General features: G+C 46.6%; 1 protein-coding gene and 1 long non-coding RNA gene across 2 annotated transcripts; both read left to right on the top strand.

The window, feature by feature from the left end:
* Window positions 1-63,607: 63,607 nt before the first annotated feature.
* Window positions 63,608-238,165, top strand: LOC135051346 (uncharacterized). The gene is made up of 3 exons (XR_010242196.1): window positions 63,608-64,191; window positions 143,452-143,551; window positions 238,025-238,165. It is a non-coding gene; the product is annotated as an uncharacterized LOC135051346 (long non-coding RNA).
* Window positions 238,166-244,180: 6,015 nt separating this feature from the next.
* Window positions 244,181-244,924, top strand: BHLHA9 (basic helix-loop-helix family member a9). The gene has a single exon (XM_063957394.1). It carries the CDS (start codon window positions 244,181-244,183, stop codon window positions 244,922-244,924), a length of 744 nt encoding a protein of 247 aa, XP_063813464.1.
* Window positions 244,925-264,313: the final 19,389 nt, after the last annotated feature.

Here is a 264,313-nt window from a genome sequence, read left to right as displayed (position 1 = left end):
AAGATCCGCCACTGCTGGCAGGCTGTCATCATTGCAATTAGACACCTACCGGAGTCTGACTACAGCCATCCAGCGCAGTGCTCCGCCACAAATACCCTCTCTATGAACCTGGTCACATCCGCCGGGGCTGAGAGAGGTGCGTTTGTTACCTAGCGGTAAATCCGGTGCTGCAATGCATGCTGTGCCACGCTAGGAATCCTGCTTTCCCTGCCTGTCGAGTGACAGCTCAGCTGTCCAATGGTGTGTGCAGCAGCAGCCTGCGGCTCAGTGACTGGCTGGAGTGCAGGCTGCAGCTACACACACCATTGGACAGCTGAGCTGTCACTCGGCAAGCTGCCCAGCAAAGCTCTGCGGCGGCTGTGATGGCAGTCAGCGGTGTCAGAGGGGAGTGCAGTGCTTCCGCTGCAGATCAGATCGGTAACATAAGATCTGATCTGTGGCTGGTGGCAGGGGGCCCTTTCAGATTGGGGAGTACTTAACCCCAGAGCCCCCCCTTAATCCGGCTCTGCGCTTCATGGAAGTGCATCACTCACCTAGACTGTCAGGACATGTATCAAGCCATAATAATAATGACTGTTTTATTCATGTGGAGCCGACGGTGTCGGGACATCTTGCCTGAAATCAGCTGACCGCTGCTCAACCAATTCCAGTCCATTTATCCTGCACAAATGTCTCCAGAGACCTACCAGCAGCCAGGGCTCCCAGTATATAAGTATTTCTCTGGGAACTACTGAGAACAACTTCTGCTGTATCTTTAACCACTTAAATGACGATTTATTTTACCAAAAAATGCTTTTTAATGAGTGAATTAGGTGAAGAACATGAATTTAACCGTATCCCAAATTATTTTAGTTAATTAAAAAAAAAAAAATATATATATATATATATATTTTTATATATATATATTTATATATATATATATATATATATATATATATAGCAAAGAAAGAGGTGGCACTCGGAGTCAGCAAAATCGAAACTTGTATTAAAAAAGAATGTCGACGTTTCGGGGACGTGCTCCCCTTCCTCAGAACAATTAGACACTGTGAAAATCAAACAATAAATACCCACTTACCCCCATGGGCCTCCCTCACCAGCGTGCGTCCCCCGACACGTTGCCTGCAAGCTCCGACATCCTTCCGGCCTCCGGCGGCGGGGCGGAAATGACGTAACAGGGCCCGGCCTAGTAACCATGACAACCCGTTGCCCCAGCCGTCTACCAGACTACCGCGACATCTCCGGCTTCCCACACCCGGGCGGAAGTGACGTTCCGGACTTCGGCTAGTAACAATGGGGACGCTGTGTATACAAAACAAACCATAACAGCATTTAGTGAAAAAACATTACTGATATAAAAATCGATTAATTCTTACCAACAGTGTCTGACTCTGGGACAGATTCTTACAGTGAATAATCATGAATAAAACAGTATATAAAACAATATGCTAAACATTAAATCTTATATTAAAAAACCAGCAAGTGATATTACATGACCAATATACAGAGGGAGGACAAACTGATAACCCGCATATGCAAATCAGACCTCTATTACATCATCAATGGTTATAATATAAACACACTGCCTTCTGTTGTACCATTATAAACATGCCATCCGTTCTATTAAACCTACTGATAGATGGCTCCTCATACTGTAGCTGGTTAATCAAACAGACTGCTGCAGTAGGCCAGACATCACGAAAAATGTCACAAACTAATGTCACAAAAAATGTATAAGACCAAGGGATTCATTAAGACCTTTAGGCCGCAGTGTTTGTAATTTAAAAATCCACTGGGACTCAAGTTGTAGGAGCTTCCTGCCCCTGTCCCCTCCTCTGTTAGACTCGGGGACATGGTCTATAATCCTATGTCTCAACATAGCCATATTATGTTTAAACTCCAAAAAGTGTCTGGCTACTGGTTGTTCAGCCATCCCCGTATTCAACGCATTACGTATAGCTTGTCTGTGTTGTGCCATGCGAGTTTTAAATTGACACTCTGTCTTACCAATGTAGTAAGTGCCACATGGGCACATGATTACGTATATAACAAACTTGGTACTACAAGTCAAAGGCCATTTGATTGGAAATTTTTTGCCTGAAAAGGGATGCGTAATAGTGTTCCCAGGTGACATGTAGGTACATGTAGTGCACCCCAGGCACTTGTAGCACCCATTCTTTCTTGTCAGGAAGTGTGTAGCTGGTGTTCTCATATTCGAGATATCGGTTTTAACCACGATGTCTCGAATATTACGCCCTCTGGTATAGCTGGGCATGAGCTTCTTGCGGAATAGTTTCGGAAGATCTGTGTCAGTTGACACAATGGGCCATAACTTTTTAGCAGCTTTGCTCGTCCTTGAGCTCTCAGAATTAAATTCATTGACCCATATGACAGCTGTCACAGCATCTCTGGATACCTTGTTACGTCATGACAGTTTCCACCCGGTCCCTACCAGGAAGGGTTGGCCCTATTCACAGTTTTTAAGAGTGTGTAGGGTGAACAGTGGGAACAGTGACAGGGATAAACAGTTAAATGAGATGGAAGAGAAATTTGCTAGAAAGAAGGCTCTGTTACAGGATAGAAATCAGCTGCTGAAGTCCAGTATAGGACACAAGTCCAGAGATGCTGTGACAGCTGTCACATGGGTCAATGAATTTAATTCTGAGAGCTCAAGGACGAGCAAAGCTGCTAAAAAGTTATGGCCCATTGTGTCAACTGACACAGATCTTCCGAAACTATTCCGCAAGAAGCTCATGCCCAGCTATACCAGAGGGCGTAATATTCGAGACATCGTGGTTAAAACCGATATCTCGAATATGAGAACACCAGCTACACACTTCCTGACAAGAAAGAATGGGTGCTACAAGTGCCTGGGGTGCACTACATGTACCTACATGTCACCTGGGAACACTATTACGCATCCCTTTTCAGGCAAAAAATTTCCAATCAAATGGCCTTTGACTTGTAGTACCAAGTTTGTTATATACGTAATCATGTGCCCATGTGGCACTTACTACATTGGTAAGACAGAGTGTCAATTTAAAACTCGCATGGCACAACACAGACAAGCTATTCGTAATGCGTTGAATACGGGGATGGCTGAACAACCAGTAGCCAGACACTTTTTGGAGTTTAAACATAATATGGCTATGTTGAGACATAGGATTATAGACCATGTCCCCGAGTCTAACAGAGGAGGGGACAGGGGCAGGAAGCTCCTACAACTTGAGTCCCAGTGGATTTTTAAATTACAAACACTGCGGCCTAAAGGTCTTAATGAATCCCTTGGTCTTATACATTTTTTGTGACATTAGTTTGTGACATTTTTCGTGATGTCTGGCCTACTGCAGCAGTGTTTGATTAACCAGCTACAGTATGAGGAGCCATCTATCAGTAGGTTTAATAGAACGGATGGCATGTTTATAATGGTACAACAGAAGGCAGTGTGTTTATATTATAACCATTGATGATGTAATAGAGGTCTGATTTGCATATGCGGGTTATCAGTTTGTCCTCCCTCTGTATATTGGTCATGTAATATCACTTGCTGGTTTTTTAATATAAGATTTAATGTTTAGCATATTGTTTTATATACTGTTTTATTCATGATTGATTATTCACTGTAAGAATCTGTCCCAGAGTCAGACACTGTTGGTGAGAATTAATCGATTTTTATATCAGTAATGTTTTTTCACTAAATGCTGTTATGGTTTGTTTTGTATACACAGCGTCCCCATGGTTACTAGCCGAAGTCCGGAACGTCACTTCCGCCCGGGTGTGGGAAGCCGGAGATGACGCGGTAGTCTGGTAGACGGCTGGGGCAACGGGTTGTCATGGTTACTAGGCCGGGCCCTGTTACGTCATTTCCGCCCCGCCGCCGGAGGCCGGAAGGATGTCGGAGCGTGCAGGCAATGTGACGGGGGACGCACGCTGGTGAGGGAGGCCCATGGGGGTAAGTGGGTATTTATTGTTTGATTTTCACAGTGTCTAATTGTTCTGAGGAAGGGGAGCACGTCCCCGAAACGTAAACATTCTTTTTTAATACAAGTTTCGATTTTGCTGACTCCGAGTGCCGCCTCTTTCTTTGCTATTATCCTGGGGTAGCCCCCCTGATGGAAGGCACAGGAGCAAGTATTGATATTCAGCCAATTTATTGGATGCCGGAGCTGCTGCATTTTTATATATATATATATATATATATATATATATTTTTTTTTTTTTAAAATATATTTTTCAAACATTGAAACATCGATTGGGAACATAGTGACCATCGAAACATTGCAACCATCGCGGCTTACATTTTGAAAGTCGGGACAGCCTCCAGGTATACAGGGGGAGGGGGGGGGGTCTGGGAGTGGCTTGGAAGGGTTAATTTACACTCCCCAGCGGCTGCTATTGCCTGCAGACGCTGGAGGGGGTACTGCTGTGCTGACCGATCAGCAATGATCGGCCGCACGGCAGACACAGGGGGAGAGTAGAGGGACAGCAGCAGCGGAGGGAAGTTTCCCTTCGCTGCCGCTGCTAGCACTGTTTATCTGACTGGTCGCATCCTGTGCGACCAGGTCTTACAGGCATGGTCGCATCTGATGCGACCATGCCCAGCAAGTGGTTAAAGAGAGAATTAGGCTATAGGAAGCATTAATAGTTTTAGGTGGTGTTTTTATAATTTTGTATGTGCAAACACTGGCCGCATGTGTTATGTATTTTGTTAATAAATGTTTTAAATTATATTTTGGACTAGCAGCGCTTCATTTATTTTTCTGCTGTATACTGCCTGCTAGTTACAGGAGTAAATTTACTAAGATGGGAGTTCTATTTAAGATGGGATGTTGCCCATAGCAACCAATCAGATTCCAGGTATTATCTTCTAGAAGGTGCTAGATAAATGAGAAGTGGAATCTGATTGGTTGCTATGGGCAACATCCCATCTTAAATAGAACTCCCATCTTAGTAAATTTACCCCACAGTCTGCAGTATTCAGAGTTTGTCTCTACAGAACAGTGTGTTCCACCAAGCTGCTGTGTGTTTCAGCCAGCTTTACTGAGCATTATTCTGAGACTCCTGTGCTTTATTGAATGCTTCACGTTCCAGCTAATCCTACTCTACTCAGGGGGTGATTCAGATCTGATCGCTGGGCTGCTAATTTTGCTGTCCTGCATTCAGATAGTCGCTGCCTCCAGGGGGAGTGTATATTCGCCGTGCAAGTGTGCGATCCTATGTGTACACCGAGCTGCTAAGATCAACTTTGTGCAGTCTCTGCAGTGCGATCGGGGCCGGAGCTTGCGTCAGACACACTCCCTGAAAACGCTTGGGCACGCCTGCGTTTTTCCGAACACTCAACTGGTCAGTTGCCACCCACAAACGGCCTCTTCCTGTGAATCACCTTGCGAACGCCCATGTGAATGGAATTTTCGCACCATCCCATCACTGACCGACGATGCCCGTTGTTGTTGTCTGACGCATGTGCGCATTGCGATGGATACGCATGCGCATTTGGTATCTGATCGCTTGCTGTTTGAAAACGCACAGCAGCGACCAGATCTGAATGACCCCCTGAGTGGCGTAAGTTTATTCCAGTTGGCCGGAGGCAAGATAAATATATATACTATATGTATGTATGTGCATATATATATATATAGAGAGAGAGAGAGAAAGATAATATATATGTATAGGGTGCGTGCGTGCGTGCGTGCGTGCGCGTGTGTGTGGAGTGTTCTTAAAAAAATGTATATATATATTGTTATTTATTTTAAACCACACATTTCTTTGCAGTCATAAACAGGATTAGAACCCATGACCTGTCACCCAAAAGGCAGACACCTTACTGATCAAGCAATTTGGTTCTGCATTGCACAGAGGCAGATTCTAATTATATTAAGCTACTTAGAATTGTCAATTCAAAACCATTGCAACTAGGCAGATCTATGTAGTGTGCAGCCACACACTACATAGATCTGGTCAGATACTCATGCTGATTATTTCTCTGACAAATATTTTACAAGTGTCATACCCAAGATTAGAACCCATGACCTATGACAATTCTAACTATATGAAGTTGCTTCTCTGACAATTACCCATAACTTCATATAGTTAGAATTCTCAGCCATCATTTACAGTAGCAAATAGCTCCATCAGTAAGGTTCCTGCTTCCAGTGTAATAGGTTGTGGATTCTAATCCTGGGTACGACACTTTTAAAATGTGCATCTATAATAAAGAGGGTGTAACTTGTAAGGTGCAGGGTCAGGGTCTACTGGGGGAGGGGAGTCGGCCACGGAAGAGATAGCGGCGGCTGTCAATAAACTTAATTGAATGGTTTCGCTGAACCAGCTGACTCCATTGCCTCCCACAGTTATGCCTCTGCTCACAGTCATCTGTGGAATCAGAGGCGAACCTAGAACTTTGTGGGCCCCATTGCAAAATTTTGAAAGGGCCCTCCATAAAGAAAAATTGGCCCCCAGCACTGTAATGCAGTATAAGTCATTACCTGCTGGAGGGGACAGAGACATGCAGGGCGGTAGACAGGAGATAGGGAGATGGAAGGCAGTAGGGAGAGGATAGGCAGATGCAGCAAGGTAGGGAAATGATAGGGAGACGCGGGTCGGTAGGGAGGGGATAGGCAAACGCAGCGAGGTAGGGAGGGAATAGAGAGACGCAGGGCAATAGGGAGGGGATAGAGAGATGCAGTGAAATACTTGTACAACTTACTGTGCTGTTCCTGCAGAATTGTTCTTGTGCCAGTAAGGAAGCCAATGAAGGAGAAGAGGAGGGAAAGTGTGGAGATGGTGGAGTCTTCGGGGTGGAGATAATAACAGGCCCATGCGGCAGTCCCTGTGTGGGAGGATGTGGCTCACTCCCAGCTGCACGGAGCACACAGGTGCAGGGAGAACAGACGTCGGCCGCTGACAGGGAGCCAAGTACAGCACTGAATGCTGTCTTTCAGTGCATGACCATCCACCTGCTGCTCCCTGCTCTTTTTCATGTTGAGTTCCGCTCATCGCCGGGATGAGGGCAACCTGCGAAGCAGGGACATGCACAGGAAGGGGGACGGGGGGAGCGAAGATGTTAGGTGGAGGGATCGGCAATGGTCCATGGAGGGGAGAGGTGCCGTAATAGAGCGGAGGCAAAGACACTCAAATCCAGATGATGCTCAAAGTGCCTACCCCGTCCCTCCTCCTACCACAGGGGTGGGCAATTAATTTCTATAGGGGGCCACATGAAAAATCTGAACTGTGTTGGAGGGCCGAACCAATGATAACCTGAACTTAATTATGCTCAATATTAATTTAACACACTGCACCAGGTAGAGAGCACTGAGACACACACTGCACCAGGTAGAGAACACTGAGACACACTGCACCAGGTAGAGAGCACTGAGACACACTGCACCAGGTAGAGAGCACTGAGACACACTGCACCAGGTAGAGAGCACTGAGACACACTGCACCAGGTAGAGAGCACTGAGACACACTGCACCAGGTAGAGAGCACTGAGACACATTGCACCAGGTAGAGATCACTGAGACACACTGCACCAGGTAGAGAGCACTGAGACACATTGCACTCGGTAGAGAGCACTGAGACACACTGCACCAGGTAGAGAGCACTGGGACACATTGCACCCGGTAGAGAGCACTGAGACACATTGCACTCGGTAGAGAGCACTGAGACACATTGCACCAGGTAGAGAGCATGGAGACACACAGCCTCCTGCAGCACGGGCACACATACAGATGCGGAGCGGCACTCACCGTTGCGGAGGACGACGCTGTGCCGGGTGAGCGAGGCCAGTCTCTTGGTGCTGGCGGTGGAGCTTAGGTCAGCACGCAGTGCCGCGATGAGGGGGGATTCAAACCATACTGGCGGGAGACACCATAGGATCTGATTGGCTGCTCTTCCCCGCTGCGTGCTGACCCTGTCTCCGCCGCTACAGTATTGCCTTCATCTGAGAGCTGTCAGCGCGACAAGCTTAAGGCAGTAGCGGGGAGGAATGACAGCGCGGCGGGGAGGAGTGGTTCCATGGTGAAGGAGCTTGTGGGCGGAGAGCCTACGTGGGCCGGACAGGCATTGACAAAGGGCCGTATGTGGCCCGCGGGCCGTACTTTGCCCAGGTCTGTCCTACCAGGGTGGGGTGGTTTGCTGTAGAGATGTGCGGCGGGTACTTTTCGTGTTTTGTGTTTTGGTTCTGGTTCCATGCTTGTGTTTTGGATCTGGATTGGTTTTGCCATAACCACCCTTTCGTGTTTTGGTTTTGGATTTGGATGATTTTTGAAAAAACATAAAAACAGCTAAAATCACATAATTCAGGGGTAATTTTGATCCTACGGTATTATTAACCTCAGTAACATTCATTTCCACTCATTTCCAGTCTCTTCTGAACACCTCACACTTCACAATATTGTTTTTAGGCCAAAAGGTTGCACCGAGGTGGCTGAATGACTAAGCTAAGCGACACAAGTGTGCGGCACAAACACCTGGCCCATCTAGGAGTGGCACTGCAATGGCAGACAGGATGGCACTTAAAAAACTAGGCCCCAAACAGCACATCATGCAAAGAAGAAAAAGAGGTGCAATGAGGTAGCTGTATGACTAAGCTAAGCGTCACAAGTGTGCGGCACAAACAACATGGGACATGCTGGAATTTGCCCAGATGTAATACACGCACAATATTGGTGGCACAGGAGAGCGTACCCCTAAACCACACACACACACACACACACACACCACACACACACACACGGCAAGGCCTGTAAAATTAATTTGGATAATAATAATAACCCTTTTATTTGAAGCTATTATAATAATATGCAGCACAGGTGAGCATACCCCTACACCACACAGGGCAAACCCTGTAAAAATTATTTGGATAATAATATAAGTAATGTATATAACCCTTTTATTTGGAGTAAATAATATACAGCACAGGACACCACCACTGGACTTATGGCAGCCCAAGACACCACCACTGGACTGACGCAGTACAAGACCACTGGACTAGACTTATACGGCAGTACCCCTGGACGTATACGGCAGTACCCCTGGACTTGTACGGCAGTGTCAGACAGGATGGCACTTTAAAAATCTAGTTACCAAACAGCACATGATGCAAAGAGGTGCACCCTTCTGTTGTATAAACAGGACATGCACGCTTTAACAAACCAATAATTTCAGCGGCAGGGTCTGCCACACGACTGTGGCTGAAATGACTGGTTTGTTTGGGCCCCCACCAAAAAAGAAGCAATCAATCTCTCCTTGCACAAACTGGCTCTACAGAGGAAAGATGTCGCCTCATCCTCATCCTCCGATTCCTCACCCCTTTCAGTGTGTACATCCTCCTCCTCACAGGAGTATTAATTTGTCCCCATTGGAATCCACCATCATAGGTCCCTGTTTACTGTCTGGAGGCAATTGCTGGTAAAGGTCTTCCCGGAGGAATTTATAATTAATTTTGATGAACATCATCTTCTCCACATTTTGTGGAAGTAACCTCCTACGCCAATTGCTGACAAGGTTCACGGCTGCACTAAACACTGTTTCGGAGTACACACTGGAGGGGGGGCAACTTGGGTAAAATAAAGCCAGTTTGTGCAAAGGCATCCAAATTGCCTCTTTTTCCTGCCAGTATACATACGGACTGTCTGACATGCCTACTTGGATACTGTCACTCATATAATCGTCCACCATTGTTTCAATGATGACAGAATCATATGCAGTGATAGTAGACATGTCAGTAATTGTTGGCAGGTCCTTCTGTCCGGACCAGATGTTAGCATTCGCTCCTGACTGCCTGCATGACTGCCAGCTGGTGGGCTAGGAAATCTTATTCTTTTCCTCGCAGCCCCATTTGCAGGAGAAAATGAAGGAGGAGCTTATCATTTTTCTAGCGGGAGGATGAGGGCTTCCATCATCATGTGAAGCTGAACCACTAGTCATGAACGTAGGCCAAAGCCTTGGCCGTTACTTGCCACTCTGTGTCGTAAATGGCATATTGGCAAGTTTACGTTTCTCCTCAGACCATTTAAATTAATTTTTTTGGGTCTTTTTACTGAACTTTGGCTTTTTGGACTTTACATGCCCTCTACTATCACATTGGGCATCGGCCTTGGCAGACGACGTTGATGGCATTTCATCGTCTATGTCATGACTAGTGGCGGCAGCTTCAGCACTAGGAGGAAGTGGTTCTTGATCTTTCCCTATTTTATCCTCCAAATTTTTTTTCTCCATTATTTTTCTGGAGTTATATAACAATATGTGGTACAGGAGAGCGTACCTCTACACCACACAGGGCAAACCCTGTGAAAAGTATTTGGATTAAATATTAATATTGGACTGGATTTATACGGCAGTGTCACTGGATTTATATGCCAGTACCACTGGAATTATACAGCAGTATCACTGGAATTTTATGGCAGTACCACTAGATTTATACGGCAGTATCACTGGATTTATACGGCAGTATCACTGGAATTATACAGCAGTACCACTGGAATTATACAGCAGTACCACTGGACTGGATTTATACGGCAGTATCACTGGACTTCTACGCCAGTACCACTGGAATTATACAGCAGTATCACTGGACTTCTACGCCAGTACCACTGGAATTATACGGCAGTATCACTGGAATTATACAGCAGTATCACTGGACGTATACGCCAGTACCACTGGACATATACAGCAGTATCACTGGATTTATACGGCAGTACCACTGGACATATACGGCAGTATCACTGTAATTATATGGCAGTACCACTGGACATATACGACAGTATCACTGTAATTATATGGCAGTACCACTGGACATATACGGCAAGATCACTGGTATTATACGGCAGTACCGCTGGACATATACAGCATCACAGGGACACCACCACTAGACTGATGCAGAACAACACAGCACCACTGCAATGGACTGGACTTATGCAGCAGCACTGGACATATGGCAGTAGAGGACACCACCACTGTGACTGGACTGATGCAGCACAATACACCACCACTGGACTGATGCAGCACTGGACATATGGCAGCAGAGGACACCACCACTGTTGTGACTGGACTGATGCAGCACAAGACACTACCACTGTACTGATGCAGGACACTGAGGACGGACACACGTCCTCTCGCTACACTCTCCAATGCCAGAGTGAAAATGGCGGTGACACGCGGCTCCTTATATGGAATCCAGACCCCGCGAGAATCTGACAGCGGGATGATGACGTTTTGCCTTGTTCTGGTTTCCGAGTCAGGCGGGAAAACCCGCGCCTGACTTGGATCCGGGCTCGGGTTGTGAAGTTCGGGGGGGTTCAGTTCTCAGGGAATCGAACCCGCTCATCTCTAGTTTGCTGGGCAACCTCTATGGGGCCCCCAAGCAGTTGGGCTCCATAGCAGTTGCATCCCATGCACCCTCTATAGTTATGCCACTGAGTGGAATCCTGATTGCACTTGCAGTCTGTTCTAGTCTCAACATAGACTTCATGTCACGGGACTTGTGGGTTGGGTACCCGGAGGTGCTTTCGATGGTCGGGAAGTGGAACTGGTGCGGTACTGGAACAGAGAGGGCCAGATGAAGGATCTCTGCATACAACTTCTCAGTATTTACTGGAGTGACGTAAGCAGGATGGAGACAGTGGATATGGAGTTCGACTTCCAAGAAGAACCCGGGCTGGTACCGGTTATAACTGGATTTGCAACAGTGATCCGGGCTGTACCAGATATAACTGAATTTACAACAGGGATCCAGGCTGGTACCGGATATAACTGGATTTGCAACAGGGATCCTGGCTGGTACCGGATATAACTGGTTTCGCAACAGGGATCCAGGCTGGTACCGGATATAACTGGTTCGCAACAGGGATCCGGGCTGGTACCGGATATAACAGGATTCGCAACCAAAGAACTGGGCTGGTACCGGATATAATTTGACTCGCAACTAAGAACCGGTCTGGCGCTTGTACGGATACCATGACTCGGCAGAAATTGGTAGTGGCATGATGAACCGGGCTGGTACTGGTACTGTGATCCGGACTGTATTGGTACTGACACAATGAACCGGCTGGTACTTGTACTGTGATCCGGACTGTATTGGTACTGACACAATGACCCGGGCTGGTACTAGTACTGTGATCCGGACTGTATTGGTATTGACAAGGGTTCACACTGGGAGCTGGAAGTGTCTGTGAAGAAACACCAGAAGCCTTGAAAGTGACGCCAGCTGCAACGATACTCAGGCGCCGGGGAACTGCCCGGCGCTTCCTTTTAAAACTCCCGCCTCACCGATATTGGCCGTGTGGCTCACGTGTCTTGCTGGAGTGCCGCGATTGGCCAGTTACTCTGGTAGTGACGGGGAAAGATGGCAGCGCCCGAACACTTCAGTTACACCAGAGACATTCTCAGTACTAGCCTGCAAAGCACTTCTACTATTCTGCAGTTTATACCTGTGGTATCTTAACCTGCCACCTCTCCAAGCTTCTTCAGTCTACAGCTGAGTTACTCCTAGTACCAGTGCCCCAGAGCAATCTCAGCTGGTGAGCCCTGACCAGAGACTCTTGTCCACAACCTGGTACCTTCAGCTTACTCCATTTTACTGACGACAAGCAAACAAGTTTCATTTATCATCTATGATGGGAAGTGTTATTAAACCTCCAAGTTTCCATAACACGGCCCCTAGCCATATAAGTACCTCTGGGTCCTGAGCCGAATCCAGACAAATCACAGACACTGACACTGCATCATACCACCCAGGCACTGCGACAAGGCCACCTCTCAAAACTTTTTCTAAAACCCAAATAACCATTTCTTCGCAACAAACTGAATTTAATTCTCTATACTTCGTTATAGTTGTGTCTGGAATCAGTAAGTTGTCATGGTGCTTTCCTGTTATAAGTGAGTTAATCAGACATGAATTATCACGTGGGGTTTACTTTTTTTACTATTCCATAGAACAGACTGTCCGTCTTCCCAAGTACATGTCCTACAACCTAAAAGACTTGGTGAAATTAAGCGTGTAATTAGGGCATAACAAGGTGCGTGTGGAGTGTGCCACCGCACGTAGCACTGTAGGGCAGGGGGCAATGTTGGCGGCACTTGTCAATTATTTGTTTTAAGTACTTTCACTCCCCCCCCTTTAAAGCCCAACAACTCCTGGCCACTGCTGTCTTCTACCCCCACCCCTTCTATCGCTAATACCTATACAACATTCATAAACTTAACCTGATAAGCTCTTTGTTATTCAGTCACAATGTCCTTTATTACATTTCAAGATGCTGACATAGCTGTGATTCGAACCCACTGCCTGTGGCATTGCAGTCAGACACTCTATTAATTGAGCTACAGTATCTGCCCTTGCATAGAAGCTAGAGAATTCTAACTATCTGAAACTTACCTTGTACTTTGTGAAAAAAATGGGTGTTTGACTGGAATGAAACAGGTCATAGGTTTGAATCCTGGGTATGACAGTATATTGAAATGTGTTATTTAATAAAGTGTATTGTAACTGAATAACAGTGAGCGCTCAATTTAAGTGCAATGTGGTAAAGAGCAACATAGCACGTGCTTTCTCTGGGATCAAATTTGTCATGCCCTTTCCCCAATTTGTGCTGCAATATTGCCATTATTGTTTATCTTTTGTTATCAGTTCAGCTAAGAAACCAGCAGTGGTAATATGATGCCATTATTTTGTTCCCATATATAGGTATTCTAAACCCTTTGCGTCACTATAGTTTTTTTAACTTCTACTTTAAGAAAACTTAATAAATAAGATATAAAATACTTTTAAAAGTAAATATAATTGTCCTCTTCTATCTAGACCAAAATTGTATTATTTACAAATACTTTATAATAGAGGTATAGTATCAAAGTTATGTCACTATAAGTACATTAACTTTAATTATCACTATTGACTGCTATCCAGCAATTAGTTTTGACGACCAACGATATTGTCGTTGGCCATTTTTCAACAAGGATTTTTGCATACACACTGGATGATATCTATGGCCAATTTGAACGATATGACATCTAGTAGTACATTACCTCTATATCGCCGAAATTGGCTTGCGTGTATAAACGATGATTGACCGACGATGAACGACTGCAGGGACGTGCATCGTTCATCCTTGATGCATACACACTGAATGATATGAACGATATCGTTCATATCTATCATTGATGTTGCCAAGTGTGTAGACTCCTTTAGTGTGTTGCATTGTTAGCTGTATTGGATGGGTAGGACAGATCTGGAGAGCTGAGGTCGACTTTTATTTTAATTGTTTTAATGTGACCTGGTCATTTTTTGTTACTCATATTTATTTACTTATTTATTTACAGACTTTTCTGTCGGTATAATTATTTTTGCCATATGTTGTAGTCTAGTTCGTGGATATTTTTAACACTGTTGTCCTCTTACTTTTGGAAAGAAATCAGTATAATATCTGTAATAAACTTCTAGCCAACACATCGCCCTGTAAATGGTACAGCCATAGCAACGTACCTGTGTATCAGCAACATAGTGATCTCTCTCATTACCGTGAATGAATCACCCAAAGAGATTCTTAGCTGTTACAACAGAGAGGTTCAGAGAGATACTGTATGTACAGAATAAAGATTTATGTATTCTCAGAAGTGTTTATTACTCATCATGAGCAGAAATGATTATCTGATTGTGCTGGAATCTGTATGCCTCTGCAGTGTAAGATCAACTATGTATTATTGCTATTCTAGAGTTAAAACATGGCACACATATGTATAGTTGCTATATTAATAGTTGCAACAAATACTCTTCTTACTGTGAAACATTTTGCGTTTCTACATAGTGAACTTTTGCGAATATCTAGAATGACCTGACTGACCCCTTCTCTAAATTGTGTCTATATATATATATATATATATATATATATATATATATATACTGCTCAAAAAAATAAAGGGAACACTTAAACAACACATCCTAGATCTGAATGAATGAAATATTCTTATTAAATACTTTGTTCTTTACATAGTTGAATGTGCTGACAACAAAATCACACAAAAATTATCAATGGAAATAAAATTTATTAACCCATGGAGGTCTGGATTTGGATCACACTCAAAATTAAAGTGGAAAAACACACTACAGGCTGATCCAACTTTGATGTAATGTCCTTAAAACAAGTCAAAATGAGGCTCAGTAGCGTGTGTGGCCTCCACGTGCCTGTATGACCTCCCTACAAAGCCTACAAAGCTCCTGATGAGGTGACGGATGGTCTTCTGAGGGATCTCCTCCCAAACCTGGGCTAAAGCATCCGCCAACTACTGGACAGTCTGTGGAGCAACGTGGCGGTGGATGGAGCGAGACATGATGTCCCAGATGTGCTCAATTGGATTCAGGTCTGGGGAACGGGCGGGCCAGTCCATAGCATCAATGCCTTCGTCTTGCAGAAACTGCTGACTACTCCAGCCACATGAGGTCTAGCATTGTCTTGCATTAGGAGGAACCCAGGGCCAACCGCACCAGCATATGGTCTCACAAGGGGTCTGAGGATCTCATCTCGGTACCTAATGGCAGTCAGGCTACCTCTGGTGTGCACATGGAGGGCTGTGCGGCCCCCCAAAGAAATGCCACCCCACACCATTGCTGACCCACTGCCAAACCGGTCATGCTGGAGGATGTTGCAGGCAGCAGAACGTTCTCCTTGGCGTCTCCACACTCTGTCACGTCTGTCACATGTGCTCAGTGAGAACCTGCTTTCATCTGTGAAGAGCACAGGGCGCTAGTGGCGAATTTGCCAATCTTGGTGTTCTCTTGCAAATGCCAAACGTCCTGCACGGTGTTGGACTGTAAGCACAACCCCCACCTGTGGACGTCGGGCCCTCATACCACCCTCATGGAGTCTGTTTCTGATCGTTTGAGTAGACACATGCACATTTGTGGCTTGCCGGAGGTTATTTTGCAGGGCTCTGGCAGTGCTCCTCCTGTTCCTCCTTGCACAAAGGCGGAGGTAGCGGTCCTGCTGCTGGGTTGTTGCCCTCCTACGGCCTCCTCCACGTCTCCTGATGTACTGGCCTGTCTCCTGGTAGCACCTCCATGCTCTGGACACTACGCTGACAGACACAGCAAACCTTCTTGCCACAGCTCGCATTGATGTGCCATCCTGGATGAGCTGCACTACCTGAGCCACTTGTGTGGGTTGTAGACTCCGTCTCATGCTACCACTAGAGTGAAAGCACCGCCAGCTTTCAAAAGTGACCAAGACATCAGCCAGAAAGCATAGGAGCTGAGAAGTGGTCTGTGGTCACCACCTGCAGAACAACTCCTTTATTGGGGATGTCTTGCTAATTGCCTATAATTTCCACCTGTTGTCTATTCCATATGCACAACAGCATGTGAAATTGAATGTCAATCAGTGTTGCTTCCTAAGTGGACAGTTTGATTTCACAGAAGTGTGATTGACTTGGAGTTACATTGTGTTGTTTAAGTGTTCCCTTTATTTTTTTGAGCAGTGTGTATATATATATATATAGCAATTTTAAGACCGGCACTCCACGGAAAATCCAAATAGCTGCGCCGGTGCCTCCACATATACACATGTACAAATATAGTCCCGCAATGGTGTGGCACTCGGCTTGTTGAATAAGCAATAAACCAGTCAGGTCTTACTAAGTAAGACCTGACTGGTTTATTGCTTATTCAACAAGCCGAGTGCCACACCATTGCGGGACTATATATATATATATATATATATATATAAATATATATATATATGGAAAAAGGGAGGATAGGGTTTCAAGCGACCAAATGGTGTCCATATGCTGATATATAGCTCTAAAAAAGCACAATCAAAAGTATTTAGAAAACATTTTTCTATAAAACAAAGGGGAATTTATTTCAGATATAATTAACACTTAGAAAAAAAAATCTTAGTAACATTTTTTTTGCATACTGTAGATAAAAAAGTGGTTTACGAGTAAAAAATTAAATAATTAAAAAAACAATGATAAGACCATCAAGATAAAGATATAAATAATAGGACGTTCAACTTCTTAGCTTAATGTGAAGGAGGTCATAGAGGGAATGCCCACCTCGTTTCGTCCTTTAGACTTCTTCAATATATATATATATATATATATATATATATATATATAAAATATGTACAGTATATATACCTGACCTAAGCTGGATCACCACATTCTCCACCGGTCCCCTGCTTGACCCCATCTCTTCTCTGCTGTTCCCCGCCTCCCTCTCCTCCGCTCTGTTGTGACTCTGTAAAGACACACCCAGAAAAGAGCACTTATTGGTGGGATTCAATTGGATGTGAGGTTTAACGAGGTAAAAACCCCACTTTTGGATTACCAGGGGTATGCATGCTCCCAATACCCACAATATTAAATTTTTAAAAAATAGTGGCAAGGTTTTCAGCTCTGAAAACCCTGCAGCACATGAAACAAAAGTAAACACACTCACCTCTCCAGCGGTCTCCACGGCTCCCGGTGGTCTCCCCTCCATATTTGGACTGGGGAGGGTGCACCTGGGAGGCTCGGGGGCTGCTGGGAGGTGAGATGGATGCTGGGAGATGTAGTTCTCGCAGCTGCTGCCTTAGGGGGGATGACATTCACACGGGGGGTCACACACACACACCGGAGTCACATACACACACACACACACACACACACACACACACACACACACACACACACACACACACATACATATACACACTCACATACACCTAACATACTCACTGCTGTTGCAGAAGATCAGCTCCCAACGCTGGAGGAAAAGACACAGCTTTGGAAAGGTGAGTAGTTACTGACTAATTTAGCTAATTTAAAACCTCCAATTGCTTAATTAGTCCTGAGTAGGTATGTCACCGGGATGCTAGAGCAAATCCTGGTTATTTTTCCTGAAAATAATGATTTTAGAAAAACTAAGACCTGCTCTGGGGGTATGTGAAAAAAAGACGCAGTGATTTCTACACAAATCACTACGTCTCATTTTCTCTCTACTAATTGAATTGCAAAACACCATTGATGCGGGAAAAAACCCTGTGTAGCAGGGTTTTTTTTAAATTTCCCGCCGTTAATTGAATTCTCTTAATTGTGTATTATCTTCTATTTATTAAAGCAACTGGATAAGTGTATATGCATTTTAGTATAAAATCTACCCCCTGCATACCAATCAGTCAAGCTGATTGGAGCATGAAAGCCACAGGTCTTTCTTTGGTCCTTGGTTGGTGAGAGACGAGTGAGCGGCTCCTGGTGGCATCATGGCAGTAGTGGAACTGCCACAGACAACGGAGTCAGCTGCCGCCAGGCTCCTGCCGTGAATGGGGCACTTCTTCTCCATTGTCTCCGGTTCCATATACATATCCATGGGGCCAAGTGGAGCGCCATCAGCAGTGGCGGCTCAAGGGGGCACAGTCGGAATCATCCTATCAGATCTGTATTAGCCTTGTAGCCAGGGGCATAGCTGGCACAGAGTAGCTCGGAGTTGAGGACCACCCTCCCCTCTGTGCGACAGCTCTCGCGGTGGATCAGGCTGGAGCAGCCAGCCAGAAAAAGCAAGGTGAAGCCACACAGAGGGTGCGCAGGGGAAGTACCTCACAGAGGACAGGTGAGTAGTGCACTAAGGGCAGCCCAGCCGGTACAGAGAGTCACTGACACTTGAATCCACTCTCAGCTGGGTGTTGGGGGAGTCACAAGAGGAATTCCATCTTGAGCAAAGCTGTAATGATATAGGGGTCTATTCATGAAGCAGTGAAAAAAGAAGTAAGTCTGTGGAGAAGTTGCCCAAGGCAGCTGCTCCGTACAATTGTATAGTATGCAAATTATAATTGTTACTTCAATGCTGATTGATGTTTCACCACTGGCTCACTGAGTCACACTTTTCACTGCTTCATGCTTCATGAATAGACCCCATGGTGTGTATATGTGCAGCTATGCAGCAATGTGTGTGTGTGTGTGTAAGGCTATGCAGCAGCGTGTGTGTGTGTGTGTGTGTGTGTGTATGTGTGTGTGTGGCTATGTAGCAGCATATGTGTGTGTGTGTTTGCGTGCATGAGGCTATGCAGCATCGTGTGTGTGGCCATGGAGACAGTGAGTGTGTGAGGCCATGGGGAAGCAGGTCTCTGTGTGGGGCGATGGGGGAACCGTGTATGTGTGCCACTATCTATATCTCTTTCTATCTATAGGGGTACTAACATTCATCTTGCCTCCGGGCGACTGGGATGAACTTAGGCCGCTGCATTATGGCCATGGTAATATGGACACCCCACCATCAGGAGCCTAGCACTTATTTTAAGTTGATTTACGTGATTTAGGATTTGGCAAGTATGATTTGCAAGAAGCCTTGATGAGCCTGCATTATTCTACCTTCTACAGTACCTCATTTAACCCTGTAATTCCCCTTGAGTTAACAATGTTACACTATTGGTTGTCTACCAATCAGCCCAAAAAATTAAATATAGATTTGACCAGGGGCGTTTTAAGAGAGGAGGAGGCCCGGGTGCAGCCTCCTCCATTCGGGCCCCCTCCTCTCTGCCGGCAGCGCTGAGAGTCTGAATACTAGCGCGCTCAGACTCTACTGCGCATGCGCAGATCTTCAGGAAAATGGCGCGGCGGCCATTTTCACTGAGATTTCTCTACTGCGCATGCACAGAACTCTGTGAAAATGGCCGCTGGGCCATTTTCACTGAGTTTTAACACCGCTCTAGACGTCGCCACGGGACTCCGGAGGGGTGAGTAATCAGAAAATGAGTGCAGCGTGTGCGGTGGGGGCCCTCTCTGGACTCAGGGGCCCGTGTGCACCGCACACACTGCACTCATTATAGAAACGCCAGTGGATTTGACGCATCTATGCATTCAGTGCAGATGTTTCCAAAACTTCTAATCAACAGTCATTCTCAGTTTCATGTAAATGTACACTAAATCTGATTTTTTACTTTAATTGTTGGAAATATCCCAAGTTCTTAGCCAAACATAGGCAACATCCTAATTCTTTTTATTGGATTTGCTAATAAATGTGCTTTTCCAAAGGTCTTAATGAGATTCTTTGTATGGTTAAACTGGTTACAGATCTGGTTGTTTTGCAATGAAGCTAAATCACTGACTCATGGGGCTAATTGAGACCTGATCATTGCTGTGCGTTTTCGCACAGCGGGCAATCAGGTCTGAACTGCACATGCGTATGCACCACAATGTGCAGGTGCAGCGGCCCGCAGCGATGAGGAGCGCCGGTCAGCAATGGGATGGTGCAAACTGCACGGAGATAGACAGGAAGAGGGCGTTTGTGGGTGGCAACTGACCATTTCTGGGGTGTGTCCAGAAAAACGCAGGAGGGATCCGGAATTTTGTGGGAGGATTCCTGACGTCAGCTCCGGCCCCGATCATCGCAGCGGGTGAGTAAGTCCTGGGCGGTCCAGAGACTGCACAAACTGCTGTTCGTGCAGCTCTCCAGCACAAGTGTTTGCACACCTACACACATCTAATACCCCCCCTCCCCCTGTAGGCGGCGACTACCTGATCGCAGGGATGCAAAAAACGCACCCTAGCGATCAGGTCTGAATTACCCCCCATGTTTGGCCATTTTATTGCACATTATTCCTATTTTCTTTTATTTACTATTTGTATTTCTCTAATAAAACTATTAAGAGATGAATGTAATGTTTTTGTTTTCAGTCTTATTCTACCACTGTGATTTAGAGTTGAGTTACTATAGGATGCATACCCAGACAACTCTAAATCATTTCCTCCCCTGCAGTGTGACATGGTTATACAGTACCAAGGTGCAACAGCTGTAATTGTATTTACAATGGTTTATACATATTCAGAGTTGCATGTAGCATAGTATACAAGAATGCAGCATATTCACACATATTTGTGTATGCACAGGCGATTCTCTGTATTTGATTACCAGCTATTTCTCACTGTCCTGGGCTGCACCACCTAGTAGTTGGTATACTTACCCTTTCATTTGTTATCTAGGTTGTCAATCATACTATTGTGGCTGGTGCTGAATCTAAAATACTTCCTCATAGATTCTCTGTGTTTGGCAGTTCCCTGCCATATCTGTCTGTATGGGAAATTGGCATTTCTGGGTGGCAGCTAGGTGTATGCATGGCAAAAAACCGTCACCTAGGTGTGTTGCCACAGAGATACTGACCACTCTCAGTTGTCTGTATAAAGTAGAGATGAGCGGGTTCGGTTCCCTGAGAACCGAACCCCTCCAAACTTCACTACCGGAGCCCGGATCCGAGTCAGGCTAGGGTTTTCCCACCTGACTTGGAATCCAGAACGAGGCAAAACGTCATCATCCCGCTGTCGGATTCTTGTCTTCGTCCTCAGTGTCCTGCATCAGTTCAGTGTTAGTGTCTTGTGCTGCATCAGTCCAGTCACAGTGGTTGTGACCTCTGCTGCCATATGTCCAGTGCTGCTGTATAAGTCCAGTCCAGTGGTGCTGTGTTGTGCTGCATCAGTCCAGTGGTGGTGTCTTGTGCTGCATCAGTCCAGTCACAGTGGTGGTGTCCTCTGCTGCCATATGTCCAGTGCTGCTGTATAAGTCCAGTACAGTGGTGCTGTGTTGTGCTGCATCAGTCCAGTGGTGGTGTCTTGTGCTGCATCAGTCCAGTCACAGTGGTGGTGTCCTCTGCTGCCATATGTCCAGTGCTGCTGTATAAGTCCAGTCCAGTGGTGCTGTGTTGTGCTGCATCAGTTCAGTGGTGGAGTATTGTGCTGCATCAGTCCAGTCACAGTGGTGGTGTCCTCTGCTTCCATATGTCCAGTGCTACTGTATAAGTCCAGTCCATTGCAGTGGTGCTGTGTTGTCCCGCATCAGTCCAGTGGTGGTGTCCCTGTGCTGCTGTATATGTCCAGTGATACTGCCGTATATGTCCAGTGATACTGCCGTATACTGCATGTCCAGTGGTACTGCCGTATAAATCCAGTGATCCTGCCGTATAATTCCAGTGGTACTGGTATATAAGTCCAGTCCAGTGATACTGCCGTATAATTCCAGTGGTACTAGCGTATAAATCCAGTGATACTGCCGTATAATTCCAGTGGTACTGGCGTATAAGTCCAGTGATCCTGCCGTATATTTCCAGTGGTACTGGCGTATAAATCCAGTGATCCTGCCATATAATTCCAGTGATCCTGCCGTATAATTCCAGTGATCCTGCCGTATAAATCCAGTGATTCTGCTGTATAAATCCAGTAATCCTGCCGTATAATTCCAGTGGTACTGCCGTATAAGTCCAGTCCAGTGATACTGCCGTACATGTCCGGTGGTACTGCCGTACATGTCCGGTGGTACTGCCGTATAAATCCGGTGGTACTGCCGTATAAATCCAGTGGTACTGGCGTTAAAATCCAGTCCAGTGGTACTGGCGTATAAATCCAGTGATCCTGCCGTATAATTCCAGTGGTACTGGTGTATAGGTCCAGTCCAGTGATACTGCCGTATAATTCCAGTGGTACTGGCGTATAAATCCAGTGATCCTGCCGTATAATTCCAGTGGTACTGGCGTATAAGTCCAGTGATCCTGCCATATAATTCCAGTGATCCTGCCGTATAATTCCAGTGATCCTGCCATATAAATCCAGTGATTCTGCTGTATAAATTCAGTAATCCTGCCGTATAATTCCAGTGGTACTGCCGTATAAGTCCAGTCCAGTGATACTGCCGTACATGTCCAGTGGTACTGCTGTATAATTCCAGTGGTACTGCCGTATAAGTCCAGTGGTACTGCCGTATAATTCCAGTGATCCTGCCGTATAATTCCAGTGGTACTGGCGTTAAAATCCAGTCCAGTGATACTGCCGTATATGTCCAGTGGTACTGCCATATAACTCCAGTGGTACTGCCGTATAATTCCAGTGATCCTGCTGTATAATTCCAGCGATCCTGCCGTATAATTCCAGTGGTACTGGTGTATAAGTCCAGTTCAGTGATACTTTTGTATATGTCCAGTGGTACTGCCGTATAAATCCAGTGGTACTGCCGTATAATTCAAGTGATCCTGCCAAATAATTCCAGTGGTACTGGCATATAAACCCAGTCCAATGATACTGCCGTATATGTCCAGTGGTACTGCTGTATAATTCCAGTGATCCTGCCGTATAATTCCAGTGATCCTGCCGTATATATATACCCTGTTGCAAAGCGGATTACTGAGGCCATAACAACTATGCTGGTATAAGACGTGCGTCCGGTATCGGACATTAGTGCAATGGTACTGCAGTGCCAACCCTAGATGGGCCAGGTGTATGAGCCGCTTAGCTTAGTCATACAGCTACCTCATTGCACCTCTTTTACTTCTTTGCATGATGTGCTGTTTGGGGACTATTTATTTTTAAGTGCCATCCTGTCTGCCACTGCAGTGCCACTCCTAGATGGGCCAGGTGTTTGTGCCGCACACTTCTGTTGCTTAGCTTAGTCATACAGCTACCTCATTGCACCTCTTTTACTTCTTTGCATGATGTGCTGTTTGGGGACTATTTATTTTTAAGTGCCATCCTGTCTGCCACTGCAGTGCCACTCCTAGATGGGCCAGGTGTTTGTGCTGCACACTTGTGTCGCTTAGCTTAGCCAACCAGCGACCTAATTGCACCTCTTTTTCTTCTTTGCATCATGTGCTGTTTGGGGCCTATTTTTTAAATCTACCATCCTGTCTGCCACTGCAGTGCCACTACTAGATGGGCCAGATGTTTGTGCCGCCCACTTGTGTCGCTTAGCTTGGTCATCCAGCCACCTCGATGCAACCTTTTGGCCTAAAAACAATATTGTGAGGTATGAGGTGTTCAGAATAGACTGGAAATGAGTGGAAATGAATGTTATTGAGGTTAATAATACCATAGGATCAAAATTTACCCAAATTCTGTGATTTTAGCTGTTTTTTATGATTATTTTTTTCGAAAATCCAGATCCAAAACCAAAACATGAAAAGGGTGATTTTGGCATAACCAATCCAGATCCAAAAAACGAGGATGGAACCAGAACCAAAAACAAAACACGAAAAGTACCCGCCACACATCTCTAGTATAAAGTGTGAATGCTGCTTAGGGTAGGTAGAAAAAACAATAATAGTGATGACCGCTGTATTTGCAGAGGAACTTCTGGGGTGCTGCATACACAAAGATGTGTGTGCTCAGAATACTGACCATAATGTATAGGCCGGTGCGTAATCATTAAATATGAGTCACAATCAGGCTCACAGTATAGTAGATTAGTATCATGTATCAGCTTCTGTGCCATAGAAACAAATGGCTATATAAATAAGCAAAACATTAAGATTGATGCATAGCAAATGTCATATAAATCTATAATTTAAAATATAATATTAGTTGACTATCGATTAATGTTACTTAATACAGGTACCAGTGCGATCAATAGGCCTAATTCAGAGATGGATGCAGCCGTGCGGCCGCGTCTATCTGGTCTGCGCACATGCACTGACCGCAGTGTGCGTGCAACTTTACACATTGCATAGATGCGGCCGAAGTGTGATTGACAGTGGTGGCCGTCGGAGGGGCTGCGTTGGGGGGGGCAGAGCATTTTTGGGGCGGCTGCGTAACATCACACACAGCCGCTCCGAACAAAAAATGTCCGCGACCACCTGACAGCGCAGCCAGGCTACGCTTCCAGGGGTCAACCTAAGATCTGAGTCCTATGCAATCTAATTGCGGAAGCATCGGAGGGTGGTCTCACAGCATGTGTGAAGATGAATGCAGAGCTTGCTGTGTATGCAGCCATCTGTGTTTATCTCTGAACTAGCCCAAATATACAATAATTCTACCAGCTTACTAGATAATAAACGTTACATCATCATATAGAATTACACCATTCTTGACTATATAACATATATAATACACAATGTTTAAATCATAGACACTAATTAGTTCAATTAATGTTCAATATTGCTTATTACTCAGGTAATTTGACATTACAATATTTCAGTATACTTATAGGACCAATTTTAGCCATTGCAAAAAACAAGAAATCACTGCATATATATCAATATCACAACAGGTTTAGCTTATACAGCATGTAACCTGTAATTGAAATTGGATAAATTGAGGCACGGAAGAAATATATTATACAGGTTGAGTATCCCATATCCAAATATTCCGAAATACGGAATATTCCGAAATACGGACTTTTTTGAGTGAGAGTGAGATAGTGAAATCTTTGTTTTCTGATGACTCAATGTACACAAACTTTGTTTAATACACAAAGTTATTAAAAATATTGTATTAAATGACCTTCAGGCTGTGTGTATAAGGTGTATATGAAACATAAATGAATTGTGTGAATGTAGACACACTTTGTTTACTGCACAAAGTTATATAAAATATTGGCTAAAATTACCTTCAGGCTGTGTGTATAAGGTGTATATGTAACATAAATGCATTCTGTGCTTAGATTTAGGTCCCATCACCATGATATCTCATTATGGTATGCAATGATTCAAAAATACGGAAAAATCCCATATCCAAAATACCTCTGGTCCCAAGCATTTTGGAAAAGGGAGACTCAACCTGTATTACATTTATTCCATCTGATCTGATGATGGAAAGTGGACATCGGTATAATAAATAGTATACCATTACTAAATAATGGTAAGGGTTCTGGAGAAAAGGTACTGCAGTCCTGGTAATTACATATACGTTGGTACTAATTACCCTAGAAAACGATTCTCTTAGGTGTGCTCTTCTGAAACCGTCTAATGCTTAAAGTTCTTTCTGCAAATATCTGTAATGTAAATATGTAGCTTATGCTAGGTCTTGCCCATATAGTCACCAATGCTTGTACCATTAGTAAATTATTTAATCACTAGCATTTGCCCGTTGACACTAGTGTTTGCACATTGATCCGAAAATTTCTATGTAAACAATATTTGCATTTTTTCCTTCAGGGATTAGCACAAAATGATGCTTGGGGCTACTAACTTGTGAGCAAGCCACGTAAAGCTGCCCATGGGAGAAGCAGCTGGGCCTAAGTTCTATTCCTACAGCCCTGAGTGTTTTCCCCTGTTACTTGTTGATCACTATAGTCATTTTGGACTTGAGGAGCCTGCTCCCTGCACATGGCCAAGTGTCAAGTGTCTGGTTTTTCCTTTATTGCTCCTCTCCCTGACAGGGGCGTAGCGAGGGTGGAGCGAGTTGCGCTTGAGCTCCAGGCACCACTGGGGACAGAAGGCGCTGGCTCCCTGTAACAGAGCTGGGAGCTGGGACTCGGGTAAGAGGAGATGACTAGAAGAGAGGGAAGGGATGACCACCACACTGCCTGCATGTTCCATGTCACTGATTGCAGTGCAGAGAGTCCAGTGCAGTGTAGTGTGGTGTGTTGTAAAGGGAAGAGGGGAGGTTTAAAGGCTTGTCAGAAGAAACTTCCTGGCTGTCAGGTATCTGCATTCAGTGATATGAAACATGCAGGCAGTGAGGTGGCCACCCCTTCCCTCTCCTCAGTCCTTTCCTACTAACCACGGAGGTCAATCACATAGAAGCTCCGCCCCTCCAGCTAGAACGAGTAACTGCTCTGCTGCTGCACTCTTGGTGAGAATTAATGTGTGTATACTGTGTGTATGTGTTTATGTCTGTGTATAGTGTGTGTGTGTGTGTGTGTGTGTGTATACATGTGTGTATATGTCTGTGCATATGTGTGTTTATGTGTATACATGTATGTGTTTGTGTATATATCTTTGTATACAGTATGTGTGAGTATATGTGTGTGTTTATGTATGTCTGTGTATATATGTATATGTGTATGTCTGTGTATATCTGTGTTTATATTTGTGTGTTTATGAGTGTTTATATATCTGTGTATATGTATGTGTTTATGTATGTCTGTGTATATCTGTGTGTTTATGTGTGTGTATATGAGTGTGTGTATATATCTGTGATTTGTGTGTTTATGTATGTCTGTATATCTGATTGTATATTTGTGTGTGTATATATCTGTGTGTGTTTATGTAAATGTGTGTATATCTGTGTATATGTGTGTGTTTATGTATGTCTGTGTATATATGTGTGTATATTTGTGCTTATGTGTCGGTGTATATTTGTTTATGTATGTCTGTATATCTGTGTGTGCATATGTGTATATATCTGTGTATATGTGTGTGCTTATGTATGTCTGTATATCTTTGTATATTTGTGTGTGCATATGTGTATATATATCTGTGTATATTTGTGTGTGTGCATATGTGTATATATCTGTGTATATGTGTGTGTTTATGTATGTCTGTGCCTAAATGTGTGTGAATCTATGTACTGTATGTATGTATGTATGTATGTATGTATGTGTGGTGGTGGGGCCATGACATGACTCTACCCCGGGTGCCTTTGCTCCCTGATGTCACAACGAGATAACACATACCTCGGTTTATTTCTAGGTCACTAAGTTATACAATAGTGAAAACTAGAGATGAGCGGATTCGGTTTTACTCGGTTTTACTCGGTTCTCAAAACCGAATCTTATTGGCTCACGGATGTCACGTGTTTTGGATAGCCAATAAGATTCGGTTTTGAGAACCGAGTAAAACCGAGTAAAACCGAATCCGCTCATCTCTAGTGAAAACCCGATCCAAAATCATCCAGTAGTTTTTGCGTGATGCGTGACAGACAGACAGACAAAGGGGGTAATTCAGAGTTGATAACAGCAGCAAATTTGTTAGCAGTTGGGCAAAACCATGTGCACTGCAGGTGTGGCATAACATTTGCAGAGAGAGTTAGATTTGGGTGGGTTATTTTGTTTCTGTGCAGGGTAAATACTGGCTGCTTTATTTTTACACTGCAACTTAGATTTCAGTTTGAACACACCCCACCCAAATCTAACTCTCTCTGCACGTTATATCTGCCCTCCCCCCCTGCAGTGCACATGGTTTTGCCCAACTGCTAACAAATTTGTTGCTGCGATCAGATCTGAATTAGGCCCCAAATTTCCTAGACTATCCGTCTCCATAGTTCATAAACAGCCCCTAGTAGTATATGTCTCAAAAAAACATCCTATGTACAGACACAACCCTCCCAGTTGTATTATATGTATAGATTAATTGCTTTAGTTTTGACCATCACTGACCACTCATCTAACTACACATTTTAGAAGTTCATTTAGACAGTCATTTGGCATTAGGTTCTGAATGTGCAAAATTTATATATATTTAATATTAAAAACATTTGTAGAAGGAAATCCATTAGCAATAAGCAATTGAGCACAAATAGTTGGTATTACCATAATCATATGGCTAATAGTCTAAATTCAGTGAAGATCGTAAAGTGTTAATGTTAACATATTCATCTCTATATTGAAGATAAATAGACATTAAGCACCACTAAAAACATTAAACTTCTTTCTTGCCAAAGGGTCTACAACAAACAAAATAATCGGTGTCTAAACATAGAAATGGTACATATTCCCACAGGTGGGGGGGTTGAGGGAAAGGCAAGCTGAACCCAACAGCTAACCTTCAACTGTGTAAGTGTGCTAGTACTGGTATGCTAACAAGCACTTACAGTAGGATAAAGGGCTTCTTTTGGTTTTGCTAAAGGCAAGCAGATAATGAATAATAAAAGTTTCTTTCTTCCCTCTACTTGAGCTGAGATCCTCATAAAATCTGGAATGTGAGAACATCTTTTTAAATCTGGTCTGTGGGGTACGTGTTTCTGTACATGGCAAAAGATTCCAATTGACTGCTTTTTTTAAAGGCCCTGCTGTCTGCTTATAGAAAACACACAATGATTGCAATAATGACCCTTTTAGGAAGTCGTTACACTGTAGGTAATGTCTCAGATTTAAGAAATAATGAAGAATACCGCCTTATTCGCTGAATTCAAAACACGACAATGAACTTATCACTGTGATTCAGTTTTGTAGAATGACAGAAAGATATTGGAAGGTACTGTACAATTTCACGTGATGTACTTGTTGAAAGGGAGGTCTTGACTGAGCAGAAATTCATATAAAATAAAATTATCTGAAAGTTGTTTCATCTATTCGACAGTAGACATACTGTAAAAAAAATACAACTATAAAACTTCTAAAGTGTGTTGTGTCTGTTTCCTCATTTATATCATGGTTAGGGAGGAGGAGCTTTATGGCAATGCATAAACTTCAGTGATTGACTTTAAATTTTCCAGTTTACAGGAATAATGAAAGCAAATTGCTGGATTTACAGGAACATACTTTGTAAATACATTGATGTCAAATAAAGCATTACTTACATAACACTGGGGAGAAGCTAGGCTTCTTTCACCTGAGGGCAAAGACTCCCCACCCTCCCAACACACATTATTGTGGTTCTTGTACCATATTCTGTCTCCTACCCCCAGTGACAGAGTAAAGTTCGCATGGGCCTAGAGCTAAAACTTAGGAAGGGCGTATTGTGTGCCACTGTGCCGATGTGAATATTGATGTGGGGCATGATCAGTGTGGTTTGAGTATGGTCTACATATGGGGTGTGGCTTGTGCCGTGCATGTGGCCATCTCCACGGACATAGGGGGTCATTCCGAGTTGATCACTCGCTAGCTATTTTTTGCAGAGCAGCGATCAGATAGTGGCCGCCTATGGGGGAGTGTATTTTCACTTTGCAAGTGTGCGAACGCTTGCCCAGCCGAGCGGTACAAAAAAGTTTTGTGCAGTTTCTGAGTAAGTCTGAACTTACTCAGCCGCTGCGATCACTTCAACCTGTCCGGTCCCGGAATTTACATCAGACACCCTCCCTGCAAACGTTTGGACACGCCTGCGTTTTTTTCCAACCACTCCCTGAAAACGGTCAGTTGACACCAATAAATGCCTTTTTCCTGTCAATCTCCTTGCGATCGGCTGTGCGAATAGATTCTTCGTTATATCCATCACTCAGCACCAATCCGCTTTGTACCCGTACGACGCGCCTGTGCATTGCGAGGCATGCGCAGTTTTGACGAGGTTTGACCTGATCGCAGCGCTGCAAAAAGCTAGCGAGCGATCAACTCGGAATGACCCCTGTAGCTAGAAACCTACCTTTAATCACTTTATAGTGTACCTACAGTATATATATATATATATACAGTTGTGCTCATAAGTTTACATACCCGCGCCCTGAGTCCTGTTGGAGAAAGAGCGCTATATAAATAAAATAATTATTATTATTACCCTAGCAGAATTTGTGATTTTCTGGCCATTTGTCAGAGAATATGAATGATAACTCACAAACTTTTCTTTCACTCATGGTTAGTGGTTGGGTGAACCCATTTATTGTCAAACAACTGTGTTTACTCTTTTTAAATCATAATGACAACAGAAACTACCGAAATTACCCTGATCAAAAGTTTACATACCCTGGAGATTTTGGCCTGATAACATGCACACAAGTTGACACAAACGGGTTTGAATGGCTACTAAAGGTAACCATCCTCACCTGTGATCTGTTTGCTTGTAATCAGTGTGTGTGTGTGTATAAGAGGTCAGTGAGTTTCTGGACTTCTGAAAGACCCTTGCATCTTTCATCCAGTGCTGCACTGACGTGTCTGGATTCTGAGACATGGGGAAAGCAAAAGAATTGTCAAAGGATCTGCAGGAAAAGGTAATTGAACTGTATAAAACAGGAAAGGGATATAAAAAGATATCCAAGCAATTGAGAATCCCAAACAGCAGTGTTCAAACTCTAATTAAGAAGTGGAAAATGAGGGATTCTGTGGAAACCAAATCACGGTCAGGTAGACCAACAAAAATTTCAGCCACAACTGCCATGAAAATTGTTCAGGATGCAAACAAAAATCCACAAATAACTTCAGCTGAAATACAGGACTCTCTGAAAAAAAGTGGTGTGGTTGTTTCAAGATGCACAATAAGGAGGCATTTGAAAAAAAATGGGCTGCATGGTCGAGTCGCCAGAAGAAAGCATTACTACGCAAATGCCACAAAGCGTCCCGCTTACAATACTCCAAACAGCACAGAGACAAGCCTCAAAACTTCTGGAACAAAGTCATTTGGAGTGATGAGACCAAAATTGAACTTTTTGGCCACAACCATAAACGTTACATTTGGAGAGCAGTTAACAAGGTCTATGATGAAAGGTACACACCATTCCTACTCTGAAACACGGAGGTGGATCGCTGATGTTTTGGGGATGTGTGAGCTACAAAGGCACTGGAAACTTGGTCAAAATTGATGGCAAGATGAATGCAGCATGTTATCAGAAAATAGTAAATACTGGAGGAAAATTTGCAGTCATCAGCCCGGAAGCTGCGCATGGGACGTACTTGGACGTTCCAACATGACAATGATCCAAAACACAAGGCCAAGTCGACCTGTCATTGGCTACAGCAGAATAAAGTGAAGGTTCTGGAGTGGCCATCTCAGTCTCCTGACCTCAATATCATTGAGCCACTCTGAGGAGATCTCAAACGTGCAGTTCATGCAGGACAGCCCAAGAATTTACAGGAACTGGAGGCTTTTTGCCAAGAAGAATGGGCAGCTTTACCATCTGAGAAAATAAAGAGCCTCATCCACAACTACCACAAAAGACTTCAAGCTGTCATTGATGTTAAAGGGGGCAATACACGGTATTAAGAACTGGGGTATGTAAACTTTTGATCAGGGTCATTTGGGTAGTTTCTGTTGTCATAATGATTTAAAAAGAGTAAACACAGTTGTTTGACAATAAATGGCTTCACCCAACCACTAACCATGAATGAAAGAAAAGTTTGTGAGTTAGAGAGTTAGAGAGAGAGAGAGAGAGAGAGAGAGGTATAGAGGCAGTACAGGTTAACTTACCGCTTTGCAGAAGTTCATGCGTGAGCTGGGTTGGGATTTAATTTTTATTTGTTAATAAAAAAAATACAAATAAAGTTTAAAATAAAAATATTTAAGATGATAAATAAATCTCAAAATTCTTTACATATAAAAATATAACTATGTTTTAAAGGGTATGGAACTCAGGGTCGACACCAATTAGGTCAACACCCATTGGTTGACAGTGGCTAGGTCGACACTGGAAATAGGTCGACATTAGGTCGACATGAAAAATGCTTGACATGAGTTTTTTATGTTTTTTTAGTGTCGTCAAGTGGCCGGGAACCCCAATTAGTGCACCGCGTCCCGTGTCGACCTATTTCCAGTGTCGACCTAGCCACTGTCAACCGTGTCCCCTTGCATGGCTCGCTTCGCTCGCCATGCTGCGAGCAAGGTGCCTCGCGCAGCGGGTTACCGTTCCCAATCGTACTCCACGTGGATTGTAAAGTATGAAAAAGTCCCCCCCAAAACAATGTGAAAAACTCATGTCGACCTTTTTGCATGTCGACCTAATGGCCATGTCGATTTATTCCTAGTGTTGACCTATCCACTGTCGAACAATGGGTGTTGACCTAATTGGTATCGACCCAGAGTGCGAATACCGTTTTAAAAATTTTTTCAATTACCAGCAGTAACTTTCATGGTTATAGAAAAGTCACTGACTAGGATTTTTATGTACTGTATGGGGTATATTCAATTCCTGTTGGATCCTTTCCGACAGTTCCATATTTCATTTGAGGGCGTTTTTGCTGACTTTTGTCCCGTTTTCGCCCATGCCATCCCGACTTTTTTAAAATGGGACAAAAAATGGGCGAATACACCTGAAAATTCGCCCAAACAGGTGGATCGGCAGCAAATTCGCCGATACACCTGTTTTTCAACAGTGTCGGAATTTCCGACAAGTTGAAAAAACGGCGCTTACATTGAATAGGGCGAATCGAAATTCGCCCTAAAAATTGAAGAAAGTGCTGTTCTTTTGACCTGTCAGGAATTCCGACAGGAATTGAATATACCCCTATATCTTCATCAACAGGACCGCAACAACCACCACCACCACCACCATTTTTAGTCCTGTTACATTAAGGTGTTAGCACCTGCTGCATTTATTCTGTGGTTCTGGTTAGGACCAGTGCTAGGGTGTTTGGCACCCCCCTGCAAGCTATAGATTTGCGGCATCCCTCCCGTACTTTATAAAGGGACAGCCTGTGGTGTGCGCTGCAAAAAAGGGATGTGGTCTCACAAGGAAAGTGTGCATCCACACAATAATATCCCAATTTAAATAATGCCACTTGGTATCACAATCTTATTCACATTACATCTCACATAGTGCCCCTGATTCACATTATACCATATAGTAGTGTCACTTATTCAGATTATGACACACAGTATTGCCTCTTATTTGTTAGGTCACACAATAGTGACCTAACAAATAAGAGGCAATACTGTGTGTCATAATCTGTCATAGGCTTTGATTGGACCCCCTGCTCTCCGGCATTGTGCCAGAATCTACTGCGCATGTGCAGGACTCCAGGAACATGGCACCTGCATTGCGTTCCCGGGGACATCTCTATTGCACATGTGAAATTAACTGAAAAATGGCCGTGGTGGCCATTTTCCCAGTAATATTTGCAGCTCTGCAGTGAGCGCTGGTTAAACAGAGCGGTAAGTATAATTAAATGGGTGTAGGGTGTGCGGTGTGTGGCCCCCTCTGGATCCAGAGGCCCATGTGCACTGCACATCTTGCACCCATTATAGATACTCCAATGAGTAGTACCCATTATATACAATGCCCACAGTAGTGCCCATTATACACATTATGCCCACAGTGGTAGTGCCCCTTATACATAATACCCACAGTTGTAAAGCCGCTTATACACATAATGTCCACAGTAGTAGTGCCCCTTATACATAATGCCCACAGTAGTTGGGCCACTTACACACATATTGCCCACAGTAGTTATGGTCTCTTATGGAAATAATACCCACAGTAGTAGTGCTCCTTACACATAATGTCTGCAGTAGTTGTGTCGCTTAAACATATAATGCCCACAGCAGTAGTGCTGCTTACACATAATGACCACAGTAGTAGTTCCACTTACACACATATTGCCTGCAGTAGTAGTGCCCCTTATACACATAATGCCCACAGTAGTAGTGCCTCTTACACACATAATGCCCACAGTTATATGATCTGGCTGAAACAAAGGTTGGCTGGGACTTGCACATGCAGAGACTTCACAGAGTTCGGGAGGAGGAGCTGAAGTGGACCACATAGGGAAAGTGAGGGATCCAAGGACAGCCAGAGCCAAGTGTACCACTAGCGCATCATGCATCACAGCAGGCACCCGCCAATTGGGATAGCAGGCCTTGCTGACTAAAGACACTGGGGCAATGTTTTGGCCACCAGCTGCAGATGCCAGGATTGTCGCAGGCTTCAGTAAAATGTATTGGCAGTTATCATGCAGTGCTGACCCCGCTTGCCACTTCATGCTGGCCCTGGACCCAGGAAACAAACCAAATAAAGACAATGCATTGGCCACCCAGGGGGCACCCATGAAATAAATGTCAAAAGTGGGGGTCCCAGGACTACTAAGTCCCCCATATTACTCCCCCCCCCCACTCTTACCTGTAGGGGCTCTGTGCTGGTTCCTCATAGATGGAGAATTATCTGGAACATTTGTTGCAATGCTCTCTCATAATGGGTCTGGTGTGATTTAAAGCATTGTATTCATGATGAGCACTGCAGTCCATCGCTGCACACCAAGACATGCTTTAGCCTGGCTATGATGGAGGTGTAGCGGGAGAGGGTCATGGCCTGTGGCCACTGCATAGCCACTGTAGCTGAGGAGAGGGGAGAGGAGACCTGGTCCGTGGCATCGGCACTGAAGCACTATGATGCTGCTGCTGCTCTGATGCTGTCAGTAATACACTTCAACAGGCACAGCAGCAGAGAGTGAGTCTGTAGTCCGGTGCCTCCCTGCTTTGCTGACCTTGTTGAGTGCATTGCTCAGCCCTGGTTCTGGGGTATCTACACTTTTTTAGTGGAGCATGCAGGCCCCATTGTCTCAAAACTCAATAGCTAAGTAGTGCTGCCTGTACTACCTCAATCATCACTGCTACTACACTGCCTCACCCATTGTTTTGCCATATTATACAGAGATTATTGCAGTGACCACCATATAATACAGAGAGAAAATTGCAATGATCGCCATTCAATGCAGAAAGCATTGCAATGACCTCCTTATAATACAGAAGGTATTACAGTGACCGCGATATAATACAGAGAGCATTGTAGTGACCACCATATAATATAGAGAGCATTACAGTGATTGCCATATAATACAGAGAGCATTTCAGTCACCACCATATAATACAGATATTACAGTGACCACCATATAATAAAGAGAGCATTACAGTGACTGCCATATAATACAAAGAGCATCTCAATGACCACCATGTAATACAGAAATCATCACAGTGACCACCATATGATACAAGGAACATCACACTGACAGTCATATCATGCAGAGAGAATCACAGTAACTGCAGCATAATACAGAGAATATCACAGTAACCACCATATAATACAGAGAGCATCACAGAAGCTGCCATATAATACAAAGAACATTGCAGTGAACAACATATAACACAGAGAACATCACAGTGACAGCCATAACATGCCGAAAGCCTTACAGAGACCACCAAATAAAAAAGAGAGTACTACAGTGACCACCGGATTATCATCTTGTCATCAAGATGTGCCTATTTTTATGTGGAGGCCTGGAATTGTAGTCCCATCTGCCCCATTGTTAACCTGGCCCTGATAGGGGCTATCAAATAGTGATAAAGCTCTATCAGTAAGTTTAGTTGTTCTATATATGGTTCTATGTAAAACATGGTAGTTACTGTATTCACTTTCAGGTGTATTCTTTCTTTTCTCTGGCCCATTTGAAAATAACTTTTATTCTGCGCAGTATCAAGTGTCCACAAAACACACTATTGCTACTTGTTGTAGGAAGAAAAAAGACTAAATAACCAGATGCAAATAATTCTTTACAGTAACAGCAATGAAATTATGAAATACCTTTCTAGCAAAGTATAAAGTACAGCCATGCAACAAATGGTATACAAAATCAAGGAATAATCAGATTGTCAGTTTCAAGTCAGGAAGCTAATTTTATATTAAGGCAGACTGGACCAACATTAGTTGCTTCTGTTTGTACGTCCACCTGGATCACATGAATTGGTATTTTTAAACTAAATAACTGTGTAACTACAGTGTATAATGATGAGGATTTTATCAATAGGGGTTTACCTTATAGGTGACAATTTGTAACAAGCCTTAGAATATCTGTGCTGGACAAAAGGCACTCTGCTCATAGGGAGTTAATGCTGTACAGGGATATCAGTGCCAGAGGGCATGCAGACTAGTAGTGATTTAGTGCTGGCGACTGATAATTACTGCTTACCATCATCAGTCAGGGAGAGGGCTCAGAGATTTCTTCAGCAACAGCATTTCATGCTCCCTGCCTCAGCACATCAATCTGTCATGACACTATAAATCATATGTCCAAATGAACAGGCCAAGGGGTGAAGCAGTGTCTTCCAGGAGCAAGTTCACACTCCATGTTGTTTAATGACACTGTGACATTGGCACATCCAAATTAACAAATGATCTGACTCGGCTGCAGCTCCTGGCCTATCTCACAGAATAAGTCCACTTTATTTTTTGGGTTACATTGCATAATGTCTTAAAAAGCAGCAAATCCCAGTACACACAGGGGGAACATGCACCAACCAAGTCTAGTACCATCTTTTCAGTTTTTCTAAATTATTAGATAAATAAGGAAATTATGATTTTTGCCATTACTAGCACACAGTACCCTGTACTTAACCGAGATGGGCTGCTGGCCCTGTTTGCAGAGAGGACTGTAGCAGCAACTGTTTAAGCACAAGGGAATCGAGTGGCATGTACTTTCTACTGGGGAACTGGCACTACCCCTAGAAATGAGCATGCAACTGGGTGTTAGATGACCAGGATCATAGGCGTGCGCAGGGGGGGTGCCTGGTGCGCACAGGCACCCCCTAATGTCTGGCACCCCGATCTCAAATGCCTGATGCAGCGATCGCCGAGCAGGCTGATTACTGTCCCCTCATCGCTGCACCCTGTCAGGACTGTATTACTGACCGGACGCCTGGGTTAATCAAGGGTGCCACTGCCACCGGCTTTCAAACTCCCGGCTCCACCTCCATGTACAAAAACAGCGTGATGTCATGCTGCTCGCACGCCCACCCGTCACACCTGCCCACCTCGCTCCTTCTATGCTATGCCAACACCAGCCACTGATGAGCTGCAGCATGCAGCCAGCGTTCCTCTTAGGAAGACAAATTCAATACTGACAGGCGGTCGGCAGCAGCATTGACACGTCACTCGTTTTTCCAGCAGCAGCAGTACTAGTCTGCGACTGTCAGTGTCAGTGAGTGACTGACTTGTAAGTAAGCTGCTGCAGCTTGCAGGGGAAAGAGAGGGGGAGCCAGACCAGGCTGAGGAGGAGCAGTGTAATTGCAGTGAGTGCCATCAGGGGTATTTGTTTGGTGCACACCACAACATCTGACAATGTATCTGCATTATTAGGATTGGTACAAGGGTGGATATTTTATATTGTGTTGACCATCAATAGATGGTACTAGACACGCCCAAAAGGCGGTGCTAGACACACCCCTCCAATGGTGCACCCCCTAATAAAATGTGCTGCGCACGCCTATGACCAGGATCAGAATGGATATCTTCTGTGTAAATAAGTCAACAGAAGAGGTTTTTATATGTAAACTAGCCTCCAGAATGGGTCTCTGTATTATATCAGCCACAGCAGAGTGTGTATCGGTTACCAGAATAGTTACCTACTGTCCCGGAAATTCCATGAGGCTCCCATATTTGGGTTAGTTCTTCCAGCTGCTGTTATAACACCCCTGGGGTTGGCAGGGTACTGTATGTCCAAGTGGTTCAGGGAGGTATCATAGGTGTTGGGTGGCTATGTGACAGACCTTTCCCCTGAAATGTTGTTCCCTGTATCTTTTCTCGTAGTACCATGCTCAGACAGGTAGAACAGATTGATACGAATCAGAAGGTATTGATCTGCAATGAACTCTGGATTTGGGGTAATTGGTTGATTAGGGGATGTTGCTTTGGTTGTAAATCACACAAAAAAAGACTAAACACAAAAAGAACAGGAATATACAATTTACTACAGTTCACACCACAAAAGTTAAAATTAACATAAAATCATTGGAATCATGAAATAATATCAGACGCTGGCCCCAATTTAGACCTGATCGCTGCAGTGCATTTTCGCACAGTGGGCGATTATTGATAGACTGCGCATGCATATGCACCTCAATGAGCATGCGCGTCGTGAAATAACAGGCATCGCCGACCAGCGACAGGCTGGTGCGAAAATTTCAATTGCACAGCCATTCGCATGCTGATTGACAGGAAGAGGCCATTTGTGGGTGATAACTGACAATTTTCTGGGAGTGTCAGGGAAAACGCAGGTGTTCCCAAGCGTTTTCAGGGAGGGTGTGTGACGTCAGCTTCGGACCTGATCAGCCTTTTCTCATCGCACTGTAGGAGTAAGTCCTGGGCTGCGCACCGACTGCACACACTGGTATTATTATTATCCTTTATTTACTGTATATGGCACCACAAGGGTTCCGCAGCGCCCAATTACAGAGTACATAAACAAATAAGAAAACAGGCAAACAGCAACAGTTGATGACAGTATAGGACAAGTACAGGGTAAATAAACATAGTTACATCAGCAGATGACACCGGAATAAGTATCAGGTGGCAGAAGACTGCTGGATTTGGTGCAGTTGAAGATTATTAAAGTAAGAAAAAGGATAAGCACATGAGGGAAGAGAGCCCTGCTCGTGAGAGCTTACATTCTGGTAAAAACATTTAATGGTGAGTGAAGTGCGAACGGATTTGCAGCTGTCCGCTGACTGAGGGATATTTGTAGCACGGCATACACATGCAAATGCACACTTGCCCAGGCGAATATACACTTGGCTTGGGAGGCAACTATCTGAATGCAGGACAGCAAAATTAGCACCCCTACTATCAGGTCTGAATCCCCCCATTGTACGTTCCAATCTATAATGTGATGATAGGAAGTATAATGGTAGTATGTTCAATAATCCTAAATACTAACTTTCTAGCTTTCCCTAGCCAAGGTAACAAATATCTTCACCGGCAATATCGTTGGAGCTCTGGTTAAAGGCTGCTGTGCCACAGCATGTCAATGGGAAGGAACGGGCACGCAGTTACTGAGGGGATCCTGGGATGGAAAATATCAACATTACTCAGTTCTTCATTTCAAAAAGGATGTAACTGTCACTGACCTAGGTTGGGAGTGTTGTGAACTCGGGGGTTCTCCCGATGGTAGGGGAGAGGAACCACAGTTGGGTCGGAACAGGGATGGCTTGATATAGGTCTTCCTCATACAGGACTCTGACAGAAAAGCTTGGTGAAATTATTAAAGGACTTTATTGCAGGAAGAGAGCAACACAATGTCACATAACAGAAAAGGAGCGTATGGAGAAATGTACAGGAAGTACTTGTGAGTAATGGTAAAAGATACTGGTGACTGAAGAACTTGAGAGCGGTGGTTAAAAGACACTGATGATTTGAAGAACTTGAGAGCGGTGGTTAAAGACACTGATGATTTGAAGAACTTGAGAGCGGAGGTTAGAGACACCGATGATTTGAAGAACTTGAGAGCGGAGGTTAAAGACACTGATGATTTGAAGAACTTGAGAGCGGTGGTTAAAGACACTGATGATTTGAAGAACTTGAGAGCGGTGGTTAAGGACACTGATGATTTGAAGAACTTGAGAGCGGTGGTTAAGGACACTGATGATTTGAAGAACTTGAGAGCGGTGGTTAAAGACACTGATGATTTGAAGAACTTGAGAGCGGTGGTTAAAGACACTGATGATTTGAAGAAATTGAGAGCGGTGGTTAAAGACACTGATGATTTGAAGAACTTGAGAGCGGTGGCTAAAGACACTGAGGATTTGTATAACTTGAGAGCGAGGGTTAAGGACACTGAGGACTTGTATAACTTGAGAGCGAGGGTTAAAGACACTGAGGACTTGTATAACTTGAGAGCGAGGGTTAAAGACACTGAGGACTTGTATAACTTGAGAGCGACATTTAACCTGCAGCCCACGCTGACTCCAAGAAGCACTGGTGACTAGAGCGCAGTGCAACCCGGCAGCGGCTGGGAACGCTGGAAGCTGTGCAATAACTGACACCTGGAAATGCCGGAGACACTGGGGTATGCTGCAGAGAGATCCGCCGAGGACAGAAGCACTGGCATCCACTTCAGGGGAAAAGACGATACTCAGGCGCCGAGGCGCTGCCCGGCGTCTGCCTTTGAATCTCCCGCCTCCGCTGGATTGGCGGAACAGTCTGATGACGTCACCTGCTCCCCGCTCACGTGATGCCGGGTGTCATGGCGGCGCCCCTGCCCTGGAGAACCGCCGGGAGCCGCGTCAGCCAGGCGCCGGAGCCCGTGGACCAACGAAGGTGGAGGCCGCAACACAGACCAGCAGGGACGCAGGGGTAAGCGCGGTGAACGCCGTCTATGGCGTGTGACAGTAACTAGCAAAGAATAGCAGGGTCTCATGACAACGGCACTTATGTCACAATAAGGGGTTTTGTGAAGAACATACTCAGTCAGTTCTTCCAGCAATAACTAACTGTCTGCATTTGCACAAAACTCAGGGGGTCATTCCGACCTGATCGCACGCTGACGTTTTTCGCAGCGCAGCGATCAGGTCACTACTGCGCATGCACCTCAATGCCAGGGCCGGTTCAAGGGCGCAGAGCGCCCCGGGCAGGAAAGGGGCGTGGCCTAATACAGGGGGCGTGGTGAGTCACGCCCCCTGTACATTGAAAGCGCCGCTTGAATGCTGAGCGGTGCGCGATGACGTCATCGCGCACCGCACAGCAAAAGGTCCTCTCCACGAAGAGAAACTAGACGCTATGCGTCTAGTTCCCTTCGTGGAGAGGACCTTTGCTGTGCGGTGCGCGATGACGTCATCGCGCACCGCTCAGCAGTTACTCTCCACGAAGGGAAACTAGACGCATAGCGTCTAGTTCCCTTCACAGGAGGCGCCGAGGACGGGGACGGCAGCGGGCAGCGGAGGCGGACGGGGGACACAGTGGGCAGCAGTGGCGGATCTTGCCACGGTGCGGCGCCCTCCGGATGGCGCCAGCGCCCTCCGGAAGGCGGCGCCCCGGGCAAAAGTCCTGCTTGCCCGTGGCAAGAACCGCCACTGCTCAATGCGCAGGCGTGACATACGGGTACAAAGCGGATCTTTGCTGGGCGATGTATTTAACAAAGAATCCATTCGCACAGCCGATCGCAAGGAGATTGACAGGAAGAGGGCATTTGTGGGTGTCAACTGACCGTTTCCTGGGAGTGTTTGCAAAAATGCAGGTGTGTCCAAGCGTTTGCAGGGCTGGTGTCTGATGTCAATTCCGGGACCGGACAGGCTGAAGTGATCGCAAGGGCTGAGTAAGTTCTGAGCTACTCAGAAACTGCACAAACTATTTTTGTACCGCTCGGCTGCACATGCGATTGCACAGCAAATATACACTCCAAAGTGGGCGGCGACTATGCATTTTCACGGCTGCAAAAAGTAGCTAGCGAGCGATCAACTCGGAATGACCCCCTCAATCCTTTACCACAAACATTTCTCTTATCCTTGCATTAAACTCATCCCTTGAGCACAAATGTTTCTCTTGAACTTGTAATTGAACTTGCAATAAACTCAGGACCTGTACTTCTTTAGCTCTCTTTCTATGAGTCTTAACTGGCACAATATGGTGCTGCTGGCTGCACCCTTTTTAACACCTTTTGGTCTGTAACACAGGTGACGGAAGCTGCCGGCACACTTGGTAAATCATCGCTTTAGTGTAGAGCTATAGACAAGTAGCACTTATAAAATAAAAATATACATTTATTGCAGTTTTTATTAAAAGTAAAAATTATATAATGAATGCAATTGCACAAACAGTAATAAAAAATAATTTCATAAAAGGCAGTTATATTGAATGGGATGATATAGTTAAAGTCTTAGAGTGTACGTGCCAATTTAAATTATTGTAACTGGTAAGTGTCCGTAGGTTTGAACAGTCCAGGAGTTATATTTGGCATGCTGCCAAGTACGCTATGCTCTACCCCTGACGGGCAGGCGTACTTGGCAGCACGCCAAATATAAGTCCTGGTCTTCAGGCTGCGGTGTCTCAACACCTGCTCTCTGGCAACACTCCTCTACTCTTCCTTAGCATTGCTGTTCTCACCGCCCAGCACCCTGCGGCCATCTCCAACATACAGCTCCCTCTCTGCTCTGCGTTCTTCTGTCTGCCCCCTTTCTTCTTCCCAGCAGCACCTGTCCAATCCACTCTCTGTACTGAGGCCACGTGACTGGACCCAGGGCTGCAGTTAACTCCTCATGTCCCAGCATTTCTCCTGCTGCTGTGGTGCTGCAGCAAACGTTCTTAAAGGGGCACACACACCAAGTTCTGGGGTGCTGCACTGTGATAGTGGGCAAATCCCCTGCATCCCGACACCATCTAACCCACTTCTCCCATGAAGCTGGTGGATGGAAGCATGATAACGCCTAATTGACCATGTATTGCTTTATTGCCGTCTGACTCCCTCAATGCAGTGCTGTAAATCGCATCAATACATTGCTGAGGATGATGCAATTTGTAGTACCACACTCCTGCCTATTCCACCTGGACCTCCCATCCCAGAATCTAGGTAGGAATAGTGGGAATGTATATGCAGAATTAGTATTACATTTTATTTATAAGGCACCACAAGTGGTCTGCAGCACCGTACATATACGGCAACCGTAGAACAGATCAGGGTACACACAATATTGCATAACGTTACAGTAAACAAGACATGAACACAGCACAGGTTACAATTGGCACCACAATTCTCAGAACAGTACAGCTGGGAAGCAAGGTCAGTGAGGGAGTAATCAGCAAAAGGGTGGAACCTGTCTCGAATAGTGACGGCACAAATAGCAGAAGTAGAGCCATTGGAAGAGATGAACAGCTGTGAGCGAGAAGAATTGCAGGCTAAATGGACACTTAGTAGGTGAAGGCTGTCATTGCAGTTCTAGAGAAGAAGGCTGTGAGAACAGAAGGGAGGAGAACCCTGTTCCTAGGAGCTTACAATCTAGGGGAGAGTGGAGACTGACAGATGACATGAGGGATAAGCATGTGGATAGGGACCTGAAGGCAGGAGGTAAGCAAGGTAGAGATGACTGAGGTAGGAGGGTGGGGTGAGTGACCTGATGACAAGGTTAAGTGGTGGAAGGGTACGATTAAGCTATGCAGTGTCGAGGAGTGCCTGATTGAGCAAGGGAGCTCTTTCCAATGAAAGGGTGCTGCATGGGCAAAATGTTGGATTTGAGCGTGAGATGCAGTAACCAGGGTAGAGGAGAGGCAACGGTCAGTGGCTGTAAGGAAGAAGTATGTAAGAAGATGAAACTGGTGATGTAGGGAGCAGATAGAGAGCACCTTGTATGTGATGGGGAAGAGAGTTTGAAGAGGATTCTGAAGAGGAATGGGAGCAAATGCAGGTTTTGGCGGGGGGGAGTGGTGGATGTGGATCAGCGGGAGAGGAAGATGAGTCTAGCTGCAACGTTGATAACAGATCAGAGAGAAGCAAGATGAGAATGTGGGAACCCATTGAGGAGAAGGTTGCAGTAGTCGAGCCTTGAAATTATTAGTGAGTGGCTAATCAGTTTGGTAGCATTCTAAGAGAGGAACGGCCTGATGTGAGTGATGTTGCATAGCTAGAATGGACAGGATTAAGCTAGAGATTGAATGTGGGGGGCGAAGGACATGGTGCAGTCAAGAGTGACACACAATCAGCGAAGTTGGGGATCAGGGGAGATGATGGTGTTGTTAATAGTGATGGAGAGATTAGGGGGGTGGAGATGATGAGTTTGGTTTTGTCCATGTTGAGCTTCAGAGACAGGTCAGACATCTAGGAGGAGATGGCAGAGGCAGCTGGATACCTGAGAGAGGACGGAAGGGGAGAGGTTAGGAGAGTAGAGGAACAGTTGCATGTCAACAGCATAGAGGTGGCATTGGCGGTCAAAGGATCTAATAAGTACTCCCAAGAAAGAAGTGTACAGGGAGAAGAGCAGGAGGCCAAGGATGAAACCCTGTGGGATGCCAACGGAAAGGTTGGAAGGGGGTGAGGCAGATACTGAGAAGGAGCAGTTGGCAAGGTAGGAGGTGAACCAAACATGGACGATGCTAGAGAGGCCAATGGTCTGAAGGGTGCAGACGAGGAGAGGATGATCCATGGTGTTGAAGGATGCAGAGATGTCCAGGACGATGAGCAAGCAGAGAGAAGTGGCCCCTGGATTTGGCTGAAAATAGGTCATTGGTGACTTTGACCAGGGCAGTTTCAGTGGGCGAAAGGCAGATTGGAGGGATCAATGAAGGAGTTCTCAGAGAGGTACAGTAGCTGGTGAGATGGTTGTAAACAAACCACACAAGCAACTTTGAGGCAAAAGCAAGGTGACAAATGGTGTGGTAGCTAGTGGGCGAGAATGGGTTGAGGTTGTTTTTTTAGAGACTAAAAGAGACAAGAGTAAATTTGAATGGTGAAGGAAAGATGCCAGTGGAGAGAAATAAGTTCAAAGGGTGATCAAGGTGAGAACAGGCAGTAGCGGAGAGGGAGCAGAGAAGGGAGGGGTTTTAGGGGACAGGTGGAAGGAGGACAAGATGACGTAGTGGACTTTGTCACCTGTGGTGAAGCAGAAGGAGCTCAAGGTGGGGTGGCCAGGGGGATGGTGAAGAGGGGCTGCATCTTCAGGAGAAGGGAGGAGATTTTATGACGGATTGCCTCAATTTTGGAAGAGAAGAAGGAGGCAAAGTCAGTCATAGTGAGGGAGGATGGAAGGGAATGGGGAGGGGGCAAGGAAGTACCAAAGAGGTGGTAAAGATTAGAGGACTGAGAAGAGATGAGTGACTGGAAGAAGGATTGCGTGGTGAGGCAGAGGGCAGAGCTGAAAAAAGAGAAGATGAACTTGAGGCAGATGAAGTCTGCCGTCTATCAAAGGCCATTTTATCTGATGCTTTAAAACCACCTCACATTGAAACAAATAACCAAAGATTTTGCCCTCCAAACTGCCAGATGTATTATACAGTACAGTGGTTTGGAGGCTTAAAAAGTAAATCGCTAAAGATGTCTGGCAGCTTTGAAAGGCCAAACTTAACAGAGTTTGAAGTGCAACAAAAATGCCAGAAAATGGCCCTGGCCAAAGAAATTGCTCAAACTACATGTAGATTTAGCTCAATAAGAAATCTGGTAGGAGTACCTCCATTTGCTCAGCTAACAGTTTCACTGCCTGTCTGTTTTTTTGTCATGTGTGTTGTGAATAAAGATGATTTTACACTATGAAATCCCTTCTCTGGAATCTGCTACATGTACATGGTATGAAAGCCTGAGAAGTCTCACGAGGTAAGCAAAGGAAAAAGAGATCCATGGTGTAACCAGCCCATAAGATACGCTTGATGTGCCTAATTAACTGTGTTACAAGGTGGTAGATATTGCACACGGTTTTATTAGCAATTGTTTTAACTGCATGGGACAATGAAAGACAATTTACTTTAAACTGCATTCAGGGCCGGATTAAGCCTTGGGGGGCCCGGTGGAATGGGAGGTGTATATTAGATTGTTCATACCTCCCAACATGACCAATTCCAGGAGGCACAAAATGTACCTACAGTACCTGGACTTCCATCTTAATATATGATTGGCATCACCTGTATCAAACTATTTAATTGATAAGAAAGATATTTCAACACAGGTGATTGCAATGATAAATTAAGAGGAAAGTCCAGGTAGAGATCATTTTGTCCCTCCTGGAATAAGTCATGTTGGGAGGTATGGATTGGGTATGTTAAATTTAAAGCAATGGTGTATATGAAATGTAAACTAATCCTATATAATAAAAGCTAACGCTGCTCCTGACTTCTATAGGGGGAATTTAAGTGTTTTGTGTGCCAAAGGCCAAGTGTTGCTCCATTCGGGCGCGCACAGTCGCCAGTGCTGACAGTACTGTCATGTTGTTCCGTCATTTTGACAGGCTGGTAACTAGTAGTTTAATAATGTCTGCGTACAGTTTATATCTCCACCTAATTGAGAGACAACTATTTTATACATTTTTCTGGTATTGGAACAAAGACAACTTAACCTTAAAATACAAATAGAAAAATAGAATCTAGATTTTTTTCTTGTCACATGCAAGAATAGCAGTAGCCTGTACTACTTAAACACTGGGACAGGGTTCAGGAGGACTCTCTTTGTGTGTCTCTCTCTAGACCCAAATGATCTCATTAGATAACAGGTTACACGGGACCCATATCCCTGGGTCACTTACATCTCTCTCTTCCTCCTACATTTCATCTGGTTGGGAAGCTCAGTTAGTAGCTCATGAAACATGATACCAATATGTCTCGGACTTCATGGTATACTGTCCTGCTCACATTCTGGCTTCCTGGTTATGCTGCTGCACAAGAGGGAGAGCTAGTGATGTCAGTGTGCTCCAGCCAGGGGGCCCAGTAACGGGGGGGACGGGGACGGGGGACCTGGGTACAGTATTAATCTGGCTATGACTGTATTACACGAGAAAGATTTGTGTTTTCTCTCTTGCATGGTTTTACATCTGTGGAACCAAGCAAAAAGACAAGGAACCTTCCACTAAATATAACAAGGGAAGTGTTATCCATTTGTATGGTTATTTATATGTTTATTTGAGCACCATTGTTCACTATTGATAACCATTTTTTGTATGTTATTATGAGAGCAGGTGTGTAACTTTTTTCTCAGTTGTTGAATATACAGTAGGCAGCTCTTGTGCGCGCACTAGGATTTTTCCAATTTTTTTTTTTCAATAAGGATGCGAGAATTAAACATCTGAATTAAGGTGGCAACGATTATTACTTAATTAACGGTGACAAAACAATAATTATGTTAATGGGGGCACAATTATCTAATGAATTTATTATTGAGGCAAATTACTTGAAAGTCAATTTTCTGCTCATTGGCATCCTATATCCTAATCCCCCAACCAAAAAAAATACTTAAATACTTGATCATTTAATAATCACAGGGTACAAGTTTTTAAATGAATCCCTTTTCTCAGGTACTGACCGGCTGCCTTGAATAACTTCTCTTGTTGTATAACGGATTTTATTCTCATTGTTTGATATTCATTTATAGATATTGGAGTGATTTTAATTGTGTTTAATAAGAGTGCCTGTTGTTCAGTTTCCTAAACTGATGACTAGCAAATGAAACATACATTTCTTAAACAAAATCTGAGTAATCAGTGTACTCCTAAGCAACCTCTGACCAATCAGAGTATTCGATGGTTAGTTGCAGCACACACAGTACCCTGGTATTTCAGCAACCCAATTTATACATGCCTGTTATATAAATCACTTTGAAGCAGGAGCTGCTAGGCTAACATATACCCATCTATAAGTTGACAGCACAGAGTAATGATGTGAGGCTCCTGTCACCTGGTTTGAGAAGTAGTTGTTATTAAGGGATACGTTCAATTTGCGGCTGTCGGGATCCCGACACCGGAATCCTGACAGCCGACAATGCTGCCTGCCAGAATCCCAGCAAAACAGGACTATCCCCACTCGTGGGTGTCCCATAGAGTGGGAATAGATCCTGTGATGAGCGTAGCGAGCCACGGAGCCCACAATGTGGCGGGCGCAGTGAGCCCACAAGGGGACTCTTTGTGCTCGACCTACTGCCGGCATTCTGGTGGGCGGGATGCCACTGTTGGGATATGGACAGCCGGCATCCCACCCGCTGGTAAATCATACTGAACCCGTTATTAAACGTACATCTATATTATGTGAAGTACATAAAACTTGTGTTTATAGGCCCTCATTCCGAGTTGTTCGCTCTGTAATTTTCTTTGCATCGCAACGATTTTCCGCTAATTGCGCATGCGCAATGTTCGCACTGCGACTGCGCCAAGTAAATTTGCTATGCAGTTAGGTATTTTACTCACAGCATTACAAGGTTTTTTCTTTGTTCTGGTGGTCGTAATGTGATTGACAGGAAGTGGGTGTTTCTTGGCGGAAACTGGGCGTTTTATGGGTGTGTGTGAAAAAACGCTGCCGTTTCTGGGAAAAACGCGGGAGTGTTTGAAGAAACGGGGGAGTGTCTGGGCGAACGCTGGGTGTGTTTGTGACGTCAAACCAGGAACGAAACTGACTGTACTGATCGCAGTTGCCGAGTAAGTCTGGAGCTACTCAGAAACTGCTAAGAAGTGTCTATTCGCAATTCTGCTAATCTTTCGTTCGCAATTTTACTATGCTAAGATTCACTCCCAGTAGGCGGCGGCTTAGCGTGTGCAAAGCTGCTAAAAGCAGCTTGCGAGCGAACAACTCGGAATGACCACCATAGTTCTCACAGTAGCAAGCTCCATCCTTGGTCTGTACCCTAGGGAACACTTTGCATAGAACCATCCCTGGATATATCCTATTATTTTTAGTTTGTTCACTAGATCTCACAGATGACCAGACAGTCTATTTAGAAACCCATACATGTTACAAACAAGAAAAAGGAATTGGTTTCATATGGGTGCACTCCTTCCCCTTACAATTATTAACTGTTAAGATAAATTTTATTAATGTAAAACCAGATCTCAACAAGGTATACTCAAATAGAAGCCTGTATGGCCTGTCAATTATTTCACATATTTATTATATCATTAGCCTTAAATAGGCTGTTTGAGCGAAGTAGAAAAAGTTAGAAAGAAAGATGTGTAAGAAAAATATAGAATTGTGAATAAAGATTTAAAACTATTTTCTTGTTTGTAATTTGTGATATTCTGCTAATTGGTGGGTTGCACCCAATAGGGACAGTTTGATTATGTATGGAGATATAACTGTCTCAATTATCTAGTCCCAAGTTCCCCAATAATAATTATATACATCCTGGTGCGGAAAACCCCCTCTTTTCTTTTCAGAAACCCATACATGTAAGGGAAATACATGTAGGGTTTCTATTGCCAACCCTAAGCACCTGCCAGTTATATGATAGGCTGATTGTTCAATTTTCCTTTCCTGTTCCCCATTTAACTAGTATCTATACTTTGTTTCCCATATGCATTTTTTACTTTACAGACTGTATCTCAGGGGATGCATTCAGCATGTCGACAGTTAAAATGTCAATACTCATGTCAACAGTACGTCGACAGTTATGATGCCTGCATGTCGAAATCTGCAAAATGTTGACATGTCACAATGTGAACTTTATCTGAAATGCTGACATCACATTGATAAAGCTAAATATTTATCTTATATAATACCCTTTATGAGGTCTAAGAACACTGTACGCTAACTACGTATGAAGTACCGTAAGGGTACGCACGTTGCGTAACAATCGCTTAGTCGTGGTCGAGACGCTCAAGCGTTACGTTCGCTCACGGCCAAGAGATCACTGGCAGGCACGCTATTGGCTGCCGAATACCGTAATGATTCGCTACAGCGATGCGACCGCTCGAGACCACGAGGAGATCACCAGCGGCGCATACGCTCACAATGTAAAACCTTTATATCTAAACCATAAACAGTGTATTATGCAGTAAACCCTTTGTGTAGTGATATGGTGTAAATGCAACACAGTATAACCTTACTAGCTTAAAAGCAGTTTGAGCGTCACCGACGCTCTGAGAATACTTAACTCTATAAGAAATACACAGATACCTGGGCTTAGGGTCCAACGCCTAATATATATATATTTTGAATGATATACTTGCAAAAGAATTAATACAAATACAAATCATACACTACAATATAACATAGACTAACTAACCAGGTAACTACACAGTAAATACAATACAATTAAGTTTAAGAGAAAAATGAGAGAAAGAGAAGAGAGAGAGAGAGAGAGATATGGCCCATAATAACAAGAGAGAAACAGTATGATTACGGAGAAAAACTTACGCACAAAGGAAACGATCGCATGCGCCTCTGGACATCCAGCTCCCGATTTTCAGCAATGATAACCGTTGAAGAGTGAGAGCTGGATGTGATCGGCCTTTCTATTTATGCCCCACACACAATGCAATTCAATGGTCCCTACAATCTCATTGTTCATTGGACACAGGAATTCGGCTTCGCATTATAACAAAAGGTCATAGGTTGATTCATACAGGTGGGCTGTGACTCTTTCCAACAGCTCAGGTGGGAGGGAAACTGGGTTTCCCGCCGCATGGGTAATAAAGTGCAAATAAAGTAAATGTTCATAAACTTCTTATGTCCATAACTATTCGCACGAGCGATTGATCTGCTTCAAACCAACACCGGAATATTTCTAATTAAATATTCTTCCGATGGATACTAAACACCACTGTATTACTCCTGTCTGACCCTTCGTATCAAACAAAGAGGGATTTCTCTGTTCATGAACATTCTATATTAACCAAACTTTCAGAATCTATCAAAGGGACCATGATCTAAAAAATACATTATATAGTGAAAATATGTAATGATTGAGTCGCACGCTACGATCACATAAACTCTACCGTAAATACGCATACCGTGCGCCTGCGGGTGCCCGCGACTGTGAGTATGCGCACGTACGGGAGAGCGTACGCATGCGCAGCACGGACCTGTGTGAGGTGCAAATATGGTAGTGTGCATAGAGATATTTTTCTGACTTTGACAGTCCACCCTTTGGCAGTCAACAATAACTGCCACTTCCTGAAAACATTTCAAAAAGAGAAAAATATATGTTAGGGGTTAATACATTTACATGGTTGGGTAAGGGAGGAGAGGAGATGGTAGGAAAAGGGTATGACCTAGTGAGATAGCAGAAGCATGTGTGTATGAATCCGTGCTTGGGGGTCATGTATCATCGTGCCGTACGTGTTTTAAATCAAGCTTCGAGGTATTGCGAAGTATACATGTGAATTCCTTCTTATCCCGTGGTACGGGTCTGTGGATGGGCTGTCAAACTTTACCGAGCTCTTTTCGGCTTTGGTTGTAACAAAATGGGGGAGCACATTTTAGTTGATGATACATGAATGGGGGAGATATGTGATTGCTGATATCTGTGCCTGTATTCCCTATCGACTATGTGTGTCATTACCTGAGGGTTGTAGAAATGAAGAAAAGACATAATTACGGTAAATGCGGTGGTATTCTATGTCAGGTAAATGTACATTCGTCGATTGAGGTCTTGTTTGGTGTCTGTTGAATGCAGTCTTCTTTGTGCTTTTGCTCATAAGGTGCGAGCAAAGCTGTCAATGTCCATAGATTTACAAAAGTGTTGGGCTAGCGTAATTTTAAAATTTCTAGGGAAACTGGGGATCCATGGCATAGTTCATCAAAATCTGTGTTTCAGGTTGTTAAAACTTCTTCTTTAATCCATCTGTTGTCTGTATATCGGCTCATCAAATTCCTCGTCCAAGTGGGTCTTTTTACCTTGGAGGAAACGGAAAAACAGGTGAAAGAAACGGACCGTAGAAATCGCATTTTCATCACATCATTGTTTCTACATTTGGGTCATAAATCAAGTCCATTGGAATTACAGTTTCCTCACTCCTTAAACTCATTACCCTAGTACGATGATTGCACCTCATTAAAGCCTGACCGCATCTAAATATCAAACCAATCGTTATGATAACACCTAAGATACATAGGAGAAACTTCCCAACATCCATTATGACTCCTTGAGCCCAGTCTCCTAAACCAGAAAACCAATTTCGCGGGTTCAACCATGACACCCAACCAGTCAGCTCATTTTCTACAGCAGCAAGAGTGAGATTGTGTCTCCTGCGAAATTCCCACTTCAATTGGAGAATATCGTCCATCTTTTGGTCTATGACCTCGACCGGATCCTCGGTGCTATTCGTAATATATGTGCAACATTTCACGCCGTATTGTGTTGCCAGTGTGACACAATATCCGCCTGTTACTGCTGTGAGGTAATTGAGAACCATTCTATGCTGTACCAGTTCTGTTTTGTAAGCTTGAAGTTCCCTTCCAGTATACCTAAATGTGTCATCATACATTTCAGTGATATTATCTAACAAATTTGCGAGCGCCGATATGTATTTATAATTCAGCACTCCTCTAGCGGTGCGGGTGAAATCTAACGCAATTAAGAATTGAATCCCGGTGGATTCACTTATCAGATCAGAGGCCGGATGCTCTGTCTTCTCTATCAGGTGCCTTTTAACAACGTGCTCGTAATGGGTGTGAGTATAAGGAGCTTGGGCACCACGGTGTATGTCTTTCATTTTGTCATGTGATACAGTCATTACTTCGGGCAGTACTTTTCCAATATAACACAATCCTTCAGAGTTTGGGGCAAGCCACTTGTACGCCTTTCTCCCGCATATGAAATATGCATCATCGGGGAGAACATATGGGACGGAGTAGGACATAACCATATTACACACCTTCCATGTGAAATCTCCTAACCCTAATTCTTCCATCTGCTTAGTACACGTATCAGGTTGTATGATATGTGCACAGTATCCTGGTGATACCTCTCCAACTCTCGTAATCCTATTTCCTAAGGTATACCTATACCGGAAAGATTTTCCTCTACTGGCTATGTGGCGTACAAGCTCTGTATCTGTAGGCATTCTATCTGCTCTATGCGAAAAGGTCATGGTTTGGTTACTCCATGACACTTCCCAATTTCCCGGCTTTCGGGGATTGGAGATGTTGAAACATAATAGGGACCTATCCACATGGTATTGGTGGAGCTTCAAACTAGGAGGACTGGAGATATTAAACCTCCTGTCCACCGGTCTCCCACCACTTAACTCAAGTACCTCCCCTATCGTTAAAGGAAATGGTACTAGCCCTGATTTGCTATGACCTTGAGGTACTTGAGAGCATACCCAACAATCTGTTTTATTTAACACATTACCCACTAAGGAGCGATAGTCACTCAATGGATGCCGGTCCATATGGATATTAAAACTGGATTGGCATTTCTTTATGCACCCATCCTCAATGACATTGTTACAGAGCCGACAGATACAGTTTTCTTCAGCTAACAATCCTTCACAATTCCTTCTATGGTCAATGCTATCGGATCGTTTTCTGATACTCGCCTTTACTTGTTGGTTAAGTTGTTCTTGGAAAACTACGCCTCCATATTTATCATTAGAACCCATTCCAGAACCTCTCTCGACCTCCATGGTACTCTCGCCGGAACAGACTGCTCTGGTCAACATCATGGTCAACAGGAAAATCCGGATCACAGTCTCTTGGGGCAAGTCCATCTTGTGGGAGGAAACGGAGAAGAATGAGAAGGGGGAAAAAATAATTTGAGGGAGAGGGGATGGGAAGTTGGAGAAAAACAATAAAAGGGAACAGGGGATCGACAACTGCTTTTGGTCTTGTGATTTTCAATGCTCAGGTGTCGCCTCAATCTTCCTGGAACAGACACTCCAGTGATACAACCTCTACCGTCTGTTCCTTATCACGGGACCTCTCTGGATCAGCAACCTTTTTACAGTGGGACGAATGAACCCAAGTCTCTCTCTCAGCAACCTTCAATGCTGTAGTGCTAGTCAATAAGACCTGGTATGGTCCTTCCCATCTGTCAATAAGGCAACCTGAGCGTAGAAAATTCCGTATCATTACATAATCCCCAGGTTCAATGTCATGACAATTACTATCTGGTAAATCAGGAATCACTAACTTCAGATTATCATTTTGATTCCTAAACTGTTTACTCATGTTAATCAAGTATTTTACAGTCACTTCATTGTTACACTTCAAATCATCCTGAGGGTTAATCATGACATGCGGTTGTCGACCAAACAAGATTTCAAAGGGAGACAGATTAAGAGGGGACCTGGGAGTGGTTCTGATGCTGTACAGTACAATGGGTAAAGCTTCTGGCCATGTCAATCCTGTCTCTGCCATCACTTTACTCAGTTTATTTTTAATAGTGCTGTTCACTCTTTCCACTTTCGCACTCGCCTGTGGACGGTATGGAGTGTGCAGCTTGCTATCAATTCCCATCAATTTACACATTCCTTGAAAGACATCACCTGTAAAATGGGTACCCCTATCACTTTCGATAATTCTAGGGATACCATATCTACATACAAATTCCTGCACAATTTTCTTAGCAGTAAACATAGCGGTATTTGTGGCCGCCGGAAATGCTTCGACCCAATTTGAGAAAACATCTATACAAACAAGTACATATTTCAAATTTCGACAAGGGGGTAATTGAATGAAGTCAATCTGTATTACCTGGAAAGGGCCGCCGGCAGGTGGGATATGGGATGGTTCTGTAGGTATTGCCTTTCCAATATTCTTTCTCAAACAGGTAAGGCATGACATGGCTCTTTTACTCGCATGAGAGGAGAATCCTGGGGCGCACCAATATGCTCTTACCAACTTGCACATCCCTTCCTTGCCTAGATGAGTCAGCCCGTGAGCTGCTTCAGCCAAACATGGAAGGTATGCTCTGGGGGCCACCGGTTTACCTTGTCCATCCGTCCAGAGTCCTGAGGACTCCTGGCCATATCCCTTTGCCCTCCAGACTGCCTTTTCCTGTGTGGAACACAAATTTTGCATCTCACACAACTTCTGTGTGTTGATGGTATTAAATACCATCAGTTGTGTGGTGTCTGTCTGTCTGGGGGTAGCAGCTGCTAACTTAGCTGCTTTGTCTGCTCGGCTGTTACCAAGTGATACTGGGTCTTGGCTATATGTGTGTGCTTTACATTTGATAACAGCCACTCTGTCGGGTTCCTGTATCGCTGTTAGAAGCCTTTTTATGTGAGCTGCATGCGCTACCGGTGTACCAGCTGCCGTCATGAAATTTCTGAGGCGCCATAGGGCTCCGAAATCATGGACTACCCCGAATGCGTATCTAGAATCGGTGTAGATATTGGCTGATTTGCCCTTAGCCAATTCACATGCTCTGGTTAGGGCGACCAGTTCAGCAACCTGGGCTGAGTGAGGTGGGCCTAGCGGTTCCGCTTCTATGGTGCCTTGGTCATCTACGACTGCGTACCCAGTACACAAGTCTCCCGAGTCTGACTGTCTATGACAACTACCGTCCGTGTAGAACGTAAGTTCTGCATCTTCCAGTGGGTTGTCACTGATGTCAGGCCTTGCGGTAAAATTTTGGGTCAAATATTCCATACAATCATGAGTGTTTTCCTTTGTATTAAATCCTCCTTCCCCACCACTCTCATCCTCCACCCTTTGTGCCTGTCCAGGCACACCTGGGAGATATGTTGCAGGATTTAATGCACTGCATCTCCTTATGGTGATGTTTACGGGGGCCATTAGTGCCAATTCCCATCTTGTAAACCGCGCTGATGAGACGTGCCTGGTTTGGGCAGAATTTAACAAGGCTGACACTGCATGTGGTGTATGAATTGTGAGGTTGTGACCTAGCACGACGTCTTCGCTTTTCGTTACTAGCAATGCTATCGCAGCAACGCTTCGCAAGCATGTGGGGAGGGATCGCGCTACCGTGTCTAGCTGAGCGCTGTAATATGCTACTGGCCTGCTGGCATCACCGTGCTTTTGGGTTAGTACGCCTGCCGCGCAACCAGCACTTTCTGTTCCGTATAGTTCAAAGGGTTTCCCATAGTCCGGCATACCTAATGCTGGTGCCTGCGTTAGGCACTGTTTAAGTCTCTCAAATGCTGCCTCAGACTCGTCTGTATGCGAAATCCGATCAGGTTTGTTTGAGGAGACCATTTCCTGCAAAGGTAACGCTAAAATGGAAAACCCTGGGATCCAATTACGGCAATACCCACACATTCCTAAAAATGTTCTGATCTGTTGCTGGGTTTGTGGCAGAGTCATGTCTCTAATTGCTTGAATTCTATCAGCGGTCAGGTGTCTCAGTCCTTGTGTTAAACAGTGTCCCAAATATTTTACCTTAGTTTGGCATAATTGCAACTTGTCTTTGGAAACCTTGTGTCCTGTGTCTGAAAGATGAAACAGGAGCTGTTTCGTATCCTTCAGGGATGCTTCCAATGAATCAGAACACAGTAGTAGATCATCCACGTACTGTATTAATACTGATCCACTCACTGGTTGGAAAGACTGTAAACAATCATGCAAAGCCTGAGAAAATATACTTGGACTATCTATGAATCCTTGTGGTAATCGAGTCCATGTGTATTGGACTCCTCTGTATGTAAATGCAAACAAATATTGACTGTCAGGGTGCAGAGGTACCGAAAAGAAAGCGGAGCAGAGGTCAATAACAGTGAAAAATTTCGCAGTGGGAGGGATTTGCATTAGGATGACAGCTGGATTTGGCACTACGGGGAACTGACTCTCAACTATTTTGTTAATCCCCCTTAGATCCTGCACTAGCCGGTAACCCCTCCCCCCACTCTTTTTAACAGGGAAGATGGGACTATTGGCAGTGCTGGACGTTCTTACCAGAATGCCCTGTTGTAGCAAGCGCTCTATTACGGGATAAACTCCTAACTCCACCTCTGGCTTCAGAGGGTACTGTGGGATTTTTGGAGCTATCCTAACATCTTTTACTTGTACAACTACCGGAGCTACGTTTGCCATTAATCCAGTGTCCTGTCCATCTTTTGTCCAAAGTGACTCGGGTATCTGAGATGTCATTTCTTCTACTTGGGAGGGAGTCCTATTTGTCATAATGGTATGTGACATTAATTTTGACGGGGAGTCTAACATGTCTCGTACTTCCTGAGCGTGATTCTCAGGTATGTCCAAGAATACACCTTCAGGAGTACAATAAATGACGCACCCCATTTTACACAATATGTCTCTACCCAGGAGATTGGTCGGTGCCGATGCAGCCAGCAAAAAGGAATGCTTGGTATGTAACGGCCCTACTGTAATCTCGGCTGGTTTGCTAACAGGGTAGTGCTGGACTACTCCCGTTACCCCTATGGCTGGAATTGTCTTACCAGTGGTTCTCATGCCCACTGTCGAATTTATCACTGATTTGGCCGCCCCTGTGTCTACAAGAAAGTTTAATGATTTACCAGCTACATTGATTGCAATTTCTGGTTCACTTCCAAGGCTTGCAATCAATTTTACTGGCTCCAGATTACAGGTATGGCCACACCCCTATTGGGTATGGTGACCTACCTGAATTCCTCTGGCAGCAACTACCTGTGAAGGGGTTAAATGGGAACTCCCAGAGGCCTGCCAATCTCTGTTTGGGGGGTATCTTTTTGTTTCCCTGCATGTGGCTCATAACTCCGTTTCTGCGGACCCTGCTCCCAATGTCGTGTGTCGTGTCGTTGTCTAGGGGGTTGATAAGATTTTTGTACATTTCTCGATCTACAGTCTCGTGCAAAGTGTCCCTGTTTGTGACAAAAATAACATGTTACCACATTTGACTTACCCACAGGGTTTGGTGATGTTAACACAGGCTGTTTTGTGGTCAGGGCCTGTATACTTACTGCCATTAACTTATCACTTTGTTGTTCCCTGTGTCTGGTGATGTTCCTATCGTGATCAATAGCAGCCTCTCTCAAAGTAGCCACAGACAGACCTCGCCAACATGGTTGTGTGGTCTGTACCCTAGTCTTTAATGATTCTTTTAAACCATCCATCAGTACCGATACTGCTACTTCTCGATGGTTTATGTTTGTTTTAATGTCCTCTATGCCTGTGTATTTTGCCATTTCTGATAATGCTCTGTGAAAATACTCTGCAGCTGTCTCTGACTCCTTCTGTTTAATGGAGAATATCTTGTTCCATCTGACTACCGCTGGGAAATACTCTTTTAACTGTAAGCTTATTCTTTTTACATTATCTTTGTTGTACACATCTGTAAGAGGTACATCCTGATCTAATCCGCAATCAGCTAAAAATTGAGTTGCGTCAACATTGGAGGGTAAACATGCTCTCAGCAATATCTGCCAGTCTTTATTGTTGGGCTCTACAGTGTTACCTAAGTCTCTGATGTATTTTTGACTCGCAACTAAGTCTTTTCTAGGGTCAGGGAATTCAGACACTATGGTCCTTAATTCCATTCTGGAAAATGGGCTATACATGGCAATGTTCCTCACAGGGGTGACTCCTGATGTGTCAGTTTTCCCATTTGGAACAGCTATTACCCTAACAGGATTAACTCTAACAATATCACTCTGTGTGGGTTCTACAGCCTGTGGTGAAATGGCTTCAGCATAGTGTATGGTGCCGTACTTACCTGTAGATACGACCTCACCTATCCCTCCGCTAGGGGCCCTTGTTACTAATCTCGTGGGTGGAGCTGTGCCTACTGTGGTCTCTGCTATGGTGGCTGCTAGAGAGAGCGCTGAAATTGTTGCCGATTCGTCTTCTTGATCACACTCCTGAGGAAAGTTCAAAACAGGGTACAACTTGCACGGGTTAATACTTGCATTGGTTAATTGGTTAACATTATCTTTAACATTTACACAGTTGCTAAGTGTTTGTGTGTTACACCTTAGTGCGTCATTCTCCGCAACCAATTTCTCCCCCGATATATATGGTGGCGGTGGGGCCGTGGCTATCAGTTTTCTGATTGAGCCAGATCCCGCCGCCTGAGCCAATCCTCTCTGTATGTCACCCTCCTGTTGCCACAACTGCAAATAATCATAATGCTTGATTCGTCTCTTTGCTGATTTAATGAGACATATCCTTCTCCTTAAATTCGTTAACACTTCTGTGCTGAAGCTACCTACTCTTGGGAATTTCTCCCCGTCATGTACTGTCATTCTCTCCCATTCATCACATAAAGCTTCTGTGTGACTTCCGTATTTCTCACACATTACATACCTTGCCGACCCAATTGGTCGGTTCACTGAATCAACCCGAACCGAGGTTGATCGCCCCCTACCTGAACAAGTGGCCCCCATAGTTCGAAAGTGTTGCTTTATCCAGCCAACCCTTACGCAAACCAAATGTCCAAAATAGGCTGACGGTGGCGGTTTACCGAGTACCCAACTCACTCGCCCACGCCGACCAATACGACCTGATCACACCGATATGGTGCTGGCGTACTCGACCTAGGGCCCCTGCGACTTGAACCTCTATTTACTGGAACCTGTGAGGGTGATCCGAAGAACACTTACTCTTTCCAGTAACTATTGGTTGCTGGATAGTTCCTGAGTGAGCAGCGAACTTCCCTTAAAATAAAAAAAATTACACAAATCACGTTAGAATGTACAAATAGCGTTTATGACCTTCGTACACAAATAGTACCGGTCAGGTTTACTAATGTACACAATTACGTGCGGTACAATCGTTCAGCACATAAGCAACTAATCTTATGTACGGAGCGACCAGTGGAATCGAAAATTGCGGCTGCGAATTCCTTCAGCCAGAGCTTGTATGGCCTATATGGGCGTTGCACCAACCCTTTCTTGGTGTTGTGCCTGTGGACTGTATAGCGGACTTCCTTGTCTGCTGTACCTGAACCTGTTGGTCTGCTATGACCTCCTGGTCTGTTACAGTATGACCTCCTGGTCTGCTACACTCTAATGCTCAAATTGTATGTTTTAACCAGGGATGCCTCCCTAGCCACCATGTACGTCACTTACACGCATGTACCTCACGAGAACTCGACTTTTCTTGTGGTTCAACCTGTAAAATTGTATACACCACACTCACTCACCACATGTACACTTTTGTTTCTATTTCTATTTCTGCGCAGAAATTTCTCTTTAGACCAGATGTGTTACAAATTAGGAGAAGGATCTATTAATTTAAATTTCGAATTTAAAAAAAAAATAGATTTGCGCGATTTATCGCCTGGCGTTACTTATCGCGTTGAGAGGAGAGAAAAAAAAACAACTTGTGATTTGAGTTACGTGGGCGTACCCGTACGCTCCGTTGCGTAATATACGCTGCGTGCGTCGGCCCTTGGATTGCGTACGCAAGTCTCAGTCTTTTGTTAGAGACACGTGTACGCAAAGCAAAGATCCACCGTAACACAATTTATACGTTTATCAATGTAGATGATCCTTTATCATCTACCACGCACCACACTGACTTCGCCTTGTCTCTCAGGCACAGCTGTGTGTTTGTCTATACTTTAACTATATTACCTTTACTCTTAAACTATGAAATAGTGACAAATCTCTCTAAGCACGTTTATCAACTATAGAACTGGCAAACAGGAGAGTGACATACGAAAATACACCAATGAAAAGGAAATGCAGATATATATGTGTGCGTGCGTGTGTACGCAAGACAGAAAAATAAACAGTTTTAAAAAGACACTATTGTTTTGTTCTTACCTCCGGTTCCCGGATTCCTTCAGCACCCTTTACTAAGAGAAGCAGACGCTTATCCAAACAGCACTACGAGGAATATGATCTCCCGCCCTTTGCTGCTGGATAATGTCTGCTGAAATTACCTAGTGTAGATATGTGAAGGACAGGACGAGCCCGCAATTGATAAAGCTAAATATTTATCTTATATAATACCCTTTATGAGGTCTAAGAACACTGTACGCTAACTACGTATGAAGTACCGTAAGGGTACGCACGTTGCGTAACAATCGCTTAGCCGTGGTCGAGACGCTCAAGCGTTACGTTCGCTCACGGCCAAGAGATCACTGGCAGGCACGCTATTGGCTGCCGAATACCGTAATAATTCGCTACAGCGATGCGACCGCTCGAGACCACGAGGAGATCACCAGCGGCGCATACGCTCACAATGTAAAACCTTTATATCTAAACCATAAACAGTGTATTATGCAGTAAACCCTTTGTGTAGTGATATGGTGTAAATGCAACACAGTATAACCTTACTAGCTTAAAAGCAGTTTGAGCGTCACCGACGCTCTGAGAATACTTAACTCTATAAGAAATACACAGATACCTGGGCTTAGGGTCCAACGCCTAATATATATATATTTTGAATGATATACTTGCAAAAGAATTAATACAAATACAAATCATACACTACAATATAACATAGACTAACTAACCAGGTAACTACACAGTAAATACAATACAATTAAGTTTAAGAGAAAAATGAGAGAAAGAGAAGAGAGAGAGAGATATGGCCCATAATAACAAGAGAGAAACAGTATGATTACGGAGAAAAACTTACGCACAAAGGAAACGATCGCATGCGCCTCTGGACATCCAGCTCCCGATTTTCAGCAATGATAACCGTTGAAGAGTGAGAGCTGGATGTGATCGGCCTTTCTATTTATGCCCCACACACAATGCAATTCAATGGTCCCTACAATCTCATTGTTCATTGGACACAGGAATTCGGCTTCGCATTATAACAAAAGGTCATAGGTTGATTCATACAGGTGGGCTGTGACTCTTTCCAACAGCTCAGGTGGGAGGGAAACTGGGTTTCCCGCCGCATGGGTAATAAAGTGCAAATAAAGTAAATGTTCATAAACTTCTTATGTCCATAACTATTCGCACGAGCGATTGATCTGCTTCAAACCAACACCGGAATATTTCTAATTAAATATTCTTCCGATGGATACTAAACACCACTGTATTACTCCTGTCTGACCCTTCGTATCAAACAAAGAGGGATTTCTCTGTTCATGAACATTCTATATTAACCAAACTTTCAGAATCTATCAAAGGGACCATGATCTAAAAAATACATTATATAGTGAAAATATGTAATGATTGAGTCGCACGCTACGATCACATAAACTCTACCGTAAATACGCATACCGTGCGCCTGCGGGTGCCCGCGACTGTGAGTATGCGCACGTACGGGAGAGCGTACGCATGCGCAGCACGGACCTGTGTGAGGTGCAAATATGGTAGTGTGCATAGAGATATTTTTCTGACTTTGACAACATTTAAGGTAAGGATTATGGACATACTTCCACAAGCACAGGTAGAGGCTTTAGTTACAGGTTGCGACTAATGTCCAAAAACTGCACTGAAGCCACAACCCCCGGAACATAAGCCGCATTTGGCTTAGGGTTCTTAATGCTGTAACAGGCGCATTGCCGATTATTGACATTGTTACATGTTGACGTGATGGATGTCAACATATCATCTATCCACAAAGTACAGTATACCATACCTGTTTCTTGCACTGTTTCTGCTCTTTCTCTGCATTTTGTCACAGACAGAGGCTCCTCTAAGCTCAGCTCCATCTTTCTAATCAAAACATTGAGATTTATTGAGATTTATTGTAAATCTGTTTGCTGATTGGTTGGAAGCATTCATTAAACTAAAGTTACTATCACGTATTTTATTGAATAGGCTTCCCTTTTTGTTACTTCTATGAAGGACATTAAGTGGTCCACTTGCTAAGTGGAGATAAAGGAACCAAATAAAAAAAAAGACAGAGAAAATCTCTGTACTTATCGCTTATCAATCTGCCGGGAGGCAGTTACGTGACCGGCGGTCACAATACCGACGCTGGAATCCCGCCCCCTTACTGTCCGGACAGTCGGCATGCCGACTAACAGGGATTATTCCCACTCCTGTGTGTCCACGACACCCATAGAGTGGAATATAACCTGTGGCGAGCACAGCTCACCACCGGGCCCGCAAAGGGCTTCGTTCCGCTTGCCCCACCTGTCGGCCATCTGCAAGCTGGGATTCCGGCGTCGGTATGATGACCGGCGGTCTCCTGACCACCGGTCACGCATACCCAACCCCTTCTGCCAGCCAGTGCTAATAGCAGGCTACAATATTGCGCTATGTGACCCAGCTGTTACAAAGAAGAGAGGTTACTTACTGTCGGCTGTCTTCTCCAGTGCCGTCTTCGTCACTTGTAGCTGCCGTTATCGGCCTCTCCTCACTGAAGAAGCTGGAAGTGAGCTCTTTGTCATTTTGGGCGCTTATCAATAAAGTTTTGGCAAGATTTGCAAAGATAGCAGCAGAAGCAGCTTTTTCTCCACGATAAATGGAGTTATAGTACATGGACCCATAAGTTTGTAGGACAATATATAGAGATATAAATGACATACACTTATTTTTGTTGTATTTTGGGATCCAGGAGGGCCGGGTGGTATTAAGCTACTGCAGCAGCAGCAGCAGCAGCAGCAGCTCCAAAGCCTGTACCAGGAACTACAACATCTTGAAGCTGGATTTGGACTGGAGGTAGCTGTTGAACCCAGGAACAAAGCCCTGGAAGTCAGTTTGAGCTGTAGAAAAAGAAAAAAAAGAGATCTCCAAGACACACTAAATTGGTGCCAGATCCAAGACTGGCCTGAGTTCCTTGGCTTTTGGCTTTATATCACAAGTGGGCTGGATCCAATGCCCTAACCCTCTTTGCAACATTAGTTAATGTGTAATGCCCAGGCAGAATATCATGGACATACAGTATAACGGTGGATTTGTTATAGGGCTGTGAACGCATCTGCCCGCCCACACAACTGTGTCAAAAAAAATGTAAAAAGAGTTTTAGTAGCCCATTTAAAGCAATTCCTGCAGGACATATATAGGCACTTGCAGCAACATTTTATATGAACTAATTGAGCCAATAAACACATATAGTATCATATCCTTTTTGTGCCTGTGCCAAAGTCAATCCCTGCATCATTGTGTTCCTGTGACTGTTGTTGCTGGTCTGAAATCCTAGCTAACCCAGTTGTTAATCAAAATATGGCAGCTTTGTACATCTGTACCTGTGGCCAGCACTTCACTGTTTCCATTTCCTTGTCTGTTTTGCATTGACATGGCTGGATTAAGGGAGGGGCGACAGGAGCAGCTGTCCTGAGGCTCCCACCCACACACTAGGGCCCCCACACATTGCATACCTCCCAGCTGTCCCGATGTCCCACCCGTAGGCTGCAGTGACCGCGGGCTGGGGGGAGGGGGGTTGGGGAGGACGCTTTCAGTCTGACACAGCTACTTTGCATTGCAAAGCAGCGGAGAATGGATGATGGGAGCATCCACAGACTATTCTGGGTCCAGGAGAACTGGGGGCTGTCAAGTAGCTCTGGGAGTGCTGGACAAGCCCCCAGCATGACGAAAACGGGTGTGTGGATCTCTGGCTCTGCAATAGTGAAGCCCCACCCCGCCAAATAACCTCGGACACCCTGGGCCCCCACCTGCCTGAATCTAGCACTGTGCATTGAGCACTCTCAATCAGTGCTTTGTCAGCTACCGAACAGTCTGAATTCACAGCAAGCAGTCAGGAAGGATTCAGTCAGTAGAACTAAAACAAATTGTTACAAAAACATCTACAAATTGCCCATGAAGTGAATACAGGTGCTGGTAATAAAAATAGAAAGTCTGGAGATAGCAGCGATTGCCCTTCTACAACTGGGGATGCCACATGCACAACTGACACAGCCAGTGATTTGCTGACCTGATCAAACAGATGGAATGGGGTGGCACTGGCAGGGTAAGACCATACTTTCACTGGGCTAAAACAAGGAAATATGAAAGTCCTGCAATCTTGATAAACTAGGTAATTCTATAAAAAAAAAAAAAAATGTTGTTAATAATTTGAACAAACTATTTCAGATCTTTTCACAGTGATCTTGTTATGTAGGTTCCTTATCCTTAGCTTAGATCTGATAAACCTTTTACCTTTACCAGTGACTTACCAGTACTTTGGCAGACTGCCAATGTTGTAGCAAGGAACCTGGATATATATAATGCTAATTAGAACACGTAAGGCAGAGGCGGAACTACCGCCAGTGCAGCCAGTGCGTTGCACTGGGGCCCGCCTCTGTCCAGGGGCCCAAAGCATGTAATGAGTCAAACTGACTCATTACATGCCGCTGTGCGCTGCGGGCAACCGCTGCCCGCAGCGCACAGCCGCCCGGAGAGAGGAGAGGAGCAGCGGTACGGGGGAGAAGGAGGAGGAGGGAGCCGCAGCAGCGCTTTACTACTGGTGGAGGCGCTGCTGCTGCTGCCCCTCTGCTTCACTATAGGCTGTCTTCCGAGAACAGCCTATAGTGAAGCTGAGGGGCAGCAGCAGCAGCGACCTCTACCAATGACACAGCGCTGCTGCGGCTCCCTCCTCCACCTCCCTCCTCCTCCTTCTCTCCAGCCCGGGAATCGTCTGACGCTGCACCGAGGAGCCTGAGCCAGCGGAGACGCCGGAGAGGGTAAGTATAATTCTTTCTTTCTGTCTCTTTCTTTCTTTGTTGGGACTGCCTGCCGCTATGTGAAAAAATGGGGCACTGCCTGCCGCTATGTGTAAAAAGGGGGAATCTGCCTGCCGCAATGTGTAAAAAGGGGGAATCTGCCTGCCGCAATGTGTAAAAATGGGGAATCTGCCTGCCGCAATGTGTAAAAAGGGGGAATCTGCCTGCCGCAATGTGTAAAAACGGGGGACTGCCTGCCGCAATGTGTAAAAATGGGGAATCTGCCTGCCGCAATGTGTAAAAAGGGGGGACTGCCTGCCGCTATGTGTAAAAAGGGGGAATCTGCCTGCCGCTATGTGTAAAAAGGGGGAATCTGCCTGCCGTAATGTGTAACAAGGGGGACGCTGTCTGCCGTAATGTGTAACAAGGGGGACGCTGTCTGCCGTAATGTGTAACAAGGGCACGCTGTCTGCCGTAATGTGTAAAAAGGGGATGCTGTCTGCCGTAATGTGTAAAAAGGGGGACGCTGTCTGTTGTTATGTGTAAAAAGTGTACGCTGTCTGCCGCCATGTTTAACAAGGGCACACTGTCTGCCGTTATGTGTAAAAAGTGTACGCTGTCTGCCGCTATGTGTAACAAGGGCACGCTGTCTGCCATTATGTGTAAAAAGGGGACGCTGTCTGCCGTAATGTGTCAAAAGGGGGACGCTGTCTGCCGTAATGTGTCAAAAGGGGGACGCTGTCTGCCGTAATGTGTCAAAAGGGGGACGCTGTCTGCCGTAATGTGTCAAAAGGGGACGCTGTCTGCCGTAATGTGTAAAAAGAGGAATCTGTCCGCTGTAAGGTGTAAAAGGGTCTCTACCTGGTGTAGTGGTGCTACTGTGCGGCGTAATTTGAAGAATGGAGACTACTGTGCACCGTTTTATGAATTGGTATTATTTTGTGGCCACACCCCTTCCCCATGAAGCCACGCCACTATGTATTTATGCTCGCGCCTACGGCGCGCACTGCCCCTGTTTTGCATGCAGGGGTGGGGCTCCGATGCCATTTCTTGCACACAGTGCTAAAATGTCTAGTTACGGCACTGTTGCTAGGTATCCATTTCTCTGGCCCTGAGCAGGTCCCCCTCACCAGATCCTCTCCAGGGGTGAGGGGGTGGACTTGGATGGGATGTGGGGGCCCAAAGCATTTTGTCGCACCTGGGCCCACCGCTCGCTAGTTCCGCCACTGACGTAAGGGCAAACAGTATGCGCTAATCCTCCCCAGCTACTTACACCCTTTTGAGACATGAGACCTAGGAAATACAGGGGTATGACCCAGGTCTATCAACCCGGGAATTTCCTGGGTCTCAGACTGAGTTCATGCTGAACCTGGTCTGCCTTGGAATTTGGTATGCATAATATTATTCAGCCTTTGACAGTGGCGGATCCAGGGGGGGAGGGGGGTGGGCACGCGGGCCCGTGCCCCCCCTGTCATGTCTGGCACTTTAAAAAAACAATAACACAGCAGTCCCTTTTAAAAAAGAAGCGGCGGTGCAGACAGCGCCCGCCGCGATGAAGAGTCTCGTAGCGGCGGCAGCAGCAGAGCCGGATTTCTCTTTAATCCGATCTGCGGCGCTGCTCTTACGTGTCCCGGCTCCCCAGCCCCGCTGCCCTGTCCCTGACGTCCTCCTCCTTCTTCAGTGTAGCCTGCGACACGCCAATGACTGAGCCGCAGGCTTGCTCAACCGAACAGCAATTGGACAGCTGAGCCGTCGCTCAACTGCCCTGACAGAGTGCTCTAAGAGCGGTAGTCAGGGCAGCTGAGCGGCGGCTCAGCTGTCCAATTGCTGTCCGGCTCAGCAAGCCTGCGGCTCAGTCATTGGTGCGCCGCAGGCTGCACTGAAGAAGGAGGAGAGATGTGTGGAGCCCCGGAGGCTGTATCTATGACTGTTTGCGTCCTTGGAGGAGAGGCCGAGAGAAGCCAGTTCTCTGTCTCCAATTGAACAGTACTGCCTGCCAGCAGCATAACCACAAATGTAAGACTGGCTAAATTTTTATATTTCAATTTATTTTATTCTTGGTCATATGTTTTATATATATTTATATAGCTATAGATACTCTGTAATCAAATAAAAAAGAAGGAGCACTCCATAGTGCATATCAGTTTTAAAATTGTAATTTATTACACCAATCTGACACACATATGGTAAGAACACATACCGCAAGCAGCGGTATAAGCCAACGTAAGTATAACACATGCAAGATCAAAAAACGGACTTCACCGCATATAGAAGGTGCTTCTTGGCTGGGTGAGGATCACCGTGCAGCCAAGAAGCACCTTCTATATGCGGTGAAGTCCGTTTTTTGATCTTGCATGTGTTATACTTACGTTGGCTTATACCGCTGCTTGCGGTATGTGTTCTTACCATATGTGTGTCAGATTGGTGTAATAAATTACAATTTTAAAACTGATATGCACTATTGAGTGCTCCTTCTTTTTGATTTAATTACAGAATAAATTACCAACTGTGGATATTGGTGTGTAAAGGAGCTGCCGATTTCAAGAATTTTAGTGCAAAACGGGACATCTTGGAACATTGAAGATTGTGGATGGTCTCCTTTTAAACAGCTGAAGCTGAGACTTGTTGTTCCACAAAAAGAACTTGCAAAGGGGACTAGTATTTGCGCATAAACTGTTTCTTGTAATAGATATATAGAGAGAGAGAGTGGTCGAAGTGGGGCGGTATACAGTGGTATGGTATAGCGCCACTTCTTCCACTGACCCGGAAATGAAAGTGCAGCAGGAGGCAAGGGAAGTGGCCATCCTGCTGCACATGGTGCTCCCGTCTCTGCTCGGCGGCCGACGGCTGTGTAGAGCGCTGTACTAGCTCACAGCCGCCAGCCGTCTGCCGCTCACCGCCACCAGCCGCTCACCGATCACCCGCAACATATGGCGGTCAGGGGGACCTCACCACACCAAAGGCCTCCTTATCACCGCCGCTGCCCATGGGTGCCTCCGCCGACCACATTCAGGTAATGTTCCCCTGCTGTCACCCTCTCTTCCTGTCCTTACTGTACCTGTCACTGTCGTCACTCTCTCTCTCCCTGCTGTCACTGTCGTCACTCTCTCTCTCCCTGTCGTCACTCTCCGTCGTCGCTCTCACTCCCTGTCGTCACACTCTCGCGCCCTGTCCCTGCTGTCACTCCGGCTGTCCCTGCTGTCACAATTTCAGCTCATTCAATGTGCTATAATGTGAATTTCAGCTCATTCAGTGTGCCATAATGTGAATTTTGGCTCATTCAGCGTGCTATAATGTGAATTTCGGCTCATTCAGTGTGCTATAATGTGAATTTCGGCTCATTCAGCGTGCTATAATGTGAATTTCGGCTCATACCATGTGGTATAATGTGAATTTAGGCTCATACTATGTGCTATAATGTGAATTTAGGCTCATACTATGTGCTATAATATGAATTTAGGCTTATACTATGTGCTATAATGTGAATTTCGTATCGTTCTATGTGCTATAATGTGAATTTCGGCTCATACTGTGTGCTATAATGTGAATTTCGGCTCATACCATGTGGTATAATGTGAATTTCGGCTCATACTGTGTGCTATAATGTGAATTTCGGCTCATTCAGCGTGCTATAATGTGAATTTCGGCTCATTCAGCGTGCTATAATGTGAATTTCGGCTCATTCAGCGTGCTATAATGTGAATATCGGCTCATACTATGTGCTATAATGTGAATTTCGGCTCATACCATGTGGTATAATGTGAATTTAGGCTCATACCATGTGGTATAATGTGAATTTAGGCTCATACTATGTGCTATAATGTGAATTTTGTCTCATACTACGTGCTATAAATGTGAATATCGGCTCATACTATGAGCTATAATGTGAATTTCGGCTCATACTATGTGCTATAATGTGAATTTCGGCTCATACCGTGTGTATAATGTTTGTTTCCCCAGTGAATCTTTCCCTTCATGCCTCTGTAAACCTCACTACAAATGTCTCACTACTCCCTCCTACTCCTACAGAGACCTTAGGTACCCACTGCCTCTCCCTGTCCCCCTCCCCTTGTTACCTACTGCCACCTCCCCCTGGCATCACCCACTTTTTCCTCGTCACCCTTTCCCCAGTGTTACCCACTCTGCCTCTCACTGTCACCCTCTCTCTGTCACCCACTGCCTCTCCGTCTCCCACTATGTTTCCTTCATCCACTGCCTCTCCCCTGCGTCACTATGAACCCATCACCCTCTCTCTCCTGTCACCCACTGCCTCTCCAAAGTGTCACCCTCTTCCCGTCTTACGAATACGATGTTCCCTTTGAGGCCATGACCCTTGTTGCTAGGTCATGCCCTTGTTGTGAGGCCACGCACACCTTCATGGGGCCGCACGCCTTCGGCATGCACAAGGTGCCCCCACTGTCATTTTTTCCTGGATCCGCCCCTGGCCTTTGATATTGGTTAATGGCAAATGTTTTTTTTTTTTCCTATTTAAATATATTTTGCTTTAAATATGCTGTGCTACTTACTAGGTAATTATTTTTTCTTTTTTTTTTTTCTTACTAAGGTGCTCCCACTCACATTCCCACTTCCACACCAAGCTATCAACCAGTATTACCATTCAGATCTGCCCTTCCTGTAAGTACAGTATACACCATTTGTATAGTCTACTGTGTAATACTGTAGTTTAAACTTAGCTGGGTTATGTTACAGCCAGCGGCAGCTGCTGCCCCTGGGCTGCAACGCTGTCCAAAGTGTGCAGGGGGAGCTGGCCAGGACATACAGTGCATCCGGAAAGTACTCACAGCGCTTCACTTTTTCCACATTTTGTTATGTTACAGCCTTATTCCAAAATGGAATAAATTATTTTTTTCCTGCAAAATTCTACACACAATGGGGGTCATTCAGAGTTGATCGCTAGCTGCTTTCATTCGCAGCGCAGCGATCAGGCAAAAAATGGCAATTCTGCGCATGCGTATCGGGCGCACTGCGCACGCGCCTCGTACTTTCACAAAAGCCGATGCAGTTTTACACAAGCTCTAGCGACGCTTTTCTGTCGCACTGCTGATCGATGAGTGATTGACAGGAAGTGGGTGTTTCTGGGTGGTAACTGACCGTTTTTGGGGAGTGTGTAAAAACGCAGGCGTGCCAGATAAAAACGCAGGAGTGGCTGGGGAAACGGGGGAGTGCTGGCCAAACGCAGGGCGTGTTTGTGACGTCAAAACAGGAACTAAATAGCCTGAAGTCATCGCAAGGTAGGAGTAGGTCTCGAGCTACTCTGAAACTGCTTGATAAAATTTGGACGCTGTTCTGCGATCCTTTCTGCCGCACTTCTGCTAAGCTAAGATACACTCCCAGAGGGAGGCGGCTTAGCGTTTGCATGGCTGCTAAAAGCAGCTAGCGAGCGAACAACTCGGAATGAGGGCCAATACCCCATAATGACAACGTGAAATAAGTTTTTTTTAGATTTTTGCAAATGTATTAAAAATAAAAAACTAAGAAATCACATGTACATAAGTATTCACAGCATTTGCTCAATAGTTTGTTGATGCACCTTTGGCAGCAATTACAGCCTTAAATCTTTTTGAATATGATGCCACAAGCTTGGCACATCTACCTTTGGGTAGTTTCGCCCATTCTTCTTTGCAGCACCTCTCATGCTCCATCAGGTTGGATGGGTAGCGTCAGTGCATAGCCATTTTCAGATCTCTCCAGAGATGTTCAATCGGATTCAAGTCTGGGCTCTGGCTGGGCCACTCAAGGACATTCAGAGTTGTCCTGAAGCCACTCCTTTGCTATCTTGGCTGTGTGCTTAGGGTCGTTGTCCTGCTAAACGATGAACTGTCGCCCCAGTCTGAGGTCAAAAGTGCTCTGGAGCAGGTTTTCATCCAGGATGTCTCTGTACATTGCTGCATTCAGCTTTCCCACTATCCTGACTAGTCTCCCAGTTCCTGCTGCTGAAAAACATCCCCACAGTATGATGCTGCCACCACCATGCTTCACTGTAGGGATAGTATTGGCCTGGTGATGAGCGGTGCCTGGTTTCCTCCAAACATAACTCCTGGCATTCACACCAAAGAGTTCAATCTTTGTCTCATCATACCAGATAAGTTTGTTTCTCTTGGTCTGAGAGTCCTTCAAGTGCATTTTGGTAAACTCCAGGTGGGCTGCCATGTGCTTTTTACTAAGGAGTGGTTTCCGTCTGGCCACTCTACCATACAGGCCTGATTGGTGGTTTGCTGCAGAGATGGTTGTCCTTCTACAAGATTCTCCTCTCTCCACAGAGGAATGCTGTAGCTCTGACAGAGTGACCATCAGGTTCTTGGTCATCTTCCTGACTAGGGCCCTTCTCCCCCAATTGCTCAGCTTAGATGGCTGGCCAGCTCTAGGAAGAGTCCTAGTGGTTCCGAACTTCTTCCATTTATGGATGATGGAGGCCACTGTGTTCATTGGGATCTTCAAAGCAGCAGATATTTTTCTGTACCCTTCCCCAGATTTGTGCCTTGAAACAATCCTTTCTCAGAGGTCTACCGACAATTCCTTTGACTTCATAGTTGCATAGTTGTTGTGGTTGGAAAAAAAAAGACATAGTCCATCGAGTTCAACCTGTATTATAATTTTTATATTAATTAAATGCTGTATCCCTGAATATTTTTTTCCACTAGGAATTTAATCCATTTTTAAACTTATTGATTGAGTCCACCATTACTACCTTCTCTGGCAGAGAATTCCAAATCCTTACTGTTCTTACTGTGAAGAACCCTTTTCTCCGTTGAGTATGAAATTTTTTTTCTTCTAAGCTCAGGGGATGTCCTTGTGTCCTATGTAGTGTTTTTTTTTATAAACAAATCAGTTGATAAATCCTTGTATTGTCCCTTAATATATTTATAGATATTAATAATGTCCCCTCTCAGTCGCCTCTTTTCCAGTGTGAACATACTGTATCTAACCTTTTAAGTCTTTCCTCATAATCCAGTGCCTCTAACCTGCTTAATCAGTTTCGTGGCTCGCCTCTGAACCCTGTCGAGTTCCAAGATATCTTTTTTATAGTGAGGTGCCCAGAACTGTACACAATATTCCAGGTGTGGCCGCACCAATGATTTATACAGTGGCAGGATTACACTCTCATCCCTTGTCTCCATACCCCGTTTAATTCATGCTAACACCTTATTAGCTTTTGTTGCTGCATTTTGACATTGGATACTGCTACCAAGTTTATTATCGATGAGCACTCCCAAATCTTTTTCAACTACCATTATTCCTACATTTTCCCCATTTAGTTTATAGGCTGCCTGATTGTTCTTAGTCCCAAAGTGCATAACTTTACATTTGTCTATATTGAACCTCATTCTCCATTTATCTGCCCAGACCTCAAGTATAGATAAATCATACTGTAGAGACTCAACATACTTGTCTGCATTAATTACTCTACATAGTTTAGTATCATCTGCGAAAATTTACACTGTGCTTTCCAGTCCCTCTCCTCATTAATGAATATTTTAAACAGCAATAGCCCAAGTACTGAACCCTGTGGTATTCCACTGAGTACTGAAGCCCATTCAGAGTACATCCCATCGTTGTTCCCTATTGGACAGCCCATTACTCACCCAAGTACAAATAGTGTTTCCTACCCCAAGCTCTCTTAGATTGAGAATTAGTCTCCCTTGTGGACCTTTGTCAAGGCCTTCGCGAAGTCCAAAAAGATCACATCCACTGCTTTACCCTGATCAATATTATCGCTCACTTTCTCGTAGAAGCTTATTACGTTAGTATGACATGACCTGTCCTTCACAAAGCCATGCTGATTCCTAGTAATAACCTAGTATGCTATTCCTTAATATACCTTCTAGTATTTTCCCCACTATAGATGTCAAACTTACCGGTCTATAATACCCGGGGTGCGTTTTAATACCCTTTTTAAATATTGGGACTACCTCTGCTATACGCTAGTCCTTTGGTATCATTTCTGACCTAATTGACTCGCTGAAAATCAAATATAGAGGTCTCGATAGCTCTACGTTAATTTCCATAAGAACCCTGGGGTGGAGTCCATCCGGCCCAGGAGATTTATTTATCTTAATTTTACTTAGTCTCTCCCGGACTACTCCCTCATTTAACCAAGTTAAACGGGTCATTATTATAGTTTATGTTATGTTCTACTCTCGTCAACCTGTCCTCTTTCGTGAATACTGATGAAGAATTTATTAAATAACTCCGCTTTTTTCTTATCATCATTACTCAAGACATCCAACTCGCCCTTTAAAGGCCCAATATTCTCCCTTTTTAACCTTTTACTATTTATATACTTAAAGAACTTTTTGGGGTTTGTTTTACTCTCCCTTGTGATTTGTATTTCGTTTTCTATTTTAGCTGCTCTGATTGATTTTTTGCATTTTTTGTTACATTCCTTGTAGAACTGGAATGATTCCACCATTCCGGCAGACTTAAATGCTTTGAAAGCACACCTATTTTTATCCATTTGTTCCTTGACTTTCTTATTAAGCCACATCGGTTTGAATTTCCTACTCCTGTTTTTGTTGACTTTAGGAATATACAAATAAGTGTACTTAATGAGCGCAGTTGTAAAAGTGTCCCACATTTCAGCAGTATTCTAACCATGAAATACAATTTCCCAATTGATGTCCTTCATTGATTGTTTCAGCAATATGAAATAAGCTTTCCTAAAGTTAAAAGTCTTAGTTAAACCCTTATATTCTTGTTTTTGGAAGCAGACATCGAATGTGATCATATTGTGATCGCTGTTTCCTAGGGTCTCCCCTACTTTAGTATTTGTTATTATTTCCTCATTATTAGTTAGTACTAGGTCCAGTATAGCCCTTTGTCTAGTTGGTTCCACAATTACCTGGGACAAGTAATGATCTTTTAGCATGTTTAAGAACCTGTTACCCCTAGCTGTATTTACTGTTTCGGTGTTCCAGTTTATGTCCGGGTAATTAAAGTTCCCAACAATAATAACGCCCCCATTCTTGCTGCTTTTTCGATTTGCTGCAAGAGTAGTAATTCGTCAGACACACTGATATCTGACGGTTCATCGTATGTATCTATTAAAATTATTTTTTGTATCTTTACCCCCACTCGAAATCTCAACCCATAATGACTCTACGTTATCTCCACCTTACCTTGAATTACCATTGCTGACTATTTTTCTCCTTCCCCCCTCTCCACCCCCATTATACTTTATCCATCCCCCTATTCTTCGCTCTCTAGTTGTCCCACTAATTCTTTCTAATCCCTCCCCCCAGGCACCTAGTTTAAATTCTCCTCCAACCTTCTAACCATCCTTCCCCCCAGCACCACTGCCCCCTTCTCATTCAGGTGCAATCCATTGTGGCAAAAAAGATGGCGCCTGACTGAGAAGTCCGCCCAGTGTTCTAAGAACACAAACCCGTCTTTACTACACCAGTCCCTGAGCCACACATTTACCTCCCTAATCTCCCTCTGCCTTCCTGGACTAGCGTGTGGCACAGGTAATATTTCAGAGAATATTACCTTAGATGTCCTTGCCTTTAATTTTTGGCCTAGGTCCCTATAATCTTTCTTAAGGACATCCCACCCAGGTGATATCTTCCTATTGACCAGGATCGCACTCGCCAGGGGCGCCACCTGAGGAGGTGCACCGTCCAGAGGTGCCACCCGCAGGCAGTAGGTAGATTCACTTTTAGAGGCAGCAGCAATCCCCCCACCCCTGTGTAGTTCCTCACCAGCAGGGATGCCCAGTAATGATCACAGCATGCAGCAGCGGCTACTGGGAGGTGTAGTTTATAGTAACATAGTATTTAAGGTTGAATAGAGGCAAATTGCTCATCGTGTTCAACCTGTTTTAAGTTGTGATGATTCTACATACTTGCTGAATAGTGTTTTATGACTAGTTAGCTACTATAACTCATGTTACCCCCGGATTAACCACGTTGATATTTTAAGTATTATAACCTTGGATAGCTTTTTCATTAAGAAATGTATCCATTCCTTTTTTAAATCCAATTACAGAGTCCGCTATTACCACCTTCCCTGGCAGGGAATTCCACATCCTGATTGCCCTAACAGTGAAGAACCCTTTCCTCCGTTGCGTTCGGAACTTTCTCTCCTCCAGTCGCAGTGAGTGCCCACGTGTCCTAAACTGTGTTCTTTTAATAAATAATTCCTCTGATAACTCTTTGTGATGTCCCTTTACATATTTGAAGATATTAATAATATCTCCTCTTAGGCGCCTCTTTTCTAGTGTATACATATTCAGCCTAGTAAGTCTTTCCTTATAGTCCAGTCCTTCTAGGCCTTTAATCAATTTAGTGGCTCGCCTTTGAACACTTTCGAGTTCACTGATGTCTTTTTTTTACAATGGTGCCCAAAACTGAACACAATATTCCAGGTGCGGACGTACCAATGCCTTATACAGCGGCATGATTACATCCGAGTCCCTTGTCTCAATTCCCCTTTTTATGCACGCTAGCACCTTACTTGCCTTCTTTACTGCGTTTTGACATTGTGTATGGTTATTAAGCCTATTATCAATGAATACCCCCAAATATTTATCCAACTCTGTCTCCCCTAGGCGTTCCCCATTTAATATGTAGGATTCAAGTTTGTTTTTAGTCCCAAAATGCATAACCTTGCATTTGTCTGTATTGAACCTCATTTTCGATTTAGACGCCCAGAGTTCAAGTTTAGATAGATCATTCTGAAAGGACTCCACATCCAATTCTGAATTAATTACCTTACACAGTTTAGTATCATCTGCAAAGATTGACACTGTGCTTTCCAGGCCTATTTCTAGGTCATTGATAAATATGTTGAACAGTAGTGGTCCGAGTACGGACCCTTGTGGTATCCCGCTGACTACTGGGGACCAGGTTGAGGACTTCCCGTTGACCACTACTCGCTGTACCCTGCTATCCAACCAGCTGCTTATCCATGTGCAAATAGTTTTTCCTAGGCCAAGCTCCTTTAATTTGATCATCAATCTCCTGTGAGGAACTGTATCGAAGGCTTTTGTAAATCTAGGAAGACCACATCCACTGCTTTTCCTTGATCAAGATTATTGCTCACTGCCTCGTAGAAGCTAATTAAGTTAGTCTGACATGAACTGTCCCTTACAAACCCATGCTGGTTCTTGCTAATAATCCTAGTGGACTGTAGATACTCCTGTATTCCGTCCCTTAGAATTCTTTCCAATATTTTCCCCACTATAGATGTTAAACTAACTGGTCTGTAGTTTCCCGGAAGATTTTTGGATCCCTTTTTAAATAATGGCACTACCTCAGCTGTACGCCAATCCTTCGGTACCATGCCTGATCGAATTGAACTATTGAAAATCAAGTATAGGGGTTGTGCTAGTTGTGAACTAAGCTCCATAAGAACCCTCGGGTGAAGTCCATCAGGACCAGGTGATTTATTAATCTTAATTTTGCTTAATCTCTCCCGGACTACATCTTCGCTTAAACAAGTATCTAATCATGAATCATTACTGTCACAATTGTTATGCTCTACTCCCACCATCAGTTCTTCACTGGTGAATACTGATGAAAAGAAAATAATTTGTCCAGTATTTCCGCTTTTATTTCGTCATCATTTATCAATTCTCCTAATTCATCTTTTAATTGACCTATTTTCTCCTTTTTTAACCTTTTTTTCGTTTATGTATTTAAAAAACTTTTTAGGATTGGTTTTACTCTCTATAGCGATTTGCTTTTCATTTTCAATTTTAGCTGCTCTTATTGCTTTTTTGCATTTCTTATTACACTCCTTCATACAAGAATGTCTCACGGCGCTAGTACTAAATTTTACATTTTATATTTGTTCTAAAACAAACCTTAATAGTTAATAGGAATACAGATATTAATCAGCTGATGAATGTTAATTGTGCTAGTGTAAGCACAAAATCAGTGGTTCCCCTTTAAGAAAGGGGAATTACCAGCTAGACAATATAAGAAAAGAACACTCTGCGCTATTTAAGAACCTTCCAGACTCCAAATAAAGTGAATTTACATGTATACATAAAAACACCTTTTTATTCCGGATTAGATTAATCACATAAATCTCTAATTAGTAGATGGAACCACATAAAATTTTAATCTAATAAAAAAAGCTATCATATGCATATATAAATTTAACAACTCTAATTAATTCTTATTTTCAAAAGCCGGCTTTCTATATGCACCTAAAATAAAATATGGATCAGCTCTCATGCGTATATAATAACCACAATATGTGCAATAGGGGATATACTTATTAATTGATGTGCAAATCAGTATTCTCAGATTGTCCACTAACTGCTTGTAGAGAGACGGAATAATCAGATGTAGTAATCACCGCTTGTTGTTACAAAGTCTCAAAACGGCTCCTTGTGTTATTACACTGAACACTCGTTGTTACAAAGTCTCAAGCAATTCCTTTTGCATAGATAATAGTAACAGTTCCTGATTGCCTAATCAGGCTGGCTAAATGGTAAAAACTCTCACCCTCCGTCTTACACGTAGACGGATCCAGCTGGAGATACACTGCACTGCTGGTCAGGTGCGGCTAGGGAGCTCCGGACGTCTCCGGCCCCCAACGTATGAAATGCCGCTGCAGTCCCAAATGAAACCGCTGATGTAATTTCGCTGGTGTCCGGCGTGGTGCAGTGATTCTTAGGTGATAACCGCAATGAATGATATTGTCATCAGATGTCCCTTCTTTCCTCTGACTAGTTTCGCTCGTCACTGGAGCTTCCTCATAGAGTAATTGTGGTAGCAACTGATGACTCCTTTTATACCTACTCCGATTTTCCTATTGGTCTCTCTATTTTGCACACCTGTTAGTGGTTTCTCTCACCATTTGTTTCATGTCTGATCCACCTTTTGGTTGTAATTAACAGTCCTTATCCCCCATCCACAGAGCTGAATCTTTTGTATGGATATTCATTATTCACCACATTCAATAATAAACTTGTGATCCATATATATGTATATATATTTATTAATTAAAACTAATAGGTAGTCAACGATAAAAATCTATAAAAATAACAATAAGCTGTTTATTTGCTTTACTCAGCAAACATACGGACTCGGCCTCGGTCCCAGACTTATGGCTCCCATTATAACCATTATTGTAACTCCTATATTTTAATATCTTTTAAAGGCCTTAATCCTGAAGAGTAAATAGATATTTAATCAGTAAAATTATATATATATATATAAGTGAACAAACATATTTTCAGCCTCTCTATTCTCCTTTCTACCCCGCCTGAGCTCCGAACCCGGGACCGCATGTATGTTAAACCGTCTCTCTAACCTCTACACCACTAAATCTTCAGTTGAATTACATACTTCGTTTCCTGCTATATTATCCACATTCTCTCACTCCTATCACAAACTATCCCCCCAAAATCAGATTCTAGGTATATAATTGCATCAACGATTAATATCAATATTTATTCATTTATTATCAATAGACGGATTTCAATTCAATCATCCAGGCTTCAGACTTTTTTCTCACCTACCGAAAATAAGCTGACTTTTTTGTCCTTTATATAAATATATAACAATAACCTTCATATAGGCTTATACAGAGAAAAGAAGAAAAAAAAAGAAAAGGGGGAAGAAAAGAAAAATAGTTGCCTTCATATATAGTGCCTCAACTTGTCTCTCTCTCTAATTTTCTCACAGTCAGCCTGAGATTTGAACCTGAGACTTGATGTGCAGTAACCGATTCCCTAACCCCTACACCACATGCTCCTCAGCCAAAATAAAAGTAATCTCAAAGTGTGACCTTAATTGTTCTACTGACTCTACCCCATATAGCTAACAGATAACACATATAAGAATACAAATATTTGAAGAAAGATAATAAACGAGTGGACATAGTGGAGTAAATTAAATTCTTTACATTATCCAGAGGTACTGTTATGCCGCAACCAGTGTCCTTTGGACTATCAACACCCCAGCTTCCTTATTGTCCGTTGCTAAACATCTTTTACTTCAGGCAAAGGACTCAAAGTCCATAGTTTCATTTAACCCTAATGGAAACATGGTTTGGAGTTTATGCATCCATAAGACTTCCTTACTACAAAGATTCCTAAATCTGTCGCCTCCCCTAGATGTCTTCTTGATCTGTTGAACTCCTACCATACTAATACAATCAGCTCTACCTCCATGTACTTCCGCACAGTGTTTTGAAATGCTATGATAGGGATATTTCTTCAGTATGTTTAACCTATGTTCTCTGAATCTATTCTTCAGAGCCCGCGTGGTTCGACCTACATATTGTAGCCCACACGGGCACTGTAGAACATATATACAATATGTGCTATCACAGTTGATGAACTCTTGTATAGGAAATTTCTCTTTTGTGTTAAAGGAGACTATTTCTTTTGTTTTGTTCTGAATGTATCCACATGTAAGACACCTAGTCTTACCACATTTGAAACATCCCTTTAGTGGTTCATGTAGCCAACTGGGTCCGCCCCCTCTCCTCTGATTCAACCCATTATTTTTCCTCAGCATGCTAGGTGCCAATGTACTCTTAAGGCTGGTATTTTTCTTGAATACCACTTTTAGTTGGGGATTCAAGACAGATTGTAATATTTTATCTTGCTGTAAAATCCCATAATTTGATTTCAAAACTTTTTTTAACTTGATTAGATTGATTATTATATTTGGAAACATACACCATAGTACCTTCATGGTCCCAATTCCCATTTCCTTGTGTCCCCTTAAAGAACCATTTACTTCTACTATTATTTTTACTTTTGTTTTTATATTTTAACAATGTCTTTCTATCCCCATTAAGAACCTTCTCATATGCTGACTCCAAGATGGGGACCGGGTATCCCCTACATACGAAGTCATCATACATTTTCTCTGCCTGAGGTATAAAGTATTCCATTTTGGAACAGTTGTGACGAAGTCTGCTAAACTGACTGAATGGTACATTTTTCAGCCATGGTTTATAGTGGCAGCTGGTATAATGTAGGAAACTGTTTGTATCAACCTGTTTCCTATAGTTTTCCGTCATAAGACCGTTGCCCTCGGAGGAGATGATCAGATCTAAAAAATTAACTGAACTAGTGCTAAAATTGTGCGTGAACTTCAAATTAAACGTGTTCTGATTCAAAAAGGCGACGAACTGAAGTGCAGTGTGCTCATCCCCATTCCAAATAATAAATAAATCATCAATATAACGGCCATAGTACACTAGGTTCACGCCAAACGGTCCATTCCAAATATATCGATCTTCAAATGCGCCCATATAAAGGTACGCAAAGCTAGGTGCGTACCTAGTGCCCATGGCCGTACCCAACACCTGAAGAAAAAATGTGTCCTCAAAAATAAAATAATTGTGCGTCAAAATAAACATAATAGATTCTAGTAGGAATGTGTTAAATTCCACTGAAACCTCACCATCCGTGTCTAAAAATTCCTTAATTTTCTGTACCCCCCCCCCCCTTCATGGGGCATATGGGTATATAATGCTTGTACATCTAATGAAAGGAAAGAATAGTGTGATTTCCATTCTATACTATTAATATAATTAAGCAACTGTGTTGTGTCACGGATATAAGATTTCAAAGTGATAACATATTTCTGTAGAAAGTGATCAATAAACTGTGATAAATTAGACGTGAGTGACCCAATACCAGAAATAATAGGGCGACAAGGTGGTGACGTGAGTGACTTGTGAATTTTTGGGATGTGATAAAAAATAGGTGTTACGGGATATTTACTATATAAAAAGGAATATTCATCCTTACTGATTACACCTCCTCCGAGGGCTTGGTCCAATAGATGTGTATACTGAATCTGAAATCCTATTGATGGATCCCCAGGCAATTTTCTATAGAATTGAGGGTCTTCTAACTGTGAATATGCTTCCCTAATATATGCATCCCTCATTAAAAGGACGACCCCCACCCTTTATCTGCATTCCGAATGACTAGGGAGTGGTCTCTTTCTAGTTCTTTCAATGCTTTCATTTCATTTCTAGACAAATTAGACCCATAGGTTTTTCTACTACATATGGTCTTGAAATCCTCCATGGTCTTCTTGTAAAAATACAATATAGTCCCTGACTTTTAAATAGTAGGATAAAAATTAGTTTTTTCCCCGAAGTGATTTCTTGGGCCCAAATTGGATCCCTGAAGTCCTATATCAAATATTTTAGTCTTTTCCTGTCCTAGTTCTACATGATTCTCTTCCCATAGGTTCTCAAGTGTCAATAGTGATTCTATATCCAATGTGTCAAACAACACAGGGGATATATCATCTTTTTCCTTCAATCTTTTTAATGCAAAATGTCTCTTTCTACACAGATTTCTAACAAAATGATTCAACTCTACAAACAGATCAAAATTATTAGGATTCTTAGATGGAACAAAATTAAGTCCCTTTTTAAGTAAAGAAATCTGATCCTTTGTAAGAGTTTTATCTGTTAGATTAAAAATATTGTCCTGATCTATTGAATTCTCGGTTTTCTTATGTAATTTCCTTCCTCCTCTTCTTCCTCTATGTCTCTTCATCTTTTCGGGGTTCCCACTGATATGGGTGCAAACCTGTTTTTGTGGTGAAACTGATCTAGGGGGCGGCTCTCTTCTAAAAAAGTCCTATTTCTAAAAGTTCTGTAGGGGCCTGATCTCTTTCCAAGGGAATCATGTTCCTCATTTACTCCCTCTCTATAATGGTTTCTAGGTGTTGTCTGTTGATAACTAGTATTCCCATTGTGAAATCTTTCTCTTTTCCTCCCCTCTCTACACCTGACATCGTCTGTGGTCTTATATTCTCTATCCATACCAACGGTTTTCTTAAATTGTGGAGTATTCTTATTCGAACTCCTCCATGTGCGTGTCTTCTTATGATAAGTCCTTACTTGATTATCTTGATAATCTTGTCTATCTCTGGCTAGTTTCCTACTCTTAATGTCTAATATTTCTTGTTCGTATGTTTCTACTCGTTTGTTGGTAAGCCTATCTCTTTCACTAAAGCAAGGTAGATCTTTATATTGAATGAGTGTATTTTTCACTTCTTCTATTTTGACTCCTATTTCTGCTACTTTTCTTTCTCTATACTGGATTAGCAATTCTATCAATGTAAATGAACAGTCATCAAGTGTATGATTCCAACTTTCAATGAGTTTGGAGTCATCCTGAATGGCTAGTGACTTAATAAGTCTTAGCCCACGTGGAATCTGTTTAGTGGATAAATATTTTTTGAGGGACACACTGTCCCACCAATGTCTCATCTCATCTTTTAATAAATATTCCAGAGGAAAGAAGGGACATCTGATGACAATATCATTCATTGCGGTTATCACCTAAGAATCACTGCACCACGCCGGACGCCAGCGAAATTACATCAGCGGCTTCATTTGGGACTGCAGCGGCATTTCATACGTTGGGGGCCGGAGACGTCCGGAGCTCCCTAGCCGCACCTGACCGGCAGTGCAGTGTATCTCCAGCTAGATCCGTCTACGTGTAAGACGGAGGGTGATAGTTTTTACCATTTAGCCAGCCTGATTAGGCAATCAGGAACTGTTACTATTATCTATGCAAAAGGAATTGCTTGAGACTTTGTAACAACGAGTGTTCAGTGTAATAACACAAGGAGCCGTTTTGAGACTTTGTAACAACAAGCGGTGATTACTACATCTGATTATTCCGTCTCTCTACAAGCAGTTAGTGGACAATCTGAGAATACTGATTTGCACATCAATTAATAAGTATATCCCCTATTGCACATATTGTGGTTATTATATACGCATGAGAGCTGATCCATATTTTATTTTAGGTGCATATAGAAAGCCGGCTTTTGAAAATAAGAATTAATTAGAGTTGTTAAATTTATATATGCATATGATAGCTTTTTATTAGATTAAGAATTTTATGTGGTTCCATCTACTAATTAGAGATTTATGTGATTAATCTAATCCGGAATAAAAAGGTGTTTTTATGTATACATGTGAATTCACTTTATTTGGAGTCTGGAAGGTTCTTAAATAGTGCAGAGTGTTCTTTTCTTATATTATTACACTCCTTGTAATACTTGAAAGACTCCTCCTTTCCATTAGATGTAAATGCTTTGAAAGCCCGCTTTTTTTTATCCATTTCTTCATTAACCTCCTTGTTAAGCCACATCGGTTGAGTTTAATACTCCTGCGTTTACTGCCCATGGGAATAAAGTTATGACTATCCAGCAACCCTTTTAAAACATCCCACATTTCCGAAGTGTTCTTGTTATTAAACAGAACCTCCCACTCTATGTCCTTAAGTGCACATCTAAGCATACTGAAATTAGCCTTCCTAAAGTTAAATGTTTTGGTGGAACCGCTGTAGCTATGTTTCCTGAAACTGATGTCGAATGTGATCATATAGTGATCACTGTTACCCAAAGTCTCACCAACTTTAGTGTTTGATATAATGTCCACATTATTAGTAATTACTAGATCCAGGGTAGTTTTACCCCTAGTTGGGTCCTCGATTACAAAAAAAAAACCTGCTGCCCCTCGCTTTAGCACAAGAATCGTTACTCCAGTTTATATCTGGGTAATTAAAATCCCCAATCACAAGGATGTCCCCCAATCCCGCAGATGTTTTGATTTGCTGCAATAGTTGTTCTTCCTCATGTATGCTAATATCCGGCTGTTTGTAGCACGTGCCTATGACTAGTTTTTTTGCATCAATTCCCCCACTTGAGATTTCAACCCATAGTGACTCCACATTATCGCCAGTTTCCTCATAGATAACCTACTTTAGGTATGGTTTAAGTGATGGTTTAACATAAAGACATACACCTCCTCTTTTGTTAGCCCTGTCCCTCCTGAAAAGAGAATACCCCTCCAAGTTAGCAACCCAGTTGTGAGAGTCGTCCCACCATGTTTCCGTAATACCTATAATGTCATACTCAGCCTTTGATGCTAACAATTCCAATTCTCCCATTTTACCTGCTAGACTTCTTGCATTTGCAAGCATACATTTTAGTTTATCGGTTCCTTTATTTGGTTGTTTTCCTAAAGATTTCCCATCCTGGTTAACTAGTGCATCCGTAGAGTTACTGATACAGACTGTCCTTCTCGCTCCTTCTCCAACCCCACCGTACTTAGTATTGTACACCATACTTTTCTCTTTGGTCAACCCAATGTTCCAATCTAAATTCACCACCCTGACATAAGTATTTTCCCTTAAGTCCTGTACAACATTTTCTATAGGCTGTAATGATGACACATAGTTGTTATGATTTAATGCTTTAGCAATACCTTTCTTAACACCCTTATTAGAACCCATGTAAATACCCTTACCGGCTGCACTTTCCCTCCCCCCTTCTCCACCCCTTTTTATCTCACTACCACCATCCCTACTATACTCGCTGCACGACCCATAGTTTCTAGCTAAACCCTCCCCCCAGGCTCCTAGTTTAAAAGCTCCTCCAGCCTACTAACCATCCTACCCCCCCAGTACCGCAGCCCCTTCCTCATTCAGGTGCAATCTGTCACGAGAAAAAAGATGGCGCCTGACTGAGAAGTCCGCCCAGTGTTCCAAGAACACAAACCCCTCTTTCCTACACCAGTCTGTAGAGTTTCTTGTCTGTATTGTGGTGCAGTGCTGGACTTCGGCGCTAATTACAGTGGCTGCTGCATTCTTTGATCATTAATGGGCATCCCTGATGTTGAGGAACTACACGGGGGTGGGGGGATAGCTGCCGCCTCTAAAAGTGAATCTACCTAAAAGTGCTTACACCAACAAATTACGTGAGGAAAAGATGGCGCAACTTGTCACCTTTATAGACACACAGAAATGCTTACACGAAAGGTTCCTACAGCAGAAGCAAGATGTATAGTTTAAAATCCACCTTCCATAAATAAGGATTCTAAAAATATAGTAAAAAGAAACACAACAAACATAGTGTATTCCGATTAATTGATTGATGTGTCTTTAATACTTCTTGGTCTCACTCACATAATGGAATTTTTTCAATTCACATATAGAAATCCACAGGTGTGATGAATCAGCTTCATAGATGTGCAGGAAACATGAAATCCATATGGCACATAAAAAAGAGAAAATAGGAAAATAGTGCAACCCTGTCTGTGTATATTTTTAAAAGGGATATTTATTAAGGAACTCACAAAACACAGACTTGACAATAACATATAAATTGCTTGGACATCAGGGCAGTAAGCTTCTGAAGAAGGATATCATATCCGAAAGCGCTCAAGCTGGGGATTCCTGTTATTTTTGCTGGACTGACTGGAACTTTGGTTGACGGCTCCGACGGCGTGGGGACACCTCGAGTAAAACCGGGACTTGCGGTGACTATATTACATGCTGCCGGTGGCTGTTTTCCCTTTGCCCTGATGTCCAAGCAATTTATATGTTATTGTCAAGTCTGTGTTTTGTGAGTTCCTTAATAAATATCCCTTTTAAAAATATACACAGACAGGGTTGCACTATTTTCCTATTTTCTCTTTTTTATGTGCCATATGGATTTCATGTTTCCTGCACATCTATGAAGCTGATTCATCACACCTGTGGATTTCTATATGTGAATTGAAAAAATTCCATTATGTGAGTGAGACCAAGAAGTATTAAAGACACATCAATCAATTAATCGGAATACACTATGTTTGTTGTGTTTCTTTTTACTATATTTTTTAGAATCCTTATTTATGGAAGGTGGATTTTAAACTATACATCTTGCTTCTGCTGTAGGAACCTTTCGTGTAAGCATTTCTGTGTGTCTATAAAGGTGACAAGTTGCGCCATCTTTTCCTCACGTAATTTGTTGGTGTATGGTCTTGAAGTGAAACCACGGTGAAGGTTTCTTTGTGTGGGACGAGAGGCTGAAACTTGTTAGTAAAGCGCAAGAAAGATCTTTTTCCTTTTTTGTCAAGTCTACCTAAAAGTGCTGCCTTTAATAGTAAAATCAACATGGGGCATATGTGTGTCTGGCACTGTGGGGGCATACGTTTGTCTGGCACTGTGGGGGCATACGTTTGTCTGGCACTGTGGGGGCATACGTGTGTCTGGCACTGTGGGGGCATACGTGTGTCTGGCACTGTGGGGGCATACGTGTGTCTGGCACTATACTCGGAGGCATTATGTGAATCTGGCACTGCACTACTGGTGTCATTATGTGTAACTGCCACTATACTGGGGACATTATGTGCATCTGACACTATACTGGGGACATTAAGTTTAAGGAGAACTACTGTGGGTACTGTGTGTAAGGCTGCTAATTGTGTGTGTGCGCATGTGTAGGGGGTGTGATTATATATTTATAGTTTGATATCATAATATAAAATTGTGAGGCCACGCCAACTTTCCCAGGAGCATGCACGCCTATATATAAATATATATATATATATATATACACACACACACACACACACACACACACACACACACACACACACACACACACACAATGGGTGTAGTTGGCACTCAGAAACACATGAATTGACCGGGGTGCCCTCCTTGGAAAAATGCACAATATGGGTGTCTGCAGAGTAGGAAGCCACAGTCGACTGACCCCTCTACTACAGAAACAGGCGGCACTCCACGGATTTGGTGTAGAATGAAAACTTTATGAAACAAGCAGCATGAGGAGTCCAACGTTTCAACACCGCGGCGGGTGTTTTTGTCAAGGACACATGGTGAAAACAAACAGTGTGTACATTGTTCTTACCTTAAATACCTCTCTCTTATCAGTGCAGCTAGACAGGTGCGGCGGGCGGGAGAATCACCGGCGGCTCCGGCATCGGGCGGCTGGAGATGACATCACCGTTGCTAGGCTACCGGGAAACACCAACACCCGGCGCATCCCGTTACTGCGCTGTAGAGCAGAGGCATTATTAAGTACAAAGTGTGAAAAGGTGAGACATAAAACAATATGAGGAAACAAAAGAGTTTCCAACAGTGTAAGTGTAAAAATATTTAAAAGCTGAGCGATCGTGTGACTGGGAGACAATCTAAACATCTTTAACTTAATGTCAACATATGTGTCGATTAAAGAACTTCATATTATAATGCATTCAATAAAACATGATGATAAACAAGCTAAGAAACTGGATGCTGCTACACATTGCAAACTGAACATATGTTAATAACTCCCGAAAGGTATAATAAACTAGCCAATGAGACAGTATGACAATTAAAGAAAAACACTCCATGTCAGTTTTCATTCAGTCCCTGAGGTGCTACAGAGTTTAACAAGGACATCCATCTCATTTCTCGTTGTGACAGAAGTTTTTGTCTGTCACCACCGCGATTGGAAATAGGGACAAGGTCCACAATCTGGTATTTTAGACTCGAGAGAGGATGTCCGCATAGCTTGAAATGACGGGCAACAGGCTGATCATTGTCCTTGCAGCAGCTTTAATGGCTGACCGGTGGAGGGCCATACGTTCTTTAAATGTTCTGATCGTTTGACCAACGTACAGTAGTCCACAAGGACAAATAATAACGTAAATGACGTACTGAGAACTGCAAGTTAAGTAGTGGTGTATAGTGTACTTCTTGCCCGTAGAAGGATGTCGAAAAAACAAGCCGGCAATCAGATAGTTACATGTAGTACATGAAGGACATTTATAACAGCCTTTGCGTGTGGATGTTATAACCTTCGGAGAGACATCTGTATGTACCAAGAGGTCACGTAGATTGCGGCCGCGCCTATAGCTGGGCATCACTGATTTATTGTGAAAACACGGCAACGTGTGATCACTTTTCACAATCGGCCAGAGCGCACTGATGGCCCTGGGGATTACTGAACTTGCTGTAGTGAATTCTGTAAGTAGTGGAATTTTTTCAGATAGCGTCTCACCCCTCTTGGGCTGTAATAGCATTGCCCGTGGTTTTTTTGAAACATCAAACTTCTGTTGTAAAAGCTTATTGTATGGATAACCCCCAGCTCTGAATCTATCCACCACCTGGGTTAGTGCTTGATCCCAGAGCCGGCCTTAGCTATAGGCAGGCTAGGCATTTGCCTAGGGCAGGCCTGGCCAACCTGTGGCTCTCCAGATGTTGTGAAACTACACATCCCAGCATGCCCTGTCACAGTTTTAGCCTTCCCTAATAGCAAAACTGTAGCAAAGCATGATGGGACTTGTAGTTTTACAACAGCTGGAGAGCCACAGGTTGGCCAGGCCTGGCCTAGGGCATTCAAGCATGTCTAGGGGCATCCAAGCATGTCCCTGCAGCATCTCATGCTGAGAGGGACAGTCCGCAAACTAACTGTTACTTTCCAAATGTATTCAATCAGTACTTGTAAACACTGCTGTTTACATATGTCAAAAAAATGCACACTGTGCCTTAAACTTCCTCTGACATGCTTGAATGCCCCTGACTTGTGAGACTTTAGAGAGACAGCAGAAGCCCAGTAAATGCAATTCCTGGACCTGTGGCATTTTTACTGACTATATAATAGAGATGTGCACTTGAAATTTTTCGGGTTTTGTGTTTTGGTTTTGGGTTCGGTTCCGCGGCCGTGTTTTGGGTTCGACCGCGTTTTGGCAAAACCTCACCGAATTTTTTTTGTCGGATTCGGGTGTGTTTTGGATTCGGGTGTTTTTTCAAAAAACACTAAAAAACAGCTTAAATCATAGAATTTGGGGGTCATTTTGATCCCAAAGTATTATTAACCTCAAAAACCATAATTTCCACTAATTTTCAGTCTATTCTGAATACCTCACACCTCACAATATTATTTTTAGTCCTAAAATTTGCACCGAGGTCGCTGGATGACTAAGCTAAGCGACCCTAGTGGCCGACACAAACACCTGGCCCATCTAGGAGTGGCACTGCAGTGTCACGCAGGATGGCCCTTCCAAAAAACACTCCCCAAACAGCACATGACGCAAAGAAGAAAAAAAGAGGCGCAATGAGGTAGCTGTGTGAGTAAGATAAGCGACCCTAGTGGCCGACACAAACACCTGGCCCATCTAGGAGTGGCACTGCAGTGTCACGCAGGATGGCCCTTCCAAAAAACACTCCCCAAACAGCACATGACGCAAAGAAGAAAAAAAGAGGCGCAATGAGGTAGCTGTGTGAGTAAGATAAGCGACCCTAGTGGCCGACACAAACACCTGGCCCATCTAGGAGTGGCACTACAGTGGCACGCAGGATGGCCCTTCCAAAAAACACTCCCCAAACAGCACATGACGCAAAGAAAAAAAGAGGCGCAATGAGGTAGCTGTGTGAGTAAGATAAGCGACCCTAGTGGCCGACACAAACACCTGGCCCATCTAGGAGTGGCACTGCAGTGTCACGCAGGATGGCCCTTCCAAAAAACACTCCCCAAACAGCACATGACGCAAAGAAGAAAAAAAGAGGCGCAATGAGGTAGCTGTGTGAGTAAGATAAGCGACCCTAGTGGCCGACACAAACACCTGGCCCATCTAGGAGTGGCACTGCAGTGTCACGCAGGATGGCCCTTCCAAAAAACACTCCCCAAACAGCACATGACGCAAAGAAGAAAAAAAGAGGCGCAGTGAGGTAGCTGTGTGAGTAAGATAAGCGACCCTAGTGGCCGACACAAACACCTGGCCCATCTAGGAGTGGCACTGCAGTGGCACGCAGGATGGCCCTTCCAAAAAACACTCCCCAAACAGCACATGACGCAAAGAAAAAAAGAGGCGCAATGAGGTAACTGTGTGAGTAAGATAAGCGACCCTAGTGGCCGACAAACACCTGGCCCATCTAGGAGTGGCACTGCAGTGGCACGCAGGATGGCCCTTCCAAAAAACACTCCCCAAACAGCACATGACGCAAAGAAGAAAAAAAGAGGCGCAATGAGGTAGCTGTGTGAGTAAGATAAGCGACCCTAGTGGCCGACACAAACACCTGGCCCATCTAGGAGTGGCACTGCAGTGGCACGCAGGATGGCCCTTCCAAAAAACACTCCCCAAACAGCACATGACGCAAATAAAAATGAAAGAAAAAAGAGGTGCAAGATGGAATTGTCCTTGGGCCCTCCCACCCACCCTTATGTTGTATAAACAGGACATGCACACTTTAACCAACCCATCATTTCAGTGACAGGGTCTGCCACACGACTGTGACTGAAATGACGGGTTGGTTTGGACCCCCACCGAAAAAGAAGCAATTAATCTCTCCTTGCACAAACTGGCTCTACAGAGGCAAGATGTCCACCTCATCATCATCCTCCGATATATCACCGTGTACATCCCGCTCCTCACAGATTATCAATTCGTCCCCACTGGAATCCACCTTCTCAGCTCCCTGTGTACTACTTTGTGGAGGCAATTGCTGCTGGTCAATGTCTCCACGGAGGAATTGATTATAATTCATTTTAATGAACATCATCTTCTCCACATTTTCTGGAAGTAACCTCGTACGCCGATTGCTGACAAGGTGAGCGGCGGCACTAAACACTCTTTCGGAGTACACACTTGTGGGAGGGCAACTTAGGTAGAATAAAGCCAGTTTGTGCAAGGGCCTCCAAATTGCCTCTTTTTCCTGCCAGTATAAGTACGGACTGTCTGACGTGCCTACTTGGATGCGGTCACTCATATAATCCTCCACCATTCTTTCAATGGGGAGAGAATCATATGCAGTGACAGTAGACGACATGTCCGTAATCGTTGTCAGGTCCTTCAGTCCGGACCAGATGTCAGCATCAGCAGTCGCTCCAGACTGCCCTGCATCACCGCCAGCGGGTGGGCTCGGAATTCTGAGCCTTTTCCTCGCACCCCCAGTTGCGGGAGAATGTGAAGGAGGAGATGTTGACAGGTCGCGTTCCGCTTGACTTGACAATTTTGTCACCAGCAGGTCTTTGAACCCCAGCAGACTTGTGTCTGCCGGAAAGAGAGATCCAAGGTAGGTTTTAAATCTAGGATCGAGCACGGTGGCCAAAATGTAGTGCTCGGATTTCAACAGATTGACCACCCGTGAATCCTTGTTAAGCGAATTAAGGGCTCCATCCACAAGTCCCACATGCCTAGCGGAATCGCTCCCTTTTAGCTCCTCCTTCAATGCCTCCAGCTTCTTCTGCAAAAGCCTGATGAGGGGAATGACCTGACTCAGGCTGGCAGTGTCTGAACTGACTTCACGTGTGGCAAGTTCAAAAGGTTGCAGAACCTTGCACAACGTTGAAATCATTCTCCACTGCGCTTGAGACAGGTACATTCCACCTCCTATATGGTGCTCAATTGTATAGGCTTGAATGGCCTTTTGCTGCTCCTCCAACCTCTGAAGCATATAGAGGGTTGAATTCCACCTCGTTACCACTTCTTGCTTCAGATGATGGCAGGGCAGGTTCAGGCGTTTTTGGTGGTGCTCCAGTCTTCTGTACGTGGTGCCTGTCCTCCGAAAGTGTCCCGGAATTCTTCTGGCCACCGACAGCATCTCTTGCACGCCCCTGTCGTTTTAAAAAAAATTCTGCACCACCAAATTCAAGGTATGTGCAAAACATGGGACGTGCTGGAATATGCCCATATTTAATGCACACACAATATTGCTGGCGTTGTCCGATGCCACAAATCCACAGGAGAGTCCAATTGGGGTAAGCCATTCCGCGATGATCTTCCTCAGTTGCCGTAAGAGGTTTTCAGCTGTGTGCGTATTCTGGAAACCGGTGATACAAAGCGTAGCCTGCCTAGGAAAGAGTTGGCGTTTGCGAGATGCTGCTACTGGTGCCGCCGCTGCTGTTCTTGCGGCGGGCGTCCATACATCTACCCAGTGGGCTGTCACAGTCATATAGTCCTGACCCTGCCCTGCTCCACTTGTCCACATGTCCGTGGTTAAGTGGACATTGGGTACAACTGCATTTTTTAGGACACTGGTGAGTCTTTTTCTGACGTCCGTGTACATTCTCGGTATCGCCTGCCTAGAGAAGTGGAACCTAGATGGTATTTGGTAACGGGGGCACACTACCTCAACAAATTGTCTAGTTCCCTGTGAACTAACGGCGGATACCGGACGCACGTCTAACACCAACATAGTTGTCAAGGCCTCAGTTATCCGCTTTGCAACAGGATGACTGCTGTGATATTTCATCTTCCTCGCAAAGGACTGTTGGACAGTCAATTGCTTGGTGGAAGTAGTAAAAGTGGGCTTACGACTTCCCCTCTGGGATGACCATCGACTCCCAGCAGCAACAACAGCAGCGCCAGCAGCAGTAGGCGTTACACGCAAGGATGCATCGGAGGAATCCCAGGCAGGAGAGGACTCGTCAGAATTGCCAGTGACATGGCCTGCAGGACTATTGGCATTCCTGGGGAAGGAGGAAATTGACACTGAGGGAGTTGGTGGGGTGGTTTGCGTGAGCTTGGTTACAAGAGGAAGGGATTTACTGGTCAGTGGACTGCTTCCGCTGTCGCCCAAAGTTTTTGAACTTGTCACTGACTTATTATGAATGCGCTGCAGGTGACGTATAAGGGAGGATGTTCCGAGGTGGTTAACGTCCTTACCCCTACTTATTACAGCTTGACAAAGGCAACACACGGCTTGACAAATGTTGTCCGCATTTCTGGTGAAATACTTCCACACCGAAGAGCTGATTTTTTGGGTATTTTCACCAGGCATGTCAACGGCCCTATTCCTCCCACGGACAACAGGTGTCTCCCCGGGTGCCTGACTTAAACAAACCACCTCACCATCAGAATCCTCCTGGTCAATTTCCTCCCCAGCGCCAGCAACACCCATATCCTCCTCATCCTGGTGTACTTCAACACTGACATCTTCAATCTGACTATCAGGAACTGGACTGCGGGTGCTCCTTCCAGCACTTGCAGGGGGCGTGCAAATGGTGGAAGGCGCATGCTCTTCACGTCCAGTGTTGGGAAGGTCAGGCATCGCAACCGACACAATTGGACTCTCCTTGTGGATTTGGGATTTCGAAGAACGCACAGTTCTTTGCGGTGCTTTTGCCAGCTTGAGTCTTTTCATTTTTCTAGCGAGAGGCTGAGTGCTTCCATCCTCATGTGAAGCTGAACCACTAGCCATGAACATAGGCCAGGGCCTCAGCCGTTCCTTGCCACTCCGTGTGGTAAATGGCATATTGGCAAGTTTACGCTTCTCCTCCGACAATTTTATTTTAGATTTTGGAGTCCTTTTTTTACTGATATTTGGTGTTTTGGATTTTACATGCTCTGTACTATGACATTGGGCATCGGCCTTGGCAGAGGACGTTGCTGTCATTTCATCGTCTCGGCCATGACTAGTGGCAGCAGCTTCAGCACGAGGTGGAAGTGGATCTTGATCTTTTCCTAATTTTGGAACCTCAACATTTTTGTTCTCCATATTTTAATAGGCACAACTAAAAGGCACCTCAGGTAAACAATGGAGATGGATGGATACTAGTATACTTATGGATGGACCAGCGACTGCCGACACAGAGGTAGCTACAGCCGTGGACTACCGTACTGTGTCTGCTGCTAATATAGACTGGATGATAATGAGATGAAATTAATATATATATATATATATATATATATATAATATCTCTAGTACTGCAGCCGGACAGGTATATATATTTATTATGTAATGACTGATGACGGACCTGCTGGACACTGTCAGCTCAGCAGCACCGCAGACTGCTACAGTAAGCTACTATAGTAGTATGTATCAAGAAGAAAAAAAAAACCCACGGGTAGGTGGTATACAATTATGGATGGACCAGCGACTGCCGACACAGAGGTAGCTACAGCCGTGGACTACCGTACTGTGTCTGCTGCTAATATAGACTGGATGATAATGAGATGAAATTAATATATATATATATATATATATATCTATAATATCACTAGTACTGCAGCCGGACAGGTATATATATTTATTATGTAATGACTGATGACGGACCTGCTGGACACTGTCAGCTCAGCAGCACCGCAGACTGCTACAGTAAGCTACTATAGTAGTATGTATCAAGAAGAAAGAAAAAAAAAAAAAACACGGGTAGGTGGTATACAATTATGGATGGACCAGCGACTGCCGACACAGAGGTAGCTACAGCCGTGGACTACCGTACTGTGTCTGCTGCTAATATAGACTGGATGATAATGAGATGAAATTAATAATAAGAATTTACTTACCGATAATTCTATTTCTCATAGTCCGTAGTGGATGCTGGGGACTCCGAAAGGACCATGGGGAATAGCGGCTCCGCAGGAGACTGGGCACATCTAAAGAAAGCTTTAGGACTAACTGGTGTGCACTGGCTCCTCCCCCTATGACCCTCCTCCAAGCCTCAGTTAGGATACTGTGCCCGGACGAGCGTACACAATAAGGAAGGATTTTGAATCCCGGGTAAGACTCATACCAGCCACACCAATCACACCGTACAACTTGTGATCTGAACCCAGTTAACAGCATGATAACAGAAGGAGCCTCTGAAAAGATGGCTCACAACAACAATAACCCGATTTTTGTAACAATAACTATGTACAAGTAATGCAGACAATCCGCACTTGGGATGGGCGCCCAGCATCCACTACGGACTATGAGAAATAGAATTATCGGTAAGTAAATTCTTATTTTCTCTAACGTCCTAGTGGATGCTGGGGACTCCGAAAGGACCATGGGGATTATACCAAAGCTCCCAAACGGGCGGGAGAGTGCGGATGACTCTGCAGCACCGAATGAGAGAACTCCAGGTCCTCCTCAGCCAGGGTATCAAATTTGTAGAATTTTGCAAACGTGTTTGCCCCTGACCAAGTAGCTGCTCGGCAAAGTTGTAAAGCCGAGACCCCTCGGGCAGCCGCCCAAGATGAGCCCACTTTCCGTGTGGAATGGGCTTTTACAGATTTTGGCTGTGGCAGGCCTGCCACAGAATGTGCAAGCTGAATTGTACTACAAATCCAACGAGCAATCGTCTGCTTAGAAGCAGGAGCACCCAGCTTGTTGGGTGCATACAGGATAAACAGCGAGTCAGATTTTCTGACTCCAGCCGTCCTGGAAACATATTTTCAGGGCCCTGACAACATCCAGCAACTTGGATTCCTCCAAGTCCCTAGTAGCCGCAGGCACCACAATAGGTTGGTTCAGGTGAAAACGCTGGAACCACCTTAGGGAGAAACTGAGGACGAGTACTCAATTCCCCCTGTCCGAATGGAAAATCAGATAAGGGCTTTTACAGGATAAAGCCGCCAATTCTGACACGCGCCTGGCCCAGGCCAGGGCCAACAGCATGACCACTTTCCATGTGAGATATTTTAACTCCACAGATTTCAGTGGTTCAAACCAATGTGACTTTTGGAACCCAAACTACATTGAGATCCCAAATTGCCACTGGAGGCACAAAAGGAGGCTGTATATGCAGTACCCCTTTTACAAACGTCTAAACTTCAGGGACTGAAGCTAGTTCTTTTTTGGAAGAAAATTGACAGGGCCAAAATCTGAACCTTAATGGACCCCAATTTCAGGCCCATAGACTCTCCTGTTTGCAGGAAATGTAGGAATCGACCCAGCTGAATTTCCTCCGTCGGGCCTTACTGGCCTCGCACTACGCAACATATTTTCGCCAATTGCGGTGATAATGTTTTTGTGGTTACATCCTTCCTGGCTTTGATCAGGATAGGGATGACTTCATCCGGAATGCCTTTTTTCCTTCAGGATCCGGTGTTCAACCGCCATGCCGTCAAACGCAGCCGCGGTAAGTCTTGGAACAGACAGGGTCCTTGCTGGAGCAGGTCCCTTCTTAGAGGTAGAGGCCACGGATCCTCCGTGAGCCTCTCTTGAAGTTCCGGTTACCAAGTCCTTCTTGGCCAATCCGGAGCCACGAATATAGTGCTTTCTCCTCTCCATCTTATCAATCTCAGTACCTTGGGTATGAGAGGCAGAGGAGGGAACACATACACTGACTGGTACACCCACTGTGTTACCAGAGCGTCTACAACTATTGCCTGAGGGTCTCTTGACCTGGCGCAATACCTGTCGAGTTTTTTAATCATGTGGACGACTTCTGGGTGAAGTCCCCACTCTCCCGGGTGGAGGTCGTGCTGAGGAAGTCTGCTTCCCAGTTGTCCACTCCCGGAATGAATACTGTTGACAGTGCTATCACATGATTTTCCGCCCAGCGAAGAATCCTTGCAGCTTCTGCCATTGCCCTCCTGCTTCTTGTGCCACCCTGTCTGTTTACGTGGGTGACTGCCATGATGTTGTCCGACTGGATCAACACCGGCTGACCTTGAAGCAGAGGTCTCGCTAAGCTTAGAGCATTGTAAATGGCCCTTAGCTTCAGGATATTTATGTGAAGTGATGTATCCAGGCTTGACCCTAAGCCCTGGATATTCCTTCCCTGTGTGACTGCTCCACAGCCTCGCAGGCTGGCATCCGTGGTCACCAGGACCCAGTCCTGAATGCCGAATCTGCGGCCCTCTAGAAGATGAGCACTCTGCAACCACTACAGGATGGATACCCTTGTCCTTGGCGACAGGGTTATCCGCTGATGCATCTGAAAATGCGACCCGGACCATTTGTCCAGTAGGTTCCACTGGAAAGTTCTTGCGTGGAATCTAACGAATGGGATTGCTTCGTAGGAAGCCACCATTTTTACCCAGAACCCTTGTGCATTGATGCACTGAGACTTGGTTCGGTTTTAGGAGGTTCCTGATTAGCTCGGATAACTCCCTGGCTTTCTCTTCCGGGAGAAACACCTTTTTTCTGGACTGTGTCCAGGATCATCCCTAGGAAACAGAAGACAAGTCGTCGGAACCAGCTGCGATTTTGGAATATTGAGAATCCAATCGTGCTGCCGCAACACTACCTGAGATAGTGCTACACCGACCTCCAACTGTTCCCTGGATCTTACCCGTATCAGGGAATCGTCCAAGTAAGGGATAACTAAAATTCCCTTCCTTCGAAGGGATATCATTTCGTCCATTACCTTGGTAAAGACCCGGGGTGCCGTGGACCATCCCTACGGCAGCGTCTGAACTGATAGTGACAGTTCTGTACCATAACCTGAGGTACCCTTGGTGAGAAGGGTAAATTTTGACATGAAGGTAAGCATCCTTGATGTCCCGAGACATCATGTAGTCCCCTTCTTCCAGGTTCGCAATCACTGCTCTGAGTGACTCAATCTTGAATTTGAACCTCTGTATGTAAGTGTTCAAAGATTTTAGATTTTAGATTTAGAATCGGTCTCACCGAGCCGTCTGGCTTCGGTACCACAATAGTGTGGAATAATACCCCGTTCCCTGTTGCAGGAGGGGTACCTCGATTATCACCTGCTGGGAATACAGCTTGTGAATGGCTTCCAAAACTGCCTCCCTGTCAGAGGGAGACGTCGGTAAAGCCGACTTTTGGAAACGGCGAGGGGGAGACGTCTCGAATTCCAATATGTACCCCTGAGATATTACCTGAAGGATCCAGGGGTCTACTTGCGAGTGAGCCCACTGCGCACTGAAATTCATTGAGAATGGGCCCCCACCGTGCCTGGGAACTGGCTGATCTCTACAGCCTTTTTCCTCTCCCTCTGTCACGAGCAGAAAAGAGGAACCTTATGTCCGCTTGCCAAAAAAGGACTGCGCCTGATAATACGGCGTCTTATTTTGAGAGGCGACCTGGGGTACCAACGTGGATTTCCCAGCTGTTGCCGTGGCCACCAGGTCTAAAAGACCGACCCCAAATGTCCCCTTTCAAAGGCAATACTTCCAAATGCCGTTTGGAATCCGCATCACCTGACCATTTTACTGGTAGACTTGGACAACGCACTTATACTTGATGCCAGTCGGCAATTATTCCGCTGTGCATCATGCATATATAGAAATGCATCTTTTAAATGCTCTATAGGCAATAATATACTATCCTTATCTAGGATATCAATATTTCCAGTCAGGGAATCCGACCATGCCAACCCAGCACTGCACCTCCAGGCTTAGGCGATAGCTGGTCGCAGTATAACACCAGTATGTGTGTAAATACCTTTTTGGATACCCTCCTGCTTTCTATCAGCAGGATCCTTAAGGGCGGCCATCTCATGAGAGGGTAGAGCCCTTGTTCTTACAAGCGTGTGAGCGCCTTATCCCCCCTAGGGGGTGTTTCCCAACGCACCCTAACCTCTGGCGGGAAAGGGTATGCAGCCAATACTTTTTAAGAAATTTGTTATCGGGGGGAAACCCACGCATCATCACACACCTCATTTTATTTCTCAGATTCAGGAAAACTACAGGTAGTTTTTCCCTCACCGAACATAATACCCCTTTTTGGTGGTACTCGTATTATCGGAAATGTATAAAAACATTTTCCATTGTCTCAATCATGTAACGTGTGGCCCTACTGGAAATCACGGTTGTCTCTTCACCGTCGACACAGGAGTCAGTATCCGTGTCGGCGTCTGTATCTGCCATCTGAGGTAACGGCCGCTTTAGAGCCCCTGACGGCCTATGAGACGTCTGGACAGGCACAAGCTGAGTAGCCGGCTGTCTCATGTCAACCACTGTTTTTTTATATAGAGCTGACACTGTCACGTAATTATCAACAGTACATCCACTCAGGTGTCGACCCTCTAGGGGGTGACATCACTGTTACAGACACTCTGCTCCGTCTCCACATCATTTTTCTCCTCATACATGTCGACACAAACGTACCGACACACAGCACACACACAGGGAATGCTCTGATAGAGGACAGGACCCCACTAGCCCTTTGGGGAGACAGAGGGAGAGTATGCCAGCACACACCAGAGCGCTATATATATACAGGGATAACCTTATATAAGTGTTTTTCCCCTTATAGCTGCTGTATGTTTTAATACTGCGCCTAATTAGTGCCCCCCTCTCTTTTTTTCTGTAGTGTAGTGACTGCAGGGAAGAGCAGGGAGCTTCCCTCCAACTGAGCTGTGAGGGAAAATGGCGCCAGTGTGCTGAGGAGATAGGCTCCGCCCCCTTTACGGCGGCCTTATCTCCCGGTTTTTTGTATATTCTGGCAGGGGTTAAATGCATCCATATAGCCCAGGAGCTATATGTGATGTATTTTTTGCCATGTAAGGTATGTTTTATTGCGTCTCAGGGCGCCCCCCCCCAGCGCCCTGCACCCTCAGTGACCGGAGTGTGAAGTGTGCTGAGAGCAATGGCGCACAGCTGCAGTGCTGTGCGCTACCTTATGAAGACAGGAAAGTCTTCTGCCGCCGATTTATGGACCTCTTCTTGCTTCAGCATCTGTAAGGGGGCCAGCGGCGCGGCTCCGGGACCCATCCATGGCTGGGCCTGTGATCGTCCCTCTGGAGCTAATGTCCAGTAGCCAAGAAGCCCAATCCACTCTGCACGCAGGTGAGTTCGCTTCTTCTCCCCTTAGTCCCTCGATGCAGTGAGCCTGTTGCCAGCAGGTCTCACTGAAAATAACAAACCTAAACTAAAACTTTCACTAAGAAGCTCAGGAGAGCCCCTAGTGTGCACCCTTCTCGTCGGGCACAGAAATCTAACTGAGGCTTGGAGGAGGGTCACAGGGGGAGGAGCCAGTGCACACCAGTTAGTCCTAAAGCTTTCTTTAGATGTGCCCAGTCTCCTGCGGAGCCGCTATTCCCCATGGTCCTTTCGGAGTCCCCAGCATCCACTAGGACGTTAGAGAAATATATATATATAATATCACTAGTACTGCAGCCGGACAGGTATATATATTTATTATGTAATGACTGATGACGGACCTGCTGGACACTGTCAGCTCAGCAGCACCGCAGACTGCTACAGTAAGCTACTATAGTAGTATGTATCAAGAAGAAAGAAAAAAAATAAAAAACACGGGTAGGTGGTATACAATTATGGATGGACCAGCGACTGCCGACACAGAGGTAGCTACAGCCGTGGACTACCGTACTGTGTCTGCTGCTAATATAGACTGGATGATAATGAGATGAAATTAATATATATATATATATATGTATATAATATCACTAGTACTGCAGCCGGACAGGTATATATATTTATTATGTAATGACTGATGACGGACCTGCTGGACACTGTCAGCTCAGCAGCACCGCAGACTGCTACAGTAAGCTACTATAGTAGTATGTATAAAGAAGAAGAAAAAAAAAAAAAAACGGGTAGGTGGTATACAATATTATATATATATTATATACAATTATATATATATATATATATATATATATATATATATTAAACTGGTGGTGATTATTAAACTGGTGGTCAGGTCACTGGTCACACTATCAGCAACTTGCAAGTAGTACTCCTAAGCAGACAATCACAATATATATTATACTGGTGGTCAGTGTGGTCACAATGGCAGTGTGGCACTCTGGCAGCAAAAGTGTGCACTGTACGTTATATGTACTCCTGAGTCCTGCTCTCAGACTCTAACTGCTCCCCACTGTCAGTGTCTCCCCCACAAGTCAGATATACATTATACAGTCACACTATCTATCTATCTATCACTTCAGCAAGTAGTAGTACTCCTCCTAATGCTCCCCAAAATTACTACTGTGTCTCTCTCTACTCTAGTCTCACTCTCTTCTTCTCTTCTCTATAAACGGAGAGGACGCCAGCCACGTCCTCTCCCTATGAATCTCAATGCACGTGTGAAAATGGCGGCGACGCGCGGCTCCTTATATAGAATCCGAGTCTCGCGATAGAATCCGAGCCTCGCGAGAATCCGACAGCGGGATGATGACGTTCGGGCGCGCTCGGGTTAACCGAGCAAGGCGGGAAGATCCGAGTCGCTCGGACCCGTGTAAAAAAACATGAAGTTCGGGCGGGTTCGGTTTCCGAGGAACCGAACCCGCTCATCTCTACTATATAAGGTTATTACTGGATGGCTTCTTATGATACCACATGTGTATTTTGGAAGACTGCTTCACAGAAACCTGACATCACCTATACTGCTTGTGCACATGGGGAGGGGGACCCTGCCATCCTGTGTGTGTCCCTTATCCCTGTGCAAACCCCAGGTGTCTGCAGGGACATAACATGGGCAGTGTTCTCCCCACACTTTATTTCCTAGTCAGTCCATACCGTAAAATTCCCCTGCCATCTAGTACTGTAACGTGGTCAGTAAGTTGCGTTGTGCTATTTCTATATGAAACATCAGTGCAGCGTGACTTTTGGACACATCAGACTGGAGGACAGAGCATTTAGCTCCCACAGTATAAAGTAAAGGGCATGCAGTTAACGGGAGTAACAGACACCAGCATACACACTGAATAGTGAAGAGAATGGACAGTTTCTACATGTTTGATACTGATCTTTTTGTATAACCAGCAAGTGTGGCAGTATATGTGTATTATGGGCATTACTAATGTGGGGCATATGTGTAAGGTGCATTACTGTGTGGCATTATGTGTATTATGGGCATTACTAATGTGGGGCATATGTGTAAGGTTCCTTTACTGTGTGGAATTATATGTATTATGGTCATTACTGTGTGGCATTGTGCAGAGTTGAACTGGCCCACAGGGTAACCCCCCGGTGGGCCCCACTACCTGAGCGTTGCAGGTACAGATGCAGAACTAGCGGCGGAGCTAGGGGGCACCAGACAAAATTTTGCCTAGGGCATCAAATTGGTTAGGGCCGGCTCTGCTTGATCCAACTCCTCAGGAGTACTTGTAATGCGGGCCACCCTAGTCATCTGAGACTTGGGTAGTCCTACTTTTAGGGCTGGCGGGTGGAAACTAGAGTGCTCAAGGAGTGTATTCTGGTCTGTCGGTTTGTGATAAACAGCCGTATGTATATGACAGTCTTTTATGGTAATAGAAACATCCAAGTACTGAATCACTTCTTTGCTGTAATGATGAGTGAACCGGATTGGTGAATCTACCAAATTGATGGAGCAAAGGAGTTGCTTTAGACTATTTTCGTCTCCGGTCCAAAACAAAATCAGATCATCAATGTACCGTTTGTACAAAAGAATGTTGGCACTGATAGAAGAATCTGAAAAGAACAGCTCATGTTCTTTGGCGAACATGTACACATTAGCTAGCGACGGTGCGATGCAAGAACCCATTGCACAGCCTGTTGTTTGTTCAAAATATTTCCCATTATGTATAAAGTAGTTGCGCTGGAGTGTCAGTTTCAACAGGGTGATGAATAGGTCAATATCAATCAATTGAAAATTGTTGCACTCCAAAAAAGCTCTCATGGTAACCAACCCTTCAGTGTGCGGAATCACTGAATATAAATTCTTCACATCCATGGTGCACATAATGGTGTTAGCAGGCAAAGTGTCCATGGTGGTTAGGATGTTTAGGAGGTCTGTGGTGTCTCGTAGGTGTGTAGGTTGCTTAATCACCTAGGGTTGTACCAAAAGGTCAAGAAATTTGGAGATCGGATAATATAAAGAATCCCTTGCTGAAATAATGGGTCTGATAGGCGGTCTGACAGCATCCTTGTGAATCTTGGGTAGGGAGTAAATTGCAGGCACTTTGGGATGTTTTTGAATTAATCCCAATCTACTATATATAGGCACTACTGTATGGGATAATATGTATTAGTAGTATTAGTAGTAGGGGTACTACTGTGTAGCATAACATGAATAAAGTACATTACTGTGCTGTGTAATGTGAGTAAGGCACACTACCATGGTGTAATTTGAATTGGGGTACTATTGAGTGGCCACGCACCTTTTTTTGGCACTTGGGCCTTCCCTATTTCAAATATGGGGGAGGGGGGCACCAGTCCTTTACTTTGCCAGGGGCGCTCGGACCCCTAAATATACCCCTAATCCCACCTACCACTAACTTTGTCGTTGGTGCCAATGTGCACCAAGACTGCCGGGTCGTTCCCAGCCCCTCCCAACAATCTTTCTACCCGGTCCGCAATGTGCCATACCCAAGCACCCGGGAGACAACAGACTGTATGGCGATCACGGTCCCGGTAGCAGATTGCCCTGTCTGTCTTCCTGATAATAGAGTCCCCTACCACTACAATTTGACTAGGTACCTCACTATCTTTTGTTCCCTTTGTCCTGGAGGGACCGCTCCTCTGGTTGCTAGAGAGAACGGGATCCTCCAGTGCCATAATTTTCTCACTGCTACCCCCAGAATCTTCGTCCAGTCGGGCAAATTTATTGGGGTTTGGCAGATCGGAGATGTCCTGTCTCCTCCTCTTCTTCTTCCTTCTAACCGTGACCCAGCTAGCTACCTGATTATTCTCATCCTCGTCTACCAGTGTCCCCCCCTGCAACTCCACCGTTCTATTGAAGCTCTGCTCGAGATTGTGAATACTCCTCAGTTGCGTAACAGTTTGCTCTAGATCAGTTACCTGGGCTTCCAGGGCAACCGTTCGCGTACACCTTGCGCAGATGTATTCACACTGAGCCGGTTGCTCCAGGAGCGCATACATCATGCATGACATGCACTGAGTGAGATTCCCAACCATGGACACCCCCATTTTGTCTAAAAACTCTAACTCCCTGTACCTTTATAAAAACAATACAATACAAACAATACCGACTATGTAATACAATACAAACAGTACAGGGTATGCTACACAATATGATACTATAGCCTAGCTATGGAAAGAGACAATTTTCAACACCGTAAAGTAATGGGTAAAGTAATAGGTAATGCAATGTATAATGTGTAAGAGTGTATCAATGGAAAACAGTCAAAAAAAATAAAAAACAGTCAATACAATAATAAATATGATACTTGCGTGTCTGGGGGGTGTCACGACCACCTGCAGCAGCACCTACTTACTGGTACTAGCTTCCCCTGATTGGCTCTTTCCAGCAGTGACGTGCGGTGAGGTCACTGGTTGGGGAGGCACTGGCAGCTAAAGCCCCCCCCCCCCCCCCCAAAAAAAAGTGTGGTCCCCAACACATCAGTAAAACCAGCACTAGGCAGAACCAGCCCGGGGGAGTAATGCCATAGCAGGGGAGACACTCAGTGTGGTGTCCCCCTGCCATAACATTAATCTGCCCCCCCAGCCAGTCAGCCCAGGGTTGGAATTCCTCGGAAAGTGGGAACCCCAAAAAATAAAAATGGGGCCCCCCCTCCCGAGCAATAACCAGCACTGGGCTGATAGCCCAGTGCTATGCCCCGCACCCCTGGTGGCGGTGGGTGCGGGGTTCATTGTGTGTTAATATTGTTCTTTACAGGTGGCCTACAGGTCCCAGCAAGCCTGCCCCAGCATGCTGGCACTTGGAGAACCACAAGTGCCAGCATGCTCGGACATAAAGGGCCTGCTGGCACCTGTAGTCCACCTGCAAAGAATAGTAATATTGTACTTTACAGGTAGCCTACAGGTCCCAGCAAGCCTGCCCCAGCATGCTGGCACTTGGAGAACCACAAGTGCCTGCATGCCCGGACATAAAGGGCCCGCTGGCACCTGTAGTCCACCTGTAAAGAAAATATTAAAATAAAACACCACACGTCTTGAAAATAAGCTTTATTAAACTGGGTCTTCACCTGGGGACGGCGGCCTTTAAGCTCTTTTGCGTGGCCGCCGCCTACCCAGGGTTTCCAGCGTCTTCACCTGGGGGGCGCCACCCCCCCAGGGCTTCCAGCGTCTTCACCTGGTGGGCGGCGGCTGCTAAGCTCTTTTGCATAGCCGCCGCCCAGCCAGGACTTCCGGCGTCTTCTCTCTTCAGGAGCTCTTCACTGCTCCTCCTCCGCCGTCGGACTGACTCTCCTCCGCCTCGCGCTGACTTATATAAGTCAGCCGGAGGGGGCGGGGCGATGACGCGGCGAGCCGTGATTGGCTCACGGCGGCCATCTTGAATTTAAAAAATGACGCTGAGGCGCCATTTTTGAAACTGGAACCGCTCCGCTGCCAAACTCTGCAGGATAAAGGTAAATTTCCGCCGCCGCAACCCGCCACCCGCACCGCCGCCTCCCGCACCACCGCCGCATCCCGCCGCCCGCACCATCGCCACATCCAGCCGCCCGCACCTCCTCCGCCAGCGTCGCCGACACAGTGATTGACAGCGGATCCAGTGACGGATCCGCTGGCCAATCACTGTGGCCTCACTGACAGGGACGTGCTTTCATAGGTTGAAAGCACGTCCCTGTAGGAAAGCGGCACCACTAATGGTGCCGCTTTCCCATATATTTTCAATGGGCTTTTACAGCCCATGGCTAGTCCCCGCCCCCCGCTCCCCATACTTTCCCCAGTGACAACGGGAGGCACCACGATCGGTGCCTCCCAAACACATACAGAGGGGAGCAATGCAAAGAATAATATTAAGAAGATACATATGACACAGAATATGTGTCATATGCATCTTCTTTGTATTATCTTAATCATTAATGACAGGGGAGGCACTGCCTCCCCTGCCTCCCCTGACTGCACGTCCCTGCTTTCCAGCAGCCCTGCTCCAGCCTCAGTCAAACCACCACTGCTTTCTCTCCTGGCACCTTGCTCTGATGCCTCCCCCGCTGGTGGATCCGCTGTTCGGCTTCCCCCTGATGATCCCACCGGTGCCCGGCTTTCTCCTTCGCTTGGTGCGCTCCCGTCTCCTGGGATCAGCACCACCTGGGTTCCGACCGGCTCAAAGCACACGGCTCACAGCACCGATCCCCCTCCAACCTGCTTGGTTTGTGCTCAGACATGCACTGTCAAGTATAGGACCTTATATAGACAGCTGTGTGCCTTTCCAAATCATGCCCAATCAACTGAATTTACCATAGGTGGACTCCAGTTAAGCTGTAGGAACATCTCAAGGATGATCAGTGGAAACAGGATGCACCTGAGCTCAATTTTGAGCTTCATGGCAAAGGCTGTGAATACTTACTGTATTTCTTCGTTTTTTATTTTTAATAAATTTGCAAAAATCTCAAAAAAACTTTTTTCAAGTTGTCATTATTGGGTATTGTGTGTGTAGAATTTTGAGGGGAAAAAATTATTTATTGCATTTTGAAATAAGGCTGTAACATAACAAAATGTGGAAAAAGTAAAGCGCTGTGAATACTTTCCGGATGCACTGTATGAACATACATGTGAAGTTGTATGTAACATATGTCCTGGCTTCCTTCCCCGGGAATCAGCAGCCGCAACAACATGCCACACACTGCTCAGCCTGAAAGCTGTCATTTAGCACGTCCCGGGACTTCTATGAAACCAGCCAATGGGAGTCCAGGGGAGGATTAAATGATGAGTAACAGGCTGAGCAGTGTGTGGCAAACTGCGGCGGCTGCTGATTCCCGGGGAAGGAAGCCAGGACATATGTTACATACAATTTCACATGTATGTTCATATGTCCTGGACAGCTCCCCCTGCAGCCTTTGGACAGTGCTGCAGCCCAGAGGCAGCTGCCGCCATTTGCTACAGCAACTAACCAAACAGCCAATCAGACACTTTTCTTCTAATCCGGGTTTAAAAACACAGGTTGGATGCGTTCACACTAGTGGTGACCCGAGTCGCACCTGTGGACCCAGGACTTCGACCTAGGTTGTTTCTGTTCACACATAGCAAAAACCTGGGTCGGTGCACGTTCACAGGCAAAACCCCAGGTTTTTGCTGTATGTCTGAAAGGGGTCTACTACGTTGTGCCGGCTGTCAGGATCCAGGCGCCCAGCATAACGGCGCCGGGATCCCGACCGCCGACATGCCGGCAGCACGGTGAGTGCAAAAAAGCTCCTTGCGGGCTCGCTGCGTTCGCCGCGTCGGTATGCCGGCTGTCGGGATCCCGGCGCCAGTATGCTGAGTGCTGGGAACCCAACAGCCGGCAAATCAAATGCCTCCCATCTGAAAGGGGTATGACATAAGATGAAGCGCTATTTTGCACACCCACACTTACAGACAACTTGATGCCCACAGCCATTCAGTATATGAACGCAATAGCACATAAATAGGTGTATAATATCACAAAAATAAGATTTTAAACCTACTGGTAAATCTTTTTCTCGTGGTCCATAGAGGATGCTGGGGACTCCGTAAGGACCATGGGGATAGACGGGCTCCGCAGGAGACATGGGTACTTTAAGAAAGACTTTGACTCTGGGTGTGCACTGGCTCCTCCCTCTATGCCCCTCCTCCAGACCTCAGTTAGAGAAACTGTGCCCAGAGGAGACGGACAGTACGAGGAAAGGATTTTAGTTAATCCAAGGGCAAGATTCATGCCAGCCATAACTTGTGATATACTATCTAGTTAACAGTATGAAAAAAACAACATAGCATCGGTCCAAAACCGATGAAACTATAACATAACCCTTATGTAAGCAACAACTATATACAAGTCTTGCAGAAATAGTCCGCACTTGGGACGGGCGCTCAGCATCCTCTACGGACTACGAGAAAAAGATTTACCAGTAGGTTTAAAATCTTATTTTCTCTAACGTCCTAGACGATGCTGGGGACTCCGTAAGGACCATGGGGATTATACCAAAGCTCCCAAACGGGCGGGGGAGTGCGGATGACTCTGCAGCACCGATTGAGCAAACAGGAGGGCCTCCTCAGCCAGGGTATCAAACTTATAGAACTTTGCAAAGGTGTTTGACCCCGACCAAGTAGCAGCTCGGCACAGCTGTAGTGCCGAGACCCCTCGGGCAGCCGCCCAAGAAGCGCCCACCTTCATAGTGGAATGGGCCTTAACCGATTTTGGTAACGGCAATCCTGCCGTAGAATGCGCCTGCTGAATCGTGTTACAGATCCAGCGAGCAATAGTCTGCTTTGAAGCGGGAGCGCCAACCTTGTTGGCTGCATACAGGACAAACAGTGCTTCTGTCTTCCTGACTCTAGCCGTTCTGGCCACGTAAATTTTCAAAGCCCTGACCACATCAAGGGACTCGGAATCCTCCAAGTCACGCGTAGCCACAGGCACGACAATAGGTTGGTTCATATGAAAAGATGAGACCACTTTAGGTAGGAATTGAGGACAGGTCCGCAATTCCGCCTTATCCACATGGAAAACCAGATAGGGGCTTTTATGTGATAAAGCCGCTAATTCCGAAACTCACCTAGCCGAAGCCAAGGCTAACAACATGACCACCTTCCAAGTGAGATATTTTTTCACTCCACCGTTTTAAGTGGTTCAAACCATTGTGACTTAAGGAAACTTAACACCACGTTAAGGTCCCAAGGCGCCACCGGAGGTACAAAAGGAGACTGAATATGCAGTACTCCCTTCACAAACGTCTGTACTTCTGGGAGAGAGGCCAATTCCTTTTGAAAGAAAATGGATAAGGCTGAAATCTGAACCTTAATAGATCCTAATTTTAGGCCCAAATTCACTCCAGTTTGTAGGAAGTGAAGAAAACGGCCCAGATGGAATTCTTCCGTAGGAGTATTCCTGGCCTCACACCAAGAAACATATTTTCGTCATATTCGGTGATAATGTTTTGATGTCACGTCCTTCCTAGCCTTTATTAGTGTAGGAATGACCTCATCCGGAATACCTTTTTCCGCTAGGATCCGGCGTTCAACCGCCATGCCGTCAAACGCAGCCGCGGTAAGTTTTGGAACAGACAGGGCCCCTGTTGCGACAGGTCCTGTCTTAGAGGAAGAGGCCACGGATCTTCTGTGAGCATCTCCTGCAGATCTGGATACCAGGTCCTTCGTGGCCAATCTGGAACAATGAGGATTGTTCTCACTCCTCTTTTTCTTATTATTCTCAACACCTTGGGTATGAGAGGAAGAGGAGGAAATACATAGACCGACCGGAACACCCACGGTGTCACTAGGGCGTCCACAGCTACCGCCTGAGGGTCTCTTGACCTGGCGCAATACCTTTGTAGCTTTTTGTTGAGACGGGACGCCATCATGTCTATTTGGGGCAGTCCCCACTGACTTGCAATCTGCGCAAAGACTTCCTGATGAAGTCCCCACTCTCCCGGATGTAGGTCGTGTCTGCTGAGGAAGTCTGCTTCCCAGTTGTCCACTCCCGGAATGAACACTGCTGACAGTGCGCTTACATGATTCTCCGCCCAGCGAAGAATTCTGGTGGCTTCCGCCATCGCCGCCTTGGCGGTTTACATGAGCTACTGCGGTGACGTTGTCTGACTGGATCAGAACTGGTTGGTCGCGAAGTAATGCCTCCGCTTGACGTAGGGCGTTGTATATGGCCCTCAGTTCCAGGATGTTGATGTGGAGACAAGTCTCCTGATTGACCAAAGACCTTGGAAATTTCTTCCCTGTGTGACTGCTCCCCAACCTTGGAGGCTCGCGTCCGTGGTCACCAGGATCCAGTCCTGAATGCCGAACCTGCGGCCCTCTAGGAGGTGAGCACTCTGCAGCCACCACAGGAGAGATACCCTGGCCCTGGGGGACAGGGTGATCCGCTGATGAATTTGTAGATGTGACCCGGACCACTTGTCCAGTAGGTCCCATTGGAAAGTCCTCGCATGGAACCTGCCGAAGGGAATGGCTTCGTATGATGCCACCATCTTTCCCAGGACTCGAGTGCAGTGATGCACTGACACCTGTTTTGGCTTCAATAAGCTCTTGACCAGAGTCATGATTTCTTGAGCTTTTTCTGTCGGAAGAAAAACCCTTTTCTGGTCTGTGTCCAGAATCATGCCCAAGAAGGTCAAACGAGACGTAGGATTCAGCTGCGACTTTGGAATATTGAGAATCCAGCCGTGTTGCTGTAACACCTTCAGTGAAAGTGATACGCTGTTCAGCAACTTCTCCCGTGATCTCGCTTTTATGAGGAGATCGTCCAAGTATGAGATAATTGTGACACCCTGCTTGTGCAGGAGCACCATCATTCCGCCATTACCTTGGTGAAAATCCTCGGGGCCGTGGAAAGCCCAAACGGCAACGTCTGAAATTGGTAATGACAATCCTGTACCGCAAATCTCAGGTACGCCTGATGAGGAGGATATATGGGAACATGCAGGTATGCATCCTTTATGTCCAGAGATACCATAAAATCTCCCCCTTCCAGGCTGGCGATGACCGCTCTGAGCGATTTCATTTTGAACTTGAACCGTTTTAAGTAAAGGTTCAGGGATTTTAAATTCAAAATGGGTCTGACCGAACCGTCCGATTTCGGGACCACAAACAGAGTTGAGTAGTATCCCTTCCCTCTTTGAAGCAGGGGAACCTCGACTACCACTTGTTGAAGACACAATTTGTGAATCGCATGTAACACTATCTCCCTTTCTAGGGGAGAAGTCGGTAGCGCCGATTTGAAAAACCGGCGAGGGGGCACCTCTTCGAATTCCAGCTTGTATCCCTGAGAAACAATTTCTATTGCCCAGGGATCCACCTGTGAGTGAACCGAGATGTGGCTGAAAAGTCGAAGACGTGCCCCCACTGGAGCGGACTCCCTCAGGGGAGCCCCAGTGTCATGCGGTGGATTTTGCAGAGGCCGGGGAGGACTTCTGTTCCTGGGAACTAGCTGTGTTGTGCAGCTTTTTCCCTCTGCCCTTACCTCTGGCAAGAAAGGACGATCCACGTACTCTTTTGCTTTTATTTGAACGAAAGGACTGCATTTGATAATGAGGCGCTTTCTTAGGTTGTGAGGGAACATAAGGCAAAAAATTTGATTTACCTAACGTAGCTGTGGAGACGAGGTCCGAGAGGCCTTCTCCAAATAATTCCTCACCCTTGTAAGGTAAAAACTCCATATGCCTCTTTGAGTTGGCATCACCTGTCCACTGTCGGGTCCATAAGACTCGCCTAGCAGAAATAGACATAGAGTTTATTCTGGAACCCAGTAAACTAATGTCTCTTTGAGCATCCCTCATATATAAGACAGCATCTTTTATATGCCCTAGGGTCATTAAAATGGTATCCTTATCTAGGGTCTCAATTTCCGCTGATAAGGAATCTGTCCATGCTGCTACAGCACTACAAACCCAGGCCGACGCAATTGGCGGTTTGAGTATCGTACCAGAATGTGTGTAAATGGACTTCAAGGTAACCTCCTGCTTGCGGTCAGCAGAATCCTTGAGGATAGCCGTATCTTGGGATGGCAGCGCTATCTTTTTTGATAAGCGTGTCAATGCTTTGTCTACCCTAGGGGAGGATTCCCACCGTATTCTGTCCTTTGGCGGGAAAGGATACGCCATAAGAATCCTTTTGGGAATCTGCAGTTTTTTGTCTGGAGTTTCCCAAGCTTTTTCGCATAATTCGTTCAGCTCATGTGAGGATGGAAAGGTGACCTCAGGCTTCTTTCCTTTATACATGTGAACCCTCGTGTCAGGGACAGGGGGTTCCTCTGTGATATGCAAAACATCTTTTATTGCAATAATCATATATCGAATACATTTAGCCACTTTTGGCTGCAATTTTGCATCATCGTAGTCGACACTGGAGTCTGAATCCGTGTCGGTATCTGTGTCAACTATTTGGGATAGTGTGCGCTTCTGAGACCCCGAAGGTCCCGGCGACATTGGGACAGACATGGTTTGACTCCCTGACTGTTGCCTAGCCTCTCAATCCAGTCAGGTGTCAGCGCTGCCGACGGAAACCTTACATTCATACACTCCCCCTCCTCCTTAGGTGAGCCTTCAACCTCAGACATGTCGACACACGCGTACCGACACACCACACACACACAGGGAAGCTCTTTTCTGAAGACAGGTTCCCCACCAGGCCCTTTGGAGAGACAGAGAGAGAGTATGCCAGCACACACCCCAGCGCTATATGACCCAGGAAAAACACAGAATGTTTACCCAGTAGCGCCTTTATGTATGTATGTATATGCGCCAATTATGTGCCCCCCTCTTGAAAACCCTCTGTCACCGTGAGTAAGCAGGGGAGAGTCCGGGGAGCTTCCTCTCAGCGCTGTGCTGTGGACAAAATGGCGCTGGTGAGTGCTGAGGGAGAAGCCCCGCCCCCTCGGTGGCGGGCTTCTGTCCCGCTCAAAATTCTTAAAAACATGGCAGGGGCTCTTTATATACATGTACAGTGCCCAGCTGTACATGTATATTAGTGATGAGCGCCTGAAATTTTTCGGGTTTTGTGTTTTGGTTTTGGGTTCGGTTCCGCGGCCGTGTTTTGGGTTCGACCGCGTTTTGGCAAAACCTCACCGAATTTTTTTTGTCGGATTCGGGTGTGTTTTGGATTCGGGTGTTTTTTTCAAAAAACCCTAAAAAACAGCTTAAATCATAGAATTTGGGGGTCATTTTGATCCCATATTATTATTAACCTCAAAAACCATAATTTCCACTCATTTTCAGTCTATTCTGAATACCTCACACCTCACAATATTATTTTTAGTCCTAAAATTTGCACAGAGGTCGCTGGATGACTAAGCTAAGCGACCCTAGTGGCCGACACAAACACCTGGCCCATCTAGGAGTGGCACTGCAGTGTCACGCAGGATGTCCCTTCCAAAAAACCCTCCCCAAACAGCACATGACGCAAAGAAAAAAAGAGGCGCAATGAGGTAGCTGTGTGAGTAAGATTAGTGACCCTAGTGGCCGACACAAACACCGGGCCCATTTAGGAGTGGCACTGCAGTGTCACGCAGGATGTCCCTTCCAAAAAACCCTCCCCAAACAGCACATGACGCAAAGAAAAAAAGAGGCGCAATGAGGTAGCTGTGTGAGTAAGATTAGCGACCCTAGTGGCCGACACAAACACCGGGCCCATCTAGGAGTGGCACTGCAGTGTCACGCAGGATGGCCCTTCCAAAAAACACTCCCCAAACAGCACATGACGCAAAGAAAAAAAGAGGCGCAATGAGGTAGCTGACTGTGTGAGTAAGATAAGCGACCCTAGTGGCCGACACAAACACCGGGCCCATTTAGGAGTGGCACTGCAGTGTCACGCAGGATGTCCCTTCCAAAAAACCCTCCCCAAACAGCACATGACGCAAAGAAAAAAAGAGGCGCAATGAGGTAGCTGTGTGAGTAAGATTAGCGACCCTAGTGGCCGACACAAACACCGGGCCCATCTAGGAGTGGCACTGCAGTGTCACGTAGGATGTCCCTTCCAAAAAACCCTCCCCAAACAGCACATGACGCAAAGAAAAAAAGAGGCGCAATGAGGTAGCTGTGTGAGTAAGATTAGCGACCGTAGTGGCCGACACAAACACCGGGCCCATTTAGGAGTGGCACTGCAGTGTCACGCAGGATGTCCCTTCCAAAAAAACCTCCCCAAACAGCACATGACGCAAAGAAAAAAAGAGGCGCAATGAGGTAGCTGTGTGAGTAAGATTAGCGACCCTAGTGGCCGACACAAACACCGGGCCCATCTAGGAGTGGCACTGCAGTGTCACGCAGGATGTCCCTTCCAAAAAACCCTCCCCAAACAGCACATGACGCAAAGAAAAAAAGAGGCGCAATGAGGTAGCTGTGTGAGTAAGATTAGCGACCGTAGTGGCCGACACAAACACCGGGCCCATTTAGGAGTGGCACTGCAGTGTCACGCAGGATGTCCCTTCCAAAAAACCCTCCCCAAACAGCACATGACGCAAAGAAAAAAAGAGGCGCAATGAGGTAGCTGTGTGAGTAAGATTAGCGACCCTAGTGGCCGACACAAACACCGGGCCCATCTAGGAGTGGCACTGCAGTGTCACGCAGGATGGCCCTTCCAAAAAACCCTCCCCAAACAGCACATGACGCAAAGAAAAAAAGAGGCGCAATGAGGTAGCTGACTGTGTGAGTAAGATAAGCGACCATAGTGGCCGACACAAACACCGGGCCCATTTAGGAGTGGCACTGCAGTGTCACGCAGGATGTCCCTTCCAAAAAACCCTCCCCAAACAGCACATGACGCAAAGAAAAATAAAAGAAAAAAGAGGTGCAAGATGGAATTGTCCTTGGGCCCTCCCACCCACCCTTATGTTGTATAAACAAAACAGGACATGCACACTTTAACCAACCCATCATTTCAGTGACAGGGTCTGCCACACGACTGTGACTGATATGACGGGTTGGTTTGGACCCCCCCCCAAAAAAGAAGCAATTAATCTCTCCTTGCACAAACTGGCTCTACAGAGGCAAGATGTCCACCTCATCATCATCCTCCGATATATCACCGTGTACATCCCCCTCCTCACAGATTATCAATTCGTCCCCACTGGAATCCACCATCTCAGCTCCCTGTGTACTTTGTGGAGGCAATTGCTGCTGGTCAATGTCTCCGCGGAGGAATTGATTATAATTCATTTTAATGAACATCATCTACTCCACATTTTCTGGATGTAACCTCGTACGCCGATTGCTGACAAGGTGAGCGGCGGCACTAAACACTCTTTCGGAGTACACACTTGTGGGAGGGCAACTTAGGTAGAATAAAGCCAGTTTGTGCAAGGGCCTCCAAATTGCCTCTTTTTCCTGCCAGTATAAGTATGGACTGTGTGACGTGCCTACTTGGATGCGGTCACTCATATAATCCTCCACCATTCTTTCAATGGTGAGAGAATCATATGCAGTGACAGTAGACGACATGTCCGTAATCGTTGTCAGGTCCTTCAGTCCGGACCAGATGTCAGCATCAGCAGTCGCTCCAGACTGCCCTGCATCACCGCCAGCGGGTGGGCTCGGAATTCTGAGCCTTTTCCTCGCACCCCCAGTTGCGGGAGAATGTGAAGGAGGAGATGTTGACAGGTCGCGTTCCGCTTGACTTGACAATTTTCTCACCAGCAGGTCTTTCAACCCCAGCAGACTTGTGTCTGCCGGAAAGAGAGATCCAAGGTAGGCTTTAAATCTAGGATTGAGCATGGTGGCCAAAATGTAGTGCTCTGATTTCAACAGATTGACCACCCGTGAATCCTTGTTAAGCGAATTAAGGGCTCCATCCACAAGTCCCACATGCCTAGCGGAATCGCTCCGTGTTAGCTCCTCCTTCAATGTCTCCAGCTTCTTCTGCAAAAGCCTGATGAGGGGAATGACCTGACTCAGGCTGGCAGTGTCTGAACTGACTTCACGTGTGGCAAGTTCAAAGGGCAGCAGAACCTTGCACAACGTTGAAATCATTCTCCACTGCGCTTGAGACAGGTGCATTCCACCTCCTATATCGTGCTCAATTGTATAGGCTTGAATGGCCTTTTGCTGCTCCTCCAACCTCTGAAGCATATAGAGGGTTGAATTCCACCTCGTTACCACTTCTTGCTTCAGATGATGGCAGGGCAGGTTCAGTAGTTTTTGGTGGTGCTCCAGTCTTCTGTACGTGGTGCCTGTACGCCGAAAGTGTCCCGCAATTCTTCTGGCCACCGACAGCATCTCTTGCACGCCCCTGTCGTTTTTTAAATAATTCTGCACCACCAAATTCAAGGTATGTGCAAAACATGGGACGTGCTGGAATTTGCCCATATTTAATGCACACACAATATTGCTGGCGTTGTCCGATGCCACAAATCCACAGGAGAGTCCAATTGGGGTAAGCCATTCCGCGATGATCTTCCTCAGTTGCCGTAAGAGGTTTTCAGCTGTGTGCGTATTCTGGAAAGCGGTGATACAAAGCGTAGCCTGCCTAGGAAAGAGTTGGCGTTTGCGAGATGCTGCTACTGGTGCCGCCGCTGCTGTTCTTGCGGCGGGAGTCCATACATCTACCCAGTGGGCTGTCACAGTCATATAGTCCTGACCCTGCCCTGCTCCACTTGTCCACATGTCCGTGGTTAAGTGGACATTGGGTACAGCTGCATTTTTTAGGACACTGGTGACTCTTTTTCTGAGGTCTGTGTACATTTTCGGTATCGCCTGCCTAGAGAAATGGAACCTAGATGGTATTTGGTACCGGGAACACAGTACCTCCAACAAGTCTCTAGTTGGCTCTGCAGTAATGATGGATACCGGAACCACGTTTCTCACCACCCAAGATGCCAAGGCCTCAGTTATCCGCTTTGCAGTAGGATGACTGCTGTGATATTTCATCTTCCTCGCAAAGGACTGTTGGACAGTCAATTGCTTGGTGGAAGTAGTAAAAGTGGTCTTACGACTTCCCCTCTGGGATGACCATCGACTCCCAGCAGCAACAACAGCAGCGCCAGCAGCAGTAGGCGTTACACGCAAGGATGCATCGGAGGAATCCCAGGCAGGAGAGGAATCATCAGAATTGCCAGTGACATGGCCTGCAGGACTATTGGCATTCCTGGGGAAGGAGGAAATTGACACTGAGGGAGTTGGTGGGGTGGTTTGCGTGAGCTTGGTTACAAGAGGGATTTACTGGTCAGTGGACTGCTTCCGCTGTCACCCAAAGTTTTTGAACTTGTCACTGACTTATTATGAATGCGCTGCAGGTGACGTATAAGGGAGGATGTTCCGAGGTGGTTAACGTCCTTACCCCTACTTATTACAGCTTGACAAAGGCAACACACGGCTTGACACCTGTTGTCCGCATTTCTGTTGAAATACCTCCACACCGAAGAGCTGATTTTTTTGGTATTTTCACCAGGCATGTCAACGGCCATATTCCTCCCACGGACAACAGGTGTCTCCCCGGGTGCCTGACTTAAACAAACCACCTCACCATCAGAATCCTCCTGGTCAATTTCCTCCCCAGCGCCAGCAACACCCATATCCTCCTCATCCTGGTGTACTTCAACACTGACATCTTCAATCTGACTATCAGGAACTGGACTGCGGGTGCTCCTTCCAGCACTTGCAGGGGGCGTGCAAATGGTGGAAGGCGCATGCTCTTCACGTCCAGTGTTGGGAAGGTCAGGCATCGCAACCGACACAATTGGACTCTCCTTGTGGATTTGGGATTTCGAAGAACGCACAGTTCTTTGCGGTACTACTGCTTTTGCCAGCTTGAGTCTTTTCATTTTTCTAGCGAGAGGCTGAGTGCCTCCATCCTCATGTGAAGCTGAACCACTAGCCATGAACATAGGCCAGGGCCTCAGCCGTTCCTTGCCACTACGTGTGGTAAATGGCATATTGGCAAGTTTACGCTTCTCCTCCGACAATTTTATTTTAGGTTTTGGAGTCCTTTTTTTACTGATATTTGGTGTTTTGGATTTGACATGCTCTGTACTATGACATTGGGCATCGGCCTTGGCAGACGACGTTGCTGGCATTTCATCGTCTCGGCCATGACTAGTGGCAGCAGCTTCAGCACGAGGTGGAAGTGGATCTTGATCTTTCCCTAATTTTGGAACCTCAACATTTTTGTTCTCCATATTTTAATAGGCACAACTAAAAGGCACCTCAGGTAAACAATGGAGATGGATGGATACTAGTATACAATTATGGACGGACTGCCGAGTGCTGACACAGAGGTAGCTACAGCCGTGGACTACCGTACTGTACTGTGTCTGCTGCTAATATAGACTGGTTGATAAAGAGATGTAGTAGTATGTATGTATAAAGAAGAAAGAAAAAAAAACCTCGGGTAGGTGGTATACAATTATGGACGGACTGCCGAGTGCCGACACAGAGGTAGCTACAGCCGTGAACTACCGTACTGTACTGTGTCTGCTGCTAATATAGACTGGTTGATAAAGAGATGTAGTAGTATGTATGTATAAAGAAGAAAGAAAAAAAAACCACGGGTAGGTGGTATACAATTATGGACGGACTGCCGAGTGCCGACACAGAGGTAGCTACAGCCGTGGACTACCGTACTGTACTGTGTCTGCTGCTAATATAGACTGGTTGATAAAGAGATGTAGTAGTATGTATGTATAAAGAAGAAAGAAAAAAACCACGGGTAGGTGGTATACAATTATGGACGGACTGCCGAGTGCCGACACAGAGGTAGCTACAGCCGTGAACTACCGTACTGTACTGTGTCTGCTGCTAATATAGACTGGTTGATAAAGAGATGTAGTAGTATGTATGTATAAAGAAGAAAGAAAAAAAAACCACGGGTAGGTGGTATACAATTATGGACGGACTGCCGAGTGCCGACACAGAGGTAGCTACAGCCGTGGACTACCGTACTGTACTGTGTCTGCTGCTAATATAGACTGGTTGATAAAGAGATGTAGTAGTATGTATGTATAAAGAAGAAAGAAAAAAAAACCTCGGGTAGGTGGTATACAATTATGGACGGACTGCCGAGTGCCGACACAGAGGTAGCTACAGCCGTGAACTACCGTACTGTACTGTGTCTGCTGCTAATATAGACTGGTTGATAAAGAGATGTAGTAGTATGTATGTATAAAGAAGAAAGAAAAAAAAACCTCGGGTAGGTGGTATACAATTATGGACGGACTGCCGAGTGCCGACACAGAGGTAGCTACAGCCGTGAACTACCGTACTGTACTGTGTCTGCTGCTAATATAGACTGGTTGATAAAGAGATGTAGTAGTATGTATGTATAAAGAAGAAAGAAAAAAAAACCACGGGTAGGTGGTATACAATTATGGACGGACTGCCGAGTGCCGACACAGAGGTAGCTACAGCCGTGGACTACCGTACTGTACTGTGTCTGCTGCTAATATAGACTGGTTGATAAAGAGATGTAGTAGTATGTATGTATAAAGAAGAAAGAAAAAAAAACCACGGGTAGGTGGTATACAATTATGGACGGACTGCCGACACAGAGGTAGCTACAGCCGTGAACTACCGTACTGTACTGTGTCTGCTGCTAATATAGACTGGTTGATAAAGAGATGTAGTAGTATGTATGTATAAAGAAGAAAGAAAAAAAAACCACGGGTAGGTGGTATACAATTATGGACGGACTGCCGAGTGCCGACACAGAGGTAGCTACAGCCGTGGACTACCGTACTGTACTGTGTCTGCTGCTAATATAGACTGGTTGATAAAGAGATGTAGTAGTATGTATGTATAAAGAAGAAAGAAAAAAAACCACGGGTAGGTGGTATACAATTATGGATGGACTGCCGAGTGCCGACACAGAGGTAGCTACAGCCGTGAACTACCGTACTGTGTCTGCTGCGACTGGATGATAAATAATGATATAAAAAAAATATATATATCACTACTGCAGCCGGACAGGTATATATTATATAATGACGGACCTGCTGGACACTGTCTGTCAGCAGAATGAGTTTTTTATAGAATAAAAAAAAAAACACCACACAAGTGAAGTCACACGACGAGTGTTTAACTTTTTCAGGCAATCACAATATAGTATACTACTAACTATACTGGTGGTCAGTGTGGTCAGGTCACTGGTCAGTCACACTGGCAGTGGCACTCCTGCAGCAAAAGTGTGCACTGTTTAATTTTAATATAATATGTACTCCTGGCTCCTGCTATAACCTATAACTGGCACTGCAGTGCTCCCCAGTCTCCCCCACAATTATAAGCTGTGTGAGCTGAGCACAGTCAGATATATATATATACATAGATGATGCAGCACACTGGGCTGAGCAGTGCACACAGATATGGTATGTGACTGAGTCACTGTGTGTATCGTTTTTTTCAGGCAGAGAACGGATATATTAAATAAAACTGCACTGTCTGGTGGTCACTGTGGTCAGTCACTAGTAAACTCTGCACTCTCTACACTTCTACAGTACTCCTAAGCTCCAGTAAATCAGGTCAATCTCTCTCTCTCTCTCTTCTAATCTAAATGGAGAGGACGCCAGCCACGTCCTCTCCCTATCAATCTCAATGCACGTGTGAAAATGGCGGCGACGCGCGGCTCCTTATATAGAATCCGAGTCTCGCGAGAATCCGACAGCGTCATGATGACGTTCGGGCGCGCTCGGGTTAACCGAGCAAGGCGGGAGGATCCGAGTCTGCTCGGACCCGTGAAAAAAACCATGAAGTTCGGGCGGGTTCGGATTCAGAGAAACCGAACCCGCTCATCTCTAATGTATATATGTACTTTTGCCACAGGAGAGGTTTATATTGCTGCCCAGGGCCCCCCCCCCCTGCGCCCTGCACCCTTACAGTGACAGATGTGTGTGAGGTGAATGGGAGCAATGGCGCACAGCTTCACTGCTGTGCGTTACCTCTATGAAGATCAGGATGTCTTCTGCCGCCTCTGAAGTCTTCTTTTCTTCTCATACTCACCCGGCTTCTATCTTCCGGCTCTGCAAGGAGGACGGCGGCGCGGCTCTGGGACGGTCGGCGAGGGTGAGACCTGCGTACCAATCCCTCTGGAGCTAATGGTGTCCAGTAGAGATGAGCGGGTTCGGTTCCTCTGAATCCGAACCCGCCCGAACTTCATGTTTTTTTACACGGGTCCGAGCAACTCGGATCTTCCCGCCTTGCTCGGTTAACCCGAGCGCGCCCGAACGTCATCATCACGCTGTCGGATTCTCGCGAGGCTCGGATTCTATCGCGAGACTCGGATTCTATATAAGGAGCCGCGCGTCGCCGCCATTTTCACACGTGCATTGAGATTGATAGGGAGAGGACGTGGCTGGCGTCCTCTCCGTTTAGAAATAGATAGGATAGTGAGAGTGAGACACTTCATTTACTGGAGCTTAGGAGGAGTACTCAGAGAGTGCAGAATTTTGCGGATAGTAGTTAGTTAGTTATACTAGTGACTGACCAGTGAGACCACCAGTGCAGTTTTATTATTATTTAATATAATCCGTTCTCTGCCTGAAAAAAACGATACACAGTGACTCAGTCACATACCATATCTGTGCTCAGCCCAGTGTGCTGCATCATCTATGTATAATATCTGACTGTGCTCACACAGCTTAATTGTGGGGGAGACTGGGGAGCAGTTATAGGTTATAGCAGGAGCCAGGAGTACATATTAAACAGTGCACACTTTTGCTGCCAGAGTGCCACTGCCAGTGTGACTGACCAGTGACCTGACCACACTGACCACCAGTATATTGTGATTGTCTGCCTGAAAAAGTTAAACACTCGTCGTGTGACTTGTGTGGTGTTTTTTTATTCTATAAAAAACTCATTCTGCTGACAGACAGTGTCCAGCAGGTCCGTCATTATATAATATATACCTGTCCGGCTGCAGTAGTGATATATATATTTTTTATATCATTATTTATCATCCAGTCTATACTAGCAGTAGACACAGTACGGTAGTTCACGGCTGTAGCTACCTCTGTGTCGGCACTCGGCAGTCCATCCATAATTGTATACCACCTACCCGTGGTTTTTTTTTTCTTTCTTCTTTATACATACTACATCTCATTATCATCCAGTCTATATTAGCAGCAGACACAGTACAGTACGGTAGTCCACGGCTGTAGCTATCTCTGTGTCGGCACTCGGCAGTCCATCCATAATTGTATACCACCACCTACCCGTGGTTTTTTTTTCTTTCTTCTTTATACATACTACATCTCATTATCATCCAGTCTATATTAGCAGCAGACACAGTACGGTAGTCCACGGCTGTAGCTACCTCTGTGTCGGCACTCGGCAGTCCATCCATAATTGTATACCACCTACCCGTGGTTTTTTTTTTCTTCTTTATACATACTACATCTCATTATCATCCAGTCTATATTAGCAGCAGACACAGTACAGTACGGTAGTCCACGGCTGTAGCTATCTCTGTGTCGGCACTCGGCAGTCCATCCATAATTGTATACCACCACCTACCCGTGGTTTTTTTTTTCTTTCTTCTTTATACATACTACATCTCATTATCATCCAGTCTATATTAGCAGCAGACACAGTACAGTACGGTAGTCCACGGCTGTAGCTATCTCTGTGTCGGCACTCGGCAGTCCATCCATAATTGTATACCACCACCTACCCGTGGTTTTTCTTTTCTTTCTTCTTTATACATACTACATCTCATTATCATCCAGTCTATATTAGCAGCAGACACAGTACGGTAGTCCACGGCTGTAGCTACCTCTGTGTCGGCACTCGGCAGTCCATCCATAATTGTATACCACCTACCCGTGGTTTTTTTTTCTTTCTTCTTTATACATACTACATCTCATTATCAACCAGTCTATATTAGCAGCAGACACAGTACGGTAGTCCACGGCTGTAGCTACCTCTGTGTCGGCACTCGGCAGTCCATCCATAATTGTATACCACCTACCCGTGGTTTTTTTTTCTTTCTTCTTTATACATACTACATCTCATTATCATCCAGTCTATATTAGCAGCAGACACAGTACGGTAGTCCACGGCTGTAGCTACCTCTGTGTCGGCACTCGGCAGTCCATCCATAATTGTATACCACCTACCCGTGGTTTTTTTTTTCTTTCTTCTTTATACATACTACATCTCATTATCATCCAGTCTATATTAGCAGCAGACACAGTACGGTAGTCCACGGCTGTAGCTACCTCTGTGTCGGCACTCGGCAGTCCATCCATAATTGTATACCACCTACCCGTGGTTTTTTTTTTCTTTCTTCTTTATACATACTACATCTCATTATCATCCAGTCTATATTAGCAGCAGACACAGTACGGTAGTCCACGGCTGTAGCTACCTCTGTGTCGGCACTCGGCAGTCCATCCATAATTGTATACCACCTACCCGTGGTTTTTTTTTCTTTCTTCTTTATACATACTACATCTCATTATCATCCAGTCTATATTAGCAGCAGACACAGTACGGTAGTCCACGGCTGTAGCTACCTCTGTGTCGGCACTCGGCAGTCCATCCATCATTGTATACCACCTACCCGTGGTTTTTTTTTTCTTTCTTCTTTATACATACTACATCTCATTATCAACCAGTCTATATTAGCAGCAGACACAGTACGGTAGTCCACGGCTGTAGCTACCTCTGTGTCGGCACTCGGCAGTCCATCCATAATTGTATACCACCTACCCGTGGTTTTTTTTTCTTACTTCTTTATACATACTACATCTCATTATCAACCAGTCTATATTAGCAGCAGACACAGTACGGTAGTCCACGGCTGTAGCTACCTCTGTGTCGGCACTCGGCAGTCCATCCATAATTGTATACCACCTACCCGTGGTTTTTTTTTTCTTTCTTCTTTATACATACTACATCTCATTATCATCCAGTCTATATTAGCAGCAGACACAGTACGGTAGTCCACGGCTGTAGCTACCTCTGTGTCGGCACTCGGCAGTCCATCCATAATTGTATACTAGTATCCATCCATCTCCATTGTTTACCTGAGGTGCCTTTTAGTTGTGCCTATTAAAATATGGAGAACAAAAATGTTGAGGTTCCAAAATTAGGGAAAGATCAAGATCCACTTCCACCTCGTGCTGAAGCTGCTGCCACTAGTCATGGCCGAGACGATGAAATGCCAGCAACGTCGTCTGCCAAGGCCGATGCCCAATGTCATAGTACAGAGCATGTCAAATCCAAAACACCAAATATCAGTAAAAAAAGGACTCCAAAACCTAAAATAAAATTGTCGGAGGAGAAGCGTAAACTTGCCAATATGCCATTTACCACACGGAGTGGCAAGGAACGGCTGAGGCCCTGGCCTATGTTCATGGCTAGTGGTTCAGCTTCACATGAGGATGGAAGCACTCAGCCTCTCGCTAGAAAAATGAAAAGACTCAAGCTGGCAAAAGCAGTAGCACCGCAAAGAACTGTGCGTTCTTCGAAATCCCAAATCCACAAGGAGAGTCCAATTGTGTCGGTTGCGATGCCTGACCTTCCCAACACTGGACGTGAAGAGCATGCGCCTTCCACCATTTGCACGCCCCCTGCAAGTGCTGGAAGGAGCACCCGCAGTCCAGTTCCTGATAGTCAGATTGAAGATGTCAGTGTTGAAGTACACCAGGATGAGGAGGATATGGGTGTTGCTGGCGCTGGGGAGGAAATTGACCAGGAGGATTCTGATGGTGAGGTGGTTTGTTTAAGTCAGGCACCCGGGGAGACACCTGTTGTCCGTGGGAGGAATATGGCCGTTGACATGCCTGGTGAAAATACCAAAAAAATCAGCTCTTCGGTGTGGAAGTATTTCAACAGAAATGCGGACAACAGGTGTCAAGCCGTGTGTTGCCTTTGTCAAGCTGTAATAAGTAGGGGTTAGGACGTTAACCACCTCGGAACATCCTCCCTTATACGTCACCTGCAGCGCTTTCATAATAAGTCAGTGACAAGTTCAAAAACTTTGGGCGACAGCGGAAGCAGTCCACTGACCAGTAAATCCCTTCCTCTTGTAACCAAGCTCACGCAAACCACCCCACCAACTCCCTCAGTGTCAATTTCCTCCTTCCCCAGGAATGCCAATAGTCCTGCAGGCCATGTCACTGGCAATTTTGACGATTCCTCTCCTGCCTGGGATTCCTCCGATGCATCCTTGCGTGTAACGCCTACTGCTGCTGGCGCTGCTGTTGTTGCTGCTGGGAGTCGATGGTCATCCCAGAGGGGAAGTCGTAAGACCACTTTTACTACTTCCACCAAGCAATTGACTGTCCAACAGTCCTTTGCGAGGAAGATGAAATATCACAGCAGTCATCCTACTGCAAAGCGGATAACTGAGGCCTTGGCATCCTGGGTGGTGAGAAACGTGGTTCCGGTATCCATCATTACTGCAGAGCTAACTAGAGACTTGTTGGAGGTACTGTGTCCCCGGTACCAAATACCATCTAGGTTCCATTTCTCTAGGCAGGCGATACCGAAAATGTACACAGACCTCAGAAAAAGAGTCACCAGTGTCCTAAAAAATGCAGCTGTACCCAATGTACACTTAACCACGGACATGTGGACAAGTGGAGCAGGGCAGGGTCAGGACTATATGACTGTGACAGCCCACTGGGTAGATGTATGGACTCCCGCCGCAAGAACAGCAGCGGCGGCACCAGTAGCAGCATCTCGCAAACGCCAACTCTTTCCTAGGCAGGCTACGCTTTGTATCACCGGTTTCCAGAATACGCACACAGCTGAAAACCTCTTACGGCAACTGAGGAAGATCATCGCGGAATGGCTTACCCCAATTGGACTCTCCTGTGGATTTGTGGCATCGGACAACGCCAGCAATATTGTGTGTGCATTAAATATGGGCAAATTCCAGCACGTCCCATGTTTTGCACATACCTTGAATTTGGTGGTGCAGAATTTTTTAAAAAACGACAGGGGCGTGCAAGAGATGCTGTCGGTGGCCAGAAGAATTGCGGGACACTTTCGGCGTACAGGCACCACGTACAGAAGACTGGAGCACCACCAAAAACTACTGAACCTGCCCTGCCATCATCTGAAGCAAGAAGTGGTAACGAGGTGGAATTCAACCCTCTATATGCTTCAGAGGTTGGAGGAGCAGCAAAAGGCCATTCAAGCCTATACAATTGAGCACGATATAGGAGGTGGAATGCACCTGTCTCAAGCGCAGTGGAGAATGATTTCAACGTTGTGCAAGGTTCTGATGCCCTTTGAACTTGCCACACGTGAAGTCAGTTCAGACACTGCCAGCCTGAGTCAGGTCATTCCCCTCATCAGGCTTTTGCAGAAGAAGCTGGAGACATTGAAGGAGGAGCTAACACGGAGCGATTCCGCTAGGCATGTGGGACTTGTGGATGGAGCCCTTAATTCGCTTAACAAGGATTCACGGGTGGTCAATCTGTTGAAATCAGAGCACTGTCATGACTAAGGTTTTGTGAACCCGGTGTTAGTGAAGTCTGTGCGGGCGACTGGAGGATTATATGAATACTACCACTGACCTGGTTTGGGACTGTTGTGGACTCTGGGTTTCTTCCGGTGACTGGGAAGAGGAACCGCAGCAGAGATGGCCGAATCTAGGTTCTCCTCATGCAGGATTAGGTCGGCAGACAGGAGGCATGCTGAAGGTCTCCTGAAAGACAGAACTGGAAAGGCACTGATGAATCAGTGAAGAATACCAGGTATAATTGTGCTAAAGGGCGCGGGGTGCTTGGAGACACTGAGGTGCTTGCGGACACTGAGGTGCTTGCGGACACTAAGGTGCTTGCGGACACTAAGGTGCTTGCGGACACTAAGGTGCTTGCGGACACTGAGGTGCTTGCGGACACTGAGGTGCTTGGGGACACTGAGGTGCTTGGAGACACTGAGGTGCTTGGGGACACTGAGGTGCTTGGAGACACTGAGGTGCTTGGAGACACTGAGGTACGTGGAGGCACTGAGGTACGTGGAGGCACTGAGGTGCGTGGAGGCACTGAGGTGCGTGGAGGCACTGGGGTGCGTAGAGACACTGGGGTGCGTAGGGGTGCTGAGGCACGGAGGTGCTGGAAGCACGGAGATGCTGAGGCACGGAGGTACTGAGGCACGGAGGTGCTGTGGCACGGAGGTGCTGTGGCACGGAGGTACTGTGGCACAGAGGTGCTGAGGCACGGAGGTACTGAGGCACGGAGGTACTGAGGCACGGAGGTACTGATGCACGGAGGTGCTGGAAGCACGGAGGTGCTGAGGCACTGAGGCACGGAGATGCTGAGTCACGGAGATACTGAGGTGCTGGAAGCACGGAGGTGCTGAGGCACGGAGGTACTGAGGCACGGAGGTACCGAGGCACAGAGATGCTGGAAGCACGGAGGTGCTGAGGCACGGAGATGCTGAGGCACGAGGTACTGAGCCCTGGAGATCCCAACTACAACAGCAGTAAAACTGAAACACGACAGCTGTGGTTTTCAGGGGAGAACACGGAATTCAGTACTGTGCCTTTAAGACGAAACATTGCAGCTGTACCTTTACATTGAGACTCAGGGAAATGGTGAAATCAAATGGCAACACACAAGTAAACCAAACGGTAACAAGGGAGCAGAGTTTCCACAGGAACTTAGGTACAAAGGTTACCTTTAGGGAGCTCAGCTTAAGACCCACACAAGGCTGTATGTGACACAAGGAACTGGCCCAGATTCCAACTCAGCCTCCTGATTTATACTTCCTGGTCCTTGATGATTGGTGGGCAGGATTAGGTGATGTCACTGTCATGTGACTACTCTAGCCAAGGCTGTGATGTAGAATGAGGCCTAGCAGGCCAAGAGAACACTGAAGCCTGGACTTCTGCAAAACACAGGATGCTTGCTTTTAGATTACTGAATTCAGCCTCACACAGGAGATCACCACAGGTGGAGCTGATTACCTCTCAGGCAGAGAACTCAGGAAAACACATTGTGCTGACAAGCTGTTTAACTCCGTGAGTGAAAAGACACAGGATCCAGGACAGATGGCAGGGGTAAGTCACCAAATATAAACCTACAGTCAGGATTGTGACAGTATCCCCCTCTTCAAGGGTGGACTCCGGACACCCATCTTGAATCTTAGAGGAACTTGATGAATAACTTGTACACAAAGCTTCTAAAAAGTGGAAACCAGAGGGTCCAGAACAAAACTTAAGCTGGATTATTTAGAAGTCTTCCTGATCTTCATCTTCAGAACAGGTAGACCATCCATCATAGACAAGACTGGAATTTCCTTCATCCGAAAGGACTGAGGAATAAACTGTAGAAGGTTCCTCTCCTCGTTTTGTAGTGCGAGAAGATTGTGCTTTCGAAGCTAGCACTCCACTGAGGCTTAAATTACATCTTGTTCTATAACGAGGACTTTTCATACAGAGACCTGTAGAGCTTTTTGGTGATTCTGGAACCTCTTCATGCATGGAAGCATAACAGGAAGGAACAGCACCTCCCAGGAAAGGAGTAGCATCATAAACTGGATCAAATTCAGAGTCTGAGTCCAAGTCTAACGGAAAATACGAATCTCCTTTAGATACACAGTTTGAAAATGACCTAGAAGTGCACTGTAACTTTAAATTCTTTGGCGGAGAACTTAGTATTGAGCTAGGAGAGACTCCTACATGACCAACCTGAATGGTCGGATTCCTACGGAAGGAGATACTTGGACTATCTTTGGCAGGCTTAGAGGATGAAACTGAAGAAAGCTTTGGCTGGACGAGTAGGACTGGATTGGATCCGAGGATACTTGAATTGGCTGGAGCCAAAGGAGACGGACCAGGCTGGTCCTGGAGTATTGCTGGACCGGCTGGAACCGGGACGGACTGACCAGGCGGAGCCTGGAGTATTGATGGACCGGCTGGAACCGGGACGGACTGACCAGGCTGGGCCTGGAGTATTGCTGGACTGGCTGGAACCGGGACGGGCTGAGCCCTTTCTTCACAGGGCTGGGCTGAGGCAAGAGCCCCCACTTCACGGGGCTGGGCTGAGGCAAGAGCCCCCTCTTCACGGGGCTGGGCTGAGGCAAGAGCCCCCTCTTCACGGGGCTGGGCTGAGGCAAGAGCCCCCTCTTCACGGGGCTGGGCTGAGGCAAGAGCCCCCACTTCACGGGGCTGGGCTGAGGCAAGAGCCCCCACTTCACGGGGCTGGGCTGAGGCAAGACTCTGTAGACTCTCTGGCTGGGCAGCACTCTGTAGACTCTCTGGCTGGGCAGCACTCTGTAGACTCTCTGGCTGGGCAGCACTCTGTAGACTCTCTGGCTGGGCAGCACTCTGTAGACTCTCTGGCTGGGCAGCACTCTGTAGACTCTCTGGCTGGGCAGCACTCTGTAGACTCTCTGGCTGGGCAGCACTCTGTAGACTCTCTGGCTGGGCAGCACTCTGTAGACTCTCTGGCTGGGCAGCACTCTGTAGACTCTCTGGCTGGGCAGCACTCTGTAGAATCTCTGGCTGGGCAGCACTCTGTAGAATCTCTGGCTGGGCAGCACTCTGTAGAATCTCTGGCTGGGCAGCACTCTGTAGAATCTCTGGCTGGGCAGCACTCTGTAGAATCTCTGGCTGGGCAGCACTCTGTAGAATCTCTGGCTGGGCAGCACTCTGTAGAATCTCTGGGGCTGGACGCTCTGAACCCCTCACTGGGGCTGGACGCTCTGAAGACGCCCCTCCTGGGGCTGTGGACACGGACTCCTCTGTGACTGTAAATGGCTTGAACATTCTTCTCTGGACACCCAACTTGGGATAAGGTCTTTTAACCACCGGACCCCAGTCATAAATTTGAGTCTCTCTCAGAAGAGTAGCCTTCTTGATACCCCCGTCAGCAGCAGAAGGATCGGATACTGTGGATGACTTGTAGACATGAGCACTATGATACTGAGATTTGTCACTATTACCTGGCTTGCGAAGAATGCAGTCTTTAACAAAATGACCAGAATTTCCACAGTAAAGACAGAGATGTAGCTCCTTACGCCGCTGACGTTCAGCTTCAGAGAGCTTGGGCCGTGGATAGGTCTGATGAAAAACTTTCCCTTGCGCAGAGGAAGAGACTCTATTAACTGGATGGGACAAAACAGGATCAACAACGTTGGTAGTATTCCTGAGGAGATCAGGCATCACAGAGAGAATACTAGGCAAAAGTTCTTGTAACTGTAGTAACATCTGGTAGAAAATCTGCAGTTGGTCAGGAGTCTTAGAGCAGAAGGTCATAGAATCTCTGGAGGACGAATTCCGCTGCAGACACTGTGCCAATCGATGCTGAGTCGACTCCAGACCTTCCAAGCGTCCTGCAATATTGCTTAGGAGGTCATGCGTCAGACAAACACTTTCGGCCGGGTCCATGTGGCCAGTTCCTACTGTCATGACTAAGGTTTTGTGAACCCGGTGTTAGTGAAGTCTGTGCGGGCGACTGGAGGATTATATGAATACTACCACTGACCTGGTTTGGGACTGTTGTGGACTCTGGGTTTCTTCCGGTGACTGGGAAGAGGAACCGCAGCAGAGATGGCCGAATCTAGGTTCTCCTCATGCAGGATTAGGTCGGCAGACAGGAGGCATGCTGAAGGTCTCCTGAAAGACAGAACTGGAAAGGCACTGATGAATCAGTGAAGAATACCAGGTATAATTGTGCTAAAGGGCGCGGGGTGCTTGGAGACACTGAGGTGCTTGCGGACACTGAGGTGCTTGCGGACACTAAGGTGCTTGCGGACACTAAGGTGCTTGCGGACACTAAGGTGCTTGCGGACACTGAGGTGCTTGCGGACACTGAGGTGCTTGCGGACACTGAGGTGCTTGGGGACACTGAGGTGCTTGGAGACACTGAGGTGCTTGGAGACACTGAGGTGCTTGGAGACACTGAGGTGCTTGGAGACACTGAGGTACGTGGAGGCACTGAGGTACGTGGAGGCACTGAGGTGCGTGGAGGCACTGAGGTGCGTGGAGGCACTGGGGTGCGTAGAGACACTGGGGTGCGTAGGGGTGCTGAGGCACGGAGGTGCTGGAAGCACGGAGATGCTGAGGCACGGAGGTACTGAGGCACGGAGGTGCTGTGGCACGGAGGTGCTGTGGCACGGAGGTACTGTGGCACGGAGGTGCTGGAAGCACGGAGGTGCTGAGGCACGGAGGTACTGAGGCACGGAGGCACGGAGGTACTGATGCACGGAGGTGCTGGAAGCACGGAGGTGCTGAGGCACTGAGGCACAGAGATGCTGAGTCACGGAGATACTGAGGTGCTGGAAGCACGGAGGTGCTGAGGCACGGAGGTACTGAGGCACGGAGGTACTGAGGCACGGAGGTACAGAGGCACGGAGGTACAGAGGCACGGAGATGCTGGAAGCACGGAGGTGCTGAGGCACGGAGATGCTGAGGCACGAGGTACTGAGCCCTGGAGATCCCAACTACAACAGCAGTAAAACTGAAACACGACAGCTGTGGTTTTCAGGGGAGAACACGGAATTCAGTACTGTGCCTTTAAGACGAAACATTGCAGCTGTACCTTTACATTGAGACTCAGGGAAATGGTGAAATCAAATGGCAACACACAAGTAAACCAAACGGTAACAAGGGAGCAGAGTTTCCACAGGAACTTAGGTACAAAGGTTACCTTTAGGGAGCTCAGCTTAAGACCCACACAAGGCTGTATGTGACACAAGGAACTGGCCCAGATTCCAACTCAGCCTCCTGATTTATACTTCCTGGTCCTTGATGATTGGTGGGCAGGATTAGGTGATGTCACTGTCATGTGACTACTCTAGCCAAGGCTGTGATGTAGAATGAGGCCTAGCAGGCCAAGAGAACACTGAAGCCTGGACTTCTGCAAAACACAGGATGCTTGCTTTTAGATTACTGAATTCAGCCTCACACAGGAGATCACCACAGGTGGAGCTGATTACCTCTCAGGCAGAGAACTCAGGAAAACACATTGTGCTGACAAGCTGTTTAACTCCGTGAGTGAAAAGACACAGGATCCAGGACAGATGGCAGGGGTAAGTCACCAAATATAAACCTACAGTCAGGATTGTGACAAGCACTACATTTTGGCCACCGTGCTCGATCCTAGATTTAAAGCCTACCTTGGATCTCTCTTTCCGGCAGACACAAGTCTGCTGGGGTTGAAAGACCTGCTGGTGACAAAATTGTCAAGTCAAGCGGAACGCGACCTGTCAACATCTCCTCCTTCACATTCTCCCGCAACTGGGGGTGCGAGGAAAAGGCTCAGAATTCCGAGCCCACCCGCTGGCGGTGATGCAGGGCAGTCTGGAGCGACTGCTGATGCTGACATCTGGTCCGGACTGAAGGACCTGACAACGATTACGGACATGTCGTCTACTGTCACTGCATATGATTCTCTCAACATTGAAAGAATGGTGGAGGATTATATGAGTGACCGCATCCAAGTAGGCACGTCACACAGTCCGTACTTATACTGGCAGGAAAAAGAGGCAATTTGGAGGCCCTTGCACAAACTGGCTTTATTCTACCTAAGTTGCCCTCCCACAAGTGTGTACTCCGAAAGAGTGTTTAGTGCCGCCGCTCACCTTGTCAGCAATCGGCGTACGAGGTTACATCCAGAAAATGTGGAGAAGATGATGTTCATTAAAATGAATTATAATCAATTCCTCCGCGGAGACATTGACCAGCAGCAATTGCCTCCACAAAGTACACAGGGAGCTGAGATGGTGGATTCCAGTGGGGACGAATTCATAATCTGTGAGGAGGGGGATGTACACGGTGATATATCGGAGGATGATGATGAGGTGGACATCTTGCCTCTGTAGAGCCAGTTTGTGCAAGGAGAGATTAATTGCTTCTTTTTTGGTGGGGGTCCAAACCAACCCGTCATATCAGTCACAGTCGTGTGGCAGACCCTGTCACTGAAATGATGGGTTGGTTAAAGTGTGCATGTCCTGTTTATACAACATAAGGATGGGTGGGAGGGCCCAAGGACAATTCCATCTTGCACCTCTTTTTTCTTTAATTTTTCTTTGCGTCATGTGCTGTTTGGGGAGTGTTTTTTGGAAGGGCCATCCTGCGTGACACTGCAGTGCCACTCCTAGATGGGCTCGGTGTTTGTGTCGGCCACTAGGGTCGCTTATCTTACTCACACAGCTACCTCATTGCGCCTCTTTTTTTCTTTGCGTCATGTGCTGTTTGGGGAGGGTTTTTTGGAAGGGACATCCTGCGTGACACTGCAGTGCCACTCCTAGATGGGCCCGGTGTTTGTGTCGGCCACTAGGGTCGCTTATCTTACTCACACAGCTACCTCATTGCGCCTCTTTTTTTCTTTGCGTCATGTGCTGTTTGGGGAGGGTTTTTTGGAAGGGACATCCTGCATGACACTGCAGTGACACTCCTAGATGGGCCCGGTGTTTGTGTCGGCCACTAGGGTCGCTTATCTTACTCACACAGCTACCTCATTGCGCCTCTTTTTTTCTTTGCGTCATGTGCTGTTTGGGGAGGGTTTTTTGGAAGGGACATCCTGCGTGACACTGCAGTGCCACTCCTAGATGGGCCCGGTGTTTGTGTCGGCCACTAGGGTCGCTTATCTTACTCACACAGCTACCTCATTGCGCCTCTTTTTTTCTTTGCGTCATGTGCTGTTTGGGGAGGGTTTTTTGGAAGGGACATCCTGCGTGACACTGCAGTGCCACTCCTAGATGGGCCCGGTGTTTGTGTCGGCCACTAGGGTCGCTTATCTTACTCACACAGCTACCTCATTGCGCCTCTTTTTTTCTTTGCGTCATGTGCTGTTTGGGGAGGGTTTTTTGGAAGGGACATCCTGCGTGACACTGCAGTGCCACTCCTAGATGGGCCCGGTGTTTGTGTCGGCCACTAGGGTCGCTTATCTTACTCACACAGCTACCTCATTGCGCCTCTTTTTTTCTTTGTGTCATGTGCTGTTTGGGGAGGGTGTTTTGGAAGGGACATCCTGCGTGACACTGCAGTGCCACTCCTAGATGGGCCCGGTGTTTGTGTCGGCCACTAGGGTCGCTTATCTTACTCACACAGCTACCTCATTGCGCCTCTTTTTTTCTTTGCGTCATGTGCTGTTTGGGGAGGTTTTTTTGGAAGGGACATCCTGCGTGACACTGCAGTGCCACTCCTAGATGGGCCAGGTGTTTGTGTCGGCCACTAGGGTCGCTTAGCTTAGTCTTCCAGCGACCTCGGTGCAAATTTTAGGACTAAAAATAATATTGTGAGGTGTGAGGTATTCAGAATAGACTGAAAATGAGTGGAAATGATGGTTTTTGAGGTTAATAATACTTTGGGATCAAAATGACCCCCAAATTCTATGATTTAAGCTGTTTTTTAGGTTTTTTGGAAAAAAACACCCGAATCCAAAACACACCCGAATCCGACAAAAAAAATTCGGTTAGGTTTTGCCAAAACGCGGTCGAACCCAAAACACGGCCGCGGAACCGAACCCAAAACCAAAACACAAAACCCGAAAAATTTCCGGCGCTCATCTCTAGTGTCCAGTAGCCTAAGAAACAGAGCCTTGAAACTCAGAGAAGTAGGTCTGTTTCTCTCTCCTCAGTCCCTCGTTGCAGGGAGTCTGTTGCCAGCAGGCTCCCTGAAAATAAAAAACCTAACTAAAATACTTTCTGACAGGAAACTCAGGAGAGCTCCCTGAAAGCACCCAGTCTCCACTGGGCACAGTATCAAACTGAGGTCTGGAGGAGGGGCATAGAGGGAGGAGCCAGTGCACACCCAGAGTCAAAGTCTTTCTTAAAGTGCCCATGTCTCCTGCGGAGCCCGTCTATCCCCATGGTCCTTACGGAGTCCCCAGCATCCTCTAGGACGTTAGAGAAACAGCATTTTACTGATACATGAAGTACAAAACGCTCATTTGTACATCCGTTCAGAGTTTAAACCTGCTTAAGATCTGCAGGTGTCTTGGTAATATATATATATGATAAGTACTTTCACCTGCATGTCTCTGTAGCCCACCTGCCCCACACCTGCTAACTAACCGTGATTTATTCCCTATTATCAAACCAAACTCATTCCTTACAAAACTGTTGTGTATAATCTTTTTCCATCCGGGCTAAGTGATAAATAGATGTAACTTCCACTGGCCTCAGTGCAGCCAGATATGATGCACCTGTCCCAGTATCCCTGATCCTGTCTGTCATGACTCTTCCTGCCACACATAAGGGGCCCTCTTGCCGGTTCTCTCTTGCCGTGCTGTAGCATAGAGGATGATTTATTGTCTTGGTTCCACACTCTGCCTGCCCACCGGAATCAGTTCACAAGCCTTGTCCATTTATAAGAATTCTCAGTTCCATTATAAATCAAGAGACGTAGCTACTGTATTGAATGGAAATGGAAATAATTCAACATTTTTCATTAAATTGGAAGTTAAAAATTACCTCTTTTCAGCAAATATGTTATTAATGAAAAAGAGTAATTTATAATAGTCACTGGATATCTTTATATACAGTTGATATCAAGTGAGCCAGAGTAATTAATATATATATATATATATATATATATATATATATATACACAGGTTGAGTATCCCTTATCCAAAATGCTTGGGACCAGAGGTATTTTGGATATCAGATTTTTCCGTATTTTGGAATAATTGCATACCATAATGAGATATCATGGCAATGGGACCTAAATCTAAGCACAGAATGCATTTATGTTTTATATGCACCTTATACACACAGCCTGAAGGTAGTTTTAGCCAATATTTTTTATAACTTTGTGCATTAAACAAAGTGTGTCTACATTCACACAATTCATTTATGTTTCATATACACCTTATATACACAGTCTGAAGGTCATTTAATACAATATTTTTAATAACTGTGTGTATTAAACAAAGTTTGTGTACATTGAGCCATCAGAAAACAAAAGTTTCACTATCACACTCTCGCTCAAAAAAGTCCGTATTTCGGAATATTCCGTATTTCGGATATTTGGATATGGGATTCTCAACATATATATATATATATATATATATATATATATATATATATATTTACAGTGCCTTGCTAAAGTATTCACCCCCCTTTGCATTTTTCATGTTTTGTTGCCTCACAGCCTGGAATTAAGGTGGATTGTTTCAAGGTTTGCATCATTTCATTCACAGAACATGCCTACAACCTTGAAGATGTTTTTTTTTTTAATTGTGACGCAAACAACAAATAGGACAAAATAACAGAAAATTTCAGCTTGCATAACTATTCACCCCCTAAAGTCAGTACTTTGTAGAGCCACCTTTTGCAGCAATTACAGCTGTAAGTCGCTGTGGATAAGTCTCTATGAGCTTGCCACATCTTGCCCCTGGGATTTTTGCCCATTCCTCAAAGCAAAACTGCTCCAGCTCCTTCATGTTGGATGGTTTCCGCTTGTGAACAGCAATCTTCAAGTCTGACCACAGATTCTCAATTGGATTGAGATCTGGGCTTTGAATAGGCTATTCCAACACATTTAAACGTTTCCCCTTAAACCACTCGAGTGTTGCTTTAGCAGTATGCTTTGGGTCATTGTCCTGCTGGAAGGTGAACCTCCATCCCAGTCTCAAATCACAGGCAGACTGAAACAGGTTTTGCTCAAGAATATCCCTGTGTTTAGCAACATCCATCTTTCCCTCGACTCAATACAGTTTACCAGTCCCTGCTGCTGAAAAACATCCCCACAGCATGATGCTGCCACCACCATGTTTCACTGTGGGGTTGGTGTTCTTGGGGTGATGGGATGTGTTGGGTTTGCGCCAGACATAGCGTTTTCCTTGGTGGCCGAAAAGTTAAATTTTAGTCTCATCTGACCAGGCCTTCCTCCATACATTTGGGGAGTCGTCCACATGCTTTTTGGCAAACTCAAAACGTGGCTCCTTATTTTTAATACTAAGTAATAGCTTGTTTCTGGCCACTCTCTATGGAGTACACGGCTTATTGTGGTCACATGCACAAATACACCAATCTCAGCTGTCTCCTGATCTCTTGGCAAGTTTGTTGTGGCACTATGCTCTTTAGATTTGAAGATGATGGATTTGATGGTGCTCCAGGGGATCATCAAAGATTTTGATTTTTTTTTTTATAACCCAACCCTAACTTGTACTTCTCAACATCTTTGTCCCTGACTTGTTTGGAGAGCTCCTTGGTCTTCATGGTGTGATGCCTCTTTCTTAGTGGTGTTGCAGCCTCTGGGGCCTTTCAGAAAAGGTGTGTTTATACTGACAGATCATGAGACACTTAGATTGCACACAGGTGGGCTTCATTTCACTAATTATGTGACTTCTGAAGGTAATTGGTGGCACCAGAACTTTTGTTGGGCTTCATAGCAAAGGGGGTGAATACATATGCACATGCCAATTTTCAAATTTGTATTTATGAAAACTATTTTTTATATACATTTTTCTCATTTCACTTCACCAACTTAGACTATTTTGTGCAGATCCATCACATAAAATTCAGATAAAAATAAATAAATTAAATTACAGGTAATGTAAAAAATAGCTAAAAAGCCAAGGGGGTGAATACTTTAGCAAGACACTGTATATTATATTACTGTATCTTTGTGAACCCTTTAGAATGTTTTGACCTTAATTGCTCTTAGAAAAAAAAATAGATAAAGAGAATTGAATAAGTAAAAAAAAAAAACACACAAATTGATCCAACATTATGGTACTTTGTCAGAAAAAGTATGTGAACCTCTAGGTATCAGTTAAAGGTGTGACCCCCCCTTGAGCAGCATTCACTTTATTCAATTAATTACAGGATGTAGTCAAAAGGTTGACAGTAACAATATCGATATTCATAATGTCGACACCACAATGGGGACAATTCAATTGTTATTCACCCTAGCCACCACTAGATGGTGCCCAGTGGAGCAATTCAATTGTTGATCCGTTCGCTCACGCATGCAGCCACTGAAATACATTTCAGCTTGCAGCCTCCTGATGTGTGAGCTGAAATGTGCAAAAAGTTTGTGATTTGGGTGCTCAAACAGGATGTGCTCCAGAGGTGGGGCTGCAGCACAGTCCAAAATTCATATATGGGAGCCACACCAACTGCCAGGTATATTTGGCAGTGTTTTGGGGTGTCAGTTGGTATGGCTCTCCTATTCGAATTTTGGGCTTCGCATGCAGCTCCCGCTGCAGCCCCACTTCTGGGGCCACCACTGAGCACCCTAACCTGGATTTCAGATACATTTATCCGCTGAGCGCAGCTAAACCCGGTACTAATGGACGTGCACATGAGGCATGCGTGCCCAACAGGGAATGGGGAGGGGGGCCAATTGAATAGCTTAGATGGGTGCACATTAGGGTTATGTGGGAGGAGAAATTAGGGATAGCCTATGGGGTGGGGACTTAGAGCTAAGCACTCAGGGTAAGGATCAGGGTTAGGTATAGCCAAGAAATACTTAATGAAACGCTGGAGTGACAGGTCTGACCTGGAAGTGACATCACATCCAGGACCTGGAAGATAAGTCACCCCCTGGTCACCAGGATGAAATGTTGACATTCTAACATTTCAACATTTCATCACTGTCTACATGATTATCGGGATGTTCCTCTATACTAAATTGCTTCAACTAGTTGGTGGGTTGTCTCACATGAATACCCCACTTCTGCCACATCGTTTCTGTGGGATTAAGGTCTGGACCTTGACTTGGCCATTCCAAAACATAACTGTGTTTAAGGTCATTCTTTTCAGCAAGACTCAACTTCTGTTGAGCTTCAGTTCACATACTGATACCCCGATGTTCTTATGTAACATTTGCCGGTACAATCCAAAATACATAGTTTCGTCAGTGATGGCAAATGACCCCCTTGCTATCATACTGCTGCCACCATGTTTCATGTTGGTATTTGGTTCTTATTTTGGAATGTATTGTAGTGTCAGTTTTTGTCAGTTATTACAAATGTAATTGAAATAAAAAAGTTCTATTTTAGAGTCATCCATCCACAGAACATTCTTCAAGTAGTTTTCTGGCCCATACAGAAATGTTCTTATTGGAGAATAGTGGCTTCTTCCTTGCCATCCTCCCATGCATCCTCTTCATATTCAGAGTCTGCCTGGTAGTAGGCGCATGAATACTGACATTGACCAGTGTGCAATAAGCCCGCAATCCAGATCCTTTTATGTTACCCTGAGGTTCTTTGTGATCTCCTGGAATATCATAGGCCTTGGTCTTTGAGGGATCTTTGTTGGATGACAATGAGGAGAGTAAAATGACATTGAATTTTATCCATTGTAAACTATCTACCTGAGAGTATATTGAGGGAGGCCAAAGTCTTTAGATTTATTTTGTAACCATTTCTTACCTGATGAGCAGCGACAACTCTTTTTCTAAGATCCGCAGAAATCTCCTTTGATTGAGGCACAAACCTGTGTGGTGAAGAGTGAAGACTGGTATATATATTTTTTTTAATAGGGTAGAGTCACCCAGACTCACACCTGAATCTCACCTCATTGACTGACAATAATTATTCTCTTAATGGAATTGTTACTCCTAGAGGTTTCCATACATTTTCAAACAAGGAAATTTAATGTTGAAAAATGATATCTCTATGTGTCTTATTTTACTTATTGGGTTATATCTATCTCTTTTAATGACATAGATAAAGACACGACAGGACCATAATTAGGTGTGTGTGGAGTGTGCTCTGCACATAGCGCTATAGTGTAGGGGGCTGTGTTGGCAGCACTTGTCAGTTATGAATTATCGAATTACTTTAACTTGCAGCTTCCCCCCTCTTTGAAACCCAGCATCTCATGACTGCTCGTTTCCTACCCCCCCCCCCCCCCTCTTTTGTCGCTAATACCTATACAGCATTCATGGACTTAACTTGAGATCTCCTTGTTGTTCAGCCGCACTGTCCTTTATTACATTTCGGGATGCTGATGTGCCCAAGATTGGAACCCGTTGCCTATGACATTGCAGTCGGATACTCTATTACTAGAGCTATCTGCCCTTGAATAGAAAGCTAGAGAATTCCAAGCTGGAGAGTTCTAACAATTTAAAGCTTACCTTGTACCTTGTGAAGGGGTGATCAGTGTTGCAGCTGGGTGGATCTATGTAGTGTGTGGCTGCAAGGGATTGGATATGTGGCTGCACAATGCACAGATCTGCTCGATTATGGTGCTGGTTATTTTTTTACAGGGTACAGATAGCTTCATATAGTTAGAAATTCATAGTTTTTATGCAGGAGCAAGTGGCTAGGTGGGTGGGGTATTTGGTTGGGATGCATCAAGTTGTGGGGTTGAGTCCTGGTTGTGGCAGTATATTGAAATGTGCTATTTAATGAGGGGTATTGTGGCTGACTGGCATTGAGCTCTTGGGTTAAGTGCATGATTGTGGTATAAAGAGGATTTGTGTCCAAATCCATTTACTTGCAGCGTTCTGTAAATGTGTGCGTGTGTGTGTGTGTGTGTGTATATATATATATACACACACACACACACACACACACACACACACACACACACACACACACACGGGAGAAGGGGCATCTAAGCATGGGTCAATTTTGTCATGCCCCTTCCCCACGAGGCATGCGCCTTGTGTAACCATTGGAAGAATTGGGGGGAGGAGCAATTCTCTTTTTGGCTCAGGGCACCAAAAATGTCTAGTTACGGATCTGGGACATGAACACCTTTAACGTCACATGTATACTTGAAATCCAAAAGGGTTCATGAAGTTTTTAGCACCACTCTATAAATCATCACAAACATTGTTTTGTAACAAGTGACAAAAGTAGCAACCGACCATTCTTGAATGTGATATGTGTCATGCTGGAAGTATGTATGAATGCCAAATTGATTTCTCACAAATATTTAAAATGCCCGCTCTAATATATATTGTAAATGCCTGCACCACTTACTACCATATACGATAAAAGTGCGCTGTACATCGCAAAACACTGTTTCCCATAAGAGAAAAACAATACACTCACACATTATCTGAGTTCCAAAGCTCAATGATGTATATATTTGTTGTTAAAAGGATATGGATTCAATATATATTACAAAGTACAGTATACCTATAGTTTCATGAATACAACTCACACAGTAAACAGTTAGAACATAGTTAAAACACAGTTACATATAGTTACAGTTCAGGGACGTGCAGGCAGGGGAGGCAGTGCCTCCCCTGTCATAATGATTTAAATAATAAAAAGAAGATATTTATGACACAGCGTCTGTTATAAATATCTTCTTCTATTATTTTAATCATTGTCCCCTGTCACTGTGCTGCATCCTTGGGCTGGGAGGCAGCGGGAGAGGTGCCTCCCGCTGCTACCATTACAGTCCGGGCAGCGGGGGGCGGGCGGGGGGCGGAGTGCAGCAATGGGCTGTGAAAGCCCATTGAAAATGCACGGAGAAGCGGCACCTATACTGGTGCCGCAATGACAGGGGCGTGCATTCAGCCCCGATGAATGCACGCCCCTGTCAGTCCCCCACATGTGATTGGTCCAGCGGATCCAGTGCTGGATCCACTGTCCAATCACTAGCGATTCCCGGCTGCAGCAGGCGCCGTGGGCTGTGTGGGCGCCCGCTGCAGCCAGCGCCGCTACTATGGGAGAGACGTCATGATTCATGACGTCTCTCCCATAGTAGAGACGAGCCGCCCGGCGGACGGAGACGGACAGCGCTGCAGGATCAGTAAGTAAATATGTGTGTGGTTTTTTTTTTGTGTGTTTGGGCTTTGGGGGGCACCGCCACAAGGGGTAATGCTACAAGGGGCACAGTGACTGGGGGCACAACTATATGGGGCACAGTGACTGGGGGCACAACTATATGGGGCACAGTGACTGGGGGCACAACTATATGGGGCACAGTGACTGGGGGCACAGTGACTGGGGGCACAACTATATGGGGCACAGTGACTGGGGGCACAACTATATGGGGCACAGTGACTGGGGGCACAACTACAGGGGGCACAGTGACTGGGGGCACAACTATATGGGGCACAGTGACTGGGGGCACAGTGACTGGGGGCACAACTATATGGGGCACAGTGACTGGGGGCACAACTACAGGGGGCACAGTGACTTGGGGCACAGCGACTGGGGGCACAGCCACAAGGGGCACAGCGACTGGTGGCATAGCTATTGGGGGCAGAGCTACAAGGGGCACAGCGACTGGGGGCACAACTATATGGGGCACAGCGACTGGGGCACAACTACAAGAAGCACAGTGACTGGGGGCGGAACTACAGGGGGTACAGCTACAGGGGGCACTGCTACTCGGGGCACAGCGACTGGGGGCACATCTACAGGGGCACTGCTACAAAGGGCACAGCTACAGGGGGCACAGCGACGGGGCACAACGACTGGGGGCACTGCTACTCGGGGCACAGTGACTAGGGGCACAATCACAGGGGTCACAACTACTGGGGCACAGCCACAAGGGGCACAGCTACTGGGGGCAAAGCTACAGGGGTCACAACTGCTTGGGGCACAGCGACTGGGGGCACTGCTACTCGGGGCACAGCGACTGGGGGCACAATCACAGGGGTCACAACTACTGGGGGCACAGCCACAAGGGGCACTGCTACAAGGGGCACAGCGACGGGGCACAGTGACTGGGGGCACTGCTACTCGGGGCAAAATTGCAGGGGTCACAACTACTGGGGGCACAGCCACAAGGGGCAAAGCTACAGGGGTCACAACTACTCGGGGCACAGCGACAGGGGGCACAACTACTCAGGCACTTCTACTGGGGGCACAGCTAGAGGGGTCACAACTACTGGGGGCGCCAGCTCCATCCTCCTAGCCAGCAGCAGCACTCTCCCCTGTCTGTGCTAACGTCCTCCCGCATCAGCGAGTGCATAATATTCATTAATTTCTCTCTCTCTCTCTCTCTCTCTCTCTCTCCTCCTGTGGATTACTTTGTTTGTAAGTTTAATGTTCATTTTTACAGGTACCGGCCCTATTGGATTCTACTGGACAAGTGGACGTGACCGGCGTGGGATGTAGGTAAGTAATCTCTCTCATTTTTACAGGTACCCCTATTGGATTCTACTGGACAAGTGGACGTGAATCTCAGCGTTGGATGTAGGTAAGTATGTGTGAGTGTGTAAGTGTGTTCTAATAAATTTTTACTTACACGGTGTGTGTGTTGTGTTTTTATTTGGGTATTTTTTTTGTTGTAGAAATACAGGTACCAGCGGGCCCGTTATTTCCCCACATGCTGGTACTTGAGGTTCTCCAAGTACCAGCAAGCGGGGGAGGCTTGCTGGGCCTTGTAGTTCCACAACAAAAAACAATATTCTTTTTTTACAAACTTATGGCTATCAGCCCGGCACCCACCGCCCAGGGGTGCTGGCGACAGCCTCGGGCTTCACCCCTGGCCCTTGGGTGCCTGGAGGGGGGGGACCCCTTGATTTAAGGGATCCCCACTCCTCCAGGGAACCCCGGCCAGGGGTGACTAGTTGGGGGGGTAATGCCACGGCCGCAGGGACCTACATAAATGTGTCCCCCGGCTGTGGCATTATGTCCCTGGCTAGTGGAGCCCGGTGCTGGTTTTAAAAATACGGGGGACCCCTACATCTTTTGTCCCCCATATTTTTGGAACCAGGACCGGACTGAGAGCCCGGTGCTGGTTGTGTAAATACGGGGAACCCCTGTCCAGTTTTTTCCCAGTATTTATACAACCAGGACCGGCTCAAAGAGCCCGAGGCTGGTTACACTTAGGAGGGGGGACCTCACGCATTTTTTTTTTTTTTACATTTTTTAACCCATTCAGACCGTTCTCCATTAAGTTAATGGAAGCCCTGGACAACAAAATTGCATTTGTGTCCTCCTCCCACTCCTTTCCCAGTACCAAACACTAATTATTATTTTTATTTTCTATAAAAATGTACAATATATCACATGTATGGTGAGCAGGCAGGCAGCGGGCATTGGCGGCATCGGACTGAGATGCAAATTAGTAGCGGAGGGCTGGGTCAGTTGATGGTGGGCAAGTTTGTATGCCATTGGCGGTGGTAGCGGGCATCAGCTCAGGGGCAGTAGCGGGCATTGGCAGCGGTAGGGGTTATCGGCAGGATCCGGTGGACATTATGGCTGTAGTGCCTCACCAGCCACTGACCTCACCGCACGCCACTGTTACAGTTAGTTACAGTTAAATGCCAGCGATACAATTACCAGGTCTTTCTCATATAAGTTTGTCCCTCCATATGACTCTCTCTTCCTCTCTTTCCTCTGTAAAATCATGCAAGACCTCCATCTCTGTTTGAGTCCAAAAAGCAAGTGGGCTCCAGTGTAATCAATATGTTATCTAGTTTCTGGGGGAGGGGACTCATGAGTCACCAGTTTCTTTGCATATGCTGATCAGGTTCAGCCCTGTTCACTGTATCATTCATTGTTCTAACAAAGTGATTTTAGCTTTTATACATTCAATCATAACTATCCGCTGCAATGTCCTTCAACTTAATAACAAGTATCAAATTAATCTACACACCAATCTGCTTGTTTTAAAAGTAAACATGACAGGTGTATCTGGTTCCGTTCAAATAATACACATTCATGACATTAATTCATTAGGTGATTTTAAATCACCATGATGTCTGGCGCTTGATATTATTATAATTATGTGCTGTATGAAATAAGTGTCGAATCCATTTCTGTGGCATGTCCGTGTAAATGCGTGTGTTACCATATATTGCTGTGCTTGCTGCGCATATTTGCAAGTATAGCGACTTAAATGTGTGTGGTTTGTATGTTCTCTTTATGTAATATTTTTGACTTTGACATATGCATACAACATAAGCAAACTGTCAAGAGAATAAATAAATATATGACAGTACCATAATAAGAAGAGGGAGTCAAATGGAGATCAAATTGTGGTAAGGCCGCTAAGACCTGGGTGTTCTATGCCTCATACATTGAGGCTGCACCCTAAAGCTCACACTACTAATAGTTTACTGTTTAGTGCAGTGAAATAACATATTGTTGTTGCTTAATGCAATTTTTTTTATAATGTGATCTCTCTTATCTTCCATTTTTTCTTTAACAGGCACAGGTGAAGGGTAATAAAAAAAGACAGTATTTGGCCTGGATTCTAGTCTACACTGAGACCAAAAACAATGCTACTTCTACAGAAGATCCTCAGTCAGGTGTCTTGTCTTCAAAGCCTGCTATGTGTTACAGTAAAGTAAATGGGTCCAATGCAGAGTTGAATGCAAGTTGACAATAATGTTACCTACATTGCACGCTCCCCCATATGTGTCATGTTAATATAGTAGTTAGACTATCTTTAGTATATTTAGATAGGACCCCAATGGTATGAGTTGTATAGCCAGATGTTGAAAAAGAGATAATTAATCTGATGTTGCAGAAAGTAGCGTAGACTGAATATGTATAATTTGAATGTTTTATTTAATATGATAACCAATAGCACATGTAAGCAACATTCAAAGCAGATGTTGACAGTAGCACAAGAAAATGATATAAACATGGCCAAAGCTCAGTCTGTTACACTTGTGAGAATTGTGGTAACAAGGAGTTAAGTAGTAGAGTGGTCTTTAAATAGTCCAAGAATCTAGTAAACTTGCAGCAATGCGGTAACACAAACAGAATAGTGAAAGAGAATAGTCAGGAAACATAGCAGCCATGTCAGTACATGTATAGCTAGCATTCAGGAAATAAGTTACAATGGACAATCACCTAGCAAAGTTTGCAATTTCCAGGCACCAATTTATACACCATGGGGGCACATTTGCAGTCCACACTCTCAGATGCCAGACACTAACATGGGTTAGTTGTATTGCCCACAGGCTGCCATGGCAAGCCTGCGGGCAGTTTTACTATTTGTTTGGGAGCCAAATCACTTAACTAGTTGCTTTTTTTTAAAGTTTTGGTTACGAATGGCAAATGAGACCGTGTCAAACTTCCTGACAGTATGCAGAGTTGCATCTTCATCAGTAGGCTTGGCTGAATAACCATCAGCCTTATCAGTGAGCACTTGCACAATCCATATCACTGGTGCAAAAGCTCCAACCTATATTAGCTGTAATTACACGTATACATATTTCCAATGACATGCCTATGTGGTCATTCCCCATTACCAGCCGGTTACACCCCATGACCCACAAGTGAAGATGTGACTAAGTTGTGTACAACTCAGCAACATGCATAGTTGCGTTCTCTCAGTACCAGAACACAGTGTCGTACTGGGGTATGAAGGGCCCACCGGAGGAATGCAGTGGTAGGGGTCCATACTGAGGGGTGTGGCAAAGTCTACAAAGGGGGTGTGGCCAGCCTCCACAGAGGCTTGAAATGCACAACAGTCTTGAGCAGTGTAATGTAACATATCTACCATGTATAACACAAGTGCACAGTCTGGAACCTGACCCCTAGAGGAAGAAGTGGGCCGTCAGGCAGTGGGGCCCACCGGTGGTTTCACCTGTACCCCTGTGGGCCAGTCCGACCCTGCCAGAACATGTAAGATAAGTCTGCAAAACTGACTTGCGTTCAGCTCTCAGGTATCAGCCATAGTTTTTGAACACTTTCTATATAAGTACAAAGCAATATTGGGAAAGCAGAGCTACAGACAAAGGGGGTGATTCAGACCTGATCGTAGATGTGCTAAATTTAGCACATCTACGATCAGCTTCCCTGATATGCGGGGAGACGCCCAGAACAGGGCTAGTCCACCCCGCATGTCAGGCCCTGCCCCACCGCACAAGTACAAAAGCATCACACAGCGGTGATGCTTTTGTTCTAGAAGAGTAGCTCCCGGCCAGCGCAGCTCCTGCGCGCTGGCAGGGAGCTGCTTGTCGTTGCCCGGATCACAGCGCCTGTGTGTGACGTCAAGCAGCCACCGCGGCCCGCCCCCCAACAGTCCGGTCATGTCCTTGTTGCCCGGACCGCGCCACCTAACGGCGGCCAAACACTGCCGGCCCACACCCTCCCACCCAGCGACCGCCTCCAGTGGCAAACGCAGGATTTGCATGGGGGGTTTCCAGAACTGGGCGGAGCCAATCACGGGGGTGGGGACTGAGGTGACCCAGTATATGTTGGGTCCGTAAAACTAGTGTGTCTGTGTGTGCGTGTGTGTGTGTGTATATATATATATATACATATATCTACACACACACACACACATATATATATATATATATATACATACACACACACATACATATACACATATACATAGCATATTAAACATGCATACATATATATATATATATGTACACACACATACAGTACACATATAAATACACATGTATATATATCATGTGTGTGTGTGTGTGTGTGTGTGTGTGTTTATATGTATGTATGTATATACATGTGTATATATGTATGCACATGGATATATATGTATTATAATTAATATAAAGTAAACTTTTATTGCACTTACAAGTGCCACCAGGAAGACAGCAGGATGCAGAGGACGCTAGACAGCCACTAATAATACTCTTGCAGCTAAAAAAAAAATATATATATATATATATTTTTTTTTAGTGGAGGGGGGTTTCTGGGTGCTCGGAAACCCCCCCTGGGTGCGCCACTGGCCTCTGCCTGTCAATCAGGCAGAGGCGATTGCAGGGCTAAGATAACTGTCGGCTGTGTGGCTTGCGCCGGCGCACTGTGCAGTTCAGACCTGATTGCTGCTGTGTGAAAAAGCACAGCAGCGATCAGGTGTGAATCAGCCCCAAAGGGTAGTGGAGTCAAAGTGGGAGTGAAGTACTGCTTTTGAATTGTCCATGATATTAAAAGGGCATAATATCTGAGCCTCTTTGTCTATTGATATCCTTGCCCTATCTGGTCAGGGCACACAGGCATTCATCTGCTGATCTAATTTTTGGATGTGTTTGAAAATAATCAAATCAATTTCAATCTGATCATCCACAGACATGCTAATGAATATTTTGGGCCACATACAGAAACAATGGGCCAATCTGCTGCTACTGCTGTATGTGTGACTAATAAATGGAAATAAAGAAAACCAGATTTCCATTGTGTCAGACAGAGGGTGATTTAAGAGTCTCAGATTTCAAATAGAAATCACTATTATATCCTAATGACATTTTTAATTTTAAGAGTTTGCAGATTTGAAATCCCTGTTTCTGCAACTCTACCACTGTGAAACGGGGAAATATGGTTAGTGTAAGATAGCAAAACTATTAGACCAACGGTTTAAATGGATGTTCACCTTTAGTCTTTCATGAACACGCTTCTTGTAATAACCCATGCTGGGTTCTGCCCTGAATTTTAATATCGACTTTTGCAATTATAAGCTTTATGACCCCATTTTTCTCCGATGAAATGTACTTAATTACAACCTGTCAGTCAGCGCTCAATTACAGAGTCCAGGAAACACAAATCTTAGCATATTGCTGTAGAAGCACCTATTTAGATGAGGAATCCCTATTATACCTCTTCTCAGCCTGAGGGATACTGCCCTGACCTCATAAAATTCACCACAACACAGAGCTATTGGCGTGTAATCTAGGACACTCGCTTTTACATTACCAGACAAAAGGAATGTGATTATTACTTCAGTAAGACAGATTTCCTAAATGCCCACCTCTTGATTTGTTTCCATAATGAACCCACCTTCTATTACACTAAAATAAAAAATCAAATAACATTTATTTATTTTTATCAGTGAATAATATTTATTCCTGCTGCAAATGACCAGCGTTAAAGCTGCTCAGTAATGCTGGGTGGACAAAGACACTTTAAGACAAATTCATTGTACAGATTACTGAGAACTTTGAATCAATTAATAAGTCTACAGATGTCACTAGATACTGTACGCTTCAGGTACTGTCTATGGGGTGATATCTGGTTACCACCTTGCCAAGAATTAAACGCAACTGCAACTGGAGGAATGTCAAAGGTAAGTAGGAGGGTAAATTGCTCTTTGGCCACTTTTGTTTGTAGAGGTGAAAGTTGGCATTGACTTTCTTCAGTGGTCATCTCAGCAGTCCATTGTAGAGGTGGCACAGCTATATACACTGGATGTTATTGCCATAGGAGCTGTCATACAGTGTATTCCAAAACAAGACCTTACAATTACTGTGGCAGAAAGTGGATATGACTGTAGATATGTTAAGCCCGCTTAGCAACAGTAATATAGTATAGATAATGTACTGCCGTATAGTGATGGTGTTTGTTTACATATAGGGCCAAATGTAATAGAGTGAGAGTTTAAAAAAGTGAGAGATTTGGTAAGGTTTTGCAGTTTTTTTTTAAAGTGGCAATCATTTACACAGCAAGATCAACCTGGTTTTGCAGTGTAAATGATTGCCACTTTTAAAAAAAACAGAAAAACCTTACCAAATCTCTCACTTTCTGAAACTCTCACTCTATTACATTTGGCCCATGATGTTTTATTTTTTTCTTGAATGTTGGCAGGTGGGTTCAGTGTCGGACTGGGGCATGAAGGGCCCATTGGGGGAATGCAGTAATAGGGACCCATACTTAGGGGTGTGGCCAGCCTACAAAGGAAGTGTGGCCAGCCTCCACATAGGCTTGAAATAAACAATAGTCTAATGCAGTGTAATGCAACATATCTACCATGTATAATACAAGTGCACAGTCTGGAATTTGATCCCTAGAGGAAAGGAGTGGGCCCTCAGGCAGTGGGGCCTACCGGTGGTTTCCCTGGTACCCCTGTGGGCCAGTCCGACCCTGGGTGGGTTTAATTAGTACTGCTACTTTCTCTAATCTATCATCTAATAAAACTACATTCACCAGGGCACCTGAGAAGTTACACTGACTACTGCATAAAGACTTTGTGGGCCAACCTTCACCAGTGGTTGGCCAAGTGCCGGCCAGTGCTGGACCACTTGCGCCCAATGTGATCAATATATGATTAGCAATTGCAAAAGTGATCTCTGTGTGATACATGTTCAACATCTAGGGTTGGATCTCTGTTCATTATATAACTGGAAATTCAGTGCCGTAACTAGACATTTTAGCGCTGTGTGCAAGAAAAGGCATCGGCGCCCCCCCTTAACGCAATCCGGTGGCAAAAAATATAGGGCCGTGGCTTCATGGAAAAGGGGTGTGGCCACAAAATAATACAAATTCATATAATGGTGCACAGTAGTATCCATTATTCAAATTACGCCGCACAGTAGCGCCACTACACCAGGTAGAGCCCTTTTTACACATTACGGCAGACATCATCCTCTTTTTTCACATTATGGCAGACAGCGTCCTCTTATTACACATTACGGCAGACAGCGTCCCCTTTTATACACATTACAGCAGACAGAGTCCCCTTTTTTACACATTACGGCAGACAGCGTCCCCCTTTTACACGTTACGGTAGACAGCATCTCCTTTTTTACATGTTACTACAGAGAGCATCCCCCTTTTACACATTATGGCAGGCAGAGTCCCCCTTTCCCCTAAAACACAGTACGGCAGCAAGTCCCCCTTACACCCCCCCCCTCCTGACCTTAAGGTGTAGTGTAGTGTAGTGTAATATAGTGCATTATAGTGTAGTGTAGTGTACTGTAGTGAAGTGTAGTGTAATATAGTGTAGTGTAGTGTAGACACTTACGTGCTGTTGCGGGCGGCGGCGGCTTCACGGGGACACGGGCGGGCAGGTGGCGGCTTCAGCAGCAGGAGTCTGGTGGGCGGCAGCGGCTTCCGTATTGCGGGGGAGGGGGGGCAGGGCTGCCACTGGGTCATTGAGAAGGCTGCACAGACGCTGCAGTTTGTTGAAAACTTCCTCTGAACTTGAAGCTGCCCTCCTGCCTGTGTCCAGCTGAAGCTGGACACAGGCAGGCGGGCGACTGCGGCTTCAATTTCAGAGGAAGTTGCGGAACACAGGTGGGCGGGTGGTGGCGGCTTCAGCGGGGCACGGTCGTGTCCAGGCGTGCGGGCGGCGGCGGCTTCAGAGGGACACGGGTGGGCGGCGCCGCCGTCAGCGGGACACAGGCAGTGCCGCATTCAGCAGTCTGGGCTCGGAGCTAGAAGGTGTGATGCCCGATGGTGCGCCCTCAGTGAATTTACGCTGTGGGCAAGGCACCATCGGCACACACCTAGTTACGGCTCTGTGGAAATTGAAGAAAGGGTTTAGTATATAAGGATGACATACATCATGTGTACGCCGCTAAAATGTTAACTTGTTAGCATGATGACGGTGGTCACGTTTGGAGTATTGCCAGCGCAGTCATCAAATGGAGCAGCGGATTTGATAAGTATTCTTCCCCTATCCCTAACCCTTATCCCTACCCTAACCCTCCACCTTGTGCCGCAACCTGAACCTAACCTCCCGATTGTTCATAACCCTAATACTTCCATCATACAGTTTAATACTAATGTCAACATCTGATGATGTCAGAATTTCACTTGTCAATATTTCAGATGCTGACATTGTAGAGATGTGCGGCAGGCACTTTTTCGTGTTTTGGTTTTGGTTCTGGTTCAATGCTCGTGTTTTGGATCTGGATTGGTTTTGCCAAAACTACCCTTTCGGGTTTTGGTTTTAGTTTAGGATCTGGATGATTTTTGAAACCCCCCCCCCCCCCCCCCATAAAAACAGCTAAAATCACAGAATTCTGGGGTAATTTTGATCCTCCAGTATTATTGACCTCAATAACATTAATTTCCACTAATTTTCAGTCTATTCTGATCACCTCATACCTCACAATATTGTTTTTAGGCCAAAAGGTTGCACTGAGTTGGCTTTATGACTAAACTAAGCGACACAAGTGTGTGGCACAAACACCTAGCCCATCTAGGAGTGGCACTGCAGTTGCAGACAGGATGGCACTTAAAAAGACTAGGCCCCAAACAGCACATGATGCAAAGAAGGAAAAGCGGTGCAATGAGGTAGCTGTATGACAAATCTAAGCGACACAAGTGTGCGGCACAAACAACATGAGACGTGCTGGAATTTGCCTAGATGTAATACATACACAATATTGGTGGCACAGGAGAGCGTACCCCTAAACCACACACACACACACACACACACACACACACACACACACACACACACACACACGGCAAAGCCTGTAAAATTAATTTGGATAATAATAACCCTTTTATTTGGAGCTATTATAATAATATGCAACACAGGCGTACCCTTACACCTCACAGGGCAAACTCTGTAAAAATTATTTGGATAATAATATAAGTAATGTATATAACCCTTTTATTTGGAGTAAACAATGTACAGCACGGGGCACCACTACTGGACTTATGGCAGCACAAGACACCACCACTGGACTGATGCAGCACAAGACAGCACCACTGGACTGGACTTATACGGCAGTACCCCATGACTTATACAGCAGTACCGCTGGAGTTGTACGGCAGTGTCAGACAGGATGGCACTTTAAAAAACTAGTCCTCAAACAGCACATGATACAAAGAAGGAAAAGAGGTGCAAGATGGAATTGTCCTTGGGCCCTCCCACCCACCCTTATTTTTTTATAAACAGGACATGCACACTTTAACAAACCAATCATTTCAGTGACAGGGTCTGCCACACGACTGTGGCTAAAATGACTGGTTTGTTTGGGCCCCCACCAAAAAAGCAATCAATCTCTCCTTGCACAAACTGGCTCTACAGAGGCAAGATGTCGACCTCATCCTCATCCTCCGATTCCTCACCCCTTTCAGACCCCTTTCAGTGTGTACATCCTCCTAATCACAGAGTATTAATTTGTCCCCACTGGAATCCACCATCACAGGTCCCTGTGTACTTTCTGGAGGCAATTGCTGGTCAAGGTCTTCCTGAAGGAATTTCTAATTCATTTTGATGAACATCATCTTCTCCACATTTTGTGGAAGTAACCTCCTACGCCGATCGCTGACAAGGTTACCGGCTGCACTAAACACTCTTTCAGAGTACACACTGGAGGGGGGGCAACTTAGGTAAAATAAAGCCAGTTTGTGCAAGGGCATCCAAATTGCCTATTTTTCATGCCAGCTTGGGTACAGTACGGACTGTTTGATATGCCTACTTGGATGTTGTCACTCATATATTAGTCCACCATTCTTTCAATGGTGACAGAATCATATGCAGTAACAGTAGACATGTCGGTAATCATTGGCAGGTCCTTCAGTCCAGACCAGATGTCAGCACTCACTCCTGACTGCACTGCATCACCGCCAGCGGGTGGGCGAGGAAATCTTATCCTTTCTCTTGCAGCCCCAGTTGCAGGAGAAAATGAAGGAGGAGCTGTTGACGGGTCATGTTCCGCTTGAGTTGACAATTTTCTCACCAACAGGTCTTTGAACCTCTGCAGACTTGTGTCTTGCTGGAAAGAGAGATACAACGTATGCTTTAAACCTAGGATCGAGCATAGTGGCCAAAATGTAGCGCTCTGATTTCAACAGATTGACCACCCTTGAATCCTGACAAAGCGAATGAAGGGCTCCATCCACAAGTCCCACATACTTTGCGGAATCGCTTCGTCTTAGCTCCTCCTTCAATTTTTCCAGCTGCTTTTGCAAAAGCCTGATGACGGGAATGACCTGACTAAAGCTGGCAGTGTCTGAACTGACTTAACGTGTGGCAAGTTTGAAGGGTTGGAGAACCTTGCAGAAGACTGAAATAATTCTCCACTGTGCTTGAGTCAGGTGCATTCCCCCTCCTTTGCCTATATCGTAAGTGGATGTATAAGCTTGAATGGCCTTTTGCTGCTCCTCCATCCTCTGAAGCATATAGAGTGTTGAATTCCACCTCATTAACACCTCTTGCTTCAGGTGATGGCAGGACAGGTTCAGGAGTGTTTGCTGGCGCTCCAGTCTTCGGCACGCAGTGGCTGAATGTCGAAAGTGGCCCGCAATTTTTTGGGCCACCGACAGCATCCAGTGCTGGAATTTGCCCAGATGTAATGCACGCACAATATTGGTGGCATTGTCCGATATCACAAATCCCCAGGAGAGCCTAAGTGGGGTAAGCCATTGTGCGATGATGTCCCTCAGTTTCCGTAAGAGGTTGTCAGCGGTGTGCCCCTTATGGAAAGCGGTGATACATAGCGTAGCCTGCCTAGGAACGAATTCGCGTTTGTGAGATGCTGCTACTGGTGCCGCTGCTGTTGTTGCTGCGGGAGGCAATACATCTAACTAGTGGGCTGTCACAGTCATATAGTCCTTAGTCTGCCCTGTTCCACTTGTCCACATGTCCATGGTACAGTACAAGTGGACAGTGGGTACAACTGCATTTTTTAGGACACTGAGGACACTTTTTCTGACGTCTCTGTACATTCTCGGTATCGCCTGCCTAGTGAAGTGGAATCTAGATGGGATTTGGTACCAGGGACACACTACCTCCATCAATTCTCTAAGCCCCACTGAACTAATGGCGGATACCGCACGTCTAACACCAACATAGCTGTCAAGGCCTCAGTTATCCGCTTTGCAACAGGATGACTGCTGTCATATTTCATCTTCCTCGCAAAGGACTGTTGGACAGTCAATTGCTTACTTGAAGTAGTACAAGTGGTCTTCCGACTTCCCCTCTGGGATGACTATCGACTCCCAGCAGTAACAACAGCAGCATCAGTAGGTGTACCACTCAAGGATCCTCCGGAGGAATCCCGGTTAGGAGAGGACTCCTCAGTCTTGCCAGTGACATGGCCTGCAGGACTACTGACGTTTCTGACTGAGGAGGAAGTTGACGTAGAGGGAGTTGGTGATGTGGCTTGCAGGAGCTTGGGTACAAGAGGAATAAGGGATTTAGGTGTCAGTGGACTGCTTACGCTCTTACCCAAAGTTTCAGAACATGACACTGACTTCTGATGAATGTGCAGCAGGTGACGTATAAGGGAGGATGTTCCTACTGTAGGTGGTTAACGTCCTTACCCCTACTTATTACGGATTGACAGAGGCAACATACGGCTTGACACCTGTTGTCTGGATTTGTGGTTAAATAATTCCAAACTGAAGAGGTGGCTTTTTTGGTATTTTGCCCAGGCATCACAATGGGCGTTTTCATCCCATGGACAACAGGTGTCTCCCCCGGTGCCTGATTTAAACAAACCACATCACCATCAGAATCCTCAACGTCAACTTCCTCCTCAGTGCCAGCAACACCCATATCCTCATCCTGGTGTACTTCAACAGTGACATCTTCAATTTGAATATCAGAAACTGGACTGTGGGTGCTACTTCCAGCACTTGCAGAGGGCGTGCAAATGGTGGAAAGAGCCACCTCTTCCCGTCCAGTGTTGGGAAGGTCAGGCATCGCAACCGCCGAAACACTTGGACTCTCCTTGGGGATTTGTGATACCATCTTAGAACACACAGTTCTTTTCTGTGCTTTTGCCAGCTTAACTCTTATCATTTTTCTAGCAGGAGGATGAGGGCTTCCATTGTCATGTGAAGCTGAACCACTAGTCATGAACATAGGCCAGGGCCTTAGCCGTTCCTTGCCACTCCGTGTCGTAAATGGCATATTGGCAAGTTTACGTTTCTCCTCAGACCATTTAAATTTCTTTTTTTGGGTCTTTTTACTGAACTTTGGCTTTTTGGATTTTACATGCCCTCTACTATCACATTGGGCATCGGCCTTGGCAGATGACATTGATGGGATTTCATCGTCTATGTCATGGGTCTTCAACCTGCGGCCCTCCAGCTGCTGTGGAACTACACATCCCAGCATGCCCTGCCTCAGTTTTAGCATACCTTAATAGCAAAACTGTGGCAGGGCATGCTGGGATGTGTAGTTTTACAGCAGCTGGAGGGCCACAGGTTGAAGACCCATGGTCTATGTCATGACTAGTGGCAGCAGCTTCAGCACTAAGAGGAAGTGGTTCTTGATCTTTCCCTATTTTATCCTCCAAATTTTAGTTTTCCATTATTTTTCTGGAGTTATATAACACAGCTGGGGTCATTCCTAGTTGATCGCTTGCTAGCAGTTTTTAGCAGCCGTGCAAACGCTATACCGCCGCTGAAAACGGTCAGTTGCCACCCAGAGATGCCCACTTCATGTCAATCACTCTGCGGCAGCCAGTGTTATTGAAATGCATCGCTAGACCCTGTGAAAAACGGCATCATTCATTGTACCCGTATGTCACGCGTGCGCATTGCACCACATACGCATGCACAGAACTGCCATTTTTTAGCCTGATCACTGCACTGTGAACAAATGCAGCTAGTGATCAACTCAGAATTACCACCAATATGCGGCACAGGACAGTGTATCCCTACACCACACAGGGCAAACCCTGTAAAATTATCTGGATTAAATATTAATAACCCCTTTAAATGGAGTACATAATATACATCACAGGACAGTACCACTGGACTTATACGGCAGTACCACTGGAATTATACGGCAGTATCGCTGGACTTATACACCAGTACCACTGGAATTATACGGCGGTATCACTGGACTGGATTTATACGGCAGTATCATTGGATTTATACGCCAGTACCACTGGAATTATACAGCGGTATAACTGGAATTATACAGCAGTACCACTGGATTTATACGGCAGTACCACTGGACTGGATTTATATGGCAGTATCACTGGATTTATACACCAGTACCACTGGAATTATACGGCAGTATCATTGTAATTGTATGGCAGTAACACTGGAATTATGCAGTAGTACCACTGGATTTATACGGCAGTACCAATGGACTTATACGGCAGTACCACTAGATTTATAAGGCAGTACCACTGGAATAATAAGACAGTACCACTGGAATTATACGGCAGTATCACGGGAATTATACGGCAGTATCACTGGAATTATACAGCAGTACCACAGATTTATATGGCAGTACCTCTGGATTTATACGGCAGTACCACTGGAATTATACGGCAGTACCACTGGAATTATACGGCAGTATCACTGGAATTATACGGCAGTATCACTGGAATTATACGGCAGTACTACTGGATTTATGCGGCAGTACCACTGGACTGGATTTGTACGGCAGTACCACTGGAATTATATGGCAGTATCACTTGAATTATACAGCAGTATCACTGGAATTATACAGCAGAACCACTGGACTTATACGTTAGTACCACTGGACTAGATTTATATGGCAATATCACTGGACTTATACGCCAGTACCACTGGACTTATACGGCAGTACCACTGTACTGGATTTATATGGCAGTACCACTGGAATTATAGGTAGTATCACTGGAATTATATGGCAGTATCACTGGAATTATACAGCAGTACCACTGGACTAATACGGCAGTACCACTGAACTGGATTTATATGGCAGTATCACTGGACTTATACACCAGTACCACTGGAATTATATGGCAGTACCACTGGACTGGATTTATATGGCACTATCACTGGAATTATATGGCAGTACCACTGGACATATACAGCAGTATCACTGGTCTGGATTTCTACGGCAGTACCACTGGACATATACAGCAGTTTCACTGGATTTATAAGGCAGTACCACTAGACTGGATTTATACACCAGTACCAGTGGATTTATACGGTGGTACCACTGGACATATACAGCAGTATCACTGGAATTATATGGCAGTACCACTGGACATATACGGCAGTATTACTGGATTTATACGGCAGTACCACTGGATTTATACGGCAGTATCACTGGAATTATATGAAAGTACCACTGGACATATACGGCAGAATCACTGATTTTATATGGCAGTACCGCTGGATATATACAGCAGTATCACTGGACATATACGGCAGTATCACTGGACATATACGGCAGTATAACTGGACTTATACGGCAGTACCACTGGACTTATACAGCAGCACAGGGACACCACCACTGGACTGATGCAGCACAACACAGCACCACTGGACTGGACTTATACAGCAGCAGTGGACATATGGCAGCAGAGGACACCACCACTGTGACTGGACTGATGCAGCACTGGACATATGGCAGCAGAGGACACCACCACTGTGACTGGACTGATGAAGCACAAGACACCACTACTGGACTGATGCAGCACAATACAGCACCACTGGACTGGACTTATACAGCAGCACTGGACATATGGCAGCAGAGAACACCACCACTGTGACTGGACTGATGCAGCACAAGACACTACACTGGACTGAGCAGCACAAGACAGCACTGGAATCGCCACCCCACTTTCCCTCCACAGACACTGAGTACGGAGACACGTCCTCTCGCTACACTCTCCAATGCCGGAGTGAAAATGGCAGCGACGGGGGTGTGTGGCCTGGACACTGCTCTCTCTGTGTGGAAGTGTAGTATCAGAGCTCCAGCCACTATAGGATTAAAACCACACTTTATGCCTGCTCACCGTTGTCATTTCACCTCTGTCAGCTCTACCCACAGCTGTGGGCAGAGAGCCGAGCTTGGTGATACCGCCGGGTGGCCCTTTCAGCCGAATTTCATCTGAGGCCTACTTCCAGCTCTGAAGCCGGGGCCTCGAGTTTGGAGCTTCCCCGAAAACGAGCTCCGGGACCGGAACGCATCTGAAACGGGACTCGTGGCTGCCTCCCCCGTCCCCTGAACTCCCTCACATACCTCCCACTGCCTGCATCTGACCCTTGGGCACCATCTGGAGAGGGTAAGCGCCTTCTTTGCCTCCTACAGCTGCTGTTACCCTGTGGAATCCCCTGCCTGTGCTCCCGGCGGTGGCCATCTTGGTGCACCCGAACTGTGAGTAACTGGCCTTCCCTTGCACCAGACCCTGCTCTGCGGCTCTCGCACCTCACTATTTTCATTTGCCTGCCACTCACCCCGCCAGTGCACTTGAGTGCTCACCCTCCTGTGGCCCTCCGCAGCTGCGTGCCTGGTTTGAGACTTAGCTGACCTGCGGCCTCTCTTAGCTCCAGCACTGCGGCCCCTAGCTGCAGCACCTACCAGCAGGAGAGGCATAGTTGATGGGGTGATCTGACAGTGGTGTGCGCCCGCTGAATTCCCCCTCCACCATTGTGCTCCGAATGCCCGTTACCCTGACTCGCTACTCGTGACCCTTCTGTCCCTGCCGCGGCCTGTATATTTACTACCACCCCCCGGGGAGTTTGGAGAGGGTTGGCGGCCGCTGTTACGGGCTGCACCGCCCAAGCATTGATGGAGGCCCGGAAGCCGGAGAGTGCTGGCCGTTCTTAGTTTCCTGCCCCCACGATGGATGCCTTCACCCCTGTTGCAGTGTTGCTTTGTATGCTGATTTGACTCTCCACCGTCTCTGGCCACACTTTCAAGCTAAGTACCCTACGGCCATACCGGCTCCTAAAGCGAAAATCTCTCACCTACGTCTCTGACCACATTTTCAAGCTACACACCCTGCGACCTACTCGACCCCTGAAGGGGAAAACTCCATAATGTGAGTGCCGCACACTCCCTCCACCGCCACTTCTGTTTACTTAATTAACATGTATTACCTGCCAATGTGACTGAGTGCTCCTGTTTCACAAATATCTTCTGTTCGGTCCCAGTTCTATTGATACGCATCTTTTCACCATCAGGTTACCTCCCCAATGCCAAGGAATGCCTCCAAAAAAGAACAAGGATCAGGTGCCTCCCAAAATCTCCTTTCCCCCCCCAGAAACCCCTCCAAATTTCCCCCTTACAAAGCTCCCTCTCTCCGCCTGCCATGCCGGACCCTGGAAAGTCGAATCTCCTGCTCTCCAATCTCTCGGTTCCAGGAGTTGACTGTGAATCTGATGCGCCCTTGACAGTGAAATCCCTCTGCCAAATTCTAGCTGCTTTCAAGTCGGAACTCTCTAAAGACTTGACATCTGCTGTTCGTGAGGTTAAGACTGAGCTGGCAGCAATAGGGAACAGAACTGACCGCCTGGAACGCAAGGTTGAAGAACTTTTCACATCCCTTAACGAGCTAATCTCCTCTCACGATCTCCAGCAACGGGAGCTGGACCAGCTTAAATCAAAGCTAGCGGATATAGAGGATAGATCGCGACGAAATAACATCAAGATCAGGGGCATACCGGACTCGGTCACCAACTCTGAACTAGAACCCTATGCCACAGCTTTATTTAAAAAACTCCTCCCCATGGCGGACTCTGCAGAGCTCCTGATAGACCGCATTCATCGCCTTCCCAGATCACGCACCGTTTCCTCTGACCTTCCCAAAGATACCCTCCTCCGTGTCCATTACTTCCCCGTTAAGGAACGTATCATGAGAGCCGCTAGAGAATCCAAAAATTCAGATACCTTAGGGGGTCTTCAAATTTTCCAGGACTTCTCTGCTGCCACCATTGCAAAGAGGCGTGCCTTTGCACCCATTACTCTCGCCCTCAGATCACAAGATATCGTGTACCGCTGGGGATTCCCTGTTAAATTGATCATTACCTACGAAGATTCTACCTACATCGTATCCTCCCTAGATGCGGGAGTTAAACTGCTGTCAGACTGGGACATTACCGTTCAGAAGTCGGCTGCTCCGCCTCGTGCTTCTGCTGTTAGCCACGATTGGTCTAATACCTGAGCTATGTAATTATTATGTTGGGTCCTTCCAATCCTTTTTTTTTTTTTATTCAACAATTTTTATTAGATTTTTTATAGAAATACAAGAACAGGGAAGACCTTCATGATACAGACATACCAAAAACCGGAGAGAAACCGGTATAGTTACAATAATCCATCGTAAGGTGCTTTTAAGCCACATCAGTTAGACAACAGATACATAGTCGGTAATTGTAGGCTTGAGTAAGAGGTAAAGGATAGACAATCTTAACCTAAATGAGGTCTAGGAAATGATGAAGACATTACCGACGTGCGTCTCAGCATAAGAAATCACCATATACCTAAAGCTAAGCATACAATTCTACCTGAGGGTTCACAGGACATCAGTATACCCGGGAGGTCAGTAAAGAAGACAGACAGGAGGAAGGGGGGGGGGGGAGAAACAAATGGGGAAAACAATACAAGTATAATCATATCATGAATGAGTAGCGGCCAAAGAAGTCCTAAGTAAAATTATTAAAGAAGTAATTCAGGCATGGTTAGCCGTTCTAACTAACGAGAAGGTTCAGTACCCATATGGCATCAGACTAAACATACAGCATGGGGTATTAAAATTAATATAATTGCATTTCCTAAGAAAACAGCAGGAGATCTCAAAGGAACAGTACATGGGCCTAGGTTGTCAAGAGGCCCTATCGATTTGTCTATATAGATACCACGTTGTGGTCTCAAAAAGTTTATAGATGAACGACTGTACATCCGGGTCTAGAGTATCAATATACTTCTCCCACTTCTTGGCAAACCGCCTGACCCCCAATTCAATATCAGGAAGAGTAGCACGCCTCTCAAAATAAATAATCCGGAGGGTCATGTGTTTCACAGCCATCAAAGAAGGGGTAGACGGTTTGATCCAATTATTAAGAATTTGTTTCTTGGCAATTGTCAGGATAACAGAGAGTACCGGAACAATATCTCTATCTTCAGGCCCAAGAGACCACTCCCTAAAATCAAGTAGCAAACAAGCCTTCGGGCGTTTTATTAACCGTAAGTTAAATACTGTGTTGAGATAATCGACCACCTTGTACCAAAACTTAGATATTTTTCAGCAAGACCACATATTGTGGTACAAGGTGGCACTCTGCGCAGTACATTTGATGCAATAGCCAGTGTCGTCTGGGACCATGTGTGCCCTCTGATTAGGCGCTATATATGCCCTTTGGAGCGTCTTCAAGTGAACCTCTTGCAAAGAGGTAGAGTATAAGAACCTAAAAGTGGGTAAAATGTTATCTAACAATTCAGCGCACAATCCCATATTGGGGATATCTCTGGAACAGGAAGACAACGCGGAATCCCAGAGCCGGTCTCTATATGAGACCCTAAAGGTGTTTCTGAAGTAACTAAGATGGTAAGGACAATCTTTAGTAAGCACCATTAAGGTGCGCAGCGGGTCTGTGGTAGCCTCAGAAATCATTGGGTGAGACTGGGATTGAGCAAAGTGTCTAGCCTGCAAGTACATAAAAAATTCCAGGTGGGAAATACCAAATTTTATCTGGATATCAGAGAAAAAAAGCACTGCGTTGCCTCCTGGGTCGTATATGTCTCTAATAGCTGCGATCCCCTTTTCTCTCCAACTCAAAAAATGTGCGTTATCAAGGCCAGGAAGGAAACATGGGTTACCCCAAAATGTAGTGTGAAGAGAGGTGTCAGGTTTTCTCTGGGCTTTAGTGTGAGTGGCCTGCCATGCTCGATATGTATGCCAAAATAGAATATTGTGTTTTATCTCAGATGGGAGTCGGGAGTTTGGGGTGTGTAAGAGTGCAGCAGGGGAAAAAGGATGGAATACGGCCAGTTCAAGTGGCAAGTTCGTAAATACTGATCTGCCCCAAAGCCAGTCTGTGATATACCGGTACATCGCTGCTCTACTAAATAGAACAGGATCAGGGATTCCCATACCTCCCTCTTCACGTAGTAGCTGCAACCTAGCGTAGGGGACTCTTGGTCGTTTACCTGCCCATAGAAATCTAGTGAAACACTGTTTAAGAAAAAGGACATCTTTCTCAACAAGGGCAATAGGGAGCATTAGAAGAAAATAAGCAATCTTGGGAAAAACAACAGATTTAATAACTTCTGCGCGACCCATAAGAGACAAGGGCAGAGACGCCCAGTCTGTAAGGATTTTAGACACCTTGGACAAAATAGGACCAAAATTAACCGCATATAGATCCGGGAGGGAAGTAGGGATCTGAACCCCTAAATATCTAAGACTATCTCGAGCCACTGGAAATCGGGACAGGACCGGGTGTAATGGAAAGAGGGAAGAGTCTCCTGAAAGGAGGAGAAACTCGGATTTAAATATATTAATTTTGTATCCCGCAAAGGAACCAAATTGTTCAATCAGGGAGACAATCGCAGGGATGGACGTATCAGGATGAGAAATAAATAGAAGCATGTCGTCAGCATACAGTGATAATTTTACCATGGTGTCCATTATCTTTATGCCTGTAAATCTAGGAGAATTTCTCAGGGAAACAGCTAGGGGTTCTAAAGCTAAGGCAAATAATAAAGGTGACAAGGGGCAGCCCTGACGTGTGCCACTCTGGATAAGAAAAGGGGAAGAGAGGATACCATTCCCCAAAACTTGAGTGGAGGTAGATTCATATAATCGGGAAATAAGAGAGACAAAGTCCTCAGGTGCACCAAAGCGGTGGAGCGTTTCATACAGATGGTCCCAGGTGACCAGGTCAAACGCCTTTTCGGCATCAAGTGATAATAATAATAAACATTAGTGTCAGTGGGTTTGGAAAGCTGAAAGGCCTGCATAACAGTCAAGACCTTTCGGATATTGCTCACTGATTGCCGACCCCAAACAAATCCAGTCTGGTCTGTATGAACTATATCAGGAACTATTCATTTGAGTCTATTCGAGAGGATTTTAGTGAACAATTTATAATCCGTGTTTAGAAGGGAGATCGGACGATAAGAACTGGGAGACTCAGGATCCCGGCCAGGCTTCGGAATAACCTATATGACTGCGGAATTAAAATATTGGGGCAAGGAAGCACCCTGCATAAAAGAATTAAATAAGACAGAAAGAGGTTTGCACAGTCTAGAAGATAGAATTTTATAGTAGTCATTGGCGAAACCGTCAGGGCCCGGAGTCTTCCCAGTCTTCAGTCCAGCTATTGCTAAAGAAACTTCCTCAGTGGTGATAGGTGCAAGAAGAGAGGTACAGTGTTTACTCTGACATTTGAGGCAGATCAGTAGAAGACCAAAAGCTAGACTTGTGGGTCTGGTTAATAACAGGACGTGCATAAGGTTCCGGTATGAATGGTCGACCATGTTATGGTCGACAGTCATTAGGTCGACCACTATTGGTCGACATTGACATGGTCGACATGGACGCATGGTCGACACATGAAATGGTCGACACATGAAAGGTCGACACATGAAAATGTCGACATGAGTTTTTTTACTTTTTTTGGTGTCGTTTTTTGCGTAAAGTGACTGGGAACCCCAATTAGTGCACCGCGTCCCCTCGCATGGCTCGCTTCACTCGCCATGCTTCGGGCATGGTGCCTTCGCTTCGCTCGGCACAGATTACCGTTCCAATCGTAGTCCACGTGGATCGTAAAGTATGGAAAAGTTCCCCAAAAGAAAATAAAAATAAAAAACTCATGTCGACCTTTTCATGTGTCGACCTTTCATGTGTCGTCCATTTTCATGTGTCGACCATGTGTCCATGTCGACCATGTCAATGTCGACCAATAGTGGTCGACCTAATGACTGTCGACCATAACATGGTCGACCATGTGAACGGATACCCGTGCATAAAGAGTGGTATAAAAGGACTGTAGCACCTCAGCAATCTCGGCAGAGGTCCGTACTCTGTCCCCACCTTGGGTGAGCAGAGAGTGAATGACCACTTTAGGGTGTCTGCCTTTTAACAAACGGGATAACAGTTTGCCAGACTTATTGCCATATCTGTAAATGCCACAGTCTCTTGAAAATGAATATTTAGCTTCCATTTGAGAAAGGAGGGTATCAAACAGTGTTTTTTGTGTAAGGTACCGTTCCCTAGTAGAAGGGGAGGGGGAGGATTTAAATTCCTGAAAAGAGTGAGTAAGAGCCGCCTGGGCTTCCAAATATTGTGAGTTTAAATCTAAATCCCTTTTTTTACTATAGGACATAATGTGCCCCCGAATAACTGATTTTGACGCCTGCCAGAAAAGAGCAGGATCATCGCGCAGAGTTTCTCCATTATGCGTATGATAATCCAGCCATGCTGCATCTAATGAGGAGTGGAATTTCAGAGAGCCACTTAAATGAGAGGGGAAGTGCCAGGAGCGAAAAGGGGATTTTTCTGAGAGGAGCATCAATTTCATCAAGCATAAAGCATGGTCCGAAATACAGATACCGTCAATTTTAGAGTCAGCCACTTTTGAAAAAAAGGAGTCAGATAACAGCAGATAATCAATCCTCGAGAACGTGTGGTGCGCAGCTGAGAGGCATGTAAATTTCCTTTCTAATGGGTAACATGCGCGCCACACATCCACTAAGGACAACTGGGAGCAAATATAGGGGATACCAATACGTGGTAACGAGGGGGGAGCGCGAGGGGGGAGGGGGATTTATCCAAGGTTGGAGAAGAATATAAATTAAAATCTCCACCCAGGATTATAGGAATTTCAGAGTAGCTTAGTAGCTTAGTGACAATGTTCGTATAAAATTGCTTAGAGTAATGATTGGGAGCATAAATATTACAAAGTAGGAACCTGGATGCACACAATGTGACATCTGCCAGTACATACCGACCCTGAGTGTCATCTAAAATCGCATGGACAGAGATAGGGACCATGTGCCGTGCTAAAATAATCACTCCCCTAGCCTTAGAAGAGAAGGAGGAAGAGGCTACCACAGACCAACCCATAGTGTTCAGTTTTACCACCTCATTTGGCATAAGGTGAGATTCCTGAATGAAAACAACATCCATCCCCACCTTCCGAGGATAGAGCAAAATCTTTCTGCGTTTAGCTGGGGAGTTGATCCCTCCCACATTCCACGTACTGACACTCAAACTAGCCATGCATCAAATGAACTGGGAAAACCTGCGCAGTAACCATAATATCTACAGCCGCCGAAAACCGGATACAAAACATACCGGGGTGGACACATAAGGAGAAGAAGGGGAGGGGGAGAAGAAAAGAGGGACAGAAACATAGAAAACACACAAAATATAACATTAACATTGTGAAAGAAAGTCCTGCTAAGGACAATCATAACTTCAGAAAACGAGAACAACCGGTTCAAGCAAGCACAGAGGCCATCATAGACCGCCAATGAGCCAGCCAGAATTATGAAAACCTGAGGAAAAAATAAGGGAGGGGGCGCCCTTACCCACCCTCGGCAACATAATAAATGAAAATATACATAGGAAAAATAACAAGAAAATATCAGAGCACACAGAGCATGTTACAGAAAACGAAAGAAAAACGCAGCCTGTCACATAAGAAGAAGGGGGAGATATCTACGCTAAGCATATATATGCATTCTAGCAAGATTACATAGCCACAGAAAGACAACAGATGAATAATAAAAATCTAAAACATAAAACAAGGCAAAAAGGTTCAGCCCGCTGTATAAGACCAAAGTCTCTTTTGGGGGAAAAAACACCTGCAGCAGATTCTACAGCAGTAATTAAATTAGCAGACATAACTGGAAACAGAGAAGTCCAGGAGCAATACTCAGCCATCTCGATCCAGGGCGTCATCCGCCTGAGAGGAGTCGTCATCTGCCTTGGATGCCTCAGAAACATAAGCCTCTGCATCTGCAAGATTTGTAAAGTCCCGGAAATAATTTCCATCAAACAGGCGTAGTCTTGCAGGGAAGAGCAGAGCAAATTTTTTATTCGCCTTTACCAAACGGGAGCAAAGGGGGGTAAATTCCCGACGTGCCCGGGAAACCTCCGCGGAGTAGTCCTGGAAAATGGCCATCGAGCTCCCTCCCATTGTAAATTCCTATGCCTCCTGGATGCCGTCCATATTGCCTCCTTATGGAGAAAGTTCAGACATTTAAATATAACCACACGTGGTCTGCTATTAGGTGAAGAACGTGGGGGACCCAGTCTGTGGGCTCTCTCGATAACTAAGCCAGTGCATTCATCTTGGATATGCAACAAATCAAGGAGGGACGTTTGTAAAAAAAGAGTCAAATCAGGTAGAGATGAGCGGGTTCGGTTTCTCTGAATCCGAACCCGCCCGAACTTCATGGTTTTTTTCACGGGTCCGAGCAGACTCGGATCCTCCCGCCTTGCTCGGTTAACCCGAGCGCGCCCGAACGTCATCATGACGCTGTCGGATTCTCGCGAGACTCGGATTCTATATAAGGAGCCGCGCGTCGCCGCCATTTTCACACGTGCATTGAGATTGATAGGGAGAGGACGTGGCTGGCGTCCTCTCCATTTAGATTAGAAGAGAGAGAGAGAGAGAGAGAGATTGACCTGATTTACTGGAGCTTAGGAGTACTGTAGAAGTGTAGAGAGTGCAGAGTTTACTAGTGACTGACCACAGTGACCACCAGACAGTGCAGTTTTATTTAATATATCCGTTCTCTGCCTGAAAAAAACGATACACACAGTGACTCAGTCACATACCATATCTGTGTGCACTGCTCAGCCCAGTGTGCTGCATCATCTATGTATATATATCTGACTGTGCTCAGCTCACACAGCTTATAATTGTGGGGGAGACTGGGGAGCACTGCAGTGCCAGTTATAGGTTATAGCAGGAGCCAGGAGTACATATTATATTAAAATTAAACAGTGCACACTTTTGCTGCAGGAGTGCCACTGCCAGTGTGACTGACCAGTGACCTGACCACACTGACCACCAGTATAGTTAGTAGTATACTATATTGTGATTGCCTGAAAAAGTTAAACACTCGTCGTGTGACTTCACTTGTGTGGTGTTTTTTTTTTTATTCTATAAAAAACTCATTCTGCTGACAGACAGTGTCCAGCAGGTCCGTCATTATATAATATATACCTGTCCGGCTGCAGTAGTGATATATATATATATTTTTATATCATTATTTATCATCCAGTCGCAGCAGACACAGTACGGTAGTTCACGGCTGTAGCTACCTCTGTGTCGGCACTCGGCAGTCCATCCATAATTGTATACCACCTACCCGTGGTTTTTTTTTTTCTTTCTTCTTTATACATACATACTACTACATCTCTTTATCAACCAGTCTATATTAGCAGCAGACACAGTACAGTACGGTAGTCCACGGCTGTAGCTACCTCTGTGTCGGCACTCGGCAGTCCGTCCATAATTGTATACCACCTACCCGTGGTTTTTTTTTCTTTCTTCTTTATACATACATACTACTACATCTCTTTATCAACCAGTCTATATTAGCAGCAGACACAGTACAGTACGGTAGTTCACGGCTGTAGCTACCTCTGTGTCGGCACTCGGCAGTCCGTCCATAATTGTATACCACCTACCCGTGGTTTTTTTTTCTTTCTTCTTTATACATACATACTACTACATCTCTTTATCAACCAGTCTATATTAGCAGCAGACACAGTACAGTACGGTAGTCCACGGCTGTAGCTACCTCTGTGTCGGCACTCGGCAGTCCGTCCATAATTGTATACCACCTACCCGTGGTTTTTTTTTCTTTCTTCTTTATACATACATACTACTACATCTCTTTATCAACCAGTCTATATTAGCAGCAGACACAGTACAGTACGGTAGTTCACGGCTGTAGCTACCTCTGTGTCGGCACTCGGCAGTCCGTCCATAATTGTATACCACCTACCCGAGGTTTTTTTTTCTTTCTTCTTTATACATACATACTACTACATCTCTTTATCAACCAGTCTATATTAGCAGCAGACACAGTACAGTACGGTAGTTCACGGCTGTAGCTACCTCTGTGTCGGCACTCGGCAGTCCGTCCATAATTGTATACCACCTACCCGTGGTTTTTTTTTCTTTCTTCTTTATACATACATACTACTACATCTCTTTATCAACCAGTCTATATTAGCAGCAGACACAGTACAGTACGGTAGTTCACGGCTGTAGCTACCTCTGTGTCGGCACTCGGCAGTCCGTCCATAATTGTATACCACCTACCCGTGGTTTTTTTTTCTTTCTTCTTTATACATACATACTACTACATCTCTTTATCAACCAGTCTATATTAGCAGCAGACACAGTACAGTACGGTAGTCCACGGCTGTAGCTACCTCTGTGTCGGCACTCGGCAGTCCGTCCATAATTGTATACCACCTACCCGTGGTTTTTTTTTCTTTCTTCTTTATACATACATACTACTACATCTCTTTATCAACCAGTCTATATTAGCAGCAGACACAGTACAGTACGGTAGTTCACGGCTGTAGCTACCTCTGTGTCGGCACTCGGCAGTCCGTCCATAATTGTATACCACCTACCCGTGGTTTTTTTTTCTTTCTTCTTTATACATACATACTACTACATCTCTTTATCAACCAGTCTATATTAGCAGCAGACACAGTACAGTACGGTAGTTCACGGCTGTAGCTACCTCTGTGTCGGCACTCGGCAGTCCGTCCATAATTGTATACCACCTACCCGTGGTTTTTTTTCTTTCTTCTTTATACATACATACTACTACATCTCTTTATCAACCAGTCTATATTAGCAGCAGACACAGTACAGTACGGTAGTCCACGGCTGTAGCTACCTCTGTGTCGGCACTCGGCAGTCCGTCCATAATTGTATACCACCTACCCGTGGTTTTTTTTTCTTTCTTCTTTATACATACATACTACTACATCTCTTTATCAACCAGTCTATATTAGCAGCAGACACAGTACAGTACGGTAGTTCACGGCTGTAGCTACCTCTGTGTCGGCACTCGGCAGTCCATCCATAATTGTATACCACCTACCCGTGGTTTTTTTTTTCTTTCTTCTTTATACATACATACTACTACATCTCTTTATCAACCAGTCTATATTAGCAGCAGACACAGTACAGTACGGTAGTTCACGGCTGTAGCTACCTCTGTGTCGGCACTCGGCAGTCCATCCATAATTGTATACCACCTACCCGTGGTTTTTTTTTTCTTTCTTCTTTATACATACATACTACTACATCTCTTTATCAACCAGTCTATATTAGCAGCAGACACAGTACAGTACGGTAGTCCACGGCTGTAGCTACCTCTGTGTCGGCACTCGGCAGTCCGTCCATAATTGTATACTAGTATCCATCCATCTCCATTGTTTACCTGAGGTGCCTTTTAGTTGTGCCTATTAAAATATGGAGAACAAAAATGTTGAGGTTCCAAAATTAGGGAAAGATCAAGATCCACTTCCACCTCGTGCTGAAGCTGCTGCCACTAGTCATGGCCGAGACGATGAAATGCCAGCAACGTCGTCTGCCAAGGCCGATGCCCAATGTCATAGTACAGAGCATGTCAAATCCAAAACACCAAATATCAGTAAAAAAAGGACTCCAAAACCTAAAATAAAATTGTCGGAGGAGAAGCGTAAACTTGCCAATATGCCATTTACCACACGGAGTGGCAAGGAACGGCTGAGGCCCTGGCCTATGTTCATGGCTAGTGGTTCAGCTTCACATGAGGATGGAGGCACTCAGCCTCTCGCTAGAAAAATGAAAAGACTCAAGCTGGCAAAAGCAGTAGCACCGCAAAGAACTGTGCGTTCTTCGAAATCCCAAATCCACAAGGAGAGTCCAATTGTGTCGGTTGCGATGCCTGACCTTCCCAACACTGGACGTGAAGAGCATGCGCCTTCCACCATTTGCACGCCCCCTGCAAGTGCTGGAAGGAGCACCCGCAGTCCAGTTCCTGATAGTCAGATTGAAGATGTCAGTGTTGAAGTACACCAGGATGAGGAGGATATGGGTGTTGCTGGCGCTGGGGAGGAAATTGACCAGGAGGATTCTGATGGTGAGGTGGTTTGTTTAAGTCAGGCACCCGGGGAGACACCTGTTGTCCGTGGGAGGAATATGGCCGTTGACATGCCTGGTGAAAATACCAAAAAAATCAGCTCTTCGGTGTGGAGGTATTTCAACAGAAATGCGGACAACAGGTGTCAAGCCGTGTGTTCCCTTTGTCAAGCTGTAATAAGTAGGGGTAAGGACGTTAACCACCTCGGAACATCCTCCCTTATACGTCACCTGCAGCGCATTCATAATAAGTCAGTGACAAGTTCAAAAACTTTGGGTGACAGCGGAAGCAGTCCACTGACCAGTAAATCCCTTCCTCTTGTAACCAAGCTCACGCAAACCACCCCACCAACTCCCTCAGTGTCAATTTCCTCCTTCCCCAGGAATGCCAATAGTCCTGCAGGCCATGTCACTGGCAATTCTGATGATTCCTCTCCTGCCTGGGATTCCTCCGATGCATCCTTGCGTGTAACGCCTACTGCTGCTGGCGCTGCTGTTGTTGCTGCTGGGAGTCGATGGTCATCCCAGAGGGGAAGTCGTAAGACCACTTTTACTACTTCCACCAAGCAATTGACTGTCCAACAGTCCTTTGCGAGGAAGATGAAATATCACAGCAGTCATCCTACTGCAAAGCGGATAACTGAGGCCTTGGCATCCTGGGTGGTGAGAAACGTGGTTCCGGTATCCATCATTACTGCAGAGCCAACTAGAGACTTGTTGGAGGTACTGTGTCCCCGGTACCAAATACCATCTAGGTTCCATTTCTCTAGGCAGGCGATACCGAAAATGTACACAGACCTCAGAAAAAGAGTCACCAGTGTCCTAAAAAATGCAGCTGTACCCAATGTCCACTTAACCACGGACATGTGGACAAGTGGAGCAGGGCAGGGTCAGGACTATATGACTGTGACAGCCCACTGGGTAGATGTATGGACTCCCGCCGCAAGAACAGCAGCGGCGGCACCAGTAGCAGCATCTCGCAAACGCCAACTCTTTCCTAGGCAGGCTACGCTTTGTATCACCGCTTTCCAGAATACGCACACAGCTGAAAACCTCTTACGGCAACTGAGGAAGATCATCGCGGAATGGCTTACCCCAATTGGACTCTCCTGTGGATTTGTGGCATCGGACAACGCCAGCAATATTGTGTGTGCATTAAATATGGGCAAATTCCAGCACGTCCCATGTTTTGCACATACCTTGAATTTGGTGGTGCAGAATTATTTAAAAAACGACAGGGGCGTGCAAGAGATGCTGTCGGTGGCCAGAAGAATTGCGGGACACTTTCGGCGTACAGGCACCACGTACAGAAGACTGGAGCACCACCAAAAACTACTGAACCTGCCCTGCCATCATCTGAAGCAAGAAGTGGTAACGAGGTGGAATTCAACCCTCTATATGCTTCAGAGGTTGGAGGAGCAGCAAAAGGCCATTCAAGCCTATACAATTGAGCACGATATAGGAGGTGGAATGCACCTGTCTCAAGCGCAGTGGAGAATGATTTCAACGTTGTGCAAGGTTCTGCTGCCCTTTGAACTTGCCACACGTGAAGTCAGTTCAGACACTGCCAGCCTGAGTCAGGTCATTCCCCTCATCAGGCTTTTGCAGAAGAAGCTGGAGACATTGAAGGAGGAGCTAACACGGAGCGATTCCGCTAGGCATGTGGGACTTGTGGATGGAGCCCTTAATTCGCTTAACAAGGATTCACGGGTGGTCAATCTGTTGAAATCAGAGCACTACATTTTGGCCACCATGCTCGATCCTAGATTTAAAGCCTACCTTGGATCTCTCTTTCCGGCAGACACAAGTCTGCTGGGGTTGAAAGACCTGCTGGTGAGAAAATTGTCAAGTCAAGCGGAACGCGACCTGTCAACATCTCCTCCTTCACATTCTCCCGCAACTGGGGGTGCGAGGAAAAGGCTCAGAATTCCGAGCCCACCCGCTGGCGGTGATGCAGGGCAGTCTGGAGCGACTGCTGATGCTGACATCTGGTCCGGACTGAAGGACCTGACAACGATTACGGACATGTCGTCTACTGTCACTGCATATGATTCTCTCACCATTGAAAGAATGGTGGAGGATTATATGAGTGACCGCATCCAAGTAGGCACGTCACACAGTCCATACTTATACTGGCAGGAAAAAGAGGCAATTTGGAGGCCCTTGCACAAACTGGCTTTATTCTACCTAAGTTGCCCTCCCACAAGTGTGTACTCCGAAAGAGTGTTTAGTGCCGCCGCTCACCTTGTCAGCAATCGGCGTACGAGGTTACATCCAGAAAATGTGGAGAAGATGATGTTCATTAAAATGAATTATAATCAATTCCTCCGCGGAGACATTGACCAGCAGCAATTGCCTCCACAAAGTACACAGGGAGCTGAGATGGTGGATTCCAGTGGGGACGAATTGATAATCTGTGAGGAGGGGGATGTACACGGTGATATATCGGAGGATGATGATGAGGTGGACATCTTGCCTCTGTAGAGCCAGTTTGTGCAAGGAGAGATTAATTGCTTCTTTTTTGGGGGGGGTCCAAACCAACCCGTCATATCAGTCACAGTCGTGTGGCAGACCCTGTCACTGAAATGATGGGTTGGTTAAAGTGTGCATGTCCTGTTTTGTTTATACAACATAAGGGTGTGTGGGAGGGCCCAAGGACAATTCCATCTTGCACCTCTTTTTTCTTTTATTTTTCTTTGCGTCATGTGCTGTTTGGGGAGGGTTTTTTGGAAGGGACATCCTGCGTGACACTGCAGTGCCACTCCTAAATGGGCCCGGTGTTTGTGTCGGCCACTAGGGTCGCTTATCTTACTCACACAGTCAGCTACCTCATTGCGCCTCTTTTTTTCTTTGCGTCATGTGCTGTTTGGGGAGGGTTTTTTGGAAGGGCCATCCTGCGTGACACTGCAGTGCCACTCCTAGATGGGCCCGGTGTTTGTGTCGGCCACTAGGGTCGCTAATCTTACTCACACAGCTACCTCATTGCGCCTCTTTTTTTCTTTGCGTCATGTGCTGTTTGGGGAGGGTTTTTTGGAAGGGACATCCTGCGTGACACTGCAGTGCCACTCCTAAATGGGCCCGGTGTTTGTGTCGGCCACTACGGTCGCTAATCTTACTCACACAGCTACCTCATTGCGCCTCTTTTTTTCTTTGCGTCATGTGCTGTTTGGGGAGGGTTTTTTGGAAGGGACATCCTGCGTGACACTGCAGTGCCACTCCTAGATGGGCCCGGTGTTTGTGTCGGCCACTAGGGTCGCTAATCTTACTCACACAGCTACCTCATTGCGCCTCTTTTTTTCTTTGCGTCATGTGCTGTTTGGGGAGGTTTTTTTGGAAGGGACATCCTGCGTGACACTGCAGTGCCACTCCTAAATGGGCCCGGTGTTTGTGTCGGCTACTACGGTCGCTAATCTTACTCACACAGCTACCTCATTGCGCCTCTTTTTTTCTTTGCGTCATGTGCTGTTTGGGGAGGGTTTTTTGGAAGGGACATCCTACGTGACACTGCAGTGCCACTCCTAGATGGGCCCGGTGTTTGTGTCGGCCACTAGGGTCGCTTATCTTACTCACACAGTCAGCTACCTCATTGCGCCTCTTTTTTTCTTTGCGTCATGTGCTGTTTGAGGAGGGTTTTTTGGAAGGGCCATCCTGCGTGACACTGCAGTGCCACTCCTAGATGGGCCCGGTGTTTGTGTCGGCCACTAGGGTCGCTAATCTTACTCACACAGCTACCTCATTGCGCCTCTTTTTTTCTTTGCGTCATGTGCTGTTTGGGGAGGGTTTTTTGGAAGGGACATAATGCGTGACACTGCAGTGCCACTCCTAAATGGGCCCGGTGTTTGTGTCGGCCACTACGGTCGCTAATCTTACTCACACAGCTACCTCATTGCGCCTCTTTTTTTCTTTGCGTCATGTGCTGTTTGGGGAGGGTTTTTTGGAAGGGACATCCTACGTGACACTGCAGTGCCACTCCTAGATGGGCCCGGTGTTTGTGTCGGCCACTAGGGTCGCTAATCTTACTCACACAGCTACCTCATTGCGCCTCTTTTTTTCTTTGCGTCATGTGCTGTTTGGGGAGGGTTTTTTGGAAGGGACAATCTGCGTGACACTGCAGTGCCACTCCTAAATGGGCCCGGTGTTTGTGTCGGCCACTACGGTCGCTAATCTTACTCACACAGCTACCTCATTGCGCCTCTTTTTTTCTTTGCGTCATGTGCTGTTTGGGGAGGGTTTTTTGGAAGGGACATCCTGCGTGACACTGCAGTGCCACTCCTAGATGGGCCCGGTGTTTGTGTCGGCCACTAGGGTCGCTAATCTTACTCACACAGCTACCTCATTGCGCCTCTTTTTTTCTTTGCGTCATGTGCTGTTTGGGGAGGGTTTTTTGGAAGGGACATCCTGCGTGACACTGCAGTGCCACTCCTAAATGGGCCCGGTGTTTGTGTCGGCCACTACGGTCGCTAATCTTACTCACACAGCTACCTCATTGCGCCTCTTTTTTTCTTTGCGTCATGTGCTGTTTGGGGAGGGTTTTTTGGAAGGGACATCCTACGTGACACTGCAGTGCCACTCCTAGATGGGCCCGGTGTTTGTGTCGGCCACTAGGGTCGCTAATCTTACTCACACATCTACCTCATTGCGCCTCTTTTTTTCTTTGCGTCATGTGCTGTTTGGGGAGGGTTTTTTGGAAGGGACATCCTGCGTGACACTGCAGTGCCACTCCTAAATGGGCCCGGTGTTTGTGTCGGCCACTACGGTCGCTAATCTTACTCACACAGCTACCTCATTGCGCCTCTTTTTTTCTTTGCGTCATGTGCTGTTTGGGGAGGGTTTTTTGGAAGGGACATCCTGCGTGACACTGCAGTGCCACTCCTAAATGGGCCCGGTGTTTGTGTCGGCCACTAGGGTCGCTTATCTTACTCACACAGTCAGCTACCTCATTGCGCCTCTTTTTTTCTTTGCGTCATGTGCTGTTTGGGGAGGGTTTTTTGGAAGGGCCATCCTGCGTGACACTGCAGTGCCACTCCTAGATGGGCCCGGTGTTTGTGTCGGCCACTAGGGTCGCTAATCTTACTCACACAGCTACCTCATTGCGCCTCTTTTTTTCTTTGCGTCATGTGCTGTTTGGGGAGGGTTTTTTGGAAGGGACATCCTGCGTGACACTGCAGTGCCACTCCTAGATGGGCCAGGTGTTTGTGTCGGCCACTAGGGTCGCTTAGCTTAGTCATCCAGCGACCTCGGTGCAAATTTTAGGACTAAAAATAATATTGTGAGGTGTGAGGTATTCAGAATAGACTGAAAATGAGTGGAAATTATGGTTTTTGAGGTTAATAATAATATGGGATCAAAATGACCCCCAAATTCTATGATTTAAGCTGTTTTTTAGGGTTTTTTGAAAAAAACACCCGAATCCAAAACACACCCGAATCCGACAAAAAAAATTCGGTGAGGTTTTGCCAAAACGCGGTCGAACCCAAAACACGGCCGCGGAACCGAACCCAAAACCAAAACACAAAACCCGAAAAATTTCAGGCGCTCATCACTAAAATCAGGACCTTTCAGTGACTCAGGGAGCCCCAGCACCCGAAGAAGCGATCTCCTCGATCTATTTTCAAGATCGTCAACCTTGTTCAGCAGCTGGAAGTGAGATTTCTGGAGCTCATCATATCTGTGCTTAAGATCCCCAACATCCTGAAAAGTCTCCCCCAGCCTTTGTTCATTTGTAAGAACAGTCTTAGATAACTGCTTGATTTGGGATTTTAGATCTTTTACTGCCTGCTGCATTTTTAGCAGCATGTGCATCCATAATAGGCTCCATGGCATCCCTAACAGCTCTCACTACATCAGCATAAGTCACTGGAGAGGCAGGGGAACAGTCAGGCTCACCTGAGGGAGAAATGTGTTTTGCAGAAGCCTGTTTAATGCTGCCAGCAGCCTGCAGACTCGATTGTGAGCTAGGTGCGGTGGCCATCTTGGATTCCCCCGGCCGTTTTTCAGACCTTGATCTCTGGGCTTTAGGAGGCATGGGGGAGGACAGAAACCTTTCCATCCAATCCCCAGCACTTTCCCACAGGTAGTGTGCGCCAGGCGCGGAGAAAAGCCGCGAGCGGGAGGCGCTGCGCGCTCCGGTTACCGAGGGTGCAGGAGAGCTGCAGCAATCAGCTTCTCCTCACATGGGCGCCGGAACCGGAAGTCCCTTCCAATCGTTCTTTGGCCCTCTGAGGCTTTGGACCCCTTCCCCTCCACTGAGATGGGAAGCCCTATGGTGTTTCTGCTCATTCCATTTGTCTATTCTGCCTAGGTTTATGTGTTACAGGTTCACTCTTTTTTCTTTCTTTTTTGTTTTTCATTGATTCTTATTCTGTAATGTTACTAGCTGTTATCTAGTTTTGTTTTATTGCTAAGGGGCGCTGTTATGTCTTAGTAATACCTCTAGATAGCCTCGTGCTCTCGCCCCCTACACTCCTAACCATGTTTTTCCACATGATTTAATATACATGTTTGAATTTTTTCAAGTTGTTCTGATGAAGTGGTGGTGTCTGCTCCGTCAGCCTGCCCCCAACTTTTTCCATACTACTGCAAGTTCCCACATTTTTGTTCTCCCTCCCCTGCAGTAGTCATGCAGGTCCAATATACCGGACCTCTTTTCTTTTTTTGTTTTTGTGTCCCTTATCCCTGGTTTAGACACTTGTCCCTCTCCCTTCTGAGCTCCACACTCATCTCTGCTCTCCATTTACTGTGGTACTCTGATTTTTTGCAAGCTCCCTTCTGCAAGGCTTTGTATAGATTTCTCCCTTTCATCTCTGACATGTATTTCCAATGTTGAATCTTCTCTCTATTAATGTTAAGGGACTGAACTCACCTAACAAACGCAGATTGGCACTCTCTTTTTTCCAACAACAAAAAGTTGATGTAATCGCATTACAAGAAACCCATTTTACCTCTTTAAAAACAGCAACTTTCCTGTAGGCTACTTTGCAAATGGCCCGTTCAAACGTAACGGGGTGGCTATCCTATTTAGCAAACATGTATCCTTTGTCCTCCATTCTCAAGTCTCGGACAAAAGTGGCCGATACCTGATTTTAACGGGCCTGCTTGACGACAAACCTGTCACGCTAGTTTGCCTATATGCCCCCAACTCTAACCAAGTACCATTCTTACGTAAACTGTTCCTCACAATTCGTAAGTCGCTTAAAGGTTCCCTGGTCATACTGGGGGATCATAATTTAGTTTTAGACCCGAAATTAGATAAATCTCGCTATCCCTCCCACCCTATCCCATCTGCTCAATTAGGCCCCTCCCTGGCCTTCCGCAATTTGCTCACAGAATTCAATCTATACGATATATGGAGGACCCGTAATCCCACGGGTCGAGAATATACATTCCATTCCTCAGTTCACAACTCCTATTCCAGAATAGATCTGATTCTGTGTGATAAATGGTCGCTACAGAGGACTAGGGATATAGATATCCTTCCGATCACCTGGTCTGATCATGCCCCCGTCCTCTGGAAATGGAACCTTCATGACACCCACCGCCCTATGCGACAGTGGCGCCTCTACCCTTACCTCCTCAACAACCCTTTGTCTAAGAAAATAATCCATGACTCCATGCTCTCCTATCTAGCTACTAATTCCCCTCTAGACACCTCTACTGTGAACCACTGGTGTGCCTTTAAAGCGGTTACCCGTGGCGCGGCTATCCAAGCTGGTGCCACCCTCAAAAAACAAGCCCTCCAATTGCAGTCAAAACTAGAAAGTGAACTGATTGCCCTCGAAGCAGAGAATATAGCTAATCCTTCTAGACTCCTCAAAAAAGAAATATCTAATGTACGTAACCGTCTCCAACAACTGCTGCTTGCTCGTACCCAAGCGGCATTGAATAAGATGAGGCAACATTTTTATCTCCTAGGTAATAGATCTGGTAGACTGCTGGCCCGCAAACTACGAGCCCAACAGGCTAGAAACAAAATCAATCTCCTCTACTCCCCCTCAAAACAAAAGGTCTTAAACCCTAAGGATATAACAAACCTATTTGCACAATATTATGACAAACTTTATAACTTGCTTGCTGATTCCTCAACCCCTCAACCCACTCCTCTCTCTATTTCCTCTTTCCTGGATGATCTTCCCTTTCCCACTCTCACCCAGGAGCAATTGTTCACACTTAATGCCCCATGGTCCCCAGCTGAAATCTCCAATGCCATTAAATCCTCTCCCGAAACAAGGCCCCTGGCCCAGACGGGTTTATTGCTGACTTTTATACTGCATTCCAAGATATTCTTACCCCCCATTTGACTGCTGTATTCAACGAGTTCTCGGGGCTGGGCACCCTCCCGCCAGAACTCTTAGACGCACGTATAGTCACCATTCCCAAGCCTGGCAAGGATCCGGCCTACGTACACAACTATCGACCTATAGCACTGCTCAATTGCGACATTAAACTGTATGCCAAGTTGATAGCGACACGAGTTAACCAATTTCTTCCACTGCTGGTGCACCCGGACCAAACTGGTTTTGTGCCTGGGAGACAAGCGTCAGATAATACGCGCAGAGTCTTTAACTTGATTGACTCTTTCTCAAATGGCCAGGGCCTTCTCTTGTTGTCCTTGGATGCTGAGAAGGCCTTCGATAGACTGAACTGGACGTATATGCGTGAGGTTCTTCTGCGTTTTGGCTTTAGAGATCGTATCTTGTCCTCTGTTTTGGCGCTATATAGCTCCCCCATGGCCCGGGTGCTCAGCAATGTATTCCTTTCCGACTCCTTTCCAATCACCAATGGTACCAGACAAGGATGTCCCCTTTCTCCCCTAATATTTGTCTTATCAATTGAACCTCTAGCTATCTCAATCCGAAATAATCCCCATTTTCCAGCATTGCAATTTGGATCTTCCCGACACAAATTAAGCCTCTTCGCAGATGATGTTCTTCTTTTTGTCCCGTCAACACCCTCCCTCTCTTACACTCTACGTTAGATGCATATAGCCAGGCTTCTTACTATAAGCTTAACACCACTAAGACGGACGCATTACCCATCAACCTTTCCCACTCCTAACCGGCCCTCCAATCATCCTACCCATATAATTGGCAGAACCATATGATTGAATACCTTGGTATTAACATCCCAACCTATACTCCCAATGTTTTCACTGCCAATATCTCCCCTCTGATTGAGATGCTTGAGGCCCTGGCGAAGTCCTGGGTCTCCTATGAGGTCTCCTGGCTAGGCCGTATGGCTGCATTTAAAATGTCTCTTCCCCCCAAATTAATGTATTTGTTCCGCACGATCCCATACAACTTTCCAAAGAAGGCCCTCCAGACCTGCACCTCTATAATGACTAGATATGTTTGGTCCTCGAAGCCGCCGTCTTTGGCACATTCTAAAATTATTCTACCTAAAGCACTAGGAGGTCTTTACCTACCTAACATCACCCTATATCAGGAAGCCTGTCTTCTGGCTTCTCTTAAACACTATTTCAATGTCAACACCCAGTTAGGCTGGGTGGACCTGGAGCAGACTCGAATCCACCCGCTCCCTCTTGCAGATCTATTCCGCATCCCCAAAACGCTCCGACCCACCTTCCCCCACCTGCTTCCATCCACACAAGCTGCACTAACATCCTGGGACAGACTATCCGCCACTCAACGGACCGCTACCTGCTGTCTCACACAGATCTCTGTCACCACACTTACAAAGATGATACCCCATCTGAACCTCTCTTAATGGAAACATGCAGGTATATCTTGTTTAAGCGATCTACTCGATGGACTTTTTCTGTTGCCCTTTCCTGCTCTCCAACTTAAGTTCTCCTTACCCGCTTCGGAACTGTTTCACTACTTGCAAATCACACACTGGTGGAGATCTATTCCCAATACCTCGCTACCATCGGACACGACCTCACAACTGATTTTCTCCCGTCTCTCCTTAAATAAATCTGGGGGTGATATCACGTTCTGGTATAAACTTCTGATTACCCCTTTTTCCCCCTCCAAATCAAACGCACAATTGAAATGGGAATCGGACCTAGGCAGAACGTTATCTCCGACTGACTGGCGAAAAGTCTTCTTAGCCTCTCACTCCATGTCCCGATGCTTGAACCACACCGAGATGCACATAAAACTAATCCACAGAATACATTTGACCCCCGACCGACTGCACAGGTTTTGGCCCTCCTGCAGTAATAAATGTTGGAGGCTGTGCGGCTCTGTGGGACACATCTTCCACATATTTTGGTCCTGTCCACACCTTCTTGAATATTGGTCTGCAGTTTTTGCCCTGATAAATAGAGTTCTCGATACTCACTTAACCCCGGACCCCGCCCTCGCGTTACTACATATTGTTCCTTCCTCCGTCCCTCCCTCTAGCAGATATGTATTAGGTCATATTTTAATTGCCGCGCGCTCTAACTTGGCCCAACTCTGGAAACAACCTACGCCCCCCACCTTACTAAAAGTAATCCACAAAACTAACCACCACTTTCTTATGGAAATTGAATACATCCCTCCCCCCGACAACACACCCTCTCCTGGGAAAAATTGGTCTCCCTGGCAACAGTTTGTTACAGGTGACGAGGGCTCCCAATACTTTCGTATCCCCTCTTCAAGCGATCCTCCTCAAGTTAATTTAATAGAACAACCGGATAGCACGTAAAGAAGTACTGCGCTTCCCCACAGAGACCTCCCCCTCAAACTATTTCAGGTCATCACTGTCTCCTTCTCATTTTAGTGTATTGATGGGCTTTCTGCGCATTCCTACGCACTTTCCTCTTCTCTCTCTTTCTTTAACTGCCTCTGTTTTCTGTGCTGGTATTATAGTTTACTTATGTGACGCTATTGGTACATCCCCCCCCCCCGCACCAAGGTTTTATGATCTATACCGTTCCATATATCAGACAGTTCTCTCCAAGTTAATGTGTATAAATACAGATATTTCTCCTTTATTCAGGAGAAAATTTATAAACCACCTTATTCAGGATTTTTAAATTTTATCATCCGTCTTACTTATCGCAGAAAATATACAACAAAAGAAGGCTGCCCAGGACCTGGTGAAGGTACAGCTCTATAGGGGGAGCTTCACAAATACCCTTGCATGCTATTTACTGTGCCTTCCTGGAAGGTCTTTTGTGGTACGCATTTTAAGTGTAAAAATATTGTTTTTTGAATACATTTGTAGAAGTCTGCACTATGATTCCCTATTATTTGTTTTGCATGTACCTCAACTGAGGAGCTAGACAAAGAATCATATACGGTGGGGACGACTTACTACAAACATTAAGGAGGATACCAGATAAGAGACTTATTGTTTTTCATTTGATCCGGATTATTGGACTTTGATTAGACTTCATACAATTTATGATATCATCACGAGACTTTTCTTTTGTTGTATATTTTCTGCGATAAGTAAGACGGATGATAAAATTTTAAAATCCTGAATAAGGTGGTTTATACATTTTCTCCTGAATAAAGGAGAAATATCTGTATTTATACACATTAACTTGGAGAGAACTGTCTGATAGAAAAAACCTACTTGCATATAATTAGAAATATTGGCTAAGGTTTTAATCACACCAAACCAGGTGTGCTATATACCCTTTCCAGTGCGCAGGAACTTTTTCCCCTTTTTTTGTATTGTTCTTTTGTGATTGGTGTAGTCACTTAAAAGTTCCAGCAGCCAGTTTACTAGCAAGGATCGCAGGTGGTACCGTTGTCTCTTTCACCGTTCCATATATGCCTGTTGGGTGAACTCTGTCACACTATTCCTTGTGAAGTTCCTCCCATCTTCTCTCTAGCCTGTGAGAGTACATGCACTCTAGATTTACTGGATGCTCCCTTCCCCTCCCCCCTCCTGTACCCCTCCTTTTTATTTACGTTTTACTGTATACTTATGTACTATGTTATGTGCTGTACTGCTCGTTCCCTTTTTTCTTTTCTGTGCCCTATAAAAATTTATGTTTTTCCTCAATAAAAATTCTTGAAGTTAAGAAAAGAAAATGGCAGCGACGCGCGGCTCTTTATGTGGAATCCAATTATCATGAGAATCCGACAGCGGGATGATGACGTTTTGCCTCGTTCTGGTTTCCAAGTCAGGCGGGAAAACCCGAGCCGTGCTCAGAACCAGGTCAGGTGGTGAAGTTCGGGGGGGTTCGGTTCTCAGGGAACCGAACCCGCTCATCTCTACTTCTTAGGATGTCAATATGTTGCTTGTCAACATTTCAACAATGTCGACATTATGTGTCAACATTATGATTTTTTACATTGTGAATGTCAACCTTATGCCCACTTCCGGGGGAAAGGGCTGATCATTTGTACAATATACTGTTTATGACTGGGAGAGTGGGTTGTATTTATCTGTAATATAGGTCACTGCCAATTGGACGTATCTCTATAATATATGACTGAAACGGGAAGTATCTCCATGCAATATATGGTTGTCAATGAGTAGTATATATCTATCAGTGCAGGAATCTGCGAGTATGACTGGCAATAGGGTTCGTATTTATAGAATCTATGTGGAATAATGGGCCTGATTCAGATGTGGTTGGAGTTGCTGTTGCTGCAGGTTACATAGAAGCAACAGAGATCGCACTGATATGGTAATGCAGATGAGAGGCTTCACACCTCCTGCATGCATTATTGAGCCGAACTGGATGCAGTTTCGGATCATCTCCGACACCATCGGCCGGCAGCGTGACCTATGGGGTCATGCAAGCTGATCGCTGCAGCTGCTATCTAGAGGTCAGGAAATCTCTGTCCTCTGATGGAGATCCTGGCCTCCTCCCTCCCCTGTAACGAAGGTGACATGCCACCATTTGGAGAAACTGAATTTGACGGCCCCAAATGGCATGAGACTGTCAATCAATGTGCAGGTCTCTGGGAAAATGGCGTGGTCTCAAATTCTCCAGTGATTTTCCACTGCAAGGTGGTTTCTGAAGCGCTGTTGCTGCCGATGCGGAACTCTGGAGGGTAAGTATTAGAAAAATGGGTGCATGGTGTGTACCCGGGAGAGCGTGTGTACTGCACACACTGCACCCATTATAGATACACCAGGGGGATTATTTATCATTCAACATTTGTGGCCTATTCCACAAGAACACCCATTTTCAAAGGATGCCCGCAAATATTAAGTATCACTCAAATTTAAGAAGGAGAGACTGAAACAGATATATCCAAATCTGCCATGGGCCTTCCATTTCCAACAGCAGCTTAAGCCCCCATAGGTTTCTATGACGTCTGCAAATTTGTCAGATTTAATAACATTTCAGAGTTTGGTTGCTATCTGAAAATATTGTGTATTCTGATACATTCCCGTGAATATTAATTTCTTATAACCATTGTTGGGTCTAAATCCCAATATACTTGATACAAATGCCACTTAATGTTAACTGCAAGGCACTGAAGGCAAGCCCATACTCTATGTAGAAGTATTCCTCAAAATATGTCACCATGCATACAAACTCCCTCAGTGGAGATTTACTATGGGCCTACTCTTCACCTCCCCTTTCCCCAAGTGCCATACACTGTTAGCAGACATGTTCCATTGCCTGTAGGACTGTGTGGTGGTCTGTTGCTTTTGGTTCGCTGCCAAACACCATGCTGAAACTTATTTGGTTAGTTAGGTTCCATTTACTCCAGAGTGGCCCATACTGGGATTGCTTCCTAGGGGTCAACTGGTATCCGCAGCCACCATAGTCAAAACACTTTTAATCACTATCAGTGTTGCTAGAAAAAAAACAATTCACTAAATCTAGATTCAACCTACACCCTTTAGTATGCAAATTTTTTTATGTTTGGAAGAGTTATATTCTGTAAATATTTTTTCCCCCTTCCTTTCAATTCCAAATATTTCTCAAATGCAGATGGGATGTGATAAATAAGACCAAATCCGCAACGCAATAACTGAATACATTGCAGGGATGTATAAATTATCGCATGCAGGGACAGAGCTTGCAAGAAAGCTTTGTCCCTGTGAATCCACTTACAGCATGCACCACTGCTGCCGGTCTTCCCCGCCGATTACACTTATAGGACCTGTAGCTAGGATAGGTGGTTGGTGATAGAGGTGTCTTCAGATCCTATGCTCAGCTGTGACTCCCAGTGCTGTAAAGTGAGAAATACACTTCGCAGCATCACTTTAATGCACCGGGGGTCGCAGCAAGAGCACAGTGATCCAATGACCGCCTGCTCTCACCGGATCACCAATCACTGGTTCCTGGGTGCAGGTAAGTATTATTATTATTTTTCTTTTACACAGTGATGGGACAGATCCTAGCAAAGCCTTCACTACCAGCAGGCAGAGGAGGTTGTGCAGGAGTCAGGGAACCAAGGCATGGCCGTAACTAGGGGGGGGGGGCTAGGGAGGCATGTGACCTAGGCGCCGGTTTGCAGGGGGCGCCGCAACGGTCAGTTTAATCCTCCTTACACCCCCTCCGAGTCCTGATGCACACACATCCCTTAGCGTCGGAGCAGCACAAGGCAGCCCAGGCTCTACTAGCTGCCGCCTACTGTGTTGAAACTGAAAATAAACTAGAGCTCCCAGAAGCCCTTGCTGCGGGAGCTGTAGTTTAATTTCGGTTTCTTCAATGTTTATTCGTGTGTGCTGCCTGTTCTGCCCTTAGAGGGGGCACAGGGAACAAGTTACCCCTGCCTCCCCCTGCTGCCTTAGATCACCACAGCAGTGCACTGCTGAGCTGGAAAAATGAATGACAGCCGGAGGTCAGAAAAGGGGGCGGAGCTACACGGCACTGTACTCAGTGCCAGGCCAGCCAGCACCATCGAAGAGAGGAGGGGAGAAGAGCAGCAGCACACAGCACAGCCTAAATAGTGAGTGTGACACAGTGAAGGGGCACTGTATGTGTGTGTGACTACTATATATGTGTGTATGAATGTGTTGTGCATGTGTGTAACTGTATGTGAATAGGTGTGTAACTACATATCTGTATGCGTGCTTGTCTGTCACTGTATGTATGTGTGACTATGTATGTATACAGGTGTGTGACTGTATGTATGTGAGTGAATGTGTGCGTGTATGTGTTTAGATGTGTGACAGTATGTATGTGTGTCATTTTACATATGTATCAATGTATGGGGTATTATTTCCTTTTTTACTTCATCTGTAGCCCAAATTTTTAACTAAGGGGGTCATTTCGAGTTGATTGCACGTAGCAACTTTTTGCTGCTCGTGCGATCAACTAGACGTCGCCTATGGGGGAGTGTATTTTAGCATAGCAGGGCTGCGATCGCTTGTGCAGCCCTGCTATGCTAAAAAAGTTTTGTGCAGAACAGGGACCAGCCCTGCACCTACTTACCAGTACAACGGATCCAGCGGTGAAGGCCCCGGCTGTGACGTCAGACATCCGCCCTCCAAACGCCTGAGTTCGCCCTTACCACACCCGGGAAACGGTGAGAAGACGCCCGATCCTCCTTCCTGCTGTCAATCTTCTTGCGATTGGGCCTGCGATCGCTTTCTTCGGTCCTGGCATCGTTGCCTGGCAACTGCCGTCGCTGGGCAACGACGCATGTGCGCAATGCGGGCGCCACGCAGCCGCAGTTCCAACCCATTCACACAACAGCAAAGAACCTTTGCGTGCGAATGGGTCGAAATTACCCCCTAAGTCCAGCTAAATGTCTAGAAAAGAAGCTTAATAGCAGCAACCAGCCCTTTGCCCTTATGGAGTATATATGGGTTGGGGTTACGTGGTCGGTGCACGGTCAGCATACCGACGCCGGGATCCCGGCCGCCAGAATGCTGGCAGGGGGTGAATGCAAAAAAGCCCCTTGCGGGCTCGGTGGCTCGCTGCTCTCGCCACAGGATCTATTTCCGCTCTATGGGTGTCGTGGACACCCATGAGTGGAAATAGCCCGTTACCTGGTACTGGCTGGCAGCATTGTCAGTCTTCGCACAGAGTTACACGTGGTGGTGGTGGGCGCCGGATTACTGTTTTGCCCCGGGTGACAAAAATCCTAGTTTCGGCCCTGACCAAGGTTAACCTGGATAATGCTTATTACAACACAACTCCCACCCAGTGGCGGAACTTGTGAGTGGTGGGCCCAGGTGTAAAATATAATTTAGGCCCCGCCTACTCCAACCCAGGTTCACAATATGCCACACAGCAGTAGATGACAGCGTAAGGCAGGGGGAGGCAGACGGTAAAAGTGTAATGCAGGCAGACATAGAGAGGCAGACGGTAACAGTGGAATGCAGGGGGAGGCAAAGGGTGATAGCAGAAGGCGGGGGGGGGGGGGCAGAGGAAGATATGGGGAGTCAGTGGGTGACAGGGGTACAAGCACAATGTTCTGTGTAGTTGGAGAACAGGGGGCATGTACCTTGGTGGGAGCAGGAACACAGCGGCCTCTACTTGCTCTTTCCTCAATATGGCCCTCAGTCAGGCAGACTCTGACAGCAGTGAATCAGAATAATGTACAGCTGTCTGTTAATTATAGTCAGTAAGTGGCTGTGATCAACAATGTTGATAGGTGGCAGGACTACTCTATCGGTCTTGCACCCACAAGGTCAGCCCTGCTTCCCTATGGTAAGGGGCAGGTTCCTCAGGCAGTGAGACCCACCCTGATCTCTGCACTGGGCCATTCATTGCTCATTATTCAAAATAGTTTCTGTGGGGGCCAGAGGATAACTCATTGCTGGTCTGGGCAGCAGTGGGCCCCCTAGCACTCAGGGGCCCGGTGCAATGCACCTGCTGTGCCAGTGGTAGTTCCGCCTCTGCTCCCACCTGTATTTTTATTTTTTAGCATATTTGGGCAGAATGCATTTCCCATACCTGATCTGGTTACTAAAAAAATTGGTATTAAGGGCTTGGAGGTAAATTTTGAGAATTCTCCTCCACTTGCCCTTTAGTACATTCTGGTAATACTAAAATAATGTGAAAAGGATGTGAAAACACAATTTTTCACAATATTTTAGTAAAAATAATTTTGAGAAATATACCCGTTAATGCCTTATGACAGACTATTTGATATGCAATTAGGCTCCTTGACAATGACCCACCAATTGGTACAGTATTTTTTCCTCTTGATTTTATCAGTCCCCTCAGGGAAAATCACTCTATTTTTCTCACATTTAGGGCCTAATTCTGAGTCAGGCGCTACATTGTGTATGTCTTTTGCCAATATTTCTTCTGTGATTTTATGCAAATATCGCTACAAGTACTACCCTGGTGTACATCCGTGCGTCTGCATGTGCAAGGACTGAGTTGCCCACTGTGAGCACATTTTCATTCACATCATCGAAATTGGCACCAGAACTATGGCAGGTGCAGATTATTAGTCTGAATATGGCCTCCTATGTGGATCCTTCTGTGTCTCTGAATGCAATCAGTATCAGCGAAATGCCCACGACACACCCATAAACAACCATAAGATGGACCATCTTAATTTCGACCGCCGGAATCCCTAACTCCCCATCGCTGCTCAGAAAAACCCAATACATTTTCAAAACATTTCTGAGACCGTGCATCTCCAATGCTCCTCAATCGCTACTGCAATTCTGTGCATACAAAATCAGTACAATATAGACGCATGTGCAAAAGATGTGTCTGACCAGGTACGGTGCAAGGGTGTTTGGCGCCCCCTTGAAAATGCTAAATTTGCGCCCTCCCATATGTAATAAAGGGACAGTACATGTGAGCCGCAAAAAGGGGTGTGGTCTCACAAGGAAGGGGCGTGGCCACAAAATTGTACCCCCAGTTCAAATTATGCCTCACTGTAGCACAATATTATTCACATTACACCGCACGTAGTGCCCCTGATTCATATTGCACCACATAGTAGTGCCCCTTGTTCATGTTATGTCACACAGTAGTGTCCCTTAGTCACATTACGCTACACAGTAGTACCCCTTATACACGTTATGCTACACAGCAGTGCCCTTTAGTCACGTTACACTACACAGTAGTTCCCAATATATACATTATGCTACACAGTAGTGCTCCATATACACAATGCCCAGAGTAGTGCCCCTTATACAAATAACATCTACAGTAGTAGTGCCCCTTCCACATAATGCCCACAGTCTTAGTGTCACACATAATGCAGACAGTAGTAGTGCACCTTCCACATAACTCCCACAGTATTACTGCCACATGTAATGCATACCACCTTCTTCCTGCATTTCCCGAAGTTCCAATGGTACGCTTGCCATTGCAGGTAGCTTTCCAGGCCAAGGAAACTGCGTCCACGAGGCAGTCATTGGCTTCACCACTCCTGGAAAATGGGGACGACCGTGCCCCGATTCCTTTCCGAGAACACCTTTGCCTGTCAATCAGGCAGAGGCATTCACATCCCTGCTATGCGATCAATGAACCTACTCTGAACATGCGAATTAAGGATTGCTTGTGCGATCCTTGCTGAATTAGGTCTTTAGTCTGTGAGTTTGTGACCCGGACTCATAGTGAATTGTGTGATACTATTTGTAAACTGCTTTTACTTCAATAAAAAACTTTTGGGAAAATAAACTACAGATGGAGCCCTCCTCATCTTTGCCTTTAATAGGATTACCTGAGACTGGGCAGTCGGACTTAATCCCCTGCTGTAATGACTTAATCTCCTGCTGTATTGTTCTCTCTGTATTGTATTGCAGCTGAGAACAATAGATGAAGGGTTTATGCTAATAAACCTTGGTGCACCTAGACGCAGCAGAGAAGCCTACATGAGCGTGGCTCCATCTGTATAGCTCTACAAGGCACGAGAATTTTTCAGTATATAACATAGACAAGTTGGCATAGGAATCTACGTTGTGCAGGATGTAGGATGTACTGTATTTACCTACTACTATATGTATTGCAGTAGTCCGCAACCTTTTTTGGCGAGTTCCACATAACCACCATGTGATTAGGTCAAGTGCCATTTTGCGGAAAATGTATTTATGAACATGGAAAAACATTTGTGACAGTTACATATAAATAATGTGGCACTTACTTTAATAAAATTAACCAAAGCAAATCCAAGGATAGCAACCTTAATGGGAATGTTGGGCCTACACACTAAAATTGATGTCAGTTTTTTTCAGACTGCTCCACATACAGTACTTCTTTTATGCTGGATGAAACCCCTTTAATACCATCAGACTCCTCCACATACCTCTTTTATGCCACATGTCCCTTTTATTCCTAATTCATCCAAATGTCCAATGAATGCCTTCAGACAGCTCCACACTCCCATTTTATGCCACAAAATGTGGCATAAAATGGGTCCATGGCTCTCTCTACATCATCTGGGATTGGATCTGCACCAGGATCTATTGAAGCCTTCCACAATCTTTTATGCTTCAATTGCATTTCCATAGAAAATTTCTAGCGTGTATAATTCTTTCTCTGTACCTTTTAACTTGATAAACCCCATTATAGGTGCAGCTCCTGTACACATGCTTCTTACAGACATAACTTAACAGCTTCTGTAAACTACTCAGTCTCTGTATTGACACAGGGGGTGATTCAGATGTAGACATATATCCTAGAAGCACACAATGTACTGATGTTGGGTACATTGCACATGTGCATGACCCGTACTGCACATGTGATCTGCAGCCATTTTGGGGTAGAGAGGGAACAGCGATAGTCTCCGTTTCCCAAAACAGGCATGTCACCTCAGTTTTGTGTGAGTGCCAAGGCCAGGGTCTTCGTCTTCCAACGGTGATTTCATGGCCTGAGCAATAGAGCTGCGGCAGCCGGACTGCGTAACCTCATGGGCTAGTTGGGGCCTAATTTAGACCTGATTGCTGTGCTGCAAATTACACTCTCCTGCGATCAGATAGTCGCCGCCCAGGGAGAGTGAAATTTTGCCTCGTGCAAGTATGTGATTGCATGTGTACGCTGTGCGAAAATTCCCCTCAGTCAACGGACAGCTGCAAAACAGTTTGCATCACACTCACCATCAAATGTTTTTCCCATTCTGTGCAGTCTGTGCATAGCCCAAGACTTAGGGGTCTATTTACTAAGACTGCGACGGAGATAAAGTGGATGGAGATAAAGTCCCAGCCAATCGGCTCCTAACTGTCATGTCACAGGCTGGGTTTGAAAAATGACAGTTAAGAGGTGATTGGCTGGAACTTTATCTCCAGCGACTTTATCTCCGTCCAACGCTTAGTAAATAGACCCCTTACAGTGCGATACAAACAGGCTAATTGGGGCCAGAGCTGACGTCACACACCCTCCCAGAAAATGCCTGCGTTTTTCCTGACACTTCCAGAAAACGGGCAGTTACCACCCACTGATGTCCTCTTCCTGTCAATTACCTTGTGAACGGCCGTGCAATCTAAACTTTTGCACCACCCTGTCGCTGTCCGGTGATGCCTGTTGTTGTTTGTCGATGCACGTGTGCATTGCAGTGCATACACATGCACAGTCAATCGCTGTTCGCCCGCTGTGCGAAAAGGCACAGCAGCGATCAGATCTGAATCACCCCCATATATGCAGGAGGTGTTTAGTTATTTGAGACTCCTTCTGCTGCATTACCATATGCATTACCAAGGAAGTAGCAGCGATGCTAAATCTGTTCACATCTGAATCACCCCCACACTGAGCTGAAAAACACCATGTGCTGTCCCCACTCTGTTCTATTCAGCTTCTGAGTACTGACTAGCTTCTGTGCTAACAACCTGCACTGGAACACTCTGTGCTGTCTTCACTCTGTGCCAGGGCCGCTTTAAGAGAGCAGGAGGTCCGTGTGCTGCCTCCTCCATTCAGGTCCCTTCCTCTCTGCCGGCAGCGCTGAAAGTCTGAGCTCTAGAGGGCTCAGACTCTACTGCGCATGCGCAGATCGCTGAGAAAAATGGTGCGGCGGCCATTTTTCCAGTGATTTCTCTACTGCGCATGTGCAGAACTCTGTGAAAATGGCTACTGCTCCATTTTCACTGTGTTATAATAGTTTTGCTGACACCGGCACGGGACTCCGGAAGGGTGAGTATTCAAAAAATGGGTGCAACGTATGCGGTGTGGGCCCCCCTGGAGATGCGCCAGTGCTCTGTGCTCAATGGCAGTCTACACTACAGATGTGCTTAAGATGGTGTCAGTACGCTACTCTGGGTGTCCTAGCACCTTGGGACATGTGTACTTAAACTGTGTGTGCCTGGGCCCATAACCTGTTGGAAACTATGTGTGTGTGGGTATTGATATTTCAGAGTTATATTGACACCTACCCAAGGATGATTCAAACTATGAACAACCCAGTGACTTAATCAGTTGTGTTGGTTTATTGAAAGATTGAAAGATACCAGGTACATTTGTACTCACTGTTACATGTACACTGGTGATAGAACATAGTGGATTTGATATAGCTCACTGGCCAGTGAGTGTATGCTGCAAATGGGTAGCTTTGCAGGGATTCTGGAGCAGCTTTATATGCAGGTATTACCTGTTAGTAGATGGTGCGCTCTGTGCCTGTCTCCTTCTACAATAGGATCCAATGGGCACATCGCTTAGTGTTTGTCCCCTTGTGCTAGTGTCTCCCGGAGATGGAGCTTAGTACATGCTCTGATCCTCCATCTTAGTGACAGTGCGTGGAGACCGGGAGCAGAGCTCAGTGTATGAACAAAGTGAGAGACTTACAGTGTTCCTGCATGTACCGCACCTCTGAAGCTACCACTGAACTGGGCGGTGCACCTTCTTCACAGTGGGAGTCAGACTGCATGGCCATGCAGTCCTCCATCCCTTCACCACCGGAGACATTCCCTGCTGATATACCACAGCCACAGAAACAGACTTATAAGTACTGCTACCGGGGCATATGTGTAACTGAACTGTGGGGACATAGCTGGCACTATGGGGGCATATGTGGAACTCCTGGGGGCATATGTATATCTGCACTGTGGGGACATATCTGGCACTATGGGGGCATATGTGTACCTTGCACTGGGGGGACATATATGTATCTGGTATGGTGGGGGCATATCTGGCATTGTGGGGGCATATGTGTATGTGCCACTATTGGGGGCATATCTATACCTGGCATTGTGCTATTGGGGTCATATGTGTATCAAACCCCTATTTTCATTAGCCATGCCCCATGTGGCCACATCCATTTTTTTGGCATGCACGCATTCAGTGCATGCACACAGTACCAAGAAATTTTTTCTACTTGCACCACTGCATCCAAGTCACCTGTGTGTTTACAAAATAAACCTGCATTACTGTTTAAACTTATTAATCATGTGGGCTGACATCACTACACCAGGCACCGCTATACTCTGCCAACAGGTTATGGGCCCAGACCCACATGCCTAAAGATTAACCCCTGAGTGTTTTGAGTAATAACACAGATAAAGGCTAAAGTAACACTTTATACAAGCACAGAGATGATGTATAACACAGGACACAGTATGAACTTTGCTAAGATGAAAGGTTCAGAGAACTATGCTACATGGAAGTTTGCCATGGAGATGCAGCTTAAGTGGGAAAAGTTGTGGAAGGTCACAATAGACCCAGGAGCAGGTCCAAACCCAGATAACGTAGACAGAGCCATTGGGACGATAGGTTTAGCAGTAGAGCAGCATGTTTATTCAATAGTCAGTGGGAAAGTGTCAGCTAAGGACATGTGGACAGCCCTGTAAAATGCGTATGAAGACAAAGGTCTAATGAGAAGGATAAGTTTGAGACGCATGCTATATGGAACGAAACTGAGTGCCTGCATGGACATGAATGATTATATTGATAAGATATTGTCGATAGCTCAGCAGTTGGTATCTGTGGGGGCACAGGTGGACGAGGAAGAAGTGGCAATGGCTATGTTGCAGAATGTGACACCAGAATTTGACTTTCAGGTGGTTGCTTTAGAGTCAAATGACACTAAGCCTACAACAGAGATTGTAAGGGCCAAGCTACTACAGTTCCAAGGACGTATTCCTGTCGAGACCATAGCTAAGGGTTCTACCTTGATCACAAAGGGTACAAAGTCTAAAAAGCACAAGTTCAAATGTTTTGTATGTCACAAGATAGGACATAAAGCTTCAGATTGCAGGATGAGAAATTCCAGTAGTGCGCAGAAGCAGCGTGACAAGCCAAACGAGTCAGCACTGAATGTTGCAGACAGTAACAGGAAGGATTGCTGGTACATGGACTCGGGGGCCACTAGGCATTTCAGTTGCAATAAGCATTGGTTCAATTCTTTAACACTGTGTGTACCCAGGGCTGTTTCTAGCCAATTTGGCTCCCAGTGCAAGATTTAAAAATGCGCCCCCCATGACATAAAAAAATGTGCCCCCCCACACACACACACCTAGATATAAAAAAAACCTTGTGTGCGCACCCAGCAAGGGGGCGTGGCCTCATATAAATGGGTGTGGCCTCATTTAAATGGGCATGGCCTCGTCTGAAAAGACTACCTCACAATCCAGTTTTTGACCCTGCTCCAACAGATCACGACCACCACAGGAAAAATAAAATTCTACCATATTAAGCCCCACACAGTAATGCCCCCTGCACCATATTATGCCACACACCGCAATGCCCTTGATACTTTAAATCCCCACACTACGGCAGGCAAGAGTCCCCATTTCACACATTACGGCAGGTGTCCCCATGTTACACATTGAGAGAAAGAGAGAGAGAGAATACTTACAGAGGCTATTACCGCTCTTCGGCACGCCTCACCAGTCGCTCCTCGCGCCGGCCTTTCCCTCTGCCTAACTTGGATCCCCCTCTGTACCCCGCTCGGGGGATCCAAGAAACGGCCCTCTGTGTACCCACTACAGTTACAGGGATTGGAAATAAGGTCCTTTCTGCATCACAAGCTGGGACAATCACAGTACGTTCAAGAATTGGAGGAGAAACAGTTGTTACAGATATCCAAGATGTGTTGTACTTGCCTTATTTAGGAAGTAATCTCATTGCTATCAGCGTCCTAGAGAAGAAAGACTATAAAGTCCAATTTCACAAGGGCAAGTGTATGGTGCAAAATAAAAGAGGGACTGTTATTGTTTCAGCAACCCGAGGCAACCAACTATATGTCCTGGATACTGAGGAGTGTACTGCAATGATGGCTACTGATGAAAAACAGTCAGTGGTACTGTGGCACAAATGCTTGGGTCATCTAGGATATGACAACATCCAGAAACTGCTAGATGGAATGGCAACAGGGATCACCATGAGCAACGCTGAAAGACCCAAGTGTGAGAGTTGCATAAAAGGCAAGCAAACTCGCAACCCATTTCCAAAGTCAGTTAGTAGAGTAGAGACACAGTTAGCTCTAGTGCACACCGATTTGTGTAGTACGATGGAGGTGGAATCGATCAGTGGCTATAGGTACTTCATGACTCTCATTGATGACGCCACAAGAATGACACGCGTGTACTTCATTAAAGAAAAGAGTGAAGTCATCAACAAAAATGTGGAATACAAAAACCTGGTGGAGACTCAGACGGGTCTAAAACTAAAGATCCTGAGATCAAACAATGGTGGAGAGTATGATAACAAAGTCTTAGCCGCATTCCTTAGGAAATATGGCATAAACCATCAGCTAACAATTGCCTACACACCGGAACAGAATGGCGTGAGTGAGCGGTCAGGCCAAACAATTGTTGAAAGAGCACGGACTATGTTAAGTGATGCTGGCCTGGAAAAGAAATTTTGGGCAGAAGCAGTATCTACCGAAGAATTGTGCATCTACAGTGGCCGTCAAAGGAAAAACGCCACTGTAGGCGTGGTCCAGAGAAAATCCAAGTGTCAGTCATCTTCGTGTCTTCGGGAGCAAAGCTTTTGCACATATGCCAAAGGAAAAAAGGAGAAAGCTGGATCCAAAATCCATAGAATGTACTGTATAATGCTTGGATACTGTGAAGAAAGCAAAGGATAAAGGCTTTGGGATGTTACAAGTAAATGTCTTCTTAAATCCAGAGATGTGGTATTCTCCAATACAGCACCAAAGACTGGGGCAGTGGAGCAAGAAGAAGAATGTATTACTGGATGTACAGGCAGCAGAAAGCGTGTCTGAATCTGAGAGTGTCAAAATAGACAACAAATCAGGGAACAGAAGTTCCATGAGAAGCAACAAAGGTATTCCAGCCAAGAAATACAGTGAGGAGTATGCAAACATAGCTTACTGTGAACCTCACAACATATAAGAAGCAAAGTCAAGCAGTGATTGGACAGAGTGGAAGTCAACAATTGATACAGAACTGTCAGCACTAAATGATAACAGTACATGGACTATGGTTGATAGACCAAGTGACCGTAAAATGATCAAGAAGTTGAATGCAGATGGGACAGTAGCTCGTTACAAAGCCCGACTTGTTGCCAAGGGATATACCCAGAAGTCCGGAATTGATTACGGAGAGATCTACTCACCTGTTGCAAGGTATAGTACCTTAAGATTAGTGATTGCTCTTGCTACACTACATGATCTACTGTTATTGCAACTAGATTTTGATTCTGTATTCCTGAATGGAGAGTTAGTTGAAGAAATTTATATGGAACCACCTGAACACTATGATGTGGAAATATTCCAAACTGGGAAAGTTTGTCTCTTAAAGAAGCCACTATGTGGCCTCAAGCAAAGTGGCCATTGCTGGTATGTGAAGTTGGATGCAGTGCTACTAGAAATTAACTTTGTTAGGCCAAAAACTGATCACTGCCTATACCATAGGACTATGGAAGAAAAATTGTTCATATTAGCTGTGTATGTGGATGATTTACTTCTGGCAGGTCAAGAATATCACATCACTGATGTGAAACACCAGCTCAAACAAAGATTCAAGTTAACAGATCTAGGCCCTGCAAACCACTTATTAGGCATGAAATTTGTACATATTCTACAGAAGGAACTGTTACAATTTACCAACAAACATACATTGAGGCAATAATTTCCAAATACGGAACGACAGATGCAATGTCACCAATCAGCAAGAGGGAGCTAGAGGAAATGCAAGAAATCCCTTACCAAAATGCTGTTGGTAGTTTGATGTATGCAAGTATTGGGACATGAGCTGACATCACACATGCAGTGAGTTGGGCAAGTCAGTTCGCAAATAATCCTGGGAGACAAAACTGGATTGCAGTAAAGAGAATGCTAAGGTACCTCAAAGGTACAAGTTCACTAAAGCTGAGATTTACAAAATCAACAGACACCAGCTTAAAAGTATTCTGTGATGCCGACTGGGGTACAAATGAGGACGACAGACGTTCCTATACTGGATACCTGTTTGCACTAGCAGGCGCAGCTGTAAGCTTGGCAAGTAGCAAACAACACACAGTTGCTCTTTCCATGACAGAGGCGGAGTATATAGCACTCACAGAAACTTCAAAAGAAGCGCTTTGGATAAAAGAGACTTTATGTGAGTTAGATCTTCTTTATCACAGTGAGATCATCAACATATAGTGTGATAACAAAGGAGCAATTGATCTTTCTTGTAGCACAAAGCCTCATGGACAGTCTAAGCACACTGCTATAAGACATCACTTCATTCGAGAACTAGTGGAAAACAAGTCCATCAATGTGGAATATGTTGCAAGTGAAGAAAACATTGCCAACATGTTGACAAAAGGACTGTAATCACACTTGCATTCCTGAAAGAATGTGGACTGGAATATGTTTAATGTTGATTTGTTCTTACTGTTTCTGCGTCACAGTTATGTTTTCGGTTACAGGAATGACTTTATTGAAATATTTGATAACATGTCATGTTCTTTTAAATGTGTGATTGGAGACAGTCTTAAGCGAGGGGGAGAGTTAGCAGATGGTGTGCTCTGTGCCTGTCTCCTTCTACAATAGGATCCTATGGGTGCATCCCCTAGTGTTTGTCCCCTTGTGCCAGTGTCTCCCGGAGGTGGAGCTTAGTACATGATCTGATCCTCCATCTTAGTGACAGTGCGTGGAAAGGTGAGACCGGGAGTGGAGCTCAGTGTATGAATAGAGTGAGAGACTTACAGTGTTCCTGCATTTACCACGCCTCTGGAGCTATCACTGAACCGGGCGGTGCACCTTCTTTACAGTGGGAGTAGGACTGCATGGCCGTGCAGTCCTCCATCCCTTTACCACCGGAGACATCCCCTGCTGATATACCGCAGCCACACACACAGACTTATAAGTACCACTACCACTGCTGTGTTACCTTGTCTGATATAAGGCGCCAATTACCTATTACAATAACACATCCAAGTCACCTGTGTGTTTACTGAATAAACCTGCATTACTGTTAAGCTCATTAAGTATGTGGACTGACGTCACTGCACCAGGCACCGCTATAATCTGCCAACATTAACCTGGACTCTCATAGGAGCTATGCAAGAGACTTTTGTTCCATACCATGTCACACTAGACAATAAAAAGACAAGATAGCCCTTGCACATTTTTTTTAGCAATGATCTTGGTCACCATCTTGGTATAGGGAATGAGGCTTCCTAGAAGACAAGTAGAATGGAGCCTGCACCGTAGTACACTTCTCTTTCAACATGGCAACGCTAGAATTATCTATGTAATATATGACTGACAATGCTGGAAGTACGTATGTAATATATAACTGGGAATGCTGGAAGTATGTATGTAATATATGCACTGCAATGCTGCAAGTATGTACAGAATATATTACTGGCAAAGCTGGAAAAATGTATCTAATATATGACTAGCATTGCTGGAAGTATGCACGTAATAAATGACTGGCAGTGCTGGAAGTATGCATGTAATAAATGACTGGCAGTGCTGGAAGTATGCATGTAATAAATGAGTGGCAGTGCTGGAAGTATGCACGTAATAAATAACTGGCAGTGCTGGAAGTATGCATGTAATAAATGACTGGCAGTGCTGGAAGTATGCATGTAATAAATGACTGGCAGTGCTGAAAGTATCTATGTAATATATAGCTTGCCTTTCTTCAGCAGATAGACAGCAGAACTGCAGTACCAGGCAGCAGCATAGAGTTCACTTAGTAATACACAGGCTTCAATCAAGTTGGTATAACAATCCAGATGGCTCCTAACATAACCCTACACCCCCAGTACTATCATGTGGGTGACTGGTTCACTGTCAGAAGCAATGACCTATTGCACAAACACATTTTTAAAGATAGCAGACAAGTTGTAGTGATTAGCCTATCTGTGGCTTACAACAGACTCAGCCAAAACCTGGACTGGATTCCATCAGACATGCTGCTGCTGCTCCAACCCTGCGAAAGCCTGTCATTCCACATAACCTCTTGTGATATCATGCTGTCCTTGCCACAGTATGTAATATATGACTTGCAATGCTGGAAGTATGGTTGTAATATATGGTTGGCGATGCTTAAAGTATGCACGTAATATATGACTGGCAGTGCTGGAAGTCTGTGCTTAATATATGACTGGCAGTGTTGGAAGTATGTGCGTAATATATGACTTACAATGCTGGAAGTAAGTACGTAATATATAACTGGCAGTGCAGGAAGTATGTGAGTAATATATGACTTGCAATGCTGGAAGTATGTGTGTAATATATGACTTGCAATGCTGGAAGCAGGGCCGGATTAAGGGAGGGGCGAAAGGGGCGGTCGTCCCGGAGCCCCCACACCCAGGACCGTGGTAGTCTCCCCACTCCCGGCGGCTCAGCTCAGCTGCAGCATGGGTGTATGTGTGTGTGTGTGTGTGTGTGTGTGTGTGTGTGTGTAAGGGTGGACTCAGGGGTCTGTCATCTACTGTAGTGGGGGACCCCACAACTTCCTTGCCCGGGACCCCCACAATGACTGGCAGTGCTTGAAGTATCTATGTAATAAACGATTGGCATTGCTGGAAGTATCTATGTAATATATGACTGGCAGTGCTGGAAGTACCTATATAATAGATTGGCAATGCTGGATGTATTTACGTAATATATTACTGGCAATGTTGGAAGTATGTATATAATATATGACTTGGTGACACACATGGGCTGTGGTGACATACAAACTGGGATATTGGGTATTATGGATACATATATATTGGGGATGGCTAGAGGAAACATGAACACATACAGGGTGGTCTTCAGTTTGCCGGCTGTCGGGATCCCGGCGCACAGTATACCGGTGCCGGAATCCCGACAGCCAGCATACCGACACTTTTTCTCCCTCTTGGGGGTCCACGACCCCCCTGGAGGGGGAATAAATAGTGTGGTGCGCGTAGCCCCAAGGGGCTCATTTGCGCTCGCCACGCTGTCGGTATGCCGGCGGTCGGCATTCCGGCGCCGGTATGCTGGTCGGCGAGATCCCAGCCGCCGGCATACCATACCACACCCCACATACATACTGAGGCCTGGAGGGGACAGACTAACACACTATGCAGCCTGGGAGGTTGACATTTTGTGTTTTTCAGAGATGGAGACAGCCTGGTCTCCCTCTCTGCCCTAGGCGCTACCACCTGCTGGCACGATCGGCACTGCTACAGCCAGAGAGCTCTGACCAGTAGCGCTTTCCGCACTGGATACATAGATGGGCGAGGGAGATTATGTGCATGTCCAACAGCCACAGCTCCATTCACACAGACTCTGGTGGTGAGCCTCCTCCTCTCCTGTGCTATCGGTGTGTAGTGTGTAAGTATTGGAGAGGGGGGTGACTGCATTCCTCTTGGCCATCAGACATTGGCCCTCACTCCGAGTTGTTCGCTTGCTAGCTGCTTTTAGCAGCACTGCAAACACTAAGCCGCCGCCCTCTGGGAGTGTATCTTAATTTAGCAGAATAGCGAACGAAAGATTAGCAGAACTGCTACTAAATAATTCCCTGCAGTTTCTGAGTAGCTCCAGACCTACTCCTAGACTGCGATCACCTCAGTCCATTTAGTTCCTGGTTTCACGTCACAAACACGCCCTGCGTTCGGCCAGCCACTCCCCCGTTTCCCCAGCCACTCCTGCGTTTTTATCTGGAACGCCTGCGTTTTTTAGCACACTCCCTGAAAACTGCCAGTTTCCGCTCAGAAACACCCACTTCCTGTCAATCACACTACGATCACTCGAGCGTTAAAAAAACGTCGATCGAGCTTGGGTAAATCTCCAAAGTTTTCTGTTAAGTTACTTAGCGCATGCGCGCTGCGTACCATGCGCATGCGCATTTTTGCCGTTTTTTCACTTGATCGCTGCACTGCGAAAATCGTCAGCGAGCGAACAACTCGGAATGACCACCATTGCCACAAGGATGTATACCATGATCACAAAGTGGAGACCATAGCTGAGGTGAAAGATAGTTTGAGAAAGCTGAAGGCTTCTCCTCCATATCGATGTTTCATACTTCTACTCCATTGACCTCCATCTCACACTGTTTTCCCCATCATACACTGAGCTATCATCCCACATTGTGCTGTGCTCCCCATCCCACACTGTGTTCCCCATCCCACAGTGTACTCAGTAGCGGCTCTTGCCACGGGCAAGCAGGCTTTTTGCCCGGGGCGCCGCTACCCTGAGGGCGCCACCGTGGCAAGAGCCGATACTATTATCCTCCCTCCTCGCTCCCTGGCTCCCGGCCCCCGGCTGCACCGAGCGCTGTGTGCGCCTGCTGCAGCCGGCATCGCTGACTCTGGCTAGAGGTCAATATTGACCTCTAGTGTCAGTGCGGCGCTGCTATGACATCTCTCCCATAGAGAGGAGCCGGCGCCCGGAAACAGCAGAAGCAGCAGAAGCATCGGTCCGGAAGCAGGAGCGAGGCTGGTAAGTATTGTGATTTTCTTTTAGGTTTCAAAGCGGCTACAGGGGGCACATACTGGGGCCACATCTACAGGGGGCACATACTGGGGGCACTGCTACAAGGGGTACATATACTGGGGGCAAATCAACTGGGGGCACAGCTACTGGGGGCACTACTACAGGGGGCACTACTACAGGGGCACTGCTACAAGGGGCACAGCTACAGGGGGCACAACTACTAGGGAAACAACTACAGGGGCACTGCTACAGGGGAAACAGCTACTGGGGGCACAACTACTGCTGCAAATCTACAGGGGGCAAATCAACTGGGGGCACAGCTACTGGGGGCAGTACTACAGGGGCACAACTACTAGGGGAACAACTACAGGGGGCACTGCTACAGGGGAAACAGATACTGGGGGCAAGTTAACTGGGGGCACAGCTGCTGGGGGCACAACTACTGGGGGCACAACTACTGGGGGGCACAGCTACAGGGGGCAAATAAACTGGGGGCACAGCTACTGGGGGCACTACTGCATGGGGCACTGCTACAAGGAGCACAACTACTAGGGGATCAACTACGGGGGGCACTGCTACAGGGGAACAGCTACTGGGGGAAAATTAACTGGGGGCACAACTACTGGGGGCACAGCTACTGGGGGCAAATCTACAGGGGGGCACAACTACTCTCGACCCTCCCCTATGAAGCCACGCCTCCGTTTTGCCGCTGGGGGGGCGCCAGTGGAAACTTTCGCACTGGGCGCCGCAAGGTGTAGAACTGGCCCTGAGTGTACTCACCATCCTACACTGTGCTGTGCTCTCCTTTCCACATTGTGTTCCCCATCCCACACTGTGCTCCCCATCCTACACTATGCTGGGCGGTATCCGGTCTCTAGGTCGACCACACTTAGGTCGACAATGTCTAGGTCGACCACTATTGGTTAACAGTAAGTAGGTTGATATAGTTTCTAGGTCAACATGGGCTCTAGGTCGACATGACAGAATGTCAACATGAATTTTTCATTTTTTTTCCATTTTTTGTACTTTTTCATGCTTTACGATCCACGTGGACTACAATTGGGAATGGTAACCTGTGCCAAGCGCAGCGAGGAACCTTGCCCGAAGCATGGCCAGCAAAGCGAGCCATGCGAGGGGCACGGTGCACTATTTGGGGTTCCCGGTCACTCTACAGAGAAAGCGACACCCAAAAAAAACAAAAAAACTCATGTCGACACACTGTGCTCCCCATCCCACATTGTGCTTCCCATCCTACAGTGGGCTGTGCTCTCCTTCCCATATTGTATTCCCCATCCAACACTGTGCGACCAATCCCACACTGTGCTGTACTCTTCCTCTCACATTGGGGGTAATTCTGAGTTGATCGCAGCAGGAACTTTGGGGCTCATTCCGACCCGTTCGCTCGCTACATTTTCACGCAGCAGAGCGAACGGGTCCCTGCTGCGCATGCGCCGGTGCCTTTGTGCGGCTGCGCATGCGGGACGGCCGTGGCAGGACAGCGATTGCCTCTGCCTGATTGACAGGCAGAGGCGATTGATGGGCGGGAGGGGGCAAAACGGCAGTGTTTGGCTGCCGTTTTGTAGGCGCGGTCCGGCCAACGCAGGCGTGGCCGGACCAAACGGGGGGCGGGCCTCAGCGGCTGCGTGACTTCATACGCAGCCGTTGCGGGCCAGGGAGCGAGGAGTAGCTCCCGGCCAGCTCGCTAAAGCTGCGCTGCCCGGGAGTTACCCCTGAACTGCAAAGGCATCGCCGCTGTGCGATGCCTTTGCACTTCTTGCAGGGGGTCCGGACTGACATGCGGGGTGGACTAGCCCCGTGTTGGGTGTCCCCCCACATGTCAGGAAAGTTGATCATAGCTGTGCAAAATTTTGCACAGCTATGATCAACTCGGAATGAACCCCTTTGTTAGCAGTTGGGCAAAACCATGTGTACTGCAGGGGAGGCAGATATAACATGTGCAGAGAGAGTTAGATTTGGGTGGGGTGTGTTCAATCTGCAATCTAAATTGCAGTGTAAAAATAAAGCAGCCAGTATTTACCCTGAACAGAAACAAAATAACCCACCCAAATCTAACTCTCTCTGCACATGTTATATCTGCCTCCCCTGCAGTGCACATGGGCCCTCATTCCGAGTTGATCGCTCGCTGCCGTTTTTCGCAGCGTAGCGATCAGGCTAAAAATCAGCAGTTCTGCGCATGCGTATGGCACGCAGCGCACGCAGCTCACGCGCGCAATGTACTTTCACACAAATCTATGCAGTTTTACACGAGCTCGAGCGACGCTTTTCAGTCGCTCCAGTGTAGTGTGATTGACAGGAAGTGGGTGTTTCTGGGCGGCAACTCAGTGTTTTCAGGGAGTTTGCTGAAAAACGCAGGCGTGCCTGATAAAAACGCAGGAGTGGCTGGCTGAACGCAGGGCGTGTTTGTGACGTCAAACCAGGAACTAAACATTCTGTAGTCATCGCAAGGTAGGAGTAAGTATCGAGCCACTCTGAAACTGCATGAAACTTTTTAGTAGCAGAACTGCTAACCTTTCGTTCGCACTTCTGCTAAGCTAAGATACACTCCCAGAGGGCGGCGGCTTAGCGTTTGCACTGCTGCTAAAAGCAGCTAGCGAGCGATCAACTTGGAATGAGGGCCATGGTTTTGCCCAACTGCTAACAAAGTTCCTGCTGCGATCAACTCAGAATTACCCCCATTGTGCTGTGCTCTCCTTCCCAAACTTCCCATATCCCACACTGTGCTTCCCATTACACACTGTGGGGCATAATCACATACTTACCTACATTTTAATTCTCCTCTCTGGGAGAAGCCCGGAGAGGAGACGCAGCAGGTGTCTTCGGGGGGCGGGGCCGGACTGTGACATCACTAAGCCCCGCCCCCGCATCGGGAAATGCCGATTTGCGTCATTTTAACCCCTTCTTCACCCGACGGACCCGCGAATGCGGGAGGTTATCTCTCATCCTGCTCGCATCACTAGGGTGCGAGCAGGATGCGGGAGACCTGCCCACTCTTCCGGGGGTGCGGGGGGCTACCCCAAAAAATGGGAGCCTCCCGCAGCTTCCGGGAGAGTAGGTAAGTATGCATAATCATCATGAAAAAATTGTGAAATGAGAATATTTACTTTTCAATTCTCATTCTTCCATTTCACAATTTTTTCCATATTCATGATTTATCCCCTATAAAATGATCACTTCAGAAAAACTTCTTTTGCAAAGCAGCTTTTCTGGAAAAGTTATATTTTTCCTCCTGCTGGCTCACACTGTGCATGCGCAGCTTGAAGACAGGCTCCGTGGGTGTGCCCCCCACCCCCTCCTTAGAGTACACTAGAGTGGTACATGGCCCAGCCAGCGCCTGTCTGCTCACCTCTCCCTGGCTCTCACTGTATTTGTGATTGACAGGCCAGAGGTGAGCGCTGCAGCAGCACGTCCCCTCCCTCCCCACTGGCACCTCAGTCACAGTTATCTGCTCAGCGCAGCCTCTGTGACAGTTAACTGTTCAGCCGCGGCCCCCTCACTTTCCCTGACTGGATTGTCATGTTAGTGCCTTGCTCCCTGTGCGCCTCTGGCACCACATTACCAGGGTTGCTTACCAGGGCTGCAGGTTGTGCTGTAGCCGCGGCTCCCCGGGACCTTATTGTCAGGGGCTGCCGGCTGCAGAGATTGCTCTGCAGCCGCAACCCCCCTCCTCTCCCCCTACCCCTCTGCTGCACAATCTGTCATGTAAATGGCAGCTTGTGCAGAGATTCTGGAGCTGTTCGTTTCATCTCAGGATAGTGACCAGTTTTCCTTTCAAATTCCGAAAATAAAGCATTTTCTGAGTTTGATGAATGTCACAATTTCTACATTCCCTTACTTTAGTATGGGGAGTGTAGAAATCGTGACAAATAAAGGATAATGAATATGCCCCTGTGTTATGCTCTCCTTGTCACACTGTGGGCCTAATTCAGACCTGATCGTAGATGTGCTAAATTTAGCACATCTACAATCAGTCACACAGACATGCAGGGGGACGCCCAGCACAGGGCTATTCCGCCCAGCATGTCAGGCCTGACCACCCCGCACAAGTACAAAAGCATCACACAGCGGTGATGCTTTTGTACTAGAAGAGTAGCTCCCGGCCAGCTCAGCTCCTGCATGCTGGCAGGAGCTACTCACCACTGTGAGGGTCGCAGAAGCTGCTTGTGATGTCATGCAGCCGCCGCGTCCTGCCCCCCCAACGGTCCGGGCACGCCTGCATTGCCCGGACCGCGCCCCCTAAACGGTGGCCAAATGCCGCCGGCCCACCCCCTCCCTGCCAGCGACCGCCTCTGCCTATCAATCATGCAGAGGGGCGATCGCAGGGCTAAGACAGCCATCAGCTGCGCCGGCACATGTGCAGTTAAGACCTCATCGCTGCTGTGCAAAAACGCACAGCAGCGATCAGGTCTGAATTAGCCCCTGTGTTCCTAACACTGTGATGTGCTCTCCATCCCACACTGTGTTCCCAATCCTATACTGTGCTGTGCTCTACATCTCACATTGGGCAGGATGTACTAACCTTCTGTTGTACATCATGCCACACATTGCATTCATACTAATTGCATATGTACTAATATATGCGATTAGTATGACAAAGGACAACTCTCCTGATAAGAGCTATCCTTTGCGATCAGTGCCAGTCCCTGGACTTCTGAGTTTATGACCCAGGAGTCCATCTGCGCATGGACATGTAGGCTGGGGATGCTAGTGTTATCTTTCTAATCAGAGCCCTGGCGTCCAGGGCTTAGTACATTTGGAAATGTGGTTCCACATCCCACACTGTGTTGTGCTCCTTTTCCCATACTGTCTTCTCCATCTCACACTGTGCTCCCCATCCCAGACTGTGTTGTACTCCCCTTCCCATACTGCTTCCCATCCCACACTGTGCTAATATCCCACATTGTGCTGTGCTCCCCATTCCACTCTCTGTTCTCCATCCCACACTGTGCTATGCTCACCACCCCGCACTGTGCTAATATCCCACATGGTGCTGTGCTCCCTATTCCACTGTCTGTTCTCCATCCCACACTGTGCTATGCTCACCATCCACACTGTGATCTCCATCTCACACACTGCTCCCCTTCCGACAATGGTCCCCCTTCCCACACTGTGCAACCCATCCTACAATGTGCTGTGCTCACCATCCCACACTGCTCGCCATGCCACACTGTGCTACCATCCCACATTGAGCTGTGCTACCCATCCCACACTGTGTTTCCCATCCCACACTGTGCTTCCTTTTCCACACTGTGCTTCCCTTCCCACACTGTGTTCCCCATCCCACACTATGCTCTCCATCCTAAACTGTGCTGTGCTCCCCTTCCCACACTGTGCTTCCCTTCCTACACTGCGTTCCCCATCCCACACTATGCTCTCCATCCTAAACTGTGCTGTGCTCCCCTTCCCACACTGTGCTGTGCTCTCCTTCCCACACTGTGTTCTCCATCCCTAAATGTACTCCCCATCCCACATTGTGCTGTGCTCCCCTTCCCACACTGCTTCCCATCTGACACTGTGCTAATATTCCACATTGTGCTGTGCTCCCCTTCCGACACTGTGTTCTCCATCCTACACTGTGCTCCCCTTCCCACAATGCTCCCCATCCCATATGAAACTCATTGTGAATGATAAAACTTGTTGCAAGATAAATAGTGCTCCAGCCAATCAGTTCCTAACTGTCATGTGTTCAGCTCCTGTCATGTGTTTGAAAAATTACAGTTGGGAGATAATTGGCTGGAGCATCATTTATCATACACAAGTTTTACCATTCACAATGAGTTTTAGCACTCATTGATAAATAGGCTCCTGTGTTCTTTATCCCACACTGTGCTGCACTCCCCATACCACATTGTGCTCCCTATCCCACATTGGGGGTAATTCCAAGTTGATCGCAGCAGGATCTTTTTTTAACAGTTGGACAAAACCATGTGCACTGCAGGGGGGGCAGAGATAACATGTGCAGAGAGAGATAGATTTGGGTGTGGTGAGTTCAATCTGCAATCTAAATTGCAGTGTAAAAATAAAGCAGCCAGTATTTACCCTGCACAGAAACAAAATAACCCACCCAAATCTAACTCTTTCTGCACATGTTATATCTGCCCCACCTGCAGTGCACATGGTTTTGCCCAACTGCTAAAAAATTTCCTGCTGCGATCAACTTGGAATTACCCCCATTGTGCTGTGCTCCCTTTCCCACATTGTGCTCTTCAACCCACACTGTGCTGTATTCTCCATCCCACAATGTGACATGCTCACCATCCCACATTGTCCTGAGCTTCCATCCCACTTTCTGCTAGGCTTCCCAACCCACACTATGCTATGCTCCCATCTGTTATGAGCCACGGCTGTGGCTCATTCCTGTTTTGCATGTCAGTTAGGTATTTTATGTTATTCTTCTGTTCATGTTCCCCGTGGGTGTCATGGGGTGCTCGGAACTCACCCTTAAGGAGGGGATACTGTTATGAACCACAGGTAGTGGTTCGTTCCTATTTTATGTTTATAAGTTGTTTCGCAGGCCAGGATTTCCCGTTGCTCTGTTTAAGAGTACTCTTGGTTGCTGCCGCTGGTGAGTCTGTGTAATTGCAGCTTGTTCCCATGTGTTCAGCCTCACCTGGTTGCTAATTGCATCTTGTCAGTTTGGAGTCATGCAACAGGGCAGCTGCATGAGATTATTAATTAGGCCTCTCTGTTATATGCTGGCTCAGTGCTATTCACAGATGCTGGTGATATTTCTGGGTTTCCAGTCTGCTTGAATTCTGAGCTTGGTTCCTGCTAGTTCCTGAGCTTCCTGTGTCGATTCCTGTGTCAGTCCCTGTGTCGATTCCTATGTCTGATCCCGTGTCCTGCCGTGAGGCGTTCCTGTCCTGAGGTCCAGTACCTTTGCCTGTGCCTGGTCAAGTTTCTGGCTTCTTGGTGTCCACCGGTCTGTCGTTTGGGATTCTGCCTGTCCTCCAGTTCTGAGAGTCTGTGTCAGCAGCATTGGGAGTTCCTGTCCGTTTGCCAGTATTCGTACCGGTTCCGTGAGTAGCGGCACTGCCGCGTCCGTCGGCCTAGGCCGCTGTATTCCCTTATTATTTCTGTCACTGGTGTTTTGCAGAGGGTTCTGCTTATGCTGTCACCGCCGGTACACAAACGTATTGTGTCGGCGTGTGGTCAGCATTTCCTTTGTTGTTCTTTTCCTTTGGCGGCAAGCCGCACATACTTTGGTTTTAGGTTTGTTAGTAGCCCCTGGCCTTGTTGTTTAGTCAGAGGGCCCCTTGTTATCACCCTGTCTCGGTTCACTCTTTGTCTCTCATTAAGACCTGAGGGGGCATCGAAGTTGGGCAGACGTAATCCGCCCTTCAAACGCGGCTGCCATGGGCTCAAGCAACCATAGTCTCGCAAGAGTGTACTGACAGCACGGGCGAGACAACGGAGATAGGGCGCCAGGGGCTATTCCCTTTCCATTCCCCTTTCCCAGCATTACGTCCTGGTGCTCTGGACTCGCTTCATAACATCTCCCTTGTTCTGAGCACCAGGAACCTAACACCATCCCACTCTGTGCTGTGCTCACCTTCCCTCACTGTACTCCCCATCCCACATTGTATTGTACTCCCCTTTCCATACTGTGCTGTGCTCTCCTCCCCACATTGTACTGTGATCCCCTTCCCACACTGTGCTTCCCATGCCATACTAAGCTGTGCTCCCCTTCCCACACTGCTCCCATCCCATAATGTGCTACTATCCCTGACTGTGCTGTGCTCCCCATTCCACATTGTGCTGTGCTCCCTATCCCACACTGTGTTCTCCACACTAGGGCATATTCATTATCCTTTAAATGTCACAAATGTCCCCAGGGGATGTAGAACTTGTGACCTTCGTCAAATTCTGGAAAATCATATTTTCCCGAGTTTGATCATGAAACAGCCCCTGAATCTCTGCAGAAACTGTGCAACAGAAGGGGGAAGAGGGTCTGCGGCTGCAGAGTTCAGCCGGCCAGCCCTGGCCAGCCACACAACATGCCGCGGATGGGGGTTGCGGCAAGCCGCAGCTGCAGAGACCAGCCAGCCCCACAACATGCTGTGGTTGGGGGTGTAAAGGGGCCACGACTGCAGAGACCATCAGGCCAGCTCCGGCCGGCCACACAACATGCCACAGGGTGGGGCGTGGGGGGGCCATGGCTTCAGAGACCAGCCCCAGCCAGCCACGCAAGATACTGTGGGTGGAGGGCTGCAGAGACCAGCCTGTCAGCCGCACACATGCCGCGAGAGGGAGGGAGGCGGGGGGCCTCAGCTACACACTTTACTTCAGCGGCCTGGCAGCCCTTGCAATATGGGGGACAGGGGTCTGGGCAGAGATGCCGAGGCTTCAGTGACCCTTTCTGCAGCCGAGCACCCCAGCAGCCAGAGGGGAAAATTATCACTTTACGAAAAACTGTCTTCTCAAAAAGTCTCTGCCATCAAAGGCAAAACCATCCAACATTGGAGTTTAACCACTAATAATCGATGGCCAACCCTAGATTAAAAAGAGGTGTTGAGCCACGGGAAGTAGTAAGCCACTGAGGGGAATGCAGGGCACGGCTGTGTGCCGGGCCAGCCGAAATTGTCCCGTGCAACTGGACACCCAAGCTGTCCCTGAATATATGACTGACAATGATGTAAGTATTTAGGTGCAATGGAAAACTATAAATTAAAGTTGTGCGTACTCCTGTATTTTGGTTTTGGTTCTAATTGATCATCATATTTTGGTTTTGGTAAAACCATCCTAAAGTGTTTTGGTTCGGATTAAGTTTTTGGTTCAGTTTAAAAAAAAAGTTGATAAAAAATCGATAATCATTGAGAAAGAAAAATAAATAAAAATCAATAAAAACAGCTAAATTCTACCACTGAAGTTTAATAATATATCTGAGACTCGTATGGTTTTATATATATGCTCTGGCACCATTTGCTGTCTGCTGTTTTATATATTTATGAATTACAATGTTTGTCAGTTATGAGTTAGATGCTCTTTTTTTGTGTATAATACGGCACAGGCTCTCTTATTGTAAGTAATATTAATGATAATTTACATGGCATCATGTTTTTTCTGTATTCTTATAAGCAAGACCAGAATACTCTTTATGCACTGATCAACAGTTTTTTTCTTTATTTTACTTTTTTTTGACTGTATATGTTTACAAAAGGTCAATAAAAATGACAATATAAAAAAAAAAAAAAAAAACCCAGCTAAAATCATGTAATTTTTGCAATCCAAAAGCGCAATTCGGTAAACAAATTACAGCAAGATTTAACTGGGTGCTTTATTCAGATCAGAGATCCGTACCAGGTTTTGGTTCGGTTTGAATCCACAAAATTGAATTTGGATTTCTGGAGAATTGAACTCAACAAAAAATAGGGTTATGTATCACTTTATAAATATCCCTTTTCCGCCAAACCATGAATCTCAGCTATGTATCCGTTTGCTTTGTGATGCAGAGCTACATATTTATGCTAGTTTGTGAAAAAAATTTAATTTCATTTTCCAAACGGATGACTAGTCTCACCACTATATAACAATTTAATATTTGCAGTCTATATTGAGAATTGGTTGATGTTGGCTATTTTTCTGAAGAAGCCATATGGTCGCAATGCTTGTTGGATCGTTACAGCAGTAATGTGTGCTACTTTAGCACATGACAAACGGCTCCCCCTAGGCACACAAAATTCTACACAAAGAAAAAAGAGAAGTGATCAGCACCTAATGATCTAAAACAGAAACAATTGCAGGTGATTATGATGAGATATTCTTTAAAGAGCTCTTTCTCCCTTTCCTAGATGTTTTACCCGCCTTTGATGTGAAGTTCAGCCCATTTGCCTCCCTCCGGCACTTGTCCCCTGATTTATTGGGTTGTTACAGCTTAGACACTGATATTATTCTCCTCTTCAAAGAGCTGGGAAAGGGGACTATAATATATAGTTGTCCTAGCACTAATTGTATCACTTGATATTACTGTATTTTAGATAATCAGATTGTCTTAATAAATACATTTCCGACCTATGATTTTTTTACTCTCAGATATTTTATTAGGAGAAGTTAATTTGTCAGGAAATGCAATTACTTATTTTAAAATAAAACTTTTATGTGAAAACATTGAAGTAAATCAAATTTGCTTGTTTAAAGTGTCAGAGGATGTACAGTAACTGTTTATTATAAATTTATATATCATAGTTGCTGACTTTCTAAGAGCGGGCAGCCAGGTGTTTGACTCTGTCAAATGGAAAATGTGTGTCCGCCGGGGTGGTGGGGGTAGGGGGATAGGGGTAGAGAGCAACAGGACAATCTCATTGTTACCCCATTAATGCTACACAAAGCCGCAATTTCCGGCATTGTAAAGTGTGTGGGAGAGGGGGGGGGGGGGGGGAAATGACATGACAATGGTGCAATTCAGTGCAAATCAGGCCTCAGCAGCCTAGGTACACTTTACATAAACATTGTGCCACAATCTACACTCCTACCCATACTTGCCTGCCTGACCCTCTCCATGAGGGAGAGAATGCTCTGTTCCTGGACTTTCCTGGTAATGTATGATTGCCATCACCTGTGGTGAGCTAGTTAATTGATAAGAAAGGTGTTTCACCACAGGTGATGGCAATCATACATTACCAGGAAAGTCCAGGAACAGAGCATTTTCTCCCTCATGGAGAGGGTCAGGTAGGCAAGTATGCTCCTACCACTTTAGTACTGTGCTTTTTCCGGAAAAAACAATACTAGCTAAAATACTGCTCAGTCCTTCTATGCAGAAGCAATGTTCACCCTTCCATGAGAAGGAAGACCCCTCGAAAGGCACCCTCTTGACCCATTTATTTCATTACAATATTCCTCCTAAAAAGAAAATCTCATGTCTTGCACAAGACAGTGTGTTTAATCTGTATTTCAAGCTTAGTTGCCTACCCTCCCTCATTCTGCAGGAGACTCCCTGAAATAGTAGCAATCTCCCTGACTCCCTGAACAGACCAACAATCTCCCTGAATGCACCTTACCCCCATTAAATAGCTGTTACATTCTTGGGGAAAAAAGAAATCAGAGATACATACATTCAAATGGGATCATCAGTGCCATTTCGCTGTATTGGTTATAAGGCACAATGATCTCTATAGCTACTTGCTTTTTAAATACGGTTTCTCGTGGCCACTCACAGTATATGGAACCTCCTAGTAAAACACAATACACAAACAAATCTTGCAAAATATCAGTGTCTTTTTTTCAACAAGTATATCTTATTAGCTTTGGGGCTCATTTACATTTGGATGTAAGTCATTTTCATAACACACCTCTCAGATGTAGCAGTACACGCCTGCGCTCAGGCCCGGCGCATCCCGCACAGCAAAGGGATGCAGTGCAGGGAGGCGCCGGACAGGAGAGGCGCTCTCCCTGCTCTGCATCCCTGACCCCCTGCTGCTGCCGGCCGCGCCTGTAACTCTTTACAGAGGACCACACTTCAGCAAGCTCCGCCCGGCCAGTCTCGCTAAGATTCATATTGCTGCGGCCGCTCGCCCTCCCGCCCCCTTCTCCCGCGTGGCCGCCGGAAAGACTCCTTACATCGGAGCCACTAACTGTACATCACCTGCAGTGTGAGTTTTTGTCATTGGGCAGGGGGAGAGAACATGAGGGCAGCGGCCGGGGTAACATACAGTATATTAAATGTAAAAAGGAGTGCTGAATGTGTAAATAGCGCTGATACCTGTAAAAATAAAATGAGATTAGTAGAACAATTTTAGCAGCACTTAAGTGCAGATTTGTGAGTCCATGAGTGATCCGTTTTATTATGGCTTCTGTATATTTGCCGGAGGTCAGTACCACATTCAGGTAGTGGTGCAGAGAAAAGTCAGTCAGCGCAATGCAGATGACGTAATGGATTCCCGGATCTGGTCTCTGGCGCTTATCCATTACAGGAATCCATTACGTCATCTGCATTGCACCGATGGGCGAGAGAGCAGGAAGACACCAACGGGAACCAGCCGGACGTAGAAGCACAGAGAGAGACAACATACAGGTAGGCAGCAGTAGGGAAAGTTATACCCCTTTTACACCGCCAGCTAGTAACACGGGTTATTGCACATGAACGTGCATAACCCGTGTTGCTGGCTAGTGTAAAAGGGTCGAGTTGGAATAGTCCGGGTCGAGTGATCCGGTATTCCAACTCGGGAAGTTTGCGGGGTTGAACACGTGTCCAACCCGGCAAACTGTTCAGTGTAAACGGGAGCCAGATCGCGCGACCCGGCTTCCTGTTTACACTCTATATGCGGGCGGCGATTGGAGATCATGTGATTTCCAAGCGCCGCCCCCGTCGCGTCACCGGCAATGTCACCAACCCGGCAATATGCCGGGCTGGTGAGTCCGGTGTAAAAGGGGGATGACGCGGGTCGCAGCCGGGTAGCTCCCGTGTCAGGGCTCCCGGCTGCGACCCGCTTTCTTGGTGTAAAAGCGGTATCAGATAGCTTTTCTCTGCACCTCTACCTGAATACGGTACTGACCACAGGCAAATATTCAGAACCCATAATAAAACGGATCACTCATGGACTCACAAATCGGCACTTAAAAGTGCTGCTAAACATTGTTCTACTAATCTCATTTTTTAATTTCACAGGTATTAATGCTATTTACATGTTCAGCACTCCTTTTTACATTTTATTTACTGTAACTGTATTCTGTGTCAACCATTGTCACCCCCCCTGTGTTCTGTCCCAATCCTTGTCACCACCCCTGTGTTCTGTCACTATGTCACCCTACTATGTTCTGTCCCAGCCATTGTCACCCTGCTGTGTTCTGTCCCAGCCATTGTCACCTCAGTGTTCTATCCCATTCACTATGTCACCCCCCTTGTGTTCTGTTCCAGTCAAATTTGTCACCACAGCTGTGTTCTGTCCCAGTCACTGTCACCACCACCCCTGTGTTCTGTCAGTGTCACAGCCCCCCCCCCCCGTATTCTATCCCAGCCATTGTCACCCCCCGTGTTCTGTCCCAGTCATTGTCACCCATTCTGTGTTCTATCACTGTCACCCCCCGTGTTCTGTCCCTGCCATTGTCACCCCCATATTATGTCCCAGCTATTGTCAGCCACCATATTCTGTCCCAGAAATTGTAATCCCCCATGTTCTGTCCCAGCCATTGTCACCCCTCCTCTGTGTTCTGTCACTGTGTCACCCTCCCCTGTGTTCTGTCTCACTCATTGTGTCACCCTCCCCCTTGTTCTGTTCCAGTCATTGTGTACTCACCCCTGTGTCCTGTCTCAGTCACTGTATAACACCCTGTTACTGTGTCACCCCATGTGTGTTCTGTCCCAGTCACTGTGTCACACACACAACCTTTTTCTTTTGTCCCAGTCACTGTGTCCCCTACCCCCAGCCATCTTGAAGCTTGCGCACCAGCAGCTCATCAGGAATGGCTGCAATGGCTCACAACCGGCGCTAGATGTGGTATAATGTGTAAAGGGTATTACTGTGTGCGGCATAATGTATAAAGGGCATTCTAAAATGTGTAAGGGTCATTACTGAGTGAGGCATAATGTGTAAGGGGCATTACTGTCTGTGACATAAACTGTAAGGGGTATTACTGTGTGGTATAATGTGTTCAAAGGGGCATTACTGTGTGGCATAATGTGTATAAGGGATGCTACTATGGCATAATTTGAATTGGTGGTACTATTGTGTGGCCACACACCTTCCTTGTGAGACCACACTCCTATTTGCGGTGCTGTCCCTTTGTGAAGTATGGGAGGGAGGGCACAAATTTATAGTTTGCAGGAGGGCGCCGAACACCCAAGCACTGGCCCTGTCCGCGCTGATAGGTGTTACTTTCACAATCTCCCTGAAATGCTTTTTCAAAAGTAGGCAAGTATGATTTTAAGTACCGTAACTTCTTCACTCCACTTGACTCCTCTACCTGCCTGGGCAAACTAGTAAACTACTTGCTACTTTGCAAACTAACATAGCACTCTTATGTAGATCAAGGTGTCAGCCAAGTGTCCATACTGCATTTTGTGCTTTGTATATGTCCTCCTCATAGTACAACAGGTTCAGAGACAAAAAAATTGTAACAACTCACTATAAGGAAAAGAAAAAAAAACATTACCAATTGTATTCTTTAACTTTTTATTTGTATCACTCTTGCGATGCCCTGGGGTTGTCTGGCTGGGTGGCTCTGGGGTGTCCTGCCCCCCGGACCTGAACCCCTATAGTTAGTGTTAGGGACTTACCCAATGAGAGGCTACCTTGATGCGGTGGGTAAGCTCATAGCCCTGGGCAGGAATATGCTAAGTGCCTCTGGTTATTACAGGTTGAGCTAGTGTGAGATCGTGCACCTGCTACCTTTTCCCTCTGTACACTGTATTAAGTCTCAAGCAGAGTAGCACCTCGTTACTTAATTAAGGTGTGCAAATTAGGGCCCCCTTCCAATTGTATTTATTACACAGATCATGTCCCCATCAGATGCGCCATGTAACTGCCACCGCCCCTTGCTACCTTCTGCCTTCAGAAAAATAGTGTGGATGGTCTCTGGGATCACAAGGGTGCTTATAGAGCTCCCTCCCGTGTGACTTCTGAGACTGTAAGGCATTTGAGACCCTGAATGCCATGCATGTAAACAGGGCCTGTCCTAGACCATGTGATGCCCAGGGCGAATGTTTCCGCTGACGCTCTCCCCCCCCCCCCCCCCCCCCCCACACACACACACACCCACACCCAAGTAAAACAGGGTGAGTGCGCACCTATGGCAAAAATAGGGGCGTGGCTTCATGGGGAAGGGGCGTGGTCACAGATATGCCCCCTGTAGCTATGCCCTCAGTAATTGTGCCCCCAGTGTTGTGCCCCCAGTAACTGTGCCCCATGTAGCTGTGCCCCTAGTAGCGCAAATTACTTGAAAAAAAATAAAAAAATACTTACCATCACCGCTCCTGCTTCCCGACCGCTGCTGTCCTCCTTCTTCAGTTGCCGGCGCCGCTCCTCGGATCTATGGGAGAGACGTCATGACGTCTCTCCCATAGCACCGCACAGACACTAGAGGTCAATTATGCGTGCACCGCATGGCAGGCACCAGTAGCGGATCTTGCCACAGTGGCGGCGCCCTCGGGAGAGTGGCGACCCGGGCAAAAATCCTGCTTGCCCGTGGCAAGATCTGCTACTGCATGTGAACCAACATGCCAGGGCTTCAGAATTAAAATGATCTGTGAGCTGCAGAGACTGCGCAGAGAAGACAGCAAGAGAGAGCAGGTGGCTGACAACTTATGGTAAGAGAGAGAAGGTAAATGAAGGGATTGAGAGGATGCCTCCCTACAAACTTCGGGGTCCATTCAAATTTTGTTTTGGCAAGCGTTTTTTTAATAATAAATTCTAGTGAATATATACGTTTTTTCTTTGTGAACTTAGGCAAAAATAATTCATCATATTCGCAGTGAAAATGCGTATTGTGATAAATAGGGCCCTAAGACTCTTAGGTGCTCATTTAGACTTAGAGATGCATGGCGGTGCAGTGATTAGCTCTGCTGCCTCATAGCAGTGAGGTTATGGGTTCTATTACAACCAGCACTTTATCGGTGTAGAGTTTGTTTGTTCCCTCCGCATCTGCCTGTGGGTCCTCCCACAAACCAAAAATATACTGTTACGTTAATTGGCTTCTGAAAAAAAAAATAGGATTTTAATTACCTGCCGGTAAATCCTTTTCTCGTAGTCCGTAGAGCAGGCATTCCCAACCACGGTCCTCAAGGCACACCAACAGTGCAGGTTTTAGTGATATCCTGGCTGCAGCACAGATGGTTAAATCAAAATAACTGAGCTACTAATTAAGTCACCTGTGCTGAAGCCTGGATATCACTAAAACCTGCACTGTTGGTGTGCCTTGAGGACCGTGGTTGGGAAAGCCTGCCGTAGAGGATGCTGGGGTCCATTTTAGTACCATGGGCTATAGACGGTTCCGCAGGAGCCTTTGGCACTTTAGAACTTTTCAACAATGTGAACTGGCTCTTCCCTCTATGCCCCTACTCCAGACCTCAGTATAGGAACTGTGCCCGAGGAGACGGACATTCTCGAGAAAGGAATTACTATTAAACTTGTGGCGAGATTCACACCATCCATAAACAACATGTTGGCTAACATGGCCTTTAACATAAGTCATGCCAACCAGCATGCATAACGCAACAGCAACAGCTGTTAACAACTGAACACATAAAAAATTTGCAAAAAGATAAACGTAATTAGCAGGAAAAATTAGCACTGGGCGGGCGCCCAGCATCCTCTACGAACTCCGAGAAAAGGATTTACTGGCAGGTAATTAAAATCCTATTTTCTCTTACGTCCTAGAGGATGCTGGGGTCTATTTTAGTACCATGGGGATATACCAAAGCTCCCAGTACGGACGGGAAAGTGCTAATGTTCCTGCAGAACTGATTGACCAAACTTGAGGTCGTCAGCAGCCAAGGTGTCAAACTTATAAAACTTAGAAAACGTGTTTGCACCTGACCAAGTAGCAGCTCGGCAGATTTGTAATGCCGAGACACCCCGGGCAGCCGCCCAGGACGAACCCACTTTCCTTGTAGAGTGGGCTTTACCGAAATCGGTAACGGCAATCCTGCCGTGGAATGAGCGTGCTGAATGGTACCCCTGATCCAGCGCACAATAGTCTGCTTAGAAGCAGGACGCTCAATCTTGTTGGGGTCATAGAGGACAAACAAAGATTCTGTTTTTCTTATCCTAGCCGTTCTTGCAACATAAATCCTCAACGCTCTGACAACATCCAAGGATTTTGAGACGGCTGAGGTGTCAGAAGCCACTGGCACCACCACTGGTTGGTTGATATGAAAAGAAGACACAACCTTTGGAAGAAAATGCTGACGTGTTCTTAGTTTAGCTCTATCTTCATGAAATATTAAGTAAGGACTCTTGTGTGAAAGAGCTCCTAACTCAGACACTCATCTGCCTGAGGCCAAGGCCACCAGCATGACCACTTTCCAAGTGAGAAACTTTAACTCTACGTCTTGTAGAGGCTCAAACCAGTCCAATTTAAGGAACTGCAACACCACATTAAGATCCCATGGAGCCGCAGTAGGCATAAATGGAGGTTGGATGCGCAAAACCCCCTTAACGAACGTCTGGACCTCAGGGAGAGAAGCCAGTTGTTTCTGAAAGAAAACTGATAAGGCCGAAATCTGAACCTTGATAGATCCTAATCTCAATCCAGCATCCACACCCGCCTGTAGAAATAGGAGAAGACGTCCTAATTGAAACTCCACCGCAGGAGACTTCTTGGATTCACACCAAGATACATATTTTCTCCAAATACGATGGTAATGTTTGGACGTTACCCCTTTCCTGGCCAGAATAAGTGTGGGAATGACTTCATTGGGAATACCCTTACGGGCTAGGATCTGGTGCTCAACAGCCATGCCATCAAATGCAGCTGCGTTAAGTCCTGATAAACTAACGGCCCCTGCTGAAGCAGGTCCTCGTGAAGAGGCAGAGGATATTCCAGTAATAACTCCTGAAGATCTGGATACCAGGCCCTCCTTGGCTAGTCTGGAGCAATGAGAATTGCTCGAACTCTTGTTCTTCTGATGATCTTGAGAACCTTTGGAACAAGTGGAAGTGGAGGGAACAGATACACCGACTGAAACACCCACTGGGTCACCAGTGCATCCACTGCTATTGCTTGTGGGTCTCTCGACCTGAAACAATATGTCGGAAGCTTCTTGTTGAGACGAGATGCCATCATGTCCACTTGAGGAACGCCCCAACGACTTGTTACCTCCGCAAAGACTTCTGGGTGGAGGCCCCATTCTCCTGGATGGAGATCGTGTCTGCTGAGGAAGTCTGCTTCCCAGTTGTCCACTCCCGGAATGAAAATTGCTGACAGAGCTTTTGCATGTCTTTCTGCCCAGAGGAGTATCTTTGTCACCTCTGCCATTGCTGCCCTGCTTTTTGTTCTGCCTTGACGGTTTATGTAAGCTACTGCCGTTACATTGTCTGACTGGATCTGTATGGGACGACCTTGAAGAAGGTGTGCCGCTTGATGAAGGTTGTTGTACACAGCTCTCAACACCAGAATGTTTATGTGAAGGCGAGTTTCTTGACTTGACCATCTTCCTTGGAGTCTTTCTCCTTGTGTGACTGCTCCCCATCCTGGGAGACTTGCATCCGTGGTCACCAGGATCCAGGCCTGAATCTCGAACCTGCGTCTCTCCAGGAGGTGAGAAATTTGTAGCCACCACAGGAGTGAAATTCTGGCTTTCGCTGATAAGATTATCCTTTGATGCATGTGGTGATGCGACCCTGACCACTTGTCCAGTAGGTCCCACTGGAAGACCCTGGCATGGAAACGGCCATATTGTAGCACGTCGTAAGCCGCTACCATTTTCTCCAACAGGCGAATGCACTGATGAATTGATACTTTTCTTGGTCTCAAAAGTTGTTTGACCATGCTCTGGATCTCCTGAGCCTTTTTCACGGGTAGAAATATTCTCTGTACCTCGGTATCCAGTATCATTCCCAAAAATGATAATCTCATTGTCGGTTCCAACTGGGATTTTGGAAAATTGATGATCCAACCGTGCTGTTAAAACACCTTCAGGGATAATGCTATGTTCTGGAGTAGCTTGTCCCTGGATCTCGCTTTTATGAGGAGATCATCTAAGTATGGAATTATGTTGACTCCTTGTTTGCGAAGGAGAACCGTCATCTCCCCATCACTTGGTCTGAGCGAAGCCAGACCTGGCTGAAAAGTAGTAGACGTGCTCCCACCCGATCGCACTCCCGCAGCGGAGCCCCAGCGTCATGCTGTGGCTTTTGCAGAAGAAGTTGCTGACTTCTGCTCCTGGGAGACTGAGGGTGTTGTAGATTTTCTACCTTTTCCTCTCCCCTTTCCTGTGAAAAAAGGGGTAGTTTTAGCCTTTTTGTATTTGTTGGGCCGAAAGGACTGCATAGTATGAGAATGATATACTTTTTTAGCCGGAGCAGCTGCCGACGGCAGAAATGCTGAAGTGCCAGATGTAGTAGTTGATATCATGGCATCTAATTTCTCTCCAAAGAGGGCCTCACCATTGTAAGGGAGCGCCTCAATATTTCTTTTGGATTCTGCGTCACCATTCCATTGACGGATCCAGAGCGCCCTGCGGGCTGAAATCGCCATAGCAGAGGCCCGCGAGCCCAGTAAGCCTACGTCCTTCATAGCCTCTGCAGACTCTTTGATATGACCTAGAATTTGAAGCATATCTGCCTTATCGACCGTGTCAATATTAACAATCAAGTTATCTGCCCACTTTTCAACTGCGTTACCTACCCACGCAGAAGCAATTGTGGGTCTGAGTAATGTACCCGTAGCAACATAGATGGACTTTAAAGTAATCTCTAATTTGCGGTCAGCAGGTTCTTTTAATGAAGCTGACCTCGGGGCAGGTAAAATGATTTTATTTGACAACCTAGAGACCGAGGTGTCTATCATTGGGGGTGACACCCACTTACTCCTATCCTCTTCAGGGAAAGGGTATGCTACCCGCAACCTTTTAGGGATAGCAAATTTATTTTCCGGGTTAGCCCAGGATTTCTCAAAATAGGCATTTAAGTCCTTAGACGGAGGAAAAGTCACCACCTCTTTTTTATTTAATTTAAAATTATCTTTTTCCTCAGGTGGAGGTGTTGTGTCAGGAAATTCTAACACCTCTTTTATAGCGACTATCATACATTGAATGCTCTTAGCCAGCTTGGGATCTACCCCCCTCAAATCCCCAGTGTCGACGTCAGTGTCGGAATCTGTGTCAGTTCCCTTTGCATAATTTGGGCCAGGGACCTTTTCTGTGAACTGGAGGGGTCCCGAGTGGACGTTGTAGGTGAATCAGCAAATAAAGCATCTTCCACAGACTGTCTCCAATGCTTTGTCTGCTCTTCAGACTCAGAGAATTTCCTTGCTAGTTTAGCCATATTACTCTGCAGCTTTCTCACCCACACAGGCTCAGAACACTCTTGTGCCTCCAAAATGGGTTCCTCTGGGGAACTACTTTCTCTAGACATGATACACGCGTGTACAGTCACACCACTCACACACACGGGAGCTAATGGGGACAGACCTACAGTAATGTCTGTCAGAGGGACCCAGAGGGAATTGCCAGTCCACACCACACGCCCTATGGCCCTCATTCCGAGTCGTTCGCTCGGTATTTTTCATCGCATCGCAGTGAAATTCCGCTTAGTGCGCATGCGCAATATTCGCACTGCGACTGCGCCAAGTATCTTTGCTATGAAGATAGTATTTTTACTCACGGCTTTTTCATCGCTCCGGCGATCGTAATGTGATTGACAGGAAATGGGTGTTACTGGGCGGAAACAGGCCGTTTTATGGGAGTGTGGCTGAAAACGCTACCGTTTCCGGAAAAAACGCAGGAGTGGCCGGAGAAACGGGGGAGTGGTTGGGCGAACGCTGGGTGTGTTTGTGACGTCAAACCAGGAACGACAAGCACTGAACTGATCGCACAGGCAGAGTAAGTCTGGAGCTACTCTAAAACTGCTAAGTAGTTTGTGAGCGCAATATTGCGAATACATCGGTCGCAATTTTAAGATGCTAAGATACACTCCCAGTAGGCGGCGGCTTAGCGTGTGTAACTCTGCTAAATTCGCCTTGCGACCGATCAACTCGGAATGAGGGCCTATATGTATTACATACAGTGAATATACATATATACCAAAACCTGCGCTTTATATCCAATGTGAAGCCCGCAGACTTCAATAATTTATGTGCTCCCTCCCCTTCTATAACACCCTGGTACTTGTATAAGCGATGTGTGAGGAGAAGCAGCCTGTAGGATCAGCGCTCCGGCGTCTCTGTGAGGAGAAAATGGCGCCAAATGAGTGTTACAAGTAATTCTGAGGTGAAGCCACGCCCCCTGTAATGGCGCAGTTCAGTAATATCTATACTGGCGGGGGTAGTGTACATCAGCGGCTCACATGTATGTACATTTTGCCAGTGAGAGTAAGGATTTATCATGTCCCTCAGAGCGCCCCCCCCTCGTGCGCCCTGCACCCTGTGCTGAGAGACATGTTGCTGCGCCACGTCCCGCGCTGCGCTGGTACCTTTATGCCTCCATGATGACCGGAGGGCCCCGCTCTACATGTCTTCGGTTAATACCCACCAGCCTTCTGACTTCTGGCTCTGTTGGGGGGTGGCGGCAGTGGTGTGGGAGTGAGCAGCAGCCAGGCAAGGGCTGTGTTCAGTACCCTTCAGGAGCTAATGGTGTCCTGTCAGCGGAAGCAGAGCCATTAAACTAACTGAGAAGTTAGTTCCTAATTCCCCCCTAAGTCCTACGAAGCAGGGAACTGTTGCCAAAAGCTTCCCTGTAAAATAAAAAACCTAACAAAGTCTTTTCCAGCAGAACTCTATAGAGCTCCACTGGTGTGCATCCAGTCTCCCGGGCACATTTTCTAAACTGAGGTCTGGAGGAGGGGCATAGAGGGAGGAGCCAGTTCACACTGTTGAAAAGTCTTAAAGTGCCAAAGGCTCCTGCGGAACCGTCTATACCCCATGGTACTAAAATGGACCCCAGCATCCTCTAGGATGTAAGAGAAATAATAATACCCAAGTGTCACAGAGAATATAAATTGTAAGCTCCACTTTGGCAATGACTTGTGTGAGCAGTGACGCTTCTTGCACCATGCGAGCCGTGCAATTGCACAGGGTGCCGCGGCCACGGCAACTGCATATTGCAGTATTCTGATACTATTGAAAATGTCCCTCCTAAAATGGCCGGGTGTGGGTTGATAGATAGACAGTGTCTAGTTAGACAGTCAATAGATAGACACCATATGTTAGACAGACATTAGGTCGATAGGGTCAAAAGGTAGACAGTACAAAAGGTCGACAGGGTCAAAGGGTCGACATGAGAATGTTTTTTGCATTTTTGTGGTTTGTGTGGATATTTTTGTCACCTGGGACCCCCAATTGTAGAAAGGCATAAATTCGCGGGGCTCGCATCGCTCGCCACGCTTCGGACTCGGTGGCTCGCTGCACTCGCCACAAGGTTTATAACCAACTCTATGCCGGCATGGATAGATAAGGTATGAAATAGACCCAAATTCTGTTAAATATAAAAAAAAAAAATTGACTTCTTTATGTCAACCATTTTCATTTCGACCTTTTGTACTGTCTACCTTTTTCATGTCGACCTTGTGACCCTGTTGACCTTTTGACCCTGTCCACCTAATGTCTGTCTAACATATGGTGTCTATCTATTGACTGTCTAACTAGACACTGTCTATCTATAATCCGGATACCAAATGGCCACAGCTTCATAGAAGACAGTTTTTAAGAATATGAGAGTAGGCAGCGTCCATTTTGAGAAAGGCCATTTTCAATACTTATAACTGAGAGCAGGCGTAAACAGCAGTGATCAGGAGCGACCGGGGGATCCCCTGACAACGAGCAGAACCCCTTGCCAATGAGCAGCTACTGTGGTACTACAGTGGGGGCATAATATGATGACTGGGGCATTACATTGGGACATAACATGGTGACAGGGGCATGTGGGAGCATAATATGGTATCAGGGGTATTACAGTAGGGGCATAATAAGGTGACAGGGGCATGTGGGGCAATACAGTGGGGCATAATATGGTGTCAGGGACATTACAGTGGGGACATAATATGATGACAGGGGCATATGGGGACATAATATGGTGTCAGGGGCATTACATTGGGGGCATGATATGGTGGCAGGGGCACGTGGGGTCATAATAGGGGAGGGGAGGGGGGGCGGCTTCTGCGGCGGGTTGCGGCGGCCGGCAAAAAGAAGCCCATAGGCTTCTATAGGGTATTGCCATCCAGAGATGGAGATACCCTCATTGGCGAAAACGCAGCGATAAAACCCCCGAAAACGGGTGTTTTATCACATTTTCCCTTTAGTACATCCCGCCCTAAGTGTGCACCAAAACATAGGCAAAAATTTAATCCATTTAAAATGCGCAGTATGCAGAGCCGTAAGTATCTTAAGGTGCAAGCCCCTGCACGTACTTTGTAAAAAAATTTTTTAGAATTGATGCTCACCGTGTAAGATACACTAAAGCATGACAAAAAATTTAAGCATGTAAAAACTAAAAAGCAAGCTGTGTATCACAGGAATGGGTAGGGATTCCCAATGGTTTACTTTACCCCATTGAATAAATAGAAGCAAAACAACACTTCTTTCTAATTAGAGTAGGGGCTCGTTATGAAGCACGTACTTGATGGGTCCTAAATTGCCCCCACCCAATTACACAAGAAATTTGGTGAGCAATAAACTGGTGAATGAGGCAATGGTGGTCAGACTAGGGAATAAAGGGCCCACAGGGAGGATGCAGTGGCCCATGATTAGGGGTGTGACCAGTCTGTATAGGGGGTGTGGTCAGCTGCCATTAGAGAGAGCATGTTCTGGAACACTTTATAAATATATAGTAAATACTGGTGATGCATGCATGATAATGTACCAAATTAATAACAACAATGCACTGTAGAAAATACACCATAGTCCTGTGCAGTATATTGTAACATATGTATAATGAATTCTGTAATTAAAGTGCACAGTGTGAAACCTGATCCCTAGGCACACAGTGAGGAGCGTCGTGCTTCCAGTTCCAGTGTCAGGCTTCCGCAGACGGCGCCTCCCGCCCAGCATGACCCCGTATGTGCAGCCTAATCCGGATTCTATACCCCTAACCTAAATGGCACACAGTGTGCAGGCATGCCGCCCCTCACAAGGGGTGGCACAAGTGCAGCGGCATGGGGCCAACGCAGGCCAATGCTCACAGCACTCTGACCACCCTCCCTCTGCAATCGAGTCAATAGCTCCAGGCAGCAGCCAGGGCTATCACGTCAAAAAACACACCTCCCACAGCTGCCACACCGCTACACCTAAGCCTCCAACATCATTACACCCCGCTGTGTCCCTAAGCCCCCCACATTATTACACCCCGCTATGTCCCCGATCCACCCCCACCATTACACCCCGCTATGTCCCCGAGCCCCCACCATTACACCCCGCTGTGTCCCTGAGCCCCCCACCATTACCCCCCGCTGTGTCCCTGAGCCCCCCACCATTACCCCCCACTGTGTCCCTGAGCACCCCACCATTACACCCCGCTCTGTCCCTGAGCCCCTACCATTACACCCCGCTGTGTCCCTGAGCCACCCACATAATTGCACCCGACTGTGTCCCTCAGCCCCCCACTATTAGAGCCACCTGTGTCCCTGAGCACCCCACCATTACACCCCGCTCTGTCCCTGAGCCCCCACCATTACACCCCGCTGTGTCCCTGAGCCCCCCACATAATTACACCCGACTGTGTCCCGCAGCCCCCCACTATTAGACCCACCTGTGTCCCTGAGCCCCCCACCATTATACCCGCTGTGTCCCTGAGCCCTCCACAGCATTACACCCCACTGTGTCCCTGAGCCGGACCCTCCTCCTATCATTACACCCTGTTGTGTCCCTGAGCCCCCCACCATTACACCCGCTGTGTCCCTGAGCTGGACCTCTTCATATCATTACACCCCACTGTGTCCCTAAGCCCCCCACCATTACACCCCCCTAGGTACCTTAGCCCCTGCCATTACACCCCACTGTGTCCCTGAGCCCCCCATCATTACACCCCGCTGTGTCCTTGAGCCCCCCACCATTATACCCGCTGTGTCCGAGCCCCCCACATCATTACACCCTGCTGTGTCCCTGAGCCCCCCCACATCATTACACCCCTCTGTGTCCCTGAGCCCTCCACTTCATTACACCCCGCTGTGTCCATGAGCCTCCCACATCATTACACCCCGCTGTGTCCCTGAACCCCCCACATCATTACAGCCCGCTGTGTCCCTCTACCACCCACATCATTATACCTCAGCATGCCCCCCCACACACACACATCATTACACCCCAGAATGTCTCTTAGCCTCCCTCCCCACACACACACACACACACATGATTACATCCCAGCATGTCTCTGAGCCCCCCGCCTACACACACCATTACATCCCACCATGTCCCCATCCCCCACACACATCATTACACCCCAACATGTCTCTTAAGCGTCCCCCCATCATTGCACTCAAATATGTCCATCAGTGCCCGCCATTACATTATGTCCCTGCCCCCTGCACACACAAAACCCCTTCCCCATCCTTGCAAACCCCCGACCCGACACCAATGCCTCATGACCGCCTAACCCTCACAACACATCAACAAACACAACCCTCACAAACCCACAACTTCAAAGGACACCGAACCCACCCGCCACAACAACGCACCCCACCTGCCACACCACGCAAGGCCATCCCCCAAACAAACTAGCCCCATACCTGCCACCCACCCTCCAGAAATACAAAAAAACCACCCGTCCAACACCCCCTACACCACAACACAACCTTCCCCATCTGCCTAAGCCCCTCCTCCCCTGCACACACCCCCCCTCCCAAAAAAAAAAACACTCCACCATCCACCCACTCACCCCATGTGGACCTCCTCCACCCATGCAACCTTTGGACACCCTCTCTCATGCCCCTGGCACCCGCAACCACAACTCCATCAAACGCAACACCTCCTGTCGCCACCCCCATCCCTCACCCCTAGGCCGAAGCATATACAGTCTTCAGCTCCCATCCATGAACTTGCGCAAGCACGGTAAGTAGCCACCCACAGCATGGTGGGGAACCCCACACCAATCCACATACCCCTCGCAAACAATACTTAACCAAGCACAGTACCTTAAACACCCTCCACAATCCAGGCCAAACCCCCCAAACCAATCACACACAGAGCTCCCTCCCTCTACAGCCAACTCATTATCTCACCGCATCAGGACAGGAGTTAGCGCACACCAGTACCCGCATATGCTACAGTCACAAAGATGTAAAACGCAACTCCCACATCTGCCACACCACCACACCTGAGCCCCCACCAACCACCTCAACACTGCAGACTCTTCTCCTTCACACAACATGCATGCACCCTCCCCAAACCCCTGCTCACACAACACTACCCCATACTCGCACCCCCCCCACCCAACCACACCGCCTTATGAACCACTAACCCTCACACCACAGCAACTAACACAAGCTTCGCAAACCAACAACTCTAACAAACAACAAACCCCGCCACAACAAAACACCAGCCTGTCCAACACCTGCTGCACCACGCAAGCCCATCCCCCAACCAACCTAGCCCAATACTTGGCACCCACCTTCTACAAATACACCACCCCCTGCACCTCAACCCAACCTTCCCCAACCCACCTAAACCTCCCCCCCCCCCCCCACAACACCTAGGAAATCCCTCTGGCACACTCTGCACATCCTCTAAACCTACCTCTCCACCAACCGTTCCTCCCTCACACACAGACTGTACCTTCCCCTCCCCCATTTCCATCCCCCCGTAGCCAACCCTCCGCCAACTACAGCATGTAAAGACCATATTTGCAACAGCACCTCTGGAACAACTCCCCCATCCACACGGTCCTTTTTCAACCACCCATCCACCACACGCACCACCTAGAACACCATCGATCTCCGCTAGCAGTCACTACCTACATCAGAGGAAGACAGCGGCATGTAGACACACCTCCCCCTCAACAAACCCCACCCGCAACTACAATGCAGCCACCTCTGCAACTCCAGCTGCACCTCACAAGGACATCCCCCAAACAAGCTAGCCCCATACCAGGCACCCACCTTCCACAAATACACCACCCAACCACTACCCCCTACACCTTAACAGCCCATTCCCCAACCGCCTACCCCTTTAACCTCCCCCCTCCCCTGCACACACCACACCCCCCAATACCCTCCACCATCCTCCCACACTCCCCCACCCGTGGCACTTTCCAACACCCTCCCCTGTACCCCACAACCACAACTCCACCAAGTTCAACACCTCCTAGCCCCTCCACCATCCCTCACCCCTACCCCGCAGCATAGACAGTCACCGGCCCGGCCCCCATCCACGGTTCTGCCCATGCATGCTCATCCACAGAATCTTGGGGAACCCCAGCCCAATCCACGTACCCCTTGCAACCACCACCCCACCAACCACAGTACCTTCACCACCCTTCACAATCCAAAGCAATACCCAACAACACCTAGCACATAAATCCTCTGCCCCTGACCATAACTCACCTCACCTCCCCACACACACACACACCGCCAGCACCTATGAACCCGCTCTGGCATACGCTGTACCCCTTCTGAACCCACCTCTACACCACCCCTTCCTCCCTTACACACAGCATGTCCTTTCCCCCTCCCCCATTTCCATACCCCCACAGACAAGCCTCCACCACTCACAACATGTACAGAACCCATTTGCGACATCACCTCTGGAGCAACACCCCCCATCCACAAGCCCCTTTTGCAACCACCCATCCACCACACGCACCACCTTCAACACCAACTCTCCCCGCAAGCACTCACTACCTAAATCAGAGGGGAACAGCGACACTAATACACACCTCCACCTCACTGCACCCACCCCTTTCAAATTCAAACCATACACAATTTTACGTTTTGCCCCACACCAACAACGCACCTGTCTGTGCAACAGTCGCAACACCTCACAATGACATCCCCCAACCAATCTAGCCCCATACCTGGCACCCACACCCGCCTTCAACAAATACACCACCCCTCCACCTCCCCTTGAACCTCAACACAACCTTCCCCATCCGCCTACCCCACTTCCAACACCTCCCCTGCACACTACACCCCCCCTCAATACCCTTCGCCATCCACCCACACACCCCATGTGGAACTCCCCCACCCATGCCACTTTCTGACACCCTCCCCCATCCACCTGGCCCACACACCCACAACTCCACCAAGGTCTACACCTCCTGGCCCCTCCCCCATCCCACACCCCTAGGCTGCAGTATAGACAGTCACTGGCCCCCATTCACGGTTCTGTCCGCACACGGTCATCCACCACCCACAGCATCTTGGGGACCCCCAGCCCAATCCACGTACCCCTCACAACCACCACTCCCAACAACCACAGTAACTTCACCACCCTCCACAATCCAACACAAAACCCCACAAAACTAATCCACTGCCCCTAACCGTAACCCACCTGAACTCACCCCTACCCCCCCAAACACCTATTAACCCACTCTGGCATATGCTGCACCCCCTCTGAACCCACCTCTCCACCACACATTCCTCCCTCACACACAGAACGTCTCTTCCCCTCCACAATTCCCACACCCCCCACCAGCCAACTCTCCACCACTCACAACATCTACAGACCCCATTTCCAACATCACCTCTGGAACAACACCACCTTCCACAAGCCCCTTTTGCAACCACCCATCCACCACACGCACCACCTTGAACACCAACCCTCCCGGTAAGCACTCACTACCTAAATCACTCGGGAACAGTGACACGGACACACACCTCCACCTCACTGCACCCACCCCCTTTCAAATTGAAACCACACACACTTTTATGTTTTGACCCGCACCGACAATGCACCTGCCTGGCAAACACCCGCGACACCTCACAATGACATCCCCCAACCAAGCTGGCCCCATACCTGGAACCCACCTTCAACAAATACACCACCCCTCCACCTCCCCCTGAACCTCAACACAAGCTTCCCCAACCGCCTACAACTATTCTACACCTTGACGTTGTGTGGGGTTAAGGGGGCATAGCCCCTCACGACAGTGTGAAGAGCGCCCGTAGGGCGCGCAATGAATTACCTGATATATATATATATATATATAGGATTTTGATAACCTACCGGTAGATCCTTTTCTCCTAGTCCGTAGAGGATGCTGGGGACGACATCAAGACCATGGGGTATAGACGGGATACGCAGGAGACATGGGCACTCCAAAGACTTTTCATTGGGTGTGAACTGGCTCCTCCCTCTATGCCCCTCCTCCAGACTTCAGTTGTAGGAACTGTGCCCAGGGAGACTGACATTTCGAGGAAGGAATTAACTTAACTAGTGGTGAGATATCTACCAACTCACACCCTCAACCATGCCGCACACATGGCATTCAACATAACACACGCCAACAGGCATGATCTAATTGCAGCAACATGCTGAAACCAAGATAACACAACTTGTGTAACTCTAATAACTAAACTGCAGGTAAAGTACGCACTGGGACGGGCACCCAGCATCCTCTACGGACTAAGAGAAAAGGATTTACCGGTAGGTTATCAAAATCCTATTTTCTCATACGTCCTAGAGGATGCTGGGGATGACATCAAGACCATGGGGTCTATACCAAAGCTCCAGTACGGGCGGGAGAGTGCGGATGACCCTGCAGCACCGATTAACCAACTTTAGGTCCTCATCGGCCAAGGTGTCAAACTTGTAGAACTTAGCAAATGTGTTTGACCCTGACCAAGTAGCTGCTCGGCAAAGTTGTAATGCCGAGACCCCTCGGGCAGCTGCCCAGGATGAGCTCACCATCCTAGTGGAGTGGGCCTTTACCGACGTCGGTAACGGCAATCCAGCCGTAGTATGAGCTTGCTGAATCGTATTTCTAATCCAACGTGCAATAGCCTGCTTGGAAGCAGTACAGCCAATCTTGTTGTGATCATACAGAACAAACAGAGCCTCTGTTTTCCGTATACGAGCTGTTCTAGCAACATAGATTTTCAAAGCTCTAACCACATCTAGAGACTTTGAATCAGTAAATGTGTCAGTAACTACTGGCACCACAATAGGTTGGTTTATGTGAAAAGCAGAAACCACCTCTGGAAGAAAATGTTGGCGAGTTCGCAACTCTGCTCTATCTTCATGGAAAATCAGGTAAGGGCTCTTGTGAGACAAGGCCCCCAATTCAGACACCCGCCTTGCGGATGCCAATGCCAAAAGCATCACCACTTTCCAAGTGAGAAACTTTACTTCTATCTTTTGTAGAGGCTCAAACCAATCGGATTGAAGGAACTGCAATACCACGTTAAGGTCCCATGGTGCCACTGGAGGCACGAATGGAGGCTGGATGTGTAGAACCCCTTTCACGAAAGTCTGAACCTCTGGAAGGGAGGCCAATTGTTTCTGGAAGAACACTGACAAGGCCGAAATCTGGACCTTGATTGATCCCAATCGTAGGCCCGTCTCCACACCATCCTGCAAAAAATGGAGAAAACGCCCTAAGTGAAACTCTTCCGTAGGAGCTTTCTTGGATTCACACCAAGACACATATTTTCTTCAAATACGGTGGTAATGTTTTGACGTTACTCCCTTTCTGGCATGAATAAGGGTGGGGATGACCTCCTTAGGAATACCCTTCCTGGCTAGGATACGGCGCTCAACAGCCATGCCGTCAAACATAGCCACGGTAAGTCTTGGTAAACACACGGCCCCTGCTGCAGCAGGTCCTCCCGAGGAGGAAGAGGCCGAGGATCTCCTATGAGTAACTGCTGAAGATATGGGTACCAAGCCCTCCTTGGCCAGTCTGGGGCAATGAAGATTGCTCGAACCCATGTCTTTCTTATGATCCTGAGTACTTTTGGGATCAGCGGAAGTGGAGGGAAAACATACACTGAAGGAAACACCTACTGGGTCACCAGTGCATCCACTGCTACTGCTTGAGGGTCTCTCGACCTGGAACAGTATCTCTGAAGCTTCTTGTTGAGACAAGACGCCATCATGTCTATTTGAGGAACTCCCCAAAGCCTTGTCACCTCTGCGAAGACTTCTTGGTGGAGGCCCCACTCTCCTGGATGGAGATCGTGTATGCTGAGGAAGTCTGCTTCCCAGTTGTCTACTCCCGGAATGAATATTGCCGACAGAGCTTGTAGATGTTTTTCTGCCCAGCGGAGGATTTTTGTCGCCTCTGCCATTGCCGCTGTGCTTTTCATTCCGCCCTGCCTGTTTATGTATGCGACAGCTGTTACATTGTCCGCCTGGATCTGCACGGGACGGTCTTGAAGAAGATGTACCGCTTGTTGAAGGCCGTTGTAAATGGCTCTTAGCTCCAGAACGTTTATGTGAAGGCAGGCTTCCTGTTGTGACCAACGTCCCTGGAAGTTTTCTCCCTGAGAGACTGCTCCCCAGCCTCGGTGACTTGCATTCGTGGTTACTAGGACCCAGTACTGAATCCCGAACCTGCGTCCCTCTAGCAGGTGAGAGCTGTGCAACCACCACAGGAGCGAAATCCTGGTTTTCGACGACAGGATTATCTTTCTGTGCATGTGTAGGTGTGACCCCGACCACTTGACCAACAGGTCCCACTGGAATACTCTGGCATGGAACCTGCCAAACTGTATGGCCTCATAGGCCGCCACCATCTTCCCCAACAACCGAATGCACTGATGGATCGACACACTTGATGGTTTCAATATCTGCCTTTATCAGGAGGTCGTCCAGATAAGGGATTATATTGACTCCTTTCTGACGAAGGAGGACAATCATCTCCGCCATCACCTTGGTGAATACCCTCGGCGCCGTGGAGAGACCGAAAGGTAACGTCTGGAATTGGTAATGGCAATCCTGAATCGCGAATCTCAGATAACCCTTGTAAGGAGGATAAATGGGAACATGCAGGTAAGCATCCTTTATGTCCACTGACACTAAGTAGTCACCCTCCTCCAGACTGGCAATCACCGCCCGAAGTGATTCCATCTTGAACTTTAACCTTTTCAGGAAGAAATTCAGATCTTTTAGATTTAGGATCGGTCTGACTGAGCCGTCCGGCTTCTGAACAACAAAGAGGCTTGAATAAAAACCCTGCCCTTGTTGTGACAACAGTACCAGGACTATGACCTGGTCTTGACATAATTTTTGGATTGCCGCTGTTACTGCTTCTCTCTCTGGCGGAGAAGCTGGCAAGGTCGATTTGAAAAATCGGCATGGGGGAACGTCTTGAAACTCTAGTTTGTATCCCTGGGATACTATTTGCAACACCCAGGGATCCAGGCCAGACAGAATCCAACCCTGGAGACGTTCCCCCACCTGAGCGGCCTCCCGCAAGGGAGTTCCAGCGTCATGCTGGGGATTTGTCGGAATTAGGGGTAGACTTCTCTCTTGGGAACCTGGAGCCGGTGTGGGCTTCTTTCCCCTTCCCCTTCCCCTTCCCCTACCAACAAAGAAGGGGGCACCTTTCACCTTTTTGTATTTATTGGGCCGAAAGGACTGCATTTGCGGGTGATAGGTCTCTTTTGCCGGTGCAGGCGTAGAGGGCAAAAATGTAGTCTTACCTGCGGTAGCCACCGAGACTAACGCATCCAAGCCATCGCCAAATAAGGCCTCACCTTTATATGGGAGAGCCTCCATGTTTCTTTTGGAATCTGCACCCGCGAATCCATAACGTCCGCCTAGCCGATACTGCCATGGTAGCTGCTTGTGAACTCAAGAGTCCAATATCCTTCATTGCTTCCAGCATGTAGGCGGCAGCGTCCTTGATATTCCCTAACTTAAGGAGTATCTCATCTTTATCAGTCGTGTCAATTTCTGATAACACGCTTTCTGACCATTTTTCAATAGCGCGACTCACCCATGCGCAGGCAATAGTGGGCCTGAGCAGTGTACCATTGGTAACATAAATGGATTTCAATGTCTTTTCCATTTTGCGGTCTGCCGGCTCTTTAAGAGAAGCCGTGCCAGGAGCAGTCAGAATTACCTTCTTTGTCAACCTGGAAAGTGCACTGTCTAAGGGTGTGTACACACGGCGAGATATTTTCTTGAGATTTTGACTATATAGTCAAAATCTTAAGAAAAGTTAGTGCAGATCGCAAGGTGAGAGTCACCGTGCGATCCGATGCGCGGTCCCGCCAGGTCGGCATCGCAAGAAAAGATAGACTGTGCAGGCAAGTCAATCCCTGCTAGATCGGTGTACTATCTAGTTCATCTCACATGTCAATGACATCTCGCATAAGCCAAAATCTCACATAAGCAAAAATCGTAAGCACACATAGTACAAATCTCAAGAAAAGTTAGTCAAAATCTGTGCTATCTGGGCTCTGGGGAGTTCAGGGGAAATCGCAAGTAAAAATCGGGCATAGCAAGGATCTCACTGTGTGTACACACCCTAACACAGGGAGTGACTCCCATTTTTTCCTGTCTTCAACCGGGAAAGGATAAGCTATGTGAATCCTTTTGGGAATACGAAATTTTTTATCAGGATTCACCCACATCCCTAAACAGAGCATTTAGTTTGTGTGAAGGAGGGAACGTGACTTTGGATTTCTTTTCCTTACATAAATAAGCTTTCTCCTGAGGTACAGGAGTGCTTTCTGTAACCTCCAACACGTCCCTTATAGCCACAATCATATATTGTACACTTTTTGCCAATTTATGATCAATGTCTCTGGATTCACTATCGTCGACACAAGAATCAGAATCCGTGTCGGTATCAGTGTTTACAACATTTGCAAATGGTCTCTTATGTGACCCAGAGGGGCCGCCCGCATAAGGAATAACAGCATCCTGAAAAATCACAACTTCCACAGATTTTCTCCAGCATGCAGCCTTAGATTCAGACTTATCTAGTCTACGGTTAATCAGATGCGCCACCACATTACAACACTGTGTCCCTAAAATGGCTTCCTCCGGGGAGTAACTCCCTGCCTCAGACATGCCTCACACGTGTACACCACACTCACATACACAATGGGACTTATTTTGGGGACAGACCCACAGTAAAATCTGTCAGAGGGACACAGGATAGGAGCAGCCAGTTCACAAACCCAGCGCCAGTATTGCCTGTGAACACAGTATGTCCACGGCCCAAAAGCGCTTTTAAATAGTAATATTCACTATCAAAGGCACCACAATCGCTTTGTGCCCCCCTTTTATAGCACCCTGTACTTGTCAGAAGTGGAGGAGAGGACCAGCGTGTTCTCTGCAGAATGAGGAGAGAGAGAAAATGGCGCTGAGTAGTGTACTGGTTGCTTGAGGAAGAAGCTCCACCCCCGCAATGGCGCGTTCTTACACTCATACAAACACTGTGATATTTATACTGACAGGGGTAGGGCTGTGCCAGCGGCATCTTATGCCCCCTTTTAGCCAGTTTGAGGCATTTTTCTTGCTGCCCAGTGCGCCCCCCCCCCCCGCGCCCTACACCTTGCAGTGCCTGTGTGTGTGGGCAGCAATGGCGCGCTGCGCACCCGCCAGCCGCGCTGCACCTCAGCCGTCACTTACTTGATTGAAGACCATTCTTCTCATACTCACCTGTCTTCTGACTTCTGGCTCTGCGAGGGGGGTGACGGCGTGCTGTGGGAGTAAGCATCTAGGCACGGCTAGCGTTCAGTTCCCTTCAGGAGCTAATGGTGTCCTGTCAACCAGAAGCAGAGCCATGAAACTCTGAGGAAGTTGGTTCTGCTTCTGCCCCCTCAGTCCCACGAAGCAGGGAGTCTAATGCCAGCAGATCTCCCTGAAAATAAAAAACCTAACATAAGTCTTTTCAGAGAAACTCAGTAGAGCTCCTCAGAGTGCATCCAGTTGACCTGGGCACATTTCTAAAACTGAAGTCTGGAGGAGGGGCATAGAGTGAGGAGCCAGTTCACACCCAATGAAAAGTCTTTGGAGTGCCCATGTCTCCTGCGGATCCCGTCTATACCCCATGGTCTTGATGTCATCTCCAGCATCCTCTAGGACGTATGAGAAATAAATATATATATATATATATGTGGACAAAGGATGAGGTGGTAGAGAGTGACCAAAGGTGCCGCATAAATGCTAAAAGCAGAGTGATGATATAAAAAATGTGTACAAATTTATTGCAGTGGGACGCACTATACAAAACTGGTTATAAAAACATACAAGCTCATATAAAAAGATATATATATGACCCATACAAAAAAAACAAAATTAAAAAGATTATTAAAATTTAAAAGAGAAAAGAGAAGAGCATGGTGGAGTATTCAGTTTTCCCGTGTCTTGCACAGTTTTTGAAACAAAAGGGTCTAACCTCACCACAAAGTTAAGCTATTCGATTCCTCTTTTACATCCTTTTGAACGCCTTTTTATTCTTTTTTGTGCTTTTTAAACTTTTTAAGTACTTTTTACCTTCTGTGCTAAAGTGATACTTCAAAGTTTTTTAAGCAATACATATGGTTTTATGTCACCATGCTCTTCTCTTTTCTCTTCTAAATTTTAATAATCTTTTTAATTTTGTTTTTTTTGTATAGGTCATATATATATCTTTTTATATGAGCTTGTATGTTTTTATAACCAGTTTTGTATAGTGCGTCCCACTGCAATAAATTTGTACACATTTTTTATATCATCACTCTGCTTTTAGCATTTATTCGGCACCTACCACCTCATCCTTTGTCCACATAACCACTTTTCATAGGTAACGGTACCAATACCTATATCTATTTGAGGTAACGAGCTGACACCCTGATATACTAAAGGGAGTGCCAACACATTAAGCAGATTTTTGCACACTACTTGCAGGGTTCCCATTCTAGTGTTAACATATAAGATACTGCATCCGTGGCGCTGATATCTTTCCAGTACACATATATATATATATATATATATACACACATATATAGGGTGATTCAAAAGTCGCAGTACACCCTTTTGTTTCAAAAACTGTGCAAGACACGGGAAAACTGAATACTCTAGTAAGGTATGGGTGAGGTGGGCTATCTTTTAGGGCACAGGTTCTCAAAATCGGTCCTCAGGACCCCACACAGTGCATGTTTTGCAGGTCTCCTCACAGAATCACAAGTGAAATAATTAGCGCCTCCTGTGGACCTTTTAAAATGTGTCAGTGAGTAATTAATACACCTGTGCACCTGCTGGGTTACCTGCAAAACATGCACTGTGTGGGGTCCTGAGGACCGAGTTTGAGAACCACTGTTTTAGGGTATAGGTTACATTTCCTCTCTTTAATAGCCAGTGCACGTTCTGTGCTGTTTATTAACATTATCAACATGGATCTTGCACAAGGGTGTAAGCAGCTGCAACTAATAAACCTCCTAAAACATGTACATGTGGATGCTTCAACTCATACATGGTACATACTATGAACACGCCACTATTATTACAGACTTTTCCACTACCCCAGAATGTCCGGAAGAGGGATTTTTGGAAGTCTCATGCACTCTCGGAAGGTAACAGCACCTTCTGCATCCCAAACTTTTTAGTGAAATGGGCTAGGTGATGGAACAATGATGTGCAAATTACGTCACCATAGCCCCACACCCTCTACGTGATTGACAGCATTACACCGTTTTGACCATGGTCCCCATTGTAGAGCAGAGCCAGATTAAGGAGGATCAGGCAGTCAGATCACCCACCTTGCCTTTTCCTTTCCTTCCTGCCCACCATAACTCTATTTTCCCCTACATTATACTCAAGCCAACTGCCCCCACCCCAACTGTGTGGCTGTTTCTGTGTAACCATTTGTGTTTGTCTCTCTGATTCCTTCCCTTGTGTGCCTTTACCTCTCTTCCTCATGTGTGCCTCTAACCCTTCTCACCATGTGCGCATTTGGCTCCCCACCTTATATGTGCCTCTTGCTATTCTAACCAAATATGTGATGTTCCTTCCTTCTAAATGTATCTCTGTGTCTTTTTTGCATTCTGTATGTCTGTTGCGGGAGTTATGCTGTCTTCTGAAATACTCTGTGCTGCTGTCCCACCCCTAGGGGTGCTAGGCGTGTCTAACCCTCACAGAGTTTGTACTCAGATTGTAAATCAGGTGTGTACCAAGTTTGGTGTAAATTGCTCCAGGACTTCCACAGTTATGCTGTCTGTTGGCATACTCTGTGCTGCTGTCCCACCCCTAGTGGTGCTAGGGGTGTCTAACCCCCCCACAGTGTTTGTTTCCAGAGTGTAAGTCATATGTGTACCAAGTTTGTTGTACATTGCTGCAGGCATTCCAGAGTTATGCTGTCTGCTTAAATACTCAGTGCTGCTGCCTCACCCCTAGGGGTGCTAGGGGTGTCTTCCCCCCACAGTGTTTGTTCCCAGATTGTAAGGCATATGTGTACCAATTGTTGAGTATATTGAACCAGCAATTCCGGGGTTATGCTGTCTCCTGATATACTCTGTGCTGCTCCCCCCCCCACCTCCCCCCCCCCAGGGGTTCTAGGGATTTCTAATTGTTTTAGTTGCCTCAGCCATGTTTTAATACGCTCGTATGTAAAATGTCACGATCATAGCTTGTAAACTGTGGATTTGTATAGAAAGACGGAAGGACAGAAGGACAAGTTTTCGCTTTTATATATTAGATAATAATATTTTATATATAGTAGACTAGCTGGAGTACCTGGCATTGCCCGGGATGTTAAGAATGTTTGTTTACAAAAATGAATTTAAATATTAAACACACAGTATAAACCCTAACAGAGTTAGTTCCAAGATTTTAAGTCAGGTGTGTACCAAGTTTGGTGTAAATTGCTCCAGGCCTTCCACAGTTTTGCTGGCTGCTGACATACTCTGTGCTGCTGTCCCACCCCTAGTGGTGCTCGGGGTGTCTGACCCCCATAGTGTTTGTTTCCAGAGTGTAAAGGCCAGTACTCACAGCCCGATGCTGGAGAGATGTGTGCTAAGCGAACCGCTCAGCACACATCTCTCCCGGCGCTCAGCACAGCGCGATCTGTGCTGAGCGTGCGGGGGGGGAGACGGGGGGGCCGCACACTTCACCCAGCAGGTGAAGTGAGCGACCCGCTAGATTGGCCTGCATGCAGGCCAATCTAGCAGCAGCGATAGCGATCGCTGTTAGGGCTACACACGGAGCGATCTTGCTGAAAATCTAAGCAATCTAGTCAGATTGCTTAGATTATCGCTCTGTGTGTACCCCCCTTAAGTCATATGTGTACCAAGTTTGTTGTAAATTGCTGCAGGCATTCCAGAGTTATGCTGTCTGCTGAAATACTCAGTGCTGCTGCCTCACCCCTAAGGGTGCTAGGGGTGTCTTCCTCCCACAGTATTTGTTGCCAGATTGTAATGCATATGTGTACCAATTTATGAGTACATTGCTCCATCAATTCCGGAGTTATGCTGTCTCCTGATATACTCTGTGCTGCTGTCTGCCCCCCAAGGGGTGCTAGGGATTTCAAATTGTTTTAGTTGCCTCCGCCATGTTTTAATACGCTTGTATGTGAAATTTCACGATCTTCGATTGTAAACTGTGGATTTGTATAGAAAGACAGAAGGACCGAATGACAGATTTTCATTTTATATATTAGATAATCATTTTTGCCTAGGAAATTTTTAGGGATCTCTACAAAATGGATAAAGTTTACAGAAATCATTTTAAAAATCACTCTTATAACCTGATACATATGACACCCATATTACGTGGCATTATTGCAATGAGAACACATACCTACTTTTGCTTGTGTAGTAAAAATGGCAGGCACATACTGTAGCATACATTCCAATTATCTGTACAACAAATATGCTAAGTTGAGAAAATGTGAAATGTGATAAAAGCTAAAACAGGCATATTAAAGTATATTTATCAAAGTGATCTTCGGAGTAAAATATAGGACACACTTACATATTTTGTCTCAGAGTGAGACGTTGTAACATATAAGAGATTCTTAATGAGGGGTAGGCACACACAAATGGCATGTCATTGGGCAACAATTAGCTGCGGGACATAAAACAACATTTTTCTAACAGGCTTGTTGCATCCGTGACTAGAATAGCACTTTTCTGTCATACAGTAAGGCGATAACATTTCTGTATGTGTAGTGTAAATCATGAAGCTTTGTTCTTGCCTATGACTGATTGTGATCATTTGTTTCACTTGAAGGAGCAGAGGAAAAAGCTGTTGCAGTTCATTTGATAAATGTGGCGCAAAAGAACCACCGTAATAGAACACCCACTCCAAAACAATGTATAAGAGACTTAATATAAGCATACTATAATATGTAAGTATACTATAATATTTTTCCAATGTGATATATTACATTGAGATTCTCAAAGCACTGTGATAAAGAATTACACATCAGTAAAGCATTCACAAGATTATCACTTTTATGTGTAATATATTTTTACAGGTTTGTGTTTTTAATTCAACTTTATATTTGGCATAAATAACTTTTGGAGTTTCTGGAGATTCATTTTTACAAATGTAATTACTATCGATATTTGATTTGATATTTGATTTTATATTTGTGCAAAATACATCAAGAAACATGTAACTGCAATGCCTTTACTATATTGTGGTTGTAATAAAAACACATTTGAAAGCAGTGTAGCAAGCATGGCTGTGTTAGAGTAAAGGTAACAGTGCGGTTACATTCCTTTCTTTGCTTATTATCTATATTACTACGTTTTCATTGGTTAAATAAAATATGAGATAATTTTGCAAGATAGTTTAGCATATACATTTTCCATAAATCTTTTTGTGCACAAAAATAAATATCTAGTTTTATTCATAAAAATTATTTTGTATAAAAAATTATTAGATTTAACTAACAAAATTATTTCGACAACACAAAATTGATTTTGCCACACATCATTATTTTGTATCACAAACTTAATTTTGAAAGATTACAAATTTACTTTGTGGACAACACTATTTTGTAACACACAACTCCGTGACACTTAAATAACAAAAAAAATCTAACAACAAAAACTTAATTTGGAGATTCAAGTATAATTGTTTTGCAAAATTAATTTACAGTACATTACACCAAGATTTGAGGCACCCGAGTAACTTCCTACCCGTTAACATTTAAATGACTAACCCCATATTTTCTCCTTTTGTCTCAATTTTGTCTAATATAAATATTGAGTGATAAAAGATCTATATACAGATATTTTTGTTATTTTCTGTGAGCGTGCTAATGATTCTGGTTTTTGCCATACAAAATCCTGTCAATCTTGTTGATCTAAAGATCTTATCACAGCCTGAGTGTGTCACTAGTCTGATAAGGACAGAAAATATGACAGAGATATGGTAACTATGTGGCAGATACAATCCTATCTAATCTCTTAAGGGGGGTACTCACGGAGCAATATTCTAAGCAATTTGACTAGATTGCTTAGAATATCAGCCTGATCGCTCCGTGAGTACCCCTTACAGCGATAGCGATGCGCAGCCCCGCGCATCGCTATCGCTGCTGCTAGATTGGCCTGCATGCAGGCCAATCTAGCGGGTCGCTCACTTCACCCGCTGGGTGAAGTGAGCGGCCCCCCGTCTCCCCGTCTCTGAGCGGTTCGCTCAGCACACATCTCTCATGCATCGGCCCGTGGGTACTGGGCTTTAGGCTACACAGAGAAAAAGCATAAAACTATGCATAGCATGTAAATGCCCTATTTTATAGTTTTAGGTTACATTGCACCACTCTCTCTTCCTGTAATGCCAATACATTTTTGGGGGGAGGATATGTTTATTAAAAGAGTCACAGGGCAATGCAACATCCAAAAATACAGTACCAAACATTGGGGCAGATGTATTAACCTGGTGAAGGCATAAGGAAGTGATAAACCAGTGATAAATGCAAGGTGATAAATGCACCAGCCAATTAGCTCCAATATGTAAATCAACAGTTAGGAGCTGATTGGCTGGTGCGTTTATCACCTTGCACTTATCACTGGTTTATCACTTCCTTATGCCGTCTCCAGGCTTAATACATCTGCCCCTATAATTATCAGACAATCAGAAAGTGTCCCAGCTAGTGTATGTCAGGTGAGTGCTTGAACATTGAACAGTATAGGACTCAGTGAAAGAACTTGTAAGTGGTGGACCCAGGTGCAAAAATACCCCAACCCAAGTTCACAATATGCCACACGACGGTGGGTGGCACGGAAAGGCAGAGGGTGACAGGGAGAGACAGTGGGTGACAGGAGTACAAGCACAATGTCCTGTGTGGTGTGAAGAACAGCGGGCATGGGGACAACATTGCAAATATTGTCTACTGATGGATCATCTGCACGGTAAACAAACAGACATGGGGCTAATTCAGACCTGATCGTAGCAGCAAATTTGTTACCAATTGGGCAAAACCATAGGGGTCATTCCGAGTTGATTGTAGCTGTGTTAAATGTAGCACAGCTACGATCATTCACACTGACATGCGGGGGGACGCCCAGCACAGGGCTGGATCACCCCGCATGTCAGTGCCGACCCCCCCCCCCCCAGAAGTGCAAAGGCATTGCACAGTGGCGATGCCTTTGCACTTCAAGAGTAGCCCCCGACCAGTGCAGCTTTAGCGTGCTGGCCGGGAGCTACTCGTCACTCACCGGCCCGCAGTGGCTGCGTGTGACGTCACGCAGCCGCCGCGGCCCGTCCCCCCCAACGGTCCGGCCACGCCTGCGTTGGCCGGACTGTGCCCCCTAAATGGCGGCTTAACGTCGCCATCCAGCCCCCTCCCAGAGGCAATCGCTAGGCAATGACGGCTGCCATGCGCCGGCGCACTGCGGCGCCGGCGCATGCGCTGTTCCAAACCGCACTACGACAAACTGCAGTGAGCGATCGGGTCGGAATGACCCCTCCATGTGCACTGCAGGTGGGGCAGATATAACGTTTGCAGAGAAAGTTAGATTTGGGTGGGTTATATTGTTTCTGTGCAGGGTAAATACTGGCTGCTTTATTTTTACACTGCAATTTAGATTTCAGTTTGAACACACTCCACCCAAATCTAACTCTCTCTGCACATGTTATTTCTGCCCCACCTGCAGTGCACATGGTTTTGCCCAACTGCTAACACATTTGCTGCTACGATCAGGTCTGAATTACCCCCTATGTCTGTTTGTTTACTGTGCAGCTGATCCATCAGTAGACAACATTTGCAATGTTGGCATGACATTGCTCTTTAGGAATTAAGGGGTCTATGAAACAAGCCATGGAGAGAGATAAAGAGGATGGAGATAAAGTACTAACCAACCATCTCCTGGTATTTTTCATATACAGGCCCTATAATAGGTGCAAATTCTCCACTGAATAAGGCCACCGATAAGAGTGATTGAGCATATGTGTACACAACTGCTAAGTTAAAGGGTTGTGAATGTTAAATAAACATAAACAATACATTTTACCCATTCCATTGATGATCACAAAAGAATCAAAACACAGCAAAAAAGAGTTGTGTAGCATGGTTGTCATAGTGGTTAGCATTACTTCCTCTCAGAAGTGAGATCCTGGGTTTGTATCCCACCAAAGCCATATGTGTGTGGAGTTTGTATGTTCTACCCATGTTTGTGTAGGCTTCCATAGGTCTGGTCATCAAGTTTCTTCCCACAATACAAAAACATACTGGTACGGGGAAGCTGTTAAAATAGTCGAGATCCTGGTGGTCACAATACCGATGCCAGAATCCTGACATGCGGTGAAATGACGCTGCCGGAATACCGGTGACACAGGCTATTCTCCCTCTGTGGGTGTCCACGACACCCATAGTGGGAGAATAAAACCTGTGGCAAGCGCAGCGAGCCACCGTGCCCACAGTGTGGCGAGCGCAGCGAACCCGCAAGGGGCTTTCTATTGCTCCCCCCGTTGCCGGCATTCTGGCAGATGGGATCCCGCTGCTAGGATCATGACAGATGGCATCCCATCTGCCGGTAAATCGTACGTATCCCCTGGTAGGTGAACCCTAGTAGATGAATCCTAATGTGTGTACAATTGGTAAAGGATAGAGATTGGGGCTGGGACTGATGTGAATGACAAAATATTCTCTGCAAAGTGCTGCGGAATATGTGTGCGCTAGATACAAAACTGTTAATAAATAATAAATAAGACTAAAGGCCCGTATTCATGGGCCAATGTGGGAGAGATGTGTGCTGAGCGAACCGCTCAGCACACATCTCTCCCACCGCTCAGCACAGCGCGATGTGTGCTGAGCGTGCGGGGGGAGACGGGGAGGCGGGGGGGGGGCGCGCTCATTTCACCCAGCAGGTGAAATGAGCGACCTGCTAGATTGGCCTGCACCAGCGATAGCGATGCGCGGGGCTGCGCATCGCTATTGCTGTGGGGGGTACACACGGAGTGATCATGCTTAAAATCTAGTCAGATTGCTTAGATTATCGCTCTGTGAGTACCCCCCTTTACACCACCACTTATCACTGTATATGTAATGGATAGTCAAATTACTGATAGAGATAACAGAAGAGAAAGCACTGATAACACTGCTGATAATGGGGTCTACTTGCTAAGCCTTGGAGATAAACTACCAACCAACCAGCTCCCAACTGTCATATTTCAAACACAGCCTGTAACATGGCAGTTAGCAGCTGATTGGCTGGTACTTTTTTTCTCTGTCCACTTTATCTCTCTCAAAGATTTAGTAAATAGATCCCAATATCACTATGCTGTCAAGATGAAGAACACATTATCTGTGTGACTGTTCATAATCTTATTAATGGCTGACTTAAATTGGTGTGTTATAGAAGATCCAGGGCTGGCAGTAGAATTCTTGGGGCCCGGTGATATCTCTATCTATCTATCTATCTATCTATCTATCTATCTATCTATCTATCTATCTATCTATCTATCTTAAAGTGCAATGGAATTTGCTGCGCTATATAAGAAACTGTTAATAAATATATATATATATTTATGAACATATATAAATGTGTATATCTCTCTTTCTTCCCCTACACACACACAGTCTGTGTCTCCCTCTCTCCTTCCTTCCCCACACCACACAGTCTGTCTCTCCCCATGACTACATGCTGCACTCCCAGCCCCCCACTCCATCCCAAAGCCCTGTATCCCCTCACCAAGCCACACTTACCCTGGGGAAAGACTCCCCTGCGCTGCACTCCCCACTACCCAGACCCAAACATCGCACAGCAGACCCCACCAGAGTCCAGTGCAGGGCATGGGAATCCTGGCCAGCGGAGCTGCTGCCATGTTCCATAACTGCCTGCAATAGAGCTGGACCCAGAAGAGCAGATGCACACTCACGCCGCACAGTCACTGTGTGAGAGAAGCTCCTGTCACTCTGAGACTGCACCCACACTACCTACAGATCTCTGCCCTATTTGGACAAGACAGTTCACATCCCTGCCGGGCATTAAGCGGCATATCCTTGGGGCCCCTCTTATCCTTGGGGCCCGGTACAGGTGTCCCCTTTTACCCCCCCCCCCCCCCCCCCCCCTGTTGCTCGCCCTGAGAAGATCTACACTGTATAGGTAGACTGTCATTAGGTTGACCCCATTTGATCGACATGCATAGTTTTTGTAGTTTTTCTGTGCCATTTTGTATGTTTAACCATATCTAAGCTCAATTAGTGGAAGCGAGTACCTTTACGGGCTCGCTTCGCTCGCCACACTTCGGGCAAGATGGCTTGGGTTGCTTACCACAGGTTACTATTCCCAATCATAGTCCACATGGATAATAAATCAAGCATAAGTTGGAAAAACATGAAAACCTCCCCCAAAAAAGTGTGTCAACCAATGTCATGTCAACCTTTTGACCATGTTAACCTTTTGTACCTGACTACCTAATGCATGTCGACCTAGACACTATTGCCCTATACATTGGAACCTGGCATATATATTCTCCCTCTGCCGCAGAGGTGTGAATTGCTTTGCATGCTCTGTGACTGTATGTATTATTGGCCCCTGTGGCAGTACAAGTTTGAAGGTGATCAGCCAGAATAGATTAAGAGGAAATACCTGTAATTTGTTGTAAGAGGAGAAACTACATGTTCTGTATAATTTTGCAGATCAGTATGTCAGAGTACTAACTACAGGCATTTGCATGTTTTCTATGATCTTTTTTAAAACTATCAAACCAAGCCCTGTCTACCTGCAGGCAGGTAATAAAAGTTAGGTACTAGGTACCTGTTATAGGTATAATAAAACAAGAAGACAAGTAGTATTTAAGGTGTAGGCTGCCCGTGCAGGGAGTGACTTTGAGAGGGAGTGGAAGGTCTGATCGCAAAATCTTTAAAAGCAGAGCAGAAAATTCAAGGTAAACTAATCTCAGGGCTGGAGCTGAGCAGTGAGGACAGCTGCAATGAGCCTCGTTGAGTCAGACTTCTCGGAAGATGAGCAAGAGATGGAAGATGAGACAGACGAGAGATGTCTGGAGAAATTCAACAGATTTGAGAGTGAGAGTGAAGCTGAAGAGGCCAAGCCCAAGAAGAGGACAAGGCCAGTGAGGTCCAAGGCCAGAAGGGTAGCAGCCAATGTCAGAGAAAGGAAGAGGATCCTGGACTACAACCAAGCATTTAATGCACTGCGACTGACCCTTAAACATGATTTGAGTGGCAAGCGGCTATCCAAGATAGCAACACTGAAGCGAGCCATCACTAGAATATCTACGCTATCCAAGTACCTGCACTCAAACTCTCCACAGAAATGGGCCTGCGGTCATACAGAGTGCCACATACAGCATGATGGACACAGGCAGCCAGAGGTCAGTGACAACAATTCCCAGGCCTACTCAGTGCCATCACAGACTCAACAAGATGTACCTTTAAATCCCAGCTATGTGGCGGCTACACATCTTCAGCTTGGTCACTCTCCTTACTACACTAGACAGTCACCAGATGGTCCCTATTTGCAGTGCCAATTTGGAAGTCCAACAGAGGACAGCTCAATGCCAGGCACACCTTATTATAGACATGGAAATTACAGCATTGGCACCTGCTACCCGAATCACATGGACAATCTAACAGAGCATGCTCATGGACCATTTACTTGGCAGTTTGGATGCTTACAGGGATCAAGCTACCAACATTCACTTACCATGCACTAACTGCAAGCTTGTCATTTCACAGAAGTTCCTACAATATGTTTCCATGGGCAGCTTGACAGACACAAAAGTACTGTCCTGTACAAACAGTAGGATCTCCCAGAAACAGACTGATTTGAGGTTTTAAAATCAAAGTCATCATGTGACTGTGTAAGCTCCAGCATCTGTACTATAGTGAGAACATTTGCTGAACTGGTGAAACTCAGGGTGTAAGTGTAACAGGCTATTGCACATTATTTGCGGATTGTAGCCAGGAGCACAGCTGGCCTCAGTACTACGTAGCCTTATAATATTCATAGAATATATATATATATATATATATATATGGCAATCCAAGCTCTGATGAATGAACAGTTTTCTGAGTAAATTACTTTCAATACCCAAATGGTGCTGCTAGAAAATGTCACTTGTCACTTATTTTTCCCATCCTTGTTATATGGCATGTGGGCAATTATTGGTATGTTCTAGTAAAGCAATACCACTAGTTCCCATGTGGCTGAAGATACATTTCTTTATTCTGTAATACATTTAGAAGATTGCACAAATGCTTTTTATTAGCCATAACAATAATGCCTCTTCCATATACGTAATGCTGCTTATTTAATTATCAGTAATTAACTGTGAAATAATGAATCATTTACTAAGCACCGTCATAACTAGGGTGTGTGTGTGTGGGGGGGGGGGGGGGGGTATCAAACCTTGGAGAGAGATAAAGGGGTCTATGTACTAAGCTCTGGAGAGAGATCCAATGGATGGAGATAAAGTACCAGCCATTCAGCCACTAACTGCCATGTCGCAGGCTGTGTTTGAAAAATGACAGGAGCTGGTTGGTTGGTGGTTTATCTCTCTCCACTTTATCTCTCTCCAAAGCTTGGTAAATAGACCCCAAAGTACCAACCGGTCAGCTTTTAACTGCCATTTTTCAAACACAGCTTGTGATGGAATACATACTATTTCTCAGCGGGCGGGATGCTGGCTGTCAAGATCCCGACAGCAGCATCATGTCCGACCAGAATGCTGGCAACGGGGCAAGCGTTACGCTCCGAAGCTACACAAGATCTGCTATAAGCGCCTAATCAGATAGTTTTTGAAAACAACATCATGAGCGCTGCCAAAAAAGCTCGCCCAGGTTCCATTCTCAATCTATGGGTGTCTTGGACACCCATGAGTGAGAACAGTCCCTGTGCATTGGGATTCCGGCTATCGGCATTATCAGATGTCGGGATTCCAGCAGCAGTATCTTGACCGCCAGGATCCCAAAATTGATTGCACTCTTGTAACATAGCAGTTACAGTACAAGCTGATTAGTTGGTACTTTATCTCTGTCCACTTTATCTCTCACCAAGCTTTGATTAATCTCTCCCATGTCTTGCCTGTGCTTTCAAAGGACATCTACATCAATGCATAGAATTAAGGTATGTAAAATTGATACTGTAAAACAAAACACCAACAGATACAATGGTAACTTGACTGTAAAGTCTGGCTATAGATTTCAGCTTTTTATGCTTGCTCAGGAAGGATGTTCCAGAAGCGTAATTGAAAACATAAGTCTTTTTCCAAATTGTCCAAAATGTAATTTTTTTTTGTTTTTTTTAATCTAAGCGAAGCACTAGAAACAAAAGTGTTATAGCAAGCAGGACTTTAATATGAAATACAGTATGCATAATGCATTGGGCAGAATATTCCAACGTTGTGTGCAGTATGGAAGTTCAGTAAGTGCACATTTAACTCATGCATATCCAGAATAGGACCACTGACTTTCAGTCACTGTTATACCCGATCATAGTTGTAAAACAGTAATTGTCAGCTCTTCGTCCCAGGAGTACATACAGTAATATAGACTCAGCAGTTTTTGTGCTGTAATAAAATTGTAAAATTGATTAATTCTCTCTTTCCAGAGTTTAGTTGTGTTATGTACTGTATGAATCAATTCCTCAGCCATGTGAGCAATAATTCAGTTTATCAGCAGTGTTGGACTGGGGCATGAAGGGCATGAAGGGCCCACCGGGGGAAGGCAGTGGTAGGGGCCCATGTTTTGGGGTGCGGTCTCTAGAGGGGGTGCGGCCAGCTGCCACAGAGGTTTGGATAACCATTAGGGAGTGCATGATCTGGGTCCCTTGATAAATATATATAGTAAATACTGCTAGTGTATCATGATAATGTACCAGATTAATAACAACAATGCACTGTAGAGAATACACCATAGCCCTGTGCAGTATAATGTAACATATGTATAATTCCTAGTGAATTAGGTGTGGCCCCAGGCAGTGGGGCCCACCAGGGGTTTCCCCTGTACCTCTGTGGGCCAGTCCAACCCTGTTTATCAGTATTAAGCCAGTTGTTTCTTTACAAGACTGCATGATTAGGATTATATTTACACACATTGGAAGAAATCTCTGAAATCAGGATTACGCAGCCTGTGCATGCAGGGCCGGTTCGAGCCCTCTCTGCGCCCCGGGCAGGAAATGGGGGCATGGCTTAATACAGGGGGCGTGGTCATTTACGCCCCCTGTACAGTAGTAGCGCCACTTAAATGCTGAGCGGTGCGCGATGACGTCATCGCGCACCGCACAGCAAAAGGTCCTCTCCACGAAGGGAAACTAGACACGCAGCGTCTAGTTCCCTTCGTGGAGAGGACCTTTGCTGTGCGGTGCGCGATGACGTCATCGCGCACCGCTCAGCAAAGGTCCTCTCCACGAAGGGAAACTAGACGCGTAGCGTCTAGTTCCCTTCACAGGGGACACAGCCGCGCACATCCGGGGACACAGCGGGCACCGGAGGGCACAGCAGTGGCGGATCTTGCCATGGTGCGGCGCTCTCCGGATGGCGCCAGCGCCCTCCGGAAGGCGGCGCCCCGGGCAAAAGTCCTGCTTGCCCGTGGCAAGATTCGCTACTGTGTGCATGCCTATTGCATTACTGTCAGCATTCTTTCTGTGCATACTTGAATTTGTAGTTCAGAGTCAATTATGTATTACACTACATGTATAATATTCACTGCATTTCATTACCTCATAGTTATACCTACAGTACCAGTACCACGTAGCTGTACAGTTTGATATAAAAAGTACAGCTAAATTCCCCATAGATTCTGACCTGTCAGATTTTTTGAACTGACCAAATGTTTACACTAACAGTGTATATAGGGTCTGGTTCAGCATGGATTGCAAAAGCAACATCTTTCTCTAATGGGCAAAACCATGTGCAGTGCAGGGGGCAGGTATAACATGCGATTGCATTCGACGCGATATCGGGCCCGATTTCCCTTGAAGCTCACCTTGAGATTAATCGCATCTAAAGTACTTTTTTTTTTGCATTCGATGCGCATGCAATTTTGCGATTTATCGCATGCCCCTTACGACCAGAAATCGGGTGATCAGAAATGGGTGGAGGGGAGTGTCCAGGAAGTGAGCTAAATAACTCACAGATCGCACATCGCAGTGCGGTAAATCGAATGTGGTAAAAACAGCATGCGATCCAATAAATATTAAGTGCAGCACATAACATATTGAGACGTGAGATTTGACTGGCGTGCCTGCACATCGTGTCGCATGGTACATAAAATGTGCATACAATCCTGCGATTTATCTCACGGATGCTGTGGAAATGGAACGGTTGTACCAGATATCTCACAAGTGTATGGGGCCCATTAGATTTGGGTGGGATGTGTTCAAATTTAAATCTAAATTGCAGTGTAAAAATAAAACAGCCAGTATTTACCCTGCACAGAAACAATATAACCCACCCAAATCTAACTCTCTCTGCACATGTTACATCTGCCCCACCTGCTGTGCAGCATGGTTTTTCCCATTAGAGAAAGATTTAGCTTTTGCAATCCATGCTGAATCAGGCCCTAAATCTGTGTCTTCTACAAAGGCAAGAGCAAGTACACACAGGGGGTAATTCAGACCTGATTGCTGCTGCAAAATTGTTAGCAGTTGGGCAAAACCATGTGCACTGCAGGTGTGGCAGATATAACATTTGCAGAGAGAGTTAGATTTGGGTGGGTTATTTTGTTTCTGTGCAGAATAAATACTGGCTGCTTTATGTTTATACTGCAATTTAGATTGCATATTGAACACACCCCACCCAAATCTAACTCTCTCTGCACATGTTATATCTGCCCACCTCCCCCCTGCAGTGCACATGGTTTTGCCCAACTGCTAACAAGTTTGCTGCTACGATCAGGTCTGAATTACCCCCACAGTACACATAATGGTGTTATTAATATGTGTTTTGCTGCACTGCATTGTGTTATTTTATAATTTGCAATACATTCCTAAACAACTGTGGGTGTCCTCGTCACTGTACTGTTTCTGGGCCTTAGACAGAGTCAGGAAATGAAAATAAATTAATGTGAAATTATTTTGTTATTGGAAAATAAAGATTTTTAGATTCTGTACATTTTTGTGTTCTTAGTATTTTACATTGTCTGTCTGTCTATCTGTCTGTCTGTCTATCTGTCTGTCTGTCTATCTGTCTTAGCATCATCATTTTCTGTTGCACTTTTTAATTGGGTACAAATCAGTAATAAAACAAGACTGTTTAATAACAGACATACAGAGGAAAGAGGGACCTGCCTGCAACCTTACAGTCTATAGGGTCAGGGCTGTAACTAGGTGATAGTGCACATTTTCCCTGTGGGTGCAACCGGCCGCATCCACCCGCGATCGCCTTGCCCTTTGTATGCGCTACTGCCAGCTGCAATGTTTTAAGTGTATAACATCCACCTACTACAATCATGTCTGGGGGGAGGCACACACTGACTGGCGATACTTTATATTAATATGCTATTATACTCTATTTTAAGTATTACTGTGTATAGGAGATGCCTGCTACAATCAGTTGGTCGTTGATATATAATCAATAACAGAGCCGTAACTAAACGTTTTGGTGCCCTGTGCCAGAGAGAGAATTGCCCCCCCCCCCCCCATTTTTTTCAATAGGGACATAAGGCACAAGCCTCGTGGGGAAGGGCATAACAAGATTGATCCCAGAAAAAGCCCATGCTGTGATTTCCCTTCCCACATTTTATATATAAAATGTGAGAATTTGTTGTTATTCAGTTACAATACCTTTTATTAAATAACACATTTCGATAAACTGTCATACCCAGGATTCAAACCTATAACCTGTTGCATTCTTAGCAAACACCCTATCAGAATTGCAAATGAGCTGATCTATGTAGTGTGCAGCCACACATCTAATCACTTGCAGCTACACACTACATAGATCTGCTCAGCCACAATGCTGATCATTTTTTCACAAAGTACAAGGTATGCTTCATATAATTAGAATTCTCTAGCTTATTTACCTTTCTATGCGAGGGCAGATAGCTCAATGAATAGATTGTCTGACTGCAATGCCACAGACATGGGTCAAAATCCTGGGTATGTCAGCATCTTTAAATTTAATAAAGGACAGTGTGACTGAATAACCAAGAAATCTCAAATTGTGTTCATGAATGTTTTATAGGTATTAGCGACAGAAGGGGTCAGGGTAGGAGACAGTGAGTGTCAGGAGATACTGGGCTTCAAAAAGGAGGGAAGCTGCAAGTGAAAGTAATTAAAACAGATAATTGAGAAGTGCCGCTAACAGCACCCCCTGTCCTGCAGCGCTATGTGCGGTGCCCCCTCCGCACACACCTAGTTACTGCCCTGATCAATACACTCACACTGTGGGGTGTAATAATGGGTATTATAAGATATGTGGGACCTACTAGGCTGCTACAATCAGTAAGGGGGAGAGGCACTCAGATATAATGCAGTCAACACTAATATGAATGGGTGTAATAATAGGTATTATAAGGTATACTGTAGGTGTCTGCATTATATGTATATCAGTGCCCCAGCCCACTGTTTGTAGCATATGCCCCATTCCTTATAATACATATTATTGCACCCCTCAGTCAGGCCCAGATTTTTCAAGCCTTGGGGAGTGATACATTTCACAGTGATAAAGTGCCAATCAATCAGCTCCTAACTGTCACATTTCAAACACAGCCTGTAACATGGCAGTTAGGAGCTGATTGGTGGGTATTTTATCTCCATCCACTTTATCACTCTCTAATGCTTGGTAAATCTAGGCCTCAGTGACTGTGGGGTCTATTTACTAAGTTTTGGATGCAAGGGCGTTTCCAGAGAGGAGGAGGCTCATGTGCAGGCTCCATCTGGGCTCCCTCCTCTCTAGCCCTAACGCTGTCCCAGAGCCTAGCGCACATGTGCAAATCACCGGGAAAATGCTGCGGTGGCCATTTTCTCAGTGCTTTTCCTACTGCGCATGTGCGAATCACTGGGAAAATGGCGCTGCACAATTTCCTCAGTGATTTATGTAGAGCTGCTGCTGCACCGCGGGACGCTGGAGGGTAAGTATTTCAATTAATGGGTGCAGGGTGTGCGGTGTGGGCCCCCTGGACACCCGGGGGCCCGTGTGCACCGCGCACACTGCTCCCATTATAAATACACCAGTGCTTGAATGGAGATAAAGTGGATGGAGATAAAGTACCAGCCAATGCCGTTTTTCAAACCCAGCCTGTGACATGGCAGTTAGGAGCTGATTGGCTGGTACTTTATCTCTGTCCACTTTATCTCCATTCAAAGCTTAGTAAATAGACCCCAAAGTAGACCCTTAGTAAATAGACCCATTACTGTCCAGGGGATAGAGGAAGGAGATGCACGAGAATGGCATACATGCGCAATAGGTGTATTGGGTCAGAGGTCGTGTATACGTACAATAGTGAACCTCCATTACTAAGGGGACGCATGTAGAGACAGTGCATCTAGGACCTCAACAAAACCAGCTAACAGTCAGCCTCTGGGTTATTCTTTCTCCTGGTTATCAATGTCATCACACCCAGTAACTAAAGTGTAACCTTTTTATACACACCTATAGAAGCATTTACGATATGTGGAAGGTCAACCTAGTTTGGAGACAATATTGTGCTATTCATAGATATTGCTAAACACGTCCGGATAGAGTAGGCAGTCATGTGGCTCGGGGCATTTAATCTGCCTACAAGCTAAAGGTGAGTCAATGCATTTGGGTAATAAGCCTGTACTGTCTGCAAGAAAGTTTTAAACTAGAGACAGGTAGTATGGCAAGGTTAAAGAAAATGATTTAATATAAGTGTATACTAATATGAGTACTTGCCTACATTATGATTATCCTTTCCAGGGGGAGCCTGGATAGGAGATGCAGTTGACCACTTCAGAACTGGAGCTGGGCTTTTGATGTCCTTAGGCCCTGCTCCTGTAATGGGCATAGTGATCAACCAGTAGCCCACCATTTTGTACAGTCTGGTCGTAATTTATCTGCATTAAGGCACATGAGTATAGATCATGTCCCCCCTCTGTTAGGTGTGTTGACCGAGGTGTGAATCTCATTGTATTTTTAGGTTGCAGATGGTGGCCTCTAAAGGTCTTAAAGATGTTATGGGTATTCATTGTTTGGATTGTGTTTTCAGAATATTTCTATGTAACATCTAGTGGGAGCTGTCATGTGGGTGATACAAAATTGCTTTTTATAGCCCTGAACTGTGTTCTCAGAATTTTTCTGTGTATCATATGGGAGCTGTCATGTAGGCAGAGGCAGAACTCTGGGAGGCAACGGAGTCAGCTGCCGCCGGGCTCCTGTTTTGAAGGGGGGCACCTCTCCTCCTGTTACATGTGTTCAGCGACATTAATCAATTAAGTTATTTGACAGCAGCCGGTATTTCTTCCGTAGCTGACTTCCCCACTAGTCACTGCACCTTACAAATCACACCCTCTTTATTATAGATATACTGGAAGCAGACACCTTACTGATGAAGCTATTTGCTCCTATACAGGAAGCATGAGAATTCTAACTATATGAAATTATTTCTCAGACAATTGTAAGAGGTGCGGCTGCGCGTGTGGTGGTGCCTGCTGCCGTGCAGGTGTAGATTCGGTACTCACCAGGCGCCGCTCTCTCTCACCTTCAGGTACCGGAACCTTCAACGGACCTGGCAATCTTCAATCGGATCCGGACACGGCGATTCCCTCTCGGAGCTGACCGACGACCGAGCTGAGGAGAGAATAGGTTACCTCAAGGGGGGGGGTATCAACCCTTCTTCCACCGGAAAAGGAGATACCCCAGGGGTGACGGCGACCTTCACCGGTTGGGTGAAAGGTCATCACAGGCACAAAGCCTCAGCCACCCAGATTTCACACACTCGCGCTCTCGCACGTAGTGTGATGAAAAGGATTCTCACGTCCGTGAGCAATCCCGACTCCGGCGCTCGGGGACAGACAAGGGACAAACATACACGGATGCTACTCACCGTCTCAAGTCTTGCACTCCGATCTTCTCCACTTACAGGTCCCTGTAAGGAGGCAAAGAGAAACAGCCGTGCAGGGCCAAGAACTACCCTAGTGTGCGTCCGCTACACTAGCTACATAAACAGAGCCCTCAAACTAGCTCGTGTGGGTGGTGCAACACAACTATGCACAACTTAAACAACGCATACACTTTGCCCTGCACGGTAACAACATACATCACAATATCGGAATACAAGATCACACGGTGCTGTCCCTTTAAATCCCTCCCGCTGGAAAGGGGGTGGGCGCCGCACGGCCTACCCACCTCCTGTACCTTCCCTTATGTGGGCCTCAGGCCTGCCTACCTAAATACCTCAGGGTGGCCTGGGCCTAGCGCCCAGTGCCACCTTTATTCACCTCGGGGGTCTTATTCACTGGGCCTAGCGCCCCCTAGCTGCACACAGGCCGGAGGCCTGACTTCACCCACGGGCCTAGCGCCCGCCTAACTTGTCACCCTTTGGGTGACCTGGGCCTTGTGCCCAGGGTCACCTTATATATACCTACTGCCCAGAATACACTAGGGCCTAACGCCCTCTAATGCCCCACAGGCCTATTGCCTGATCTGCCCCTCGGGCCTAATGCCCGCCTACGGCGCCGTCGAGGTGGCTTGGGCCTAACGCCCAAACCACCGACTATGAAGATGACCCCCAACCTCCTATCTGCGCAACAGGCCTAGTGCCTGAATTGTGCCCCCGGGCCTAATGCCCGTCCCTGGTGGTCGAGGGAGGAAAAGGGAGGGGGTGAAAGTTGCCTCACTGAGGCCTCACCTGCTCCAGGGATCTCCAGCGCCCTCTTCTGCCGCTGACCCGTCCTGGCCAGCGGCGTCGCCTCCGCTGCTCCGCGTCCAGCCACCGCTGGACATCTTCCTTCAGGAGCCCGACGTCTTCTGGCCTCTTCAGCGGCCACCGGAGCTCTTCTCCCCACGGCCGCCGTCTTCTTCTCCGCGCCGGACTCTCTTCTCCGCTCCGGCGCGCCGACCCTCTTCTCCAGGACCCGGCTGCTTTCTCCTTCGCGCTCTTCCGCGCGCGCGGTGTCTTCGGCTCCCGCCCGGCGTCTGACGTCAGACGCCGGGGGCGGGGCCTATGAAGCGGCGAGCGCCGATTGGCTCGCCGCGCCCCTCTGTGATTGGCCGCCGCTCCGGGAGCCGCGATTGGCTCCCGGAGGGCGCCAACATTTAAACCTCTCCGCAGCCTCCGGTCTGGTGCAGGGAAAAGGGTAATCCCTGCACCGGACACCCGCCGCTCCTGCCCACAGACAAGCGCTGGGGGCAGACAAGCTGCCCCAGCGCTGCCACACACACACTCCCGCAGGGGACACAGATCCCCTGCGTGCTGCTGAGGGGATGTGTCCCGGAGTACCGGACACATCTCCACATTTCCCCCTCCTTTTTCCTTTGTAGTCCCTACAAAGTTCCTCACGATGTCCCTTGTCCGCGGGTCAGGGAATTCCGAGGTCCATCCGGCGAGGTTGTGTTCGAGGGCCCAGCCCGGACGGGCTGTGACCCCACATCCTTCCACCTCCAGCTCCGGGTTCCTCTTCTTACCTCCTGACCTCCATCGGCGGATCCTCTGGAGGAGTGGCATCTCCTCACGGTCGCTCGACGTTGGCCACCAAGGGGACTCTTCCTCCACGGGGACAACAGTCACCCACTCCTGGCCTTTCAGATCGTCGGTGGCATCGTCCCTGTCTTCAGGGGGTGGTACCGACCACCACCCAACAGCGGAATCCTCCGGGGCATCCGTTTCCTCCCGGGCAACAACCACCATCTGTCGCATCTCCTCGTGGGGCATCTCCAAAGGTCCCATGTCTTCCTCTGGAACGGGTCCTCCCACGGCATCACGATCCTCTCCCCGTACATCCGTCCAACTCGGTACTTCCGGCAGGTATTGCTCCAGGACTATCTCCTCCTCTTCATGGAGGGCATTCAACTGGGAGCACGACTCCACCCGATCCTGCCAGTCACTCTCGTCGGCGCTTCCGATGCCAGAGTCGTCCTCCATCTGTTCTTGGAGGGATTCGTCGGCGGACAGCTCACCGTAGTCCGAGTCCTCCTCCGATATCTGGACTGAGGTATCATTTTCCTCCTCAGCGTACTTAGTCTCTTCCGCTGGTACGTCTGCTTCCTCAGCGTACTTCTCTTCCGCTGGTATCTCTAATCCCTCAGCATACTTCTCTTCCGCTGGCATCTCTAATTCCTCAGCGTACTCCTTCGCTTCCGCTGGCATCTCTAGGTACCCAGGACACACCTGTTCCGCACGTCCTGGTCGTGGACGGTTCCAACGCGGGGAGATTCCGGACATCCTCGTCACTGGGTCTTCACGCCTTTCTTCACAGCGTGGTTTCTTCTCCTCCCAGTCGTCCACCTCCGCCTGATGCGGGAAAGGATCCTTCGTTACTGGGGTCACTTTCTTGGGACAGAGTAGGTCCGCGGCATCTTCCCAGGGGCACTCACTGGCCGCATGTCCTGATCGCCGACACTTCCAACAAGGGAGGGCCACTGCCACCTTCTCCAAGACGGGTTCCTGGTCCACCTCCTTCACTGGGGAATCTTCACCCGTTGGTTCCGGCTCAGAGGAAATGGGCACCTGCGAACTAACTTCAAGCAAGGTCTTCCGCTCCATTTCCCTGGTTTCCTCCTCCCATCTCTGGGCACGACCATCCGCAATCATCCGGTCTTCATTCCACGGACAATCGGGAAGCGCATGTCCTCTCGCCTCGCAGAGCGCACACACAGGCTCTGCAGCCACCCGATCCCAAAGTTGCTGACGAGACTCCGTCATCTGCTTCACCGTGGCCTCGTAGTCCATCCTGTCTTCAGTCCATGGACATTCCAGGAGCCGATGTCGGGGATCTCCACAGCTTTCACACCGGGAATCAACCTCGTCTTGGCTCAACTCTTCGTCCCAGGGACAACTGTTATGCTCATGCCCGTAGTTTCCGCAGAGCAAACACCAGGACTCCTTCTTCGCTTGGCCCTTCCGACGTCTTCGGTCCGCTTCCTGGACCACCTTCTTTGGGGACGTCTCTCGCCAAGTACACTTGTCGGCAAAGTGCCCTGTTTGCCGACATTTCTTACAGGACGTCACAGCGGCCTACTTGCGCCCCTTCTCCCGGCGCTCTTCCTTTCCACGCTGGACCGACCGCTGCACCATCTTCAGGAGGTCTGCCTCAGACACCGTCACCCAGTCGCTCTGGTCCGTACGCGTCCGTGGGTGCGTCTGTTCCGGAGCCGTCCGCAGGGAGGTCTTCTTGGTGGCGTTCCACATCATGTCCGTGATCCGGTATCCTGGATCCTGCCGACTACGCCAAAATGTAAGAGGTGCGGCTGCGCGTGTGGTGGTGCCTGCTGCCGTGCAGGTGTAGATTCGGTACTCACCAGGCGCCGCTCTCTCTCACCTTCAGGTACCGGAACCTTCAACGGACCTGGCAATCTTCAATCGGATCCGGACACGGCGATTCCCTCTCGGAGCTGACCGACGACCGAGCTGAGGAGAGAATAGGTTACCTCAAGGGGGGGTATCAACCCTTCTTCCACCGGAAAAGGAGATACCCCAGGGGTGACGGCGACCTTCACCGGTTGGGTGAAAGGTCATCACAGGCACAAAGCCTCAGCCACCCAGATTTCACACACTCGCGCTCTCGCACGTAGTGTGATGAAAAGGATTCTCACGTCCGTGAGCAATCCCGACTCCGGCGCTCGGGGACAGACAAGGGACAAACATACACGGATGCTACTCACCGTCTCAAGTCTTGCACTCCGATCTTCTCCACTTACAGGTCCCTATAAGGAGGCAAAGAGAAACAGCCGTGCAGGGCCAAGAACTACCCTAGTGTGCATCCGCTACACTAGCTACATAAACAGAGCCCTCAATCTAGCTCGTGTGGGTGGTGCAACACAACTATGCACAACTTAAACAACGCATACACTTTGCCCTGCACGGTAACAACATACATCACAATATCGGAATACAAGATCACACGGTGCTGTCCCTTTAAATCCCTCCCACTGGAAAGGGGGTGGGCGCCGCACGGCCTAACCACCTCCTGTACCTTCCCTTATGTGGGCCTCAGGCCTGCCTACCTAAATACCTCAGGGTGGCCTGGGCCTAGCGCCCAGTGCCACCTTTATTCACCTCGGGGGTCTTATTCACTGGGCCTAACGCCCCCTAGCTGCACACAGGCCGGAGGCCTGACTTCACCCACGGGCCTAGCGCCCGCCTAACTTGTCACCCTTTGGGTGACCTGGGCCTTGTGCCCAGGGTCACCTTATATATACCTACTGCCCAGAATACACTAGGGCCTAATGCCCTCTAATGCCCCACAGGCCTATTGCCTGATCTGCCCCTCGGGCCTAATGCCCGCCTACGGCGCCGTCGAGGTGGCTTGGGCCTAACGCCCAAACCACCGACTATGAAGATGACCCCCAACCTCCTATCTGCGCAACAGGCCTAGTGCCTGAATTGTGCCCCCGGGCCTAATGCCCGTCCCTGGTGGTCGAGGGAGGAAAAGGGAGGGGGTGAAAGTTGCCTCACTGAGGCCTCACCTGCTCCAGGGATCTCCAGCGCCCTCTTCTGCCGCTGACCCGTCCTGGCCAGCGGCGTCGCCTCCGCTGCTCCGCGTCCAGCCGCCGCTGGACATCTTCCTTCAGGAGCCCGACGTCTTCTGGCCTCTTCAGCGGCCACCGGAGCTCTTCTCCCCACGGCCGCCGTCTTCTTCTCCGCGCCGGACTCTCTTCTCCGCTCCGGCGCGCCGACCCTCTTCTCCAGGACCCGGCTGCTTTCTCCTTCGCGCTCTTCCGCGCGCGCGGTGTCTTCGGCTCCCGCCCGGCGTCTGACGTCAGACGCCGGGGGCGGGGCCTATGAAGCGGCGAGCTTCATAGGCCGGACACATCTCCACATTTCCCCCTCCTTTTTCCTTTGTAGTCCCTACAAAGTTCCTCACGATGTCCCTTGTCCGCGGGTCAGGGAATTCCGAGGTCCATCCGGCGAGGTTGTGTTCGAGGGCCCAGCCCGGACGGGCTGTGACCCCACATCCTTCCACCTCCAGCTCCGGGTTCCTCTTCTTACCTCCTGACCTCCATCGGCGGATCCTCTGGAGGAGTGGCATCTCCTCACGGTCGCTCGACGTTGGCCACCAAGGGGACTCTTCCTCCACGGGGACAACAGTCACCCACTCCTGGCCTTTCAGATCGTCGGTGGCATCGTCCCTGTCTTCAGGGGGTGGTACCGACCACCACCCAACAGCGGAATCCTCCGGGGCATCCGTTTCCTCCCGGGCAACAACCACCATCTGTCGCATCTCCTCGTGGGGCATCTCCAAAGGTCCCATGTCTTCCTCTGGAACGGGTCCTCCCACGGCATCACGATCCTCTCCCCGTACATCCGTCCAACTCGGTACTTCCGGCAGGTATTGCTCCAGGACTATCTCCTCCTCTTCATGGAGGGCATTCAACTGGGAGCACGACTCCACCCGATCCTGCCAGTCACTCTCGTCGGCGCTTCCGATGCCAGAGTCGTCCTCCATCTGTTCTTGGAGGGATTCGTCGGCGGACAGCTCACCGTAGTCCGAGTCCTCCTCCGATATCTGGACTGGGGTATCATTTTCCTCTTCAGCGTACTTAGTCTCTTCCGCTGGTACGTCTGCTTCCTCAGCGTACTTCTCTTCCGCTGGTATCTCTAATCCCTCAGCATACTTCTCTTCCGCTGGCATCTCTAATTCCTCAGCGTACTCCTTCGCTTCCGCTGGCATCTCTAGGTACCCAGGACACACCTGTTCCGCACGTCCTGGTCGTGGACGGTTCCAACGCGGGGAGATTCCGGACATCCTCGTCACTGGGTCTTCACGCCTTTCTTCACAGCGTGGTTTCTTCTCCTCCCAGTCGTCCACCTCCGCCTGATGCGGGAAAGGATCCTTCGTTACTGGGGTCACTTTCTTGGGACAGAGTAGGTCCGCGGCATCTTCCCAGGGGCACTCACTGGCCGCATGTCCTGATCGCCGACACTTCCAACAAGGGAGGGCCACTGCCACCTTCTCCAAGACGGGTTCCTGGTCCACCTCCTTCACTGGGGAATCTTCACCCGTTGGTTCCGGCTCAGAGGAAATGGGCACCTGCGAACTAACTTCAAGCAAGGTCTTCCGCTCCATTTCCCTGGTTTCCTCCTCCCATCTCTGGGCACGACCATCCGCAATCATCCGGTCTTCATTCCACGGACAATCGGGAAGCGCATGTCCTCTCGCCTCGCAGAGCGCACACACAGGCTCTGCAGCCACCCGATCCCAAAGTTGCTGACGAGACTCCGTCATCTGCTTCACCGTGGCCTCGTAGTCCATCCTGTCTTCAGTCCATGGACATTCCAGGAGCCGATGTCGGGGATCTCCACAGCTTTCACACCGGGAATCAACCTCGTCTTGGCTCAACTCTTCGTCCCAGGGACAACTGTTATGCTCATGCCCGTAGTTTCCGCAGAGCAAACACCAGGACTCCTTCTTCGCTTGGCCCTTCCGACGTCTTCGGTCCGCTTCCTGGACCACCTTCTTTGGGGACGTCTCTCGCCAAGTACACTTGTCGGCAAAGTGCCCTGTTTGCCGACATTTCTTACAGGACGTCACAGCGGCCTTCTTGCGCCTCTTCTCCCGGCGCTCTTCCTTTCCACGCTGGACTGACCGCTGCACCATCTCCAGGAGGTCTGCCCCAGACACCGTCACCCAGTCGCTCTGGTCCGTACGCGTCCGTGGGTGCGTCTGTTCCGGAGCCGTCCGCAGGGAGGTCTTCTTGGTGGCGTTCCACATCGTGTCCGTGATCCGGTATCCTGGATCCTGCCGACTACGCCAAAATGTAAGAGGTGCGGCTGCGCGTGTGGTGGTGCCTGCTGCCGTGCAGGTGTAGATTCGGTACTCACCAGGCGCCGCTCTCTCTCACCTTCAGGTACCGGAACCTTCAACGGACCTGGCAATCTTCAATCGGATCCGGACACGGCGATTCCCTCTCGGAGCTGACCGACGACCGAGCTGAGGAGAGAATAGGTTACCTCAAGGGGGGGTATCAACCCTTCTTCCACCGGAAAAGGAGATACCCCAGGGGTGACGGCGACCTTCACCGGTTGGGTGAAAGGTCATCACAGGCACAAAGCCTCAGCCACCCAGATTTCACACACTCGCGCTCTCGCACGTAGTGTGATGAAAAGGATTCTCACGTCCGTGAGCAATCCCGACTCCGGCGCTCGGGGACAGACAAGGGACAAACATACACGGATGCTACTCACCGTCTCAAGTCTTGCACTCCGATCTTCTCCACTTACAGGTCCCTGTAAGGAGGCAAAGAGAAACAGCCGTGCAGGGCCAAGAACTACCCTAGTGTGCATCCGCTACACTAGCTACATAAACAGAGCCCTCAATCTAGCTCGTGTGGGTGGTGCAACACAACTATGCACAACTTAAACAACGCATACACTTTGCCCTGCACGGTAACAACATACATCACAATATCGGAATACAAGATCACACGGTGCTGTCCCTTTAAATCCCTCCCGCTGGAAAGGGGGTGGGCGCCGCACGGCCTAACCACCTCCTGTACCTTCCCTTATGTGGGCCTCAGGCCTGCCTACCTAAATACCTCAGGGTGGCCTGGGCCTAGCGCCCAGTGCCACCTTTATTCACCTCGGGGGTCTTATTCACTGGGCCTAGCGCCCCCTAGCTGCACACAGGCCGGAGGCCTGACTTCACCCACGGGCCTAGCGCCCGCCTAACTTGTCACCCTTTGGGTGACCTGGGCCTTGTGCCCAGGGTCACCTTATATATACCTACTGCCCAGAATACACTAGGGCCTAACGCCCTCTAATGCCCCACAGGCCTATTGCCTGATCTGCCCCTCGGGCCTAATGCCCGCCTACGGCGCCGTCGAGGTGGCTTGGGCCTAACGCCCAAACCACCGACTATGAAGATGACCCCCAACCTCCTATCTGCGCAACAGGCCTAGTGCCTGAATTGTGCCCCCGGGCCTAATGCCCGTCCCTGGTGGTCGAGGGAGGAAAAGGGAGGGGGTGAAAGTTGCCTCACTGAGGCCTCACCTGCTCCAGGGATCTCCAGCGCCCTCTTCTGCCGCTGACCCGTCCTGGCCAGCGGCGTCGCCTCCGCTGCTCCGCGTCCAGCCGCCGCTGGACATCTTCCTTCAGGAGCCCGACGTCTTCTGGCCTCTTCAGCGGCCACCGGAGCTCTTCTCCCCACGGCCGCCGTCTTCTTCTCCGCGCCGGACTCTCTTCTCCGCTCCGGCGCGCCGACCCTCTTCTCCAGGACCCGGCTGCTTTCTCCTTCGCGCTCTTCCGCGCGCGCGGTGTCTTCGGCTCCCGCCCGGCGTCTGACGTCAGACGCCGGGGGCGGGGCCTATGAAGCGGCGAGCGCCGATTGGCTCGCCGCGCCCCTCTGTGATTGGCCGCCGCTCCGGGAGCCGCGATTGGCTCCCGGAGGGCGCCAACATTTAAACCTCTCCGCAGCCTCCGGTCTGGTGCAGGGAAAAGGGTAATCCCTGCACCGGACACCCGCCGCTCCTGCCCACAGACAAGCACTGGGGGCAGACAAGCTGCCCCAGCGCTGCCACACACACACTCCCGTAGGGGACACAGATCCCCTGCGTGCTGCTGAGGGGATGTGTCCCGGAGTACCGGACACATCTCCACATTTCCCCCTCCTTTTTCCTTTGTAGTCCCTACAAAGTTCCTCACGATGTCCCTTGTCCGCGGGTCAGGGAATTCCGAGGTCCATCCGGCGAGGTTGTGTTCGAGGGCCCAGCCCGGACGGGCTGTGACCCCACATCCTTCCACCTCCAGCTCCGGGTTCCTCTTCTTACCTCCTGACCTCCATCGGCGGATCCTCTGGAGGAGTGGCATCTCCTCACGGTCGCTCGACGTTGGCCACCAAGGGGACTCTTCCTCCACGGGGACAACAGTCACCCACTCCTGGCCTTTCAGATCGTCGGTGGCATCGTCCCTGTCTTCAGGGGGTGGTACCGACCACCACCCAACAGCAGAATCCTCCGGGGCATCCGTTTCCTCCCGGGCAACAACCACCATCTGTCGCATCTCCTCGTGGGGCATCTCCAAAGGTCCCATGTCTTCCTCTGGAACGGGTCCTCCCACGGCATCACGATCCTCTCCCCGTACATCCGTCCAACTCGGTACTTCCGGCAGGTATTGCTCCAGGACTATCTCCTCCTCTTCATGGAGGGCATTCAACTGGGAGCACGACTCCACCCGATCCTGCCAGTCACTCTCGTCGGCGCTTCCGATGCCAGAGTCGTCCTCCATCTGTTCTTGGAGGGATTCGTCGGCGGACAGCTCACCGTAGTCCGAGTCCTCCTCCGATATCTGGACTGGGGTATCATTTTCCTCCTCAGCGTACTTAGTCTCTTCCGCTGGTACGTCTGCTTCCTCAGCGTACTTCTCTTCCGCTGGTATCTCTAATCCCTCAGCATACTTCTCTTCCGCTGGCATCTCTAATTCCTCAGCGTACTCCTTCGCTTCCGCTGGCATCTCTAGGTACCCAGGACACACCTGTTCCGCACGTCCTGGTCGTGGACGGTTCCAACGCGGGGAGATTCCGGACATCCTCGTCACTGGGTCTTCACGCCTTTCTTCACAGCGTGGTTTCTTCTCCTCCCAGTCGTCCACCTCCGCCTGATGCGGGAAAGGATCCTTCGTTACTGGGGTCACTTTCTTGGGACAGAGTAGGTCCGCGGCATCTTCCCAGGGGCACTCACTGGCCGCATGTCCTGATCGCCGACACTTCCAACAAGGGAGGGCCACTGCCACCTTCTCCAAGACGGGTTCCTGGTCCACCTCCTTCACTGGGGAATCTTCACCCGTTGGTTCCGGCTCAGAGGAAATGGGCACCTGCGAACTAACTTCAAGCAAGGTCTTCCGCTCCATTTCCCTGGTTTCCTCCTCCCATCTCTGGGCACGACCATCCGCAATCATCCGGTCTTCATTCCACGGACAATCGGGAAGCGCATGTCCTCTCGCCTCGCAGAGCGCACACACAGGCTCTGCAGCCACCCGATCCCAAAGTTGCTGACGAGACTCCGTCATCTGCTTCACCGTGGCCTCGTAGTCCATCCTGTCTTCAGTCCATGGACATTCCAGGAGCCGATGTCGGGGATCTCCACAGCTTTCACACCGGGAATCAACCTCGTCTTGGCTCAACTCTTCGTCCCAGGGACAACTGTTATGCTCATGCCCGTAGTTTCCGCAGAGCAAACACCAGGACTCCTTCTTCGCTTGGCCCTTCCGACGTCTTCGGTCCGCTTCCTGGACCACCTTCTTTGGGGACGTCTCTCGCCAAGTACACTTGTCGGCAAAGTGCCCTGTTTGCCGACATTTCTTACAGGACGTCACAGCGGCCTTCTTGCGCCCCTTCTCCCGGCGCTCTTCCTTTCCACGCTGGACCGACCGCTGCACCATCTTCAGGAGGTCTGCCCCAGACACCGTCACCCAGTCGCTCTGGTCCGTACGCGTCCGTGGGTGCGTCTGTTCCGGAGCCGTCCGCAGGGAGGTCTTCTTGGTGGCGTTCCACATCGTGTCCGTGATCCGGTATCCTGGATCCTGCCGACTACGCCAAAATGTAAGAGGTGCGGCTGCGCGTGTGGTGGTGCCTGCTGCCGTGCAGGTGTAGATTCGGTACTCACCAGGCGCCGCTCTCTCTCACCTTCAGGTACCGGAACCTTCAACGGACCTGGCAATCTTCAATCGGATCCGGACACGGCGATTCCCTCTCGGAGCTGACCGACGACCGAGCTGAGGAGAGAATAGGTTACCTCAAGGGGGGGTATCAACCCTTCTTCCACCGGAAAAGGAGATACCCCAGGGGTGACGGCGACCTTCACCGGTTGGGTGAAAGGTCATCACAGGCACAAAGCCTCAGCCACCCAGATTTCACACACTCGCGCTCTCGCACGTAGTGTGATGAAAAGGATTCTCACGTCCGTGAGCAATCCCGACTCCGGCGCTCGGGGACAGACAAGGGACAAACATACACGGATGCTACTCACCGTCTCAAGTCTTGCACTCCG

Source organism: Pseudophryne corroboree, chromosome 2 (genome assembly GCF_028390025.1).
Source record: "Pseudophryne corroboree isolate aPseCor3 chromosome 2, aPseCor3.hap2, whole genome shotgun sequence".
NCBI classification, from domain to species: domain Eukaryota; kingdom Metazoa; phylum Chordata; class Amphibia; order Anura; family Myobatrachidae; genus Pseudophryne; species Pseudophryne corroboree.
Note: the sequence above shows the minus strand (reverse complement) of the source record. Positions and strands in the feature narration are given on the sequence as shown.

What these genes read in the sequence shown, in the direction of transcription:
- BHLHA9 (XM_063957394.1), top strand. Translation starts at nt 244,181, where the DNA reads ATGAGCCTCGTTGAGTCAGACTTCTCGGAAGATGAGCAAGAGATGGAA.